The following is a 288,358-nucleotide window of genomic DNA, read 5'->3' on the forward strand; positions in this document are numbered from 1 at the left end:
TTGGAACACACTAATGTGTAGGATTGAATTGGCTTTCAAAGAAGTTGAGAATGGAAAGAGAAGAATGTCCAGAGCAGGGGAAGTGACCTAGGGAAATATTGTGCAATAAAGGATTGGAGGTCACAATGATGATGAAGAATAGGCTTAGGAGCAGTAAGGCATAGGGAAAAATATAAAGAGAGGATATTATAATGGGATAAGTTAGGTTCTAATAGATAGGGAAGGCATTCAACAAAAGAAGTTGGAGAGGAAGTTGGGGGACTTTCTTGGCATAAGGAATAATGAGGTTAAAGATAAATAAACAGGAGAGTACAGTGTGTGAAGAGGACCCAACATACAGTTCAGTTACAGTGTAGAAGATGCATAGAAGAATATAATGTGAAAATTTTGGAAAATTGCCATTGGCATCAGATTATTGAGGGGCTGAAATGCTAGTAGACACTTTAGATTTTTTTTTTTTTTTTTAGCTCAGTGACAGGGCCAAATTTATGTATAATCAAAATAATTCTGCCATGAAGCCACATAAAAAGTGAATTGCAAAGGGGAAAATGGTAGTAGAAAGACCTGTTAAGAGGCTTTTGCTACTTAACCAGAGAATTGTTAATGAGAATTTTGGATAAGAGTACTTGGAATAGACCAGGTGGAGATGGAAATCAGATTGCCAGGGGCTAAGGAGAATTACAAAAGATACTCTTGTCACGCATATTCAAAGATCACTTGAGGTTGCAAATATAAGAGATTGATTATTTCCAATTCTGATACCACTTTTCATTTCATCAACCAATAGGCATTCATTAAAAGCTCACTCTTCTCTGGGCCAGACAGTGATAAACCTTGGGCTTTCAAAAGAAAAGATAAACAGTTCCTTGGCTCCAGAAGTTTTATTTTAATGGGGAAGGTAGCATGTAAATAAATACATGCTTACTATATGTTATAGAATAGATGTAAAGAAACCATATGGGAGAAGGCTTTAGCAACAAGGAGGATCCAGAAAGCCCTTGTGCTGAAGGTGGCATTTGAATGTAAGGGAAAAAATAGATAAAAATCAAATTTATCCCCAACTAAGAGATAAGAAGACATCATACTCTACTTCTTTGATGAAAAAAAGAACTATGGATATGAAACACTGCATATAATGTAGGACTTTTTTGATATGTTGTTTGGTTTTGCTGAACATTTTATCCTCATCACAAAACTTACCCATTTTTTATCATGTGCTCTTGAGGATTTTTATGACTTCCAAATGGACAACTAACTTATTTGGGTAAAAATGTCACTGGAATTGACTTATTTAGCCTTATCCCTCCTTAATCATTTTAATGATGTATGCCCTTAGTCTTTGGCTTAAGCTTAATGAATGACTACTGTTGAAAATCTTGAGGCAATGAAAGAGAAAAGAAGAGAATATATGATAGGATAAATTGTTTCTGATTTTTGGTAGGCAAGGCTAATTATGCAAATAGATTCAATGGATTAATAATCCATCCTATGATCCTTCTTTTCTTGTCAAACCAACAAAAATTTTCTTTACAATTGCAAAAATGCAGAAATGAGGAGGAGGTTAGGGTGCAGATTGTAAATTTCATAGCATAAATATATAATTGTTAGCAAGGAGGAAGGAAGAGATTTAAAGTTGGAACTAGGTTGAGTATGACTTTTTAAAAAATGGAAGATGGGGAGGCAAGATGACAGTTAGGCAAGTATTTGTCTGAACTCTCCCAAACTCCTTTTCATATAATTTTAAAATAATACCTCAAAACAAATTCTGGAGGAACAGAGATAATCAAACGAGATAAAGGAGAAAAATGTTTCCAATCCAAGAGAACATAGAAAGTATGCAAACAAGCTATCATGCTGAGGTAAGAGTGGAACTCAGTCCAACATGGGCAAGATAGCAGAAGGCTTCAGGGTAACTAAACTGATAGATGAAAGTTCTAGAGCTTTTAGCCCATGGATGGTTAAGGAGTTGAACAAGTGGTCAAAAGGATATTGCTGGGAACCTTTTGCTGGCACTGGGTGCAGAATTTTGTTACATTGCCATACGTAGTTTTAGGTCACAGTTTCAGGATAAAGAGGAGCACTAGAACACTAGAGTATGTAGCTACAAGAGAGAGGGGACCCTGATTACAATTCCAGGGAGAAAAAAAGTGTGTAGTCATTCCCAAACCAGACTACAGACCATGAGAATAATGGCCACACCTATTCTTAGTTCAAATCACTAGGTAGAACCAAAAACTTAGAGAGCTCTAGAAGTAACTCCAAAAATCATGGCATAAAAACCCAGAAGTTTGGGACAATGTCCCCATTTGCTTTAGGAGCAGGTATAACTTTTAAAAAACCTAAGAGTCAAGAAATAGACTGGAAAAGTAAGAAAACAATACAAAAAAAACTTGACCATAAAAAGTGACTTTGGTGTCAGAGAAGACCAAAACATAAACTCAGATGAAGATAATAGATTCAAAACCTCAAAGAAAAATGCAAATTAGTCTTAAGTCCAAAAAAAATTCCTGGGAGAAGTCAAAAATGATTTTTAAAAACTCAAATAAAAGAAGTCAAGGAAAAATTGAAAAAAGGAAATGAGAGTGATGCAAGAAATGATTTTTCATGGGGAAAAGTATTAACAGCTTGGTAAAGAAGAACTTAGACAGAACTGATCAAATAGAAATAAAATTTACAGAAATTTGCTGAAGAAAACAACTCCTTAAAAAGAGAATTTCCCAAATTTAAAAAGAGATAAAAATATCATTGAAGAAAGTAATTCCTTAATAATTAGAATGCTTGAATCCATAAGACAGCAAGAAACAATAAAACAAACAAAAAAAAAATTAGAGATATCTTCTTGGAAAAACAACTGTCCTGGAAAATAGATAAGAGAAAAAAAATTTTAAATTATTGGAGTACCCAAAAACCATGACCAAAAGAAGAGCCTAGATATCATTTTTCAAGAAATTATTAAGGAAAATTACCTTGATATGTTAGGATCAGAGGGTAAAAAGAAATTGACAGAATCCACTGATCAGCTCTTGAAAGAGATCCCAAAATGAAAATTCCCAGTAATATTATAGATAAATTCCAGAATTCCCAGGTCAAGGATAAATTATTGCAAGCATCTGATAGGAAGCCATTTAAATATTGTGCATCCATAGTCAAGATAATATAAGATTTAGCAGCTTGTATATTAAAAAGGAGAACTTAGAATGCTATGTTCCAGAAGGCAAGAAAGCTAGGATTATAATCAATATTAATCTACATAACAAAACAGTTTTCTTCTTAAGGAGGAAAATGGATGTTTAAAAAATAGGGCATTTCAAACATTCCATATGAAAACCCAGAACTGAATAGAAAATTTGGCTTTCAAATACCAAGATTCAAGAGAAAAAAAAAAAAAAAGTAACCAGGAAAGAGATTCAATAAAGTTAAAATGTTTACATTTCCCATATGAAAGGATACTTACAACTCCTAAGAAGTTAAATCATTTTTAGGATAGCAAGAAGGAATATACATAGATAGAGGGCAGAGATGTGAGTTGACTATGATGGGATACTATTTAAAAATAAAGTTAAGGAATAATAAGAAAGCATAATTATCATGGGATGATAAATTATTCAAGCACATATGAAATTAAGGGTGAAAAAGAGTGATGCTCTGACAGAAGGGGGAAGAGAGAAATAAAACAGGATAAATAATTTCCCATAAAAAAGTGAATTAGTGATTAGAGAAATATAAATTAAAGCAACTCTGAGGTACCACCTCACACCAATAAGATTGGCTCATATGATAGATAAGGAAAATGATAAATGTTGGATAAAACACAATTAATGGAACTGTGAACTGATCCAACCAGTTAAAAGAGCAATTAGGAACTATCACTAAAGAACTATAAAATCATGCATACCCTTTGATCTAGCAATACATTGCTAAGTTTATATCCCAAAGAGGAAAAAAAAAAAGTGAAAGGACCTAGATGTACAAAAATATTCCTAGCAGTTCTTTTTCTGGTGTCAAAGAATTGGAAATTGAGATGATGATTATCAATTAGGGAATGGCTTAACAAGTTGTGTTATGTGATTGTGATAGAATATCATTGTGCTATAAGAAATGATGAGCAGGATGCTTTCAGGAAAACCTGGAAAGACCTATATGAACTGATGCATAGTAAATTGAGTAGAATCAGGAGAACAATATAAACAGTTAAAGCAATATTATATAATGTTAATTGTGAATAACTTTTTAAATCTCAGCAATATCGGGGTCCACATAAATTCCAAAGGATTTATAGTGAAAAAATTCTATTCACCTCAAGAGAAAGAATTTGTGGAGTTTGAATGCAGAATGAGCTATATTTTTTTAAACTTTCTTTCTTTTTGTTGTTGTTGTTGTTCTTTGTCTTCTTTCAGATCAAGCATCTCTTATTTTTTTCATCACTACAGTGGAAATTCAAAAGTTCTCTACAGGAAAATTTTTTTTCATCATTATTTCTACCTCTTTAGCACATAGCATGGTCTATTCATTTTGCCTAATAAATTTTTGTTTGATGAAATTTAACCAAGCCTCATGATGCATTTTCTAATCTTCTCATCATTCTAGTTACCTTTCAGCTCATAAATGTGCTTCCTAAGATGTAGTGAGCAGACTAAAGCTCATACTACAGATGCGACCTAAGCAGAGCATAGTAAAATGGGACCATCATTTCTCCCATTTGGGAATTGTGATTTTTTAAAAACATCTAGGACCAAATTTACTGTTTCAGATATTGTCATATACTAGGCTTATACTTTATATACAATTTAGTAAAACCTCTAGGCTTTGTTAGCATGAGAAATTTGTTCAATTGCTTGTTGGAATTACAAAATACTGCCTATAGCAGGGTGCTTAGCTTTTTTGGACTCCTTAAACAATCTAGTGAAACCTATAACCTTTCTCACAATAATGTTCTTGAATTTATAAAATTAAAATACATAGAATTATAAAGAAGGAAATCTTGAGGTATTTTTAAAGTTCACAGATATCAGGTTAAGATTTTCTTATATTTTCTTTAATTAATGAATCTAGTAATCTTGACCTCTCCCTTTTTCCCAAAAAGGAAATGAGATTAGTCTGGCAGGAAATGAGATTTGACAGAATGATATACTCTTGATAAAGTCGTGTTGGCTCTTGAGGATTCCTGTTTCATTCTATGAATGTGCACAAAATACCATTTTAAAATATGTATATTAATTCTTATCCATATGCTTTTATCTTTAAGTATGTATACACACATGTACAAATTAACTCTCCTGCTTAGCCACAAAAATCCCCTGAGATTTATAGTTTTCTCCAGTTTAGGAAGAGAGGAAACTAATATTCAATTAGCCCTTAGACAGGTTTTCATTGACAGGTTGGTGGGAGTTCTGGAAAAATTCACATATATACATATATAAACATATTTAAATATATATAAATATACATGCATACATGAGAGTTAGTATGAAGAACTAACAACAGCAATATTGAATGGAAGATTTGGCTTACAGCAAATGTGGGAGGCAAAGAGAGGTCTGTAGCAACCTGCAGAATATCCCACTATATATTCACTCCCATACACATGCACGCATATATGTGAGCACATATTATATGTGTGTGTGTATGTATACTGACATATATTAACAATGAATTTAGACCCTATTTAAAAATCTGCTACCTAGAAGTCACCATGTCTATTCAAATTCATAGTAATTATATACATGTATATTGTTGGTTGTAGTCCTTTGTTCTCAAAGAATAAAAAAATGGCATTATTATGTTAGTTAAGTCACAGTTGTCCAACTGTGGCTGATCAGGCCAATATGAGCTCAGAATGCTCCACCACAGATCCGAAATGTCCATGTGAACATTTGGGGTAGGCTCTCTAAATTTACAAATTTCTCATTTCTTGTGAGCTACTTCAGTTCTGTGTTGCTCATAGAGCACAGCACTTTCTCTGATGAGGGCATATGATGCTGAGTGGTCCTGTGCCAGTGTCTTCCACGTCACAAAGTCAGTTTCAGAGTTCTTAAGAGAGAATTAAGAATGTCCTTGTATTGTTTATTTTCTGACAACCTTGTAAGCACTCGCCCTGTGTGAGTTCTCCATAAAATAGTCTTTTGGCAAGTGTACATTTGACATTCGAACATTCCATCAGAGTTGTGATGTTTTCAGTAGAGATACACACACATATATGTATATGTATATTACAGGGACAACTAGGTAGCTCAGAGGATAGAACACTGGTCTTGGAGTCAGGAAGACCTGAGTACAAATCTGATAATAGATGTATGATCTTGGGCAAATCATCCAATTTCTGTTTGCCTTAATCCACTGGAGAAGGAAGTGGCAAATTACTCTAGTATTTTTGCAAGAAAAACCCCATTGATGATGTGGTCCATGGGATCATAAAGAACTAAACATGATTGAACAACAATAAACATGTGCATATAATTATATTTAATATTTATTATCTATGCATATGTATATATGTATGTTATATATACATATATAATTACAATGAATTTTTAAAACTGCTTCATAGATAAGGCTCAAGTATATGTAACATATGTGTATATGTAAAATAAAGTAATTTGAAATCATAGGTCCCTAATGCCCTGGAAGCTCCTTCATTCACAGAGGCTTAAGTTTTATGCTCTAATCTAGGAATTTTTAACCTTTAATTTTTGGTTTGTGGCAGTCTAGTAAAACCTAGGAACCCTTTCTTAGAGTAATCTTTTATATAAAAAAATAATTGAAAGAAATACTAAATTTCATTTTGAGAATAAGGAAAACAAAGATGTAACTTTTCCCATCCAAGCTCAAGGACACAACATTAAGAATACCTGCTATATAATAGCTCCACCTGTTCACAGTGACCTTTTTTTTCCTCCTGTCTTTTTGCCATACTCTTTCATTCTCTAAGCTCCTAACTTGTTGGTAGTTTTCAGGGGGGAAATGGTATTTTATTTTCATTCATCTCTAACAGAAATTTAGCATTTCCTTCAATTGTGAGTGGAGGCATTAAAATTGTAAGTAGTAGTATTAGTACTACCTGTGACTTTGTTACCGATAGAAATCACATATTTTCTTATTGTGTTACAATTGTTCCAAGTATCACAAAATATCATTTATGTTCTTCACTACTTTGTAACTATTATAGTTGTTAGGCTTGCTGCTGGATATATCACAACTTAAAAAAAAAAACAGTTTGATAACTGCATTTAAATATAATTGGTCACTTTTATAGCCCATTATATTTTATTGTATACCTTTAAAAATATTATTCTGTACAGGAGTCTGTAGGCTTCATCAGACAGCCAGAGGGGTCCATGATACAAAAAAGGTCAAGGACCCCTGGGTTAGGATGTCTTTTTATTTCCTCACATGCTTTTTCTTCTGTAGTTTCTAGTTCAGAATAAGTGAATAAAAAATGTCTTTTGAATGGACTTGAATTCCTAGCTTTCTCTTTGAAGCTCTCTCAGGAGGATAAGATACTCCCTGCTAACTTGAAGAGTGAAGAGGCATTTTCCTTCCTCTTTCATATACTTTATTTGGAAGAAGGTGAACCTGCACTTTGGGCATATATGGTTGCTCCTCAGCCTTGCAGGAACAAAAACATGGGGGCACTTTGTAGGTTGCTGCAAAACTCTCTTTGCCCTCCATACTTGCTGTAAGCAAGATCCTAAATTTTCTGTTGTTGTTCTTTCTTCATGCCAACTCTTGTGGTGAACTGTCTGTTTGCTCCATCTGTTCGCTATGCTAGGAATTCCTGAGGGAGGTTTTATTTATAGTGGGCCTCTTGACTTTTCTTATGATATGACATTAATTTGCTCAGCTGCCTTTGGTTGACTCTTATAAAATTCCTGCCAACTCTTCATGCAAATAGTAGCTACCCTCGGCCATCGTTCATTAGAGGTTTCAATAAAGGCTTGCTGGAAAATGTATTTCTACCTAAAACCCTGCATCTCTCACCTCTCTGATCCATTGTCCGAACAACTGCCAAAATCCAAGTCTGGTCAGGTCACTGCCCTGCTCAAAAACCTCCAGTGAATCCCTATTGCCCCTAAGATAAATACAAAATTTTTTTTTTGGCTTCTAGTCTTTCACCATCTGGCTCCATTATATATCTCTTCCCTTCATGTCTTCTATGATCCAGCCAAATGGGCCTATGGTGCCTGCTGTCCCTCACACACATTATTCCATGGCCATCTCTATAGCTTTATACAGATTGTCTTTCATATCTAGAATGTACTCCCTTGTCAACTCTCAGAATACCTAGGTTCCTTCAAAGTTCTGCTCAAAGGTATTAAAGGATATAGAAAGCCTTTGATATTCCTTCTAGCTGGAGTGCCTCACTCTCAGAAAGTATGTGATATTTACTTTGAATATAATTTTATGTTTATATATATGTGTGTGTGTGTAAACATTCTCAAGGTCTCTCTTAAGAACTTTAGAACTGATTGTATGACATGGGAGACTCTGGCACAGGACCGCCCAGCATGGTGTGCCCTCATCAAAGAAGGTGCTGTGCTCTCTGAGTAAAGCAGAATTGAATTAGCTCAGGAGAAACATTAGATAAACAAAGTTAGAGAAGCACTCCAAATGTTCCTAGAGACTATTTGTGTTAGACTTGGAGCAGACCATTCTGAGCTCATACCACAGTCAGACACACTGTACCTTGACTTTAATATAGTGATGTAATTTTGGTCCTCTTCAGGGGCAAAAGACAAAAACCAACCAACTAATTATACATACGTTCACATACAAACATACACACACACACACACGTAATTTTATTTCCTCAGTAAAAGGTAAATACTTTGAGGATAGGGACTAAGTCTTGTTTATTTTTGTATTCTCAGCATCTAGAATAATTCTGGGCTTATACTAGGTGCCTCATAAATGATAATTGACTACTTACCTATCTCTTCTCACTTCTTTCCACTAACACACTTAAAAGAAGACCTTGCCTGTCTTCCTAGCTCTAGGGCCTTGGTTTCATATTTTCCAAATGACTCTGTAAAATCCTTTGAGGAGGACCTTTGAGGAGGTCCTATGCAATAGTATATGCAAAGTCAGTGGGCTTTGACTCCCCAAGAAGGCTGACTAGTGAGATCTTTGATTATAGGAATGTGAGGGATTATAGAAACAACTCTGGTTTACTTTCCTCTAGGCAGTTAGGTTGTATAGTGGATAGAGTGCTATATTGGAGTCAGTTAGAATGAAATTCAAATCCTTCCTCAGATATTTATTAGTTGTGTGACCCTTGGCAAGTCCTTTATTTTTTCTCAGTTTTAGTTTCCTTATCTGTAAAATAGAAATAACAAGAGCACCTACTCATAAAATTATTGGGAATATCAAATGTCAAGTATTTTACAAGCCTTAAAGTGTTATGAAAATGATATTTATCTTGTATTATATTTTTACATAATTACATGTTTATTTTAATTGCATTAAACATAATTACATATTTATATTACATAATTACTTAATAAGAGAGGCTGAAGAAAATAATTTTTTAATTAGAGAGGAAAAGAGCAGTTACCTTTCGAAGCCTTGAAACCACAAGAGTGCTTCTTCCATCTGCAGCAGTTTGAGCATAATTGGAATTTCTTTTTGCTTGTTCAAATTTTTTTCCATTTCTCATGGCTTCAAGAGAGTTCTTGAACACTGAGCTTACAAGGGGCTCAGCTAAAGGACCAGATTCTCCTGAACACAATCCAGGAAATACAAAATGGCAAATCCCAAAATGTCTTGAGTGATGTCTGCTGGGTGGAATTCAACATTGGATAAGGGAATTGGTCATCAAAGATGGTATCAACATGTTAGTACTCATCATTTCTATATTCTAAGCACTCTGCAACTGTAAGGAGTCTCCATATAGTCATCTTCTCTATTGTTTAGCTGGCAAGTAGACTAGAGTTGAAGGATATTCTCATAATATTTTGAAAATTGGGAATATAGTAGGTCATGGCTTAAATATTGTACCAAAATATATATATTTTTAGCATCAACCACTGGGATCAGCTGGAATCTAATGAAGACTAACCATTCTATTGTTTAAAAAGCACTAATTAGAAAAGCCCTTAGAGATTGCCAGGTTCAATCTCACTTTTACAGATGAGAAAATAGAAGCCCAGGAAGTTTAAATGACTTGCCTACATAATTATTAAATTTGAACCCAGTGCCTTTGGCTCCAGAGCCAGTGATCTTTCTTCCGTATTACTCTAGGGGCAGCTAAGTGATACAGTGGATAGAGCACCAGCTTTGAAGTCAGAAAGACCTCAGTTCAAATCTGGCCTCAGACCTGTAACACTTCCTGGCTGTGTGACCCTGGGTAAATCACTTAATCCCAATTGCCCCGAAGCTGCAGCAGCAGCAGCAGCAGCAGCAGCAGCAGCAGCAGCAGAAGAAGAAGAAGAAGAAGAAGAAGAAGAAGAAGAAGAAGAAGAAGAAGAAGAAGAAGAAGAAGAAGAGGAAGAAGAGGAAGAAGAGGAAGAGGAGAAGGAAGAGGAGGAGGAATGTCTACATCTACTGTATTACTTTGATGTTGGAATGAACTGTTAGCATCAAATTAGCAGTGAGTTGAATTTGTTAGAATCAGATCACAAAAAATGAGATATCTCTTTTCATGTCCCATGTTGCCAATGCTGATGAGAAGGTGATTTGGCACAGAATGATTTCTGGAGTGTCCAAAAATTAAAATTAATTCTCAGCACAAAGGTTTTCGGTTTATGTGGCTGTGCCCTTTGGGAAGAGAATTCTTTTATTATCTGAGTTATCTTTCCTTATCCTGTTGTTGGATAAAATTGGCTCTTTGAGGAAATTATCCTTCATATTTCATAGAGGTGAAAGGTAGGCATTACACTGTATATACTATGTGTGTAAATATTTATAATGCTATATTGGGTCATTACACCTATTGACCTTTTTCACCTTGGCATTTGCTCACTTGAGGCAGAGCATGCTATTTTAGTATACAAAATCCTCCATTGTAGAGGGGTTATACCAGTGTCTAGGCAAGTATAGCTGGGGAAAGAGATGGAGGGAAACAAAGAAGAAGGGGTAGTAATATATCTGGTGTTTTTCGAGTAAGCTGCTGTATGAAGCTCCTTCCAGAAAAGAAGCAAAGATAAAATTATTATCTCACTAATGTGGGTGCATAAAAATGACAAATAGCAATAACAAATAACATTGACATCCTGCTTTGAGAAAATTTGTGCTGCTTGGTAACAGTGGATAGAATACTAGACTTGGAGTCAAGAAGCCCCAAATTCAAATTCAGTGAAGGATACCACATATATATAGTCTTGGGCAAATTACTTAAACCCAACTGTGCCTCAGTTTCTTCACGTGTAAAATAGGAATGATCATAGCACCTACCTCCCAGGATGTTCTGAGCATCAAATGAGATTAATTTTGTAAAATGATTTGTGAAACTTATATAAATGTTAGCTATTATTATTAATAAATGTACCCATAGTATTAATACTAATGCTATTATGGTTATGAGAGGCAGTGTGTTATAATGGCTAAATTGCTGCCAGGGTAAGGTATTTAGATGCTTCTATCACATACTGATTATTATATTTTGGACAAATTATTTTCCCTTTGGGTATTCTAGGTAACACTCTAAGACTCTAAGCCACAAAGAAAGGTTTCTACCTGAATTAGTAGAAAGAGTTTCCTTGTCTTGGTATTTATTCTTTTTACTAATGAAATCATAGTTATAAGACTTATTCCTATTATGAGACATTTTTTGCTAATTACATATTATTATAAGATTTTTTCATGAATATCAGACCTGTAATGAATATTTTAGTAAATAAACATCAATTGATATTCTACTTTATGTTTTAGATTTTTGAGTATTGTAATAAATATGTAATTTTATTTGAGTAAGATACAGGCTAGGATTAATTTTATTTATTGTCTTATGAAAAATGTGGGAAGAACATTTTGGGGTTAAAAAAAAAAACAGGAAGATCACAAGATTTGGAAATCACCAGTGACCAGGAAGCAAGGAGACTTTCTCTATTTTTACTTTCCACGCAGACTTTGTCAATATATCACTCATTCTCCTTAGAATAAGTTATCTTGCTAACCTTTAGAAGAAATATTCCTACATTTCATTAGTTCTCAAGCTATATGAACTCAGGACCTTTTTACATTCTTGTAAAAAAAAAAAAGAGGATCTTTCTCCCCAAGATCTTTTGTTTATGTGGTTTATATCTAAATATTTTCTATATTAGTAATCAAAATGTCTAAATATTGTTGTAACCTCATGATGAGGGTCCCTAAGGAGTATTTGGATCACACTATAAGAATTGCTACTCTGTTTTAACAAGCAATTGATTTAACTCAGACTCATTGGTTTCAGAGATCTTGTCTATTATTTCACTTTTGGTTTTTCTACTTTATTTGTGAAGAAGGTACCTTGTGTACCTTTTCAGCTGGTAAATATAGGTTCTGAAGTTAATCTTATTGTCTTTATGAATTAGCCATCACATGTCTTAAACCTACAATTAGACACATGTGTCTAAATCTGTAACAGCTAGACATATATACAACTATAGTATATTGTAATATGTGGCAAATATCATATGAGTGGTATAGATCAGAGTTGGACATGGTTCACAAGCTGCAATATGGCTAATGCTGCCTGAACCAGATTAAAATATAATTTAGAAATTTTAGCAAAATAAAAAAAAATCATAATTGGACATAGGTAATGTTAATATGTGGTTTTCTACATCAGTATGCAGCCTGTAGGGATCTGTATTTACAGTTCAATGGCCCCAATTTATATTTGAGTTTGATGTTTAGAAGGAGGGAATTCAGAGGGGGGGAAACAAATTTCCAGCTGCAATAGAAAACTTCATGAAGATGTGGCATTTGAGCTATAACTTAAAGGATAGAATTTGATCTGCAAAGATAGTTAAGGTTAAAGGACAAAAATATTCATAGATATGAATAGAGGTAATGATATCAACTAAGAATGAGCCTATGAAAAGATCTAGAAACACATGACTTGCTATAGTTGCTATAGTGTCTTTTAATGTATGAGAACCACAATGTATTGGATGTTTTCTGATTTTTGGCTGCTATGATCATTTTAACACTGTACTCAGATTTTGCAAGCAGTTAGATGGTGTAGTGGAAAGAGGACCAGACTTTTGGCCAAGTCACTTAACAATATTTGCCTCAGTTTCCTCATCTGGAGAACCTCTCCACTATCATTGTCAACAAAACCCCAAATGGGATCACAAAGAGTTGGAAATGAGTGAAATGACTAAATAACAACAATGTTCTTCAAAAACGGCACAAAATTAAAAATACAGATGTTGATACATTGAACCTATGGAAAATAGCAGGTTAGCTTCCCATGACCACCAAAAACCATAATCTTTTGCTAGAAATTGTTAAAAAAAAATAACACTTTTATGCATATAATTCTTTGTAACAAAATATTAATTCCGGTAACGTCTGCTTTTTCTAAAATAGTAACCATGAAATAACCCATAAAATGCAGCATACAAAATAAAATTGGTAGAGTGTAAATTTTTTTTACTAGTTATTCCCTAGAATTCCATGATCTCAATTTTTAAAAAGAGCACATTGATTTAAGATAATAGTCAATTTTTGTAATACATGAAATCTGCAGTACCACAAATACTATGCAGAAAATAAAAAATTTTAAAACTAAAATAAACATTTTTAACCTGAATCTCACTTTCCACTGTGTCAGATGGCAATGTGAGGGTATCGTACTGTATAATGAATTGTTGATTCATTAACACCAAACTCATAGTCATGACATTCTAGTACAAAATTTACCTAATACCTTTATTTTCTCACTAAGACACATCACTGACTTTACACACTTGGTCTTAGAGTCCAAAGGATTTGCATTACTCTTTGGGAACATAACTGTCCCACAAAACTTGAGTTTTTAAGGGTAAATAATGAAAATATGCAATGAATGCACAGGTAGCTCCTTACTCTACAAGGTAGGGTAAAAAAAAATCAACAAAGCACCTGCTAGAATACCAGCCACTCCATAAATTCACACATTGTACTTCCCATTCTTTTCTTTAATTCTCATAGCCAGTGTATATGGTTGCCAACAAAAAAGAGAAAATGAGGTTACAAATGAAATCATGAGAATGTTTGAAGTCATTAAATGTGAATATTGAGGATTAACTATATATAAGGATATGTTGGCTGAGAATTTTTATACCTACAAGTGCTATCCTTTCACTGGGAAATGAAAATATATTGTTATTGCTTACCAGAAAATGTACATAGCTATACAAACATCAATGAGCACTATATTAAAAACTGAGAACCACTCAGACCCATTTGAAGAGCTTTGTACTTTCCTAGAGGATTTCAGTATACTTTTAGACTGTATATGCTCCTATGAAAGGACCTTTGATATCTCACTTGGCAGAGCAAATCCAAGAGTATCCACTGAGCAACAGCAGACAATTGAAAGATAACACTTCCTGCAATTCTCTCACCCAATAGTTTTGTGATTTTGATTATGTCTAAGCTCTTACTTAAAAGAGAAAGAGATGGTGTAACAATTACTATTTAAAAATTTGGAAGAATTGTCACAGGTAAGAACAATTAGGCTTACATGGTATTTATCCAGATGACAAGGGAAGAGATTTTGGGTCAACATAAAGATTAAGATACTCCAAATTAGGACTCTTGGTAATTTATGAAAAACTTCATTCAGTTGTTGTGGGATCAAAGGGTGGACACTATCATAAAAATAGTCCTGGATCATTTTGACAATACTTAATTTCTTATTTTTTATTGACAAATTTTGTTTGCCATCCAGATAAACCTAAGCAGATCATCAGATCACTGATAGAATATATTCCCTGAAAACATTTAAACTAAATCCATGAGTTATTAAAACTATACTAATATAAATTTGCATTTTTGTATTTTCTTGATGTGTACTTTCTTTCTTTGAACCTGACTTGGATGTTGCTGTTCATTATGGTTGTCTTTGGGGCATACCTTCACTTTAGTTCCTTTCCACTTTATTATTTTAAAATATCAATAAGTGCTAAAATTTTGCCAAAAGTTTTTTTCTGCATCTATTGATATCATATTGTTTTCATATGGTTGTTATTAATATGATCTATCATGCTAGTTATATCTTAAAGTTGTTACTCTTTCATTCTTGGTATAATTCCAATTTGGACATTTTAAAAATATATATTTCTAATTGCTAGCTTCTATTTAATATTGTAGCATTAATATTCATAGCATGTTTGTTTATATTTCTCTGATTTGGGAATCAGGACCATTCTTGTCTCAGAAAATTTATTTTTGAAAATAATTTATTGAGTTTAAATCCACTTTCTCAGTCTTCAGTTATATTTGTCAGCTGAAGTCTTATTCTTACAGACAGTTACTAATTATTAGGATTCAAAGTGTAACCCTGAGGAGTTTGATTGCAGTACTATTATTTATGAATCCCTAGTGGTATAGTAGGTAGCACAGTGGATAGAGTGGTAAACCTGAAGTCAATAAGACTCATCTTTCTGAGTTTAAAATCTGGCCTCCGACACTTAATAAAGCTATGTGACCTCAGGCAAGTCACTTAGCCCTGTTTGCCACAGTTTCCTCATGAGTAAAATGAGCTGGAGAATGGAATGACTATTCTAGTATCTTTGCCAAGAAAACCCAAAACAGGTCATCATGAGTTGAAACAACTGAAAAATGACTGAACAACAAACTGGTATATTTATTTCCCTATTAGCAATCATCCAGTAAATCCAATTAGCATTTAGGAAAAGCATTTACAAAATGAAATAGTAAGAGTACTTCTAATACCTGGAATATACTTCTCATAAATTATACATAGGTCCATGGGAATAGTGGGCTCAGATTTAGAAGAAAATGCTAACAAAGCAACAAGAAGAGGAAAATGATAACAAAGCAAAATAAAGGATGCGCATGTGACAATGAATTAACTCTCAATTCCTGGCACTTTGTGGATATGAAGCCCTTTCTAGAATCCACTACTGATATTCTTCTCCAGTAAAAGGATTCGTGTTTCTTGAAATTGCCAGCCTCCTCTAGTGACTTTCTTTCTGTATTCATTTTTTTCTTGAATGTACCATTTTGGATGTATGGAAGAGATCTCTTCAACAACTAGTCATGGGAAAAGGAAACAGACAATTTCAAGAAGTGTTTTTCTCAAGGCTGAGCTCCAATTCTTGAATTACTCCTTAGCTCTCAAATTTGAAACACTTTACCATTAGACTGGTTTATCACATTACTGGTTGACTGGTGAAATTACTGCAGCTATTTAAAAGTCCTCTAAATATACTTAACTTTTTTTGTTTATCAGCTTTTCTCTTTGTGTGTGAGGTTTACATTTTGTTTTGACATAAGTCACTTTTCAATTAATTACTTCTCTTGCCCCAATAATACCTTTCTAAAAACAAACAAAAAACTTAAAGCCATGAAATATAGTGATTGCACTGACTATGTATGTTTGATTTTTGTATTTTGTATCCAAACAGAAAAGAAGACTATAGCCTTCAAGTTTACTAATTTGGAATTTAGATTGTCCTATACATTTTATCTGAATTTTGTTTCCTTATGAAACCCCATGACTTAGTAAACAGAATGCTTGGTTTTTAGTCAAGAAGACCACAGTTCAAAATCTTGCCTCTGCTTCACATTTAGCATTGTTTTCTATTTAGATAATTTTAGTAATATAAACACTGAAAAATGAAATGGCACACCTCTCCAGTGTCTTTGCCAAGAAAACTCTATGGACAGTATGATTCATGGGGTCACAAAGAATTAGACACGACTGAATGATTGGATGACAAGAAGCCACGTAAACATTTTGGCACATGGGGAACTTGCTCTTCTTGACTTTCTCAAGATATAAATTCATTTGTGTTTTTGTTGAATCAAATAGTATGGATAATTTAGAAACATTTCTTATATAATTCCAAATTCTATTCCAGAGTAGATGTATTGATTCACATCTCTATGAGCAGTGAAATAGTCTTCTTACAATCCTTCCAACACTGAATTTTTTTCTATTTTTTTTACCATCTTTGCCAATTTTATGGACTTGAAATTGTACCTCAGAATTATTTTAATTTGTATTTTTCCAATTGAGTGACTATGAACTCTTTGTTTTTTCTCTTTTTCAATTATAAGTAAAACATTTTTTCAAACATTTTTTTGAAAAGCAATTTAATGAATTGACATTCATTTTTTAAAAAATTGAATTCCAAATTCCCTTCTCTCTTTTTTCTCTCCTCTCTCTTTGAGAAGGCAAGTAATTTGATATAAATTATACATGTGCAATTATGCAAAACATAATTTTCATATTATTCATGTTGTTGAAGAAAACAGACAACACCTCCTTCCCTGTCCGCCCCCCTCCCTCCCAAGAAAAATACAGAAAGTTTAAAAGATATGCTTTGATCTGTATTCAGGCTCTATCAATTCTTTCTCTGGAGGTGAATAGCATTTTTCATCATAAATCCTTCAGAATTGTCCTGAATCATTGTATTGTTGAGAATAGTTAAATCATTAAATGAATTGCTTTTTACTGTGTACAGTGTTCTCCAGGTTCTGCTCACTTCACTTTGCATTAGTTCATATAAGTGCAGCTTTTTTCTAAAAGCATCCTGTTCATAATTTCTTACAGCATAATATTATTTTATTGCAACCATATAACACCACTTCTTTAGCTATTCCCCAAATGATAGGCATCTCTTCAGTTTCCAATTCTTTGCCATTACAAAAAAAGCTACTATAAATATTTTTGTACCTACAGATCCTTTCCCTTAAAAAAAAAGTCTCTTTTGTGATACAGAGCCAGTGATGATATCATGGGATCAAGGGAATGCATGACTTTATAGCCCCTTTGACGTAGTTCCAAATTGTTCTTAAGAGGAATGATGGAATATGATTCATTATTTAAAGAAAAAAATACCTGGATATAGAAACTAGGGGGATAGAGTGGATTTATAAATTATGTTTGTTAATAATTCATTATTGAGCTACTTTGATAAATGAAATTGAACAAGCAGATGATTTTTCCACACTTTTCCGATTCTGCTACTTTTATCATTTAATAAAAGATGATACATACTTTAAAACATTGCATCAAAAATATTGAATACTAGATGTACTGTTTCAAAATCTAGCCCTTACAACAAACAAACAAACAAACCAAAAAACACCCAAATTTAAGAAGCATAACTGAGTTTAAAGAAGTGGAAAGCTGTGAACAATTTACCTGTGAAAGGAGAGCATATAAGCAAGTCGATGTCTTTCTATTTGAATATCTGACTGCTTAAATTCTCTCAAATATTGCTAACACTAAATTTCACTTGCTCCTCCTTCCATTTCAGACTCAAATTAATTATTTAAAAATAAATTTTATTTATATGTTACACTTTTATATCACCTACATTTTTTGTTGCATACTTCCTACCCACCCCTCTCAGAATTTTTAAGGAAAGAGGAAAAATAAAATAATTAACAAAACCAATCAATATATTGAAAAAAATTGGACAATGTATGCAATGCTGCAAACCTATAATAGACTTCCTACCTGTGCAAAAAGAGGAGAAAGTGTCTTGTATGTTTATTTTGAGACCAAGTATATTCTTTGTGAATTGCAATGTCATGGTTATTCTTTCCACCAAAATCGCCATAGTTATTGTGTATGTTGTTTTTCTTACTTTGATCACTTCATGTAAATCTTTTATGCAAATAATCAAATTTGTTGTTTCATACAGGACAATGAAACTGTATAACATGTATAACATAATAACAGGAATTATACAACAATAATAATAATTATACAATGCTTGTTATGTGTCAGACATTGTACTAAACACTCTATAATTGTTTTCTCAATTGTTTCTCACAACTTTGGGAAGTAGGTGCTATCATTATTCCCATTTTCTAGATGAGCTAACTGAAACAAATAAAAGACATGAAGACAAGCAATGGAGTGTCCTGTGAGAGGAACACTAAGAAGGCCATGTTGGCTGCATTGCAGAGGGAGAAAGTGCGAATAATGTCAATCAAAAAGTAATAATTATTTATTAAGTGCCTAATGTAGGCCAGGTGTTCAGGGAAGACTTAATATTTGATAGGAGGGCTTGTCAAGCTCTTTTTAGGACTGCTCATCTACCACCCCTTTTTAGGACTGCTCACCCACCTCTTTTTAGGACTGGTTCACTCACCTCTTTTTAGGACTGCTCACCTACCTTTGATATTCACCTGTGCCCCTTAAGTAATTATGGCTCCAAGTAACATGCACTGTGGCCACAACCTGGTAAAACCCTCTTTTAACAGATGGACTAAACCAGGTTGAGAGTAACCAACAGACTTTATACCCATTGATAGGTGGGGGATGCCCACCTCAAGTGACCCTGGGCAAATCACTTAACCTCAGTTGCCTCAGAAAAACAAAACAAAACAAAAAAACACCCACGAAAATATCTGGAGCTTGAAGATGGGGATATCTTGTTCAAGGAACAGCAAGAAGATCAGTGTGTTGCTGGATGGCAAAGGAGGTGGTGTTTATATTTTTGGGATCATATGCTTTGAGTATATTATTACTGGATGGGAGTGTGTGTGTGTGTGTGTGTGTGTGTGTGTGTGTGTGTGTGTGTGAAATGTTTTATTGCTATTTTTCTCATTATAAACTTTCAGTAAAACCCAGTGACTTGTGTTAATCAGGTCATCTGGCTGAGTAGTAAACACATCGTTAAGAATTTATGAATGACAATTTGTAAGTGGTTTCAGACCCATAGAATGGCTTGAATTTGGTGTATCCTTGCTTAGAGACTCCCAAGTGTCCTAAGAAGTTTGGTTTCCAAATACCATATACTGTGATTGTCTTACTAATTTATTCTAAAATCAGCACAAACTACACTTTAGTGATTTTGCTTGTATTGTTTCAATCCTTGTCTCTTAAACAAACACAGATCATTTCCTCTCTGTCAACCCCATCCATCCATCAATCTGAATGTCATTTTTGCTGAAAAAATATTTTTTAAAAACTTCTCTACTTGGTTCATATAGGACTATGTATAATATATGAAACTCTTTTCCCCACCATTCCACCTCTCAATTAGCTTGATTTTCATTCGTGCTATTCAAACCAATATAAAAATGTACTCCTGTCTCCTCCTCTCTCCACCCCTACTTCCTTCTTTCCTCTAGGTCAATTTCTTCAGCAAAACAATATAGAACTGGTTAGCACAAGACCTGGAATCAGGAAAACCTGAATTCAAATCTGACCTCAAACACTTATTAGCTGTGTGACTAAGTAGCTCAGGTAATCTCTGCTTTCCTCAGTTTCCTCAACTGTAGAATGGTATACTTATCAGATTTGAATTCAGGACTTATGTCATTTGTTTTTCTTGGATACTTGTAAGCCTCTTCCATATTGATACTCTGTGCTTCTATATCTATATTTTTAGACACATAAAATTTGGAGGTTTCTGTGAATCCTATCATTTGCTATTTGATCACTGTTAAATATTTCCAGGCAAAGTCCTTATATGAGGTCTTGTTACATGGTATTCAGACCTATTTTTTTCCCCCTTTTTTTTCTAGGAGACTGATAATTCTCATGCTGAATTCCATCTTCCATGTTGGTTGCTTTGTTTTCTGAGGAGCCTAAGCCTTCTTGAAGTTATTTTTTTTTTAATTTATTTTGTAACTTGTTCTGCTATCTCTGGATTTCTGCTCTCCTTCATGTTGTTTTATTATTATTGTGGTATTACTATTCTCAACATCAGCATCAGAGGAGTAAAGGATGAGATTTTCAGAATGAGGCAAACAGTTTCAGATATGATCAATACTGTTCATTTATTATATGTTATATGTTTTAGGAATGGGAGGTAAGGGGTTAAGAGTTAGAAGGAGTGAGGGAAGACTTGAGAGAATGATGCAAAGAAAAAGAAAAAAATCAATGAAACACCTTTTTATTTATTTTTTTAACATTCAGGAGAGAATAGAAGGAAATTAGTGAGAAAAAAACAGAAAGGACTTTGTTGGAAGTAATGGGTTGAATTTGTTACACTGAAAAATAGATTCTTGTGATACAGATTTCATGGATTTTACATGCAAACCTCTTTTTTTGTTGTTCTTTGATGTAGAAATGTATGTATTTGTTGGTGTTTATCAAGTTTATAATACAAAATCAAAATCTTAATTTTAATAAAAATAAGACACCAAGAACTACTGGGGAAAATTTTTTTAAGTTAGATATAGATTTAGATTTAGAAAATCACACTCCTTTTATTTTCTGCTCAGCCATCTTGTTTCTTCTGAGGAAACCTGTTTTCTAAGACTTGGTTTTAACTTGCTCAGAATTGCTTCTGCTTTGCAGTTTAGTTTTGTTTTTCACTCTACTTCATTTTATGGAATTCTCCACTCTTTCAGGCTTTTTCCTGCAGGAGCCAACCTTTATTTCCTTTCTGGATTTTCCAAAAGTAGTTTGAAGGGACTTACACTTTCTATTTCTCCTGAAAAGATGAGAAAGAAAAACCATAATACAGTGACCAGTAATTGTCCCTGAAGGTGAGTAAGGATTATGAGTCAGAGAGTAAAGTCTCATTCTGATTAGGTTGAACACCTGCTTGTTTCATTCCTTGTCAGGAATTTAAGAATCAACAACCTACTTTCCACTGGAGGTAAGGAATCTTTCTATTTCTATTTGAAATCTGAATTTCTATTATAATGAAGACTTAAAATCTGGAAGTTGGAACTGAGCGGAACTATTTTCATTTGTTCTGAATTTGGCATGCTTTTCTGTCATAGGAAGAGTTGGGAAAAGTAGGTACCTTCTGAAGTACTCCTTGCATGTATAGTCTTGTATGTCTTCCATGTGAAGTAAATATAATTAAATATGGAGAAATTCTGAGAGAATTGTTTTTTTCAATCCAAATAAAATATTTTTTTGCTAATAACTTTTAGAATTTGCAAATGGAAAAGATGCATTTTGAAATTTTCCAAGGTGACAAGCATTTTTGTGTTGATAGATATATTGTGAACAATTAATAATTATATTTTAAAAGATTCCTATAAAGTCAATGAATAAAACAATAAAGTAATGTTGGTTTCTAAGTTGTATGTGGGTTGATACATGGGAGAGATATACAAAAATATATAATATATAATATGGACATTATATATATTATTACATAATTGTCAGTGCACATAATAGATGCATATGTATATATGTATGCATGTGTGTATACACACATAGATACATATATGTGTGCCTATATATACCTCCTCCTGGATCATTGCTTTGTCATGGCAATGAGGCTTGTGTAGCTCCTTGAAACTATGAGCCATTCCATACAGAATTACCCAAAATAAACAGATTATAATAGAGAGTTTTGACAAAAGGTGATCTGCTGGAGAAGGATATTCTAGTATCATTGCCAAGAAAGCCCCATGGACAGTATTAAAATTATAAGAGATGACATCAGATGATGAGACCCTTATATTCAGAAGATAATGGAGGATATAGAAGGATATAATGTGTTATGATTTATGGGATCATAAAAAGTCAGACAAGACTGAAAAACATGTATATATACACATATATTATATATTTCATATGTATATATATGACTATAAATGCTATCAGAGGATATACATAATGTGTGTGGTGTATCCAGTGTCTGCTCTGGTTCTCACTTCTTGAAGGCCAGGTATGTTGCATTTTACCCCATTCTTATAATTGACTGATATCTTTAAAGGGCTTTGAGGGTATCTGGTCTTTGCTATTGGCTTAAGTTTTCATTAATTATGCTTCCCATTTTTAGAGTGTCCTCTCCAACTCTAGGTCTAAGAAACTACTTAACAATCAATTTAGCTTTTATAAAAAAATATTTACTTCAAAAGCATGGTGAAAACAAGTATAAAAACATACTCTTTCCCAATACCTGAGAGACATAATTAATTTCCCCTTATATTTGCTTCTTGCCTGATTCTGGAAAGGAGAGGAGCGAGAGATTAGATTCACAGATTAATTCAGTTTCTTTATGATGTAATCCCACTAAATTCCAAGTTCAAAGATCCACTGAACTTTCATATTGGAAACTTGGTTTCTTAGAATTTCCCTGCTGAGATGGCAGCAGCTTCTGGAGGAGGGTGTAAGTCCAGATTGTGGATCTGAGGATGTCATTGCCTGCACCTAGAATGCGAAAGCAAAAGTAAAACAAACCAAAACCTTAATTCTGACTTTCTGAGCCATAGGGCCTGAAAGGGAAAAGAGGAAAACTGGCCCTTTCCCACTTTATTTCATGTATTTCATCCAAACTGTGGGGAAATAAAATCTTCATTACCTGGAAGTTTATTGGACAGAGATATAGAGACTGACCCTATTTAGCAGTTTTAAAGTTGTAATCAATTAGTCAGCCAATAGAAAAAGATTGCTCTCACCTATGTGGTAAGGGGATGCATGACATCTTCTCCCCAAAGCATAAATTGTAGTGTTTTTCTTTTCTAAAATATAATATTCACTCTTTGGGAACAGATTTCTCAAGGGCTTCTGAAGGCAGCCTTAATTTCAGTTCAGAGTAATAATCCCCTCAAATGCAGCCAACTGTTAAAAGTTCAATCCTTTATTGTCTCCTTTCAAAATAGCCTGGTTAGCTTTCTTAGAGGCCTATCTGCTTGGTACCAAGAGCCCTTGCAGCTTATCCTTTGCCTTTGCCTCTGCCAGCTTCAGCCTCCAGCTCTCTCTGAATCTTGGTTCTACTGACTCCTGACTGAAGCTCGTCTTTTTATGCTCTTTTAGAGGTGTGAACTCAAAGGTTGAACTCCAAGGTTGATTCCTCCTCTGAGAGTGGGATTGTGGGAGGTGTAACTTGTGAATCTCCCAGACTTGTGAACTCTAATGTGTGAGCTAATGTGTGAACTCTCAAAGGTGTAAACTTAAGTACATAAGCATTGTTTCTATCAATTCCAGTGAGTTAACACCTTGTTTCAAGTTCTGGCCCATAACAATATCCCATATAGGTGCTTCCACCTTTGGTGATCAGGTTTGCAAGATGCTTTAAAATATTATTTTATTTTATGCTCATCAGAACCCTGGAAGGTAGGTGTTTTATTATCCTCTTTGGAAATGGTTCTGAAAATAGCAAGGGAACCAGCTTCCACTGAAAATGAAAACAAAATTCCTAAAAAATTGTCATATCTTCTTATTATAACATACAGAGCTCTTCAAATAAACACAAATTCCTTTTTTTTTTTTTTAAACAAATGAGGAAGCAGAGACAAACAAAAGTTAAATAACAGGGTCACTGAACTAGTAAATATTTGAAACCATATTTGAACTCCAGGCATTCTGATTTCAGATGCAACACTCCACACCATTGTACCACCTAACTGCTTCAAATTTAAGAAAAAAAGGGCAAACATTATGATATATTTAGTTTTCTGTCATCTGTTCTTCATGAGTGTGAAGGTCATTTGAATTTTAGGCTTATTTTCCATGTAAGAGGTATTATTGGATTAGTGGATAAAGAGCTGTTGTAGACCAGTGTCTCTGACACTGCCACAACTGTAGCACAGACCCTTATCACCTCAATTGGATTATTTCAATGGGCTGCTGGTTCTCCCATCAATTCATCCTCCATTCAGTCACCAAAGTGATTTTCCTGAATCTCACCATCTTACTCAGTAAACTCAAGACCTTTCCTATTGCTTCCAGGAGCAAATTTAAAATGTTCTTTCTGACTTTCAAAGCCCTTTGTAACCTAGGGCTTTCTCATCTTTGATACACTTTACTCCCAAACAGGCACTTTTTGATCTATGACACTGACATCCTCATTATTCCCATAAACAAGACATTATATCTCTTGATTCCAGGCATTTTTCTGGCTATGGCTCATGCCTGAAATACTCACTCTACTCTGCCCACTGAGCTTTCTTGCTCCTTTTGGTTCATTTAAAATCCCTGTCCCTACAGAAAACCTTCTCTAACTCCTCTTAATTCCAGTGCTTCTCCACTCTTAAGTATTTTCTATTTATCTTGTCTATAGCTTGTCTTATATATATATTTGTTTGTATGTTGTCTCCACCATTAAATTAAAAGCTCCTTGAGGACAAAGACAGTCTTTTATTTTGTATTTCCAATGCTCAGAATAGTGCCTAAATAGTAGTATGACTTAAAAATGTTCACTGGTTGACTAAAAGACACCTAGAAGAAATGGTTTCAAAGTCCAATCTCTTACTGATACTATGACACTGGAAAAACATTTAACTTCCTTGTGTCCTGGGCAATCTGAGAAAATTAATTGCAAAGTTCTGACTTAGATTAGGGGAAGAAGTTTAGCCACATAACTTTGAACTCAAAGGTCCAGACTCTGTCATTGTATGCTGCACTAAATGGGTCTGGTGCAGTTGGTTAGAAATATTGCTTTCATTTTCAGGGAAAGCTGACTCCCTTGTCAAAGGAATCTGTTTTGTTTCATGGTATAAAACTAATCCTTTGTGGGAAAGAGAAAGAAAAGTCTCCCACTGTTGAATTGGAAGTTCCTTGAGGGCAGGAATCAGATCTGCCCCTAAATGTTACAAAGGAAAATAAATGTGCCTTAAAATAACATTAAAGTGCTTCTACAAAGTGTGTATAATTCTCACTATTCAGTGCTATTATTTTCTTTTCTCCCATCTTCATATCTTTAAAAACATTTTTCTTAAAATCGCAGATTTAGAGCTGAAGGTCCTTTAGAGACTATTTACTACAATTTCCTCACTTTACAAATAGGGAAACTGAAATTCAGAGAATGATTTGTCCAGGGTCATAATGATATCAGCTGCAAGATTTGAATCCATAGCCTCTGACAATAAATTCAGAAGCACTTTTTCCTGTGTGATGCTTTATCATATTTGTTGCCTTTATTCTGGTATATTTTTATAAATCTTAAATACCTGCTCCCTTTCCTATTTTATCACCAGAGTGATGTCAACTACATAAGTAGTAACAACCTATTTTGCTATCCTTTTATTGTATTTTTAAAATTCTGTATTATTTTATTTATTCTAATTTGAAACAATGTTTTTTTAATAAGAAATTCTGAATATTTAGTAAGGGATAGACATGCTTTAATAGACTTACCTCATTCCTCAACACTTTAATTTTTTTCTGCATTTACCTAATGAGCTTGGGGATTCAATCAGGGTTCAAAAAATAGTTATTGAACATCTACCATGCATGTAATACTTTGGTAAGGTCTATGGGTAGGGGAATCCAAAAGTGAATAAAATATAATCCTTGCTGACAAGAGCTTAGAATCAAGTAGGGAATTTCCTCATATTTAAATAGTTCCCAGCACACTGCCTCCTGCATAGTTTTAGCTTTGTCTTGGATATATAATGATTTTCTTTTTTCCTTAATAATCTTCCCAACTCCCTCCCTTCTTTGGTGTGTTCCACAATTTCTCTTGAGTAATTTATTTGAATAATATATTGGTGCACACTGCTATTAATAGCTGACATTTATGTACAACTTAAATGTTTGCAAAGCATTTTATATATAAATTCATATGATCTTTACAACAACCCTGTGAGATGGTTTTATTTTATAGATGAGGAAATGGAGATAAACAGAAATTAAATAACTTGCCCAGGATCACATATACTTATCACTAATAAGTGTCTTAGGTAGAATTTGAACTCAGGTCTTCCTAATTCCGAATTCCATGTTCCTTCTATTGCTCTACCTATTTCTTTATATTTTGTTTTCTGCTGCAAAATCAGGGCCCTCACTGAGAATTTCTTGAACCAGTAGGGAGTGATCACTAGGGGAAACATCATTCTGATATTACCATGTAGGAAGGAAGCAGAGACCCCCAGGTTACTCATTAGAAAGCTACTGCTCTAGAAGCTGCCAACCTACCAATTAGGTAACATTTCTTATGGAATCTAATACAGCTTTGTACAAAATTATCATGAGTAATAAGTTGTTTCTTGACACTTGTTATCTAAGAAACATTGATTACGAGGGAGTAGGTCAAAAGCAGAGAACTTGATTACAAATAAATGCTTTGGGGGAAAAAAGAATGGAGGAATTTTAAGTCTGCTCTAAAAATACAACATTTATCTGTTACTTACTATGTGCCAGGCACTCTGCTAAGTGCTTTACAATTATTATTTCATTTAATCCTCATAGCAGCCATAGGACATATGTGCTATCATTAACCCCTTTTACAGATGAAAATCCTGAGGCAAACAGTGATTAGGTTATTTGTTCAGAGTCACACAGATAGTATAGATCTGGTCTGATTTGAACTCATATCTTATTGACTCTGAGTCCAGTACTCTATCCAGAGCCAAAAAAATTCTTCAGAAATATCATATTAGTCCTGAGAGACCTGAAACATTATAGGATCCAACTGCTTGAATTTCCTGATCTTAAAATTTTTATTTTAATTTCCAGAGAAGAGAAGTGACTTCCTAAAGGTCCCAGAGGAAAGTTAATTTCTCTCTTACCGACATTGAGACTGAGCGGAAGCAAAAATGAGTGTATAATGAAATGTTATAGACTATCAGAAGAGAAAGGTTCCTTAAAGACCATCTTGCCTACCCTATTTATTTTATAATGGAGGAAACTGAGATCCAGAGTTAGTGTCACAGCAGGGATTAGAACCTAATTATTCTAAGTACTACATCAGAATTCTTCGGCCAGACTGTAGAAATTTAGCCTTTTTCTGAGCATTAGGTGCAGTTTATGTCCTTCCATAGTATTATCCAGTATTCCTTATCATGTCCCCAGGGAAACAAAAAGAAATATAAAACTTTTGTAAGAAATAAGCATAATCAAACCAAATTCCCATATGGACCATAGACAAAAAATAAGCATCTCATTTTGCATAGAATCTATCACCTGTGACCTTTGAAGTTATTATGGATCATTGTGTTGATCAAGAGTTGTCATGTCTTATAGAATTGATGTTACAATATAAATTGCTCTCCTGTCTACTCATTTCATTCTGTCTAAAACAATCTCTTTGGTTTTTATGCTATCCTACTACTAACTTATTTCTTACCTAGCTTTAAATCACTGAATGAGTGTTTCCTCAGACAAACTTAAATCTGGGGAAGACCTTTCTTTAAAAAGGTCTCCTACATCTGGGGCCATCTCCAGTCATCCTGACCACTTGCCAGTCGACTCAGATGACCTTAGAGAAGAGACTGAAGCTGCACAGTCCTGCCTCACTTAAATCCATTTCATTTGCAAGTCAAGACATTACCTTGCTGATGTCATTGGTCCTCTTCTAGAATGAAGGAAAAACAGTAATCGTATTCCTATACCATGATTTGTTTAGCCATTCCCCAATCAATGTGCACCACCTTAGTTTTTAGTTCTTTGCTATTCCAAAAAGAGTTACTCATAGGTATTTTTCTACACAGATGGCCTTTCCCTCTTCCTTTGATGTTATGGGCCAGAATTCTGAACTTGAAACAAGGATTCTTACAAGGTGTTAAGTCAGTAGAATTGATAAAGACAATAGTTATCTAGTTTTGCATGGTGATTAATAGTTCTCTGGTTCAGTACATGTATTTAGTACTTAATATAGTTCTACAAGATCCACACCTATGATAATGTAATTATAAGAGAGCATATAAGCTGGGAAAAACTCAGCCAGAGAGAGAGCCAGACACAGACTCAGAAGGGCTCAGGGAGAGACTCAGAAGGGCCAGGCACAGACTTGGAAGGGACTCAGAGACAGATTCATTCACTTCATCTCACAGCACCATGGTGGCTGGCCTCCTGCACTTCTTTACTGAAACCAAGACTCCAGAAGGCCTCTAAGAAAACTAGCCCGGGACCCCAGGCAAGGAAACTAGATTGTGAAGGAGATAATAAAGGATTTGGACTTTAACACCTGGCTATTCTTGTGGTGATTACTTGGCTGAAAAGAAGGCTGCTCCAAGACCTCAAGAAAACCAAACAAGAACATTACACTTTGATCTCTATTTTTGTTTTTCAAATTTCTTTGTAAGGTCATTCCATATATGGTGGGTATATCTACTATACTTCTCCATTGCCCTCTGTGTAACCTTACTTTTAGGGGGTTTTTGAGGCCATTGTCCCAAATAGCAAAACCAATTAAATGTTTATTAGGTCTCCAGCTTCATCATTCAACTGAAATTTCCCTCTCTAAAATTACCAGTAATCTCTTAACTGCCATATCTAATGGCCTTTTCTTACTCCTCGTTCTTCTTGATTTCTCTGTAATCTTTGATGCAGTAGATCACCCATTTCTCTCTGATACTTTTTTCTCTCTAGTTTTCCATAATATTACTCTTATGCTAGTCGTCCTCTTCAATGCATGATCATTTTTTCTCAGGTTCCATTGCTGTATCTTTATCCAGAAAATATCTGCTAAACATGAGTGTTCCCCTAAAGCTCTGTCTTGACTCCTCTTTTTTTCTTCCTGTTTACCATTTTATTTGGTCATCCCCTCAGTTTTGAATGGATACAGTGTATGAGTTAGCAAATGTTTATTAAGTACTACATGTCAAGCTCTAAGCTAAATTCTAAGGATACAAAGACAAAAATGCAATCCTTGCCCCCACTCCAATCTATCATCAATTTTGCCTTCATAACATCTCTAGCACACATTCTCTTCTCTCCTCTGACATCGCAATCACCCTGGTCCATGCCTGGACTATTACCAAATATAGCCTGCTTGCTGGCTGTTTTCTCTGGTATGAGTATCTCTACTCCAGTCCATCACTTATTCATCTGTTAAATTCTTCTTCCTAAAAGAAAGGTATGAGCATATTACCACACTATTCAAAAAATTCCAGTAATTCCCTATAGCTCTTAGAACAAATTAAAAAAAAAACCAAAACACTTTTTAGCATTTAAAGGCCTTCACAACCTTACCCCCTAATAACTTTGTAGTTTTATACTTATTCTCCATTTATATTCTGCAGTCTAGGGAAAGTAACTTCCTGTTCCTCAAAGATACTTCATCCTCCAACTTTGTATTTTCACAGCATTCTTTGTCTAAAATACTCTCCCTCTTTATCTCTAATTCTGATTTCCTGGCTTCTTTTAAATGTCAGTTTAAATTTTATCTTATGCAAGGTGCCTTTAATTTTAGTGCCTTTCTTCTGTTGATGATTTCTAACTTTTACATATCTTATTTATATGTACTGGTTTGCATGTAGTGTCCCTCATTAGACTATAAGCTTTACCATGGATTATTATGTCCAACAAAATTTAATCACTGGGTGGCTAATGTACTTGTAATATGCCCTCCTGGGCTGGTAATCAGAAAACAGTAAATTACTTGGGACCAAATTGGAATTTTTTGCAGCATGATAGGAACTGCCAAAACTTGTATTCCATTTGCATAGCCTTTGAGAACTCAGATTGTTATCATGTTTCATGTGAAAGTAGAATAGTAATGGATTCCTAAGATTTTTAAAGATCAAGAGATTAGAGTGTATGGAGTAGTCAATCAAATCATTCCCCTAACTCAATGATAGGGCACCATTATTCATTCTCAATCATGGATTGAATTAATGGATTAATGAGTACTCATCTTACCCCAATGATGTTCTATCCTCATCAAAGATCTTAGGATAGTAGTATAGAAAAGATTTCATTTAATTCAACCTTTCTCATTGTATAGATGAAGAAATTGTGACCAGAGAATATAAGTGACTTGTCCAACAACTTGTCAAGTTGATATGTGATAGCAGAATCTCTGACTGCAAAAACCTCACCTTTTAATTGTCTCAAGTTGACCATTCTCTTCTTGCCATACCTTCTACATATACAAATTTTTTTTTTTTTTTTTTTTTTTTTTTTTTATAATAAATTTTATTTTATTTAATAATAACTTCGCATTGACAGAATCCATGCCAGGATAATTTCTACACGACATTATCCCTTGCAATCACTTATGTTTCGTTTTTTTCCCCCTCCCTCCCTCCTCCCCCCCCCCCAGGATGGCAAGCAGTCCTATATATGCTAAACATGTTGCAGTATATCCTAGATACAATACATATTTGCAGAACCAAACAGTTCTCTTGTTGCACAGGGAGAATTGGATTCAGAAGGTAAAAATAACTCGGGAAGAAAATCAAAAATGCAAATAGTTCACATTCATTTCCCAGTATTCCTTCTTTGGGTGTAGCTGTTTCTGTCCATCATTTCTCCAATGAAACTCAGTTAAGTCTCTTTGTCAGAGAAATCCACTTCCATCAGAATACATCTTCATACAATATCGTTGTCGAAGTGTATAATGATCTCCTTGTTCTGCTCATCTCACTTAGCATCAGTCCATGTAGGTCTCTCCAAGCCTCTCTGTATTCATCCTGCTGGTCATTCCTTACAGAGCAATAATATTCCATAACATTCATATACCACAATTTACCCAGCCATTCTCCAATTGATGGGCATCCATTCATTTTCCAGTTTCTAGCCACTACAAATAGGGCTGCTACAAACATTTTGGCACATACAGGTCCCCTTCCCTTTTTTAGTATCTCTTTGGGGTATAAGCCCAATAGAAACACTGTTGGATCAAAGGGTATGCACAGTTTGATAACTTTTTGGGCATAATTCCAGATCGCTCTCCAGAATGGCTGGATTCGTTCACAACTCCACCAACAATGCATCAATGTCCCCGTTTTCCCACATCCCCTCCAACATTCATCATTGTTTTTTCCTGTCATCTTAGCCAATCTGACAGGAGTGTAGTGATATCTCAGAGTTGTCTTAATTTGCATTTCTCTGATCAATAGTGATTTGGAACACTCTTTCATGTGAGTGGTAATAGTTTCAATTTCTTCATCTGAAAATTGTCTGTTCATATCCTTTGACCATTTATCAATTGGAGAATGGCTTGATTTTTTATAAATTTGAGTCAGTTCTCTATATATTTTGGAAATGAGGCCTTTATCAGAACCTTTAATTGTAAAGATGTTTTCCCAGTTAGTTACTTCCCTACTAATCTTGTTTGCATTCGTTCTGTTTGTACAAAGGCTTTTTAATTTGATATAATCAAAATTTTCTATTTTGTGATTGGTAATGGTCTCTAGTTCATCTTTGGTCACAAATTTCTTTCTCCTCCACAAGTCTGAGAGATAAACTATCCTATGTTCCTCTAATTTATTTATAGTCTCGTTCTTTATGCCTAGGTCATGGACCCATTTTGATCTTATCTTGGTATGTGGTGTTAAGTGTGGGTCCTTGCCTAATTTTTGCCATACTGATTTCCAGTTATCCCAGCAGTTTTTATCAAATAATGAAATCTTATCCCATAATTTAGAATCTTTGGGTTTGTCAAACACTAGATTGCTATAGTTGACTATTCTGTCTTGTGAACCTAACCTTTTCCACTGATCAACTAATCTATTTCTAAGCCAATACCAGATGGTTTTGGTGACTGCTGCTTTATAATATAATTTTAGATCAGGTACAGCTAGACCACCTTCATTTGATTTTTTTTTCATTAATTCCCTTGAGATTCTCGACTTTTTATTGTTCCATATGAATTTTGTTGTTATTTTTTCTAAATCATTAAAATATTTTCTTGGAAGTCTGATTGGTATAGCACTAAATAAATAGATTAGTTTAGGGAGTATTGTCATCTTTATTATATTTGCTCGGCCTATCCAAGAGCACTTAATATTTTTCCAATTATTTAAGTCTGACTTTATTTGTGTGAAAACTTTTTTGTAATTTTGCTCATATAATTCCTGACTTTCCTTTGGTAGGTAGATTCCCAAATATTTTATGCTATCAACAGTTATTTTGAATGGAATTTCTCTTTGTATCTCTTGCTCTTGGATTTTGTTGGTGGTGTATAAGAATGCTGAGGATTTATGGGGATTTATTTTGTATCCTGCTACTTTGCTAAAATTATGAATTATTTCTAATAGCTTTTTAGTAGAATCTCTGGGGTTTTCTAGGTATACCATCATATCATCTGCAAAGAGTGATAGTTTGGTTTCCTCATTGCCTACTCTAATTCCTTTAATCTCTTTCTCGACTCTTATTGCAGAGGCCAGTGTTTCTAATACAATATTGAATAATAATGGTGATAGTGGGCAACCTTGCTTCACTCCAGATCTTACCGGAAAGGTTCCAGTTTTTCCCCATTGCATATGATGCTTACTGAAGGTTTAAAATATATGCTCCTAACTATTTTAAGGAAAAGTCCTTTTATTCCTATGCTCTCAAGTGTTTTTATTAGGAATGGCTGTTGGATTTTATCAAATGCTTTTTCTGCATCTATTGAAATGATCATATGGTTTTTGTTTGGTTGGTTGTTGATATAGTCAATTATGTTAATCGTTTTCCTAATATTGAACCAGCCCTGCATTCCTGGTATAAATCCTACTTGGTCATAGTGTATTATCCTGGGGATGATTTTCTGTAATCTTTTTGCTAATATTTTATTTAAGATTTTAGCATCAATATTCATTAGGGAGATTGGTCTATAATTTTCTTTCTCTGTTTTCAGCCTACCTGGTTTAGGTATCAGTACCATATCTGTGTCATAAAAGGAGTTTGGTAGGACTCCTTCAATCCCTACTTCTTCAAATAGTTTATTTAGCATTGGAGTTAATTGATCTTTAAATGTTTGATAGAATTCAGATGTAAATCCATCTGGTCCTGGGGTTTTTTTCTTAGGGAGTTGATTGATAGTTTGTTCTATTTCTTTTTCTGAGATAGGAGTGTTTAGGATATTTACTTCTTCCTCTGTTAGTTTAGGTAAGCTATATTTTTGGAGGTATTCTTCTATTTCATTTAAGTTGTCGAATTTATTGGCGTAAAGTTGGGCAAAGTAACTCCTAATTATTGCTCTAATTTCCTCTTCGTTAGTGGTGAGTTCTCCCTTTTCATTTTTAAGACTAACAATTTGATTTTCCTCTTTCCTTTTTTTAATCAGATTTACTAAGGGTTTGTCTATTTTGTTGGTTTTTTCATAGAACCAACTCTTAGTTTTATTAATCAATTCAATAGTTTTTTTACTTTCAATTTTATTGATCTCTCCTTTTATTTTTTGAATTTCAAGTTTATTGTTTGATTGGGGGTTTTTAGTTTGTTCCTTTTCTAGCATTTTTAGTTGCAAGCCCAATTCATTGACCTTCTCTTTCTCTATTTTATACAAATAGGCCTCTAGAGATATGAGATTTCCCCTTATTACCGCTTTGGCTGCATCCCATACATTTTGGTATGATGTCTCATTATTATCATTTTCTTGGATGAAGTTATTAATTATGTCTATAATTTGCTGTTTCACCCAATCATTCTTTAGTATGAGATTATTTAGTTTCCAATTATTTTTTGGTCTACTTTCCTGTGGCTTTTTATTGAATGTAATTTTCAATGCATCATGGTCTGAAAAGGATGCATTCACTATTTCTGCCTTACTGCATTTGAGTTTGAGGTTTTTATGTCCTAATATATGATCAATTTTTGTATAAGTTCCATGAACTGCTGAAAAGAAGGTGTACTCCTTTCTGTCCCCATTACATTTTCTCCAGAGATCTATCATATCTAATTTTTCTAGTATTCTATTTATCTCTTTGACTTCTTTCTTATTTATTTTGTGGTTTGATTTATCTAATTCTGAGAGTGCAAGGTTGAGATCTCCCACTATTAAAGTTTTACTGTCTATTTCTTCTTGCAGCTCTCTTAATTTCTCTTTTAGGAATTTAGATGCTACACTACTTGGTGCATATATATTTAATATAGATACTTCTTCATTATTCATTCTACCCTTTAGCAAGACATAGTGCCCTTCCTTATCTCTTTTGATTAGATCAATTTTTGCTTTAGCTTGATCTGAGATCAGGATGGCTACCCCTGCTTTTTTGGCTTCACCTGAAGCATAGTAGATTTTGCTCCAACCTTTTACCTTTAACCTGCATGTATCACCCCGCTTCAGGTGTGTTTCCTGTATACAACATATTGTAGGATTCTGGCTTTTAATCCATTCTGCTAACCGCTTCCTCTTTATAGAGGAGTTTACCCCGTTCACATTTATGGTTAAAATGACCAATTCTGTATTACTTGCCATCTTGTTAACCCCGGTTTATGCTTTTCTCCCTTCTTACTCCCTTACCCCCTCCCTTACCCCCCTTCCCAGTATTAAGCTTGTGAGCTCCCCTTGCTTCTCACAGCCCTCCCTTTTTCAGTATCCCTCCCCCCCCTTAGAGTTCCCCCCCCCCAACTTACCCCTTTCCCTCCCAGTTACCGTATTCCCTTCCACTTAGCTTATTCCTTCCTTTTTCACTTCTCCCTTCTCACTTTTCAATGAGGTGGGAGAAGTTTCACCATAGAATGAATATGTCTAAAATTCTTCTCTTACTGCCAATTCTGAAAGCAGTAAAATACTCACTATTTTCATTCCTCTCCATTCTTTCTCTCAGATTTACTAGGTTTTCTTTACCTCTTCATGAAATGTAGTACCCCCACTTTCCCTTTTTTCTAGTACAATGTCCTTTCCACAACTAGTTTCTAGAACAAGGTATACATGTATTCTTTATACATCTTTACAGCCGAAATATAGTTCCCAAGATTAATCTTTACCTTTTTAGATTTCTCTTGAGTTCTGTGCTTGTAGATCAATTTTTTGTTAAGTTCTGGCTTTTTCATCAGAAATAGATGAAATTCGCTTATTTCGTTGAATGTCCATCTTCTTCCCTGGAAAAAGATGCTCAATCTCGCTGGGTAAGTTATTTTTGGTTGCATACCAAGTTCCTTAGCCTTTCGGAATATCATATTCCAGGCCCTTCGATCCTTTAATGTGGATGCTGCCAGATCCTGGGTGATCCTTATTGTGGCTCCTTGATACTTGAATTGGGTTTTTCTAGCCGCTTGCAGTATTTTTTCCTTTGCCTGAGGGTTCTGGCATTTGGCCACTATATTCCTTGGTGTTTTGATTTTAGGATCCCTTTCAGTAGGGGATCGATGAATTCTTTCAATGTCTATTTTACCTTCTGTTTCTATGACTTCTGGGCAGTTCTCTTTGATAATTTCCTGGAAGATAGTGTTCAGGCTTTTTTTTTCATCATACTTTTCTGGAAGTCCGATGATTCTCAGGTTGTCTCTCCTGGATCTGTTTTCCAGGTCTGTTGTCTTCCCCAGAAGGTATTTCACATCCTTTTCCATTGTTTGATTTTTTTGGATTTGCTTGACTGATTCTTCTTGTCTCCTCGAGTCATTCAATTCCAATTGTTCGACCCTGATTTTCAGTGAGGTATTTTCTTCACTCACTTTTTTAAGATCTTTTTCTAATTGTCCAATTGAGTTCTTTTGTTCTGTGGAATTTTTTTCCATTTCGCCAATTTTGTTTTTTAGAGAGCTGTTTTCTGTTTCCAGTTCACTAATCCTATTTTTCAAGGATTTGGTTTCTTTATCCACTCTCTCTTTAACTGACTTCTCCAGGCTCTTTTGCCAAGCCTCCCTCTCCTTTTTCAGAGCCTCCCTCTCCTTTTCCCATTTTTCTTCTAGCTCCCTTGTGAGAGCCTTTTTAATTTCCTCCATGAGATTCATCTGTGCTGAGGGACATAAGGTCTCTTCCTTCGGGGATTCACCTGGGGACTGTTTGTTTTTAGTCTCCTCAGGGTTTGGAGTCTGCTCTTTATCTGTATAAAAGCTGTCCAGGGTTAAATTCTTTTTCAGTTTCTTGCTCATTCTGTCTATTTATCAAAGACAAACTATCAAAGAAACAGAAGGAAAAAAAAAACCCCTTGAATGGAGGCTGCTTTCTTTGGGGGAGGGGCAGGGTATTTGTGAGGCACTGGTCCTACTGTGCTATGGCGCCTGCGCACTGAGATCCGAGCGCTCTGAGATCCGAGCGGGTTAAGACACTGTGGGGGAGGGGTGGCCAGGACCCGAGAAACTCCAGCTGTCCGGGATTGTATTCTTCACCCCCGGTGTTTTTAGCTTCTCTGCTGGGCTGCTGACTTGCTCCTATAGCAAAGCTCTCACCGCAGAGACGGCTGCGATCGTGTCCTACCACCTCTCCGCTCCACCCGGTTCTGAGCTGCTATCTGTGCTTTGGTTGCCGCTGCTGCCCGCAGACTGCTTCCAAATACCGTCCCCGCCCTCGCGCAAAAACAGACCTTTCTTGACGAGTCTCGAGGATGGTTTCTCTTGGTAAGTAATTGTATGGTTTTTTTTTCAGTCGAGCATTAATTCAGAGGCATGAAATGAAATGAATAGTGAGAGAAAAACACGGAGATTACACAGAAGTGTATTTCCTCTCCGCCATCTTGGCCGGAAGTCCCTACATATACAAATTGATAATTCTGTAATTGTGTGGTTTTGTACACCAAGTTCTGTATGGTTTACTGTAATTATCCTTCTTTGTTTGGATTGTGTAAGTTATTGCAATATTTCATTGTCTTTATCATTCGCAATGGCCATTCTCTGTACAGCCTCCTTCATGAGTTGAGTTCATTTCATTCTCAAAGCCTTATTAGGAAGTTCATTTATGAAAAATGAAATCCTAATGGCAAAAGTCAGGTGAATACAGAAGCAGATTTGAATACTTAGAGTGTCATTTAAAAAGCATTTATTAAGTACTATATGTCAAGCACTATGATAAGTTCTAGGGATACAAAGAAACAAACAAACAAAAAATACAATTTATGTTCCCAAGGATTTCACATTTTAATGCAGGTGGCAAGATTTGAATTGAATCTTGAAGGAGGCCAGGGGAACCAGATGAAGAGGAAGAGCATTGTAAAGCATGGGAGACAGCCCATGAAAAAAAGCACAGTCAAGAAATCCAGTGTTCCTTTTCAGGAACATGTGGGCTTATTTTAGTTGGATAATAGAGTATTCAGAGGAGAGTAAAGAGTAAGGTAGGAAGAGGCAAGGTTGTGAAGGCTTTTAAATGTCAAGCCATACATTTTATATTTTATCCTGGATGGTGATAAAATACTAGTGGAATTTAATGAGTAAGGGTGGACACAATCAGAAATGTTTTTTAGGAACTTCACTTTGGCTGCTGATTATAGGGTGGATTGGCCTGGGGATTTGAGGTAGAGAGATCATCTTGAGAAGATGGTTGAAATTACACAATCATAAGAAGATAAGAGCCTATATGAGGGTGGTAGCTGTATAAGGAGAAAGCAGTGTATATATTAAAGGGATGTGAAGGAAAAAATGACAAGTCTTGACAACAGATTGGATATATTGGGTGAGTGAGAGGACAACATCTAGATACTTAGCTTGGGTGACTGGGAGGATGGTGGTGCCTTCAATAGTAATGGGAAAGATGACAATTTCAAAGGTCTCATAATGAAAAATGGTAATCACTTCTAGAGAGAGAACTGATGAACTCTGAAAGCTGATTGAAGAATATTTTTTTATTTTCTCTTTCTCTTTTGGGAGGGCAATATGGTTAATATGAAAATGCGTTGCATGACTTCATATGTATATAGCTATCACATTTCTTTCTTTCTCAATGTGTGTGGGGGGAGTAAAGGATGGGAGAGAGTTTCAAACTGAAAATAAATATTTAAAAAATAGTAATGGAAAAGTTGGGAAAAATGGAGGGCCTATGAGGAAGAAAAATTAGTTACATTTTAAACATATTGAATTTAAGTTGCCTATAATATACAAGGAAAGCTTTGAGTGAAGATAGAAACAGATTTGTGGTACAATGGAAAGGACAGGAAGAATCTGCCTCTACTATTTTCATCTTGTATAATATGGAGCAAGTCTTTGAGCTTCTCTCTATCTCAGTTACCCTATCTGTAAAATGGGAGAAGTGATCTCAAAGATACTTTTTAATTGTAGGTAATATTTTTAAATATTTTAGATACTTCTGTGTTGCAACCTGCAAAAGAATTCACAGTTCTGATCTGCAGGTGAGGTTTTGGCCAAAAAAATGGGTTTATCACACTGAGGAAATAATTTCTCAGAGGGTCAGTTCCAGATAGGAATTAGCAAAGGTTTGGGGTACATAAGTTTTTTTATTAGCCTGGTTTGGGGCTCAGGAGTGATTAAAGACTAATTTTCAAATCAATAAGGATGGTGATTGTTTCCAAGACCAGAGTCATTTCCCAGATTAGTTGGAAGTGGGAGATTCCCCTGGGAAACCAGGTAGTTTTTCCCAAGAAAGATTCAGGTAGGTGGAGATCATTTTTAGGAATTTCCCCCAGGCTATTTCCAGAAAGATCTGGGAGAAACAGTTCTATTACATCACTACCAGTAAATTGTTTATGTTCTGATGGAGGAAACAAATATGTATATAAGAGTATGTATTTAAGAGAATAAATTGAAATAATTGGAGATATCAGAAATGGCTTCATATAGAAGTTGGTGCTTTAATTGAATCTTAAATGAAGAAAGGTGGACATTAAAGGGAGAAGGCTTTCTCCGCATGGTGGAAAACCAGTGAAAAAGTATGGAAATAGAGATGGGAGATGGAGTAAGGTGGGAAAATAATACACAGAAGATCAGTTAAATTTTAATGTCTTTCCTATCTTAGCTCCATTCCTAGTTTTGTAGTGAGAAAGCTGATTATCAAACAGCTAATTATTTGGGAAATTAAGAGATTTTTTTCCCTTCCTATTTCCTCATTTTCCACAGGTCAAATCTGCATCTGAAGTACACTGCAGATAATAGGAATGGATTAACTGTCTCCTCAATCTTGTTTAGATCCCACCGAAGTAGGAAAACCCATGGTGTTCTACTCAAGTTTGGATAAAGTGTAGATCCTTTGTCTAGATTGCCTGGGGCTGGAGGTGGTTTGGGAGTAAAAGAGACTTAATCAAAGTCACTGGTCCTCCAACTTCTCATTATTTTTAAAAAAAATAATAATAACTTTTTATTTTTCAAAATATATGCAAAGATAGTTTTCAACATTTGTCCTTGCAAAACCTTGTGTTCCAGATTTTTTTCTTTGTCTCCATTCCTCTCTTCTCCCCTAGATAGCCCACATTTATCATGTTGCACAAGAAAAATCAGATCAAAGGAAAAAATGAGAAAGAAAAAAAAAGCAAACAATAACAACAATCAAACAAACAACAAAAAGGTGAAAAGACTATATACTTTTGAACCAGATAAGGTGAGATCTTTCAAGACAGTTGTGAGTAAGGCTTCATCTATTTCAAAGTTTGAGTAGGCTTGAAGGACTTTAAGCATTAAGTCAAGGGCATACTTAAAGTGTCTCCTCCCTGTTATCCCCCGAGGACATACTTAAGTCCTCTTCTTGTTATCTTCCCCATTTCAACCAAATATGGGCAACTATGGACTTACTGGTCAAGTTCAATTTCTTGGGTAGTTCCCGAGTTTAGAATGCAAGATCCTCAGCCAATAAGGATGAGGATCAGTGGTGGGAGGGGGAATTTGCGTTAGGGATTAAAAGCATTGACCCTGTCCCCTACTGTGCTTCCTCCCTTGGATTGTCTGCTGAATGCATTGGATACCTCATTCTGGTAGAACTTTGCTTTGCTTCTAGAAATCTTTCCAGTCTTTTTTATTAAATGGTTTCTGACTCACACACTTTGATCCACAGTCAGCTTCCTTAATCTTCTCTCTGGATGTGGATGGCTCTTTTCATCACAAGTCTATTGGAATTGTCTTGAAATTTTGAATTGCCTCATTGTTGAAAACATCAGCTGTTCATTATCAGAATGTTGAAGGGTAAGGTACCCTAACGGCAATGGGGATCCCCAGGCTGGTGTTGCAGATTTTGGGAAAGAATTCTAGCAGTTCTAGTCTCCAAGCAGCATTTGGCAGAAATGGGTTTATTTTCACTGAGCAGTTTCAGTGGGCTAGTTCCTGGTTAGGAAGTTAGCATAGATTGGGAGACAGAGTCTCAGATTTTATTTAGCTTTCTATGACCCAGAGCTAAGAAGAGATCTCCAAATGAATTGAAGGACTAATTTCCAGGTCAATAATGGGTGGTGATTATTCCCCAGATCAAGATCTCCAAATGAATTGAAAGTGAGGGTTATTGTGGGAGTTTCCCTTAGGAACCAGGTAGGAGGATGGGGATACTCCCAGAGGCTGGCAGGGGTTGAGATTCAGGGATTTTCCAACCTAGGCCTACCCTCTACAAAGATCAGGGGGACACAGAATCCTATTACATCGAGTTGATTGCCACTTGGTGGAACACTCACTTTCTAAGGGCATGTAGTATCAAGAAGCCACCATGATCCATTTTTGGTACAAGAGAGGGGGTCAACTGACTATCCTTTTATTATTTGCTGGCTATAAGTAATAAAATTATTAATTACCCATAAATTACATCTCTTGAACCTTTTTTTTTTTTTTTTTGCATCAGAAACCATATTGTACATTCCTTTTCCTGCCTCAGGAATTCAGTCTCTCAGGGGAAGAAGCATTGTCACCTAGAGGTAGTAGAGAGCCACTGGAATCTGAGATGAGAAGTAACATGAGCTTAAGAAACATTACTTTTGCAACTGTGGGGAAGAATAAATTGGAGCAGAGAGAAATGTGAGGCAGGAAGCTCAATTAGGGTACTATTGGAATAATTTAGGCTAGAAGTAAGGAAGTAACTCAGCTATTTAGTGGAGAGAAGGGGTTAGATATGAGAGATGTTCTAAATGTAGAAAAAAGATTTGATCTCCTAGTTTTTGGATTAATTTAATCTTCAGTTTTCTGACTCAGTCTTTTGTTTTGGTTTTGAAAAAACAAAGGGTCATCAAAGTAGAGAAACAATTTCCAGTAATGATGTCTCAAAAAGCTCTGCCTAAAGGAGATTGGGAAATATTACCTTTTCTTTCCTTTCTTGCCTGGGAGTACAACAAACAGTAGAAAAGTTAACTGATTGATGTCAGTTGAAATAAAAGGTTGCTAGCCCAGGGCTCTGTCTTTTTAGACTGGTGTGCTTTGGCAGTTAACATAGGAGCAGAGTATAATTAAAAGATGAGTAGATTTTCACAGGAGAGAAGGAAATTCTGTTATATGATCATGTGGAGACTGGAAAGGAGGAGATTTAGTGCAAATTTTTCTCTTCTACTCATTAATAGGCAAGTTCAGGAATATCAAGTCACAGAGAATGCTAAATATAGGGTTAGTAAAGTCAAAGGGTAGATTTAAGAGGCCCATGGGTAATCATTTTGTAAGTGGTTTCTGTCTCATGATATAAATGCCTCAGGGTCTTGTGCTCTCATTGGTGTGGGACAACTTTTTCCTTGGAGGAAGGCTGAAACCCAACAATATTTTAGAATCTTAGAGATTAAATAATTTATCTATGGTCAGTAACTATCAGAAAGAGGGGGATTTCTAATTCCATACAAACATGTAAATTCATTTTAAATGATTTCAGTACAGTGAGAATGTAATTTTCCACAATTTCAAAGCTAAAGAAACAGCTGTTCCTCCAAAGAGAGTGCAATTAGATTATAAATCAGTATCTCTTCTAGTTTCTGTTGGGTTTACTTAAAATGAGGTCATGTGGCCAGCTTTGAGCCAAGAAGCAGCAAGATATAGTGGAGATGGTAGAGAAATACTTTGAGCCAGAATTTCAACTAGATTTCTCTGACTCCAAAACTTAATAGCTATCCCTGGACAAATCACTTAATCTCTATGAACCAAATTTGCCACATCTTGTTTGATGCTACTGTTCTCTAAATCTGCATTTCTCTAAACCTATGATCTCTAAATATTTGGATGAAAAGGGATGGGATAGGAGAGGAAAAAGAAATAGCAGTTTGAGCCACTGGCTTGGAAGAGTGAGAGATAAGCATGGTCTGGCATGATTAGTGACAAGACAGAAATATTACTCTTTCAGTTTGTCTTTTGTTCTCAAAAAGGACTATGACATCAGGAAGGTGATACCATGAGATTCAAAGGAATTGGATTTAAATAAGAGAGGGCTGTGCAAAAATCACCAGCTTTAGGAGGGAGCGGAGCCAAGATGGCAGAGAGGATGCACACTTCTTTCTGATCTTCTCCCTAGACCCTCAACTAATTAACAAATTCACCCACTGAATTAGTTCTAGACTGGCAGAATCCACAAATATTGGGAGTGCAGCAAATTACCTGCAGAAGATAATTTTGAAGATCACCAGAAAAGATCTGTTTCATTGGGCGTGGGAGGTGACCAGGTGCAAGCAATCAGGCAGAGCATGGAAGTCAGCACAAGCTGTGCAGACCAAGACAATGCAATCTCTGTGGGACAGTGCAGATTCCATGTGATGGAGAATCTACGGGGAGGAATCTACAGCAGTGTTGGCCACTCTGCACTGGTTGCAAACCAGTAGATCAGCAGAGAATTTATAAAACATCCAACACAAACACAAAGGTAAATAGTGAACTCCTAACCACCAGAGTCTCATGAGACCTGGCCACGCCCACTCAGCACCAGGAGTGAGTCAGCATGATTCCAGCAGTTGCTGCAGCTTTGCTCTTGCCTGTAGAGGAATCGTGGAAAACTTCCCTTACCCTGAAAGTAGATCCCAATTTTTTTTTTTTTTTAATGGGTAAAAAGACAAAGAGAACTCTTAACTATAAATAGGTTCTATGGTGAAAGAGAAGAACAGATTTCAAACCCTGAGGAGACTAAAAGCAGATTGTCTCCAGATGAAGCCCCAAAGGGTGATATAACCTGGTCTCCATCACACTAGGCTCTTTTAAAAGAAATTAAAAAGGATCTCAAAAGAGAGCTAGAAGAAAAATGGGGAAAGGAAAGGAAAACTCTGCAAGAGGGTTTGGAAAAGGCATAAAAGGCATAAAATATCTCATAAAAGATAGATTTGATAAAGTGAAAAAAGAAAACAACTCCCTAAAAAGCAGAATTTGTGAAATAGAAAAGATAAATAACTCCCAGGAAAACAGAATTTGTGGATTGGAAAAGGTCAATAACTCCCAGGAAAACAGAATTTGTAAAGTGGAAAAAGAAAATAACTCCATAAAAAACAGAATTTGTGAAATGGGAAAAAATTCCATAGAACAAAACAACCCATTTAAAAACTCAATTGGACAATTGAAAAAAGAAGTAAAAAAAAAGTAAATGAAGAAAATAATTCACTAAAAATCAGAATTGAACAAATGGAAATAAATGACTTGATGAGACATCAAGAATCAGTCAAGCAAAAACAAAAAATGAAAAAATAGGAAAAATGTAAAATACCTATTTAGGGGAACAACTGATCTGAAAAATAATTCTAGGAGAGATAATGTAAGGATTCTTGGACTCCCTGAAAATCAGAATCAGAAGGTAAAATAGCCATTGAAAAAATTCATTGAACATCTCCTGAAAGAGACCCTCAAATTAAAACTCCAAGGAATACCATGGCTAAATTTTAGAACTATCATACCAAGGAAAAAATATTACAAGTGCCAGAAAAAAAAAATTCAAATACTGAGCAGCCACAATAAAAATTTAGCGGCTTTCACCTTAAAGGATTAAAGGGTTTGAAATCTGATATTCTGAAAGGCAAAGGAACTTGGAATGAAGCCAAGACTAATCTACCCTGCTAAACTGAGCATTTTCTTCCAGGGAAGAAGATGGGCATTCAGTCAAACAGGTGAATTCCATTTATTTCTGATGAAAAGACCAGAGCTAAACAAAAAAATTGACCTTCAAATATAGGATTCAAGAGAAGCATTAAAAAGGTAAAAAGAACTCTTGAGAACTATATTTCTGTTATAGGTATACATAGAGAGTGCATGTATAATTTGATTTTACTGTTATAATATTAAAAAGGAACTAGAATTGGAAAGGGGATTGTACCAGAAAAAGGAAAAAGTGGAGATAAAATGAAGGAAATTACATCTCATGAAGAGGCAAAGGAAACCTATTACATTTGAGCGGAAAAAAGTGGGGGGGTGTATGTTGTGCGAATTAGATTTGGCTCAAAGATAAAATATTAGACATATTTGATTCACAGAGAAACTTTTCTCATTTTATTGAAAAGAGGGAGGGGAAAGGTAAAAAGGGAAGGAGTAGGCCAAATAGAAGGGAAAACAGAAATAGTAGGGGAAAGGTATAGAGAATGGGGAGAAACTCTAAAGGGAGAGAGATCCTAAAAAGGGAGGGCTGCTTGAGACACATGGTGATCATAAGTTAAATATTGTGGAGAAGGAAAAAGGGAAAATGAGAGAGAAAAGTATAATCTGGGGATAATAAGGTGGCAGAAAATACAGAATTAGTAGTTTTAACTGTAAATGTGAATGGGGTGAACTCTCCCATAAAGCAGAAGAGGATAGCAGACTGGATTACAAGCCAGAATCCCGCAATATGTTGTTTACAAGAAGCACATTTAAAGCAGAGGGATAATACAGACTAAAGATAAAAGGCTGAAGCAGAATCTATTATGTTCCAGGTGAAGAAAAAAAAAGCAGGGGTAACCATCCTGATCTTAGATCAAACAAAAGCAAAAACTGATCTAATTAAAAGAGATAAGGAAGGAAACTATATCTTGCTAAAGGGAACCATAGATAATGAAGTGATATCAATACTAAATATATATGCACAAAATGGTAGCACATGGAAATTCCTAAAGGAAAAGTTAAGAGAGCTGCAAGAAGAAATAGATGGCAAAACTATAATAGTGGGAAATCTCAACCTTGCACTCTCAGAACTAGATAAATCAAACCACAAAATAAATAAGAAGTTAAAGAAGTAAATACTAGAAAAGTTAAGTATGATAGACCTTTGGAGAAAATTGAGTGGAGATAGAAGGTACTACACTTTCTTCTCAGCAATTCATGGAACCTGTACAAAAATTGACCATATATTAGGACATAAAGACCTCAAAATCAAATTCAGGAAGGCAGAAATGGTAAATGATTTTATTTCAGATCATGATGCAATAAAAATTACATTCAATAAAAGGCCAGGGGAAAATAGACCAAAAAGTAATAGAACTAAACAATCTCATCCTAAAGAATGAATGGGTGAAACAGCAAATCATAGACACAATTAATAATTTCATCCAAGAAAATGACAATAATGAGGCAAGATACCAAAATTTGTGGGATGCAGCCAAAGTGATAATAAGGGGAAATTTTATATCTCTAGATGCTTCCTTGAATAAAATAGAGAAAGAGAAGATCAATGAATTGGGCTTGCAATTAAAAAAAGCTAGAAAGAGAGCAAATTAAAACCCCCCAATCAAATACCAAAATTGAAATTTTAAAAATTGAATTAATAAATAAAACTAAGATTTGGTTTTATGAAAAAATCAACAAAATAGCTAAACCTTTAGTAAATTTGATTAGAAAAAGGAAAGAGGAAAATCAAATTGTTAGTCTTAAAAATGAAAAGGGAGAACTTTCCACCAATGAAGAGAAAATTAGACCAATAATTAGGAGTTACTTTGTCCAACTTTATGCCAATAAATTTGATAACTTAAATGAAATGGAGGAATACCTACAAAAATATAGATTTCCTACATTAACAGAGGAGGAAGTAAATTGCTTAAATCCTATTTCAGAAAAAGAAATAGAACAAGCTATTAATCAACTCCCTAAGGAAAAATCCCTAAGACTAGATGGTTTATATGTGAATTCTACCAAACATTTAAAGAACAATGAACTCCAATATTATATAAACTATTTGAAAAAATAGGGAATGAAGGACTCCTACCAAATTCCTTTTATGACACAGACATGATACTATTACCTAAACCAGAAAGGATGAAAAGAAAGAAAGAAAACTATAGACCAATCTTCATAATTAATATTGATGTAAAAATCTTAAATAAAATATTAGCAAAGATATTACAGAAAACCATCCCCAGGATACTACACCACAACCAACTAAGATTTATACCAGGAATGCAGGGCTGCTTCAATATGAGGAAAACTATTAGCATAATATCAATAACCAAATTAACAAAAACATATGATTATCTCAATAGACACAGAAAAAGCATTTGATAAAATCCAACACTCATTCCTATTAAAAACACTAGAGAGTATAGGAATGAAGGGACTTTAACTTAAAATGGTCAGTAGTATCTATTTAAAACCATCAGCAAGCATCATATGTAATGGGAATAAACTGGAATCATTCCTAATAAGATCAAGGGTGAAACAAGGTTGCCCACTATCACCATTACTATTCAATATTGTATTAGAAATGCTAGCTTTGGCATTAAGAGATGAAAAAGAGATTAAAGGAATTAAAGTAGGTAATGAGGAAACCAAATTATCACTCTTTGCATATTATGATATGATGGTATACTTAGAGAACCCCAGAGAATCCACTAAAAACTATTAGAAATAATCCACAACTTTAGCAAAGTTGCAGGATACAAAATAAATCCACATAAATCATCAGCATTTTTATATATCACTAACAAAATCCAACAACAAGAGATACAAAGAGAAATTCCATTTAAAATAACCATTGAGATTATTAAATATTTTGGGAATATGTCTGCCAAGGGAAAGTCAGGAACTATATGAGCAAAACTACCAAAAACACTTTCCACACAAATAAAGTCAGAGCTAAACAACTGGGAAAATATCAAATGCTTTTGGATAGATCAAGCGAATATAATAAAAATGACAATACTACCTAAATTTATCTATTTCTTTAGGGCTATACCAATCAAATTCCCAAGAAACTAGACCTAGTTTCTGACCTAGAAAAAATAACATCAAAATTCATCTGGAGAACAAAAAGGTCAAGAATTTCAAGGGAACTAATGAAAAAAAAAATCAAATGAAAGTAGCCTAGCTGTACCAGATCTAAAACTATATTATAAAAACAACAGTCACCAAAACCATTTGGTATTGGCTAAGAAATAGATTAGTTGTTCAGTGAAATAGGTTAGGTTCACATGACAAAATAGACAATAACTATAGCAATGTAGTGTTTGATAAACCCAAAGATCCTAGCTTTTGGGATAAGAATTCACTATTTGGCAATAACTGCTGGGAAAATTGGAAACTAGTATGGCAGAAACTAGGCATTGACCCACACTTAACACCATATACCAAGATAAGGTCAAAATGTGTTCATGATCTAGGCATAAAGAATAATATTATAAATAAATTAGAAGAACCTTTCAGACCTGTGGAGGAAGAAGGAATTTGTGACCAAAGAAGAACTAGAGATCATTATTAGCCACAAAATAGATAATTTTGATTATATTAAGTTTAAAAGTTTTTTATACCAAAAAAAAAAAAAAAAAAAAAAAAAACAACAACAACAACAACTATGCAGACAAGATTAAAAGGAAAGTAATAAACTGGGAAAACATTTTTACATTCAAAGGTTCTGATAAAGGCCTCATTTCCAAAATATATATAGAACTGACTCAAATTTATAAGAATTCAATACATTCTCCAATTGATAAATGGTCAAAGGATATGACCAGATAATTTTCAGATGAATAAATTGAAACTATTTCTAGTCGTATGAAAAGGTGTTCTAAATCACTATTGATCAGAGAAGTGCAAATGAAGACAACTCTGAGATACCACTACACACCCCTCAGATTGGCTAAGATGATAAGAAAAGATAATGATGAATGCTGGAGGGGATGAAGGAAAACTGGGACACTGATAGATTGTTGGTGGAATTGTGAATACATCCAGCCATTCTGGAGAGCAATTTGGAACTATGCTCAAAAAGTTATCAAACTGTGTATACCTTTTGACCCAGCAGTGTTACTACTGGGCTTATACCCCAAAGAGATCTTTAGGGAGGAAAAGGAATCTGTATATGCAAAAATGTTTATGGCAGCTCTTTTTGTAGTGGCTACAAACAGGAAACTGAATGGATGCCCATCAATTGGAGGATGGCTGAATAAATTGTGATATATGAATATTATGGAATATTATTGTTCTGTAAGAAATGACCAGCAGGATGATTTCAGAGAGGCCTGGAGAGACTTACATGAACTGATGCTGAGTGAAATGAGCAGGACTAGGAGATCATTATACACAGCAACAACAAGACTATGGGATGATCAATTCTGATGGATGTGGCTCTCTTCAACAATGAATTGTTTCAAACCAATTCCAATTGTTCAATAATGAAGAGAGCCATCTATACCCAGGGAGAGGACTGGGGGAACTGAGTGTGGACCACAACATAGCATTTTCACTCTTTCTGTTGTAGTTTGCTTGCGTTTTGTTTTCCTTCTCAGGTTTTTTTTTTTTTTTTCTTTCTAGATCCAATTTTTCTATGTAGCAAGATAATCTTGCTACAAGATAACTATATGGATTTTGGATTTAACATATATTTCAACATGTATTGGAATACCTACCATCTAGTGGGAGGTAGGGAAGAAGGGAAAATTTGGAACAGATGGTTTTGCAAGGGTCAGTGTTGAAAAATTACCCATGCATATGTTTTGTAAAAAAAAAAAAAATCATCAGTTCAATTTCCTGTTCAGAGCCATCTGGGTCCAGTTGCAAGATATAGATCAGGATGATGAGATGGCTCTGGATGGCACGAGACACTGGTCTTTTTAAGCTAAGGTCTTCAACAGGACCCAGTTTGACTGAGGCTGCTCCCCTTTGGTGATTAAGAGTAGGTAGCAATTGAGAGAAAGAAAAAATTTCACCCAGTTCTCCTGCCTCCCCCCCCCCCCAAATTTTAAATAAATAAATAAATAATCCTGGGAGATGAAGATCCTCAGAATTTCTGGCCAAAGCAGAAATGACTGGTATTTATTTTCAATCTGAGTCAGTCAGGACCCAAACAATGGCTTTAAACCAAAACCAATCTGAATTCTCATTGGCTACCCATAGCCAGAAAGAAGAGTTGTTCTGTAGTATCTGACTCTTTATGATGCGAGGGACCATTGTATGCTAATACTGGCCACAGGATTTTCTCCAAAATGATACTGGAACATTTCCTACTCTAGTGGATTAAGGAAAGGTAAAGTTAGATGATTGCGAGGGGTCACTCTAATAGTAAGAGTCTGAGGCTAGATTTGAACTCAAGTCTTCCTGTCTCCAAGCCCAGCACACTATCCACTGTGCCATCTAGCTACTCTGGTTTTGCTGGGAGCTAGAGAAGTTAAAAACCCTGTGGAACTGTTCCTTATCTAGCCCACTCCTATTTTAGTGAGATTAACTCAAGCATAAGAAAGTCTAGCAAAAGCCATTAGAGAATTACATGAAAAGTTTAAAATACACATACTCCATGGCAGTTTTTTCAGGGGCCTCAATCTAGAAGAATTTATAAATTATCTAGATTAGGTGATTTAGTGGAGAGAGTGCTAGGCTTGGAGTAAGGGAAACATAAATTTAAATCTGACCTTAGACATTTACCAGCTGTAAGATCCTGTGCAAATCACTTAAGCCTGTTTGCCTCAGTTCCCTTTCCAATAAAATAGCATTTACCTTCCAAGACTGTTATAAAGGTCAAATGAGATAATTATTATAAAGAGCTTTGCACAGTGCCTGGCACATAGTAAGCACTATATAAATATTAGTTGCTATTATTATCATTAAAATAAAACAAAAAAATTGAAACATTCCATGCTCCCAGGGATCTTCTACTAGAGTAGGAGAGACAATATTTATTAGTAAATACAAATATATGTGTGTGTGTGTATGTATATTTGTTACACTCTTAGGCTAAGGAAACAAATTGATGCAATTGTGTTGGAATAAACAAAAAAAAAGGCAAGTTTCTCACTTCAGAAATATGTGAGCTCTAAGACTTAAAAGGTATGTGATATATATATATATATATATCAGTTTGTATATACACATATATATCTACACACATGCAAACCATATATGTGTATATATACACATATATGTAATGAATACAAAATAAATAAATAAAAGGAAATGACAGCAAAAAGGTAAAGAGGGAAAGCATTTCTGGCATGGGGAACAGGCAGTGTAAAAACATGGAGACAATAGATGGGACAGACTGAAAGCCAGTTAGGTTAGGCTACAGAATTGGAGTGAGGGAAGAATATACAATGAAGCTGCAAGACTGTAACTAAATTTGGAATGGCTTTTAAAACTAGAAAAAATGTATATCTTATCCTAGAGGCGAGAGGGAGCTATTGAAGTGTATTGAGTAGGAAAAGTGACATGGTTGGATCTACACTTAAGGAAAATCACTTTTGTAACAGTGTGGAAGATAGAGTGCAGTAGGGAAAGACTTGAGGCAGAGAAATCAATTATATGACTATTGCAGTAGTCCAAGAAAAAGAAGGAAAAAACTGCTTTGAAATAAGGTAGTTGCTATGTGAGTGCAAGGGATATGTATGCAAGGAATATAGAAGTAGAAAAAAGCAATATTTGGCAACCAATTGGGTGGAGCAGAGATGGGCGGGCAGAAATGTGAAGAGTTGAGATTAAATTTGAGATTATGAACCTGAATGATTTGCAGTGGCACCTATAGAAAAATAATGAGTTCTATTTTGAACATGGGAACTTGACGTGTGTTTGGAACATTCTATTTGAAGTGTCCAAAAGGCAGTTGATAATTTGTCCTCCATCTAGAAGTAAGCATTAACATCTTACCCTGAGTGCTGATGAGGTCACTAAATTTGCATGTAGAGAGAAATGTGACCCTTAGAAGAGAATGAATAGTCAGATAGGCAGGAGAGAATCCAGAAATGAGTAGAAAATGTTGTGAAAACCTAGATGGGAGAAAATATCCAAGAGAGAGAAGTCAACAATGTCAAATGCATCAGAGAGGTCAAGAATGAAGAAGGTAGAGAAGAGACCATTAAATTGTTAATGAAAAGAACCTTAATAACTTTGCAAAGAACAATTTTAATTGTGTGATAAATTTGGAATGCTGATTGCCAAGTTTTCAGGAGTGGCTGGGATGAAGTGAAGACTGGTTTCAGACAGTCTTTTGGTGTTTCCTTCCCCCCACCCAAAGGGAGGAAATACAGAATAAAAGCTTGATATTGTTTACTGAATGTTGTTTATAGATAGGTAGACTTTGCCATATCTGAAGGCAATGATAAGGAGGAAAGTAGATAGGGACAGGTTGAAGGTGAGACTGAGGGATTGATTGGTCAGTCTGTGGGAAAAAACTGTCAAGATGAGATCAAGGACATTTATCTATCTATCTATCTATCTATCTATCTAATCAGAGATAGAGAGATACACACAGAGAGAGACAGACAGAAGTTAACCTTGTCAAAGAGAAGAGCCATCTCATTATAGTCCTAGTGTAATATTTAATTTTGTTAGAAGGGCCAGAAATGAACTGAAAGAATGCTATCAGAAGGTATTACTGTCAAATGGGAAATTCTTTGAATCCTTTACATTAAGAGTATCAGACAAGTTTACAGAGACAGTGATTTGCAAATATGAGAATTTGTTCCTTCCTTCTTTCCTTCCCTCCTTCCTTCTTTCCTTCCTTCCTTCCTTTCTTCCTTCTTCCCTCCCTCCCTTCCTTCTTTCCTTTCTTATTCCCTCCCTCCCTTCTTCCCTCCCATCCTCACTCCCTTCTTCTCTCCCTCCCTCCCTCTCTCTCTCTTCCTTCCTTCCATCCTTTATTTCTCCCTCCCTTCTCCCTCTTTGTCTTCCTTTCCTTCTTTCCTTCCTTCCCTCCTTTTCCCCTCCCTTCCTTCTTCTATCCTTTCCCTCCTTCCCCCTTTTCTTATCATTCCCCTTCCTTTCTTCTTTCTTACTCACTTTCCTTCCCTTCTTTCTTCACTTCTCTTTATTCATTCCTTTATTTCTCTTATTCTCATTTCTTCCTTTATTGCTTTGTTCTTTCCGACTGTTCAAGAACAGATACAATAACAACACCAAAACACCTTACGTTTGAGTAGTGTTTCCCATTTTACAAAAGTCAGCATAGCTCTGTGGATGATAAGTCTGAGAAAGAGTGAACACTTTTGACTTTACATTTACACACAAAGCCAGTGATTTTCTAAAGCAATTCAGGACTGGAAACTGCTATTGAATTTGACTTCTCATTCAGTTCTTTGCCCACAGTTCCCTTTATTGTTCCATCATATGAGAGCTGCTAAGGTTGATAATTTTTTAACTTTGTTTTGAAGACCCTCTTGCTTATAGTAAACTCAAATATTTTCTTCAGTGATTTGATTTGCAAGATATAGGAATAAAACATGAGATACTTGTTGCCAGTACATCATAATTAGTTCATAATCACTTTGATGGTAAGCTTCTAGAGCAGTAATAGTTTTTGTTTTTTCAGTGGTCCCAAGCACTCTGTCAGGGTTCTGACAAATAATAACAATTAATTACACCTGTAAATGTGCCAACTAAATTGGGAAGAAGAGTTAAATGCCTAATTACCTTGTTTAGCACTGAAGAGCACAAGTAGTGGCCAAGGCTTTGAAAATGGGAAGCTAATTATTGTAGCAGCAATCATTATTCTCCTTAAATTACCAAAGGAGAAAAGGAAGATGCTGGGAAGAGAGCTGCTTCTTTTGAGATCAGTAGATCTGTTCAAGAGTCAAGAGGGAAATGGAAGACCAACCTTGACCACCTACTTCCATGCTGGGAGAAAAAACAGCCTTTGAAACTGTTCTTCAAAAAAAAATTTGGTGGTCTCCAAGGAGGGAACTAGAGTTTCAAAGTATAGGGCAACTTGATTTGTGTATTGATTGGGATTTAAATGCTGTCTGAACATGTGAAAATCCAAGTAGTACTAAAAATGAAGTCTCTGAATTTTTCTCTTTCTAAACAGCATAACATCTCTATACAGTAAAAAGCTTCACAGTAACTCCATGTGAAATTCTAAATAGACATGAACAAAGGAGAGTATGCAATAAATGAGGTTGTACTCTAGTTCATCAAAGTGATTACTCAATTTTCTCTATTGAGGATTCTTTTATTGCCCTTTCCCCCTTTCCTTCAGTGGGAATTGAGATCATTAACTATACCCATACTCATCTCAAGGGTACTTGGACCTAGAGTGATTGATTCAAGCCTTGTGTTTTGCTGTCCTGTTGAGAAGTCTGATGTTCTCTGCTGGAATTCTTACCAAGAATCCATGTTATGTACCAGAACTAAACTTAACATTTTTTTCCTATGAGTTTCTTGCTGAGCATCATTTCAAGAATCTTCTACACTTAGCGTCTTTTGCATGCAGCAAAGAAGTTCCTTATGCCCTTGAAAACAACTTCATCCCCACCAAAATGTTCCAAGCACTGATAGGTCAGTAAGGTATATTCCCTGCTTTTGTTGATTATGTATTCTAATCAGAGGTAATGTTACACATATTTTCTATTTTGAAGTAGAAGTAGTTAATAACTGTATATGTGAAGCTTGAGCAAGGAAATAAAAGTTCTGACAATGGAAAATAAGGAAGATATGGAGGAGGTAACATTTTGACAGCATCTTGAGGATAGATAAACTTTTAGTGGGAGGAAAAAATAATTGGAAGAAAGAAAAATCTTCAGGTAAAGGGAATGGTGAGAGCAGGTCTGTTTTTTTAATCTTATTACATTGCTAAATACCTATTTAGTACTTTACTGTGGTTTTGGTCTATATCACATGTATACCCTCCAAACGGGTGCTGTGCAATAATAATTTACTTCATGTTTACCCTTGGTTCTTAGTGAGTAATCTACCAATAGCACTCTTTCCTCTTAAAGTCTCAGTGAGTTAGGAATGTGGTCTGGTGGAGGAGGATCCTTGGAGATAAAGGTAGGAACTTTAACAAATGATGCTATTTAAAGAGTCAGAAGCAATGCAGTATGGGAGAAAGATCACTGCACTTAATGACAAAGCCATTTCCATGTGACTTTGGGCAAGACTTTCTGGGCTTAAATTTTCTAATTTGTTGCCAAGACTACAGATTTTAGACAATTGTTCTAAAAATAAAGAGAGACTAATATAGACGTATATAAATATATGTATGTGTGAATGATATTTAGGTAAGTAAACATTTATACACAAACATACTTAATACGTAAAGATATAAATGCTTCAAATATATGTATATATCACATATATATATAAATGATATATAGATATATAAACATATTTATGTATGATCATATATTTATGTGTAAATATATAAATGACTTGGAACCCCAAATCAAAAGCTTCCTTCTCCTCCTACAAGTGTCCACAGCCAGTGTCCCTGCCCATTGACTCTATACTCGGGGTTATGCTGATTACTTCTTGCCCAGGGACAGAACTCTACAGCACAACCAGACCTGGCATTGTCAAATGAAGTTCCCTCTCCTTTCCTGGACTCAGACCCCTGGGTCTGGGAGGTGAAATTCTCTGTGGTTCCTGCTGAGGCTCCAACTACAGCCAACTCAGTCCTACTGCTCCCCACTGGTAATTTCTGGGGAGATAGCCCAAAGTGTTTGCCTTTCACATGGGTTAATCCTTGGCCCAGGGTCTTTCTTCAGATCTTCTTGGGTTGTACCTGGAGGACCCCTGTTCTGCCCAAGTCTTCTTGATTTTTCATTAGCTTGTGTTCACCCTGAGGTGAAAATTTGTTTTATTTGTGAGGGCAGTATGGAGAGCTTGAAATTTACCAACCTACTCCCACCATCTTCCCAGAATCCTTCTGAATTTAAGAAAAAAACAAAAACTGTAGAATCAAAGAAAAAGGTTGGAAGGCTTTCCCCCTACTCACATACATCACAGAGACACATAGTTTGGGGGAGAACATTTATTATTCAAGACTCTTCTTCAAGTTAGTGATTTGATGCCCTTTAAGATTCATCTCAAACACTTTATTCTGTATGAGACATTTCCTAGTCTCTAAACTGCTAATAACTTCTTTAAAATTACTCTCCATCTTCTCTGTACATATATATACTTAATTATTTAAAGTTCTTTCCCATTAAAATGTAAGCTTCCTCAGGGAAGTTTTGCCTTAGTAACTCACCATTTAGCATAATGATTGGTACAAAGTGGTGCTTAATAAATGCTTATTGACTGACTTTTTTAGATTTGTTCAAAATAACATTGGAGAGGGACATTCATTGTTATTTGTTCTTTCCTCATATGACTGTTGGAATACTCCTATCTCTACCAGTGATATATCTTCTTTTTAGATGAAAAATGATAAAAGATATGTGAAATACCACGAGTTAACTTGGAGGAAAAACAGAAGAAAAACTTGGAGGAGAAAAAGTCAGGATATTTCAAGCTGTCTGTTGCTAAGCAGCTGTTATTCTTTTGCTGCTGACGTCAAGAATCGGTCTTTCTCTGCTGTTAAATGGAACTCATATTTTCTGATGAGGACAATAAGCAAATGTGATGATTCATTTTTTTGTTTGTTTTGTGGTGGTGTTGGATTTCTAATTCCCTCATCTTGCTGTGGTACAAAGCATGCAATGCTTTATAAGCAAGATGTTAGCTTTAGAGCCAAAGCCAGTTTTCAGCCCTTTAAAGAATGAATTATGATTCTTCTTAGCATGATAAAAATGGTCTTTGGTTACTCATGCTATGCCTTTTCCATCAGAAACTCTTATTCTGTAAAACTAGATTAAGTTCACTTTATACAGCATTTGACAGGGGCCTACTCTGTTGTCACCCTGGCCTTCCAGAAGTATCCTTATCAACTTAATTTAACAAATAATTATTAATCACCTCTACACACAAAGCCCTGTGCTAGATACTTGGATGCCCACACAAAGAAGATCCACTCCTTACCTTCATGGACTTTACATTCTATCAGATATAGGAGGCAGCTAGGTGGTACAAGGGATGGCCTGGAGTCAGGAAGATTAATCTTCATGAATTGAAATCTGATCTCAGACACTAGTTTTGTGATCCTGGGGAAGTCAATTAGCCCTATCTACCTCTATTTCCTATTTTGTAAAATTAGCTAGAGAAGGAAATGACAAGATACCTTAGTAACTGTGAAGAAACTTCAAATGGGGTCACAGAGAGTTGGACAGATATGAAAAACCAATTAATGGCAACAAAAATAAGGAAGAGAAGGAAGCAGCATGCTAATTATATATAGCTAAGTAAATTATACACATACATACACATGTACATATATGGAAAATATGTACATATATGTATGAATGTTTATATGATACTACAAAAAAAAACTGAGAGGGATCCAGAAAAGCATTGAGTAAGTGGAACAATTTGAGCTGAACCTAGAATGAAGCTAAGGATGCTAAGAGGCAAAGGTGAAAAGAGAGTACATTCCAAATAGAGGGACAACTTATATAAAGACACAAAGGCAGGAGATAGATGGTCATATATGGGGACAGCTAGCAGGACAGTTTAACCAGAGCACAGATGGCATAATGGGCACATGTTATCAAATAATATGTAAGATAGGTGAGTGTCAAATTGTGGGCTTTAAATGCTAAGATAAAGACTTTGTATTTCATTTTATACTCAATAGGGAGGCACTAAAGCTAGAGGATGATGCTATCAGATGTGTGTTTTAGGATTATTGTTGTTGTGATTGTTTTATTTATCCTTTGTTCTTAAAGGTGATGACATGATATATAAAAGTGAGCTGGGTTTAAGTGAGGGAGGGCTGTGCAAAATCACCATCTTCATTTTGTTCTCCAGTCATCTGAGTCCAATAGCAAGATATAGATCAGGATGACTGGAGATGGCCCTGGATGCAGAGGGAGACCTTGGCCTTTTTAAGCTAAAATCTTTAACAGATCTTGGTTGATATTCTCAGTTGAAAATGTCAAATAGCATCTGAGTGGAGGATGAGTTGGAAAGATGAGAAATTGGATTAAGAGAAGCTAAGAAGCCATAACAGTAGTCCATATTGGAGATGAGAAGCCAAAAGATAGCCAGAGCCACATATATGTATGTGATTGTACATGAATATATACAGATATAAACATATAGCCATATCAGAGGTGGAGAGTCCTAAACTAGGATAAAGGTTGGCTAGAGAGAAAGGGACAAATTGGTGGTACTGATAAAAATACTGAGTATTTTGAAAAAGTTCTCTTTTTGCCAATGCTGAATTCAATATCAAAATAATAGAGTGTCTAGAAGATAGCTAGTGATATAGAACTGGAACTCAGAAGAGAGATTAGGGCTACATAGTATTCATATGCATATCACTGATAATGAAATCATAATATCAATGATATCAATGAAGACAGTATGAAAAGAATAGGGGACCCAGAACAATATAAATGTTGAGCAGTCATAATTTATCATTTATAGTTTAGCTCAGATTTGTAGTATAAATCATCTTAGAATTCATCTTGACCTCCTTTTCTCAATATGTGTATGATAATGCATGAGACATATTATTCCATTACCTTTTGCATTTTCTAATGGGTGTATTATTCAGATTTTCTTTCCTTTATGTTTGAAGGTTTTTCTCTTAGTCATTTGCAAAATTTGTTTTTTGTCACTGGAAATAAATTATTATGTGTCTTTGAATTTCCAGCTTAAGTTTTTTTTTTTTTTTTTTTTTTATTGTTGTTGATTTGTGTCCCCCAGAAGTAATTCTTTTGATTAGCATTTTGTCATATGTTTTTCAGAAATTCTGGAGTTTTTTATATTTTTTCAAGCATAATGAAGTTCTTCTGGGAGATTTATAATACAGCACTTAACACAGTCACTGGCATATAGTAAGCCTGTAATGAATGCTTGTGGATTGACTTGATGGACAATTTGTCCATGAAATTTCTTCAAGATCAATCTATTTTGTTTAAATATAAGTCATTGTTTCTTTTTGTATTTCTTCTTTCAGATTTCAGATATTCTCTCTTTTATATCTTTGGTAAGACTTGCCACTGTGGATTTAACATTTTTTATTCTGCCATTTGTTTCTATCCTGCATGTCATAAATTATGCTCTCACAATTCTTATTTCTCTTTTAAGACATCCAGGAATATATTGCTGTGATTCCATACTTTTAAAAAATTCACAGGATCCTATGCTTCATAAGGTGATTTATTTTCCTTTGCCTTATAATACTTATTTATAGATGCTTGAACTCTTCTTCTGATTTAGACTTCATTTTCCTTGTTGGTTGCTTATGTGCAGGGATTTTAGTGTAATTTTCTTACTCCTGAGAACTTTGAAAACTTCAGTCTTTCCCCCTTATTTTCCCTTATTATTCATTTTTTGACTCTCTCCCTTTTGATCACATCTTCTTTGCAGGCTGAGTCTCAAAGTGCCTTAGCCTCCTCTCATTCTGGGAAATTCATGGTTCACCAGGTTAAATTTTTACCTCAAGAGATTTCTTGGAGGACAGAATGGGCCCTCCATGGATGCCAGCCCCATTTTCTTATCTATGTGTCTTATCTCCAGTTCCTTCTGTTGCCAATTTCTCTGGCCAGTTTTTATACAGAATGCTACCTCTTTTCACTGCTATCTCACTCCTTGCTGTCACATCCTCTGTATGGCAGATTCTCAGTGGCAATTCTGCCATCTGAAACGCTACAGTATCGGGGCAAGGGAATAACATTAAGTTCTAATGTAAGCACATGGTTGTGCAGTTCTAGTACTAGGAGGATGGTGGATAATAGAATTTTGAGTGGACTTTTTAGGTGCTAAAGATTAACCTTATCTACTATTTATTGAGTTTTTACTTCATTTTGGTATTTCATGTCCTAGGCCATAAAGATAGTTGAAATTGATTTATTTCTGATGCATAATTCCTTTTGGAGAATCTTGAAAGGTCAGAGAAAATGTCTAGTTTTCCATCTTGCTGGGCATATGATCAGGAAGTCTCTTTTATAGTGGAAAGAGTATTGGCCTAGGGGCCAAAAGACTGAGTTCTATTCCTAGTTTTTTCCTGTCCCTTAAGCTTTTTTCACTTCATATTTCTTGTTTTTAAATATGAAGATTTCTAGGTAATTTCACTGGGGACTTGGTGATATTAAAAGTCTCATTTACTGCTAACATTTTCTTAGTACAGTTTATGGCATACAGTATGCTCTTAATAAATGCTGGGTTACTGGACTTTGACTTACTCTATGAGCTTAGAGGACAGGAAGTAACCCTTTTCTGATTAAAGCAGTGATCCATTTGGAGTCTCAAGAGTCTTATTATCTTTGAGGTATCTTGAAAACCTCCAACAAAAATTTTATCAATTCCACCATCAAGCCTGTACAATCATGCCTTAAATCTTGTTACTAAATTAATTTGGGCTCATTAGTCCATGTGTATTTTGAGTTACGTGTTCTTTTATTTGGAAATAATGGCAGAACTTGAGGTTTAATTGATATTTGGCCTCGTTTTAAATACTGTTTACGAAGTTGGAGATGTGTTGCTATCTAAGCCATTCAAATACACTTTGAAAGGGCAGGCCCGACACAAGCTTGCTTTGATAAAAAAAGATTCCAGGATTCTTCAAAATCTTTTAGAAAGTACCTCAGCTGACAGCTGGCTTTTCGTGATATTTTAAAGAGGATATAATGAGCATGAATGACAGAGTGCACGATGCAGCTTTTCTTTCCCTAAGTTGACTGCTATATCTTGCATTTTTTTTTTTTGAGTTTCAAATATCTAGTCATCTTAACCACTCTTATTCAGAAATCTGATCCTCTTGTATAGTTTGTGCATGTGGCTCATATTTATTTGAATAATCTGTGAGTTAACAGTAAAGTATATTTAATCATCTAACCCTTTGTAAGATAAAACTTTTATCATCTAAAATGTGTCAGCATTTTATTTCAGGAACAGATGTCCTATTGTATCATGTATTCACAACATTCTAAACAATCACTGGCTGCATTTTCTATGTATAGGGTAAGAATATAGAATTAGTCCCAGTGGGTTATAAAAAGGCAGACTGTTATTTTAATGTCAGAAAGAACATTTCAACAATATAAATGGAAGGGACTGTTGGAATCTTCAAGTAGAAACTGGGTGACTACTGGTCCAAATATTGTAAAACATATAGGGCATTAGGATAGATGATCTCTAAGGTTCTTTCCAAAGATTTTGTGATTCCATTACAACTTATAGGATTTTTCTTTTAGGTATAACAACAGTTATCTTAAATTAAGGGGATGGTAAGTAGGAAGCATTATAAGAATACTGGTTTAGAGCAGGACATCCAAATTTGATTAGCCTAGAATGCTTATAATATGTATAAAACCCATAAGTATTTTTGACTTCTTTGTGAAACTTTGAGCATAGTCACATAGGTGCTGAGGTTCTCCATACAATGTAATATTCAATGAATCAATGAATTAATGAAAATGCATTCAGTCAGTGCTTGCCAAACTTTACAAAATTATTGTGATATAGACAAGCTCATTGCCTCTGGTTTCATGATGGCTAACACATTTTTGGATTTGGGCATTCATTTATTAAAAACTTGCTTGTTAAATATTTCACAAAAACTTCATCACAACATGATAGCTACTGAAAACTCTATACCATCAAAGCACAATCTAGAAATTGACAAGATTTTAACTATGGACCTATATATCTGTAACAGGAATTACAGACTAACTAAATTTTCATAGATTCATAATCAGAGGATGGAAAGGAGATGACGAATTGAGGAGAGTCACAAAAATTTGTGAAGACTGTCTACAGCATATGAAGATGGTTTGTTCTTTATCATTTTAGAGAGAACCCATATTGCTGAAATTACTTATCTTTTTGATGTACAGGAAATCCGATTTAACAAGATTAAAATATTCAAAGAGGAAAAAATTTAACCAAAGCATCTGGACAGCAACTAGAAGTCTCTTGTGTATAACCTACACCTTAATGCCTTTAGAAAGACTCAGTGTTTTGAGTAAATTAGTCAAGGAGTTAGAAGCACTTAGATCCAAATAGTCTAGAATTACAGGAGCTTCCAAATAGGGCTTGCAAGCTAAGAAGCCTGTGATTTTTTAGTCTTAAATTACCATTTTTGTAGAATATCCAAAGTTTCTGATTATTTCTTTCATCCTTTTTTTCCTTATATTTTGATACTTTTTAGCCTTTTCATGGAAGTACGTGGTGAAATGAGAGAATATGGCTTACCTTTCTCCCCACATATTGTGCTTCCTTCCCCTAATTCAATGAGTTTTATAACCAGGGCTATGTTTATCAACTTGGGACAAAAGGTCAAGCAGAGTCTTAGAAAAGATTTTTTCTACCTTCAATTATTGAGTTTCAACAAATAACTGTGTAACCCTGAGAAATGTCCCCCAAATCTCAATTTTCTCATCTGCAAAGTGGGGAGGGATAGATTAGAATGTAGGTGATCTTTAAGATCCTTCTTGGCACTAAATTTATAATCCTTTCAATTTCCTGTGAATCAATGTCCAAAACTCTTATGCAGCATGGAGAAGGGAAGAGATGTGCAAACATGAATAATTCATGGCTTAAAATATAGATATTTGTTTCTGTTGTGGTTTCCTTTAAAAACACCAAGTAGAATAACACATATTTTTTAATCCCACATTAGAGACAATTAAATGGTACTTGATTTAGGGAAGACTTGAGTTCAAATACAGTCTGAGATACTTACTAGCTTTGTGACCCTAGGCAAATCACTTAAATTCTTTCTCCCAAGTTTCCTAATAATACCTACCTTGCATGGTTGTTATGAGCATCAAATGAGATAATATTTGTAAATTATTTAGCATTACTTAGCCCAAAGACAGTACTTATTAAATCCTTTTCCCTGGCATTTATTATAGTTGATTTTGTATTATAGTTTTTTTGGTAAACATAGACTGCCAGGCCATAAGGGAAGAAGACTCATTTTCCTGAATTCAAATCTGGCCTCAGACATTACTAGCTATGTGACCTTGGGCAAGTCACTTAATTCCATTTTCCTTGGTTCCCTCATCTGTAAAATGACCTGGAGAAGGAAATGGTAAATCACTCTAATATCTTTGCTAAGAAAATCCAAATGGAGTCATGACATAACTTAACAGAAACAACATGATGTAAATCCCCTAAATTTATCCCCTAAATTAGATTGTGAGCTACTTGAGGACAGGTCAGTACCTAGCCTTAAGTTTTACATTTAGCAAACACTTGTTAAATTGAGCAAAAAAAATTTAATGTCAGATTCAAATTAGAAACATATCTCAAATCATCTATTTAAAGATGTCAGTTTGAAAAGATGGGTACTTGACCTTGATTTAATTGCAATTGAGAACTCACAGTTGAGCAAATACCCTCTGCCAATGTAGGCTAAAAACATTACCAAAAGTTAGAGTTGCCTTGCTCAGACCACACAATGTCAATGATGAGATTCAAACCAGTTGTTCTGAGGCTCAAATTGGCTAATGGGTACACAACTGACTACGCTGTCAGTGACCAAGTAGCAATTTCTGACTCCAAATTGAGCACTCTTTCCTGCATTCTGCCTTTTCTTTCACATAAAGAAAACGTGCCCTTATTTGACTTTTTGCAAAGTAATCTTAAAACAGCTCCACAAATCTATACTGGAATTCTGCTGTAATTTGGAACATTAATTTGCTGCACATATTCCAGAGTCTGAACAAATTAAAGTGAAACCAGCAAACACATTCCACAACCTGTTTATCCCTCTGTTGTTCAATTTTTTTTCAGCCTTGTCTAACTCCTCATAATTCCATTTAGGATTTTGTTGGCAGAGATACTGGAGTGGTTTGCCATTTCCTTCTCTGGCTCATTTTACAGAAGAGGAAACTGAGGCAAATAAGATTGACTGACTTGCACAGAGTCATATAGCTATTAAGTATATGGGATCAGATTTGAACTTAGGAAGATGAGTCTTCCTGACTCTAGACCCAGAACTATATCTACTATACCACCTAGCTGCCCTTGCTATCCCTCTAGTTAAAAAGAAAATAGAAAGGTGACTATTTAAATAATTGAAGGTATATTTAAATGAAAAATCTTAATTCAGAATTTTTAGAATAGGATGAATTTAAATCTGGTGTAGAATCTGATATAAACAAATATAAGCAGAGACGTCACTGTGTTCATATAGCACATACTAAGGGAAAAGGTTTTCAATGTAGGTATGACCCCTGATTGATTTTTTTTCCTGTCCCTATCATCCTGTTTTCATTACTGGATTACTAAATAGTAAGCATTTAATCTAACAGTCATACATGATACTGTGACCTTGGCTTGGGGACTGCATTTGTGGAAATATCACTGGTTTATTTAGCTGTTAAGGCATCTTTTCTTATCTTCTCTTCAATTGCTGTCAATTTGCAACATGGATCTATATCTCTTAAACCTGATCATGAGTTATTTTTTAAAACTGAAATATTACATATAAAAAAAGACTCGATGGACAAAGTGAATTATATATTGCTCACTCCAGATGATTGAATAAGAATAGTTCCTAATCCTCAATTTGTTTCTTGGGCAGGAAGTCCTGTTGTGGCCTTTGTGGATGGTGGTATTATAGCCACAACCAAGCACCACTTTTACAATGTGGGATGTTCATCTTTTAGTGGCATTCCATGTAATGATAGTATTATATTCATATACTATTAACCATATATACCAAATACTATTGAATCAGTGCATTATGACATAGACATTTTGGATCATCTCAGCCAATGGACAATGAACTAATCCCAGAACTGAATAGAAAGTAGGCAAAATTGCATTTCAAATGCTGCTGTACATTAAATGTTCTTGAACTGGTCCCTAACAACACAACTCTTTTAAATCTTTTAAAAAATTGTTGATATATTTTTTCTTTTGAAAGCAACTTTCATTTTTGTTGTATTTCTCCCCCACTTTCACTCCATTTTTAGAGAGCCTTCTTTTATAATACAAAAATTTTAAAGAAGGGGAAAAACAATTCAACAAAACTAAACAACATATAAAGAAAATGCAATGTTATATTCAATATTCCACACCCATAGTTCCCTATTCTTGTAAAAGAAGAGGTGATGTTTTCTTATATGTCAAATAAATAAATAATAACTAGTATTTCTATAGGTCTTTAAAGTTTACACAGTTCTTTATAGATATCTCATTTGATCCTCACAACAACTTGGGAGGGAGGCTCTAATATTATCTCCAATTTGCAAATGAAAAAAAAACTGACACTTATCTGTCTCATCCAGCATCCCATAGTTATTAAGGGTCTAAGGTTAGATTGAACTGAGATCTTCCTAACTCCTGGTCCAGTATTCTATCTACTGTGAAACTCAGCTGCCTTTATTTCTTTGTGGGGGTAAGGGGAACAACCTTAGTTATTATAAATTAATTAGCATTCTTTTTCAATTTGTTTGTTATTGTTCTTTCCATTTACATAATTTCCACTGTATACATTATTTTCCTGATTCTGCTTATTTCACTTTGTATTAGTTCATATATAAGTTTTCTCATAGTTTTGTGTATTCCTCATAATCGTCCTTTCTTATAGCATAGTAATATTCTGTCACATTCAAGCACCCTAATTTGTTTAGCCATTTCTCCCTTCTTTTTAATGCCAACATTCTGATGATAACTCTCTAATTAAAAATCATGGAACATCATCATATAAGAAGAAGCAAATTTACCAGCTCCTTAAAAAATAATAAAAATATGTGAGACAGTCATATTAACATGTCAGAATATCATTGGCTGTATTTTGCATTCTTGTAAAATATATAATGCCATAAAAAGACCATTGGTGACTTGAGAGGCCATCATTTTATTGCTGAGGAAGCTAAAAGATTTGCCCAGAATTCAACAGATCTTAAGAAGTTAGAATATATATGGCTAGAAAAGAAAGGAAGCCAGCTGTAGCAAAAATGAAAGATAATTAATGAACTAATTGGATGTTGCAGTGATATTTCTAGAATATTAAAAGGGCTTCCCTCTTTTTGGGTATATATTTCATGGAGGATTCACAGAAACACATGGACAAGGGGAAGATTGAATGAGAAGATGTGGATTGTTAAATTGTAATCTCTACCAAAGAAGAAAATTCCCAGATTTTTGAGATTATGAATTCATTGGATTAGGTTTTGTGGTACAATATTAATTTTTTTATTTATAAAATATTAATAGAACATAAAGATGATTGAAAAGTAAGTGGGCAAGTAAAAGGGACATTGTATGGTTTTACTTGGAAAAATAATAGTAAATCCAATAATTCATATTCACTAAATTAGAAAATAGAAAACAAAATTGAAACAAAATTTAATTGCCCCAAAGGAAAAAAAGTGAAAAGAGGGGAGAGACCTAAATAAGATCATTTCTTATCCAAAGCTTTCTATTTGTATCTGCAGTATGTCATCCATGTAAATGTCTTGTCAAATCAAAGTACAAAGCTTTCTTGGCATTTGAAGACTAAACATTTAGAATTGGAAAAGTAGTCAATTGATTTTTAAAATGAGAATGTCTTGAAACAAAATGCCAAAGGACTAATTTTTTAAAGTGTTTGTTAGTTGAAATGACTTGTGAAGTTTTCATCCTTTTGGTTTTTTAAATTGCCATCAATAGGAAACCATCACAGATATTCCAAAACTCCCCAAACCAGTTATTAGCACTATAGTGCTTTGCAGTTGTACTTTTAACTCCAAGAATTATAAAATTTAACAGGTAACAATATCATGCGTATTGATTACTTTCAATTTCTACAATCTTTATTATTATAAATTTAATCTAACCTTATGTACCTGTGTTTAGATTTAAATTTTTATTATGGATTTCTATTTTTCCATGATAAAAGAAATGAATAAAAAATTCAAAATTTCAAAATCTGCTTACCAAAATGATATGTCATACATATATTGTTTTATTAAAAATTATTAAAAAATTTTAAGACCTCAAAACCCAATACATATTTACATAGTCTGAAAAACCCCAAGTCCCCACATCAGCTATGACTAAAAATGTATGTTTCTTTATGCATTTTAAGTTGTTCACTCCTGTGAGGAGGTGAGTAATATCTTTTCTCTTCATTCTTTTAGGTTTTTAGTTTATCTTGGCAATTATCAAAATTCTAAAGTCTTTCTAAGTTGTTTTTTTTTTTTTTTTTTTAAACCACAGAGAATGTACTGGTCTCTAATACAGCTTAAAAGTCAATGAAGAAACAGAAGCAGTTAGATCAAATTATTTGCCCATGGTCACATGGTTCATAGAGACAAAACTAGAACTAATACACAGGTCTCTTACTTCTTAGCCATTATAACATGATTATTCCTCTTGTTTTAAAAAATGGCAGAGTGCCTACTATCTGTGTGATCTCTCCCTTAGTGTTACTAATCCTTCCTATCCATTATTTCCACTATAGATTTTATAATATAGAACTAAAATTTCTGGGTAATAAATTACCCTCTTTTGGGAAAAAAAACAAAACAAAACACAATAATCTCTAGTCAGTAGTATTTAAATAGCCAATCTAGGTAGCTCTATTCTATATACTTAATGTGTAGACTAGGGTAGGAGTTGGGAGAAACTTTGTCATTAAAAGTACAACTATTTCCCTCTGTACATGATGAATACCTAAGGCATGTTTGATTTGCTGAATTAGTAGGTGAGAGGTCATGTCTTAGGTTAGAATAGAAAGTAATTTTTTTTCCTTGAAAATTGTAATCCATAGAGCTAAATTAGTATTCTTCCAGTATGCTGCTATTTTCCTTGGACAAAATGCCATAGGAGCTTTTTGAAGAAACATAAGAAGCAGAATTTTTGTTTTCCCAGGTGCTCTGAAAGGTACTACTTAAAGGATAACACTAAGCACCTGACTTTGCAAATCGAACTAAGATTACCTTAGAGCAAAAAGGGGGAAGGAGGGAAGGAGGGAAGGAAGGAAGAGGGAGAGAAAGAAGGAAGGAAGGAAGGAAGGAAGGAAGGAAGGAAGGAAGGAAGGAAGGAAGGAAGGAAGAAGGAAGGAAGGAAGGAAGGAAGGAAGGAAGGAAGGAGGAAGGAAGGAAGGGAGGGAGGGAGGGAGGAAAGCAGGAAGGAAGGGAGGGAGGGAGGAAAGCAGGAAGGAAGGAAGGGAAGGAGGAAGGCAGGAAGGGAGAAACAGACACACACAGAAATAGACAGAAAGAAAGGAAGGAAGAAAGGAAAGGAAAAATTAAGAGAGGCAGAAAAAAAAGAAAGAAAGAAAGAGAGGAAGGAAGGAAGAAAGGAAGGAAGGAAGGAAGGAAGGAAGGAAGAAAGAGGAAGGAAGGAAGGAGGAAGGAAGGAGGAAGGAAGGAAGGAAGGAAGGAGGAAGGAAGGAGGAAGGAAGGAAGGGAGGGAGGGAGGAAGGCAGGAAGGAAGGAAGGAGGGAGGGAGGAAGAGAGGAAGGAAGAAAGGAAGGGAGGGAGGAAGGAAGGAAGGGAGAAACAGACACACACAGAAATAGACAGAAAGAAAGGAAGGAAGGAAGAAAGGAAAGGAAAAATTAAGAGAGGCAGAAAAAAAAGAAAGAAAGAAAAAAAAGAAAGAAAGAAAAAAAAGAAAGAAAGAAAGAAAGAGAGGAAGGAAGAAAGAAAGAAAGAAAGAAAGAAAGAAAAAAAAGAAAGAAAGAGAGGAAGGAAGGAAGAAAGGAAGGAAGGAAGGAAGGAAGGAAGGAAGGAGGAAGGGAGGAAGGAAGGGAGGGAGGGAGGGAGGAAGGAAGAAAGGAAGGGAGGGAGGAAGGAAGGAAGGGAGAAACAGACACACACAGAAATAGACAGAAAGAAAGGAAGGAAGAAAGGAAAGAAAAAATTAAGAGAGGCAGAAAAAAAAGAAAGAAAGAAAGAAAAAAAAGAAAGAAAGAAAGAAAGAGAGGAAGGAAGGAAGGAAGAAAGAGGAAGGAAGGAAGGAAGGAAGGAAGGAAGGAAGAAGGAAGAAGGAAGGAAGGAAGGAAGGAAGGAAGGAAGGAAGGAAGGAAGGAAGGAAGGAAGGAAGGGAGAGAGAGAGGGAGGAAGGGAGGGAAGGAGGGAGGGAGGAAGAGAGGAAGGAAGGGAAGGAGGGAGGGAAGAAGAGAGAGAGGAAGGGAAGGAGGGAGGGATGAAGAGAAGGAAGAAAGGAAGGAGGGAAGAAGGGAGGAAAGGAAGCCAAGAGTGACTCTTTATGACCCCATATGCGCTTATGGGCAACAATACTTGGAGCAGCTTGCCATTTTCTTCTTCTTATTTAACAGATAAGGAAATTCAGGCAAAAAGTTAAGTGACATGCTCAGGGTCACACAGCTTGTAAAAGTCTGAGTTCAGACTGGAATTCAGGAAGATGAGTCTTCCTGGAACACACCTGGCACCCTATCCTCTGTACCACCTAGCTATTCCACAGCCAACCTTAGCAAGTGACTAGTGGATGTCTTAGGCTAAGTGCCCAAGACATATCCATCTGAATTAGAGACGAGAATAGGAATTCCATGTACCTAACAACCTTCATAACAGGTATAAAATCAAAATCTACCTAAATAAGGAATGCAATTCTACACTAGTTCTCAAAAGAGTCTTCCTCTTTGGGCCAAGGACCAGATGGGACTCACAGGAACCAAAAATAATAATAGAGGGGAAATATAACTTGAAGCCAGAAAGGCTGATCTGGGTAGCCCAAAAGAAACTCTTCAGTTAGCCAGGGAAATAGCTACAGGAAGGGATTATGGCTCATACCAGAAGTAAAGGCTATTTTTTTTCATTCTCTAGAATAACACTAGGATTAGTGAGGAATAAGGTAAAGGGAAGGAACCAGAGACTAAGCACCATATAGGCCATGCCTATAAGCAAGATATTTGGCAAAGTTAGAATCAGAAATTTGTATATAAATATATGTTACATGTAATATATATATATATTAGACATATATTAGACATATACATACATATATTAAATATGTGTCTATATATGTGTATGTATACACATGTATATATATTGAGGGAGGATGACAGACTAACCCTGCCTTCACTGTTAAGGATTTTCTAATCTCTTAGAAAAGAAAAGGAGAAAAGGACACTATCTCCCTCTGCATGTTAATCTCTAAAGATTATTTGATTTGCTCCCAGAAAGCTATGATGGTGGCAGTGAATTTGACCTCAACCAGGAGAAGCCAGTGAAGCTAGTGCTATCTACTCTCTGAATGTCAACCCAGGAGAGTATATGAATCTAAAATCAGGACTGCCTGGGACACTCTCTAACCATTAAACAAAACAAAAATAAAAAACATCCATCCACTATTAATAAGCATATCCATCAAAAGAGAAGGGTCAATGTAATGTCTTTAGGTACAGATGGACTAAAGAGTTCAAAAGAAGTATAACTGATGGAAGTATAATTGGCAAGATTAAAGAATGCACTTTTGTTCGCTATAGGTAGGGCAGTGTATAGCAATAACAATGATTATCAGAATGTCAGTTGACCAAAGGTGAATGTGGTTAAATATTAAGCCACAAAAGATCTTAAAACTCCTCCATAAATCAACTTTGCATGACATACAATAACCTGAACCCTTGGGACATAGTTAAGATAGAAATAGTTTGTAAATGTTCCTTGACAACCTTATCTGAAGTTGAAGAACCACTTATCATCCAATTGAAAAATAACAGGAATTCTTGATCAAGTATTGATCAGAATAAATACCTCTAAGGTGCCTCTGCATTAGATTCTGTGATACTGTGAAATGGTGAAAAGCAGACTTTAAAAAATTTAAAATAACTACACTATATAATTATATCCAGAATCAAGAAATTTTAAGTTGACACAGACCCTATTCAATCGAGGAAGGATGGGAAGGAATGGAGAATTCTCATAGTATCTCTTCAACTTATTTTTTCCCATCTAAAGTTTCCTTTGAAACCATTAGAATTAAAATTTGTGTCTTGTTCTATACACTAAAAATTAGAGGACCCTCTGCTCCCATGCAAGTGCTCAGGATAATACAATTTTAAATATAGAAAGACTTTTACTTGAAAATGAATGCAAAGAATTGGCACCCAAACACACACAAAATCAAGAACATTTTTCTTCCCTCTCCAGTGAGCACCATCTGTAAGTAGTTTTCCAGGTTTGTAGTCCTATAATGGGGTACAGTCTACACACTCAAAATCCAAGAGAAAAGTCTTAAGGGTCAACCAGACCACCCCTCTAATGATCCTTATCTCTCAGGAACCTTTGCAGTCCTTTAGTGTTAGAGGTAAATAAATTCACAGGGTAACTAGAGAGTCAGCCTCCTTTCCCAGAAACTGCACAGTTCACATAACTTATTGTTCAGGCTTTGTTTTCCACCTTATGACTCTATCCTTTGATGTTTCTCTGCTCTGACTGTTGCTTGATCCAGAAACTGTTTTGATTGGTCAAAGAATTCTTTAACTTTGTCCTTTCCATCCACTGCTGATTTCCTGGAACACTGTGTTCTTCTTCTTCTTTTTTTTTTTTTCTGTTTATTTAAAAAAAAATTAATTTCTCCTCAATTACATACACAGGCAACTTTTAACATTCATTTAAAATAAATTGGAGTGCTACTTTTTCTCCCTCTCCCTTCTTGAGATAGTAAACAATTGTTATAGGTTCTACATGTATAATCATGCAAAACTTATTTCCTTCGTCATGTTGAAACATTGTTTTTGAAAGGAATTTTTTCCAGCTACTAATCTGTCTAATCAATCAAATTCATGTGTCCAAGTGCCTAAGGCGCCAAAGCTACTTTCTCTTTCTAACTCTCTCTTTTTCTCTCTCCCTCCCCTCTTCTCTGATCGCAGTCTCTGTCTCTGTCTGTCTCTGTTCTTGTCTCTGTCTCTCTTGTCAATATGCAATTTGTAAGCATCCTTACGTGTTGGAGAATAATCCAATATAATTCTGAGAATTTTAACAAGCCTAAACCTAAGGAAGGCAGGCTTTATCACAGGGACTAGTGAAAGTACCTAAGACAATTTTGATGAAATTTTATCAAATATACTCCTCTCTCTGTCTCTGTGTGTTTGTATATCATCTTTTTTTTTTTTTTCTACTTATTTTTCTTCATTTTTCCATGGACCCTCTCCCCAACTAGACCTTCAGTATCATCAGTGATTTCCATTGCTTAATCTAGCAACTGGCTCTCAGGAATAAAGTGGAGCCAGTTTGGTGAACTAATGTTGTTGTTTAGTCTTTTAAGTTGTGTCTGACTCTGTGACTCTCTTTGGGGTTTTCTTAGTAAAGATACTGGAATAGTTTTCCATTTCCTTCTTTAAGTCATTTTATGGATGAAGAAACTGAGGTTAACAGGAAACTAAGTAACTTGTGCAGTGTCATACAGCTAGTAAGTGTCTGAGGATAGATTTGAACTCAGATCTTCCTGACTGCAAGTCTGTCCTGTACATTGTATCATCTAGTTGCCCAGTTCATGTTACATCTATTGCTTTGTTCTACTTTGTCACTTTTCCCAGAGCCATAACTAGAGTAGAATGACAAGGATTTTGCCCAGTGATATTGAGGGAACAACACTGTGCTGGATGATGCTCCTTACCAAAAGTCATTGCCCTCAGATACACTTATTCCCCTAGTGGTAGCTTTATTCTATGATCATAGTTCCATCTCTAGTTGAAACTCCTGACCCAAAGTCCTTTATTTGCATAAAAAACCATGATTTCTCAGATCTAGTAGCTGCATAGCAAGTGAAACCCCTCTTTCTTACCCATTGACCCTCTCTCTCATCCATTGACCCAATGCAGAAATTCCTAAAATATCTTAGTCTGTGCATGTGTATGAGTGTGTGTGTGTGTGTGTGTGTGTGTGTGTGTGTGTGTGTGTGTGTGCTCCAAGAATGGAGTTTAGATCTGATCTAATAGAAACAGCATCAATATCAATGAAAGTCCAGCTCCTGAAATCTTAAAGGAGTGTATGTAGCATTGAACTTACACTGGAAATAATTCCATTCAAAAAGACTTTATTAAACATCAACTACATTACAGAAACTATGCTAAGCAGTTTGAACACACAAATAGAAACAAAAGAGTTCCTACTCTCAAGGAGCTTTTATTCTACTGGGAAAAACTAGCATTTACATTGATAACTAAAAGCAACACCTACCCAAAGTATATAAACCTTCCCTGCACCCGAGTTTCTTCTTGCCACCTTCTATTATGTTTTCTGGATGCCAGGCACAGATTTAGTATCTGAACCAGTACTGACATTTGAGCCCTTGTAAGGTGGCACTTTTGATTCCAATTTGAGTAGCAGCCTTTTAATCCCAGGTGGAAGTTGTTTTATCCTTCTTTATGCTTCTTTTCTGACAGAAAATAATTTCTAAAAATATGGTTGAGAACATAAAAATAGTGCCAGATACTCATTAACCGCCTTACTTGGCTGAACACTGAAATTTCAATAGGGCTATTTCTATATCAGGTCTTTGTATAAAAGGATTGAGTATATTTTTACGCATCATCCTTTATCTTGAAGCAGAGAAATGTGTTACTGTAATTTGCTGTTTCTTTCAATAGGCATGAATCAAGTAGGTTCCGAGGGCTTAATTTTCAGCTGGTCTGCAAGCTGATCTTTGGATCTGATTCTGTCCCTTCAAATTCCATGAAACATCTTGTAGATGGCAAGGACATACTCTTACTGGCTAATCAGGCTTATCTTCTTTTCATAACTATCCCCTTTATAAACATTTTTTATCTATCTCTATCTGTATGGAGCAATTAAAAGAGTCTCTGGGTTCCTATTTCTATATAGAATAGGAAAAAAGAAAAGTTACTTTTTCAGTTTTGACTCCAATCTGTATTATAAAAAACAATACTTTTTAAGTATTAGAAGTTGTTGGAGCTGCTTTAATTTTCCAGGACAATTTCTTATTCTTTTAGGAATTAATACTTGAAAACATAATGATGGGTATAGTGATGCAGGCTTGTAACACTTGTTCCTAAGAAGGCTGAAGCTGGATTTCTTGATTTTAGGAATTCCAAGCTGCAGAGGGACTACACTAAATCTGTCAGGTACCAATATGTTAAGACTCCAAGGGTTATAGGTCACTACACTCTTTTGAAGGAGCAAATAAGCTCAGGTCCAAAACAGAGCAGGTCAAAGGCCCTGTGATGATTTATAGTACTATTGGGCCGTGAATAACCTCAGTATTTGCATTCTGGTCAAGATAGGATGGCTCAATCTGAGGAGACAAGAGAATATTATTTAGTGGTGACAGACTATAGCTTGATAGCCACATTATTTCACTTGTCCTCCAATGCCCTGGATGCCATAAAGTTTCTTTTGCAAAAGTGCATTTGCTAGTTCCTGCTGAACTTTTCCTATGTTGCTCATTTGTATTTTCGTACTGAATGAAATTCTTGTCTTTAAATTTTCCATCTATAAAATATGTACACTGATATTTGGAGTCTTTCCAGAGATGACTGTAAATAAATTGATTTGCTCTTTCTCCAAATGAGAGAAGAACCATTGAATATGAAATCCAGTAGACTAAGGTCTTTCAGAATTTGAGGAAAAAAGTTGTTAAGCATAACATAAAGGTTGGCTTACTTAATGGGGGATAATAGAAGAAGAAGAATCTGGTATTCAAGGCCTATCCAAATGTAACAATCTGCTGGAGTTGAGGATTCTCAGTTCTAAGTTATAGAAAAATCTTGTTTAAGGAAACTGATCCAATACTTTTTTGAGGTCAAAATCAGGATTAAGATAATCTGACCCTTTTGATTACCACTTTTTTCAAAGTCTCAATAGAACAGGGATTCTTAACCTAGAATCCATGAAGTTTAAAAAAAAAAAAAAGACATTTTGATAACTATATTTTTGAGAAGTAGACCATAGCAGATCGCCAGAGAAGTCCATGACATACACAAAATGGTTAAGGGCCCGGCTAAAAGAAAAAATGTCCATAACAGAAAGAGTAGCAAGCCCAGACACTTATTTAAATGGATTGTTGATCCATTTAAATCTCCCACCACCACTTCCATGACTTCTCATTCCAATCCTGAGTTGCATTCTCTTCTACTAATTCTATATTACTTCTCTAAATGTTGTGTGTAAAAATATTTAAGCCAACTAGAAAGGTAAGCTTCTTTCTCTTTCTTCTAATTAACACGCACCAGTCATTAAGCCATACCAGAAAGCAAGACGAGTACATATGCACATATACATATACACATAATGAGAGATAGTGAATCACAAAAGCTAAATATAGAAGGTTGCGTGCATATCTATGCGTTATATAAACTTTTTATTGCTACAATGTAGCATGCAAAAAAAAAGAAACAAATAGTTAATCACTAATCTAATGAAAGTTTCACAGATTACTGTGCTATATCATAAACTCTATAACTAGTCTTATATTGCTTAACTACTCTTAGACAATCTGCATGGAATAAAGCATAATATATAGTCTCTTAGAAGAAGAATCCTTTTCTTTAATTTCGTGAATGACATTATATACCTTTTGAAATTGAGAATTCCAACATGAGATGATGTATTTAGAGTTTGATGGACTTTTCCATTTCCTGAAAATAAAAAAGCTTTGAATATGTGGGGAAAATCCTAAAGACTTTTCAATTTCTGCCTTTTTAAATGCCTTTCAAGTACTATATCCACTTCATCAGTTGTTTCTGATTAATATAGTACAGACAGAATTGCTAAGCTTTTTCCAGGGATAGGAAAATAAGAGCTAGATTTGAAGCTCCTCATAGGCAGGCAACTATAAATTTGTCTCAAATGACTCCTAGGATAGAATTAACCAATGATTTTGTGCAGTGAATGCTTTTAATTTTTTTTTTTTTTTTTTTTTTTACTTATTGAAAATAGTACATGAGGGGCAGCTAGATGGTGCAGTGAATGGGGCACTGGGCATGAAGTCAAAGGAATCTGAGTTTAAATATGACCTCAGACATTTAACATATTCTAGCTGTGTGACCCTGAGCAAATCACTTAAGCCCAATTCCCTCACCAAAAAATAAAAAAGTACATGAATCCACCCTATTTTCTATTTTAAATCATAAAATATTCCATACTTTTTATTTACTAAGATTTTTTCTTTTATTCTAATTTGTAATAGTAAACATTCTTTCCCAAATTACTAATTGTTTACCATTTCTCAGCTGGATTGTCATGTGATATTTCCATAGCCTCTGATCCTATCCTAATTTACATCAAACTATTACTTGTGTGACTTCGGGATCATGGTCATAAAGGTATTTCTTCCAAATGTGCATACTGGAATATATATATATATATCTTTTCTTGCTGTTCATTTTGTGTCCTTGTCCTCTCAGGAGTCCTCCACAAAGGACAGATTCATGATGCTACAGGTCTGTCTTTATGTATTTTAATTTTTTTGTCTATCTATTATTTCTATTTTTGTGTACAAGTTATTACAAGTAATATGCTGTTGTCTATGCATGACCTTTGGGTCATTCACAATGTTATTTTTTCAGTGATTGCAGTGCTACATCATTCAAAGTCAATAGAAGAATATTGGTGTTAAAAAGAGTCCTTTCAGAGACAATGCCTAAAATGTCATATCCTTAGACAGAGATTCCTCTGCTAGACACAAAACTGAATGAGGCAAGAAATATCAAAATATTTAGTGCAAGAGTTTGTAAAATAACAAAAAACTGGAAGAAATGTAATGGAAGATATAGAATACATAATTCTAAAATTATGAATATGATAAATTTGGAAAGCATGGAAAGATTTAAATGAATTAATGCAAAATGAAGTAAGCAAAAGAAGAAAAATTATATCTGATTATTACAACTATGTATAACACGACTTGCCAGGGTGTATATGTGTGTGTGTGTGTGTGTGTGTGTGTGTGTGTATACACATATAAATAATACACATACACATACACCATGTATAGAATATATATATAAATATATATATTCTATACATATATATTTGTGTATATATATATATATATATATATACGTAAAGAACAACAGAAAGCAAGAAAAATTGAATCTTGCATTACAAAATTAACCAAAAGAAAGATATAAAACTGAACTCCTCTACATCTTTATAAAAGTAGGGAACCATGAATGTGGGACACTGCATGTTATGTCAAACATTTTCAATATCTTTCATCGTTTTGTTTAACTTATTTTCTTTTTTTAAAGAAAACTTTTCTTATACAAGATGGCTTTTTGGTAAAGCACAGAAGGAGTAATATAGTGGCAAATATAATATTGAAAACATCAATTACAATTCATTTTTTAAAAAATGGCTGTCTTAGGACATAGATGTGATTTTATTGTATTTTTTTAAAATAAAAGGGAGAAGAAGAAGAATGTACAAGGGAAACAAGAAACTCATTAGAAGAATTGACTATTAATTATTAATGTGTCAGAAAAAAAGTCTATAAGTACAGGGATGGGTTGTACCTCATGAAACTTACTTATATGAATTTGACAAAAGAAGTCCAATTCAAACATTAGAAATACTCAATTGAAAACATAGAAATAATCAAGGACTGGGGGAGAAAGAATCACAAGCAAAACAAGCCAACTATAGAAAAATAAAGAGGGCATTAAAATTAGAAAGTGAAAGTTTAAAATAACTCAAGAGAGTCAATTGTTAAATTTTTAGGATGAACATTTACACTTTGAAAATCAAAATGATTTATCATTTTCTTGATTACATAGACTTAAGAAGGTGATAAGACTAAATGTTCACAGTGCAAATTAAATCTAAAAGGATATCATGCCTCCATTTATTTTCCTGGAGATCTGATTTTTGAATATTTACCAATATTATCCTGAGTAAATCCTAGTTTTCTGAGCCTGGGCTAGGGGAAAAGATTAGGTAGCAAGTAGCAAGATTGGACTGCACAAATTGTAAAGCGGATCGATTCATTGATCTCATTGTCCTTCTTTTCCCACCACTTTTTTCTTTTTAAAGAAGGAAGTGGAAGGAAAAAAGGCAAACATTAATAACAAAATTTCTTGGAGGGAAAAACATACTTAGCAATTAAAGTTGTATGAATGTAACTGGGATGAATTCACCTAAAAATGGGGGAAAGTAGCATAATGAATTAGAAAGCAGAATCCAACAATATATTGCTTACAAGACATATACTTAAGTATTCAGATTTTAATTCTATGTCTCATAAACTTTGAGGTACATCTCAAAAGAATGCAAAAAAAAAAAAAAAAAGCCAAGGCAGCATCATGATCTTAAATAAGGAAATACATTATAATTAAAAATACTACACATAAGACATCAGCAATATTAAATATATAGATCAGTGGCCTAGAATCTAAATATTAAGGGAAAACTAATAGATTCCAATATTACATGAATTATTTATAAAAATAGAAAATCAAAGCATCTCAGCAAGTTCTTCCTATGAGACAAAAGTGGTCCTATATCAAAAATATATGGAGACAAATAATTGAGAGACAAATACACAATAATATCCCTAATGCAAAAATCTTGAATAAAATCTTAGCAAAAAGCAGTCACTCTGGCTAGCTTGTATTTATATCATGAATCCAGCATTGGTTTAGCATTTAGAAAACTATAAATATGTAAGACTGATTTAAAAACAAAAATATAATAATCACATGATTGTATTAACAGATACAGAGAAAGTTTTTCATCAAATTTATGAATTTATGTTAAAATTTAGAAAAAGCATAGGAATAAATGAACCTTCTTACATGTGTTAAACAATGGTTTATCTAAAACCAAAAGCTGGAAATATGAATTATACAGAAACAGTAGAGATCTTTCCAATAATGTCAGAGGTAAAGCTAGGATGCCTGTTGTTATCACTATAATTTGAAATGGTTCTACAAATATAATAGGAAATAAATATGGGCAAAAAAGGAAAAAAATTCTTACTATTCACAGATTATATAATTTTCTTAGAGACCCTTAAAAATTCAGCTAAAAACTAAAAGAATAACTTAAATAGAATAGCAGATCACAAAATAAAATTTCAAAAACCATCAGTCTTTATATTACTTGTAAAACTTAATAGGAGACAGGAAAAAAATTCTGTTCAAGATAATGGTAAAATATATAAAATCTCTGAGAATTGTTCTACCAAAATGTATTAAAGACCCTTGTTTTCTTTACTTTAGCTGAAACATAATATATTTTCCTCCAACATTTACCTTTCTTCCATATGTATCTCTCTGCTTCAAATATATTTCTTGCAAACATATTTCAGGATTCTGTTTTTTAATCCACTCTGCTATCCACTTCTGTTTTATGGGAGAGTCCATCCCATTCACACTCTCAGTTATGATCAGTGTGTATTTCTTTCCATCCTATTAACCCCATTGTTTATATTTTTCTTTCCCTCTCTCCTTTCACTCGGTCCCTCTTCAGCAGTGTTTTGCCTCTGACCACTGTATCCCTCAATATGCCCTTACTTCTATTCAACACCTCCCTTTTCCTTTCTCTTCCCCCACCCCATTTTACTATAAGATGGGATAAATACTTTCACCCAAATGAATGTTTTTGCTATTCCCTCTTTAAACCAAATCTGATGAGAGTAAGGTTCAAACAGTCCTCACCTCTTCTCTTCTTTCCCTCTCCTGTAATAGGTCTTTCATGTTTCTTCATATGATATAATTTACCCCATTCTGCCTCCCCCTTTTCTCTTCTACCCGCAAATCCTTATTTTCCTCCCTTAATAATATTTTTAATCATTATATCAATTTATACCTCCCCACCCTCTGATAAGTATATTCCTTCTTATTGCCCTGATACAATAGTTAAGAGTTACAAATATCAATTTTGCAAGGGATGTAAACATTTTAACTTTATTGACTATCATGTTTTTAGTTTTATTTTGTTTTTTCATATTTTGCTTTTTATGTTTCTCTTGAGTCTTGTATTTGAAAATTAAATTTTCTGTTCAGTTCTGGTCTTTTCATCAGAAAAGTTTGAAAGTCACTCTGTTTCATTGAATGTCTATCTTATCCCCTAAAAGATTTTGTTCAATTTAGGTAGTGGATTCTTCGTTGTAATCCAAGTTCCTTTGCCGTCTGGAATATCATATTCCATATCCTCCAATCCTTTAATGTAAACAATGCTAACTCCTGTGTAATCCTGACTATGGTTCCATGCTATTTGAATTATTTCTTTCTGGCTGCAAGCAGCCAGTTTTTCTCCTTAAAGTGACAATTCTAGAATTTGGCTACAATATTCCTTGGAGTTTTCATATCTCTTTCAGAAGGTGATTGGTAGGTTCTTTCAATATTATTTTATCCTCTATTTCTAGGATATCAGGGCAGTTGTCCTGGATAATTTTTTTTTGAAAGATTCTATTCAGACTCCTCTTTTAATCATAAGTTTCAGGTGAATCAATAATTTTAAAATTATCTTTCCTGGATCTATTTTCCATGTCACTTGTTTTTCCAATAAGGTATTTTACATTGTTTTTTTTTTTTTTTTTTCATCTTTTCATTTTGTTTGATTTTTTTACCCCATAGAATCATCAATTTCTATTTGCCCAATTCTAATTCTTAAGGAATTGTTTTCTTCACTTAGCTCTTATATTTCATTTTCCTTTTTAAGAAGTTGTTTTCTTCAGTAGATTTTTCTCCCCATTTGGCCAATTGTATTTTTTTAAGGAATTGTTTTCTTCAGTCAATTTTTATTCTTCCTATTACAAGCTGTTGACATTCTCTCACATAACTCATTTCTTTTTCCTATTTTTCTTCTATCTCTCTTATTTTATTTTTAAATCCTTTTTGAGCTCTTTCAAGAAAGTTTTTTGAACTTGAGACTAATTCATATCCAGAGCTGTACTTATTGCGCCCTGGATTCTGGAATTAGCAATTTGCTTTCTGCACTAGGGCTGGACACCTCAGAGCTGGCCTGCTATGCCACTGTCTGGCTGAGCTAGGACAGAAGGATCTCGACTGTTAATTTGCTCTATGGCTAATAATCTCCTGCTGGCTTATCCGCTTTTTATAGACGTTTGCTGAAGTCTCTTTAAGTTATCTTAAGATGGGAAATTGTTTCACAGCTTTTTTTTTTTTTGTAGGTTCTGTCTCTTCAGAATCTGTTTAATTTAATTTTTTAGTTTAATATTTTAATCATTTTAATGTTGATTTCAAAGGAAACTGGGGAGAGAATCAGGGAACTTCCTGACTTTTCTTCACCATCTTAGCACCACTATTCCCTTGCTCTTTTTAATATAAGGTCTTTCCCAGGTCTCCGTTTGTTTGGGTCAACACTCATTTTAAGGTAAGGATTATGTGAGAGAGGGTCAACAGCTTGGAATAGGAAGGACAAAAATTGACTGAAGAAAACATTTTCTTAAAAAATACAGTTGGCCAAATAACAAAAAAATTCACTGAAGAAAACAATTCTTTAAAAAAGTAGTATTAGCTAAGTAGAAAGTGAAATACAAGAGCTAACTGAAGAAAATCAATAAATAGCTAAACTCTGCTATGATTTTGATCAGTATAAAACTCTGATGTTTCCCTACATAAAATTTTGGAGTCTAAATGTGGCCATTTCATTGTCACTGGTGGTAAAAATAGGTCATTATAGAAAAGCTGGCAAATCTTTTCAGTTCCATTAAGTTGTTGCCATTTTTCCAATCTCATCTATGAATGATTTTGGGATTATCAGATTTAGAGTTCAAAACAAGCTTTTTATAGACTTATTTTTCCTATTCAGTAGTTTTCACTGTTTTAGGGGTACACTGAATGTAATTTTATGCCATTCATCTTCCTAATATTCTACAAGAATTGTCCTTTGTTGCAACATCTTTCTACTTAGTTAGCAGACCCACTATTTACTGATTGAGATATGAGAACTAATTATTTACCAACTCTTTACTATGTACTCTGGAAACTCAGTTCTCCATTTTCTTCTGAGATTGTCCAAAGATATAATTTTCTGTATATCTTTTCCCTCTCTTCAGTTACTTCCTCTGAATTGTATTTTTAATTTTTTTTTAAATAATAGCTTTTTTATTTTAAAAATACAGGAAAAGATAGTTTTCAGCATTCACCTTTGCAAAACTTTGTGTTCAAGTTTTTCTCCTTCCTTTCTCTACACCTTTCTCCCCTAGCCAGCAAGTAATCCAATATATGTTAAACATGTGCAATTCTTCTATACGTTTCCCATACTTATCATGCTGAAAAATCAGATCAAAAGGAAAAAAAAAGAAGAGGAGAAAAAGCAATCAAAAAACATCACAAAAGATGCATATACTATACTGTGATCCACACTCAGTCCCGATAGTCATTTTTCTAGCTCTCTCCATCATAAGTCCCTTGGAATTGGCTTGACTTATCACCTTGCTGAAAAGAGTCAAGTCCATCAGAGTTGATCATCACATACTTTTGTTGCTGTTGTGTACAATGTTTTCTTGGTTCTACTTATTTAGTATCATTTTTAAAGAAGATGCATGTAATGTTACTATGTTTATTCCTCAAAATGATTCTTCATTCGTTCTATATAGCACACTGCCTGATACATAGTAAATGCTTATGCTGCCATGTAGAATCACTATAGTTGGGTAAATAACATCATTTGGTTTCTTGAAGAAGTAAAATCTTCATTTATTTGGAAACCATCCATTGAGAAAAGTTAAGATGGCTTCCTTTGGCCCTATGCAAGGCTGAATGTGCCCAGGTTTTGGAAGCAGGAGGAGTTTAGTTGTAACAGCTGAACATTATGGTGTAGTAAAAAGAGTGGAGAAAGGGTGACATGGGCTCTGATAGCTTTCAGCTATGTGAACAAAAGCAAAACATTTTATTTCTCAGAGCTTTGATTTCTTCATCTGCATCCAAACTCTCTCTGATGTCCCTTCTGCTTTGGCTGTTAGCTGTTGTTTTTCACCTACAATTTCTTGAATCTTTTAGTAACAGAAAAAAAATGGGGGGAATGCTATGAGAGAGCCTCTGGGAATGTAACATTAGTGGAGTTGCCTAATATTATCCTAATTTCTCTCAGGGAATAATTTTTGAGAAGAGTATCACTAGAAAAGGAGCACCAGAAAACCTGGAGGCCAGCAAATGATGGAGGTATTGGGCAGTGGGTGAGCATCCGGACTGATGAGGAGATATAAAAAGCTTTGTCTGGATTGCTGACCAGGAGTAGGACAGTTTTTCTTGAACTCTTGTGATTTTGATATGCTTCCAAAGCACTTCTTTGCCTAACTCTCCATGAAATTCTTTTTGAGGGAGAAGATACTGAGATTTTGCTAAGAGGGTAGAGAAGGGGAGTTCAGTGTAGTTCCACTTCTTTGGAAGTATTTTAAAAGCAATGTTTTATTCATTTTCATTCTTCTTTAGTAAAAAATGTTTTAAATAATATGTAAATTATTAATTCATTCATTATTCCGTATAGTTGTTTGTCCCATGCCATCAGGGTGGTGATACCATGACTTGCAAATGAATTGGATTTAAATAAGGGAGAGCTGTGCAAAGTCACCAGTCTCACTCTCTCCTCCTGAACCATCTGGTCCCTTGGGAGATTTAAATCCAATGGGAAGGAGGTTTAGTCATTAATTAAGTCATATGTATTGTTAAAGAAAATCCCTGCCACTTCCTGCTCCCTCAGTTTTAGATAGCAATCTTAAGGTCACTGAAAGGAAAAGTTTAAAAGATGGGTGGGGAGATCTTATTTATGCATGTACTGAGTGGGTAACTAAGTTTTTCAGGATTAAGGATGCCATGGATGATCCACAAAGCATAGTTACGTGAATTCACTTACCCAGATACCAAACCTCAAGTAGTTACCTAAGACATCCTCCCTTGAGAACAACATAAGAAAGGTTCTCCTAGTTGTAAGTATAGGGCTATTGGCTCTGTCCTAAGGCCTTTCTTTATTTTTTTTCTTTCATTTTTTTTATAGGGTGTTATCATCAGTTCCTATGGATTTATCATGTCTATGCATATAACTCAGATACTTGTATCTAGCCTTCTTTCCTGAACTTCAATCTTATATCCCATCCTGCCTATTGGATATTGAAAGTGGATGCTCTATAGGCACTTCAAACTCTATGTGTCCAAGATAGAAATCATTACATTTCCCCTTAAACTCACCCCTCTTTCCAACTCCCTTATCTCTGTTGAGGGACAACTATTTTCAAAGTTGACAACTTTGGGTTAACTTGGCCTTAGGCTCAATTAGTATATCATGTCCTGTCTACCTCCACAACTTGTCTTATATTTATCCCCTTCTCTCTTTTCATACAGGCATTATCCTCACAATCTCTTGCCTGAACTATTGCAATAGCTTCCTACTTGATCTCATACCTCAAGTCTCTCCCCATTCCAATTTCTCCTCCACAACTGCTTACGAAATTTTCCTATGGTACAGACTGAACTATCAACCAGTCTATCAAACAAGCACCTAGAAAGCATTATGCCTTTGTAAAGAGGTACCGTGATGAAAACCAAAAAATTCCTGGAGTTTACTTTCTATCAAAACTCTCTCTGTCTCTCTGTCTCTCTGTCTCTCTCTCTCTCTGTCTCTGTCTCTGTCTCTCTCTCTCTCTCTCTCTCTCTCTCTCCACACACACACAAACACACACACACACACACACACACACACGCACGCACACAAAGTAAACATAAGGATAAACAAGAGCTAGGAGAGAATAGGGTACTAGCACATGAGGGATCCAGAGTTCCTTCATTAGCTCAGATATCAGCTTCATTTTTCCTGATCCCAGTACCACTCATACCTTGCTAAATCTGAACCCTCACCATCAGCTTCCTCATATTCCATTGAATGAAGCAAAAAGAAGTTACTCCAATTGTAGGATCTCCTACAAATTCATGTTATCTGACCTCAATTCTGACTTCAATGACCTATCAATGTGACAAGGTAGGATTTTTCCCCCAACTAAATTTTTCCTATCTGATTCCACTAAAATTATTCCAAACTTCCTCTCTTCAAGTGTTTGTATACTCCTCCTCTTCCAGTACTCTCAGCCAAGGATTTTGTTTCCCTTCACTGAGAAAACAGAGACTACTCATCATCACCCCTCCCTTTTCCCCTTTTCTACATCAATTTCCAGTTTGTGATGAAGAATTGGCCTTTCTTTTGTTGAAAACTAACCCTTTTACATTTATCCCATTCTATCCCCTTCTATGTTTTCCAAGAAATTACTGCCTATTGTAACCTCCTTTCTCTTATCTTTAATTTTTCTATATCTACTGGATCCTTTCCAGCTATCTACAAATATATCTATGTCCCCGATCCTTAAAAAAAAGTTCACTAACCCTTCTAGGTCCCCAACCCATCATCTCATATTTCATTCCATTATTAATAAAACTCCTAGGGAAAAAATCATCAAAATTTATTACTTCCAGCTTCTCTCCTTTTACTGACTTCTCAATCCTTTGCTGTCTTACATTTGACCTCATCATTCAACTGAAGCCTTTCTTTCAAAAGTCAGCAGTGATCTACTCCTTGCTAAATCTTAAGATCTTTTTTTCAATCTACAATTTTCTTGACCTCTCTGCAGCAACTGGCATTGCTAAATCCATCTTCCCCTTCCCCTTCCCCCACCTTCTGCTAGATTTTCATAACATGCTTTCTTAATTTTCCTCCTTTTTTATCTGACCTCCCCATTTTCCTCTGCTACTTTATAATTCATTTCAATCACCCAAATTATGGGGTTCTCTTAGGCTCTGGATTGAGCCCATCCTCTTTTTTTCTGAATACTCCCTCGCATGATGACTTTATCAGCACTCTTGATTTATGACCAATCCATAAGAAATCTGGAACAATTACATATATATCCACCTCTAAGCTCTTTTCTTTGCTGCAGTGGATAGAAGAAAACAATTTATGTTTTGCATTTTAGTCAGAATTTGCCAGGATCAATTCATTAATATAAAAGCATTTTGAACTTGAATAACTCAAGGTTCTTATAAGAATATTCTTTGACCTAAGCAATGTCCAACACATATTTTATAATAATGAAATAAAAATGAAATATTATCATAAAGTAAAACAGATACATATATTTTTGATTTACCAAGCATTACCATAGTAATAGTTTTTTGTTTGTTTGTTTATGTAAGATAATTGGGGTTAAGCTACTTGCCCAAGTTCAAATTTGAACCCAGGTCCTGACTCCAGGGCTGGTACTCAATCCATTGCCTAGTTGCCCCAGAATCATAGCAATGTTAATGTCAATGTATCAACTTACTTGAAGTATCTTCTTAAAAATAACTATGTTTTCTTTAACTACTCCTAAAGAACACTCCATTTCCCATCTATGTTATTATCCTAGACCTTCCACAAGCCTAGAATGCACTTCCTTCTTTCTTTTCCCTTTTAGAATTCCTAATTTCCTTCCAGACTAAACTCAAGGAATGCATTCTATATGAAGTCCTTTCTGCTCCACTTATCTACTAGTACTAATTTCTGCCCCAACTCCTACCTCCAGATCCTCCCGTTTTGGATTTAACTTTTTGTGTCTATATTGTCTCGACTAATAGAATGTAAGTCTCTTTAGAGCAGGGACTTTCTCACTTGTTTTTTTTATCCCTGGTACCTATCTTAGGAGCTAGCACATATTAGGAATTTAATAAATGCTTGTTGACTAATTGCTTGATCAGAAAAAGTGACCTGATCTTCATAGGAAGTCCAGGGAAATTGATTAAATCACACCCCAAGAGAACTAGTGAAATCTGTGTGCAGATTGAAATATCTTCCCCTCCTCTCCCCTCACTTTCTGTAATTTTCTTGCTTTTTCTTTGCAATATGGCTAATATAGAAATAGGTTTTGTACTTAACATACATAAAGAGTATGACAATGCTTGTTTTCTCACTGGGTAGAGGAGGAGCTAGAAGGACAAAGATAATTTGGAATCAAAAATTTTAAATGAATTAAAAAATAAATTCTGTTTGTTATTCAGTTGTTTTTAAGTTGTGTCTAATTCTTTATGACCCCATTTTAGGTTTCCTTGGCAAAGGTACTAGAATGATTTGCCATTTTCTTTTTTTAGTTTATTTTACAGGTGAGAAACTGAGGCAAGAAGAACTGAGATCTAGTTTGGGGCTAGATTTGAACTTACAATGAGTCTTCCTGACTTCAGACCTGCTACTCTCTTCAGTGTGCCACATAGTTGTCCTACCCCTCAAAAATTAAATTAAAAGCTATTAATTAATTTTTAAAAATAAGTTTAAAACTATGAACATTCTTGACTAGTTACAGAAGAACCAAGGAAAGTAATAGACAATGGTAGTGAGTATACCATATGCCTGGGGTCTGACTGCTTGATGGAAACATTCGTTGATCACAGCATTGCATACTTTTGACTAGCTAAAAGTTACTTGGGAAGATTTACCCAATAAGAAGAGAGCTTAAATTTTTAGTTGTATTTATTGAATGTCAATTAAAAATTACAGAAGAAAGGGAAAGCTTGAAGTGAAGAGGAAAATAATATGTAAGCTAAACATAGAGTTTTGGTGATTTTGCTAACAAAATCCTTTTATGTTATTCTTTTCTTGTGGCTTATTCATTTTCCACTCATTGCCTTTAACTCTCAAGAATTTCTCTCTCTCTCTCTCTCTCTCTCTCTCTCTCTCTCTCTTCTCTCTCTCTTTTTCTCTCTTTCTGTCTCTCTTTTTCTTTCTCTCTCTCAGTCTCTCTCTCTTTCTCTCCTCTCCCTTTCCCTTTCCCTCCCTCTCTGTCTTGTCTCTCTGTTTCTCTCCCTCCCTCCTTCTCTCTCTCTCTCTCTCTCTCTCTCTCTCTCTCTCTCTCTCTCTCTCTCTCTCTTTCTGTTTCTCTCTCCCTCTCCCTCTTTTTTTCTCTCTTTCTGTCTCTTTTTTTCTTTCTCTCTGTCTCTCAGTCTCTCTCTCTTTCTCTCCTCTCCCTCTCTCTTTCCCTCCCTCTCTGTCTTGTCTCTCTTTCTGTTTCTCTCCCTTCCTCCTCCTCCTCCTCCTCCTCCTCCTCTCCTCCTCCTCCTCCTCCTCCTCCTCCTCCTCCTCCTCTTTCTCTCTCTCTCTCTCTCTCTCTTTCTCTTTCTCTGTCTCTTTCTCTTTGTGTCCCTATTTCTCTCTGTGTGTCTTTCTCTCTGAGTCTGTCTCGTCTCTATCTCTGTCTCTATCTGTCTCTCTCCCCTCTGAATCTCTCTCCTCTACATCTCTCTCTCATACCAAGTTGCTAAGACCTTACAAGTTATCTACTCAAAACGCCTCATTTCACATATAAGGAAGAGGGAAAAGGAAGGGAACAAGCAGGAATATAATGTCTATATTATGCCAGGGATGGTACTAAAGATTTTATAAAAATTACCTCATTTGATCCTCACAACAAAACTACAAGGTAGGTACTGTTATTGGCCTTCTCTTACTGTTAAGGAAACTGAGGCAAACAGATTAATCAATTTACCAAAAATTACAAAGCTAGTGTCTGCGGTCAAATTTGAGGTCAGGTCTTCCCCAGTACAGGCTCAGGACTCTATCTCTAGGCCACTAGCTGCTTCTAAGTTGAATGTCAATTTCTTGAGTTGAATGTCAATTCTCTTTTCTGTCTTTATTTCAGTAACTGCCTGTCACAGTTCTTGCAGAGGATAGGCATTTAGTAAATGTTGATTTGAATTGGATTGGGTTAAATGAGCTGATTCCACTCAGCAGACGAGTAAGGAACAGAACATCTACATTTCAGGGGCAGCAACTAGGCTATGACTTAACTTGTAAATTATGCCAAACTTGTAAATCTAGGCCAGACAATTAACAGTTTTTTAGGACAAGCATTTATTTTTCTGACTTCCATCAATTTATTTTCTATTTATCTATCATTTTATCCATGTCTTTTTTTATTTGCTTATTTATAATGATCTCAGTTTGTTTTAGGGCAGGTAGGTGATACAAAAGACTAGGTTTGGAATCAGGAAAACTCGTCTTCCTAAATTCAAATCTGATCTCAACATTTATTAGCTAAGTGACTTTGGGCAAGTCAATTCACCTTATTTGGCTCAATTTCTTCATTTGTAACAGCTCTGTAACAGAACAGGAGAAAGGCAAACTACTCCAGTATCTTTGTCAAGAAACCTCTGAATGGGATCACAAAGAGTCAGACATGACTGAAATCACTGAACAACAAGGGTTGGCTTGAATTTCTTAGACAGTCTGGAACAGACACTTCTCCCCCTTCTTAGGACTTTATAGGTGCTGAAAGTAGCTCATACACTGGGTTGTCTTTAGTAAGCAGGTAAGAACTCTTTGGCTCAAGCAATCCACCAGCCTCAGACTCTCTTGGTAGCAGGGGTTACAGACAAGCATCATAATTCCTGACTCTGACACCCAACTTGATAGATTGATAGATAATATTTTTTCAATTCAATTGAATAACATTTATTAAGTGCTTGTTATGTGTCAGTCACTATACCAAGATCTGGGGATACAGAAAGAAGCAAAAGATTTCTTCCCTTGCAGTCAAAGAGTTTGCAGTTTAATGGAGAAGAAAACATGTAAGCAAATATAGGTAAAAGAAACTATATACAGGAGAACTAGGAAATTATAGAGGGAATGTGCTGGGATTAAGAGATGTCAGAGAAGATTTCCTGTAGAAGATAGGATTTTATCTGGGAAACTTCAAGGAAGAGGAGATGGGGGAATGGGATCAATAGTTGGAGTGAAGGATGGAAAGTGGTCCAGACATGAAGACAGGCAGAGAAAATGCCTAGGATCAAAAGATAGAACATCTTGGTCATGGAACAGCCAAAAGGACAATGTCACTGGAGTAAGAGTACATATTTGGGAATAAGATATGAAAAAACTGGAGGTTACTAGGTCAAGAAGGGTTTTGAATACCAAACAGAGAATTTTGTAATTGTTCCTGGAGGGGAGACGGAGTCACTGGAGTTTATTGAGTAAGAGGTATGATATGACAAGACTGAATAGAGAATGTCTAGGAGTAGATAACGACCTGGGGAAGGTAGAACCACCAGCAAGCAGGCTATTGCAGTAATCAAGGTATGAAGTGATGATAAAGACCTTACAGGCATATTTAATTCCTGTAACTCCAGCACTATACTCTGGAGTCTACTGGAATATACTCTGGTTTCTAGATGATGTGCTGGTCAGTGTTTGACAACAATTCTTGGAGGGGGAAAGGGGATGATATTAAAATGTATGCAGAACATAATTTTTATGTTTAATTTGCATTATTTAAAGAAAACAGATTCAGTAGTATTAGACTTTAAACTCATATTTGTAAGGTAAGCATATTGTTCAAGTGTAAAATAGATAATTTTGATTATTTTAAATTAAAAATTTTTGCATAAATAAAACCTATACAGCCAAGAATAGAAGGAAGGCAGAATTTGGGGAGAATCCTATTCAGATAGGATGAGATTGGATTGAAATATTGCTCTGGTGTAGGAAGTGAAAGATTGGTTTCCAAAACATGGAAAGACATTCATTTTTAAAGTATGTATACAAACACAGAAACACACATAGATACATACACACACACACATAAATACATTTAGAAATGAGTACATACGTATGCATATATAGAGATAAGTATGTGTATATGTGTGTATATTTATAGATATCTATGTATATGAATATATATCCATGATTAATTGTAACTTTCTTTAAGGCAGGGGGATGAGGAGAGAGAGGGAAAAATAAAGTAAAAAGAACACAGCAGAAAACAAAAGAAAATCTACAAGGAAGTAAAGAAAAGCTGGGTAGGAGCTTTTGTAGCTTGTGTGGTATTTATTATATAGGTTTTCATGAAATGAAGATTTATTGTTTTAAATTTTATCCTCTCATGTTCTGCTTTGTATATGGTAATGTGTTTTTTCCTTTTCTGATTTTGTATTTAAGTTTAAAATAATTACCAAAAAATCTGCATTATTAAAATTTTTTTCTATTGATTTTCTTAAATCTAAAGACACTCAACAAAGCAATCTAATACTTACTGATTTCCAAGTTTATAAAGGTGGTATAAACTGACTTCAGAATACCCCAACAAAAATCTGTAAATAGCATTTGCAGTTTGAACCACTGGGAAGCAGGCACAAAGAATTTTCATACACTTCAGATGTAATTTTAGGTGTCATTGCTTAGATGAGGGCAGGTAAATGTTTCAGCAAATATGGTGCCAAGCCCAGAGACAGAAGACCTCTGAGGTCAAATCTGGTTTCAGACACATCCTAGCTGTATGACCTTTGCAAATCACATAATCCTGTTTGCCTCAATTTTCTCATCTGTAAAATGAGCTAGAGAAGGAAATGGCCATCTACTCCAGTATCTTTGCCAAACAATAACAATAACAACAACAACAACAAAATGAGGTCATGAAATATCAGACATGACTTCAAAAAACAAATAAAATCAAAACTGCGGTTTTGTTCCCTACAGACATACAGAATAAAGGCAAAATGTGGGCTAGGTATAATGACTTTTGTTTCTTCATTTACTTTTTTTTTAAATTTTATTTTATTTAATAATAACTTTATATTGACAGAATCCATGCCAGGGCAATTTTCTACAACATTATCCCTTGCACTCACTTATATTTCGATTTTTCCCCTCTCTCCCTCCACCCCGTCCCCAAGATGGCAAGCAGTCCTATACATGTTAGATATGTTGCAGTATATCCTAGATACAATATATGTTTGCAGAACCGAACAGTTCTCTTGTTGCACTTGTTGTTGTTGGAGAATTGGATTCAGAAGGCAAAAACAACTCGGGAAGAAAATCAAAAATGCAAATAGTTCATATTCGTTTCCCAGTGTTCTTTCTTTGGGTGTAGCTGTTTCTGTCCATCATTTATCCACTGAAACTGAGTTAGGTCTCTTTGTCAAAGAAATCCACTTCCATCAGAATACATCCTCATACAATATCGTTGTCGAAGTGTATAATGATCTCCTGGTTCTGCTCATTTCACTCAGCATCAGTTCATGTAGGTCTCTCCAAGCCTCTCTGTATTCATCCTGCTGGTCATTTCTTACAGAACAATAATATTCCATAACATTCATATACCACAATTTACTCAATCATTCTCCAATTGATGGGCATCCATTCATTTTCCAGTTTCTAACCACTACAAACAGGGCTGCCACAAACATTTTGGCACATACAGGTCCCTTTCCCTTTTTTAGTATCTCTTTGGGATATAAGCCCAGTAGTAGCACTGCTGGATCAAAGGGTATGAACATTTTGATAACTTTTGGGGCATAATTCCAGATTGCTCTCCAGAATGGTTGGGTTCGTTCACAACTCCACCAACAATGCATCAGTGTCCCAGTTTTCCCGCATCCCTTCCAACATTCATCATTATTTTTTTCTGTCATCTTAGCCAATCTGACAGGTGTGTAGTGGTATCTCAGAGTTGTCTTAATTTGCATTTCTCTGATCAATAGTGATTTGGAACACTCATATGAGTGGTAATAGTTTCAATTTCATCATCTGAAAATTGTCTGTTCATATCCTTTGACCATTTATCAATTGGAGAATGGCTTCATTTACTTTTTGTTCTCATACTGCCTCATTTCTACCTTACTGTTTTCCAAGTTTTCCCAGCAGAACTAAGGTTCTTGAGGGATGCAGACCCAAAAAAACTTCAAATCTGGAAGAACTCTTTTTGGTTCCTTAACATGAATAAAGGAATTACATAAATTAATGCTAGCATAATCCCTGGCATATAATAAGTTCCTTATGAATGCTGGTTAAGTGATTGAAGTAGATTGTATGAAATGATTCCAAGTGATTCATTTTTTTCCCTAAAAGATAATAATTTGGGGGCAGCAAGATGGTTTAATGATAGAGCACCAATCCTGAAGTCAGGTCCTGCTGACTTAACACTTAACACTTAATAGCTGTGTTGCCTCAGACAAATCATTTAAGCCCAATTGCCTAACACACACATACATGAATTTATTTTGCTTTGTTTCTTCAGGTTCTTAACAAATATGTTCTGTAGAAATCATGAAGATAAAGCCACTACTTAATTTTTATCTTCTGAATGTTATTGTACAACCTCTGATTGGATTCAATGGTAAGCTTTATTACTACATGCAGAGGGAAAATCATATATTGGAAATGGGGATGATTCTTACCCTGGAATATGTTTTGAAAATATTTTTATAACTAATTTTAAAAAATGCATTATATTTTATTTTATATATTTAAAATATTCCTTTGAGGAGTTGGGGAAACATGAAAAAGCTTCCTTTTTATTAAAATTAAAAATATTTTAAAATCCTATTTCTTTGTTCTAAATACCCTTTGAAAATGTCTTCTTTGGAAGTTGAGTAAACTAGGAAAATGGATTAAGAATGGTTACCAAAACCTAGGGCAAATAATACTTTTAGAAAAGATGTATCAAATGTGATTCCATGAGTTTGAACAGGCATTCTGGAAGCAATGAATTTTGAAAATGGAATTTGTAAATATTTAACAAAATAAATAAAAATACAATAAAACATAGATCATGTTAATATATGGTTTTCTTAGCTAACCTGTTCCCAACTGTACAGTTCATTGGTACCCCCTCAACTGTTTCTATTTGAGTTTGAAATCACTGCTCTAGATCATTTTCTTCTTCACTCCTTGAAGTAAATAATCTGTTAACCCATCTAGACAGTTTCCATTTTGTCTGTCTATCTATCTGCCATGATCCACCTTTCTCTATTCTGAAAGGAGGAGACTGATATGAAATTCAGGGAAGAGACCTTTTTCAACCCTTGTCATGAATGATCCAGGAAGGAACTCAATTGTGACTATTGTGGAAGTTAACCCTACACTATATTTTGACATTTTATCATCTTTTTTCTTATTCAGGATTCCTATAAATGTTACCTCAAATTAGAGACATATTGGAGGATGTGGGGGAATTATGTTCATTTGAGCATCTTTTTTAATGAAGAAATATTATATAAAATTATTTCTGGCAAACATTACTAAATGCAGAATACAGAATATTTATTCAATATGCCATGTAGTCAACATTCAGGTTGACTTGACTTAAGCACCAAAGTACTAGAGATTGTGCTTAACTCTCAGGATAGGAGGAAAGATTAAAAATGTCAAATTTGGGAAACATAATAAAATTATGTACAAATAATATATACACAGGATAAATTGGACATAATCCAACATAATAAACAAAGGGAAGGAACTCACATTAAGGGGATTGGGAAAGGTTCCTCAAGAAGATGAAATATTAGCTGGGAATTAATGGAAGCCAGAAGACAGAAATAATGAGGGAGAGAATTCTAGGTATAGGAGAAGTAGGCAAAGAAAAGGTACTATTAGATTCCTTTTTTGACACAAATATGGTGCTGATACGTAAGCCAAGAAGAACAAAAACAGAGAAAGAAAACTATAAATCAATTTCTCTAATGAATATTGACTCAAAAATATTGTCAGTACTGACAAGAAGATTACAGCAATTTATCACAAAGATCACAAAAATTTATCCCACTATGATCAAATGGGATTTATACCAGGAATGCAGGACTGGTTCAATATTAGGAAAACTATTAATATAATTGACCATATCAATACAAAACTAACAAAATTCATATGATTCAATAAAGCAAAAAAACCTTTTGACAAAGTACAACACTCATTCCTACAAAAATAGTAGAGAACATAGGAATAAAAGGAACTTTCCTTAAAATGCTAAGTATTATTTATATAAAAGTATCAGCAAGCATTATGTATAATGGACATAAATGTGAAATCTTTCTAATTAGATTATGGATGTAGCAAGGATAACCATTATAACCATTATTATTCAGTATTATTCTGGAAATGCTAACTATAGTAATGAGAGAAGAAAGAGAAAACGAAAGAGTTAAAATATTCAACAAAGAAACAAAACTGTCATTCTTTGCAGATGATATGATGGTTTAGAGAATCAACTAAAGAAACTAGTTGAAATAATTAACAACTTCACCTGGGTTGTAGGATATAAAAATAAACCCATATAAATCATTAACATTTCTATATACTACAACAAAACCCACCAGCAAGGAAAAGAAAGAGAAATTCCATTTAAAAATAACTGCAAACAGTATAAAATACTTGGGAGTCCACCTTTCAAGACAATTCCAGGAACTATATAAACACAATTACAAAAGACTTTTTCACTCAAATAAAATCAGGTCTAAATAATTGAAGAAATATTAATAGATTAAAGGTAGGATGTGCCTATATAATAAAATGAAATATCTAAATTAATTAATTAATTTATGGAACTAGAAAAAAATAACAATTCACCTGGAAGAACAAAAGGTCAAGAACATCAAGAAGATGAAAATGAAATATGAAGAAAAGTGAGTTAGGAGTAAAAGATTTCAAACTGTATTGCAAAGGGGTAATCATAAAATCATCTGACATTGGCTAAGAAATAGAGTCATGGATCAACAGAATTGCTTAGGTACATAATACATAATATTGTGATTATACTAAATTATCTAGTGTTTGACAAACCCAAAAATCCATAATTTGGGGTCAAGAAATCATTATTTGATAAAAATTGTTAGGAAAACTAGAAAACACTTTAGCTGAAACTAAGTATAGACTAATATCTTACATTGCATATCAAGATCAGGTCAAAATGGATGTGTGAGTTTGACAACAGGTAATATCACAAGCAAACTAGGGGAGAATGGAATGTTCTATTTGTCAGATTTATGGATAGGAAAATTTTATGACAAAACAAGCGATAGAGAGAATTATGGGATTTAAAGTGGATAATTTTGATTATGTTAGATTAAAAAACTTTTTTTTTTACAATCAAACCAATGTAGCCATGATGAGAAAGGAAACAGGAAATGGGGTAGAGTGGATTTTAATATCAAGTTTCTCTGATAAAGATCTCATTTCTCAAATATATAAAGAAGTGAGTTAAATTTATAAGAATATAAGTTCCCTAATTAATAAATGGTCAAGGAGGGAGAGAATTCTGAGATGGATGAATAGGTTGATAAATTTCAAGCTCTCCCTACTTCTACAAATGGAACTAATTTGCACCTCAAAGTAAAGATAGACTTGTGAAAAATCAAGAAGACTTGGGATAGAGCACTGGTTCTCCTGATAACCTGAGAAGATCTGACGAAAAACGCAGGACCAGGGTAGGATTAACCTACGTGAAGTGCAAATACCTTGGACTACCCCTTGCTGGGGAGTGAAGTCTTTGCTGTGAGGTTCCTGATCAGAGGAGAGAGCTGAAGTGAAGCCACCCCAGGATTAGAGTGCTTACATTAATATCTAATTTTTTTTTTAAATGAGCCAGCAAAGAAGAAAGGACCCATCATAGAAACATACTATGGGAATAGGAAAGGAAATAGGGAAGACCAAGATTATCTTCTAGGAGGATATTAAAGCAAAAACAGTTTCCACCCCAAAGAGTAATGTGAAATTGTTCCTTGCTCAGAGAGAATTTATAGGAAAAAAAATTAGAAGTTAAATGAGAGACATTGAAGAAAAACTTTAAAAAAAATCCAAGAAAAATAAGATTATGAAAAAAAGTTAACCAACTAGAAAAGAAGATATGGAGTCTCAAAGATGAAAATAACTCTTTGAAAATTAGAATTGGGCATAGGAAAGCCAGTGAAGCCATGAGAGACAAATAAATAAAACAGATTATAAAGAATGAAAAAATAGAACAGGATGTGAAACATCTTATAAGAAAAGAGACATCTAGAGAATAGATCAAAAAGAGAAAATATAAGAATAATTGGACTTCCTGAAAGTCATAATCATGAAATGGACCTTGGCACAATAATGCAGGAAATAATCCAAGAAAACTGTCCTGGAATGATAGAACATGAGGGGAAAATAGAAATAGAAGAAATCCACAAATCCACTGATCACCACTTCAACAAGATCCTATGGAAAACACATGGGAACATCATACTCAAATTTTGAAACCTCCAGATAAAAGAGAATATTTTGTAAGAAATAAGAAAAAATACCAATGCAATTGGAGCTACAATTATAATTGTACAGACTTATCAGCAGCCACAACAAAAGACCACAAGTCCTGGAATCATATCGACTGATAATCAAAAGAACTAGACCTGTGGCCAAAAATATCATATCCAGCAAAATTATCTATAAAATTGAATGAGAAAAAATGGACAATCAATGAACTTGAAGATTTTCAGGATTATCTATCAACCAAAACTGAACTTAATAGAAATTTAACATATAAAAATCAATATCAAAGACCAATTTCAAAAAATTCAACATGTAAAAAGTGTTTATGGATTTTTATATGGGAAATTTATAGCATATGTTTAAGATTGACATCAACTATACAACAACTCAAAAGAAAGGCAGAATTAAGATAAAATAGTAATTATGCCATACAAATGAAGTAAAGAGAAAGAATAGATAGAGACATTAGAGGGAGGAGGAGGGCTCATAGTTCTGAAAACCTACTCACATAGGGAATGGATTAAATAAACAGCCCTACATATATACTATAAAGGATATAGCACCTTCCAAAATCTATAAAGAAATGGGGGGGGGAGAGATAGGTGGACAGGGAAGCAAATGGTAGGGGAAGAAGACAAGGGAGGGATCAGCAGGAATAGGAAAAATATGTGTGTGTCTATATGTGGGAATATGTGTGTCTATATATATGTATATATCTACATATATATCTTAGAGGGCAGAAACTCTGAATCAGACAAGAGAGCACTTAAGGCTACCTATTCCATGTGAGACAATGGCTCTATGAGCATATATTTGGATGATGACTCTCCTCCCCATTGGTGCTTGTCAAATGTTTAGTAGTAAGATAATTGTAGGCAAGGATTGGAGGATAGAGGGAGAGAAGTTAGAGTCACTTGGCTGCAGGATGAGGAGGAGAGAGGCTGGAGACTCTGGACTCCAGAATCCAGGATATGTCTTTGGCAAGCCATGTGGCAGGTTGTCTGCCTCCTTCACTTCTCCCCTCCTAATTTTGATTTATCCTACTCTGGATGACCCTGAGGCCCTCCAGGGAGCTAGCCTATACTTTACAATATTTAAATATATCCTTAACTATTTTTTGGGGGGTAGAGAGTATGATAAGGAAAAAAGAACAAAATAAAAAAGGTGCAAAAGCAGAAAACAAAAGCACAATTCACAAGAAGTAATGAAAAGATGGACACTCATGAATATAATTTCTTCTACTAACATATAAATTTTTTAGAACTAATAATTTGTTGTTATATATTTTGAATCCTCCCTGATATTCTGCTGGGCACATGACAATGTTCTCTCTTTTTTTTTTTTTTTTGTTTTGTATTCCTCTTCTGTTTTTCTTTATTTTCCTTCTTTCTTTAAATAAAATGAATTTGGAAAAAAAATTTATATGGTCAAGGAAGTAATTTTTAGAAGAAGAAACCAAAACTATCTATAGTCATATGAAAAAAATGCTCTAAATTACTATTAATAAGAGAAATACAAACTAATCAAATTGACTAATGTGATAAAAAAGGAAAATATCAAACATTGGGGAAATGCAGAAAAATTGGAACACTAATCCACTGTTGGTGGAATTATATGCAGATCTAACTAATCTGAAGAGCAATTTGGAAGTATGACCAAAGGATTGTAAAACTGTGCATATACTCAATGTGTACTCCAAAGACATCAAAGAAAAATGAAAAGAACCTATAAATACAACTATATTTATAGCAGCTCTTTTTGTGGTAGCAAAAAATTAGAAATTGAAGGGAAGTCCACTAATTGGAGAATTGCTGAACATGCTGTGTTATCTGATAGTGATGGAACACTATCATTCAATGAGAAATCAAGCAGGATGCTTTCAAAAGACTCTAGGAAAACTTATATAAACTGATGCTAAATGAAATGAACAGAACCAGGAAAATATTGTAACAGCAACAGCAATATTGAACTAGGTAGGTACTATTATTATCTTCATTTTACAGAGGAGAAAATTGAGACATAGAGATGTTAAGCCACACAATAAATATGTTTCTGAAGTAAAATCAAGTCTAGGTCTTCTTGACTTCAGATTCAGCACCCTAGTAACTATTTCAGACAAACTTGTATCAAAATTCTCAACACATCATAGATTCTGAAGGATGAAGACTATTCTCTTTTGGAATGATATTTGAGGTTTTTATAGGGAGAAAGGAAAATCAGCAGATTTAGAATTCCATATTTGTTCCTGGAGGTGTGTTGGTAAATGTTTTGGTAAATGTTTAAGAGTTAATTTTCTTCAAAGAAAAAAATCATCACACAGTCTTACATTTCATCTGCATTATTAATATTATCTCCATTACTTTTAATTCTAGAAATCAACAAAGTAATGCATTAATCCCTTACTTATAGTATTGTAGGGTTTCCAAGGCTGGTTATAGATTCAATTTCTTAGGTATAGTTTGGATATTTATAATTTTCAAAGCTTACTTAGTATATGAAGGGAAATGGAATGTAGGCTGAGAGTTTATTTACACAAACCTAATCGCTCTGTTTCTTTTTTCTGAGAAAATGTCTTCCTCAAAGTCACAGTATTCATGAGTACATCTTCCTCCATTACAATGACTATCGAGTTCCCTATTACAATTGATTATTCTTGATAAGTAGGTGCTAAGCTCATTTGATAATTTTTAAAAAATCCTTTAAAATTCAGTATCTTGGGACAAAGCCCATCTCTCCTGCTTTTGTTAAGGTTCAATTTACTTTTGCTAAGTTACTCAAGATTGACATAGTTCTCAATATTTTTCATATTTCCTATTCATTAGTTTTGTTGTAATTATCTGTGTCTATTTCCTTTTAGATAAAATCTTCTTTGATTCTAAAACGGTTATTAAATCTACAACTACTGTTGTTGGAAGGCTTTATGAAGATGTGATCATTCCTTGTTCATTTAAGAGAGGGTCCAATATAGTGATTCACTGGATGAGAGATGAAAAGTATTTACACAGCTTCTTCAAACAAAGTGACTATCTGAAAAACCAAGACTCCATTTATGAAAACAGGACATCTCTTTTTTCCAATGAAATCAACAATGGAAATGCCTCACTAAAACTTAGGAGATTAAACCTGCAAGATGAAGGAGTTTATCAGTGCTATACATCAACAACAGACAATGCCGAATGTTCAAACATAGACCTGAAGTTGGGAGGTGAGTAAAATATTTGTGTTTTTTTATCTATAGATGTTCCTCTTTCCATGAGTATCACAAGAGTAGTATTGGGATACCCTTGGAATTACCCAAGGTATCTGAGCCTTTAATACTTTAAGTTATCATGAGCTTATGTGTCCAGAGCAACATTAAAAAAAAAAGAGAGAGACCAAAACATTTCTCAGAGTTCTGCCTAACCCTAAAGCCAAAGGAAAGCTGAATTATGTACATGACAATAGGAAGTATGTTTAAATTTTCTTGAGGTTTGGGGGTGGAGGGATAGAATTTTTTTGATTACCGTGCTGTAACTCTCAGTTATTCTCAGCACTTTCAGGAAATAAGTTATTTCACATGGTAACTTTTCTACATAACTTATGTTTATCTCTTTAAGCACAAACACATTAAAATATCTTTCTAAAATATATTAAATTATTTTCTAAATCATTTGTTCAAGAAGGCAGAAATATATATAGATATATAAACTTTCTGTGGTAACTCAGGATTATTATTATTATGACTATCAATTATTTTGGTATGATCACAATTATATCAGGAATGATTGATTTATATGGTCACCTACATGAATGTAGGCAAGAAATACAATGATAAACTATGGAAAGTGATTTCATCTAGCCAGAACTGCATAAAACAATCATCTAAAAGCCCACAGGCAAATAGGAAAGGGGAAAACAAGGTGAAAACTTGTTAGTATATGACCAGAGACATAAAAAACCTTCACATCTCTGTATGCAGAGGCAAAAAGATAAAAGTGGACAGACTCCCAGGCCTAAAATAAGGAAGACTCATCTTCCTGAATTCAAATATGGCCTCAGATACTTACAAGCAGTGTGATCTTAGGCAAATCATTCCTTTGTTTGCCTCAGTTCTTTAACTGAAAATGAGCTGGAGAAGGAGATGGCAGACCACTTCCGTATCTTTGCCAAGAAATCCTCAAATGACATTTTAAGAGTTGGACAATGATTGAACAACAACAAAATTCCAAGGAGGAAACTTCAGGAAACCCCTTACTTGAACCTTGGAAGCCACTGACCACAGCAATCACAGCATGAGAAAGTCAGCAATCAAGCATAGGGTAGTGAGACTTAGAGTGAGTGTTGAGGTTCAGAAGGAAACCTCAAAAAGTTGGGGTCACAGACCAGTGTCGTGAGGTGTCTCAAAAGAATTTGCAGGCTTGAATCCATCTCCAAGTCAAGGGGCAAAGTTTATTGTAATTGTGTTGCCAGTTGAAGGGGGATTTAGCAAAGAACCAGGAGCAGGAAGATAAGTTTATAGGAAAGGGACAGAGCGATCTGGTGCTTCATGTCATTGATATGCTAATTTTATTATGCCCTCCACTATTGAATTTTATGGTTTAGAGGTGGAAATGGAAGAGTACCCCACAATTTGTCTTGGAAACCCTATTATCACAGATGAACAGATTGATATCTGGCATTATCGGTAGAACTACAGCAATGTCAAAGCCTGGTGGCCTCAGGGCTACTGCCACATTTCCCCTAGATGCTGTATCCCATTAAAGGGCTTAAAAGTCAATAATTCTCTGGTCTGAGAAGTCATAGAGGGCTCAAAAATGATATGAATTTCAAAGATTAAGGGAGTCTTGAAATTTATCATTTTATTCAAATTAAACACACTAGGGAAGAGGATATAAGCCCAGAAATTCAGATGATCCAGAACAAGACCAGTTAAGTCTGACTTTGCCAACTAAAAGTTCATCAAAAAATATAAACAACAAATCCTCAATTTAGGGTCTAACACTGGAGATAGGATTAAACAGAAGAAATCAATCACCATGGAAAATATTATAGATCCAGAAATGTACAGAAAATCCAATCAAGAAGAAGAGAGCAAGTCTACAATAACTTCAAGCAGAGATTCAGGCAAAATAAAATTTCCAAAAATATTGCATAAATATCTAGAAAGCAATGAAGACAGGAATGTGAAATTTGAAATTCTTGCAGAAAAAAATTAGAATTAAAAGACTGGAAAAAATAAAATATATCAGAAAAAGGTATCTGAAATTTAAAACAACTGCCTTGAAAAGTATCTAGCTGATCCAACCATTCTGGAGAGCAACTTGGAGCTGTGCCCAAAGGGCTATCAAACTGTGCATGCCCTCTGATCTAGCAATGTTTCTACTGGGCCTTCATCCCAAAGAGATCATAAAAAAGAGGAAAGGACCTATGTGTGCAAAAATGTTTGTAGCAGTCTTTTTTGTAGTGTTAAGAAACTGGAAACCCAGTGGATGCCTATCAGTTGGAAAATGACTAAGTTATGGTATATGAATGTTATGGAATGTTATTGATCTATAAGAAATGATCAGTAGGATGATTTCAGAGAGTCCTGGAGGGACTTACATGAACTGATGCAGAGTGAAGTGAGTAGAACCAGGAGATAATTGTACAAAAGAAGAAGATTATATGAAGATCAGTTCTGAGGGATGTGGTTCTTCAACAGCAAGGTGATTCAGGCTAGTTCCAATGATCTTGTGATGGAGAGCCATCTGTACTCAAAGAGAAGTCTGTGGGGACTGAGTGTGAATCACAACATAGTATTTTCACTATACTATATATTTTTGTTTTCTTTCTCATTTTTTTTCTTTTTGATCTGATTTTTCTTGTACAGTATGATAATTATGGAAATATATATAGAAGAATTGAACATATTTAACATATATTGAATTACTTGACATCCAGGAGAAGGGGATGAGATGAGGGAAAAATTGAAAAATAAGGTTTTGCAAGGGTGAATGTTGAAAATTATTTATGCATATGTTTTGAAAATAAAAAAACTTTAATAATAAAAAAGAAAAACAGGTCAGTTAGAAATAATTTAAAAATCATCTGATTCTTTGAAACCATGATCCAACAACAACTACTACCCTCTAAACATCAACAACATATTTCAAGAAATCATAAATGAAAACTTCTAGATTTATTAGAGGACAAAATAAAAACAGAAGAAATCCACCAAGTATCTCCAGAAAGGAATTCCTTAAGAAAAAATGCTAGGAATGTCATAACCAAGATTCAGGTCGTAAACATCAAAGACCATATACTATATTCAGTCAGCAATATCCAAATCAAAATTGCTCAAGCTCACTAGGAATACCATATGCCACAAGACAAAATATATTGCTTTAAAACAACTTAGAAAAAGTCAAGAATAACTATTTCTGAAAAACTGAACATTATCCAAAGGAGGAAAAATGGACCTTTAATGGAATGGAGCAAAAGTATCAAACACTATAGCCCAGCACTCTCGGAGACTGGATTAAAATGCAATTTGGAATTGTTTAACAAAATAAAAAGACAATAAAACACAGATGATGTTAATTTATGGTTTTCTAAATTAATATGTTCCTGTCAAAGATTTGGGTTTTTTCCTTTTTGAGTCTGACATCACTTGAATAAACGATTTTCAAGCATTCCTGATGAAAAGGCAGGAATGAGTAGAAACTCTAAAACATAAACATTTAGGGAAGTAATTTGAGAATTCATATAAATAATTAGACGGAGCTGTATGATAATAAAGTGCTAATATCTTAATTTAAGAGGAGGAAAAGGTGCCTTTAGAATAGAAATTGAGTTAGATAAGGTAAGCCGAAGACATAATAGTGGATTGATTTTATTCCCATGGTTTTAAGGCAAAAATAATTGGAATGCTTTACAAGAAGCACCAAAGGAACCTCATTTTTATCTGAACTAGGTAAAAGATGATTTAACATACACCTACAATTATACATACATATATAGAATTTGGTATAGAAAGACATCAAACTCAAAAGGGAATCTGGTGAGGAGAGAGTGGAAGATGGGATTAAGATATTAATACTAGGTTAGAATAGTATCAAGCAAACAAATCTCAACTTTGAAAAATTTAAAAGAAAAGACAATTAAAAAATTTTTTTAAAGCAAGTACCAATGATTTGGGGCCTAAGGGCATGGGTATAGGGAAAAGGGAGAAGGGATAGAGAAGGTGGATGGAAGGGAAACTGGAGAAAGGAAGCAGATTACTTTGGTTATAAACCAGTGGTTGTCCTTTCTCTTTTACAATTTCTTTAATTGTAATGAGATTCCTGAGAAGGGTGTCAAGAGGAAACAATATTGGGGGGCAGGGCAAGGGGGGATCTTTATAGCAGTTTTCTCTGGTAAAGTCCTAATTTCCAAAACATAAAGGAAACTGTTTCAGCTATATAAGAACAGGATCATATCCCCAATAGATAAATGTTTAAAGGATGTGAAATTGCAATTCTGAAAAGCTGAAATTCAAAATATCAATAGCAATATTGGGGGATGGGGTGGAGGGTAGTGGGAAAGGAGCAAGGCTAGTTAGTGAATGGAATGTTTATAGCTAGGAAGACTCATCTTCCTGAGTTCAAATCCAGCCTCAGAAACTTAATAGCTCTGTGACGACTCTAAGCAAGTCATCTAACCCTATTTACCTCAGTTTTCTCATCTATAAAATGAACTTGAGAAAGAAATGGCAGACCATTCTAGTATCTTTGCCAAAAAAATTGTCACAAGAGTTGGACATGATTGTAAAACAATTCAAATGAACTGATGGAAATGTTTCAAATCACTAATTATAAGAGCAATTCTAATTAAAACACTTCTGAGGTTCAACCTATTGCTAGTCATGCAAAAAAAAAAAAGAGGGGAAAATTAGTTATGAAAACCTTTTTTAAAATGAATGAAACAGACCAAAAGGAAGCACAGTCAAGGAAGATAGTTTGGAAATATCATATTGTATTTATTAAATATTTATTTTTAAAAACTAGCTTTGTGAAATAGACATTAGTGGTTTTGTATGTTATTCTCTTTTTATGTTCTACTTGGCATATAAAAACACCCTTTTGGTATAACAGTGAAGTTCAGAACTTGAAAATATATAATCCTAAAACTTTGTAATTGATAAAATGAAGTCCTTAGAGTCTTAAAAATTCTATGCATTAAACACTTCTAGCCTGTTTTCCTTTTTCTTGGGTCAATTTGAAATTTTTTCAGTTTTATTCAACTCTCATGCTTTTAAGAGTTTGTTTCTTGCTACTATCAGCATGCCTGCCTCTAATAATCTTGTAACTCAACCTTTCTGATATACTATAAGTTAAAGGGTAAATAATCACCCTTTTTGAAATTGTGTGTAAGATCAAAATAAAAACACTCTGAGTCTCTGTTTGAACAAAGTGCCTGATCTTTGGTTCATGCTTCTGAGACACATATTTTGTCTTTTGCTTTACTTACTTGTGTGTTCTCAGCTATATTCCAAGTATCTGAATATCTAAAAATACAGAAAGTGAATAATATTATCTCATTTTCTAATAAAGGGATTACTTTTTTGAAGTTTTTTTGTTGAGTGTTTTTTTTTTTTTTCTTTTGAGATGCTTGGGTTTGCTCTTCTGAACTGATCTTCTATATCATGTGATTTTAAGACATGTACCAGCTCCAGAATCAGTTAAAAACTACAAGTTCACAAATTCATTTTTCTCTTCCCCAGCTTTCATCACTCCTGCAATAGAATACCAAGAACAGGATAGAGCTGACTATTTAACATGCTATTTGTTTGGGGCTTATCCCTCCCCAACTATAACATGGACAGAAAACAATACAACAAACTCAGAAAGCAACACAGAAGTATCATCTTACCCTCCTTTCTTTGTTAAAAGCCAACTCAAAATCACCAACTCAAATTCCTCTTACCAATGTATTATTGAAAATTCAGTACTGAATCAAAGATGGATTGGAAAATGGAAAAGAAAAGGTGAGTTTCCTACTGCTACTATTCACAGAGAGTTTAAAAGCCCAAAAAGAGTTTTTTGTAGATCTTAAAGAGTTGTATAAATGCAGGCTGCTATATAGAAGATGACTCCTATATAGAAGATGAACATAAGAAATGAACATATGAGAACTTATCTGGACCAAGCAAATAGTGTAGAGGTCCAGAAAAAGATGTGTGTGTGTGTGTGTAAAATGTATATGTGTGTAACCATGTGCATATATGTATTTTGGGGTATGTGTATCTACAAGTACACAGAGATATATAGAGCAGGGTTTGAATAGAAAAATAATGATTTTTACTTTTAATATATTGAGTTTGAGATGCCAACAAGAACACATCCAATTCCTTTGTTTAATTGAAGCTTTTTATTTTTATTTATTTATTTATTTTTAATTTTTATTTAATGATTACTTTATATTGACAGAATCCATGCCAGGGTAATTTTTTTTTACAACATTATCCCTTGCACTCGTTTCTGTTAGATTTTTTTTTCCCTCCCTCCCTCCACCCCTCCCTTAGATGGCAAGCAGTCCTTTATATGTTGGATATGTTGCAGTATATCCTAGATACAATATATGTTTGCAGAACCGAACAGTTCTCTTGTTGCATAGGGAGAATTGGATTCAGAAGGTATAAATAACCCAGGAAGAAAAACAAAAATGCAGATAGTTCACATTCGTTTCCCAGTGTTCTTTCTTTGGGTGTAGCTGCTTTTGTCCATCATTTATCAATTGAAACTCAGTTAGGTCTCTTTGTCAAAGAAATCCACTTCCATCAAAATATGTCCTCATACAATATCGTTGTCGAAGTGTATAATGATCTCCTGGTTCTGCTCATTTCACTTAGCATCAGTTCATGTAAGTCTCGCCAGTCCTCTCTGTATTCATCCTGCTGGTCATTTCTTACAGAACAATAATATTCCATAACATTCATATACCACAATTTACCCAGCCATTCTCCGAAGCTTTTTATTTTTAAAACATATGAAAGAAAATTTTTTTACTATTGACCCTTGAAAAACCTTATATTTAAATTTTCTGCTCTTCTCCCCATCTTCTCTCCTATATGGCAAGTAATCCAATATATGTTAAACATGGTAAAAATATATGGAAGTAGAATAGAGTCATACATATTTGTACAATTGTCATGCACAAGAAAAGTCAGATCAATAAGGGAAAAAATGAGAAAGAAAATAAAATTCAAGCAAACAACAACAAAACCATCTTGCAAACTTTCCCTCAAGGGACTATGCTTAACCTGTCTGTTCTGTGAATCTTTGGCCCAGAGCCTGGCATGGAGGACCCCAGTCTTTCATTCCTGCAGCAATCTGTTAGATCCAGAACTAGCATCCTAGTAAGAATTGTCTGTATATACATATACATATACATATACATAAATCATGATATTTTCTGTCCAAACTCCTCCCACTTTCCAGTTTCTCTATTATTACCTTTGAGGGCATTATCCTAGTCTTCGTTACCCAGGCTCCCAATTTAAGTGTAATCTTTAATGTCATTTTGGTCTCTTCTCTTACATTTGCCCCATAGCTAATCAGTTGCCAGCTTTTGTACCTTCAAACATCTCTCATATTTCTTATGTATTTCTTACACCGTGGAAAAATTTATCTAATTAGATGGATATAAGTGCCTCACTTAAATTATTTCTTCTGATTCCTTTATTATTTTCATTTTTATGATATTTGCTACTTGTTTTTAGACTTCTTGGAGCTATTTCATAGAATTCCAGAACTGAAAGGAAACTCAGAAGCACACAGTCTACCTAAAGCACGAACCCCTGTATAATATCCATTTTAAAAACCAAGAAAATAAGTTAGCCAGTGAAATCTGCTTTGAAAAGATTCAAAAAGCAATTAAACATGAACTTATTTTTATAAAGCTCCTATTATTTATAAAGTTCCTACTCTTTAAATTCTCCTTTTTAAAAGAATTTTTAAAAATATTATTATGCTTCCATTAACTTCATAATAACAGCAAGCTTTCTATCTGATCTTATGTACACATAGCACAATGGATAAAACACTGAGCTTGGGATCAGGAAGACTAATGTTGATGAATTCAAATTTGGCTTCAGGCACTAGCTGTGTGTCACCCTGGGCAAATCACTTGATCCTGTTTGCCTCAGTTTCCTCATCTGTAAAATGAGCTGGAGAAGGAAATGGCAAACCACTACAATATCTTTGCCAAGAAAAATTCAAGTGGGAATCACAGAATTAGACATGACAGAATGTCAATAGCCTGTTGTCTTTCTGAAAAACTTGTCCTCTGAAGATATATATGGTGTTGGCAGAAAACCATGAAAAGAGATTTAATCATTTGTATTTAATCACTGAATTATTTTCACATTTTTCTCTCATGTTATTTCTTGCTCATATAATTTTGCCCCTTTGCTGCTGGCTGTATTCTATGAGACAAACAGTACAAATATGATATTGACAGCTTTCAAATTCTCCAAGACATCCATCATGGTTTTCCAGTAATCCCACCCTACTCCCTAAGTCTTTTCTTCTCTAGGCTAAATATTCCCAATACCTTCAATCTATTCCCACATAACATGGACTCCAGGCCCTTCAACATGCTGGTTGTCCACTTCACTTATCAATGACTTCTAAACAGTGGTACCCCAAACTGACCATAGTACTTCAGATGAGATTTGATGAGGGCAGAATATATTGGGAACATCCTCTTCTTATTCCTGGAAATCATGCCTCTTGAGAAAAGCATTTGCCTTTTTCAGATGTCAAATTATACTTCTGACTCATACTGTGCTTATATCAGTCAACCAACATCCTCTGATCTTTTTCAGACCACTGATTGTATATAACTATATCTCCCCCATATTTTACTTGTGAAATTGATTTTTATATGCAAGTATAAGACTTTGCAGTTATATTTCTTAAATTTTTACTAGATTCTGGCCAGTGTTCTAATTTATCAAGTTTTTTTTTGAATACTGAGTCTGTTAGTTATCAATGTGTTAGTTTTGTGTCTTTTGCCTTTACATCTCTAGCATTTGGCTTAGTGACTGATACATAGTAAGTATTTAATAAATGCTAGTTGGCTTGATGAATATGCCATATATACAGTTTCCAAATTATAGGTAAAATTAATATATAGCACAGAATCAAGAGAGTATTCCACTGAAGACTACTGTAAAACTAATATTGAACCATTAATAAGTTCTTTGAATCCAAACAAACAGCTTTAAATGATTAACCTTTTAGTACACAACTCTTCTACTTTTCCAGAAGAGTATAAGAACAAAAGTTTTGTTAAAATCTAGATTAACTATATTTAACAGAATTCCCTTCAGCTACCAGTCTACTAATCCTGTCAAAAAAAGAAATGAGGTTAGCCAGGAATGACTTATTCTTGATGAGGCAAGTTGGTCATTTGTAATTAGTTTTCCTTTTTTTTTTTTTTTTTTTTTTTAGAGCTCCAAACCATTTTTAATAGGTTCTAGAATTTCCCTGGAATCAAAGTAAAGTTCATTGGCTTATAAATTGTAGACTGCTTTTTCCCATTTTTGAAAATTGAGAACTTACCCTTCCCTAATTTTGTGGCTCACCATATTTTCCCAATCTTTCAAATTACCTCTGATAATGGCTCAGCCATTACATTTTTCTGCTTTTATCTTCTTTTAAATCTAAAAGCAAGATTGCTTATATTCCAGCATCATCCCACCATCCCTACCTCTCAACTTTACTATTCTCAAATTTCACCCTGGCTTCCATCCAAACAGAAGCAGTATTCTCAAAGTTTTCCTAAATATCTCATGGATATAGTAGGGGTCTGAGCATTTTTATTTTCTCTTTAGCCCCCTCACCTTGGTAATAATAATGTCAAAGATGTTCCAAGAGAAAACATTTTCCTCAAAGGTAATTCTACCCTTCTCTTGATGAAGATATTAAGGGGACCAAAAAACATGTTATTTCATTAGAGTGGTTTTCATAGACAAATGGCAATGGACAAATGGAAAGAGTTTTGTTTTTTTTTTTTTTTTTTTTTTTTTTTTTTATTCCTTTTATTGCAGACAGGGGGGAGAACACCCTGAGAAAATTAGTGTTTTTCCCTTAACATGTTCAAACAAAATTTAAATGTATTTAAATGAAATTTAGTAATTCCTAAGAGTTTCTTGACTCAGAGTATTCTATACAATTATGTTATGTCAAAGCAGCAACTTCAATAATAATTGCTAATTCCAATTCTTTTTATCATTCATGGGAAGTCATTGTTTGGTGGATAAATAATTACTAGACACATGCTGGTCATGTTATTATAGGGAAGTCACTTAATTTCTCAGTGCTTTAAATAACTTAATAAGGTTCTGAGTTGCAGAAGAGTTATTCTGTATTGATAGAGGAAATTTCATTCATAGAAGCATCACAGAAAACAAAGTTGTTGGAAAATACCACGACATCAGGTAACTTATCAGTAAATACTGTATTTTCCAACAAATTTAAACTCATAGCAGTTTATTCTCTTTATAATGTACTTATATTTTTAAATGATTTGGAATAATTATACTTATTATATAATTACCCAATACAGTAAAGTCTTTGCTTTTTTTGTTCTTTCCTTTTCATCAGTGTAGGGAATACCCTCCACAAATGCAGCAACTCATCCACAACATAGCATCTTAACAGAATTTCTTGGAAAACTCAGAGGTTAAATGATTTGGTCATCATCCCACAACCAGTAGGGGTCAAAAACAAGACTTGACTCCAAGACCCAAGAATGAGTTTTCCTCATAATATAGGTTGCTTCCCAACTTTTTGTTAAATCTTTAAAATATGAGAATGTGATATGAAAAGTGATAATTTAACCCATCTACTATAACAATCTCTCTCTTTCAGATACTAATTTAACAACAGACGGTAAAAAAATTTCATTCCTATGTGAACTTACAAATGAGGATTTTTCGCTGGAGAAAAACAGAAATCTTAGTTGGTATAGAGTAGAAAATGCATCCTCCACAATTTTGGCATCCTTTTCAAGCTCTTCAAGTAGCATGGTCTTTGATAATCGGTTCACTTGGACCAAGGATATGATGCATGAAAGTAGAAACTTCTCTTTGACTTTAACACATCCTATTCAATCAGATAGTGGTAAATACCTCTGCAACATTTCATCTATAGACTCTACTCAGCTCATGATACAATTTTTGACAGTTGGTAAGTAACAGTATTTGGTAATAGAATGAAAACATTAACATATGAAGTATTTCAATAGGATTAGAATTATATGAGTAATCAAGCAAGAAAATTAAGGGCTGATTCTAGTAATGAAATTATCCTGACCTGATGCAAAAATCCCTATATACATCAAATGTTTATTATTCAAAGGACATATGGAGGGTTCATTATCCTTCTTTTGCAAAACAAGCTAGAAAAATTTTCATTAAAGACATACCTTGGAGATGTGGGTTCAGTTTCATACAACTTTCATAAAGTAAATATTGTAATAAAGTGAGTCATGTGAATTATTTGGTTTCTCAGTGAATATAAAACTAAGTAGCATGTAATACTTTTTGATATCATTTTACACATAGTAGAGCTTCTTTCATATTGGAATTAATCCTCTCAAAAACTGATGCTGCTTTATCAACTAAGTGTAGTTAATATTCTTCAATATTATTGTATCTCAGAGGCCAAGGATAGGGAGAAAGATGGGAAAATGGCCAGTGAATAGAGCAGTTAGGACACACACATTTATTAAGCTTGCCATCTTATAGGGAGTCAATTCATGACTCCCCAAAATAATTACAATAGTAACATTAAAGATCACTAATCACAGATTACCATAACAGATAATAATAAATTTTTTAAAATAGTACAAGTACAAGAATGTACATTGAAGTACAAAAATATGACACAGCTATTACATGCTGTTGGAAAAATGCTGTTGATAGATTTGTTAGAGGTAGAGTTGCCATAAACTTTCAAAATATTAATAAAAAACAATATCTGCAGAATGCAATGAAAAAAGTCACAATAAAATGAGATAAGTCTCTATGCAGGCTATTATATAGAATTTTGGGTTTTGGGGAAATGAGGCCACTGATACTCCTGTCCTATTCCTTTAAAAGTACCCAAAGGGTAGGTATTCAAGGTAGCTAGCACATACTCTGGCATAACACCAGAAAGAAAGGAATTGTAACAAAATCTTTCTGAAGATTTTTTTAAACTGCAGGTTATTCTTTAGGTCAGAAAGTTTTAGTGTGTGGATAATCTTATAAATTCATTTAGTTAAGAGTGTTCTCAAAGAGTAGTAAAAGTTATAATAAATTTAATTTAAGATATCTTTTTCCATTTAAAATTTTTATTTTGATATATTTTGTTTTCTGTAACTTATTTCCAAAAACATCCTTTCCTCTTCCCATCCAATGAGTTATCCTTTGTAGCAAAGAATGAAAAAATAGAGAAAACCAAAAAAGGCAGGTTAGCAAAACCACTCAACAACATTTATAATAAAATATATACATATATTTATTATAATAATATGTGTAATATTGTAATAATCTATATCTATTTCCCTCCATCTCTAGATAGAATAGGGTTAAGATGAATTTCCTACTTTTTTCCCCTAGGCCAAGTTTGGTCATTATAATTAGAAAGTAATCAATTTTAGTTTGTTGTTCACAGGAGTACAATAAAGGTGGAAGACATTTAGTCCAACCTCTTCATTTTACAAATGAGGAAACTGAGGCCCAAATAAATTAAGTAACTTGCCCAAAAATGTACAGATGATAGGTACAATGCCCAGAATAAAAAATTTGGTCCTAAGATTCTAAATTTATAGTCCTTCCCACCGCACCACTGTCACAAGTTAATAGTCAAAGAATTTCAGATGATTTTTTCCCCCTCAAGCAAAATTCATCAAATTCAATAGCCAAAGAAATATATTTGAGTACCTGCAAAGTATGTGTCTTTGTGTGTGTGTGTGTTAAAAGCACTATATTTGCAAATTTTGAAGTAAAAAGAGCTCCAACTCAATAGCAATTCAGAAGCAATGTAGGCAGTTGCCATGGAAAATACTATTATAGTCATGATGTGTATTGTTTTCCTGATTCTGCTTGCTTTACTCTTTTTTAGTTCACATAAATCTTTCCCATGCTTCTCTTAATTCTTCATGTACTTAAATTAATATTTATTTTGTTCTCTCTACTTCAAGTGTATTCAATATTCAGATAACAGTTTTGCCAAGATTTGTCATTATTTCTTTACAGTTTTATTAATATTGAATTCTTGGTGGATTTGATGGATTTAGTTGTCAGGTTTAAATCAAGTTCAATACTAATCTGTTTTGATACTATTAAGGTTTAAATTAAATACTTTTGGTAATCTTTTTTGCTTGTGCAACTGTTTAACAATTTGTCTTTTTTTTTTTTTTTTAAAATATATATAGAGCCACTTCCAGAAAAGTCTTCCTCCAACCAAATTGTTTCTATTACAGTAGCAGTGATAATCTCATTAATGATAATCTCTATTGGTATGTATATTTGATATTGGTATGTATGTGTGAATATGTATTTGTGTACATTTGAATGTATTTTTATCTTTTAGACAGAGGTTTTTGGTACAAGTTTATATTTTATGTAGTACTTGGGGTCTCCCTTACAGTAACCATGTAAAAACAGTTCATATGACAAACACACAAAAGACTTATCCAAGATAGTTTCCCATGAATCAAAAAGCAATACATTTATCCTGAAGTTTCTGAGGTTGTGAGGGGTTAGATATTTTGTTAAAATACATGAAGTAACCGTGTCAGAGATGATATTTGATTTTCTAACCTTATATACTATTTTATGCCACTTCTCCAAATAATTCAATGTCCAAATAACTAAAAGTCATTTATGCTGTGAAGTCAGTTCAATGTTTTGTTATGGTATGGATGTGATACTGTATTCCTGAAGATTCTATCAGAGCTATTCTATTACTTTGGAAAGATGTTGAAGGCAAGGCCACTGGTAAACAGTATCTATTGTTTTTGAACAAACCTGGTCAATTTTGAAAAGATTTATTATCAGATTATCTTTAAAATAATGTATTTTGGGGCAACAGTAAGAAAGGGTTTGTTATCTACAGCATGGAAGGACCATCCAATCACAAATTTTGGGAACATTGAAGTAAGTAATGTAGATAAGAGCTAGAAAACATCTTAGAGACTATTTAGTACAGAGATTTTTTTAATCTGGAGTCTTAAAATTTTTTTTTGATAACTGCATTTCAATATAATTGTTTTTACTTTAGAATACTAGGCATTTTATTTTACACATTCAAAAACATTCTGAGAAATGATCCATTAAAAAAAATTAAGACCCTCAATTTACAAATATGGAAATTGAGAGAGGAGAAGTTAAATATTTGCCTGTGGTGATCTCATTACTCCACTATATATAATATATTATATAATTCCAATATAATATGCTTCTTAAGTAGTATCGAGGAGACCTTTGGCCTTATATTCCAAAGGTTGGATCACAGACATATTCCAGAGTCCTCCAAGAGACATTTTACTGCTGCTGTCAGTTGTAGCTTTAGGGAGGTATTTCAATTGAATCAACTTTTTTTTTCTTTTGTAAATAGTATTTTGTTTTTCCAATTACATGTAAAGATAATTTCAATTTCCATTTTTATTTTTCTCCTTCCCTTTCTCCTCTTTCTCTCCCCAAGATAGATTGCTATGTATAAATTATACATGTACAATCATGTTAATCATATTTTCACATACTTATGTTGGAAAACCCATGGAAAAAAAAACCCCAAAGTAAAAATAGTATGCTTTTATCGGCACTTGGTGTCCATAATTTATTCCCTGGATGTGGATAGCATTTTCCTTCATGAGTCTTTTGTGATTGTCTTAGATCACTGTGTTGTGGAGAAGAGCTAAATCCATGTACATGATTATACAATGGTTGCTGTCACTATGTACAATTATGTACAACATTTATTAAGAGACCACAGTGTGTAGAGTATGTGCTAACCATTAGAGGAGACATAAATTTGAAATTAGACCTTGTCAATGACTTCATGGAGCTTACAATTTCAAGCCTCTCCAATATAGCAATAAGGGACTTTAATATACAGTAAGGCAAGAGAGGTACATTTGAAATGAATAGTATTTAGAGCTGGAATGGCCCTTGAAGATCTCCTATAATGTAGCTTACCCTCTAGATTTAATAGATGAGGAAAGGGGTTCATAAAGATGAAGTGATTTGCCTCAGGTGACATGTGAAGAAAATAAAAGAGCAAGAATTTGAACTGAAATCCTGTGATTTTATATCTGACTTTCTACTTGATTTGTGATGCCTTAAGATAATGATGACTAACTTGGATGTAGAAATTCTCAAGAAAGGTTCACTATTAGAGGTAGAATTTGAGTTTTAGAAATTCAGTGAGTAAATAAGACTAGGCATAATAAAAGGCATGGAGACAGAAAATGAAAGATATATTTAGGTTCATTTTGACTAAAGTATAGGCTAGGGGGATAGAAATAAGATGAGAAAGATTAGAAAAATAAGATTGTACAAGATTGTGGATAGCCGGACTTAAAAAAAAAAAAAAACAAACAAAAAACAAACCTGAACCTTACTCAGAAGGCAAAGGGAGTTATGAAAGGTTTTAATTGGAAGAGTGATCTATTCAAGTTTGCACATGATGAAAATTAATCTGGCAGTGGTATATAGGACATCTTAGCCAGTCAATAAACATTGATTAAACACTTATGAGCCTAGTAAAATGCTTAGATGGTGAAAGACAGTATTTGCCCTCAAGGAGAGGAGAAGACAACATAAAAGAAAGCAGAAAAATCAAGGGAGGATGAGAGGAAGAAAGCATCCAGCATGGTGTCATGATAGAGTGGTCCAACAGAGTACAGCCAAGATGGAAACTAAGAGACAGTTGACCTGTGTGAAGGAAGAGAGGGAGGGAGACAAGGAAGTAGGGAGGAAGAAAGGAAGGAGAGAAGATGAAGAGGAGGGAAGAAAGAAAGAAGAGGAGGGAAGGGAAAAGGGAAGAAGGGAGGGAAGAAGGAAAGTAGGGAGAGAAGAAGTGAGGAAGAAAAGAAGAAGGAAGGAGGGAGAAAGGGAGAGAGGGAGGGAAAGGGAGGAAGAGGAGGAAAAAAAGGAGAGAAAGAAGGAAGGAAGGAAGGAAGAAGGGAAGGAGGGAAAGGAGACAAGAAGGGAAGGAAGGAAGGCGGGAAGGAAAGAAAGAGGGAAGGGAGGAAGGAGGGAAGAAAGAAGAAAAGGAGGGAGAAAGGGAAAGAGAGAGAAATATTGCAGAGATAGAAATGGGTTTGTTACATGACAGGAAATGAGAAGGGAAGGAGACAAAAATGTCATTGATAATTTTAAGTTTTCCAGTATGAGAGAATGAGTGAATGAAGGTGCCATTGGCTTCTATATACTGCTTTTGCTTTCTCAAAAGTCATGATGACCCTAACTCATCAAATACAATGTTCTTTTTTTCCATTTTAATTCTCCTTGATCTTATGGAATTTATTTCTGCTGACCACTCCCATCTCTCATATACTGTTTTCTCTCTTGACTTCAGTGAGATTACATCATTCCGTTTCTTCTATTTCTCTAAACAATACTCACCAGGATGTGTAGGATTTTGGAGTAACAGCGTACACTTGCATTATTGATTCAAATTTTGTGAATGGCCAGGAAGTTAGACAAGGTAAATGAGATCCCTTTCCATAAACAGCAAGAATTAGGAAGGGAATTTGGTCACAGGCATTTTAAATGTCACTTCTGCAGGCTATCTCTATCCTGAGAAGTGTTTAAATGTTGATTCTAACAGGTATTTATGGTCTGAAAGTAACATGTGAAAAAGTCACATGCTTGTCAAGTCATAGTCTAATTTCTTTATATGAAATAATATATTGTACATCAATGAACTTTGAAAGATACATTTTTCTCATAAATACTGCTGGCCTAGAGATTTAAAAGGTTCAAATCTTCCAGAAGAGTTAATGTTCCTGGATGCAATGTCAAATTTCCATACCTTATTTTTCATCACTATGTGTGTATATGCTCTTGAATCTCAGAAAAAAAAAATTTATCCTAGTGATCTGTCTGTTAACATTCAGCAGCCTCCATGCTGAACCTTCCAATGCTGATCATATACCCCCTTATTTTGATTCTTTCCAGTTGTCAATATTGGTCAAAGTATACTATAGAGGAAAGGTGGGATAGAAAAAAAAGAATTATCTTCTAATTGGCCAACAAAATTTTTTAAAAGTAAAAATAAATTCAGGTAACTCTAGCACAAAATTTTGCCAGACATAGATTCTAATTACCAGACTTATTTCAACGGTATTTCATACATTCTTTTCTGAATAATCTTAAGATTTCTCACCCATTTCTGATACTCTCAAACTGAGTGCATTTTGGAAAGTCTTTTTGAGTGCATTTTGGAAAGCCTTTTTGTCCTTCATAGCTAATTATTAATTTTTCTTCATGTGACCTTTCAAACATAATCAAGTCCTTTGATTCCAAAACTTTATTTTGTTTAAAGAATCCTCTTGATTTTGGTTTTTTTAAAAAATAGGTATATTATTCAAGAAGAAGTGTAATTCACACTACAGATTTGTTCATGCAAACCAAGAAGAGACACAGGTCAGTAGTTTTTCTTTCATCCAAATTCTAAATTTCAAGTTTCAATGAGGGACATCTTTTCTTCAGCAGCATTCTTAGAATTCAAGTAAATAATTTGCAGACAAAGGAATGATACAAATCAGCCTGAAGAGTTTTTTTTCCATGATATATCATGATCCATATTTATTGTGGCAGAGGGGGAAATCAGTTATCGCAAATTATCAAACAGCTTGCTACTGTTTTTAACCAAAGTTACAGTTGTCTTACTTTCTCTTCTTTCATTTTCAGCATGAATCCTCCTTTTCTGAGACAAAAGACATTTCCAAGGGATCTCTTAAGAACTCTGGAATCGGGGGCAGCGAGGTGGCACAGTAGCTAGAGCACCAGCCCTGAAGTTAGGAGGACCTGAGTTCAAATGTGGCCTCAGACACTTAATACATCCTAGCTGTGTGACCCTGGACAAGTCACTTTACCCCAATTGCCTCAGCAAAAAAAAAAAAAGAAGAAGAAGAAGAAGAAGAAGAAGAGAAGAAGAAGAAGAAGAAGAAGAAGAAGAAGAAGAAGAAGAAGAAGAAAAGAAGAAGAAGAAGAAGAAGAAGAAGAAGAAAAGAAGAAGAAGAAGAAGAAGAAAGAAGAAGAAGAGAAGAAGAAGAAGAAGAAGAAGAGAAGAAGAAGAAGAAGAGAAGAAGAAGAAGAAGAGAAGAAGAAGAAGAAGAAGAAGAAGAAGAAGAAGAAGAAGAAGAAGAAGAAAGAAAGAAAGAAAGAAAGAAAGAAAAAAAGAACTTTGGAATTGATTATATGACATTGAAGACATTGGCACAAGGCTGCTCATCATAGCATGCCCTCATCAGAAAAGATACTATGTTCTATGAATAAAGCAGAATTGAATTAGCCCCCCAAAATATGGGATGCATGTGAGGGATATAGACGACTCTTGCCCAAAACGACTACTCAGAGATCATTCAGTAGAAGGCAGAAAAGTTGTTTATTAAAAACCTCTCTAGGATGAGCTGTCCCATCACAAGATAAGAAAGAGAAAGCTGGTGGTAGGAGGGTTAGAGAAGTAGTAAAGATACATAGCTTTTATACAAGGGATTACATCACAAGTAAGAGAGCATTGAGAAGGGGAGGGGGAGGTATCTGATTGGTTGTTGCTATTCGGAGAGATTGGATTGGAAGTTTTCTGTTTCCCTGAAATCTCCTGATTTCTAGGAAACAGAATATCAGACCTTCATACTTAATCAAGCAGATAGTGGTCCAGCTAATAAACTAAATATTGATAAATGTCAAATACCAATAAATGGCATCAGCTCAGGTTAAATAAATATGTTTCTAGCTGGCCAAGGCTCAAATAAAGATGAGCCTGCACATATTATACAGGTCATAGGGGAAACACAGAAATAATTAAAGTACAGAAAAAGAATTCTACATTCCTATAAGTTCTTCACCTTATCTCTCTCTATTCCCCACAATGCATAAAATTAGAAAAGCTACCCTGAATGTTCCTAGGGACTATTTGTGTCCAACTGTGGCAGAGCACTCTGAGTTCTTCAATGATTCAATGATTCAGTGTCTTCAATGATTCAAAACTGGCTGTGGAAACAAACTGATGATACACTATCTGACTTTGGGAGTCACAAGAATTTAGAAGCAAAAGAGGTGACTTAAGTTCTCCATTCCATTTTCCTCATTTTCCCCATCAGCAAATATTCATTAAAGGAGTGTTTCTGTGACCAGCCCATTAGTATAGTAGAGAAAAAAAAAGACAGTTCAGATAAACCATTTACATTTCCTAATGAGATTTATTGAAGAGATGTCATGATAAACAGGTAAGGCCCAAAGGCTAAAAAGTACAGGTACTACAGGTTCTTCCAGGCACTTCTGGGAATATTATATCTTGTTTTGGGTCTATACAACATGTTTCATAACAACCATCTGTGCCATTCAAAGCCAGTATCCCCAGATCTGTTTGAAAGGTATAACAAAAAAGAAAGAAAGAAAAAGAAAAAAAGTTAAATTTATGTAAAAGCAGAATTTTTTTTTGATCATACCTTCTTCCTTATTTCCTTTTGTTCTTGCCTTGCCATTATTCTGAAACATTGAATACTTCAATGTTTTATGTTTTGAAAATTTAAAGTTTAGAAACTTTTAAATTCACATCTGATTAGTATCTCTCCTATTATGAAATCAGGGCTGGAAAACAATTTGGACTTGCCTGGATAGGAACTCTTTACTGTCTATAAAACACCCTGAGCAGCTTTGATCTCATAGCTGCCAAGATCTCTTTATCCCCTCGCTATTAAAATGAGCAAGCAGCCATGATTCCAGTCCTCCCTATGATATCCTAAAGCATGCATCCAGAATCGCTAAACTATAGTGGATTCTTTTTCCTTGCTTCAATTTGGAGACCATCATGCCTGATGACATCTTTGGTGATAAACTTTCTCTCTTCCCAGTTTTTTTTTTTTTTTTTTTTTGAGAAAGTTCAGTAGGCTATCTCTGTTTGAAGGTATAAGTCATAGTCTGTTTCGAAGAGGGTGATGAGCTTCTCTAGTTTGGAAACCTTAATCCTGGCTCCAGTATGAGGAGTTCATTTGCCTTCCCTAACACTTGTCCCTTATTTTTATCTTCAAGTCACATGGTCTTCCTTTAAACTTTCCAAACAAAAAGGCTTATTGCTTTCAACACTGATCAGTGCATCTAAGCCTTCTCAGATCTCCTTAGAAATAGACCCTGACAGAGGGTTTCCCAATTTTTTATTATTAGTCTACAGAATATGTGCCATCTTTGACATGGATTGGTGTTACCTCATTAATTTTTTTTTTTTAATTTACCAGTGACTATAGGACAATAACTGATGGAGGGGGATAACGTGTCATCTGTCACTTCTTTTTCTAAATCTTTTTTTAAAATAGTTGAGGCAGGAAAAAAGAAAAAAGGAGGGAAAATCTGCCTCACTCACTACTGACTGCAAATTTATTATTCTCCACTTAAAGTTGGGGGCATATTCTCTTTGTCTTCAGTTGAGTATTGTAAGAGATCCTTATCTGAATAGTCCCAGAGCTGAGGATAACAAATAGTAATAAGGAAAAGAACATGGTGCTATTAAGTTTAAACACACCCTGACTTTCTGACTGAACTCAATTCTTCTGAGCCAGTTTCCACAATCTACAAGGTGATATCTGAATAGGCACAGTAAACAGATTGAGTTACTCAAGCCATTTGATCAGTATTCTGTATATTAGTGTGTCTCATCTCACGAAATGCCTGCAACCACAATGTAGGATGTTCTTCTAGCATCTTGTAGTTTCCTTATAAATTAAATTTCAGTGGGGTTGGCCAATCTGTAGCCTCTAAGCTCTGAGAATAGAAGAAGTTGTTAAGGACCATGCATAGGTGAAGGGGCAGGTCAATTCTCGAAGAGCCTCCACAGCTGTGAATCATAACATCTGAAGGAGTTGCAAAGCAGCCTTTACTGACACAGGTATTGCTTGTCAACTGGGAATGAAATAAATTGGAGGCAGAGGGAAGAGGAGAGAGATCAGACAATGCAACTGCCTCTCAGTCTTTTTGTATCATCGTCATCCTCTCACATGAAGAGAAGATTTCCATTCTACAGGCCTGAGTTAGAACTCCAGCAGCCACTGTCTGGTGGCTCCCATATCACAACATATGGTACCTGAACATGGGACATAAACAAAGAAGTAGCAGTGCCCAAGAGCTCTTCATGATTAGGATCATCCCAGAGTTCCTTTGGTAACCCTTGGGGGAGAAAAGGGAGAAGAGCCCCAGTAAGACTTTTTTAGTCAGGGTAATTAAATGGGCCAATACAAAAAAGGGCCGAGCCAGGAGACTGATGAGAGACTTAAATGCCTGTTCTTGTTGAGGTTTAGCTTTGGGGTACCTAAATGAAATTAGGGTTAAGGTCTAGTGGCAGGTTTGGGGTACAGATTCGGCGCAAGGGGGTCTAGTAGCGGTGCGAGTTCCCAATAAAAGCATTATTGGCCCAGAGAGCTAGATTGATAAAAGAGGTTTATTATTAGATAAGCAAAGTTAAAGTATAGGCGAAGGTAGAGATAAGGAGGGCACTGGACAGAGGGTCCAGTGGACAGAGGGTCCTCACATGGTAGCCATGTTTGGAGTCTCTGCCAAGAGGGGTTCCAGGCGTGGCCTTTTTATAATAGGAGACTTAGCTCAAGGGGCTTTCGGGTGTAGCCCCAAAGTTGGCTCATATCCGGGTGGGGCTGGGAACAGGTCAGATCTTCTATTGGAATTCAAAGGGACCAGGATTTGTGAGTTAAAGGGCAATTTACATTATTAACTAGGAGAGGATGGGAATCTAGAAAGGAATCTTTCCCGCATCATTCTGACTACATTCCTCTTCTCCATTTGAAAGTTTGACTCCATGACATCTCACAAGAACAACAACTGCTATAGTATTTCACCCTACAACCATCCAGAAGCGATAGCGCTGATTGCATTCCTCAGTGCGCAGACTCAGATAACAGCAAATGCACATATTTACTGACTGCTGTGGGGGAAAAATAATCATGTCTAAAACAAAAATATGGGGAATTGGTAAGGACCATTCCTAGGTGAAGGGGCAAGTCAATTCTCCAAGAACTTCCGCAGCTGTGAATCATAACATCTGAAGGAGTTAAGGGCAGCTTTTGCTGACACCGGTGTTGCAGACTGGGAATGAGATAAACTGGAGGCAGAGGGAAGAGGAGAGAGGTCAGAGAAGAGCAACTGCTTCTCAGTCTCCTTGTATCATCATCATCGTCTCACATGAAGAGGTCCATTATACAGGTCTGAGTTAGATCTCCAGCAGCCACTGACAGGTGGCTCCCATATCACAACAAGAAGTGATCTGGAAATCAGTATAACTTTATAAATTGACTAAAGGTCACTTAACTGATTTTTTTTTTTTTAATGAATTTCATATACCAAATCAGTGTCTCTTAGCAATGGATGTTATTTTTATAACAAGATTATTTGTGAAATGACTTGTTTTGATAAAAAAAAATTATGGAAGTATTTTCTTCCTATTTTTATAACTTTGTATTTCCCTCATTATGGATTCAGATGTGTTCTGATCTTTTTTTTCCCCTAGTTCAAACTGGTTTGAAAAACATTTCTATTATTGCTAAATATTTTCACCATGACTACTCATAGAACATATGTCTATATTCCTTACAGGTTAAAAGACTTCACTCTGAGAAGAGGGAGAGGGACATTCTTATGGTTCATTGATTCTTATCTCCTAGGTCTGGATCTTAGAATTATAGGATGGCCTTTCACAGATGATCTGTACCTAATTTCTTTCCACTTTATTAGATTCTAGGAAATGAAAGTTTAGAATTTATACAGTATAACTTTAAAGAATATTAAATCAAGTTGTGATCAATTAGGATTATGTGTGTGTGCACACACGCATATATATATATATATATATATATATATATATATATATATATATATATATATATATATATATATAATCATAGATCTTGAACTGGAAGGAACCTCATAGGCCTTCTAATCCACTCCCTTCATTGTATAAATAAGGAAACTGAAATTTAATGAGATTAAGTGATTTACCCAAGATGAATTCAATAGTATGAATTAGAATTCAAGTCCCATGACTCCACTTTAGCAGGAAAGTTTAATGCTCTTTCCATTAAACTATGTTCCCTTCCTCTTCTGGATGAATGAACTTGGAGAATTCTTTCATTACCTCTAGAAGACTACCTTCTCTATTTTTTTTAAAGGATCCAATATTGGGCTACCTCCTAGGTTATCTGCAGTGTTTAAAGCATGATGACAATCAATTATCACAATTTCATATTGGTGTTGTGCCAACTTCATTGAAACACTATCCAAACAGCTCAAATTTTCCTTTTTATTGCATTCCAAGTATTCCTTGTTCTTGAGATTTATTTTCAATACAGGCTCTTTTGATTCTATATCCTGATCTTGGTATCCTCAAAGTGTCCTTGGTGACACTGGATATTTAGTCTACTAAACAACTTGATGAAAGTTTTGAATGGATTTTGGATCAAATTGATTATTGGGTACTGCAAAATTACCATACTTCAATCTAAGCATAAGAGAGAAATACAAATCTCAGTTCACCAGTATAAAGAGAAAGTATTTGAATTGGTAAACTCTTATATAGAAATTTATGAAATCTAAGTAGCTTTTAATCTCAATAAATTTGAAAATTTATTAAAATCATTTTCTTAACCATGGTAATGGATTTCTTAATAAATTGAATTTATATTAAAAATATAGGCATTCTTTTTCATATTTCTTTTTTAGGTTTAAACATTCATGAAGCCTATTTTTTTTTCTCACTTAACCATTTAGTGATTCCTCTCCTCTCCCCCTCCTCACACACACACACACAGAATCAGAGAAGCCTAAGATTATTTCAAATTTCCAAAGGTCTCTTGTACTTTTTAATTGCTGGAGAAAGCTTTCCACAAACCAAACTAAACTTTGACATACCAATGTATTCATATTAAAGCATCACACTCAGGAGCACAAACAAATTTTAGTATACTAAATTGGCCAGAGAGAGAATATTATCTCTTTAAGATAAGTATTTCCACTATGTGATGCTCTACTAGGTGGATTCCTAGCATATTTTCTAAGACCACATCAGCATTACTGCCTTCTGTATTTGTGAAATTAAACTTCAGAATCATTAGGTCTTTTTAGAGAACTCCATACTAAAAACTAGAAAATAAAGAGGAATTATATTTAAAGCAACATCTTCTGCCCTATGTCACAATAACATCAAAATTAATATATGATCAGAGTGTTGAAGACTATACCATTAAAAAAATATAGAAGAGAATCAGATCAGGTATATTTCAAGTACAACTAAAGGGAAAATTCTTAACCAAGTATGAAAGTTGGCAGTGATAAAATAGGTAATTTCAATTAAATAATATTGAAAAAAATTGGACAAACAACATTAATGTAAGTACAGTAAAAAGGAAAGTGGTTGACTAGAAGAAAAAAATTTTTACAAGTATATCTGATAAAGGTCTGATTTCTATTTGACAGTGGATATACACACAAAGGATATGAACAAATAATTCTCACAAGTAGAAATTATCATTATGATTATCATCCCTTATACTGCAGCATATCTAACATATATAGGACTGTTTGCCATCTAGGGGAGGGGGTGGAGGGAGGGAGGGGAAAAATCAGAACAGAAACGAGTGCAAGGGATAATGTTGTAAAAAAAATTACCCTGGCATGGATTCTGTCAATATAAAGTAATTATTAAATAAAAATTTTTAAAAATGATTATCATCCTTCTGAGAGATTACTCTAAATCAACAATAATAAAAGCATATAAAAACATCTGAGGTAACATCTCATATCTAGCAAATCAACAAAAATGACAAAAGTTTTAATAAGAGCTAACATATGTTGCTTTAAAGTTCATAAAGTGCTTTATAAATATTACCTCATTTTATCCACGTAGCAAATCTGATGCTATTATTTCCATTTTACAGATGAGGTAACTGAGTTAGGCAGATGTTAAGTGACTTACTCATAGTCCCATATTTAGCAAGTGTCTTAAGAAATTGAATTTAGATCTTCATGACTCTAGCCTCAATTCTTTATACACTATGAGATATAACTGCAACATTGGAAAAACTGAAAATACATACTCACTAATATACTGTTGCTGGGATTATATGTTAGTTCAACAATTCTTTAAAATACTTTGGCATTCTAAGAAAAAGATTAAAATGTCTCTATATTTTGATTCAGAAACTCAATTGTTAGGCATACACTTCAAAGATGCCAATGATAAAAAGAAAGCCTTTAAACTTGAAAATGTTTAAAGTAGCACTTTTTTAATATTAAGGAACTAACAAAAAAAGGAATAATAGATGAATATAATTTTAAAAAATCAATGTTCTATAAGAAACATTGAACATGAAGAATTCAGAAAAGCATGAAAAAATTTAGATAAACATTAATGGGAATCTGAACCAGGAAAGTAACGCATAAAATGCCGGAAATAATGTAAATAGAAAGAAACAACTGAAACAAAATGCTGTGAAATTATAATAGCCAAACTTGATACCAAAGATATAAGAATTTGCTTCCCTGCCTTCTTTGCATAGATGGGGTACTTTGGGTACAGACATAGAATATAACATGTTAGACTTGGTTAATATGTTGGTTTGTTTTGATGAATTGTTTTTATTTATTTTTTTATTTTTTGTTACAAAGGATGAAAAGAGTATTGTGAAATGGAGCTGATATAAAATTAAAGTGATCAAAAATTTTTTAAAGTCTGCCCAATTCTCTTATAAAAATCTCATGCAGGGTCCATTATTTCTTGACTTTCAGCTGTTGGTACAATATTATCCTTTTGGGGCCACCCAACAAGCAAAGCCTGACTATAAATTTCTCCACAAGTCCAGCATTCCTTTCATCAATTTAGGATTACATTGCTAAAAGTTGTGACAATATTTCTAGGCATTAGATTCTAATCTAAAATTTTTTTTCCTGTAGCTTTGTTTTAAATATACCTGATCCATTATTAAATAAATCACATTTTTAGATTTCATACTCTGCATGCCATTTTTTTATGTACACTTGGAGCACACAGACCTAATCTGATTTAGTAGAATGCTATCTTAAGATGGCTACTGTCCAATTTTACAATTATATTTTAAACATTCCAAAAATCATAGTATTAAAAATTATTTTCTACTTGACACACACAAAGATACGATTAGCTTATCCAGCTGAGATATGGCCTGCACTATTCATGTGAAAAGATGTGAAAACATGTTATTTTATAAATATTTGAGTTCATTTGTCTTTTGTAATAGATGTTATGGCAGCTTTTACTTAATAACTTACACTGACACAGGTCCATCTACCAAAATAGAATTGGAAATTTATAGAGATAACTAGATACTCTGAGTTATACTGAACTTGGAATTAGTAAGATATCCATATTTAATACCACCTCAGCTTAGAACTAGAGAGCAAAGTAGGAATAGAAAGAATTGGCCTCAGTGGAAAATTCCCTGGATTTTTATAACCAAACTTCAGAACTTCCAGGTCAAAGAAAAATATTGCAAGCAGCCACAAAGAACAAATAAGGAGTTATAATCAGTCACAGAAAATTTTGCAGCAACTACTCTAAAGAAATGGAAAGCTTGGAATATAGCATCCTAAAAAGCAAAAAAATCTAAACTCACAGCCAAGAATAACTTTTCTTGTAAAAAAAAAAAAAAAACAAAACTGAGTATAATTCTAGAGGAGAAAAAATAGACCTTTAAAAGAGGACATCTAAACATTTCTAATGAAAAGATCAGAGTTGTTCTGAGATACCACTACACACCTCTCAGACTGGCTAAGATGACAGGAAAAGATAATAACAAATATTAGAGGGGATGTGGGAAAACTAGGACACGAATACGTTGTTCGTGGAATTGTGAATGCATCCAGCTATTCTGGAGAACAATTTGGAACTATGCCCAAAGAGTTATCAAACTGTGTATATCCTTTGATCCAATGATGTTTCTACTGTGTTTATATCTTAAAGAGATCTTAAAGAAGGGAAAGGGATCCACATATGCAAAAAATGTTTGTGGCAGCCTTTTTTGTAGTGGCAAGAAACTGGAAACTGAATAGATGCCCATCAGTTGAAGAATGGCTAAATAAGTTATGGTATATGAATGTTATAGAATATTATTATTCTGTAAGGAATGATAGGCAGGATGATTTCAGAAAGGCCTGGAGAGACTTACATGAACTGATGCTAAGTGAAATGAGCAGAACGAGGAGATCATTGTACATGGCAACTACAATATTATACGATGATCAGTTCTGATGGACATGGCTCTCTTAACAATGAGATGATTCAGACCAGCTCCAATGATCTGGTGATGAAGAGAACCATCTACATGCAGAGAGAGGACTAGGGGAACTGAGTGTGGTTCATAACATAGCATTTTCACTCTTTTTGTTGTTGTTTACTCGCATTTTATTCTCTTTCTCATTTTTTCTAGTTTCATTTGATTTTTCTTTTGCAGCAAGATAATTGTATAAACATATACACATATATTGGATTTAACATATATTTCTATCAGGTTTAACATATAATGGACTACTTGCCATCTACAAGAGGAGGTGAGAGAAGGAGGAAGAAATTGGAACACAAGATTTTGCAAGGGTTAATGTTGAAGAATTATCCATGAATATGTTTTGAAAAATAAAAAGCTTTAATAAAGAAAAAAAAGAAAAGATTAGAGTTGTGTGAGGACATTGAAATGAAAACACAAATGTCAAGAGAAGCAAACAATAAAACAAAAACATGAACAAAAATTAAGGGACTGAACAGGGATAAATTATTTACATTCTAATATGAGGAGATGACATTTATATCTCTTCTCAGAATTCTATCATAACTAAACATCATAAGAAGAGTAATTAAAAGGGCTGGAAATGATTCTTTTACATTTTGATAATCTTTTAAAAATGGAAAGAGAGGGAAAGAAGAATACAAAAAGGGGAGGAGGGAGAGAAAAGATAGGGGAAATTATCTCACATAATTGGAGTACACAAATAGAAATCTATAGACTAAAAGGAGCGAGTAGAGGCAAAAAGAAGACCTATGAACCAGAAAGGGAGAGGGAGAAAGAAAGAATTAGGTATTGAATGACATTAATCACAACATGAAAACAATTGGGGAAGGGATTAAGGAAAAGAAATAAGGAGAATAAAGAGAAGGGTAAAATAACAAAGAAATTAACCATAATCAAAACAAACTGTTAAAAAAGGGGCTGGTAAACAAAGAAAAAAGAAAAGAATAAGAGAATAGTATGAAAGAAAATATAAAATTAACAATCATAACTGTGAGTGTAAGTTGTATCAATCCACCCATAAAATGGAAGAGAGTAGCAAAAACAAGAATTGACAAATATATTACTTACAAGAAATACATTCAAAATATAAAGAAGCACAAAGTTAAAATAAGGGTTTGGAGTAAAATCTATTATTCTCTAGGGGAAGTAAAAAGGCACTATAGCAATCATCATCTCAGACTAAATAATAGCAAAAAGTAGATCTAATTATAAAGAGATACAGAAAGAAACAACATTTTGAAGAACCAGGAGAACTATGTATACAAAAGCAATAATATTATAAAGACAACTTTCAAAGACTTGGAAATTCTAATCAATATATTTACCAATCATAATGTTCAGAGGAATTGTGATAAAACATGCTACCCACCCACAGACAGAGAGGTAATAAGATTCAAATTAGATTAAGATTTTTTTTTGACATGGTCAATGCAGGAATTTATTTTACTTAACTCTACATGTGAATAGCAAGTTTTGTTTTTCTTACTTTCTCAGTGAGTAGAAATGTCAGGGAAAGAATGCAGACCTAGAAATAAAATAAAATTTAATTATAAAAAATACTATTTCAGACACTAAACTGTGTGACTGGGCAAATCATTTAATCTCTCTGAGACTCAGTTTATTCTTCTACAAAATGAAGAGAACCTATCTCATAGTACCTACTTCAAAGGGTTGTGTGAAGATCAAATGAGATAATATATGTAAAGTGCTTTACAAATTACATAATACTATCTAAATGTTAGAACAGCTAGATGGCTCAGTTGATGAGAGTACTAGTCCTGAAGTCAGGAAGACTTCAAATCTGGCCTCAGACACTTATTAGCTATGTGACCCTGGGCAAGTCACTTAACTCTGTTTGCCTCAGTTTCTTCATCTGTAAGGAAATGGCAAACCACTCCAGTATCTTTGCCAAGAAAATCCCAAATGGCATCATGAAGAGTCAGACATGACTGAAACAACTGAACAACAAAAATATAAATGTTAACTATTTTCATTATCATAGAATTAAAATAATACTGCTATCACAATTAGAAAAAAGAGCTAAAATATAGAAAATAAATCACAATTCATCAAAATGAAAATGTCCTAACCAGGTAGCAATTCACATGAATGGTTTAACTTTAATAGTTTCTGATAATAAATTACACTACTATATAACACTTCTTTTGAGATTAAACAAAGAAATTATTCTAGAGACTTGACTTTCACAGATAGAAACACTAATACTTCTCATGTAGCAATTAAGTAGCATCAAGATAGGTTTTAAGTGAATTTATGTGCCCCACAATCTCTATCAATGCATCAATGGCTTTGGGGGAGAAAATGTTCTCATGAACATATTTCAGGTACAAATATTGAACTTCATAAAACATATCTAGAAGGTCAACATCATTTAATTCAATCGTGATATCAAAATCAAATTTATTATCTATTACAATCTGTTCCAAACCAATCAAATTTGTGCTGAAAAGAAAAAACCTATCAGTAATGAAGAGAGCCATCTACACCAGAGAGGGCTATGGGAACCGAGTGAGGATCACAACATAGCATTTCAACTCTTTCTGTTATTGTTTGCAGCATTTTTTTATTTTTCTTCTCGGTTTTTTTTTTTTTTTCTTTTTAGATCCGATTTTTCTTGTGCCGCAAGATAACTGTATAAATATGTATACATATATTGGATTTAACATATATTTTGACATATTTAACATGTATTGGATTACCTACCATCTAGGGGAGGAGGTGGGGGAAAAGAGGGGAAAATTTGGAACAGAAGGTTTTGCAAGGGTTAATGTTGAAAAAATTGCCCATGCATATGTTTTGTAAATAAAAAGCTATGAGAAAAAAAAAAAAGAAAAAACAGCACTAATTCCCTGTAAAAGATAGTCATTAATATTTTCATTTTAACAAATCCCTAGAATGAAAAAATAATTTATATTTTTATCTTTTTCCTTTCTTAGTTGATTGCACCACAAGGCTATAGAAGAGATTAAATGAAATATAATAATTCTGCTTAGTTTGGATTTTAATTCCAATCTGACTTTAATTAAGTCAGAAGCATCTACTTGAAAGGTTCAATTTCTTTTTTCCTGACCCTTATTTTATTAGGGGTTATTTCCCCTTTTCACTCAAGTATTTGTTAGGGGCAGTCAGGTGGTACAGTGGATGGAGCCTCATATCTGAAGTCAGGGAGATCTGAATTCAAAAGTGGTTTCCAATACTCAATAGCTTTGTGAACATGGGCAACTCTTCCAATCTCTGTTGGAGTTTATTTTTTTTAATCTGTAATATGTAACAATACCACCTAACTGCCTAAAATTGTTGTGAGAATTAAATGAGATAATTGTAAAGCATTAACACAGTCCCTGATATGTAGTAAATGCTATATAAATGTTAGCTCATAATTATTTATTATATATAGATACATATGAGCAGATAAGAAAAAATCTCTTATGGCAAAACATATTTATCTTCTGACACCAGGCATAAGTTAGCTAATCTTATTTAGATTCATGTCAAGTAAGTCTTACAACTTTTTGTGTTTTCCCATCTCCCCTTCTTTCTGTCATTCTCTCTCTCTCTCTCTCTCTCTCTCTCTCTCTCTCTCTCTCTCTCTCTCTCTGTCTCTCTCTCTCTGTCTCTATCTGTCTCTGTCTCTGTCTCTCTCTGTTTCTCTCTCTCTCTGTCTCTCTCTCTCTGTCTCTCTCTCTCTCTCTCTCTGTCTCTCTCTGTCTCATCTGTTTCTGTCTCTGTCTCTCTCTCTCTCTCTCTCTCACACACACACACACACACACACACACACACACACACACACACACTGAGAACTGTGTCATTTGTAGCCTAGGATCACAAAGTGTTAAATGACTAAGGCTGCATTTGAACTCAAGTCCTCATGATTTCAAGGCTAGTGTTCTAGTCACTGCACCATCTAGCTGCCCCCACTTTTCATTAAAGGGAAAATACCCACCGATTTTTAATCAACTTATAAATCAGAGATCATAGATCTCTAATTTATCTCTAGGTTCCTCAGGATCTGGTGCGGGTTAACCCAGTACTTCTGATCATACAAAGAGCCTTCATAATCTCTAGCAGTCCCTATAATCTGTTTTACAATGGGATCTAATTAAAGTAAATATGGGTTTTCACTGATGCAGTATCTTATTAAACATTTGAGTCCTTTAGTTTTTAAGTTGGTTATAGTCGGTAGATTTTTATACTTCTGTGAAAAGGTGATCACCTCTGTTGATCATATGAGCTCCAATAGATCTAATCATCATATTTATATAGAACTTCCCAATTTACTCATCCTAACCTTTTTCCTGAGCTCCAGTCCTTGTAACAAGGAGAACTTTCCTAATTCTATAACTTATATAATATATAATGTATTCTATAACTATTAAGTTAATAAATAGGAGCCTCCAATTGAATTCTAGCTGTCTAGATCAATGGCTAACAGAAGTCAACTACTATACTCTCATGATATTATTTAATATCTACCAGTTCCTGAGAATTATTTTCTAGAAATCTTTTGTACATGCCCTATTTTTAAGAATAGATATTGCAAGATTTTTGGTGCAATTCATGAGATTAAAAATAAATACAAATTAAGAGCAAAAGAAAGAATTCTCATTACTGAAGGTAGAATGTCTTTCATCCTGAGTTGTGAGTTACCACAAGGATCATTCCTGGTACCATTTGTGTGTGTGTGTGTGGTTTCAAAAGGGATTTGGAGAACAGGAGGGCTAATAAGCTTTCCTATCCAATTTCTCCATCATTTAGCATCAGACGTTCCCTGAAAGGACTTTGGGGTAATCTAGTAACCATATAAAAGAAATAGAAGACAATTCTTATATCCTAGCAACATTTATTGAAGACTTTTTCCCATCAATCAGTTGGATTCTAAAGGTGAAAGACACAGGAAGTGGGGATTCTTCCATGTACTTCTAGGATAAATATATTTTGTTTGAAGTCTATAGATTGAATTTCATGTCTAGAACTTTTGCCAAGAGCAGTTTGATGATACAGCAGTAGAAAAGGTAACTTCCTAATTTTCTTGATATTTACAGAGTGAGGGTTATTTCTAATGTATTCTGGTATATTTTGCACTCAATGATTTTCTTAATTCCCAAGGGTTTTAGGGCTTGATTGTGAGATTTATATGTTTCACCTATTCCTAGACTAGTATTTTGGTAACTATATATTTACACACACACACACACACACACACACACACACAGTGTTCTCTTCTTTTCTAAAATATGATCATTCTCAGGGAGCAGGGTTCTTGGGGAGGTTTCTGGAGGCAACCTTAGTTTCGGTTCAGAGTAATAATCACCTCAAATGCAGCCAGGAGTTAAAATCCAGTTCTTTATTGTCTCTTCCAAAATAGCCCGGTTAGTTTTCTTAGAGGCTATCTCCTTCCTTGATCCCAAGAGCTCTTACAGCTTGTCTTTTAGCTCTTCCAGCTTCTGCCTCTAGCTCAACTCTGACTCCTGGTTTCTCAATCTCTTCAATTGACTCCTCGCTGAGACTGAGAGTTTTTTATATATGATCTCTTAACAGTATGAACCCAACCTTGGGTTTGAGAGAGTGGGATTGTGGGAGGTGTAAATTTGTGAATCTCATACTGAACCCTGAAATCTCCCAAACTTGTGAACTAATGTGTGAGCTAATGTGTGAACTCTCAAAGGTGTAAACATAATCATTGTTTCTATCAATTCCATTGAGTTAACACCTTTTAAGGATTCTAACACACACACACACACACACACACGGGTGACAGGAAGGGGAATGGAAATCTGGCTCATCTTATAATTGACTTTAGCCATCATGTTAACATCTCTACTCAATGAACTCCAGTGGCTCTCTCTTGCTTCTGGGATCAAATATAAATTCTAATGGCATTTAAAATCATTCAAGACCTTGCTTCATATATATTTTTCTAACCCTATTCAAATAATTCAGTTCCACATATTCTATTATTCAGTCATATTGGCTTTCTTACTGTGTCTCACAGACCCCTCTAACTTTCCATCTCTGTGTATTTGCACTGTGTGTCCCCCATTTTCTTCTTTCTAATCTTTATTTCCTAAGATGCCTGTTTTCCTTCAAGATCCAGCTAAGGATCACTTTAGGGTAAAACCTTTTCTTTTTCTTTTTAAAAAATGTATTTATCTAAAATTTAAATAAAAAATAAGAAAAAACAAAATAGAAAAAGGCAGACAGACAAACTCCCCCCCCAAAAAAAAAACCAAAAAGTTATTGTCATGGGCCCTGCAGAATGTAGGGAAGGATTCAAAATATTTGCATTTAATAGAAGATATTGTATTCATAACTGTTCATCTTTTCTTTGCTTCCCTGTATGTTTTCTTTTGTTCTCTGCTATGTACTTTTTACTTTATTCTATTTTTCCCCTTTCCTCTTCCCATTCTCCCAAGAAGGCTGCAGTTAAGCACAGATATAATTATACATACATACACAAATACATGCATATTTATGCATGTATATATACATACACACCCCTATATACAGAGATATATACATACACCTACACACATACATATAGCTATACATACATACACATAGTTCTAGAACAATTTTAATATGGCTGATATATAATGTAAATTTATCTCTTGATAGAATCTTTTTTAAATTTGATTTTGTCTGAGATCAAAGATTCCTACTCCTACTTGTTTTCCTAATAAATTCTACTCTTGATTATTGTTATTGTGTTTATGTATACCTCTTATTTTCTATTCCTGCTGATTCTTCTACTTCTATCCTTTAACTTGTCTTGTTATTACTTAACCTCCCTGCCATATATTCTCTTTTCCTACCTAACCTATTTTCTCCCCCTTGTTTCTTTATAGATTTTGAAGGGTGCTATATTCTTTCTGGTGGGTGAAATCTTTTCTAATCCTCTCATTTGCTCCTGCCATTCATACAAGATTACTTTGTATTTCTTTATATATACTAAAGTATATTTGTATTGCCTCCCCATTAGAATGCAAATTCCATAGGACAGTAACTCTTTTGCTTTTGCTTTTGTAATCCTCCTACCTATCATTGCAGTTAGCACACAGTAGGTAAATAGATGAGTGTTGCTTCATTAATTGATTGGCAAATTTATTACCAAGAGACAACTATATGACTCCAGTGCTAGACCTGAATTCAAATTCAGCATCAGTCATTTACTCAGCTAAGCTTACTAGCTGGATAATCCTGGAAAAGTCATTTTCTTTCTGTCTTCTTCAGTTTCCTAGTCTGTAAAATAGGGGAAATGATAGCATTTTACCTCCCGGGGTTATTTGTGAGAAACAAATGAGATATTTGTAAAGCTCTTTTTAAAGCTTAACATATTACACAAATATTGGTATATTGTTGTTGCTGCAGTTGTTGCTATTATTGTTGTTGCTATTTTTTTCCCAGTACATTAAGAAGGGCGCTTGCTCTCAGGGTCTTGGGTTGGAGTTTATGAAATATTCTCATCCAGGTATTCCTAGAGCTATAAGGAGTAAACAACAAAAAGAAAAGCACAGAAATCCTTAAGTTTGTCCACAGCCTTAATTTCTGCCTTGACTTTTAATTCTCCTGAGCCAATTTCCAGAATGTCATTATCTATATGAATGCAGTGAACAAGTTAAGAGTCAATCAGGAATACGGTTCACTACTTCATATACTGGAATTTCTGACATCAAGAAGATGGATCAGGAAACAAGTACAAGCAATTACAAAAAGAATATCAAACAACATGTTTATGCTAGGATGAATCCTATTGCTGCTTTAGCTTTTGTCAAGTTTCTTTTAGTTGAGAAAAAAATAAAATTTCAGAACATGACTAATAAAAGAGTTGGAAACAGATGTGTGACATTTCTAACTGTAGGGCCTGGCTTACTAAAAGGGTTTCTAGATGCGACAGATTCAGGGTAGGTTAAAAAAGTTTCTAGGAAATTCTTTGTTATGTGTTATCTCCTAGAGGTCCTATGTAATTTGTTGTTCAGTAGTATCCATCTCTTTGTGACCTCCATGGACTATACTGTCCATGGTATTTTCTTGGCAAAGACACTAGAATGGTTTGTTATTTCCTTTTCCTGCAGATTAAAGCAAATGAAGGTTTTTCCCGTGGATTAAGGCAAACCAGACTTTCCTAAGATCATACAGCTAATACATATCTGAAAACAGATTTGAACTCAGATCTTCCCAATTTGAGACTTAGCTTGCTCTCTACTGAGCCACCTAGCTGCCTCCCATGAAATTGTAATGGCAAAAACATTAAAGCTATTACTTCTACAGACACATTTAAAATTCAGATTTAAAATTATTTCTCTTATAAAAAATAGGGGAGGATGTAGGAAAAAGATGGATTTCCTCTGACATATAAAGGAATCCAACTTGCTTTGGTAGGTGTAACAACAACAATAACAAAAACCCCACACACCTATTTTCTCACTTTTTGGTCCTAGTTGACAAAGTCAAAAAAGAAGAAAGGAATTTGATTCTGTTTCCTCCTAAGAAGGGAAGGAAGAAAATCGTGAGAGGGACAAAGTCCCAGAAGGAAAAAGGGGGTTCAGAGATAAACTGTCACTCACTTCTGTTCCATGTGCTCTTGGACTTGTAACCTTACCAAACAGAAACTCATCCTTTGATTTCTCAATCCAATGGTCTTTTCTCAGTTCACATTCTTCTGACTTCTCTGAAACTTTTAATGATGACTTCATCTATGCTCTCCAGATTTTATTTTAGTTTTTGTGTTTTTTAAAACATTGTTCTTTAGCTTTTTCTTCCTGATCACTCCTTCTTAGTGGGCCCTTGGTTGATTGTTGTCCCTCATTCTCAAAAAAGACCAAATTGATATCACTATGTTAGTCAAGTTAGCATGTCTGATTGTGGCTGACCAATATGAGCTCAGAATGCTCTGCCACAGGCCAGACACAAATAGTCACTATAAACAATTAGAGTGGATTCTCTAACTTTTTACATCTGCATTTCTTCTGAGCTAACTCAAATCTACTTTGCTCACAAAGTACAGCAACTTCTCTGATGATGGCACTGGGGTATCCTGTGCCAGTGTCTCCCATGTCATACAATCAATTCTAAAGTTTTTAAGAAAGACCTTGAGAGTGTCCTTGTATCACTTTTTCCTTGTAAGCATTTGCCTTGAGTGAGTTCTTCATAAAATAATCTTTTTGGCAAACATATATATGACAGTCGAACAATGGGCTGGTCTACATCATCATCATCATCAGCATCATCATCATCATCATTCAAATCCTTCCTCTATTTAAGGGTGTCCCACAAATTTTGTCTAGAATCCTCTTCTCTTTTTCAAATCTCTCTGTCTCTTTGTCTCTGTCTCTGTCTGTCTCTATCTTATTAGTTCAAATGAATCTAATTAATTATTCTATTCAGATACCTTGCCTCCAATCTACAAATCTAGTCTCCACTTTATGGCACAATGATTAAAGACTCATCTCTTTGATTTAAAATATGACTTGAAATACATACTAGCTATGTAATCCTGAACAAAGTCATTTCCCCCTTTTTGCTTCAGTTTCTTCATCTGCAAAACGACCTGGAGAAGAAAATAGTAAGCCATTCCAGTATTTTAGCCAAAAACATAATAAAAAGGGGTCACAAGGAGACACTAACTAACTAACACTAACATTAACTAACAACAGTCTCATATTGTCACCTATCTTTTGGACATTCCTCCTAAATAATTATCTTAAACTCAACATGTACAAAGTAGAACTCATTTTTCCCACTAAGTCTATTCCTCTTTTTTCTAACTTCTCTATTCTAGTTCTCCACAAAGTTCGCAACCAGTGAACTATCACTAACTCTTTACTCTCTCCACACATCCATCCAAAATATTGCCAAATATCAATGATAGTTCATCAACATCCTTCATATCCCTTTCTCTTCACGCATATAACCACTACATTTGTTTAGCACTTCATCACTTTCTTAATGCACAAATAAGAGAAGCTAAGAGGCACTATACTGCAAAGAGTTGTGAGTCTAGAGTCACAAAGACTCATTTTCATGAGTTTAAATCTGGCCTCAGACATCTACTAATGTGTGACTCCTGGCAAATCACTTAACTCTGTTTGCTTCAATTTCTTATCTGTAAATAAACTAGCGAAGGAAAAGGCAAAACTACACTAGTATTTCTACCAAGAAAACCCCAAATGAGGTCATGAAAATTTGAACACAAATGAAAAATGACTAAATAACAACAAAAAAAATCACAAGCTGGTCCATGTCTCTCCAGCTCCAGAATACTTAATAACTCCCTATTTTCTTCGAGAAAAAACTTCAATTTTCTCAATTTAGTATTTTGAAAACCCTTCACAATACGGCTCTAACCTATCTTTCCACTCTTATTTTCTATTACTTTACACATACTCTGTGTCTACCCAAATCTACCTGCTAATCCTTATAGGCAATCCTTATTCATCTCTTCACTTCAATAAAGATTGAAGATTTTTCCCTTAACCTGAATTCCTGACTCTGGCTGATTTTAAATACGTGGTCATTACAGGTACCATTCTATTTCCATTCTCCAAATGCTTTTTCATATCTCTTAGAATTTCTAGGGTTTTTTTTTTAGCTCAGTTGCTACATAGGGTCCTCTTTTAATAATGCCCCAATTGTCAGTACCTTTCCAGTCTCTGAAATCACTTGGGATAAATATTATATTCATAAATAAAATATTCACTTGGAATAAATTTTGCATTTCAATATTTGCCTGTACAAACAGAATTATAGATTTTCAGCGTTTGTAGGGACCTCAGAAGTCATCAAGTCTAAACTTTACCTGTAACAGAAACCCTGTTCCATTATTTATTCTTTGCTTAAGAAAACCTTCAGTAAATAAGAGCCCACCACCTCCAAAGATAGCCCATTTGACTTTTGGATAGCTCTAATTTATTTTGTAGTCATTCTTTTTTTCAGTGCAAAGCCTAAATCTGCCACTTTTCAAGTTGTATCTGTTGTTTTTAGTATTCTCCTCTGGAATCAAATGAAAAACCCTGTACATGACAGCTTTTCAAATACTTTGATTACTTTTATATTCTGAGTCTTAGCTTCTCCATGTTAAATATTATTTTTTACTTCAAATGTTCTTCATATAACATGAACTTAAGACTTTTTAGCATTCTGATTCTTTGTTGGACCCCTAGTCTCTGCACATTCTTCAGCTTATCAATGTTTTGTTAAAATGTGGCACTCAGAACTGAAGAGAGCACTCCAGATGTAGTAAGACCAGGAAAATGTGCAGCTTCCAGTTATTCCTGAAAACTGTCACTCTTAATGGTAACCAAGTCCAAAAGAAAGGTATTCTTTGTTGTTGTCTCATAGTGAGCTTTCAATCCATTCAAACCCAGTTCTTTTGAAACAAATTAGCTGCTGACTAATAATGGCAATTTTAAAGCCCATCTTATTATATTTGTCCCCATTCTTGTAAGCTTGTCAAAAACATTTTGAATTGTGACTCTGTTATTTAGTTTATGTCACCTTACAAAGGATGGGCTCTCATTTATAACTCAAAAGATGAAAAGGATGCTACTTTCTTTTTATTCAAATCATCAAGTAAAACATTAAATTATTTTAAATTAGTTAAATCAATCACAAATTAAACAACACAGAGCCACACCCAAATCCATTAGAAACATCCAATTACATGAAGTCATTTTTAAATTTTTCTGAGGTTCAGCTAATTAACTTATTTCTGAATCCTTCTGGTTTCATCATTGCCTAGAAAATATTTTTCCCACTTTCCCCCCCAATACTATTCAGATGCTTTATCAGACTACTGAATAAATTATTACATGTTTATTTAATGGAATACTAATGCACTAAAGATAAATTATGAAAGGGGTTTTAGAGAAACATGAGAAGTTATGAAAGAGTGAAGAGTGAAATGAGTAGAACCAGCAGACTGATTTATGCTTCCGTAACAACATTGTAAAAACTTTCAAAGTCTTAAGATCTTAGATTACTACAGTGGCCAAACATGATTCCAGAGGTCTGTTGATGAAACATGCTATCCACCTTCTTACAGAGAGGTGTACTAAATACGAAGAACTAGTCACACATTTTACAGACATGGCCAATGTGGGAATTTATTTTCTTTAACTACACGTATTTATAACAAAGGTTTTTTTTTTTTTTTTTCTGGGAATCAGGGAGGAGGTGGGAAGGAAAGAAAATAAAAAGTATTTTTAAAAACCTCGCTAAAATGTAGGCATGCTATATGTACAATATTTCTATGATTTAATCAGTTTAGCACCCTATCAAAAATAATCTAATCAATTAAGTTGTACCAACTTATGGGGAGCTAGGTGGCACAGTATATAGAGTGCTGATCCTAGAGTCAGGAGGAATCATTTTTGTGAGTTCAAATTCTCTTGCAGATATTTACTAGCTGGGTGATTCTTGAAGAATCATTTAATCCTGTTTGCCTCAGTTTCCTCATCTCTAAAATGAGCTAGAGAAGGAATTGGCAAATCACTCTAGTATTTTTGCTAAGAAAACCTCAAATGGGGTTATGAAGAGTTGGGCATGACTGAAAAACAACTGAATAATAACAACTGATATGACTTGTTCTTGAAACCAAACTGATGCTATGTGATGACTAGTTCTTTTTCAAAAAAATTTATTTTAATGGTATATTATTTTTTCCAATTACAAGTAAAGATGGTTTTCAATATTTATTTTCTAAGATTTTGAGTTCCAATTTTTTCCTCCTCTCCCTTATCTCTCCCCTTCCCAAACCAGCAAACAAACTGATATAGGTTATGCAAGTATACAAGTATACACGTTTTAACATATTTCAATATATAACTAATTCCTTTTCTAGGAGTTTATTAACTATTTCTTTAAAAATATCTTCTACACTTTTATCAGGAGCTGACATCAAACTCACTAGTCTTTAGTTAGCAGTTTCTATTTTCTTCCCTTCCCACAAAATCAGAACATTTGCCTTCTCCAGTTTTGTGCTACTACTTCTCTCCTATATGACCACTTAGGTATTGCTTTATTTAAGCACATTTTGATGAAATCTTAACACTTTAAAAAAATCTATAAGGCAACAAATTTGTAGATTTATATTTATAAAATATGAGCTACTTTAGATTTCATACTTTTGAAACCCCAGAATTTAGTACCATATTAGGCATTTAATAAATACTGTTGAATTAAATTGAACCCATCCTCTCCCCAGAGAGTGATGGATGAGGTAAGACAAGAAATGGGAAGATCATAGCAACAATTATCAAAGGAGCTAGTTTTTTTGTTTGTAAAATTTTGTTTTTGAAACAACATAGTTGAAGAAAAGTTGTTGCTGGGGGGCGGGGGAGGGGAGAGGAGGAGGAGAGGGGAGTGACTGAGGCTGAGAACAGCAGTCCAAGTCTTTTTCACAACCCTAATCCCATATTGTCAGCCACATTCCAGTAGGATTGGTGGATTACTGTAGAGCAAAAGAATCATAATTATTTAGTTACTACAGGAATATATGTCCATTAAAGTCATTAATTCCTTCAGCACAATGATAGATGAAATCATGTCCTAGAAGGCACTTGTTCCCTGAAAATTTGGTTATAAATGAGTAATCAGATATCATTATAATAGTGCTTTCTGAATTTACCATGTGAAGTTCAGTTACAATATACTAACAATATTATTATGAAATAAGGTCAGTTGGATAGTGTTATATAGGGTATGTCTGTTGGGTCAGGAGAGTATTAAAATAAGAGAATTGGGAATGAGAATAATTTACTCTAATAAAATATAATATTTTGACAATATGAAGAGAAAATAGTGTTATTTATAAATATTTCTATTTGGGGGCCTGGGATTTCATTCATATGGACATTCATATCCATTAGCCTACTAACAAGGCAGATAATCCTTGTTCTGTAATTTAAAACCTTAGGAAGTTGTCTGAGGTAACATGGAGGAAGTTCCATGAATTTTCTCATAGTGTCATATAGCTAGTATGAGTTACAATGGGATTTGAACTCGGGTTTTCCTGACTCTGAAGTTAACTATCCTTTCACTATACTCACATTGCCTCTTGCATTATTATTATTAGTAGTAGTAGTAATAGTGTAGGAACTGAAGGAAGAATCAACCATGATTCTTTATTTTTAAAAATCTGATATTTTGGGAGTCGGGAGAAGGAACAAGCAATCAGAAGTTATTTGAGTTGCCCAGGGTCATACACCTAGTAAAAATCTGAAGTTGGATTTAAATTCGGGTCCTCCTCACTCTAAGACCAGATTTCTATTCGTTAGATCATCTTACCTTCCCCTTTTTGGTTTTGTTGTTGTTAGGGGTAAGGCAATCAGGGTTAAATGTGAAGTTTGACACTGTTAAGAGACAGAGACAGAAAGATAATGAGAGAGAAGAAGGGAGGAAAGGGGAAGGCTAGAGAAAGGGAGACAGAAAGAGACAGAGAGAAAAGAGAAAGAGGAGAGAGAATAAGAAAGAGAATGAAAGAAGAGAAAGAGGAAGAGAGAATGAGAGAGATAAAGAGAATGAGGAGAGGGAATGAGAGAAAAGAGAAGAGAGACAGAATGAGAAAGAAAGAGTGAGAGAGAAAAGAGAGGATGGCAGAGAGTAGAATGAGAAAGAAAAGAGAAGAAGAGAGAATGACAGGATAGAGAAAAGAGATAAAGAAAATGAGAAAAAAGAGAATGTAGGAGAGAGAAAAAGGAGAGAGGAAAGAAAGAATGACAGAGAGATTGAGAGAAGAGAGAGGAAAGAGAATGACAGAAAGAGGAAGAAGAGAAAGAATGAGAGAGAGAAGATAAGAGGGAAAGAGAAAAATGAAAAAGAAGAAAGAGAAATGAGACAAAAAAGAGAGAAATTAAAGAGAAAGAGAGAGAGAGAGAGAGGAGAGAAGATCAAAAGAGGGTCCAAGAAAGTGTGATAATTTATTTTTATTTATATTTCAGTTTTAAAGAAAGATGTTTAACACTAGACACAGCAGTATGATTAAAATTATTTGAAAGCAATGGTCTTAGTTATTTTAATTCTCAATATTTTCTCTCCAAATGCTCACTTGTTTTAAGTTCAGCTCTGATTGGTAGCCATGTGACTGGTAGTATTTTGAAATTGTCTGGTCTCCAGTTCTTCTGCAGTAGTGAGAACTTGTTTCTCTTCATAAATCTGAAACAGATGGAATGGGAAATGGGGTGTTTATACTATATTGTGAATAATAATTGTGCTGCCTCATCAATTAAAAAAAAAAGAAAAGAGAAAAAAAAAAGCTTTGTTTCTACCCTGTCCTTGCCCCTTGGCCAGGTCTCCATTTGTAGCAGAATGTTACAGTGGAAATACAACATGGGTCTGGAATCAGGAATACCTGAATTCAAATATGCCCTTAAACACTTGCTAACTGTGTGACTTTGGCCAAGTGCCTTAACCCTTTTTGCCTCAGGTTTCTCATCTAAAAAATGGCGACCACCATAACAGCGCCTACCTCCTAAACTTGTGAGGATTAAATGAGATAATAATGGTAAACATTTAACACATAGTAAATATTATATAAATGTTAGCAATTTTTATAATTATTCTGTATCTACCTTTGAGAATCATTTAACTTACTTATAAACAACAAACTTAGATGACTTTTTTTATTGAGTTCAGGTCTTTTCTTTGCATAATAAAGCATTGCTCTTCAGAGATAATTCCTCCTGGACAGCTATATGGCACAGTAGATAAAGTACCAGCTCTGAAGTCAGGAGCACCTAAATACAAATCTAATCTCCGATACTGAACACTTAATAATTGTGTGTTACTTAATCTCAATTGTCTTGCCAGAGAAAAAGATAATTTCTCCTTCCTTTAATTCTATGGGATAAAAGCCTTGGAAATCCTACGCAGAGCCTGTATAATCATTCCCTATTAATCTAGCTAAATAACATCATGTTGGTTTGAAAAAGTTGCAAAATTTGGAGGATTTTCTTCCATGATTGAGAAACCAGGAAACCTTGTGATTCAATGATGGCCTCTGGAAAGTTTTTTCTTGGGTGAAGGAATTCTTTTATAAAGGCACAAGATAGAATAGGAAGAGAACAGGGTGGAGAAATCAGGAGACCTGGTTTTCACTCCTTGGATGGACTACTGATTCACTGTGAAACTTGAGTGTCATTTAACCCCTCTAGGCTTCAAAGCTGGAAGGGATCCTAGAGTCTTCCACAATTTCCTTGCCTATAATGGGAGGGTGTTGAAATAAATCATCTCCAATTCAAATTTTCCCCACCTTCCACCCCCTTCCATCTCTATACCTCCATCCCTGATTTACCAATGGTTGAAAATATTTTTGACAAAGATTGATGCCTTCCAATTGCTTTGAGTCCTCTCATCCCCCTCTCACAGTTGATTTTGTGTTTGAAGGACATGTTAGTCATTTCCCCCTACACAAATTGTGGTAAGCCAAAGCCAGATCTACACATATTATGAACTAGGGAGCAAGTCTGAGATGCAGAGAGTATTTCAAGCCCTAGGCTGTAGAATAGATAGGATTATAGGCCAAGTTAGAACAAATACTGCTGGATTATAGACCCTGATACATAAGTAGCTAGAGAAAAAAGGTTTTTGGTTTCATGTACAATAGAAGGTTTTGCACTGGCGATATAACTCTGACATGCCCATTAGCAAGTACTTATGAGGAGACCTGAACCAGACCTGGCATATTTTCCACTTCCTGGCAGCTGTACATGGCACTCCTCAGATGACTTCTCAGGGGAGAAATCCCACTCATCAGGATTGTTGGCATATATCTTTTGCATTGTTTTCAACAACCATGTTTTTACATGTAAGGATATCTGCTTTTTTATATATCCCTGTTTGAATGGAGTCAGTTATTTATACCATTATTTCCATATTCTCTAGGAGGGTCTTTTGGACCGTAACAATTGGCATTGTGAGGAGGATGGTGAAAAGGACTCCCTTGTTCAGCAAAGTAAAAGGGAGGGACAGAAGATGGGAGAAGGGGGACATTAGCCCATGGCATCTGATAGAATAAGAACTTTGGGCAGTTTTAGAGAAATCCTATTAGTGGGACAAAATAAGGTGCTTTGGGAAATCTGGGATGGGGGAAGTGGATGATGTACATGAAAAAAGTAAGAGGAAGACTGCATTTTTGCAACAAAGAGAAAAAATTTTAGCCCGTTTCAAACTTTAGCTTAATTCCTTCAACAAGAGAAACAGCTCAAAAAAGTTGCCCTGATTTGCTCTTTCTCAGCTTTTCTATTTTATTTATCTGTTGTTCATTAAATAAAAAAAAAAAAAAAGAGTGGCTTTTTTCCTATGATATGAGTAGGCAAAAGAAAAAAATGTAATTAGAAGAGAGGAGGATTTTCCTCCATTCGCTTTATTTTAGCAAAAAGTTTCCAAACTTTTAAAGAATATAATCTTTTTTCTGTATTCCAAGTAGGTTTCATGGTATGGCAAGAGAAAAGCAGCTAAAGGAAAGCCTATTTCCTCCTGCATAAGGAGAGATTAGTATTGAAAACTAAAGAGAAAAAAATCTATGAGTAAATATAAATGTAATCATTTTAGATAATGTAGATTTCCAAATTGTAATATGGATGGCTAACGTGGAAATTTTATGGAATTTGTATATACAAATGCATTCAGAGCTCTCTTCCCTTTTTTTCTAGAGATGAAATTTTTTTTTAATGTTAAGAAAGGGGGAAGATTTATGACTGATATTTTTGTAAATGAACCTGCAGAAGCCCCTCCCACTGAAGTAACTTTTCCCAAAGCCAGACAACCGCCAAAAGATTGGGGTGTTCCAATGCTAACAAATTTTTAACCTGAGTACCTGTTCTAAGAATTAATTTACTTTTTTAGCAGAAGTACAGAGGATACTGAGTGTCTATAAGAAATCTTCATTATAAACACGTCATTTTCTCATGTGGAAAAAAGCAATTATGTTCAACAGGAATGTGTATGGGGTAACAAGCTTTTGTTAATTCTGAGTCTAAGCCTGAAAAATTAAGAAATTGGCTTTTAGATTTTTAAAAGTTTAAAATAGGTTAAATTACAAAGGGCTTTGATGAAATTTGTAAGTTTATGTATTTAAATGTAAATATATTTTCAATGAGTTTTGTCTTCCCTTTTCAAACACAGAGAGAGAGAGAGAGAGAAAAAGAGAGAGAGAGAAAGAGAGAGAGAGAGAGAGAGAGAGAGAGAGAGAGAGAGAGCGAGAGCGCTACAAGTCCTTCTGCTAAATGGGAGGATAGTAATTATGAAGCACTTTGTTAAAGCAACAGCTTGGAAGTAATAAAACCAAGAGGATAATGAAATATTTAGGATGTAATCAAAGGTTGTTCATAGTAGATAAATAATTTTATGTGAATTCCTGATTATCATGAAATATAATTGGACAAATTATAAATTGATTTGCTCCAAATTTTTTTATTATTCAGTATTCTAGTTATATAATGTTGAAAAATATGGCAAAATAATGAAAAAGCAGACCACCTCCACATCTTTGTGAAAATGATGAGTTTATAAACTGGAGAAAAAACATTGATGCTGTATAAAGGTTTTCATTCTTAAGCCTAAGCTCTCTTCTTTAGGCCAAGAACCTAAATAATCTTGAAACCTGATGAAAGAGTCTCACCAGAGATCTTAGACCATGAGCAGAGATATTAAATATCAAGACTAAGAACTGTAGATCTATCCCAAGTTAAAAGATTTTTATTCTTTAGAGATTGACATGCAACTCCTGAATTCTCAGAGATAATAAAACAAGTGACTTAATTTTTAGGGAAATGCATACATTTAATTTCTATGTAAAACAATAAAATGTGACCAGATTATTTTTGTGATTTGTAATTTTTATAGCTGATAGCCATATTAGGATATGTCAAGCTAGAAAGAGATGAATTGAGGTCCAAATATTTAGAAAAGACTTTGTATAAACTTAAATAAGGTGAATGTTTTAAATAACTATCATGTATTATATCCTAATTGTGAACTTGTTGGTATTAATGTTAATTTAGGAAGCAATTATCCTGCTTTAGGTTATAATTTACTATATGAAGCAGAATCTCTTGGGATTGTAATTCTGATCTGATCTCAGTTTGATTTCTAGTAAGAGAGTTTATGATGCATAACCAATCACCCAAAATATGCTAATGGAGGGAATGTTGCCTACTACTTCCAAATGTAACAGTCATCAAGGTGGATGTGAATTGATGGAGAGGTGGAAAGCATGGCTTTATGAAGGTAATAGCAGGATCCTCCCATGTCAATTTGGAAGTTGTCTCCACCACATCCCTCTTCCTCCTTTCATAGTAAATTCCTCTGACTAGAAGGAGACACACAAATATTTTATTATGAATCTTAATGTGACTACCATCAGGCATCCCTGAATTCACAATGAGGAGGATACTGGGGTGAAAAAATGTCAGTACCCATTCCAGGTAAATAACACTTATAACAGCAACAGCAGCAGTACCATTTATATGATGCTTTAAGGTATGCAAATTACTTAACATATATTATCTCATTTGATCCTTAAAAAACTATGTATAGTAAGCTCAATAAGGATGAACAAGATCAAGAGATTTGCTCAGTGGCATAAAACTTATGCAGAATTGAATTGAATTGAATTCAGAATTGAAACTCAGAACATCCTAATTCCAAATCTAGGGCTATGGTCCTATTATTTGCAAAGAACCAAAGATCTTAGGAAGTGGAATAGCAACTTCAAATTTTTGAATAACATCAATTCTAAGGAGGAGAAAAAGTGCTACAGAGAGGACTAGATATTAAGATAATCATAATGACTAATTATAGAATTGTTTTTCATTCTAATGATCAATACATTGGGAAATATTAAACAGGACCAGGCAATGCACAAAGCAGGAGTGATAATTCCCTGAATTATCTGAAGATTACCCAATTTCAAAATCACTTTGCTTAGATAGTTGATTAAGATCAACTCAAGAACATTTAAGTCCATGGGAGGCGGTTGTGGTAGATGATGATTGATAGATATCATAACACTAATTTCACTGGGAAAGAAAAGCTATTGATTAGATGGAAGAAAAAGTGGAAGTTCCAAAATGAGGAAGAGAAAATCACAGGACTTGGATAACAAGACTATTTGGATTTCTGAGTTAATGGATTCTCGAAGGTCTAATTGCAGCAATCATTTTTAATAGCCCACTTCTTAGATTTCACTTAGTATCCTATATCCAACAACTATCTCAACACATAATTTTGACCTAGAAGAGAGGGCAGTCAGTTCTGAATTACTAAGGATGACTAAATTAACTGTGTCACCATGATCCCAGTTAATGAGTGGAATGTAGTAGTATATAGCAAGGCCCACATATATTATAAAGAAGGGATCAGACCATGTGATGAAGGAAGAATTTCAATTTGGAAGCCCCAGTACTAAGGGCTGTTGTTTGCACTTTATTCTTGAAGATAACCATGACATCAGGAAGGCAATGCCATGACTTGCAAGTGAATTGGATTTAAGTGAAGCAGACCTGTGAAAGTTAGGACCTTCACCCTCTCCTCCAGAATCGTCTGGGTCCAGTGACCAGATATGGAGATTCAGGATGACTGGATGTGGGCTCATATGTAGCGGGAAACTTTGAGCTTTTTAAGTTAAGGTCTTTTCCAGGTTTCAGTTTGCCTGAGATAATGCCCAGTCATTGATTACAGTTAGGCAAGAAATGAGGTAAAGAATGATCTGTTATCAAGTTGAAAAAAAATCCATCTAGGAGAGAAGACTCATGGTTTTTGGCCAAAACCAAAAAAATTGCCATTCACACTCAATCTTTGCCAAATGATAACTAAGTAAAGCTTTCCTGGGAGTTATTGTTGCCTAATCAATGAAAGTCAGAGTGATTTGGGTTTAAAATATGATCTTAAGAAAGAAATCAAATCCACAAAGACAAAGATATCTTGTGAGAAGACAAAGTAAGAAACTATATGAATAGAATTATAAAATGCTTTCTACACAAATAAAAGTCGGATCTAATCTCTTGGGAAAATATCAAATGCTCATAGGTAGGCCGAGCTATATAATAAAAATGACAATACTACCTAAATTAATCTACTTTTTAGTTCCATACCAATCAAACTCCCCAAAAATTATTTTACAGAGCTAGAAAAAATAATAACTAAGTTCATCAGGAAGAACAAAAGGTCAAGAATTTCAAAGGAATTAATGAAAAAAATGCAAATGATGGTGGCTTAGCTGTAGTAGACCTAAAACTATATTATAAAGCAGTGATCATCAAAACCATTTCATACTGGCTAAGAAACAGAATAGTCAATCAGTAGACTATATTAGATTTATAGGGCAAAAATAGCCAATTACTATAGTAATCTAGTGTTTGACGAACCCAAAGACCCCAGCTTTGAGGATAAGAACTCACTATTTGACAAAAACTGCTGGGAAAATTGGATACTAATAGGGCAGAAACTAGGCATTGATCCACATCTAACATCATATACCAAGATAAGATCAAAATGGGTTCATCATTTAAACATAAAGAGTAATATTATAAGCAAATTAGAAGAATAAAGAATAGTTTACCTCTCATATCTGTGGAGTAGGAAGGAATTTGTGGCCAAAGAAGAACTGGAATACATTACTGAATACAAAATAGATAATTTTGATTATATTAAGTTAAAAAGTTTTTGTACAAACAAAACTAATGCAGACAAAATTAGAAGGGAATCAAAAAATTGGAAAACATTTAAATTCAAAGGTTCTGATAAAAGTCGCATTTCTAAAATATATAGAGAATTGAATCAAATTTATAAGAAATCAAGCCATTCTCCAATTGATAAAATGGTCAAAGTATATGAACAATCAATTTTCAGATGAAGAAATTGAAATTATTTCTAGTCATATGAAAAAGTTCTCTAAATCACTATTGAGGAGGGAAAGGGAACCACATGTGCAAAAATGTTTGTGGCAGCCCTCTTTGTAGTGGCAAGAAACTGGGTGGATGTCCATCAATTGAAGAATGGTTGAATAAGTTATGGCATATGAACTGCTATGGAATATTATAAGAAATGACAAGCAGGATGATTTCAGAGAGAAATGGAGAGACTTACATGAAACTGATGCTAAGTGAAATAAGCAGAACCAGATCATTGTACATGGCAACAGTAAGATTATATGATGATTGATTCTGATGAACCTGGCTCTTTTCAACAATGAGATGATTCAGGCCAGTTCCAATGGTCTTGTGATGGAGAGAGCCATCCGCTTCCATAGAGAATACTGTGGAAACTGAGTGTGGATCACAATATAGAATTTTCACTTTTTTGTTGTTGTTGCCTTGCATTTCTTCTCATCTTTTTTCCTTTTTGATTTGATATTTCTTGTGAAGGATGATAATTGTGGAAATATGTATAGAAGAATTGCACATATTTGACATGTATTGGATTATTTGCCTTCTAGGAGAGGGGGTGGGAGGAAGGGAGATAAAAAATTTGGAACACAAAGTTTTGCAAGGGTGAATGTTGAAAATTATCCATGCATATGTTTTGAAAATAAAAAGCTTTAATAAAAAAGATATCTTGTAAGAATTCAGCAATCAGAATTTATATTTCTTGGAGCATAGTACCTACAGATAAGGGTATTATGCCCTATGTGAACAGAAGGAGAAGAGGAATGGAGGAAGAAAAAGAAGAAAGGAAAGGGAAGGGAAGGGGAGGGGAGAGGAGAGGAAAAAAGGGGAAGAGAAGGAAAGGGAAGAGAAGGGGAGAAGAGGGGAAGGTAGGGAAGAGAAGGGAAGGAAGGAGAGAGGGAGAAAAAGAAAGAAGGAAAAACTATCGCCAAACTGGAACTGACCAGTTGGTACCCGAGTTGGACAGCTCCTACTACTTAGAAATTGTTTGTCCTTCATTCTTGAAGATGAATGTGGCATCAGGAAGATGATAAATTACATGTAAGTGAGGGAGGGTTGTGCAAAGTCACCAGCCCCACTTTTTTCTCTGGAGCCATCTGGGTCTGGTGACAAGATATAGATCAGGATGGCTAGAGATATCTTTGGATGCAATGAGAGATGTAGCAATTAGGATTTACAAGACACATGGGGCCTATTATTGGATAGTGTTGCTAGGTAGGCAGTTAACACACAACTGTTTCTTTGCTTCACGCACAAAAGACTTTGTACTAGTGTAATTACCTTGGACACCTCCTCAAGCATATAAAAAGAATCCAGTAAGGGAGGACCCACCCCCTCAGATCTGGCATATTTTCTATTCCACAAAGGTTGTGCCTCTATTCAGGAATCATCTCTATGGGGAAAATGGAGGCAGAAGAGTGGGCTTGGAGCTCACCAGGATTTTGAGCGTGTATCTTTGGACTATGTTTGATAATTGTATTAAATTTATTTATACCCCTTTCTTAGGTAGGGCCAGTCATTTACATCTCTCCAATATCTTTTCCTAAGACAGCTTCTCCAAGGATCCTCAGACACAAATCTATGCATTGTGTTAGTCTTCTGGGCAGTCACTGAACTGAGACTCCAAAATTCAAATCCATGATATATTTTTTCCTAATTCTAAAGTTGCTTGAAAAGCCTTTTTCATCTATCAGCCTTTTTAAAGACCCACAAGTGAAGAAATCTGAATTCTCATGTTACAGTCAAGAACTTAAGTCTTTAAATAATTCAGACTGCAACTATAACATAAGATAATAGATTTAAAGCTAGAATCCAGAGGTTATAAAGATCAAAATGCTTTTTTTTTTGTAGGTAAGGAAACAGAAAAACAGAAATAAAATGACTTGCCTACATCTTATAGGAAGGTGGTGCCATTTGAACTAAGATCTTCTGGCTGCAGAGCTATGGTTCTTTCCACTGCATTAAAATGCTTCCTATGGTTTGAAGATAAAAAACACTAAAATTGTTATTTTTTTGTAAATTCCTTTTTAGTAGCAGTATTTTCTTTTCATTTGAAATTTTTCCTAGGGAAAACATGCATTTTACAGTATCTGTAAATACAAGACTATGTTTACACTGACTTTTGAATTGAGTATATTCTGAAATGTTGGAATACTCATCAAATTCAATGTAATATGCAACAACAGCAAAAGAGAGGAATGTGTTAGTAAACTCTTAAGAAAAGGTAATCCTGTTACTTAGCACAGTGGATATAGTACTAGTCCTGGAGTTAAGAGGACCTGAGTTCAAATCCAGCCTCTAAAACTTATTAGCTATTTAACTCTTGGGCAAGTCACTTAACCCCAATTGACTTCCAAACCTCCTTTTTTTAAAGGAAAAAAAAAGGCAAATCTTTTCTCAAGTGTTTTTTTTTTTTTTTTTTCTGAGTCATTTTTTGGCCTTGTCAACAATATATAGCCATTCCTTCCATCAGGGGCCTCTTCATCAAGGCAACTTCATTTAAATTATCAAGAGAAATCTGATGTCAGAAAAGTCACTCAACTTGAATTCAAAAAACCTAGGTTTTAATTCTCTACTCTCTTGAGTGCTAATTGTTGTGAACTTGGGGGCAAGATCAGGTGGATTTGTTTCTTCACTTAAGAAACAAGGAGATTATGCTTGATGATACCAGGTGCCCCCTCTAGCTCAGAATCCTTGAGTCCTGTGACATCACTCTACTTAAAGCTCTTACAGATCAGCAGGCATCTGCCCAGCTCAGGTGGGGAGTCTTGAAGGGGCCCCTGACTTCCTGTAACAATTTTTGACCTATAGAAGAGAAAAATCACTTTAATATGTCATCTTTGACATTCTTTTATGGTTTCTTTCTAGTGCTATGACAGAGACCAAAAACAAGAGCCTTAAAGAAAGGGGATAGCAATATCCCCAAAAGGAAAACTCTAGAGATCATTGTCTTTATTTTGTTCAGGAGACAGAGCAAAAAGGTTGGAGAATTTTATTGCCTCATTTTCTTTTTCATTAAGAAATTGGTAGGCTGGGTAGTCATGTTTCCCTCCTACTCCTACTTATATCTGTATTGAATCTATGGCAGTGTAAATATAGTGGTGGACCTTTTAAATTTTTTTTAATTCTCTTTATAACTTCTTCAAAAGTCAGATAAAATAATAGTCAAGTTGTAAATGATCTCAAATATTACTTATTTGAATCCTCCATTTTACAGATGAGTTAACAAAGGTCCCAACTGGTTAAGTGATTTACTAGTTAGCCAGTTAGCAAGTAGAGATAGGATTCATGATTACTGATCCAATGTTCTTTTCTCTGCTCTTTGCCTCTTTCTGATGGAAAGGTAAATATTGTTGTTGTTCATTCATTTTAGTAATGTCTCACTCTTCATGACCCCATTTGGGATTTTCTTGGTAAAGTTAGTTACTGGAGTAGGTTGCCATTTCCTTGTCCAGTTCATTTTACAGATGAGAAAACTGAGGGAAACAAGGTGAAGAGTCACACAGCTAGTAAGTGTCTAAGGACAGATTTGAACTCAGAAAGATGAGTCTTCATGTCTCTAGGCCTTGTACTCTATCCACTGCCCCAAGATAAAAATCATTACCCTTATCTTGCAAGTATAAACAAGTATAAAACTTCCCAGAGTTGGGAAGATTTCACCTTAATAATTTAGGGGCAGTTAGGAATAAAACTCTAGTCTTCTAATCTTAATGTCCCCCTAAAGCATTGTCTCCCTATCTTCCAATTTATTAAAATAATGAATGTGTCACTCCTTAGTAAAAACACTTTGCAAATTTTAAAACACTGTGTATGTGCTATTATTATTATTGGGTATTGGAATCTTTTCCTTTTCCCTTTCTGAATGATCATCTATCCACATTGTATGGCTGTCAAAATACTGGAAAGGCAACTGGAAGAGACTGCAGGAAGACAAGAAAAAAAGACAAAGAGGGAAAATCCACTAGGTGATGATTCCCTGGGAAAAAGAAAATACTGAAGGATTTGGCCTTCATCTTACACAAAAAGAGATGGCATAGAGAAGTGGCAAAGTGTCAGAGATGCATCTTCTTCTTGCCTGAAAAACTGGCAGATAAGTTGGTCACATTATGGGGGACCCTCAAAAAGATCAGCAGAGGAATGAAGAGGACCAAAAAATGACCTTCCCTTCCCCATTCTTGTTTTCAATCAAGAGAGTAATTGTGAAAAAGAGGAGTCCTCTACCAGCAGAATCCTCCCAGTTAGAACTATAAATAACTCAGGGGAGTGAAACACATCCATAGAACTAATGAATCTCCATTTTCTCTGCTTTTCTTAATCATCTTTTATTAGAATGGTGTATTTGCAAGTGAAAAATCTGTTCCAGCAAAATGGGCCCATCTTGCTACAATTTCCTAGGTTCCCTCAGTGGGGTAGATGGGCCAAGAGAATGAGACAAGACCCAGATGCAAGACCATGTGGAACCCCATGCGAATACTTACACTGACGGTATTCATGTTTTGTGACCTTTTGACAACAATGTTTTATTTTAAAAGTACAATTAAATCTGTTTGACATTCTAAGTGAATCACTTCTTCTAATGCATGTCAATCAACTTTTATTGCAGAGCTGTTGATTGTCATTTGACATAGATTAGCCTAGGCCCACCATACAGCAATGAATCCTGAAAAAAATTAGGCATGTCAGAAAGATAATAAAAATAAAAAAGTGTGTCCCTATAGAAGTGGTCTGGGCCTTTTTTCATCCAAAGAAGAGGCAGCAATGTAGAAAAATAGAACTCTGGATCTAGAATTAGTACACTTGGGTTTGCAACCCAGATCAGAACCTCATTAACTATGTAACCACAAATAAGTCATCTCAGCTCTCACTTTTTTATATAAAATGGGGATAATGAAGCTCTACTTACCTCACAAGATTGTAATAAAGAAAGCATTTTACAAACCTTTAAGCATTATATAAATGCACATATCTGTGTATACATATTTATGTTTTGTATATATATATATATATATACATTATATATATATATACATCTATTCATATGTGTGATTGTATGTATGTTTATACATAGGGGAAAGAGATGAGGAGAGGGAGAGGAAGAGCAAGTGAGAGAGGAAAAGAAAGAGAAAGAATAAGGGAAGGGAGGAAAAAGAAAGGAAGAAAGGAAAGGAGAGAAGAAGGAAAGGAGGGAAGATAGAAGGAAGGGAAATAGAAAGAGGAGGAGAAAAGGAGAGAGTGAAGGAGAAAAAGAAAGGAGGGAAGAGAAGAGAGAGAAGAGATAGGTTTTTTTTTAAGTTTTCATAAGATACATAGAGTGCAGAATACATCTAGTGAAATGGTTACTTTTATGTATGTGACGTACCTTTTTCTCAATCTCTCTCGTTTTAACCCTTAGTTTTTTGATCTGTGTTTCGGCCGCTTCTGCTCTTTCCTTCGCATTGTCCAGCTCACACTGTTGGGTCTTAAACTGGTACAGATATTGATTGGCTTGTGCTTCCTGTCAATAAACAAGAAGAAGCCACAAGAGCTCAGGTAGTCTGGTACTTTCCTGCTATGGCCACATTGTAAAAAACAAAAACAAAAACAAACAAACAAACCTTGAGAAGTCTGTAACAAGATTGCAACTCCTGAGTTCTGAGCTAAGCCTGTGACATTTCAGTTACATATGCAGGAATTCAGTTTTCAACGCACCAGGAGTTCAAGCTATAAACAAAACAGGCTTTAAAATATCCTTTCTAAAATTCTGATAACAGAACTTCAAGATTATTTGGGCAACAGTAGGTGGAAAACTGGGCCTAGAATCAGGAAGATCTGAGTTCAAATCTGGACTCAAAGTCAATTCTGTTTGCCTCAGTTTCCTCATTTGTAAAATGAGCTGAAGAAGAAAATGGCAAATCACTTCAATACTTTTGCCAAGAAAACCCCAAATGGGATCATGAGGAATTGGACATGATTGAACAACAGAAATCATTTAGTCCAATTCCCTCATTTTAAAGATGAGGAAACTTAGGTCCAGTAGGGAACTGAATTAACCCAATAAATTTAAGTGCTTTGTCTAATATTATACAGATAAGAACCAGAGATTCAAATTCTGATTTTCTGACTCTAATATGGTTCTTAATGTTAGAGCAGGGATTCTTAAAATGTCTTCAGAAGTCAAAAATATTTTTATACTACTACTAACAGGTTTTAATTTCGAATTTGGTAAATTCTAATGTGGTAAATTTCTAAAATGGTAAATATGGTAATATATGATCCACATAAACAAAAGCTCTTGGAGAGGGGTTTCTCATTAATTTTTAAGGGTACAAAAGGGTTCTGAGACCAAAAAACTTGAGAATCATTGCAACAGAACATAAACTTTGCACAAATCAGGTGTGGTAAAACTTTCCCAGAAACCTTAGAGCATAATTATACACGGAATACATCCAATTTTATGTGATTGACAGAAAGCATAGCAGCCAGCAAAGTATAGGGAGACCTCTGGAGATCAGTGAGAATGTAAAACAAAAGGGAGAAGCTCCCATTAAATAACTCTATTTTAATTTGGATTGTGTTTTTGAATATACTTGTGTCACCCAAGTTTGTGTTTGCTAAATACAGTCTTATCTATCCCTCCTATCCCTAAACTCAGTGACTGGTGCTTGATGGTCAGAAAAGGAAACTTTAGCATCAAGAGGAAACAAAGATATATTTGATTAAAAAGATTATTAGATTTCCATTTGTGATTTGGTTTCCTATTTACTTCTATGACTTTTAGGGTGTAGCAAGAATGGGATGACAAAAAATTAAAAGCAGCTGAGCTGATTGTATTGATGACTAGAAAAGGAAAACTTAAATAAGAAGTTTAGAGCATCCTGCAGCAGAAAACAGAATGGGGAACAGAATAGATCATATTCTCTGTCCTCCCAAGAATGGGAAAGGGAGGGGGAAACAATGAGGAATGTTTTACTTATTTAGCAGACACAGGCATTCAAGATCTAGACATAGATAAAATCCAGCTGTTTAATGTGATTCTTATTAACTCCTCTATGCCTATATCTTCTTTAATTGATCTATATTCTATTGATCAATTTTTCTGTATCTTCTTGTGATTGATCTATATTCTATATATCTGTATTCTATTGATATACTTTTCTATATTTCCTTGGGTATGGTCTATATTGTCTAGATCCATATTTTATTGAAAGATTTTTCTACATCTTGTGTTTGATCTATATTATATAGATCTATTTTTCCTATAACTCCTTGAGATCTTGTGTTTGATCTATATTATACACATCTATTTTTCCTATAACTCCTTGAGATTGATCTATAAATTCTATAGATTTCTATTCTATACATTTGATCTATATTCTATACTTCTATATTCCATATATCTCTTTGTGTTTGATTATATTCTATAGATCTATATTTTAATGATCAATTTTCCTGTATGTCTTTGTGATTGGTGTAGTTTATTGTTCTATAATCTTATATCTTCTTGAGATATCTTGAGGTTGATCTATGTTCTGTAGATCTATATTTTACTGGCCTATTTTCCTCTATTTCCTTGTAATTAATCTCCATTTATCTTCTTTTCTTTCCCTGATTGCTAGACTTTCTGTCAACTGCATAAAGTTAAAAAGTATTTTTTTATTTAGAAGTTAGTTGTAATGATTAGCCAAGAGAGTCACTTAAAAGAAGACAAGACTGATGAATTTGGTTGAAGCAACTATGGAGGATAGCAAAGGGAATTTTATGATGACCTGTGGAAAGCTTGGTGTGTCTTTTTCTGCCTGTGGCAGGTAAGACTTAGGTAGACATAAAATGTGAATTAATCTCCATCAGAAGAAAAACTGAAAGGGTTGCAAGAACACATTTTTTTTTTTTTTCTCTTCAGGTTAACGGGGAAAAGTAAGTTCTTTGAAAGAATGAAAGAGGAGAGAAATCTCATCTGTATCAGGAAGTTAAAAGTTAGAAGGAAACACAAAGAAGAGAGAAAATAAAGAGAATGAAATACCTAGTAATGGATATAGAATTCTTCCTGGAGAGAGGATGCTCTTACAATCCAAGGAATGATGTTATGGATAAAATGCTATCAAATGAAAGATCATCCAACAATAATCAGAAGAAGAGATAAGTAATGGTACCAGATGATAACACTCAAAGCAGTTAATTATTGGTCTGACATACACAGATAGGGGGCACAATGGATAGAATGCTAGACCTGAAAGGGGTAAGTCCTGAGTTCAAATTCAGCTTCAGATACTTACTAGCTATAAGATGCCAAGCAAGTCACTTGACCTCTGTCTGTCTCAGTTTCCTCATCTGAATAAAGGTAATAATACTACCTCCTAAGGTTGTTGTGAGGATAAAAGGTAATAGTACTTGTAAATTGCTTTGAAAGCCTTAAATCCCTATAGAAAATGTCAGCTATTATTATATAACAGAGAGGTTTGCCAGCTTCTAGGAGCACATTTCCACAACTGTTAAAATACTGACTACTTAAGACCCATGTGGGGACAAATAATATCCCCAAAAGGAGGCACCTAAAGAGCATTGCTAAAGATTATGAAGTTCCAGGCAAAACACTGGAAACCAAACAAAACACCAGCTGTGCTTCTGAGGTTTTCAATCACTACCACTAATTGAAGGTATGGAATTCAGAAGCGAAAACTAGATTTGAGAAATGAACAGCTGGCTAAGAAGATGGTGTCTGACAGTGGGATCTGGGTTTCTGAACCATGCAAATGTAGGAGTGATGAGCACCTGGCCAGGACTGGAATATCCCTTAAAGGACCTCCAGCCTTGCAACCCTAATCAAGGATGATTCAAACTGAAAAGAGAAGGAGAAACAGAAAATTCCCCCAGTAGATCAGCCAAGCCTGGTATAATAAAGATTAAGAGGCAAATCACTCTTTGGTTTCTTTTTGGAGGAAAATAATCTTGGCCTGGAACAAAAGAACAAAAGTCTTAAGCAAGGAGTAGAAATTAAAGATAAGGGATGATATCATCATCAGTAAGTTCCCATCACCAGACCTGAATGAACTCTATCCCAGGGATAGAACTACAGTTATGAAAGAACTGCACTGAAAGAACTGCAGATATGACTGATTAGCTGCAGTTAGTAATTTTTGAAAGATCTTTGATAATGGAAGAGGTGCTCTGGGACTGGAGAAGGGCAAATGCCCTGCTCAGTCTTTTTTAAAAGGAAGATTGTAGAATCTGCAAATGGTAGGCCAGAGATCTTGACTTCTTTTCTTAGAAAAATGCTATAATACAACACTTAAGGGATAATTTATGAACACTTAGAAAGGGAAGCAAAACAGATTATGACAAATTAACCTAATTTTCTCTATTCCCTCCCCCCAACACTTTGGACAATATAAATCAGGAGAATTCTGTAAACAAACAGATTTCAGCAAAACATTTGGCAAACTCTGAAGTTGTCCTTCTTGTGCATACATGGGAAGTAAGTACCTATTAAGTATCCATTATGTACCAGATACTTTACAAATATTTCATTTGATTCTCACAACACTCCTGGAGGGGGAGAGCCAGATGCTCTGAGGTTTATTATCTCCATTTTGCAGATGAAACTCAAAGCAGAAAGAGATTATCTGATTTACTCAGGGTCACCCAACTAGTAATTGTCTGAAGCAACATTTGAACTCAGGTCTTCCTTTTTCAAGACCCATCTCTATCTGCTGTCATCTGGCTACAGGAAGGTGGATGTAAGTGAATGTTCAGATCTTAAAAAATGTTATTGATAACTTGAAGTCTCTAGAGGAGTGCCCCAGAGCTTGTTCTTGGTGCTGCATCATTTAACATTTTCACCAATATTCTGTATGAAATACTTTTAATATATTTGTACATGATTTCAAACTGAGAAAGATTACCAAAACTTTGAATAATAGAGTCAGGACCCAGAAAAAGCTTTATAGATGCAACCATGTGTTAGATTAAATTAAATAAAATTTAACAGCGATGAACATATTTTTCTATGTATATTTTAAATCAATTTTATAACTAAAGGATGGAGGAAATATATCCAGAGACAGCCCCTGTGAAAAAGATCCAGGGTTTTTAGTGGACCATAAGCTTGAAAATGGGACAACAGAGTTTAGAAATGTAATGCTATTGTGGAATGCATTGAGAGGCAGAGGGCTCACGAAGAGGGCAGGAAAATTTCTGTTATTCTCTGCCTTGGTTAGACTATATAGAAAGTAATATGTTTAATTCTGGTTGCCATATTTTAGGAAGGAAATGACAAGAGAAAAAATCCTACCAGAATATAATCAGAATAGTAATAACTCTAGAGAACATGACATAGGAGACTAGGATGAAGAAAATTGGGGACATTCGACTGTGGGAAGAAGAAATGCAGATCGAATAAGACAGCAAGTATTTAAAGGGCTGTTATCTGGATTAGAGTTGTGTCACTTGATACCAGAGTTGTTGTTAATCCTTTGTTCTCTTAAGAGCACCAATGACATCAGGAGAGTGATATTTGATTTACAAGTGGATTTAGGTGAGACAGAGCTGTGCAAAGTCATCAGCCTCATTCCTGCTCCAGAGTCATCAGAGTTCAGTGGCAAGATATACATAAAGAAGATGCGTGATGACCCTGAATGCAGTGGGAGATACTTGCCCTTTTTAAGCTAAGGCCCTTCCCAGTTCTCAGTTTGTATGAGGCAATATCCATTCAGTGATTAAAGGATAGGTAACAATTGAGGCAAAAGATGTCCTAGTTTGACTTCACAAAGACATGCAGAATTTCTGGCCAGAACAGAAACAATGGCTAAGAGCACTCAAGAGCCAACAATACCCAAACAATGACCAAGTGAGGCTTGGATTAGAACCTATTATTGGCCAGTCAGTGACAGCCTGAGTGATTTGGGTTTAAGGTATAGTCAAATAGTTCCATTTAAATCCCAAGGTTTACCAGTGCTATAGTTCAAGAAATCAAATGAAAAGTACATGAACAAGAATAAGAAACAATACATATAAACTATAGACAGGCAGATTCAGGTTTAACATCCTAACATCCTAACAAGGGGATGGGCTTCCTCAAAAGATGATAGCTTTCCTGCCTGAAGAGTTCTTAAAGAAAAGACTGAATGACCACTTGGGCATGTTACAGAAGGTACTTTGAAATAAGGACAAGTTGAACTACATGATTTCTGAGGTCCTTCCAACTATGAGATTCTTTAAGTCTATGCAAGTAAAACAGTATGTTTCTTGCAACTTATAATTATATCTAAGGCCCTCCCACCCCAAAATGTTTTAGCTAGCTTGCATAAAACTTACACACCCGCCATGATAGATTACTTTTCTTTGAGACAGTGCTATCTCTAAGAGTCCTCAGCTAATATGTCACCCCTTCAAAGGTATGTGGACTTGTCATCATTTTATAAACACTTTATTAAAGATTAGATCATTACATTAATTTTCCAGGTGACAACTGCATGGGAATAGTCACAAAACAGTTAAGTTTGATTAGAAAGAGTGATTGCCCCAGTACTTACCACAGCTTCTACTTGGTGTTTGTAACTTTTCACTTTTAACTGCAGTTTATCTATCAGAGTCTGCATTTTATTTAGATTTTTTTTATCTTCCTCTGCCTGAAAGACAAGAGGACATAAATGAAGATAATTTAGGCAGGACTAGCAGACCCATGAGGTTGGGAAAACCTTTACATTATGAGTAAACAGTGCAATTACTTCTTCTTAAACATTTTTGTTAATGAGTTAATCATTTATTCAACTGAATAATTTCTGTTGCTCTGATGCACAAAATAAGCATTTTTAATTCTTCAAATTCTTATATGATCTCTCTCTGTCTCTGTCCTTGTCTCTCTTTCTCTGTCTCATTATCTCTATTTCTTTCTGTCTTTGTCCCAATTTCTTTCTGTCTCTTTGTCTCTGTTCATCTTTGTCTCTCTTTTTTTCTTACTGATTCAACTAAACATATCTTAGCAAATAATTCAGAAAAAGATTGTTAGATTGGAAGCTAAAGGACTAGGATTCAAATCCATCTTTCTTCCAGCCAAATCATTTAATCTTTCTGGGTTTAGTTTTTTTTTTTTTTCTTTTTTTTCTGTTAAATGGAAGGGTTGGAGTAGATGATCTTCAGAGTCCCTTCTAGCTCTAAATCTATCATATTAAAATTCTTAAATCTTTATCAATAGTCCTGACTTTCTACTTATGCTACATATCCATGTTGCCAACTGTATAGTTGTATACTGTATACTGTATGGATACTTTGATTTCAGTTTTGGTTATGTTGAGTTGAGAGTTATTTACGTCATTTCCCAAACCAACATTCCTGCTCTACTTTCCTGAGTTCAGTGATAGTTATAAACATTCTGTTTGTAGTTTTCCCCACATCTATTTACTCTTCCCTCCAATAATTCTTCACTGAGGCTAGACTTATCTCCCTGAAAACTTTTCTTGGTCATTTCAGTTCTCATCCTTTAACCTACAGTGGCTCCCCATTGCCTACTTGACCAAGTTCAAACTCCTCTGCTTGCTTCTCAAGGTTTGCCATGATGTACTCTAACTCTATTCATTTAATTTTACTTCTCACTACTCCTTAACATAGACTTTGTAGTCTACATAGACTGAATTACTCACTATTCACCACATTTTTAAAAACTGGACCTATAAAGCATAAGAGATTATATCTAGTTGTGTATAGGTGCAGAAAATGTTCTATTATCTGATTCTGTTCCTATTTTTTCTGTGTTGTTGTATGTCTTAATTAAATGCTTTTGCTAACTAGATTTATGTATCTCTGGCTATTATCTAGCAAGAAATGAAGACTTGGGCTATGAACTGAATAGTCATTACTATTCAATATTATATAATAGTAAAAAGATACTACCGGGGGTGTTGGTATCAGTAAAGGAAAAAAACCCCACAAAACACCTCTAAGTTTAACTGATATCAATAAATCAAGCTAAGTTTTATAACATTTAATGATTTCAGAGGTGAAAATTTAACTAATTTTTACTAAATAAATTAATAATCACACTAAAAAATTAATAACCAGCTCTTGTAAGTTAAAAAAAGCTGATTCCACATGCTTCTGGACTAAGCTATCCTTGCATATAAAAACAAAGATTGTAAACAAGTAAATAAGAAATCATTATTTAAAAGACTGAAAAATGGAGGAAATTGTATGTCTTTGGTATTTTTTCAGTAGTAAAGTTTCTCATAGGCAGAAACAAGAACAATGAATGGGAAAATACAATCATCTTATTTAATAAGGAACCCAATTCTTCTTCAGTGGCATACACATGAGTTAAGAAAACAGTTGCTTCATCATTCTCAGAAGCATATCAGCACAACAAGGCAAACAACAAACTCCTCCTTCAAGTTTTTGAAGAGCTTAGCTGGCTACATGAACCATTAGGTACTTCCTAGTATCTTATAGAAGGATCAGAGTTAAGCAAATTGGAAGGGAGCCTTACTGCTTCCCCCACCCTTTTTTAAAACCAAACTCCTTTTTTATAGCTGAGGAAACTAATAGATATTAAGCAGCCTGCCCAAGATCAAACAAGTGATTAGTTTTAATTCTGGGATTCAAACCCAGATCCTCTAAGTCTAAACCAAAATACTTTTAATTGTACCACTGCCACTTTCCATTCTTAGCTTAGTCTAGAGAAATATCTGATTCCAGGATTAGTTACACTTTCTTGACAAGGATTGAAGGGAAAACTGTGCAAGTAATGGCCATACTTTGTATTCCCTGAGCATATTCCCTCTGAAAACATCACAGCCCTTCAGAAACATTATCTACTGCCAATTACTAACACCATCCTCCCTGTTATAGAGGTGGAGAAATGTTGGCATGGAGGTCAGACAAAGAATCCGAAGCAGGGACCAGAATAGAAGCCTGGTCTCCTGACTCCCAGATGGGCCAGTTCCAGCCTGTAGCAGCTAGATACGTATCAAGCATCCTTTATCTGAGTAAGGTCTATAAATTACTGCTTTATACTTTTTTTTTGCCTTTCTACTTTGAAATTAGCAAGTGAACTGTACTGTACAATGTGGCTAGAGTAAGATGGGGACTTTTGGTCTGTATGGGTGTACTTTTCCCCCCAAATGATTTTCATTTTCTCTGGCCTATTTTTTCTTTCTTAAATGCATTGCAGTTGTAGACTTGTATTATTATTTTAGAGATGCTGAAGTCAACTTGTGAGATCTTTGGAGGTATGATATTTTTTTCTGTATGCAAAGGGGGGAAAAAGACAACGACCAGCACATCACCTTTGGATAAAATCTACAATATTAATAAAGTCCCATGAGATGTCATTGAATATCTGAGCTGATAAATAGTCTCCTTGTATTGTATATACATTGTAACATAGATCCTTAAGCTGTTCCATATCTTTGAATTTTTGTGAAACCTGAAAATGCAGAGCAGAATTGACTATTGCCTTTACTTCAGTCCAGTTTCCTCTTAAGCATCTCATTGTAGCTAATTTGGCTGGCCTGCCATTCTCTTCATTTATACCACGCAGCTTCACAGAGAAAGTCATCTTTCTGGGGGAGCTGTAGACACCAACTGTGAAAAATGACTTGAGTATATAAATAGCTTTTCACTTTTAATTGTGGCTTGCCAGTCAGTCTTGTTTCCTGAGAGCTCTAAAAGGGGAGGGGGCCATCCATACCACTAATAGCATGGGAGACCAGCAAGAGTGAGTCAGTATCTACAAGTGGTACCCATAAGGATGGAGAGTGAAAGCAGTAGAAGAGAGAAAGCCATTTTAGATTTGAAAGATTATATTTCTTCCTAAGGGAGGGATCAGCAACTGATAAAGCATAACAAAAACAACAACAATAATATTTATTTAGTGTTTTAAGGTTCACTAAATACTTTACACTACTGTCTCATTAAATTCTCATAATTCTGTGAAGTAAATGATTTCATTTATCTCCAATTTACAGATGAGGAAACTGAGTCTAAGTGACAACTTACCACCCAACAGCTCATGGGTAATGTTTGAGGGAGGATTCAAACTCAAATCCTCCTGACTCTAAATCCAAGATTCTATCTACTGTATTACCTCACTGTCTCAAACAATTTTCCCACAGTACCTGATAGGTTAGCTCCATGATGGACCTCTCAAATTTACGGGCTCCATTCTGGGCTTCAGAACTTCGACGTACTTCACATTCTAGTTTATTTTCTAGTTCACTGATCTGCAACCAAAACATTACTTCAGTCTATTGGTTAATGGGAAAATGGGTATTTCATTGGCCAGTCCAAAAAATCATTGGATGGGGGTAATTAAGGGATGCTGTAGAATTTCTTTGTATTGTAGTCATTAAAAATATAGCCCTCTGTTTGGGAAAATTATTTTTCTTGAAGACAGGACCAGAGCTGAAAGGGACTTTTGAAATGTTAAAAGTCCATTTATTAACCATGCATGAATAAACCTATCTCTCCCAGGGTTCAAAATCTAATTCAGATGTGAGAAAGATCTAAGATTTCCCTCTGTTCAGTTATGGCATCTAAGATCCAAACAATGAAATTCATAATCAAGCAAAGCATAGACTTTAGATTTATGGTCTGTATACCTACAAATATCATTTGAGATGTAGCATTGATACAATAACAATGTTGAAGACAGCATGCAGTAGAGAGCTACAAGACCCAGATTCTTATATTTTTAACCTTGTGATCCTAGACAATTTGCCAATTATTTCCATTTTACAGATGAAGAAACTGAGGTATAAGAAGATTGGATATCTGTACTGTTTGCTTCATAAGGCTGTTATAAGGAAGACTCTTTGTAAGATGGATTTGCAATTGAATAATATTTTGTTTTATAGTGTGATTCAAATAAGGCAGATATTACAAATCATATAACAACCAATGATTTTCAAAATCATTTTGAAAATGTAAACAAAATGCTATACAGACATCATCTCATTCAATCCTCATAACTGTGAAGGAGATATATTACTGCTGAGGTCATTGAGGCTCAGAGAAATTAAGTGACTTGTAAAGTTTTGAAGGCAGAATTTGAATCCAGGTCATCTTCACTCCAAATCCAATGCTATGTGTGCCATGATGTTATTGTAATCCAGGACATTAATGCATAAATAAATAGATGGATTGATAGAAATACTCACACATATACATCTATACATATATTTGTATATGTATGTATATGTGTATATGTGTACATACATGCTTGTGATATATTGTATAAAGCTATTATAGTACAGAACCATTATATGTAACATATTAATGGTCTGATATATACAAATATATGTATGCATATATATACACACATGCATAAAGTATTTTACACATTTACACAATTATATATAATGATCTTGTACATACATATGTGTGTAGACACACATATACATATGTATGTATTTACTTATTAATTTCTACCACAAAATGCCTAAAATAAGTGGGAAGATATAATATTCTACCACCTTGCCCCTTAACCACCTATTTATCCCACGACCATTTTGAACCACCTAATACAAAGGCTTGAAAACAATGAGGGAAAAACTAAAAGGCTAGGCATCCTGTAAGCTTTAAATATTCTCATAGGGGTCAGACTAGGAGGGCCTATAACTTGGGACAAAAAAGAAAATTCCTTGAGGTTTAGGGAAGGGATTTCCTGATAAGGATTGGAGCTGTCCAAATAGCAAAAAGTGGCCAAATGTGGAGCTAAGATTCAAGACTCCTTCCTTTTTTTGATTGAGCTTTAAGCACTTGCACTATGCCTTATTTGTGGTCCTAACATATCTCCAGCTGTCTAATAAAATTCCAATTCAAAGTCAAACCCATACCTTGGATTCCAGTTTCTGGACATGCTTATTGCCCCCCTTCAGAGTACTCTGTTCAGCATCTTCTAGTCTTTTTTTTAAGTCCATAATGCTCTGTTCCATGTTGGTTCTTATCCTTTCCAAGTGAGTACAGGTATACTGTTCTTTCTTCAAATTCTCTGACAACAATGCTGCCTGGATTAAGAAAAATATGATATTTTCCACCAGCCAACTCTTCTTACAATGGGTATAGTAAATAAGTGTACTGAATTAGGAAGATCTGAGTTTAAATCCTGCCTTAGCCTCTTACTAGTGACATGACCCTGGGAAAGTTAATGAACATGTCTATATTTCAGTTTTCTTTGATGTAAAATAAAGCAATTGATTCATCTCCTGCCAGAGAGGCAATAAACTCAAAACATAGTGATATATATTTTTGTGCATTGTCAATGTAAAATTTATTTTACTGTGCATGATGTAGGTTTTGCTTTTGCCTTTTGAGTTGGTTGGTTGGTTTGTTTAGTGGAAAGAGTAATGGCAGAGACCTTACAAATTTATGTAAATTTCTTTTTAAATATTAATAAAAATGAGGTAGTTGGACTCAATGGTCTCTAAAATACTGTCTATTAAATCCATAATCCTATTGTTGTATTTTCAGGGTTGGTGGAATGGTAGGCCTCACTACCCCTTTTTTTCTCTCTTTCTTTTAGCCTCTCTGCAATTACTGCTGGCTCTGCCACCTTTCCGTCTCTCCAAATTATGCCTGGTTTAGATTTGGGGAATAGCTGGAAAAAGAACAAACTCAAGGCTTCATTGCAGCCCAGATTGGCACTATCACACAAGATCATAGATGTGCATCACATGGAAGATGACAAATTCTGCTATATATATTGAGCCAAAGACAACATGGACATCTTTGCAGTGAACTCTAGGGAAGGAATAGAAAAATCTGGATTAAAAATGGATTTCTTTTTTTGGTTAAGAAAATAATACACATACACACGTGTATCTTCTCTATAATCTAGAATCTTAGATTCTTTTCAAGAATAATAAGAGCTAGAGAGACTTGTCCTTGTATACCAATCCTATGAGAGGCAAGTCTTGAACTCAAGTCTTCCAGACTCTGAATTAAGATCTCTTTCCATTATTCTGTATTGTCTATTCCATTATGTTAACATGTCACAATTTACTCTACCATTCATCCTAAATTCTTTTTTATGACTCAGTGAAAACTATTAACTGTAGCCTTCAATAACCTCACATCAGGTCATTTATTCCTAGTACCTATAAGGAGATCAGAATTGAGTTCACTCATTTGTAAAGCATATCCCTCACTTTAGCCTGACGGACATTTGTGTTGTCTTTTGTACTTCATTAAGAGCTATCCTTCATGTAACAGGCCCTTGGAGCACTGCCCTTAAGAATTAAAGCTTATCTATTTGTCAAGTCCCAAGCCATCTGCCTAACACCAACCATGTGAGAGATCTCAAGAAAGACAGAGAGGACATAGCATGATTGCCTGTGATGTCTCCAGATGGCCCTATGCAGAGCTGGTTGAGACTGAATGGATTTGTGCAGAGGGTGTGGAGCAGTTTTCAATTCTTGAAATTGTCAAGGACAACTTAATAAGATATCAGTGTTAGAAGGAGTTTCAGCTTTTTATAACCTGCAACTGCATAAATTTGTCAGGGACAGGAAAGACGAGAGAGAATTCAGCAGAGAAAAGCTACACTCCACAAATATTCAGATAATTATTTTTTCTTGAATAGCAAATACATTTTCAAGCCTTCTCAAGTCACCACCCATTTCCCTCCTGCTTTGATTCAAAATTTCTGAGCAACAATCCTTGTCCCCATCCCAAACTTTCTATTGAGAGTTCCAGACTAAGCAATGGGATACCTGTTGGGAATTTAGTGAAAGTCTTTAGAGGTTTGTTGATCAAATCAAGGTATAACTGAAAATTCTTGTGATGGTTGGTGAGGGAGAAGGCAAGTGTTTGGGAATCACAGAAGATAATCCATCCTCCTGATATACAGACCTCACCCCTGTGACATGATCAGTAATTCCTGACCATCCAACCTATGGGAAAAATGGGGATGTAGAAGGTGGTGAGTGATGGAAAAGAGAGAATATGGTTACAAAATCTTATCAGTGGAAGCCCAGATATGGGAAAGGGCATGCGGAAGAAATACCCTTTGGATGTTGGCATTCTAAGAAAAAGCATCCCAGTTGCTTTGTGCTAGTTATGATTCTGCTTGTGGGACTCTTAACAATCTAGAAGCAAACCTTCATTAAATAATAATTTCACTGAATTTCTCCCTCTTTCTCTTGGGAGAAAGTGCCAGGTTTTTGCATGATTTCAAGATAGTACTATTGTCAATAGAAGAGAAATACTTACATTTTCACAAAAGAAAAATACTGAAAGTTTTTCAAACTCCCAAATCTTTCTTTACTAGACTTCTCTTGCCTCCCAGGAGAGGTACAAGTTACTTTTTTTTTAAATGCAAGCAGAATACTTTCCACTGATTGACACAAACCATTACTGATTTTTGGCAAATAGCTATTTGAAAATCATTTGCAAAGAATGGCAGGAAGTTTATGGTGTTTCTAGAATACAAGATATATCAATCCTCAAGACAAATGGTTTGCACACCTTTTTTTGCTTTCTTCTCATAAAAGATTTTTACATGGATCAATTTAATTATCCTTATTACTTGATGAAAGAGTTAAGAGAAAGCTGTAATTAGATCAATTTTTCAAATAGATTTAGATATAGAGAAACCAATCAAATTATTCCTGATTAAGAAACAAGGGAATAGCAGAGACACTACCCTAGTTTGTTGCCCTGTATTTGATACTGTCCCTTAACCATCACCCAAGACTGCCTCTGGAAAATAGTGGAGAGCCAACTTCTCCTTACATCAGTAATTGCCTTCTTAGCTTTTTCTTCAGCACTCTGACGTTCTTCTATTGCATCTTCTAATTCTTTCTTTATGCGAGCAGTATCAGTCTCCCATTTTTTCTTCAAGGTGAGCAGGCCTGTATTCTAAAAAAAGGAAGGAAAGAAGGAAGGAAGGAAGGAAGGAAGGAAGGAAGGAAGGAAGGAAGGAAGGAAGGAAGGAAGGAAGGAAGGAAGGAAGGAAAGAAGGAAAGAAGGTAAGAAGGAAGGAAGGAAGGAGAAAATAAAAGAAGGAAAGAAAAAGTAGAAAACCACCTTAGAACTGCCTAAAAATAACTGCACAGAATCCCACAATTGATTAATTCATAGCAAAATCAAATCAGCACTGGGGAAGATAGATGAATACATATAAGTAGGAGGGACCAATTGGGGCTTTGTCCCAGGATAGTAACATTCAACTGTAAGCTTCCTCCCTATCATGGAATATAGCTCATCACTCCAGCATTTTACAATCATCTGATAGGAAAATGCCATCTAGTGAGCATCAAAGATGATATATAAGCCTGAGGCTTCTGACTCTTGAGCCTATATTCTTTCCATTGTACCATGTTGCCTCCCCTATGACAGGGATTAAGGTCGGATTTATTTGGGGGGTGGGGTGGGGATGCCTTCCCCAAGAGGATTGCTCCTGACTTGAAGAGGGAGCTGTTCTCTACCAACAAAATATCTGATCTGAATCAATGCAAAGTGATGTCTTCCATCATTTCCAAAAAGTGGAAACATCCTAGAAAATGTATCTTGACTTCTCATTTGTGAGAAATTTGGGTGCATACCCAGCAGTCCTTGATGTAGTAAGGAGTCACTGTCCTTGGATCAGAAGTTGTATTCAAATGGAGATACCTCACAGAGACTGGGGAAGTTTCCTGTCTTTGGCTTCTTTCTTTCTTCCCTTTCCTATCCCCACTTCAATTTCTTTTTGTCTCTTGTCCACTGCAAAGTGGCAGACAGAGAATCCTATCTTGTTCTTTCTCTAGCTGATTCCCTACTGGCAATCTCCATTACAATGCTGGATTCTGCCCTTCTTTCAATGGCTCTAGCACAGTAGATCAAAGGTCTTATAGCTGCTAATTTTTAGCCTGAATGTATGAGCACAGATTTACTAAGGGTGTGATGATGTCTAGATCAAAGAGAGTGCCTTGTACATAAAGGCTCCATATGGCAATTTCTCACCCATTATCATTTCATTAATTCCCCCTAACCTTCTTATTGTCAGGATTAAAGCTCAGAAATAGAAAAGGATCTATTCTAGCCTTATGGCTAGTCCCTTACTTTCTCCATAGGAGGATTCATTGACAATACGTCTTTTCCTTGAATCTTTTCATATTATAGTCCTAACCAAGGCCATGTTTCTCTTTTGGTTCTTATTTCTGTAGGCATATTCAGTAGGAAGGGAACTGTACTTAGAGCTATGTATTTTCAAGATGCTGGTAATATAGGTTAGGGTTTCTGAAACTTTTTCTACTCATGATACTTCATCTGAGAAATTTCTACACCACCCCAGTTATGTAAGTATATACAATAGGTATACAAGTCAAAAATTTACTGATAATAATCATAATCAATCATAAATCATACAGCCCCCACATTCGGTTATGTAATCCCATATGGGTTCATGACCCACAGTTTAAGGAGCTTTGATATAGATAGTAGCCCACTTTAGAGAATCAGCATAACATAATGGATAGAGAGCCCCTCAGAATCAAGATATCTTAGGTCTGAGGCTCCACCTTTGATCTCTACCAATCATATGACCTTGGATAAATAAACTAAGAGCTTAGAGCTTAGCACAGTGCCTGGCACACTGCAGTGTTTAATAAAATTTAACTTAACCTTTAATTTGCCCTGAGCAAATCTCTGACTGATTTGCAGAATTATTGTACATCTGTGTTGGTAGTAGGGATTTCCTCACCAGAGTGTTCTCAACACCAATATACAATCACAGGTATGTCATTTTATATATTACTGAAAAGTTGTGTATAAAATGAATGGCATTTTCCCAGAACCATAAAACATCGGAGTTAGAAGGGAACTTTAAAAAAATATATATAGTTTAACCTTTTCCTTTTGTGGACAAGGATACTGACTACCAGGGTCACTAGAGAAGTTGACTTTGCAAAAGGAATAAGTATGGGAATCTTTTCTTTTTATTATTATTATTATTTTAATAGTGTTTTATTTTTCCAAATACATGTAAAGATACTTTTCAACATTTATTTTTGTAAAACTTTGTGTTCCAAATTTTTCTCCCTCTCTCCCCCTCTATCCGGCTCCCCAAGACAGCAAGAAATCCAATATAGGTTAACATGCACAATTTTTCTAAATGTATTTCCAAATTCATCATGCTGTGCAAGAAAAATCAAATCAAAACGGGGGAAAAGACATGAAAAAAAAAACAACAACAAGCAAACAACAACAGCAGCAGCAAAAAAAAAGTGAAAATACTATGCTTTGATCCATAATCAGTCTCCATAGTTCTCTCTCTGGACGCAGATGGCATTTTCCATCACAAGTCTATTGGAATTGCCTTGAATCACATCACTGTTGAAAACAGCCAAGTCCATCATAGTTGATCATCACATTATCTTGTTGTAGCTGTGTATAATGTTCTCTTGGTTCTGTTCACTTCATTCAGCATCAGTTCATGTAAGTCTGTCCAGGCTTTTCTAAAATCAGCCTGCTTATCATTTCTTATAGAACAATAATATTTTATTATGTTCATATACCATAACTTATTCTGCCATTCCCCAACTGATGGGCATACACTCAATTTTCATTTCCTTGCCATTATTAAAGGGGCTGTTACAAACATTTTTGTACATGTGGGTTCCCCTCCCCTCTTCTATGATCTCTTTGAGATATAGACTATGAACAGTTTTTCAATGAGAAAATACTTTTTCAAGATAAATAGTCATAGCTTGCCATCTAGGGGAGGGGGTGGAGGGAGGGAGGGGAAAAATCAGAACAGAAACGAGTGCAAGGGATAATGTTGTAAAAAAAATTACCCTGGCATGGATTCTGTCAATATAAAGTTATTATTAAATAAAATAAAATATTAAAAAAGATAAATAGTCATATACTTTTGGAGGACAAATATAAATTTCATTTTGCATTTTTGGTTTTTAATCTGAGACTTCATCAATATGAAAACTTATTCCAACAATATAGATTAGCAAATGTTCTATAATTTACATCCATAGAGAATAATCTGAAGCACCTGCAGTTGGATATAAAATCCTCTTTTCTATTCTGTTATGCATATTCAAATATCCATTTCTGTTGGTATTTGCTAAATTTAGAATAAAAATAAAAATTTAGAAAAAAAAACCAAAAAAGAGTTGTGAGTTGTCTGTGGTTGCGCAGCTACTACTGTATGAGAATTAGAACTTGAACCTAGGTGCTATAGTCTCCAAGATCTGCTATCCCTCAGTCATATCAAGTTACCTCTCTAAATATTCACCCTTGAATTTATTAAACCAGAACACAACTATATATCCATCTAGTAAATCCATTATGACCTCATGTATATGGACAGATTGGAACCAAATGGAATATGGAAGATTGGGAAGATTTTAGAATGGAAAATGAGCTACAAAGATCCCATATGGTGAAGAGGTACCTTTCTGTATTTAGATTAGCATGCTGGGCCAAAAGAGACATTTCTGAAGTGATGAGAATTCTGCCCATTTATGGGTCTAGTGGGAAGGTTCCTTATACTATTGGACCATTCTGGGGCCAGACAAAAAGATGTTATACTATCAAGCAAAAACCATGAATTCTATAGTTTATCCTTGTTTATCTTCTTGGCAAATGCTATCCTTAGCTCAATCAATTTTTAACCCAGACCATAGGATTTAGAATTAATAAGAATTGTAAAGATAACCCAGTCTACTTTCCCCATTTTTTAAAAAAGTGAAGAATTTAAGACCCTCGGGATTAAGTAAATTTGGGCAAGGACAAACACTAAGTAATTAACAAAGTCAAGATTTGAACTCAGGCTCTATGATTCCAAGCCCAGGCCTTTTTCCCCCTGTACTATGCTTCCCCTCTAAGGCAGAAGTCTTTCAAAATTGCCCTGAACAGAAGTAGATTTCTTTAACTGGAACAAATTCCAACTACCGGACAATGGAATAATGTTGTTACATTGCCCAGTAATTGAAATTTATTGAATGTGCTACTTCATTACTGAACATCCTGCGAGAAAGCATCACTTTCTCTTCTTCATTAAAGAGGAGTTAACTACCTTGACCACCTTCATCTTACATGCAAAGTTTTCTAGAATTGAAAAATATTTTGCTCTGAACTTTAAGCTCCAGGTAGAGGAATTTAAAAATTAGAAGGGGCTTTCAAAGGCAACCAGCCAGAGTTAGGACTAGGATTAGGCAAAATAGCATAACACGCCAAGAGAACAACATACAATGTGGATTTTTACATATTGGGAACAGCATTTCTCTGAGATCTTCAGGCAGTTTTTTGTGTGAAGAATCATTATGTGCATCATGGTGATGAAAGGTCTTCCAGCCAGTAACATAGGAGGGAGAGAATACTTTTAGAACTTTAGAACTAGAGTATTCAAATATCTTGTATCATCACTGCATCTAATCTCACCTCCCACACAATGAAAAAATCCTCTTATATCTCTTGTATCCAACTTTTGCTTGATTACTTCCAGTAACAAGAAACTTACTGCTTTTTGAGATAGTCCACATCTTGAATTCCCTCTTCTATTAAATTGAAATTTGTCTCCTTGTAACTTCTAACAATTTTGTTCTTGTTCTCTCTTCTTGATCAAGGCGAATAACTTTAGTTTTTATTCAATAGGAGAGCTTTTTTTGAATATTAAAAATCATGATTTTGTCTCTTCTTAATTTTCTCATTTTCAAGTTAGAAATTCCCAAATCATTCAGTGATCCTACATATGACATGTTTTCCATAGCCTTTAATTTCCTTTGGACAGAGTCCTATTTGTCAGAGTTCCTCTGACAAAAGAGCAGTCAGAAAGCAAAAGATTGTCTTCACTGTGCTTACCTGGGTGTGCAGCATATTCAGTTTTTCAGTGGCTTCCAGAAGCTCTTGTTCAGCCAATCTCCTTCCACGTTCTGTCTGTTCCTGCAAAGACTGTAATTCATCCAATTCAGACCGCAGGATAGCATTTTGTCTCTCGGCCACCATCACCTTCTCCTTCAGACCTTCATTCTGATGTGTAGTTTCATCTACCTGCATTTGGAGGTTCTGTAACAAAAGAGGGGAATGTCTTATTGTGGAGGAAGAGGGAGAGAGAGGTGGGAGAGACAGAGAAAGAGAGAAAGATAGTGAGACAAGGAGACAGAGATAGAGAAAGACAGAGAAACAGACACAGAGACAGAGAGAGAGAAAAAAGAGAGACAGACAGAGACAGAAAGATAGAGACAGGGAGAGAGAGAGATGAAAGACAGAGAAAGTGATAGAGATGAGAGAGACAGAGAGAGACACAGAAAGAGAAAGAAATACATACAGACAGAGGGAGAGACAGAGATACAGAGACAGCTATAAGAGAGATAGAGACAGATAGAGACAGAAAACAGACAGAGACAAAGACAGAAATGACAGACAGAGAGACAGTCAGAGACAGAGACAAAAACAAAGAGGAGAGAGAGACAGAGAGAGATGAGAGACACAGAGCACAAAAAGAAGTAATTAAAGAGCTGCTACTGGCTTTTATTGAAGAGAGAAGGCAGGATGGTCAATGTTCTTTTGAAAGAACCTTGGATCTGAAGTCAAAGGACCTCAGTTCAAATTCCCATCAAAAGCTACTTGTGTGATGTTGGGCCAAGTCCCTTAACTTCTCCAGGCTTCAGTTTCCTCATTTGTAAAATGTTGGACTGGATGGCCTCAAAGTATTTTTTAGCCCTATATCTACAGTTACAAGAATGGATCTTGGTATAGGATATTGAAGATAATTAGGATTTTCCATTCCTTAGGCTGTTCATCTATAAATAGAGGTATTTAATTTGCTGGAAAAGAATATATAAATACCTTAATTTGCTTCTGGAGAGTGCACAGAGATTTGGAAGCCTCTGATGTTTGTCGGTTAGCATGGCTGAGCTGTACTTCCATCTCACTGAGGTCCCCTTCCATCTTCTTCTTTAGCCGAGAGGCCTCAGCTTGGCTCTTGACTTCAAAATCCAAAGTTGACTGCAGAGAATCAATGGTACGTTGCTGGTCTCTCCTAATTTTCAGATGACAGAAGATAAATTTGTGTGTGTGTGTGTGTGTGCATGTTTGATTAAGAAAGATTACCTGCTGAGTTCACAGTGATTTAAACAATGAGAGGAATTTAAGGTCCTTATTTTCTAAACTAACAAAATTGGGTCTGGATCTTTTTACTTTAAAAAAAAATGAATGAGATTAATATGTTAGGCTAGTGTGTTATTTGTACATCCCTGATTTATTCAATCAATATTTAATAGAGTTTATTGTAGTGGGGAAAGCACTACAAAAGGCTAAGATTGGAATCCTGATCCTATCAATTAACTAGATGTGATATCTTAGCCAAGTCATTTAATTTTTGCAAAGAACACTCTCCTCTGTAAATTAAAGCTTTGGACTTTAAGGTCCTAGTTATGACATTTTATGGATCCCTCCCAGCTCTGAACACAGGGTATTTAAACATAAATAAGTCATGGCCTCTGCTCTTAAAGAGATGACAATGAAGTCTGAAATAAAATTGTCCATGATAGTATATGAGAAAGCACAAAAGGCAAATTTCTCTGTGCACAATAGGTGCTTAATATTTGTTGAACTGAACTGAGTTGCATACAGCTACTGCTGTACATCTTGGTTTTAGTTTCCTGACAGGCGGCCTCAGACAAACAATTACTCCAATTCCTTATACCCTGAGGTCAGTCTGCATAAGAAACATCCTTTTACACATTTATGATGAGATTCAAAACTATATCCCTTTCTGGAAATTTACCCATGGTCAGCAATAAAGAGATATTCCAGCCCAGCCTCTCTTTAAAGTATGTATTTGGCAGACATTAGTTTTATCAAATTATAAACTGAATACAATGGAATAACTTGTTTAAAACATCATACTTTTATTATAGGGAAAAATAGTTCATAGAATATAACATTAAAACTCAAGACAACTCATACACCAATAGGTTAACTCCTGCAATTACAGCCCTTCTCTACAAAAAGTTTATTTGGAGCATCCATCCAGTAATCATCACTATGTTCTCTCCCTTGAAATGTCATCCAAGAAGAGCTCTAAATTGCGTGCTTGTCTTGGAATGTTCTCAGAAGATTAACAATGATTAGACAACATAATAAAACTCCAAGTCCATTCAAATGGCAGGGCAAAGAGAATGGAAAAGAATTGTTCAAACTTTGTTTTTGTTTTTGGGTTTGGGGGGTGGAGTTTTTGTTTTGTTTTGTTTGTTTTTGCCGAACATAGTTGAATATGGAATATGGTCTTCTTAAAGAAAGGGATTGTGTTCTTGCATTTTTTTGTGTATTACTAGCATTATATCTCCAGTGCCTGGTACCTAGTAAGAGCTTAATATGTACTTGTTGACTGACTAACTATATTAAATTAGGAGACAAAAAAATCCAACAAAGTATTAGTTGAGAATTCCAAAATCAGAGATAAGTTTCGGGAATTCCAATGTATATTCTGAAAAGTATATAGACCAGTCACATACAAGTATCAACAACTAGACAAGTAGCTTGAGTAATCCAATGGGAAATCCAAGAAATGAAAAGATCACGAGGAAACCTTCTAGTATGCTGAGTAGAACCTTTATGAAGCATCTAGGGGAAAACATTGACAGAAATTGTGCAGGAGGAGAAGGCATGGAGGGAGTACTTATGAATGGGTGAAAGAAGTTATCTACATGAATGAAATCACCAGTCCATAAGAGCATCATATCTGGGAGGCTGCAGGGTTTCTTTGCAGTCACGCAGTCTGTGCAGCAATTTCATTTGCAAAGGATGAAAGCATCCTGTTAGTTGCCCAGCAGTGAACCTGAGGAGGTGCAGGCTCTCCCCTGTGCACTGCTCATTAGCAACTTCTATGAATGGAACAGAGCTTAAGAAGGGCAAAAGGAGTCTTCACTTTCCTTTCAAAGAGTCCAGCAGCATAAAAAAAAAAAGAAAAGTGTCTGGTGCTGTGTCAGAAAAAAAAGATTACTAGGAATTTGAATTAGGATTTCTTAATAATGTTTAATAAAGTAAGCTCATTAACAAAACAAAGGCCTCTTTCATAAGCACAGGAGGAACTGAGGGATGGACAGCGAGTGGACATATAGCTTATCTCCCAACGTATCCAAGTAGTGATAGAATGGAAGACAAATGAGATGGAAGCCCTACTCTGTGTGACTACAGGCAATGAAGTATTGTGAAGAGTGTTTGTATTCAGAAGTTCAAGTTTCACATCAGACGTTTCCTAGCTGTGTGACTCAAGAGAAGACCCTGAACTGAGCCTCAGTTTCTTAATCTGTAAAATGAAGAGGGAAAGATAGAATCTCCCTCGTTGGGTTGTTGCAGAAACTAAAAATCACTTTACAAACCTTGCAGACATGTCATATATTGTGATAAGCAGAGATTAGAATCAGAAAGTAGTAACATCGTTGTTTATATAGGTGCATGATTACTTTCTCCATCCACTACACTGGGTGAATATTTCTCTTTCATCTTCACTTCTTTTCTTTCAAATATTTCAATATTTTTTTCTCTCAATCCTCCTCCACCTCTAATTCCTTTTCTTCTAAGTGTCAGACAGAGATAAGGAATAGGGGTGGGAGGACTGTAATATAGACAGATACAGGCGGGTGAAATTAACATGAATTCTAAAGCTCTCGTGTTGGAAAAACCAAGTGGTATTTTTATAGCACTAGAACATTTCTCTCACTTCTTTTAAGAGTCATTCATTTAAGAGCCCTGAGTCAAAATTCTCTATATGAGACTATATTCTGCTCAAACTTTCTATTGAGACAACAAACAGTCATGCCATAATTTGTAACTATGCTCACTTTTAAGTTAAAAGTGGTGAGATTTATTTTTTAAGTTTCATAAAAATCTATTAGGAAATAAAATGTTTTAGAAGCTATTGTTCATCATTATGAAAATATCCATGCCTATCAATATCTTATATAAAGATTCAAGAAATTCCAAGAGATGATCTCAAAGATGTTTTCATTTCATAGGCAAATGACCACTCCATGGCCAAGGATAGTTTACTGGAGAATCCCTCTACCTAAAGTATACTCACAACTAGAGGAGAAAAAGATAAATGAAGATGTAGTCAAATCTAATATCAAATGAAAAAAATAATAAAAGAAAAGTTCCATTTATCAAAATGAACATTATTAGTTAAACTGATCAAACATGAATTTAAAGCTAATTCCTGGCAATATCACTTCTAGATCTGAACAATATTGGTCTTATTCTGTCTAATTTGTCTGATTTTGTTTTAAGAAACCTTAGTGAATTAATTAACTAATACAGTCTGCTAGGAACCAAAGTGGCAGTTAAAAATGTAAAAGATGAGTTCAACTCTTGTTGCTTAGCAATGAGATGAATGGAGCCATAAGTATGAGACAACAGAGGAGGATTCCCAGGCAGAAATAGGCATCTACATTTGGATTTAAAATGCCTCAGTCACATTTTCAACTTTTGAAAAATAGGAGAACTTCCTGGAGAAGGATTATAAAAAAAGAAGAGATGATGGGGCAGTTATCAATCATGTAAACATCACTGGGTAATTTGGGTTGTGCTAAACATCTTGGACTTTGTTAACATCTACTTTTCAGGGTTGCTTTGGGGAATAAATGAAACCACATTTGTCAAATCAGCCAGACAATAAATACTTATGAAGCACTTACTATGTGTCAGGTACTGTTTTAAGTACTGGGAAAACAAATACAGAAAAGAAATAGTGCTTCCCCTTAAAGAGCTTTCTCACTGGGGAAGACAATAATAAAAGCTTAAAAGTGGAAGGGAATAGAAAAGGATACTCAGTTCAAAGGCATGATGAAAAGTCCAAAGACGTGCATCTATATGGGAAATGAAAAGATGTCTGGTCTGGAAATCCTCCTCATGTCAAAGTTTGGGGAGGAAGCTTCTACCCCACCTCCATTCAGAGGAGTGCCAGAGAGCAGAGGATGCTGATGAGATGTGAGTACCAAGCACTTTGTAAATCTCAAAGCTATAAATATTAGCTATTATTGTGGTGATAGTTGTTTCAGAGCCTATCTAAAATCTTCATAGAACAAAGAAACTTAAAAAAAAAACTTTTTCTCATGTCTGTTTGACCATGTGACCCAACTAGTAAGAACTGTACAAATTCTAGAAATTTGTAGAAAGTTTTAAAGTTCCTTTACTCAAAGTATCCTCACAACTAGAGGGGTTAAAAAAAATGAAGATCTGGCCAAATCAACATCTAAAGAAAAAATAAAAGTAAATATCCATCATATCAAAGTAAACATGAATGTTTAACATATCCAACATTCATTTAAAAATTAAACCAAATAAAATAGTCAGAACTCATCTTTTTAACCAAATGGGCCCTAGTAAATGCTATCTCTTTGAGCTTCTGTTTTTAATAATGACACACAAAGCATAGTTCTCGACCAGAAATACAACTTCTATTTTCCCCTGGTTTGGTTTAGTTTGCATTTGGAGGATGTGACTGGTATTTGTAGAATGTTTAGCATTTACCTAATTAACAAGTTAAATCAACTACATTCATCTGTTACTGGCTGGGGCTTTCTAACACATAAATTGTTGCTCTGTCTTCTGGTATATGTCTAAGATTTAATTGATTGCTCTCTTAGCAGACTATCAAGATCTTTCTCTGTAACTAGCAGTGGTTCCTAAGAGAAAGAAGAATTTAGCCAGCAACCAAATTCCCACTATTAGCAGTAACTACTCATCATCAAGATCATAAGACTTCAGGAAATCATATGTAGCCCATTAAGAAAAGGTTGGAATCCCCTGAGTTAGGGTGTTAGAAAAGTGTCTCTGTCTATACACTTACTACCCAACCAGCAAGCCAACATTACCATCACCATTAGGACTCCAGATGAGATAAGAACAGAGGCAGCTGAAAGTGACATAGAAAATTGCCTCAGGATCATGGTTCTCAAATCACTAGGGTTGGACAAACTATATCCCAGGGAACAGAAAGAACAGACATATGTGATTACTTAAGCACTATGTTTCATTTCTGAAAAATTGTGGTAAACAGGAGAAGTGATACAGGATTGGAAATGGGCAGTCATTCCAATTTTCAAAAGAGGGAAGAGGGTAGAGTTTGTAAACTATAAACCAGAGTGTTGATTTTGGTTCCTAGAAAAATGTTAGGATATAATATTGAAGGCATAGTTCATAACTACTTATATAAAAAAAGTAGTGAGAACTCAGAAACAGCATGGCTTCATCAAGAACAATTCATGCCCCGTTCTCTAACCCTTTTGGATAGGACTTCTGGATCGTTTGATAAGGGAACTGCCACAGGCATTGTCTAGTACCTTATGAAAATGTTTGTCTCCCATGATATTTTCTCAGGCAATACTGAAACATTCTGAATTGAATTGTAGAACTGAAAAATATTCTACAATAATAGTTGTTGAATGGACTCAGTTGAATGGCCAGAGCAAATTATTCATTAAATTGTCATGTAAATAGTTATATATTTACATGTTGAATCACGTCTGTGAATATAAGCTCCTTTGGAATAAGATTGTATTTCCTTTAACCATTATATCCCAGAATCTAGTTGCTACTAATAGAGATATATATGGTACTCTTAAGCATTCCCTCCTAGTACATATTTAATGATATTGCTTGTATTGGATTAGACCTAAAGCGTCAATATTAATAATTGGTAGATGTCAAACTGAAGAAGGTACTCTAGAGAAATGTCCTTTGTTTTTCCCCCCAACACTTTCATGAGTAATTTAGAAGGAATAATTGGCATGCTTATAAAGTCACTTAACCTCTCAGCCTCAGTTTCTTCATCTGAAAAATTGTGACAATAGGAGGGTTGTGATGATCAAATGAGATAAAATAGGTAAAGCACTTTGCTCTGGTGTTAGCTTGCATAGAGATGCTAGCCATCATTATGATAAGATTTGTAGATGTTTCAAAGGAAAATTAACATATTGAATGAAAGAATCAAGATCCAAGTTGACCAATGGACTAAATCTAGTAAGACAAAATTTAGTACGATAAATGTTGAATCACATATCGCTCTTTTTATTTGTCAAAGTATATGAATTTACATCACTTTTTGTGAAAAAATTTTGGTCGATTCTAAGCTCAGCATGAGTCAACATATGGATTATTGAGCTAACTCAAGGAAAGTATAGCATTAAGAACGAGGGAAATGATGTGTCTGTTGGACTGAACACATAGAGAATATTGTATCAGGAATTCTGGGTTTCAGGGAGAACACTGGAAAGCTATGATATCAACATGCTTTCAGGATGCTGAAAGGAGAGGTGATGAAGATTGGTTGAAAGAACTGTATCTTAAGTGGAAAGAATGTAACATTTTGAGTAGCCACATACTGAACGAGAATCCCATTTCTACTGCTTACTCTCTGGTGGATGATGAAGTAGTTATTTTACTGCCCTAAATTTCTATTTCTTCACATGTAAAATAATGGGCTCAGTCTCAAAGATCCTATAGTCCTAAGAATATGGCATGTTTAGTAAGGAGAAGAAAAGTTTTGGTGAAGGTAGGTAAGGGACATTATATCTATATTCGAATATTTGACAGTCTATTATCTGAAAGAAATATTAAATGTGTTCTATTTGACCTAGAGCTAGGAACAAATGTTGTGGATAGACATTAGTTAGATGTAGAGAAATCAGACCTCTTCATCAAAATAGCCAAAAGTGGAATGGAATGCCTTGGACAGCAGTGGATTCTCTATGACCAAATGGTTTCAAGCAAGGACTAAATGACCACTTATCAGTAATGATATTGAGAGTATTACTGTTTGGGTTCAGATTGGATAGATGACCTCTGAAATCCACTTCTTTTTTTCCTGATATTATTTGATTTTTTAAACAAAAAATTTGAGACATGTTAAGAAATTACTATATTAGATTTTCTTTTAAAAAATGCTTTGCCTACAGAAATGGAATAGGTAACTATTTAAAAATACAAAAGTTTATATGCATATTTCTAAAATAACTGAATTAAAAGACATTAAATAATGCAGATATCCATAAAGAAAGAGTTCTGGATAAGGAAAGCTTCTTTCAGCCTTAAAAATTTAGACACCCATAGGGGTAAAACTTTTAAGAAAAAGCTCCTTGAGGTCTACTGAAAGAAGTTCAAACTCTTAGCTTAGTATGTAAGATGATCCAGAATCTGACAACTTACTTTTCAGCTTTAACTCAAACTCTTTTACTCCATATAGAATATACTTCAACTTAACTGGATTACTTCTCATCCTCTATATACACATCCCATTCTTTTCCATTTCTCTGTCTTTGTTTATACTGTGCCATATACCTGGGATGCCTTTATAACCTACCGGTTCCCTAAATCAGAAGTGTCAAACACTTGCCACAGGCTATCTGAAATCTGCAACATTCCTGAGTGCTGTCTGAACCAAAAAATGTAAAAGATAATTGGGAAATACTTAACAAAATAAGTAAAAATACAAGAAAACAGGCAGCATTACATTTTAAAACTAAGTCTCTATGAATCCTACAGGGATCCTTATTTACAGATTGGTGGTCCCTGTATCTGTTTGAATTTGATACCATTGCTCTAAGGCCTGACACAAATGTCAGCTCTCTCCTGAAGCCTTCACTGACTTCTCTTATCAATGATCTTATCCTTATTCCAGAACTTTTATAATATTTTCTCTCTTTTATGCATTTACACATTATTTTGTATTTTAATAAATTAAAATAATATATGTCCAAATAACAATAAACCCTCTGAGGTCAGGGACTTAGCTTTACACCTCTCCCATTGAAACAATGCTGTACATGTGAATAAATGTGGATTGAAATAAATTATTATGAATCTATTTACTGCCAATCAATTTTAGATATCCTCGTCAAATTCCTTTGCCCTTGGTTGTTGATTTCTTTTAATGTTTATGGGTCCCTCTTGTTTTAGGGAGGACTTTAGTATCTGCTCCTGGAACCTAGCCCAATTTTCCCAGATTCCTTCAATTCATGACCTGTCATGACTTAGGAGCTATCACATATTCATATATGCACAATAGCATAAACTTTGCTATTCTGGTGTTCCAGGAATAGGGCCACGTGGCCACTGCCCACAACCCCACAGAATGGAGACATTCTAATGTCTGTTCTGAATATATTATTATAATTGTTATGAATCATTCACTAAAACTCTTGAACAGCTCAGCCACCATTCTCCTGCCTCCCCTTTGTTCAGTTCTTCATTTCTCATGTCTAGTCTTTGGTTACTTTCTTCTCTGTTAGATAGCTGTTTAGATCAACTGCTTCCTTTGCACTAAGATTATAATAACTGGCAAATTGCTCTATACCACTCACATGTGCCTGATGAGATACAGCCTCTCTGAGGATTCATTTTTCCTTGGCTGAGTTTATTTATAGGTAGTCATTTGACACTACCTGAAATCATTTTATTTAACTGTGCAAAGAGGCATTTATTTTCTTCCTCCTCAAAGTAGGGCAACTCTTGAGTCCTAGTGTGTCTGCCTTTCATCAAAAAAGTCCATTTGGACATTGACATAGGGCCTTAGAAAGAGAAATGAATCATTCACAACAGTCCATTGTTTAAGCTCAAATTTTCATACACTAGGGCATGGGTAACCCAAAGCATAGGGTACAGCTGAATTTTGCTTGACATCCTCATTAAAAACTTGACCCAAGAAGGAGTTTCATCTGACAATGGACTGTAGAAATGAGCCAATTATAGACTATATTTGAACAGTTTTGAATTTACAAAACTTTCTTTTTCTATTTTTCTCTAAAAAATTATTTCCAAATATACAAGGAGTATCTTCATCTGACAGCTGAACCATAGGCTTGAATTTCTCTCTTCTCTTGCCTATGGAAGAAGCATTTTTCATAACAATTGAGGGGACAATTAAGATGAAAAACTGAAGGTATAGATGTGCATTTCTTTTGTATGTTTGTATACCATGAGCCCAAGTAAACAAGGAATGGCAGTATTCCTATTTGGGCGATCCCCGCTTCCACCTCAGACCTTAAAAGTCATCATCCAAGGGAATAGCCCATGTGGAGAATAGACTCAAAAAAAAAAAATACAAGCAACTGTCTCTGCAGATACAGCAGCCCCAACCATTGAAGACACAGAAAAGAAAATTCTTACTGCCAAAGTCTCAGGCATTGCTAAATGATTCAACAGCTGAAATCTATCTAGTTTTTATTAATGGAAATACCCTAAAAGGTGATTCATTGCCATCTGCTGCAACACTACATGATAAGAACCAAAGAGGTCTTTTTCCTCAGCCCTGAGGCTGAAACGATGCACAACAACAACAATAGCTAACATTTATATGTTGCTTATTATATGCAAGCCATGTGCTAAGTACTTTATAATTGCTATTTTGTTTGATCCTCACCACAGTCCTGGGGGATGCCATTATTAGCTCCATTTTGCTGATGAGGAAACTGAGGCTAGCAGAGGACTAATGACTTGACTAAGACCACACAGCTAAAAGTATAGATCCTTAAGAAAAAGGGCTGACTTTGCTTTTCTATTTAAATCTCTGGCACTTAGCCCAGTTCTTGGCACATAAACGCCCTATGATTCATTCCTTTAGAAAAAGATACAAAAAATAATCACAAATGCTACGTGTTTCTAAGAGTACTTTTTATCTGTAAAGATTGAAGGACTTTGCAAACACATTCACTGATGTTCTTTACCACCTTCAGATATAGGTAAAGGTTCCTTTTACACTCTTCCTTTAACTGAGGAACTTGAGAAATAACATATTTAACATCCTCAGCATGTGATGGGTGGCACTAAGGGATGTTGATTCTTTCCTTGGTTCAGTTTTTTAATTCATTGTCCTGACTACTTAGCTGATGCTGCTTCAACAGAGATTCAAGAAGCCACTTAAATCTCAGCCTTCACACCAATGTAAGCAGATGCTGTAAAGCAGGCAATGGTTCCCTGGGGAACAACCGCATGTAGGGTAAATAAAAATCCTATTGTGGCACAACTGAATCCTGGGAGATGGGGGGATGATTCTTCTTTACTTACTTTAAAGCTGGCGTCAGTCAGCTAACATTTATTGCAGTGATTCTCCCGTCCCCCAAAAAATAAATGGAAAAGATTTTTTTTGCTCCCATAAGAAATCATAACAATTGAAATGTGAGACTCACCACGGGAGAATTGAGAAACCTACAACATTAGTCTATTCATTAAGAATCTTAGTACATATCAAGTGCCTACTATGTACCAAGCATTATGCTAAGCACTTGGGATATAAAAAGAGGCAAATGACAGTACCTGCCTTTAATGAACTCATAATCTAAGGAAGGAGACAATATGTAAACAACTACATCCAAACAAGCTATACACAGAATACATAGGAAATGATTGAAGGGAAGGGAGCAAAATTAAGAGGGTTTCGGAAAGGTTGCCTGTAGAAGGTAAGGTTTTAGCTGTGACTTAAAAGAAACCAAAGAATCCAAGAGTTGAATATAAGGAGGAGGAATATTTAAGGGTTGGTGGACAGGCACAAAAAATGCCCAAAGCCCATAGAAGGAATCCAACTTCTCTTCAAAATTTTAAGCCATTGTGTTGAGTTCTTTACAACTTCAACCTTAATGTAGTAAACATTCAACTTACATCATGTATTGTACTTGTATTGCATAATACAATGATGTGATGCACCTGTAATTTATATCATACTTCTATGGTGAACGTTTGGTTTATTTCATGAATATTATATTTATCATCCTATGTTGAATAAGTAAATATTATATTTAACCAAGTTGTTTATAATTTTAAAATCCAGACTATCCAAAATTTTGCAGAATATCTTTTGAAATACATGTTATGCTCCTGGTGCTATCATGCCCTTTGAGAAACATTGATTTACTAAACATCTACTATAGGTAAGGGAATGTGATGTGACTTATGAATACTTAGCAGGGAAATTGTTGATATGGTCACTCTCCTATAATCTCATGGTGGAAAGAGAATAATACATGAAAGGAAGTGTGAAGGAGGAGAAGAAAAAGGAGAAGGAGGAAGAGAAGGAGAAAGAGAAGGAGGAGGAGGAAGAGGAGGATAAGGAAGAGATAAGGAAGAGAAGAAAGAGGAGGAGGAGGAGGAGGAAGAGGAGAGGGAAGAAGAGGAGGAGGATAAGGAGAATACATAATATTCAAGCTAATAGCCATGATTCAGAGCCAGCTATTTCTCTGTGTGTGCCTGTCTTTATGTCTCTCTGTCTCAATTTCTCTCTTTGTGTATGTGTGTGTGTGTGTGTGTGTGTGTGTGTGTATGCACACGCATGCACCTGTGCTCTGGCTCTCTCTTCTCTTCACTTTCTCCTCTTTCCCTCTCTTCCTCCCTCCTCCCTCCTTTTCTTCCTCCTTCCTCTTTTCTCTGTCTCTCCCTGTGTGTCTGTCTGTCTGTCTCCTCTCTCTCTCTCTCTCTCTCTCTCTCTCTCTCTCTCTCTCTCTCTCTCTCTATATATATATATATATATATATATATAAAATATATATATAAAACAATGTCTCTCTCTTTCTATCTCTCTGTCTCTCTGTCTCTCTCTCTCTCTCTCTCTCTCTCTCTCTCTCTCTCACACACACACACACACACACACACACACACACACACACACACTCCATGAAAGGAAGGCTATCGAGATGATTCTTTGGTCAGTCAGAGATGCTGGGTTAGTATGTTCAATAATCTGCTAAATGAGAGTAAGAAGAGCAGTGTGACTATAAAGATATAATGAGTTCAGTTTGGTTAAAGTTAATGAAGGAAATACATAATGAGTACTCATTATATCAGTCTTAAATACCTCAAGCTTTCAATTTCTTCTTCTTTCTCTACGAGTTTCCTTTCAAGTTCTACTTTAGCCTCCAAGATCTCATATTGAAAATAAAGGATTTTGTTCTCTTCTCGTTCCAAGACTCCCTGAAATCAAATACCAAATTGAATCTGTTTTTAACCAACCAAAACTTAGAAATTTCTCTTTTGTTGATGCAAAAGCCACATTATTGATCAGTAAAGTAATTGGCATTTATTTAACACTTACTATATGCCCAAACTGTTTAGGTGCTAATAATAATACAAGTTCAGAAAAGGGACAGTCTTAAAAAGCTTACATTTTACTTAGAGTGGGTTTGAAGACAAAGGTCTCTTTGGAATTCCCATAGAAAAAGTGCAGGATTTTAACTAGTCTTTTTCAGGAATTAAAGCAAGATCAGAGGTAATTTAGTAACTTAGTCTACAATATAGCATTTGTCATCCATTCTCGGTATGTTGTTTTAGCTACTATTCAATAATTGAACTTTTTAAAGGTGTTTAAAAGAGGATATAGAAATATAGTGTAGTAAAAACTAAAAGCTCAGATTCCTTTGAGAAATCCAACAGTAGGAAACTCCTAGCACTAAATGTTATATAATAACCCAAATATAAAATCATTGAAAAGCTCGTGAAGCTATTCAATAGATTCTTTAAAATGTTAGAAGCATGATTATTATAAAGTCATTAATGCATTTCTTGACTGAGGGAGATGGTATAATGTAGTAGAAAAAGTTTGAATTAGAGAATTGGAAGGTTTAAAATTCTCTGCTCTGCTATTAACTAGCATTATGACCTTGACCAAAACCCTTAACTTTGGTTTGCCTCAGTTATCTCATTAAATACAATGGGATGATCCAAGTCCCTTCCAAAAGCAAAATGGTTATTCTTAGGAGCAGAGCATTTCTGAAAATAGTAATGTTGATTTTGCTATGTGGTAAGCACTGGTGGATATTTTAAAAATAGAGATAGGAAAGATACTGGGAATTTTAGTCATGCTCACCTCCTACTGCCCTGATTTCTAATCTTTTCCCTCAATCACAGGGAAACAAGCTAAAAAAAAACCCCAATATTAGATGACTGTTTCTTCAGAATGAGCCCATGTAGCTCCTGCAGGGGAAACTGTATAACCTCTAACCCTATAGTATTCACTGAAAAAAAAATTTAATAAAAGAGCTAGAGAAGGTGACCTAGGATAACAATTTAGTTTGGGTTTTTCAGAATGCTTCTGATAAGGTTTCTCATAAAAGTGTGCCCAGAAAAAGAAATAACCTAGTTGTACAAATTGATGGAGCCCATGTTGATTAAGCTTTCATGAATATGACTGGTCAGAATCAAATATATGTGGGCAGAGAATAATGCCATCTAGTGGTAACATGTGATTCAAGGAATACAACTTTAGCAAGAGCTAACAACCCCTTTTTAGGCTAATAAACAGATCAGCCTATATGGAGTGATCGGATTATCTTTGACCCAAAATATCCCCCCTTGTAGTCAATCATAGCATCTGAAATGTCCACCATTTCCCATAAATTCTTTTGGATCAAAGTACTAATTTTGGAGGAGGGTGCAGGGGGGTGGAGTGGGGGGAGGCAATTGGGGTTAAGTGACTCGCCCAGAGTCACAAAGCCAGGACCAGTTTTGAACTCAGGTCTTTCTGATTCCAAGGCTGGTGCTCTATACACTGTGCTACCTAGCTGCCAGGAACCCTCTTTCCCAATGCAAATATGTTATCTTAAAATAAATAATAAAATTATCATCATTGTTCCCCCTCCTGCAGGATCAAATTTCTCTAATTAGATTATAACCTTCTTGAAAGAAGGGACTGACTCGTAATTATCTTCTTATTTCCTTCAGCCTAACACCATTTTATTTAGGACAATCCTTCTATTATCAGATATGCTCCACTATGAATCCAAATGACCTCAAGAAATGTTTGTGGATGAAAGTAAAACAAGGCTGACTAAAAATTCTACTTGTCTGTAAAGTGGTCCACTGGATTTCAAGCTTTTTTTTAAGCCAGGAACCATAATTTCTTTACTTTTTTTATCTCTCCCAATGCATACCACAGTAACTACATTGCATATCAACAACACTAAATAGATGTTTTTTGAATGAATTCTCTATCCATAGACTTAATATGTGAAATTTCTTTCTCAGGAAGCAATCTTAAACAACTTTAAAGGTGAGGACCTCTGGAACAATAATCGTCAGTATAGGATATGCTCTTCAGTGGATTGTTTCCTTTTGTCATACTCTCAAATGGTCTCTGTGGCGCCATTTAAAATGCATTTATTCCTCAGGTACACATATTTCAAATTGTCTAGGTACTTTTTTCTTAGGGCAAAAGAGAATGAACAATTTAATGGAAAAGAGCCTTGTTAGCAATGCAAAGAGCATATCTAGTAAATAGTTACTCCATCTTTTTCATGCATACTGAGAAGAGCATTTTAATCCCTGGCTAATATTCAAGGGGCAAAGGGGAGTGGAGAGGGAATGAAGAAACTTTCTTTTCATGAGCTAGAAGTCAAGAAAATAATAAAGTGACATGGCTCAGTGGCAGAAAATATCCTTAGTATTTAGAAGGTCTGAATTTGAAGCCTAATATCATAGTATGGTGGATAGAGTGCTATACTAGCACCAGAAGACCTATGTTCAAATCTTCCCTCCAAAATAAGTAAAATGCTATCTTTGTTACTTGCCTTCGAGTGTCATTATGAGTCCAAATGTGATAATAAATGAAGTCCTTTGTATACTATAAAATAAATATTCTATCACATAAAATTCTTTATTCACTATAAAATGCTATATGTCAGCTATAACATTTTATATTATTTTTCATCATTTTTTAATATTTTCTATTTTACTCTTGTTTTGTTGTTCACTCATTCAGCTGTGTCTGACTTTTTGTGACCACAGGGACTGTAGCTTGCCAGGTCCTTCTATCCTCCACTATCTCCCAAAGTCTGTCCAAGCTCATGTTCATTGCTTACAAGACACTATTTATCCATCTTATTCTCTGCTGTCCCCTTCTCCTTTTGCCTTCAATCTTTCCCATCCAAGAGCAGGTTTTTTCCAATGAGTCCTGTCTACCTTATAGGTTTGACATGAAAGTTTAAATGCCATAATTAATAAAACAGCCTTTGTAAGCTATAAAATGTGATATATTAGCAATTTTCAATTAATATTAGTAAATAATAATAAATATTACCAGTGTTTACATGGCATTTTATATTTTACAAGTGTTAGATAAAATAATAATAATTTTAATTGACGAGTGCACATAAGTATCTAATGACTGTGTTTTAGGGAACATTAGATCATGAACTGAAGGAGACAGAAACACACACCACAGTAGCAGTGTTATTCAGCATCATTGCTCTTGGGACCAGCAGGAGATACCTGCTTAGTTGTGTATACCAGGGAAATGCAAACCTTCAGCTCTTCCCAGGGCTAATACCTCGGCTTTTTCCAGGGCCACCTTGGCCTTTGATTTCTCCCGTTCAGCCAATCTCTTGACCTTTTCCATCTCACACAGGTTCTTGTTTCCTTCCCTAATCTGGTCTGTCAGATCAGAAATTTCTTCTAAAGAGATAAAAAGAAGAAAAGCTATGTTAGTGATGGGTACCAGCTTCGGTTTCATTAGGATAGACACAGCACTAATGTATAGTGACACTTTATAACACTAATTTCCCCTTCCTGTTCACCCTGTCTACTCTTCCCCTTTCCCTTTTAGTATTGCTTATCCAGGGAGACTGGACTAAAGTCAGAGAATATGCATCTTCTAAGACATTCTCATCAGTTCTTCTGCTCTCCTGTTAAGAGGATTCAATAGCCAGCAAATTCACCGCTGTCAGCTATTGCAAGAGAATGAGGAGTGTAGATTTAGGCAGATTTGTTCTTTGCCTGCATTCAGGCATAAACTGATATAAGCCAGAGATGCTCAAAATATTACTAGAGTACGCAAAGCCCCTCTAAATTTTAAGTGCATGAGCTTGTGTTGCTTGCATCCTTCTGAATGTAAAGGGAAAAAAAATCAAGTCTTCAGAATGGTGATGCAGCCAGCACTGCCTGAAATCCAGCTGCCTAATACTGTTACTGTCATCTTGCCTCATCATAAAATCTCAAGTACATAAAAGATATATTGTGAGCCAGGGGGCACGAGAAAGATAATGTGACTTTGGAAGTAGATAATTAGCCACAGGTTGTGAAGCTCCAGGGTCTAATACCAGCTATGCCCTTCTGACCAGTGCATGAGGACTGTGTACATTACTTAAATTGTTTGTATCCCAAGTTTCATCCTTTTGTAAAATAGGAATGATAATAATGCTGAATTTCCTCATAAAAACTATAGCAAAGAAGACTCTATAATCTTAAAGAGGTTGCAAACCACTTTATAACTGCAATTTAAATGTCCAGTAATTGGCAGCCTTTACTGGGGTCACATACTCTGATATGCGTTCTCTCTACAACAGAGTTGACTATGATTGACAGATTGGGGACAGATTCTGACCTAGACAATTTGCAGCCTCTGCTCCTACACAGACTATACCCCACCCTGCAAGGGAGCCAAGATCTCATTAGCATGAACTCTTTTAACCAGAAGAGAGTATAATTCATTCAAGCCCTTCTTTGTTAGCCTGTGTCTTGTCCATATTTTTCTCTAAGGTATCTAGGTGACCTAATAGAGAATTTTGTTCTATGAAATCAAAGGTAATTTTTTGGGTAATCAACAAACTATAGACAGAGGAGAATCATACAGTCTCTACAATTGTCTGGCTATTTCTGCTGTAGAAAATCATTTGAAAAGGTTTGTCTGGTCCCTTCTCATATTTTCATTAACAGTATTTTCAAATATTTGTTTTAAATGTCCATAAGCAATTCAAAGGTCTACAAAACATATGGCTTTCTAGCATTTCACTCAAATTTCTTTTGGCTAGAAGGAAGCCTTACAGCTAATTTAAGGACCTCTCTCACTCATACCTAGTACTCTTAAAATTCTTCAAGGATTCAGAAATTCGATGTTCAGGCATGGGTTCCAGACAGACTTGCTCATCCTGCTTTTTCTAATATTTGGATTCATGGAGGGTAGTTTGGGGAGGAGGTGATAAGACATAGAACATTACCCAAATTCCTTCCTATTCCCACTCACATTAAGACACTATGTATTCACAAAATAACTGTTAAGACATGTATACTTATATTGTATTTAATTTATACTTTAACATATTTAACATGTATTGATCAACCTGCCACCTAGGGGAGAGGGTAGGGGTAAGAGGGGAAAAAGTGGAACAAAAGGTTTGGCCATTGTCAATGCTGTAAAATTACCCATGCATATAACTTGTAAATAAAAAGCTATATAAAAAAAATAAATAAATAGCTATATAATTTTTTTAAAAAGACACTATGTATTCATTGGGATTAGAAACCAAATATTCTAGTCTCAGTGAGTGAAGATTTTCATACTCTTCACACTCATGCACAAACCACTGGAGTTCTCATCTCATCAGGGACTACTTCTGATATTTCTTCATACATGCCAAACTAATCCTTCGTCAAAGTGTTGTTCTCACTCTATTTTCCATTCTGGAGTCTAGCAGTTCTAACTGCACCCCACTAGCTCTTGGTTCATCCTCCTTCCTTCACAATCCATAGGCTAGCTTCTTCCACAATATTTATTAAATATCAACATTTTGGAGGTTTTGAATAGGTGCAAGTCATAACTGACAGTTTTGGACAACTGTCAGACCCTGCTGCCTTTCAGGCATAGACCTGTTTTACCAGGATTCTTACACTCTATCAGATTAAAATTATTTCTATATCCCCCTTTTCCTATCATTCATGGTGATTTCTAATGAGAAAAATAATATAACTAGAAACTTTTAAGCTTTAAATTCTGCAACTCCTGGCCACTCCTCCCTTCCCTGCTTTCTATGATTTGTTGACAAGATTTTCTAGCAGAATCTCCACATATATACTTTATGTTTAGTAAATTCTTCCTAGCCCCCCATACTTTTCAAAATTTTAGGCAAGAAGTGGAATACTTTTGGACCACAAACATGTTGAGAAGGCTTCTCTGAAACACTAGAAACAATACAAATTTCTTTTCTAGATAGACTAGATAAATAGAAAAATTCATATCTTCATACTTTTCAAAGTATTCTTGCATATTATTTCATTTGAGATCCCCCATACAATCCTTTTCTCAGAATCTCAGTATTTGAAGGGACCAAAAAGACAATCAAATCCAACCTATACTTGGTTAGGAATTGATATTTCAACACCCATAAGGAATGATTATTTACTTTTAGCCAGCATATCTCTAGCAAAGAAGAGAAAAAACTGGTTCCTGAAGCAGTTCCTTTCACTATAGAGTAGTACTTATTGGTTGGGAGTTTCTTCTCTGGCTTCAAATCTAAATTTTGCCTTTCTACAATTTCAACCCATTGCTCTGAGTTTTGGCTGCTTGGGTCAAACAGAATCTCTCTTTTAAAAGTGACAACTTTTAAAATATTTGAATATAGCTATTGTAACCCTGCTGTATCTTTATTAATATTATTATGAAGGGTGGAGATTGGTCTCCCTATGTTGCTCAGGCTGGAGAAATAGTGGTCATTCTTAGGACCGACTTCAATACTAATCAGTACTAAAGCTTTAACCTGCTTCATTTATTTTCTGACTTGGGCTGGTTCATTCCTCCTACAGGTCCTTCACATCTGTTTATTCCATAAACTAAAAATAAAGTAAAAACTCAATAAGCTCGAAAATAATAAAAAAATAATTGTGGTTTCTAGAATTAACAAAATAATCCAGATGTGATCTGAGAACAGTAGAGTGGTGTAGGACTATAACATTCTATGTTCTGGATATCACTGACCTCAGAAATTAATTAAATTAATTAATTAATTAAAAAATTAATTTTTTGGCTGTCATGTTATAGTGATTACAAACTATGTCATATTATGTCATACATAGATTAAAAGCTGGAAAAGTCATTAATGATCATCTAGCCTAACTTCATTTTTATAGATGGTGAAGATGACACCCAGAGAAGTTAAATGGTTTGTCCATTGTCACACAGGTAATAGTAAGAGAGTGAGGATTCAAATTCAGACCCTAAGTATCCTTTTAAGTACATGATACTCCTTTTGAACACTCATTAAATATCACTCCTCCCAAGGTATTTCCCCATGAACCTTCATTTTGCCATTCATCCTCCATACTATATCTATGAAGCTGATTTTTTCTTAAATCAAGTTGCAGGAAGATTTCATATTTATCTCTATCTCATTATATCACCTTCTATTTGACCCACAATTCTAACCTATTGAAATCACTTTGGTCCAAGTAGCTATATAAAGGGCATAGTCATAGTTACAAGTACTAAAGACTTTGTCAAAGTCATTTTCTCCAAGTCCTTGGGCTGCCCAACATACCATGGAGATTCTCGTTTTCTCTTTTCAGAGCCTCCTGGTTCATGGTAATCTCTTTATAAGCTTGTTTGAGCTTGAACAGCTCTTCGCTAATGCTTTGTGTCTCTATCTGAGAGACTTCAAGCTCTGCTTGGGAGTTATCATATTTCTCCTTCCAGTTATTAAGGACTTTGTCAAAGTTCCGTTGCTTCTCATCCAGGAAGGCTGCCGTACAATGAACTTTCTCCAGGTCGGATACAACATCTTTCAGCTCCAACTGAAGTCGCTGTTTTGTCATCTCCAAGGAGGTGCTTTTGGCATTGGCTTCCTGGATGGCCTCTCCAGCCTCCTGAAGGCGGAATGCTAGCTTCTTCCTAAAAAGCAGAAAGGGAGAATGAAAGAGGCCCTTTTAAGAAGACCCATCCAACTTTATCTTTGAATCAATATAGTAAAGTGTTTAACAAGAGGGACCAGACTTTTGATTTTAAATATATATACACATATATATGTATATATATCTAGATGGATAGATAGATAGATTGATAAAAAGAATAGAAGGTTATAGTTCTACACATATGGAAAATTTTGTCAGTTTAGGGGTATTATATGTGTGTATAAGTGTATGTATGTAGGTATGTATACACATACATATATATATGAGTGTACATATAAATAAAATGTGTTTATATGTATAAACACAAAAAGTTATATGTACTTTTTAATTAAATATAAAAATATACATACATTTATATATAGAGACAAATATTTCCGTTATATTTGCTATTATACTATGTATGTAGTATGTGTATATATATGTATAGTATATATAATATACATGTATGTATATTATGTATAATATATACTATATATGATATATACATGTGTGTGCATTTATTTATATTTAAATTATATCTAGTATTATTACTAGTATATTCAATAAACTATGTATAACATACACACACACATATCCCCCTATGTTTTAGGTGTGCATGTTGTTATTATTTAGTCATTTTACAGCTGCAAATGACTTTTCATGATCTCAATTTTAGATTTTTTTGGCAAACATAACTGGAGTGCCTTTCCTTTTCCAGATAATTTTATAAATGAAGAAAATGAGGCAAGCAGAGTTAAGTGACTTCCCTCCGGTCACATAGTTATTAAGGATTTGAGGGCAGATTTGAACTCAGGAAGATGGAGCCCAGGGCTGGCACTCTAGCCGCTGCCCCGCCTAGCTGCCCCCAGGACTAGGGAAGGGGGATGTTTTAGGACATCTCAAAGTGGATGCAGAGTAGGTATTCCAACAACATGCCCAAGACAGAATTTTTATCTTCTCCCCCCAAATCCACTCTATTCCAAACTTCTATTTGACTGTTGAGGGCATTGCCATCTCCCTAGGCTCATGCTTCTGTGTAATCCTTGACTTCTTGTTTTTATTCATTATAAATATTCAAACCACTACCAAATCTTGTTGTTTATTTCTCTGAAACATCTTTTAAAAACTACCCCTTTTCTCCTTTCATACAGCCACAATCCTAATTAAATCTCTCTTCACCTCTGGCCTGGGCTATGTCCCTATTTTGTCTTTCTAGCCTCTACTCAACTGCCAGAATTATTTTCTAAAGATTAGATCTGACCATGTTACTCCACTGTTCCAGCATCAAATTTATTGGCCTCCAGGATCAAATAAAAATCCTCTAGGATTTAAACTCTGTCAGCTGGTTCTTTCTTACCTTACCAATTTTCTTACATTTTCCTCATTGGTCTACATACAATTCCTCAATATGATACTTAATCTCTAGTCTCTATACTAGTTGTCTTCCCACTCCTGGAATTATATGCCCCTTAAATTGCACTTCTCAGTTTCCTTCTCTTCTTTCAAAAGTCAGTTTAAATTTTATGTTCTCTTGAAGACCTTACCCCTGCTGCTAACTCTTATGATCTTGAGCAAGTCATTTGGCCTCTTGCTCTCATCTTTAAAATTAGGGGGCTGGATTTGTTGATAACTAATCTCTCTTCCAGTTCTAAATATATGGAGGAGAAGAGGGGAGAATTTAAACATTTATATAGTATTTACTATGTTCTGGGCACTATCCTACATGATTTTACAAATATGATCTCTTTTGATTCTCACAACAACCCTGGGAGATAGGTGGTATTATTATCATCATCATTTTACAGGTAAGGAAACAGACAAAAAAAAGATTAAGTGATTTATAAATAGTAAGTATCTGAGGGGCTAGATTTGAACGGAAGCCTTCTTGACTCTAAGACAACTATCTACTGCCTATATGATAATAAAGAATATATATTTTTGTAATATATTTATATATAATAGCATTGCATAATGTAATATATTTGTGTTGTAGATGATAAACTTGTATAATATAATTATATCACATAGTATTTATTACACATATATATTGTACAGTATGTAATAATATTCCATACATATATAATTTGTGTACTGTGACAAGATAATATATGATCCTATGAATACAAGAAAAATGTCTCAAAAAACAATAATGAAACCTGAAGAATAAGGAAAGCTTGAGATCCAAGGAAACATAGCTAAAGAACATTTATCAACAAAATTAGAAAAAGGAGAACAAATACAAATGAAATGGATAGAACCACCAAGATGTCTGCAATGACTAAGGCCTTTTACAACCTATCTTTCCAATCCTATTTTACTTTACTTCCCTCCACACCCACCACGGACTAGGCAAACTGGCCTCCATATTGTTATATAACCCTTTCCCCTGACTCTGTGCGTTTACATTTGTTTTAAGTCACTGAAATCACTCTCTCCTCACTTAAAAATCCCTAACTTCCTTCAAAGCTCAGCTTCCAATGATGCCTTCTAGCTGAACCTTTTCCTGATTTCTTTGTTCACAACCATACCAGCTGCCCTTTCTCCCAAATTACCTTCAATTGATGTTGCAGATATTCTGTAGATATCTCTCTCTCTGTTTGTCATTTCCTTTTCCTACACTCTAAGCTGCAAAATCAAAGACTGTCTCACTTTTATTTTTATGTCTCAGTACCTAGTATAATATCTGGCACATAGTAGGCACTTAATGTGGATGGATGTTGATGGATGGATTCAATATCACTAATTACAGTACAACAACCATATATAAACTTTAACAATTCAAGATATGGTATACCGTATAAAGAGAATAGAAATGATATTCCTGAAAATGAAGTTGAAAAAAAATGATTGGTCAGTAGCCATGCAACCTTAGACAAAAGCACATAGTCAAAGTGGGAAGGAACCCACCACTTCCCAAAGCAGTCGTTCAACTTTTAGATAGCAATCCTTGGGAAGTTTTCCCTTATCAATCAACAGTTTTACAATTTCAACATAGTGTTCCTAGTATTTCCTTTTGGGGTCAAGCAAAATAAATCTAATTCTAGTTCCATGTTACAATTTTTTAACTACTTGCTTCTCTTCTGCAGACTAAACATCCCTAGGTTTCTTTAAGCAGTTCTCCAGTGGCAAATACTTGAGCAAATGCAAAGGAAATCCATGTTGAATGTAACAGAATTTTAAAGCTACTTAAAGATTGATTTTTCAAGTCCTTAAAGAGAGGTAGATTATAAAGCATTAGAAAAGCCACGGATAATATTAATACTAGAGAGAGACAGATAAAGAGAGAGAGAGAGAGATGATTAAGAAGAGTTAATTACTGACCCACAGGCCTACTTTCTCATTATAAAGTCATTATAAGAATGTCCTGAGCATATATTCATGAAATCCTTGATGATTCCCTAGAAGGATAGCTAAGTGGTGTAGTAGATAGTGTGCTGGGTCTGAAGTAAAGAAAACTCATTTTTGTGAGTTCAAGTCTAGCCTCAGATACTTCTCAGTAATTTGCCTCAATTCTCTCATCTATAAAATGGGCTGGAGAAGGAAATGGCAAACCATTCTAGGATCTTTGCCAAGAAAACTTCAAATGAGGTCACAAAGAGTTGGACATGATAGAAAATGACTGAACAATAATAATCTATTATTGTTATGAGAGGAAGAAATAGATTTTCATAGATAATATTCTATAGATCATAGATTTGCAGCCACAAAAGTGATTGAAATCTATAAATTTTTCACCATTCACTTTATTTCAACCAACATGTATTAAATGCCTATATATAAAAAACCCAATGCTTTTTTGTTTATTACTCCTAAGAGCAAAATTCAGACTGAAATGTATTTCTCCAATAAAATGTCCCCATGAATGTGTTAGTCATATAAAATTATTTGATAAATTCAACTATTAAGAGAGTTTAGTTTCTAGATTCCACAGGTTACCAATATTAATTAAGCAAAGCAATGTTTTATAACATCATTATCAAAGGTATTTATCATTGTTGAAAAGAATGTCCTGCTCAGAGTCCAAAAGAGAGAAGGATATCTTAAAGGTAATGAGGTTCTCCAAATGTTTCTGGCTGTAGATAATACAGTGTTGTATGGATTGTACCACATCTTGGATTCCACCAACTCCTACCTTGACTATCATATAGAACCATTAACCCACCATGTGCCCTCCTTGTGTCATATGCATACAGACCCTTCCTGCCCACTCCACCTTTTTTTTTCTAGGAATTCATAATCAAACAGCATTACCTTTGCTACTATAAAATATGTGACAATCAACTATCCTAAAACTTCATTCAAAAATCGTGGGATTCTGAGATGCAGTTTACCTATGTTGAATCTTTCCATGGCTTTATTCATCCTTCTCCTTACCCTTAATCACATTTTATCCTGACCTTCTTTTGTGCCCTTAGGAACTCCCATTCAATTGTTAACAAACTGCCCTTCATATTAGATCTCTGCTCTCTCCCTAGAAATTTCTATTTAATTTTCTTCTTCCTCGGCAGTACAAAAGCTGCTGAAGGACAACATTTTTTGTTTTTGTCTTAGTATCTCCAGTTCCTAACATGGTTAATGGTGCGTAGTAGGCACTTAATAAATGCCCACTGAATTTAATTGAATTGAGCACTACACTGATACCCTAGTGAGTTCCATAACCACTCAAGAGACTGGCACAGAAACAGACTGACACAGACTGACAAGCAGGGGGAAATCAAGTAGATGAAGAATGAATATTTTTCAGATTATGAAATGCATTTGGATGGACAGTACATTGAGTTATTCGATCAGTTCATATATTTTAGGCAGACACTGAATATGGGCAATGAACTGGGCTCAGAATTGAATAGGATGAGGAGATTGGGCTGCATTGCATTTGGGAAATTGCATAGCTTTTTCAATGATCTCAAACTGCTCCCTGCTGCCAAAGTACATCTTTTTAACATGAATATTCTCCGGATGACACTGTATGGCTGCAAATCATGAAATACAATGACCCCAAAAGAACTAAAAATTGTAAGTGGTCCAAGAACAATGGGGAGATGCACAGTAGCTATAAATAGGCTGAAAATGCTACATGGGGACATGCTACTGTCTCATGTGCAGAAAATATCATCAATGACATACTTTTGACTGGAAAAAGATATGGGTCAGTTATGTCATCAAGAGTGAGAGATGACAGAGAGATACTGAGTATCATACTAATTGCTTCTGAAATGCTCAAAGACCCAGCGAAAGATTGCCACAACACTGGGCAGATGGCAATAATAATGCAACAATGTTGTTATATGGATCAAATGAGAAAATATATGAAAAGCATTTTTCAAGCCCTTTTGAGTGACAGATATTTAACCTGTAGAGAGAGGTATTTGCTTTCTAAAGAGATATTGCTTTAGAGAGATAATTTGCTTTCTATAGATCAAAAACATGGACCCCTGTACAATTTCTGTTCAGGTTAAGAAGGCACAGATGCATGATCTGTACCCATGAAGAGAAAATTACTACTGCAGTGAGCTCTAATGAGGCAATTGGGGACATAGGTGATATGTTGGGACCTGGAGTCAAGAAGAACTGAATTCCAATTCAACCTCAGAAACTCATTAGCTTTGTGATCTTGGGAACTCCACATGGTCTCTTAGAGCCTTAGCCTTCTCATCTGTAAAATGGGGAAAATGATAGCATCAACCTTAGAGTATTACATAGATCAAATGAAACTATTTAAATAGAGTACTTTGTAAACCTTAGCATATTAATATTTTCATTGTTATGAGCTCAAAGCTCCATTAAAATCTATTCAGCACTTTAATGCTAACAGAAGGCTTTTCAAAACAAACTTTTAAGAATTATTCCCATTTTACAGATGAGGAAACTGATTCAGTAATATTAAATGAATTGCCTAGTGTTAGAATCCTGATAAGTCTGTGTTTGAACCCATATCTTCTGATTCTAAATTGAGTGTCCTATTTATGCCACACTGTAATAAATTGAAGCCCAATATTATAGTTGAAAGATAGGCTCAAAGATTTCTATCTAGTCCATACTGATACATAAAGAGAAAATTCCTGTCTGGTCCCTCCCTTATCTTTCTATACTTTATAATAATTCACTTGGTAAGATTAGCTCCTGTGGGTTCAGCCATTATGCTATGTAGATTATGTGTGTGTTAGTATGTACGTGTATGTATATATATATATATATATATATGTAACATGAATAAGATTATACATATAATATATATATATACATGTTTATACACTTATAGTGTATATACATACACTTATACACACACATACACATATATCCAACTCTAGTTTGTCTCCTGATCTTCAATCCTGCATTATTAATAGACCTTTGGGGCATCTCAAACTCAACATATTTAAAACAGAAGTACCATCTTCACAATCACACAAGCTCACAACTCAGTATAATTCTCAACACCTTGCTCTCATTCACCTCAGATATATACTCTGTTACCAAGTCTTGTCACTCTTTTCTCCATGTCTCCTATACACATCTCCTCCTTTTCATTTACACAGCTAACTTGAGCTCCCATCACCTCTCACCTGAAATCCTGCAATAACTTCATAATTAGACTATGTCTCTTCCTAACACCATCCTATTCTCCATTCAGCTGCCGGAATGATTTTCCAAAAGCCAAAGTATAACATTGTTTCCTAGCCAAGACAATAAATTCCAGTGGCCCCCTATTCCCTCTGTTTGACATTTAAGACTCTCCATAATCTGCCTTTTCCAGTGTTCTTACACTTTGAGCTTTTCTACATATTTTCTGATCCAGATACAACAGCTTATTTGCTACACTTTTCAAATGACACTCCCATTTCCCACCTGTGCCTTTTTATAGATTATTTTTTATGTCTGGAATGCTTTTCTTCCTCACTTCTACCTCTTAGTCTCCCTCGTTTCCTTCAATCAGTCAGTTATCAAGCATTTATTAAGCACCTACTTTATGACAGGCACTGTGGTACATGTTGGAGAAATATATAAAAACACTATCTTCAAGGAGCTTACATTCTAATGATTTCAAGACCGAGCCCCAATTCTGCTTTCTATGGGAGCCTTTTCCCAATCTCCCCAGTTTTTAGTTGGCCATTCCTACTAAAAGTTTCCTACTAGGAGCTGCTATTCCTTCTAAAATTTTTTGTCATCTACTTGGTATACCTCTTATATGTCTCTAATTTTCACATGTCATCTCTCCCATTAGAATGTGACCTCTTTAAGGGTAGGAGTTGTTTCTTGCCTTTCTTTATCTCCCGATACTTAGCATAATGTCTGACATCGATTATATGCTTAATTAAGACATTACTAAGAATTTAAGTCCTGAATCTGTGAATTGTGTTTGAAGGGTGTTGAAGTGAAAAAGAAGTATGAAAAGCCATATATAATATAGATCCCACCCTTAAAAAAGTAAAAAGGAGATACAAAAATGGGAATTTTAAAAGTCCACTTTCTACTTAAAAAAGAAAACTAACAAGCCATTCATGTAAACTTTAAGAAACTAGCTAAACACAGAGGTGGCTAGGTGGTACAGTGGATAGAACACCAGCCCTGAAGTCAGAACGACCTGAGTTCAAATCTGGTCTCAGACACTTAACACGTCCTGTGTGACCTTGGGCAAGTCACTTAACCCTAAATGCCTCAGCAAAAAAAAAAAAAAAAAAAAAAAAAAGAAAAGAAAAGAAAAGAAACTAAATAGCCAAATCCTCAGTTTCCCAAATTTAAAGTGAATGTTCTGAAATGTGGGCTATTTACATCCTGACATGTTTATGAAACACTGAGTTTCCCCTTGAAATGAAAGCATGATCTAGACAGAGTTTGATTTACTTATTTTTTGCTACTATTTTAAAAGGGAGAAAATAAATTCTTCATAAGCTATTAATGACAAATAATGGATGGATTGATATCCCTGACCTAATTACCATCTATTCACTCCAAGACCAAATCCAACAGAACGATGTAATCATCCAACCAGACTCCCTCTCATTTGCTCCTCTGCTCTCCTTAAAAAAAATAAAAAAACTCATCAAAGTAAAATGAAAGATAGCTGCCTTTCCCATCCATCTTCCATCATTAGAGGAGGAAGAATCTCACTTCAAAAGCAAATGCTATATTTAGAGTTGAGGAGGCATTTCATTTCAAAGTCCCACTTCTCTATTGCCCACAGTTTTCAATAACATCTAATGCAGGTATTTTTAGTGTCTGTCATCCCAGAGCCCTTTTAAAGTGACTGTGGATATAGAGACAGATCACTTTGTACGCCTCTGGGACAGAATACAGCTGCTGTTCGGGAACTGCTTTATGGGAGGGATTGCAAAGAGAGAATGTCATCGGTTGAAGCCAGAAGAGGAGTTTAGTTGTCCGCTCTGGATTGGGGCCAAGATAGCAAGTGAAGGACATATTCTTTTGAGCAAAGCTCTGTCGTGATCACAAGCCCTCATGGCAACCGTCTGACGTCTTTTCTGAAATATATCCCGTTCTTCAGGATCTCAGAACAAAATGCTTCAGTGATTATGTTTGAAGCTTTGTGATCCTCTGAGCCAGCTGGGATGCTACATCTCTGGACTTTCTATGAAAAACCAGAAAAATCTTTACATCAAGGTGTCAGTGAAATTCATTTTCTAACTGTGGCATTTAGCTTGGGTGGCCTGAGTATGCTGTTTGCTTGTTGGTTTGATTTAAGCAGAGAAAGATCCCTGGCTTTGATATCAGTAGATTGGGGTTAAAACTCTGCCTTTGGCATTTTACTGCCTGTGTGACCTTGGACAAATTACAACCTCTCTGTGCCTCCTATAAAATGAGGGGGCTCTGTGATGTTTAAAGTTCTTTTTAACTCTAAATCTATGTTCTTGTGGAGACCTAAATACAAAGCCTTCCTCTATCTTTAACTCCATATGTGACTTTAAACAAATCACTAACCTCTGGGCTTTGAAACAATGAAATAAGAAACAATGAGTTGAATTAGATGACTTAGATGGCTCCATAGATAGAGAGCTGGGCCTGAAGTCAGGAAGTTCAAATTTAACTTCAGACACTTAATAACAATAACAAAATTTCCAGCAAGTCACAACCCTGTTTTCTTTGATCTACGGGAGAAGGAAATGACATACCAGTATTTTTGCCAAGAAAACTCCATTAACCCTTGCTATGATCCCCAAGGTCACAAAGAGTTGGACACGACTGAACAACACCAAAATTTCTTCCCAGCTATAAATCTGTGATCTTCAGATTCTTGGTAGCATTTGAATTTTTTCAGTATCACGAAACAAAAGTTGTTTATACAGAGGTACAGAGGTTTATGACCCATTTTTCGCTGATCTTATAAAACCACATATATGAAGAACTAAGTATAGACACATGATGGATATATACATGTCCATACACACACACACACACACACACAATATAAATACCTAATTATTTTGATGGCCGGAGCAGACCATGACTATAAGTAAGAGTGTCTTTCCAAGTCATATCAGTCGAATCATGATTTTTTCATTCATCAACTGGGATACTAAGTTCATCTGAGAACAGTTGAAGGGCAGTACCACTTACTTGGCTTCCTCAAAATCTTCATTTCTCTGGAGAGTATGTGTCTCATAGTGAGTTCTCCATTGTACCACTTCTGCACGCCCCTTGGTCAGAGTCCATAATAGCTTAGCTTTAGCCTCTTGTTCTTCCCTATATTGCCCCTTCAGGAGGTCATAATCATGCTTTGCTGACTGCAGGGCATGTGTAAGGACTTTCTTAGACTATAAGTGACAAAGATACATTTGTTAATTATACAGCTTGGGAGTAGACCAACTCATCCACATAAAATAAAGTCCAATAATATGTTCTATTTCCAACACAGACTATACTGAAATATAAAAAGTTAGGACTATAGAACACTGGACCAGGAAAGAAAAGATTAAAGTGCTTTTTAAAATTTCTATTTTCATAATTATGTAGGGGAGATTAATTTGTTCAAGTTTGTCCTTGTTAGAGTATTTGAACACCTTGGGTAGGTAGACAAATAATGCCCCCCAAAAAGAATAGAATTTTGAAGTGAAAATATTTATTATCCTTTAGGTTACAAGACAATGTTTCTTTTATAATGTGCATGATTCTACAAAGGCCACAGAGTCTTTCCCTTACAATATATCTCCTCTTCCTTTGAAAGAACCTCAGCACTAAAAGGGAAATCAGATGCCCTCATCCAAACTATATTTGATCAAGATTGCCTTCTACGACATCCCTGACAAGACTCATCCAGCTTTGTTTGAAGATCTATTGTAAATAGCAAGAACAAATCAAATCTCCCTTCCATATAAAAGCTTTTCAAAGACTTAGTCATGGGATAATAAATTTAAAGCCTGAAGAAATTTTAGAGGCTGTTTAGTCCCATCCTTTCATTTTATAGCTGAAGAAACCTAGGTTTATAAAAATTAAGTGTCATTCTTTGTGTCTTTCGTACTTAGCACATCAGTGCCTGGTACACATAGTAGGCACTTCAACAAATGCTTTTTGAGGTGTTAACTTTCCATTTCTACCATTTTGATTTAGAGCTAGAAGGGTCCTCATGGTCCAAAACTGTTGTTTTACAGATGAAGAAACTGAGGCTTGAGGAGAATAAGCTACTTGATCCTATAGTCATTCGAGTAGTAAGCATCAGAAAGAGAATTAAAACCAGGTCAATCTGATTCCAAATCTAGTATTCTTTCTAATACTTTTAGATTCCAATCTTATTGGATCTTACTAGAGCCAATCTTACTAGGTCTGATACTTATTGGATTCTAAATCTAATACACTTTCTAGCACTGTGCTTCTTCTAAGTTATCATGACCCCTTTAAGTCTTTAAACCTCTATTTGTATGACCTGATCATCCTACCATCCTACCAACCCTACCATTCTTTTGCCCTTTTTTAAAGATATTCTCTAACTTGGTAATCCAATCAATCCAGTAGTGCATTTTCATAAAAAAAAAAATCTCATCTGGAAAGTCAAATGATAACATTTTACAGCAAGCTGACTGAAGGAGTTTCTTAAAATATCCAAAAATGTTTACAGATTCTTGCTATAACTCTATTCTTGAAACCCATGACTTACAGTTGAGACCACTTTATACTAGGGTTATTTTTTAATGGATTATTAGTTCAGACCAACTTATACTATATTTCATTCTGTAATGGTATTGTAAAAGAAGTGTTGATAAGGACCCTTAAGAAACCAGATTTTTCTTATCCTAACTCTGATATTACCTTCTTTGTGATTCTAGACAAAAGACAACCTTCTTTGGATCTCAGTTTCTGTATCACTAAAATAAAAAGGTTGGATGAGATGATTTCTAAAATCCTTCCTGATTCTAGAGTTCTTCTTATGACTCAATTGCCCATACTATTTGAGATTAGGTTGTCACTGGTGTTGCTTATTAGTAATTTTATCTTCTCTCAGAGGAAGCCATAGTTATTAATTTTTATGATTTGCTGCTAATTTGAACAAGAAAAGCAAAAATGTTGCTGATCAAATAAGGCCAAATAGTTATCATTCTGCCTTTCACATATATTCAATCGAACATTTCATTGAACACTTCACCTTCAGAGATTTATTTTTCTAAATGCCTGAAACATTTCTCTTTCCCGCCCTTTTTATATAGTGATAAAAACAGAATGGATAAATAGGTCTCAATGACCCTCAATCTGACAAGACTATTTTGACAGAATTTTAATTCCTAAGGCAGAATGCTTAGTAGTTTATTTGTGAGTTTTGAAATCTTCCTGACACATGTAGTATCCAACTTCTGTTTTCCTATAATTTGAAAAAAAAGTACCTTTCCCAATTCACTTGAAACTAAAAGCCTTTCAGGACATCTCAGATCTATTTGAGGAGGAAAAAAAATTGTCAAGAATTATTATTGTATGGCTCTCATAGATGAGCTCCTACTGTGAAATAAGAAAGTCATTACTTCACTCTCTTGTTCCAACAACATTCTCAGTTCTTCAATCTGTTGAACAAAGTTATTCTTTCCTCTGAAAAGTTTGTTTATCAAATTGTCCTTCTCTTCCAGCTGCCTTGTGAAATCATCTAGAGAAAAAATTCACCAAATGAGTCTTCTGAGATCTTCCTGTACTCCATCCCTCACTTCCCTCACCTAATATATTGACCTACCTTTCTCACTCTCAAGCTTTGACTTCTGGGTGGTAACATCATTTACCAGTATGGCCATCTCTTCAAGTCTAACATTTGTTTCAGTAAGTTGGTTTTCAAACAGTTTACAGAGCTTCTCGGCCTTTGACTAAGTGTTAGGAAGAAAAAAGGCAGAAAGTTGATTATAGCAGTGAACTATTTTTAGAACAAAGGAATCCATATGTGTTCTTGACTTAGTCCTCAGACATGTTGGTGGATACAAGTGCAGTTGAGGGTTTTCTGGGAAGAAAGCATGCAGATAGTTCAGTAGTAGGGTTGATTTATTAAAACATAGAATAGGGACTGAACCTGTGACTTCACTAGTATAAGGAACTCCCAAAGGAGGAAAATCCCTCTACCAATGAGGATCAATATATCATAATCTTAGAGAATTGCTTAGAGCCCAGCTTCTTAAATGTGGTTTGTGACTTTTTACAAGATCTTGTAGCTGGCTGTGGAGGTTGCAAAATTAGGATTTATTATTAGTTTGATTTGTATTGATTTTATATTTTTGATATATTGATTTGTGTATTTATACATTGATTTGACATGTCTAATGCTCAGAATCATGTGAAAATTTCTTGGGTCAAAAAAAGTTGTGAGTGGAAAAAGTTTAAAAAGTCCTGCCTAGGACACTGAGTCTTTGTGTCTTGCCCAGGCTCACACAATTTGCACAGTATGAGATAGGAAGGACTTGAACTCAGGTCTTCTGTCTCTGACACTGCTTCTCTTATTAGTAAATTAATATAGAGTAATGGAAGAATTCCTTTCTTGAGAGATTGGGAAAGAAGCCCTGGTCAGATGTCTTCTTAAACCCAAGTTTTTATTTCATGACCTTGAAAGTACCTTAGACCCTGAAGAATTAAGATAAACTGAAGACCATAGTAGAGCACATCCATCACACCTTGAGCAATCCATTCTTCTCTGGTGCTGAGACATTTAATACCATTTAGGAGACTTGGATGGTTTTGTGCCAGAGTGCCTGCCTGATCTAACTAATCTAACTAGGAGCTTTTCTTTATTTTTTTTCTCTTACTTTCACATACAAGGCAGCCTTGTATGAAAGAACTCAAGGGCTAGCAAAGTTAGGAGAGACTTTTATGAGATCTTATACCTGGGAGTTGTAGGAGGCCAGGATTAGTGATAGCTACTTGCCCCACTTGTTTGTGTGTGTATGTATGTGTATGTGTGTAAATCACAGGAGATCACGTCCTCCACAAAGCTGCTTAATGGAAGAAATATAGATTTTAGGAACCTATGAGATCTAATTAAACTCCCTAATTTTAAAGATAAGGGATTTGAGGCCCAGATTTGGAAAGTGACTTACCTACAGTCACAAAGGTGGCTCTGGCACACGATTTGAAGTTCTAACTTCGTTTCACTATTGTGTTCTTCCCTATCAGTGATTTCAAGCCAGGGATGAGCAGGGCAAGTGACTGAAAACATGATAGAGAGACTGAAGTGTTGCTGCTTTCCCTGCTACACTTAAGGGCCCTGGCAGTGTAAAAACACTGTCCTTAAATCTAAGAAACTATAACATGAGGTCCCTTGCCCAAGTCTTGGAACAGAGAAGACAAAGAGGTCAGGAGTCTGAGTACTGAGACCCCCATCCAAACACTCCAAATACATCCAAAAATAGTACAACAAGCTATTAAAAATGAGAAGATCACATGAAAGCCTAGGGTGGGTCCTTTAAATTAAGAAGGACTTACTCAGAAAGCCTGATTTCCTTCAGCTTAAAAGGCAGCTGTCAGAGCAATTGCTACGGTTGCTTTAGAGAGCGCTCTTGCATTGACAGAGATTAACCCCAATCTCTGATGCTGCCCAAGATTCCTCAAAACTATCTTGGATTCTTCAGCAGAGAATAAAGTCAGGAAAACTTGCCTCAGAAACTTACTAGCTATGGATCCCAAATAAGTTGCTTAACCACCAAAACTTCAGTTTCTCTGTCTATAAAATGGAATAATAATTGTGCCTACCTCACAGGATTGTTGTAAGAAATGAATAAGATGATGTATGTAAATATAAAGCACTGTATCATTACATGAATGCCAGCTGATGTTGTTATTATTAATCATCATCATCATTATTATTATCATTTGCCTTTACTCTTCTACCTAGCTTCGTAGTGATCAATTTGACAGATCAAGCTTCTCCATCAGGCTTACTTAACTCTTTTTGTTTGTTTTTGTTTTATAAAATTTATTTTTAGGCTTAATTCTTTAAAAACCCAGACCATTACTTCATTCAGTACAATTGTTTGCTTGACTTAGATATAGTCCCTAAATATTGGGTTCATTGGAAAAGTAGAATGAAATGAAATGAAATAATCTTTCATTTTTACCTGTTGAGATTGTTCACAAATACTTATAATTTGGGGGCCCTCTCTGACATTCATGCGGTTCATTTAAGATCACCTGTCTCTCAGGAGCAGCTAAGTGGCTTAGTGGATAGAGGATCAACCCTGAAATCAGGAGGACCTGAGTTCAAAATCAGGCCTGAGACACTTAACACTTCCTGGCTATGTGACCCTGGGTAAGTCACTTAAGCCCAATTACCTCAGGGGGAAAAAAAGATCACCTGTCTCTGCCTGAAAAATGTTGTCACTTGATACTCAAAACTTTAACTTTAATGCCCCAGGCTTTACTCATTTGATCCTTACTGGCCAATCCCAAGTATTTCCCTGTCTGTTAAATCAGAAATAGATGACCAATCAGATTTTCCTGAATGAGAACTCTTCACTTCATATAAAATCTATAATTCCACATCCATCCACATGAGTTTTATGAAATAATGAAGAAACCTAAGTGTCCTATCCATCAAAAAGGAAGGCATAAGGAGAACTTAATATAAGACAAATTCAAATTGTAGCCTCTTCCAGAACCATCTCTAATCTTCTTCCTTGTGCTGTACCCTGAAGATCCTCAAACATGAGATTTTGAGGTGGCTGAGTGGTACAATGGATAGAGCTCTGGGCCTGGAGTCAGGAAGACCTAACTTTAAATATAGTCTCAGATTCTTACCATCTGGGTAACCCTGTAAAGTCAGTTAGCCTCTGATTGCCTCAGTTTTCTCAATTACAAATTGGGGATAGTGATAACAGCTACCTGCCAAGGATATTGTAAGGATGGAATGAGATAAATATAAAGTCCTAAGCCAAGTGCCTTGCACATTACAGTAAGCACTTAATTGATGTTTGTCCCCTTACATCCTCCTTGACTTTATCTTTGCCTCTGCCCAACCCAGATTCTCCTAGACTTTATTCCTTACTTGCTTTGAATTATGAAATGTGACCATAATAAAGGTCTCCTGGTTTTAGCAGTATTGTTTTATCTCTTTTGCTAAAGTCTAAGTACTAAAACAATTGAAATGGTCTAGTCTATCCAACAGTTAGTTTGAACCTTGGTAGTTACTGTATAGCAAGGCAAAAGGTAATAAAAATTATTTGAGTGCATATTAACTAGTTTGTGCATTCTGTGCTGAATAATATATTTGTTATATAACTATTTTTCTCAATAGTATTTTATTTTGTAAATGTAAAGATAGTTTTCAGAATTAATTTTTGGAAGATTTTTTAATTTCAATTTTTCCCTCTCCATCTTCCCCCTCTCCAAGATAGCAAACAATCTGATAAAGATTAGACATGTATAATTCTTCTAAACATATTTCTATATTTGTTACATTGTGCAAGAAAAATAAGAACAAATGGAGGGAAAACATGAAAAAGAAAAAGGAAACAGACAAAAACAAATAAAAAAGGTGAAAATACTATGCTTTGATCCACATTCAGTCACCATAATTTTCTATGAATGCAGATGGCATTTTCCATACAAAGTCTATTGGAATTGTCCCAGATCACCATATTGCTGAAGAGAGCTAAGTCTATCATAGTTGATTATGACACAATCTTGCTGTAATTGTGTACAATATTCTCTTGGCTCTGCTCACTTTACTTATCATCAGTTCACGTAAGACTTTCTAGGCTTTTCTGAAGTTAGCCTGCTCATCATTTTTATAGAACAGTAATATTCTATTATATTCATATATCAAAACTTATTCAGCTATTCTCCAACTGATGTGCATCTACTCCGTTTCCATTTCCTTATCACCACAAAAAGAGTTGCTACAAACATTTTTGTACATGAGGGAACTTTGTACTAGGATACAGACTTAGTAGTCACCCTGATGGGATGTTTTTTTTTTTTTGGAATTTTATGGAATTAATTAACTAGAGAAGATTTAATTTTGACTCTTGGTTCTAATAACTGGGACAAATCATTTAACCTTTCTTGCCTCAGTTTCTTAATCTGTAAATAGGGATACTAAAAACATGTCCAACCCACGTCACATAGATAATTGGATGGTCCAATAGTAGAATATACGAAAAGTAGTCAGTGCTTTATAGATAAAAGGTGCATGTTTTGCACTTTATGACTTACCAACCAATGCTATATGGTAGGAATGGAATATATCTACCTTCTCTTTCTTTTAGCCTGCTAAATTTCTATGCAATTTTTTAAATGTAACAAAGCCTTTATAGCCTTCCATCATTCTCCCAATGGATAACCACATTCTTTCCCTAGCCTTTCCACACCAAAGCTTCCCAAAGCAACTTCTCTTTATCTTTCACTTTACATTAGTCTATAGACATGGCATATACCTCCATCTCAAGCTCTCTCCCAATGACTAGTAGAGTGGTTTACAAAAATTAGGCTCTCAGAAAATATTTAATTGAAACAAATAGAGATTTAAAAGCTGTCATTAGATTTTCTTATCTAGAAGTACCTTCTCACATAAGATACTGATTGGGCCAAGAGGAAAACACCTGAGCCAGGAAAGCTAATGTGTTGCTTTTAGAATTCTAACAAAATATATAACTGACATACTATTATACTCCAGAATAGAAGGCTTCATTTCTTCATCTTCTTCATTTATGTCATGGGTTTCTTTCAGAGATCTAGTGATGCATTTAAATGCATAAAATAATACATACAGAACTAAGGAGACTAATGGTAAGAGTCATTGTTATAAAAATATTTTTAAAAATCAATTTCAGAAACTCCCTATGAAACACCTCTAAAGTGGCTATTTTGGTAGATAATTATGAAACTATCCATAACACTGGACATAGTAGAGTATGTACTTTACTATCATGGTCTTCCAGAACCCAAGATTATCTCCATGTTACAATGAAGACTTACTATCTAAATAAGCCTTACATCAAAGTCTTTGCCGAAAAAAAGGTACCCAACAGATGTTTATTAGACTGAACTGGAATTGAGACAGTCACACCATTTTGAAGAGGCATAATTCTGCCAGGCTGCACATCTGTCAAGAAAGAATTCTAAGAGACTTCCATATGTTCATCCCAGTGGTAGTAAGTTTAAAAACTAAAGTCAAATATGATACCTTGGAAGGAGTACAGAATTCACTACCTGTTTGACTTAAAGCAAGTTACTTTCCTCCATAGGTCTTTTTTCCTTCTTTGTCAAATGAGGGGATTGGACTACATGATCTCTCAAATATTGATCTAGGATCCACTAAGTGAGGTCATAATGAACAGGTCTGGCAAAAAGAAGGCTCTAGGCATGAAATGATTAATCGCAGCCTCAAATGATGTAGTGTTTGGATACCCACAATTTTTGTTTGGGGAGAGAGGTTAAGTGAAATGGGCATGTTATTTCAAAAATATAGGAGCTCCCTAATTAGGAAACTCACTCTACCGAAGCAAACTTACAGCTAGTTTCCAGCTTAGAGCAGAGGTTCTCAGCTTTGGATCCATTAATTAAATTAATGTTGAAAATATGTTGATAACTGTATTTTGATAGAATTGGTCTTTTTTGTAATGCTGTTCAGTAGTTTCAGTTGTGTCTGACTCTGTGACATATCTGGGATTTTCTTGGTGAAGATACTGGAATGGTTTACCTTTTCTTTTTCTAGCACATTTTACAGGTGAGGAAACTGCTGAGAATGATCAAGTGAAATCTAGAGTCACACAATTAATAAGTGTCTGAAGCTGGATTTGAATTCATGAAGATGAATCTCCCTTATCCCAGGCCCAGCTCTCTAACCACTGTTCCACTTAGCTGCCCTTTTCTTTTATAATACTATGTATTTTGTTTTAAGCATTTCAAATTATTATTCTGAGAAAGTTTTCTGAGCTATTATGTTAGAAAGCTTTTGGAACACTACCAAAGTTGACCAGGACACAAAAAAAGGGTTTAAGAACTACTGCTGCAGAGTGGGTCCTGAGCACTGAGAGATTGTGACTTGTCCAGGGGCACCCCAGAATGTGTCAGGAGTGGAACTTGCACAAAGGTCTTTCTGACCTGGATGCCATTTCTCTACCCACTATCCAACACTATCTCTTTGGATACCAGCCTGGTAGCTAACAATCACCCAAAGGGTAGTTGTTTTTAAGCCAAGGCTTTGTGCCAATCTAGAGTCCATGAGGGCAAAGCATTAGTAGTGATTGGGTACAACAAATAGGGATCACAGCTGCTATCAAATGACAGCCTTTACATGTGTGCAGAATGGAAAAGCGAACAGGACATTCATCAATCAGTATCTTCAACCCCACCTGCACACATAGACAGCAACAGCCATCCAAAGAATCCATTTCCTACTCTGAAGGACAGTGACATAGACTCATAGCTAAAGAAAGAGAGGCTGACTAGAGGACATACATTCTTTTTTAACTGTGCCCCCCAATTTTTTTTTTTTTAGGAAAACATTGCCCTTCCCCCAGAAATGGACTACAATGCCATTGAAACCAATGTGATTTTATAATCATCAGAATAATTGTTCTCATGCCCATAACCTCGGAATTATCCCAGGCCTCTCAGCCAGCATAACATTGCTTTTAAAATTTTTCAGTTTCCCTTGCCAGTATGTGTTGGCTTGCTTGGTTATACTGAGCAGCCAGGGCTGAAATAAACAATTCAAAAAGGTTTTGTATAAAGTATAGGTCAGACAGGGTGATCATAATCAATTCATTTATTCCTTTATTTATTCATTAAATATGTATTGAGTTCCTACTGTGTGCAAGGTACTGTAAAGGAATATAAAAATGTGAAATAAAACCCTCATACTAGACTGTAGACTTTAAGGGCAGGAACCATAAGGGAAGGACATAAATATATTTCAAGATGATGTAATCAGCACCAGAGATTTAGAACTGGGAGGGACCTTTATGGGTCATCTAATGCAACCTTATTTTATAGATGAGAAACCAAGGCCTAGAAAGGTCAAATGACTACCCAAGGAGTAAGGACAAGAACCCAGAGTCTTTGTTTAATAATCTGGCCTTCTTTCTACTGAACCATACACCTGTCATATCTTATTATTAAAATTTGAAAAGTCTGCAGTGAAAACCACTACCAAAGGAATCCGAGTTCTAAAGGAGTTTCAGAAAGAAAAGAACTAATTTCTAGTTGATTATAAGGGGGATATTAGTTAAAGTTTCATGGAAAGTTGGGCCTTGAAAGATGTCAGATTTCAGTAGGAGGAGGACATGCCAGAAAAAAAGAATGGCATAAGAAAAGGTTTAGAGGTAAGGGAAGAAAAGTAGGTTTGGAGAACAGTAAGCAAAGTTGGGTTTGACTGAGATAGAATATGTAAAAATGGTAGTAGGAGATGAGTGCAAATTGGTGGGATGAAGACAGATCATTGAAGAGTTTGAATGCAAGGTGAAGGAATTTTACACTATTCAATTATCTCTAGGGAGCTATTAAAAGTTTTTGGGCTGGGGAGTGTCTTAAATAGAACTATGAGAAGATGAAACTGGAAATTATGTGACGAACAGATTTAGAGAGGTGATATATTATAGGTGAGTGAGATACAAATAGAATTAGCAGGGCAAGGTAATGATTTTGTTCTTAGAAAAAAAGATGTTAGAAGTCAAAGAGAATACTAAGATTTAGACTAAGGTTGACAGAAGATGATGGTGTCATTAAACAGAAATAGCAAAATCCAGGAAAGGAGCAGATATGGGAATCGATGTAAAAATCTGGAGCTTAAGAACTGGATCTGAAGGGCATATGAAGTATCTAGGGACAAATTAACAGTAGGCAGTTGGAAATGTGGTGTTGGGATTTGGGGAAAAGATAGGAACTAGAGTTAAGATCTGGAAATTATACTCATAGAGGTGATGGTTGAAAACATGGGAAGGTGTAGGAGAGAACATCCTAAAATGAGGACAGAGAATAAAACCTTTGGGAACACTGATATTTGGGGGAGAAGGAAAATAAAGACCACAAAGGAGACAGAAAGAATGGTTAGAGATGCAAGAGGAGAACCAGCTTAATATGCTGTCATAGAAGTTAGGATAATAAGAAAGAATTTGAAGGAAATAATGGTTTACAGAAGTAAATATTACAGAGAGATTAAGAAAGATGAGCACTGAAATATAGCCACTGGCTTTTACCTCATATAATAAACTGAGGTCATTAATATAATTTGGAAGAGAAACATTATAGACAAGTGATAAGAACTCTAAATCTTATGTACTAGAAAACAATAGAAAGGAAATGGTGCAAAAAATGAATACAAGTATTTTCAGAAGTTTTGGTAATGAAAGAAATTGGGTAGTATTCAATGGGTTAGCAAGACTGAGAGTTGGTTTTGTGTTTAGTTTTGCTTATTTGTTTTTAAGACAGTGAAGGCCTGAGGTTGACCAAAGTCAGAGAGAAAGAACATGCACATGGGTAAGAATTAAAGCAACAGAATGAGAAGGTTATTCATGGATCAGGATTAAGAAGCAGGGGAGTATGAAGACAAGAGCATGAGTGAAAATATTAAATATGCAAAGGAGGAAGGATACTTCCTACGAAGAAAGAAAAAAGAGAAAGGACAAGATATAGGGAAATACTTAAAGTAGGAGAAAAATTAGAGAATTTGTTCTGGATGAGTATGTACCCAGTTGGAGGCAAAGTGATCCAAGAATAAGAGTTGTCAGGAGTATGTCAGAAAGTAAATAATAGAATCCAAATTCTTAGAAGGCAGAATTGTTTCAGGTTTGTCTTTATAACCAAAACATCTTTTGTGATACATTTGTATATACTAGTAGTTAACAAGATCATAGGAATATAAACCAATTCTCTCATTTATCAGATGAGGAATCTGAGACATATTAGTTAAATGACTTGGCTGAGGTCGAGCTAAGGAATGCCTAAAACAGAATTTTTAACTCGTGATTTCAAATCCAGAACATCATCCACTATACCACAATATGTCTCACTCAAGGTTTATTGAATTGAATTGTTGAATAACTAGAGGAATATGACAAAGAAATCAATAAGAAGTAAATTAAAAAAAAAAACCACAATGGGGTCTGGGATCAGATGACATCAATTTGTAGGGTCCCTAGTTAGGTTCTTTTCATTAGTTTCTCCAAACTCCAATAGCAGAAATGGAAAAAGTCAGTGAAATATATATAACTAGAGATTATTATCAGGGATTTTCTGGATTCATCTTGAATTTGTCTCAAGACTGTTGAATTTTCAGTATGAACATTTACATCTCAAAAATGGGCAAATACAAATTAGATTTGATATGAATGTAATTGAATATTATTGTGTCATAGGAAATGGCAAAAGAACAGAAAATATTGGGAAGATTTATGTGAACTAATGCAGAATGAAATGAGGAAAAAAAAACAGGAGAACCATTTATTAAGAACAACAACATTAGAAAGACAACTTGGAAGAATTAAGACTTCAGTCTTGAAGGAATTCCAGAGGACAGAAAAAGAAGCATGTTACTTTCTCAACAAAGAGATGATAGAATCAAGATGCAGAATGAAACATACAATTGTGAACTTGGTCAATAAGGAAATTTACTCTGTTTAACTACACCTGTTACAAAGTTATGGTTTTTCCTTTTCTTTTTTTCCAATTGGGACAAAATAAAAAAAATTTAATTGAAAAAAAATTTAAGTTTAACAAAATAAATAAATAAATGTTTCTTCATCCTGGTTTAGCATTCTCATATAAAGTTCCTGAAGGAAAACTTCATAATCAGATCACTAATTCTATGGGATGGATGCAGTAAAAGCAAAGAGATCAAACTGTTGCTAATATAATTAATGAAGAAAAACAGAAAAGCAGAATGGTGTCATGGAGAAAGTGTTAGATTTGGATTCAGAAGTCCTAAGTGCTAATCCTGATTTTGACTTAGAATATCTAATGTCTCTGACTTTTAGTTTTTTTCATCTTTAAAATGGCCTCCAGGAAACCTTTTCACTCCAAATATGAGCCCTTAAAAGTTTCCTGCTAATGCTGGTTGATGAAAAATGCCCCCAGAAGTGTGGTGGAGAAAGGACTTCTCCCCTGGCAGTGGGATTATTGGAAGTTATGTCTAAATATACTCTAGCTTTGACTGAGCTACCTTCCGGTAGCCACACACTGTACCCAATTGTTTTCCTGGCAGGCTTTGCCACTAGCAGAAGCAGCTAGAGCAATGTTCCTTACTCGCTTACTCCTGAGTTTCTTCTTCAAAGTCTTCTAGGTGAGACAATAAGTGAAACAGTTAAGGATGTGTATGTCATGGATATGTCCTATATAAAACTAACAAAACTATAAAGCTAGAAGGGATCTCACCCAGGGCTATGAAGTTTATTTAAAGGCCCACAAAACAAAGTTTTTGTTTTTACTATAGTCCAGCCCTCCAACAGTCTGAGGGACAGTGAACTGGCCCCCTATTTAAAAAGTTTGAGGACCCCTGTCATAGGGCATCTAATTCCAACCCCCTATTTTATCCAATTCCATCCAAGCAGTGGACACTGAATGACTTCACAAAGTCAGTTGATTGTCAGCTTCACCACCCAGTGCCTTCAGCCATCAGCAGCCAGTCTCTGCCTTCCTTTCCCGGGGAACCCCTCCCTCTTCCACCTCCTCTGGATGACTGGAGAAACCCTACCTTGGCTTTGGCCATGTGCTCTACACTGGTCAGCAGGCCATCCACCTCTAGCTTCAGCTCACTCTTCTCTTTCTCCAAGATCTGTTTGACCATGTGTAGGTTGTCCACCTGCCCTTTCAGCTCCTCTAGGGTCTCCTCATGTTTCCTTCTGATGGTGGCAGCTGTTGTATCAAAGCGAAAGGTGGCCTTATCTAGGTCTCTTCGCAGTCTTATGAACTTGGCCTCCCTCTTCTTATTGTTCTCCAACTGTACCAGACTGGTACCCCTGGCTTCTTCCAGCTGTTCAGTCATCTCTTCCAGCTCACGAGCCAGCTCGCTCCTCTGCCTTTCCACCTTGGCTGGGGTTGTTTTTTTGGCTTCCAGTTCTTCTTCCAATTCTACTGATCGAGCCTGTACAACAATAACCATTTTTCTTTTACTGTGAAACCTCTACCACGTTTTAGACTCAGAGAACATTATGGTGGCATTATTTACTGGTTCTCATCATTGTAAAAGGTCATTTGGCTCTTTTGGTTCTCAATTTACAGCTAAAAAAGTGTTTCCAAGAGAGGTTAAGTGACTTGCCTCAAATCAATAAAGAGCCAGAATTAGAACTCACAGTTCCTGAGCTTTTAGCCTTATGTGACATGCAGTCTCCTTTAATTATATGCAGTTATTTAAAAAAAAAAAAGGAAACCCTTTTCTTAGTCTTTGGAAATAAATTTGAAGATAGACCCATGATATGTTAGGGTTTTAAAAATGCCAAAAAAAAAAAAAACCCCAATAGTAAGTGATCATAGATGGTTCCCTAGACAGTAATATCTCATTAACCTGAAGATTGTTTATTTGACAATGTCAGCTGTAGAGAGCTTTGTTAAAAGCTCATCTGTCTGGATGGAACAGAACAATTTGCCTAAAACTAATTCACCTAAAGTCAGTTCCTCTTTAACAGAGTCAAAAACTACAAAGTAAGCAAAAACATCAGCCAAAATAGATGTCACAAAGGTCATGTCCTTTATTCAGCAGGACCTTTTCAGTACCTCGGCCAGAGCCTATAGGTTCATTTTAGACACAGCTCTTTCAAGTTTAATTACCTGACTTCTAAGCTCAGAGAAGATTTGAGGCAACAAATTAGAAAATGGGGGAGGAGAGAGAAATAGGGGATTGGAGAGGTAGGCACATTGACAGCAGCAAGAAGTGACAGCTGACAGTGAGGGAGGAGACAGAACAATTATAGAAAGTAGAACTCAAAATGCCTAGAATCTGGATTCATTTAAGGCCCAAATCCCTCATTAACCCTTGAGAACTTTACTGTATTACAGAAGAATAAAATTACTGAAGTTCACCATGATGACTCTGAGTCACAAAAAAAGGTGTTAGGCAAATTAGTTTTAAGTGAATTGTCTTCCTCTCTGATGGATGAGCTTTTAACTGTCATTCTATTTGAGGTATGACTAAAATTAATGATTGTTTGGGGGAAGCTAGGTGGTACAGTGCATAGCGCACTGGACCTAGAGCAAGGAAGACTTATATTCTTGAGTGTGAATCCAATCCCTGACACTTACTAGCTGTGACCTTGGGAAAATCACTTAACCCTGCTTGCCTCCATTTCCTCATCTGTAAAATCAACTAGAGAAGAAAATAGCAAACCATTTCTGTATTTTTGCCAAGAAAACTCCAAATAAGGTCATGAGTCAGACATAACTGAAAAATGACTTGGTGACAAAATTAATGATTTATAAATTAATGACTATAAATTAATAAGACTTGCATAGTTAACATATATGACCAAATTGGTATTTTCCCCTTAAAAATAGACATCCTGAGAAGCTATACTCTATTCTAATGATGCTATTATTTCTGATATATTTTGGAGCTCCTTTTCTGAATATCCTCAATAGTGGTAAATAGTTATTCTTTCAGGATGAATTTAATTTCTGAAAGAAGATGAAAGTTATTGAGAGAAAATGATGGTGATTATTGGATGGATGATCAAATTGGGTAATTCTATTTTTGATCCAAAATAAGGAGGTTTTAAAAAGGAGTCTGGATGGTTTGTTATTGCTCCTTTTTTGAGTCTTTTTATCTTTTAAAGTCAGTCTCATTACTTTATAGCTACACACATACACCAATCAACAGGTATTTATTAGGTACTTATAAATAGGTAATTGCCATGCATAGGGAATAGAGGTTTCATCCTTGGAGTTGGAAAGATCTGCTTTCAAGTCCTGACTATAATTCATGATAACTACCTAACCTTAGCCTAGTAATTTAAACTTTATGTGTTCCATACAACTTTCTAAGATTATAAGTAGTAGATGATTTGCTGTTCTGCATTGCTGGAAGGGTTTTCCACACTGGAAATTGCTTATATTGCTATAACACTATTGCAACAATACTTAGTATTTACAGAGCACTCAGATTATGTCATTGGATCCTCACTAAAAACCTCGTGGCATAGGTGCCCTTATTATCCCCACTTTCATGTGAGGTTAAATAAATTGCCAAGGGCTACATAGCTAAGAATTCTCTGAAGCAGCATTTGAGTTTAGGTCTTCCTAATGCCATTCTACCCATGGTGCCAATTAAATTCAATTACAGGTTCAAAACAAAATAAAAATTCACTGATTAATACAGTGTGTTTTGAAGTTCGTAGCAGAAGAAACTGCTAACCTCTAATGTCAAGGATTTTTTTTGTTACAAACAACACAATTATGGAAAAGGATTGCTTGATAGATACTGTAGAATCATCCATCATTGCGTGGTTCAGATCATAAACACAACATTCAGTTCCTTGAAGTTACCTGAAGCTTCCTCATCATCTTCTGGAACTGGCTGAAAAGGTTGCTTTCATCTGTGGAATCTGAATTCAGGAGGCCGATTCCCAATTCTTTCCTGGTTGTTGTTTTTTTAAGGAGAAAAGCCGAGAAAAAAAAACAAAATATGGTTTCTCTACACCTTGAATTGAACCTCTGGTCAGAGGGAAAAAAAAATTTTTTTTAAATAAAAGCATGATAATCTAGAAACAGCAATTTCTAAGGCAAGTATTAGAACCCTGAATTGGAGTGCCCAAGAACTTCTGTTTCTATCATCACTGTGTTTAGGAAGGAGACAGGTCTTCAAAAGAATGCAATAGACAGAAATAATGCAAGTATGTTTAATCAGTGGCCTATTTTCAGCATATTCATTCCCTGCCTCCTACTAAATCCTCAACTTTATTATTGATTTTACAATAATATTACAAAATTATTTTTAAAATTATACTATTAGTAAAGACTATATTAGGTGTAAAGATTGATATCTAGTATACTTTCCACAAATACTAAGTTTTGTAACTGAATCAAATTCCCAGTTTGACTAGGTAATATAGGATATAGCAGTATATATCCTTATATAACAATAACTCAGAGTCAGTCTGTTGAACTCTGATTCGGTCTTTTTATGGTGCTAATCCAGTTTCATCCTAACCATAGCCTTATCTAATGTCCCTATTATCATCTAACTATATACCTAACCTAACCTTACTGTAGTTTAGGAATTTTTACCACCTTTTTGTGTGTGTATCGCAGACCCCTTTGGCAGTGTGATAAAGTCTGTGAACTCCTCTTCAGGATTATGTTTTTAAATGCATAAAATAAAAAGCATAGGAATACAAAGGAAATCAACTGCCCTGAAATAGTTATTAATTTAAAAAAAAGTTCACAAACTTTAATTAAGATTAAGAACTTCTGCTCCAAATCCTTGCTATCCCTTTATCTTGTACCTCATCAAGGTATTTTATTCCTTCCCAGACAAGATAGAGATAGGGACTGGATCTATAATTTCATCTGGTCATAGATAACTATCAGATAAGAAAATTCCCTTTACCAATATAGGTTGGTACCTTCTCTGCAACTTAAAGTTTTAGGAATTGCTTAGAGTCCTGAAAAATTGTGATTTGTCCAGAGTCATATAGCCAGTATGTGTCAAAGATAGGACTTAAAGCTGAGTCTTTTGTGTATCATCAGCTTCCTTTGCTCTGTTTTGTTATATCTAAATCCAATCCAGTACAAAACTTAGAGAAGTTCTCTGAAGTCACAAAATGTTTATTGTTGAATTGAGTAAAAAGAAAAAAAATAGAGGAAAAGCAGATCAAAGGCAGGAAAATAAGAAAAAAGACATTTGAAATTTTGTAAGGTAATGAGACTGATTTTTCATCTGCAATTTATGGGGTTTAGTTTCTTTATAGTTGCGGGTTATGTATTCCCTTCCACAACAATGCTGTTGCTGTGTTACCTTAGTGAACAAAACTACTTTCAAAAAATATCAACAGAGAGGGGAAGCTATTCTAAACTGAAGCCCATACAAACAATCAGAGTGAAAAGTAATGGGGAGAATAAAGCTTGCTCAAAATTCTAGGACTCATAAAATGGTTGTAGAAGAAATTCAAAAATACAAAAAATTGAAATATTCTTTGGACCAAGCAAGTCAGGATGGGAATATACAATTTCTATGAATTCAAACCAATTTGGTTAGATATTTGATTCCTGACACACTTTTACAGATATCTACTCTTCTATCTCTATCCCACCAAAAGCTTGGATTTCACTCCAATTTCCCCAGGTTGGAACATTGAGTCTTTGATTTATCTTGTACTCCATGCCCTTTCCAAGAAGCTTTCCACACTATAGCTCTTCAACCCATTTTAATGCTCTTTTTATTATTCTCCCTTTAGTAGAATGTAATTTCTTTGAGGGAAAGAATCTTCCTTACCTGCTTTTCATTTATACCCCCCAGAGCTTAACATTAGCATTAGGTAATACTAAGGACTTAATAAATGCTCTACCTATCTAGGTTCTAAAACATGCTTGCCTATACCTCATTTAAGCTATTCCTTGTTCTTGTTCCATACAATGGGATTCTTACAGCTGCACAAAGTGAACAGCCTATTGGCCATAGCCCTTTGTTAATCCCATCTTTAGTCTATCTCCCAAATATTCCCATGGGAATAGACCAGATGCCTTAATCCAACCACACACTCCTCTTTAATGCATTTATTCTTCTTTTTAGCTCTTTTACCAAAAGATAACATATGTATTCATTTTTTTAGATCTGTTATCTTTCCCTAGAGTCAATAAAAATTGAGGCATTGAAAGCACAAAAGTTAACAAAACAGATTAGTTGCTCCTCCCAGTATGCATGTGATTCCTAAATTATCTGGTCAACAGAAAGGTACCTTACTCTTCTAATTTTTCATCCAGCTGATGCCTGTCAATTTCCAGAGACATGATGCTTTCCCGGCTCAGATCTAAATCCCTCTCCAGTTTCTCCTTTTTCCATTCCAGGTCCATCTTTATTTTCTCTTCCTGCTCATAGAAGCCCTCAAGCTGATAAAAGAAAAATTTGGGTTTTTTAACTAAATGATTAATGACATTGAGAGTCTCTTGCAGAAAGTTAGTATATGTAGTGCACTTAAAATCCAGAGAAGAGGAAAAAACAAAAACCATGTATTGTAAATAATATCAATCTATACATTCTATTCTATAATATATGCATATATTTATTATGTTACATATATATTATAATAATTATATTAAAGAATCTATTATATGGTAATGAATGTTTGTTCTCAAAGGGAAGCCTTGGTAGCATTAATAAGGAACTTTTTCATTATTTCATTTAAAGTCAACAAGCATTTATGATATTTAACCTACTATGTGATAGTTACTATGTGAGCTCCTGGAGCAGAGTATATTTAACTTTTTAAAAGATTTGAAATTTTTTGAATTTCAATTTGAAATTCAATTTGAATTTTCCTTTCCAATTATGTCACATATATATATATATATGACATTGAAAGTTGTGACCATGGCTATATCTTTGCTTATTAACACAATGTCATAGATGATATACTAGATGAAGTCAAACCTTCTCCCCCCAAAAAAATATTGTTAATTGATACTGAAGTCTTTCAAAAGTCCCAACTCACAGATGACATTGTAGCAGTTGTATTTATCTCTGGAACACCGCAAAGTCTTCTCCATGAAATCTATAATGATATAAAACAGTTTTGGAACCATCCACAATAAAAAAAAAGTGGATAAAAATATGTTTTGTCCAGATGATATTTAGTTGGCTGGGCAGCCAATCAAATTAGTCTCTCATTATGTATATCCCTAACAAGCTAGATAATGGGCTGATTCAGAATGGAAGAAGATTATACTTAAAACTGAGCGATGCTATAGATGATCCCAAACTGCTCACTATACTACTTTAAGACTCATCATTAACATCAATGTTTTTCTGGTGGTGCACATGGCTTTGAGTCATGGAATACTATGATAATATTCTGCAAATTCCACAGGGCAGTGAAAAATGAATGGTTGATATAAGCAGACTTTCTTTGGTACATTTCTAACAATAATTCATAAACAAAAATTGATATAAGAAATGTATATAAAAACTAAAGTAAAAAATGAGAGAAAAGAAATGGACAGCCCACTTATTTTTCAAAAAGTTACTTTAAAAAGATACTTTTAAAAATAAGAGAACTATCTCTAGAATATTCAGTAGTTCGTCTTTGGAAGATTTATGAGAAAATATTGACAAGAATCATATAGGATGGGGTGTGAAAAAATTATAATTTATATTAATGAAAATAGCATTTACACAAGTAAAATGTCAAATACATTAAAATCCCAATGTGCTGGAGAGCAAATCTTGGATTTGCATGTAATTCGTGCAATGTATCCAAACAATGTATGATTATATATACCTGTTTAGTTTATAACAAGGGTGTTAACCCTGTCTCCTAATACCAGCTAGTGAAGTAGAAATTGAAGATAGGACAAAAGTCAGGAACGAGGCCATATTAAAACTGAGAAATTTGATCAGTTTTCATAGAACTAGTATTATAATGGGGTATGTGAAGTTGGAATCCAGCAGTGATGCTAAAAATAGGAGTAAGAACAAAGTTCTGTTATTGCAATGCAAGACTCTCCAATATGCAGAGAAATGAAAATACTTCATGGAGAAAATTCCATGGAGTCAATCTCAATAAGTCCTGAAAAACATAAATATAACTCAACTCTCAACATGATCATCTTAAATGTTGCATATTGTCCTCTCTTTGGTATTGAAGTTATATAAATTGTCTCTCCATCTATATCAAAATTTCTTGGGACAGAAAAACATGTCTTTATTCTCCTCCCCACTGTGGAGACCCCAGCTTTACAGTAGTCATATTTATTATAGAATTCTGCATAGATTAAATATGTTAGTGAATTGAAATGCAATGAACTTAATGCCTTAAACTCTTATTTTATACTGCTGATTGGTACACATTGAAAGAACTGCCAACTAACTATGAAAATAATCAGTAAAAGACAAAATATGCTTCTAAGTTTTTTTGATTCTTTAAAAATAAAATATATGAATAATAGAAACATATCCAAAATGGGGGAATCACTTGCCTCATTGGCTTCCTGTTCTGCTTTGTAGTTTGTTTTGCTTGGAGTGCTGAGTATGTCTCCTTCGGCTTGTACTTCATCTAAGGCTTGCTGGTGGGCCTCCTTGGTGGCTCTTATGTCACTGTTAAATGTCTCAACATCATCATTTATTGTTTCTATTTTTATCAAATCCGTGACCTGTGGGCAAGGAGAAATAGTTCAAGCTCTCCTTCATTAGAGTCAACAGAATGTTTAAGAAGGCTATCTTATCCATCTTTTCATACTGGGCATCTGCATAGTAGCCAGTGTTACAAACAGGATCATGATGACCAGAAAAAGTTAACGCCTGATAGATATATGGAAATGGAGAGAAATTATCTGTTACCAATCTATATTCAAAGGATCAGAGATCTACGGCCAGAAAGCATCTTAGAAGTCATCTAGCTCAATGCTATCCTTATGGAGTTGAGGAAATGGAGGCCCAGAGAGGTTTAGTGATTTGTCCAACATCTCACAGGTGGCACAAGCTGGGATTTGAACCAAGGTTCTCTGAGTTCAAATCAGTGATCTTTCTTTAATATCACATTTATAAAGACAAATCGTTGGAAGACACATTTTCCTGCAGAATGGAACCCGTTAAAAATCATCAATCTGATACTATGGAGATTTAGAGAGCTGATAAAGTCTAGATCTGCATCTGACCTCAAGTGTTGTCATCATGTGTGCCTGAGAACAGTGTCTTCCCAAGTGCCAGCTCAATCTGCTTTCTATAGTTAACTCTGTGTTTTTTCACTGATATGTATTTAATAAGTATCTATTGATTTGAATTATCTGTCATGATCAAGGCTTGATATGGTTAATCAAATTTTCTGGTAATTAAAGAATTATTACACATGTTATACAGAAAAGACCAATTTTCATGAAGTGACAATATAGAAAATCATAGATAACACTAAAAAGCATATTGAATTTCCTTTGAAGTCTTTCTCTGATGATTCAGAAGAATCTTGCTAGTCTCAGGGATCTAGACTCCCAGCTCTAGAAGTTGGAAGAGATATGAATGGTGTTCTAGTTCAAATCCTTCATTTTTATATAAGAAATCTGATGCCCATAGAGAGAGAGAGAGAGTGGTTGCCTGAGATCATCCAAACAGAAAGCATCATTACACAAAATAGCATTCTTATGTAGTAGTGCAATGAATGGTGAGTTCTTGGGATAGAATGCCTAAAAACAGAATATATATGAGCCTAAAACTGGGAGCTATTCATGTGAAAGATAGCCAGAAAAGGAATAGCCATCATTTTTCAAAATCATCATTAAAGCTTTATATATTGAAAAAGTTTGAAAGATTTGGGAACTCTGATAAAGACAATGACCAAATGTAATTCCAGAGGAATTACATCTTCCAATGTACATTGTGTACATGTACACAAAAATGTACATGTTTCATGACGAAACATGCTACTCACCTCTAGGATAGAAAGATCCAATGCTTAGCATAATGTCTGCTATAATTAGCATATATATATATGCTAATATATATATATGCATTTAATATATATATGCATTTAATAAATGTTTGTTGATTGATTGATGGACTCAGAATATAGCTTGACTTTTTGTGACAAGGGAAATGAAGAAATTTGTTTTGCTTGACTATATACACGTATGTAACAGGCTTTGTTTTTTTTTTTTTTTTTTTTCTCAGTGAGGCAGAAGGAGAAGAGGGAAATGGGAAAGAGAATGAAAATAAAATAAATTTAAATTTTAAAAAGTTTTATATATGGGATATCTACCAATTCCAAATGTTTGATACACATCATTCTTGGCTATTCTCAACTACTACCAAGACAAGAGAATCAATTCTCTACCTAAAAATAAAGCATTTCATTCAAAGTCCAATAGCAAATCCATGGCAGAATTAAAATTGCTACTTACTCCAAATTAGCTATTTAGGTGACTGTGACTCTCTAAAACAAAACAAAACAAAACAAAAATGCTTTGAGTCTAAACAAATCCATTTTAACCTATCTTATTTTGTACACAAGGATATTGAAACAAATGGGGAGAAAAGTACTTGGAAGATTAACTGTGATTTCAACATAAGCTTGTGTTTGAGATCTAAATCTGATGGCTCAGCATATTGTGTTCTGTATCTTATACTAGTTTTTAACTTTCCTGTAACCTAAGAGAACCAGTTCTTGTGCTAATTAAAAAGAAGCTGGTGACAGAAACCAGATTTGAGAGAACTGTAGTACAGACATGTGGGCCACCAGGCCTCTCTCTTCAGAAGGAAAAAAAAGAAGGAAAGTACCTTCTGTTCTGAAGAGTGCTTTTCTTTCTCTGACTTCACCAGTGTTTCCAGGTCATCGATTTCTTTCTTCAGCCCAGGGCATTCATCTTCTAGTTCCCTCTTCCTGGCATTCAGTTCGGAATTTATCTCCTCTTCTTCCCTCACTGGCTCAGAGTGTGCTTTGACTTTGGCCTCCAGCTGGATCTTGGATATTATCAGAGTTATTCTGTTCTTCAACATCTGCCAGGGTCTCTTGCTCCTACCATGATGCAGAGAAAACTGTTGCCAACAGCTGGAAATAATTCATCAGCAAAGAAAGAATTTTGTTTAACATTTAGTAGAGAGATAATTACCTGGCCTCTATATAACATGCTGTCTATCTACCTTTCCTTAAACCACTGAAAACAACATAACAATCACCCTGAAGGGAGTGCCTTGTTTGTGTTTAGAGGTAAATTTAATCTTTCAGCCTCAATTAATAAGTTAAATTACCTTTTCTAGGGCACTGAATGGAATCCCAGTGACCAAAAAAAAAAAAAAAACAAATATGTTAAAAAATAAGGCATGTGTCTCTAAATCCACAGTTTCTAGAAATGTTCATGTTGGCACATAGTCTGAGTGAATGCTGTTGTTTCCAAAAGGAAAAAAAAGCACATTCCAGAACAGGATTACACTACAGAATGCAGACTATTTATGATGGAATCCATTCCATAATATCATCAATCAGAGCTGCAACTAGCAGAGAATACAAGGGGCTTTAGCCTAGGATCTGAATGTCTAGGGGTGAGTTTCTTTCCCAAGGCGGGCATCTCTTCCCCAGTGTGAATTTACTCCCCATATTTTGCCTCAAGGAACTCCAACACCTACTGGTTATGGCACAATTTGGGCTTGCCACTACCCTCACCCTCCTGGGGGACACTGTTTTCCTGCCTTATAACTGTCCTCAACACTTCCATTTTACTAACCTAAATATATATTTAGTAAACATAGCCAATCACTAGATGGTACTTCGTGGTGGACAGAGGAGCTAACCTTGAAGCCAGGAAGCCCTGGGTTCCGGGCTGTGACACATTCAAGCTGTGCTTTTTGCAGCTCTTATTTCTATATAAGCTAAACTGTCCATGGGAGGGGGAAAAAATCACAGATCCAGTACCAGTCCATTTTGCTAAACAGAATCACATCATGGACTACTTTCTCACAGCTTGGTCTCAAGATTCCCAGAGTTACTTGAGGTCAATAGCGACATTTCATTTGATTTCTAATAAATTTTTTTGCCTCAATGATTCCAGCAACAGCAAACTCCACAAGTTGTACCCATGCTGCATTAAAAAAAAGCATTTCCTTTTATCCGTTTCCAAATGTACCGCCTCTAACTCGCACTGAGTGGCCCATTGTTCTTCATGTTACGGGTCAGGATCAAAATGAAGGAGCTGATTGCCTTTCACTATAAAGCACCTTTCATAAGTCTGAATCCTTCAATCAAGTTCCCTCTAATTTGTCTCCATTAGAAGCTAAATGAAACCTCTTCTTTGTGAGCAAGCTCTTGATTGCAGCAGGTCTTGCTGCACCACAACTCCAAACATATCTCCATTTCCCTTTTCTAAGACCTCACTCGTCCTCTGCAACATATTGGCTCAGGAAGTGTATTATCTTCTCATTTGCTATGCTTAAGTTGTCTCTGCAGTAAGATCAGTAGCAGATAAAGGCAAAATCCTGTTTACTGGCCTCTGGGTCAACTCTTGGCAGGAGATGCTACTGGCTGCTCAGCAACTGGTTACAGAGTTGGGGGGGGGAAGGGTGAAGGACAAAGAGGAGAAAGGAAAAGGGGAGAAAAGTAAATCTCTGTCCTCAATCAGGACCTCAAAAAGGGAGTTAAATGAAAAATGTAAAGTCTGCTTTAGCAGGGAAGATCAGCCACAAGACAGAAGAGCCTCCAAAATTTGTTGAATAATGGAAGTATTTCATCTTCTTGCAGCCCCGGATGACAAGCAGAACAGACATTTTGTTCTATTCCATTCAGCATGTATCTTGGACCTGCCACCAGCTCTGAATGAAGAGGAGTATCCAATTGACTGTCATTGATCCATTCATTACACATGACAGCAGGGTTTGGGGACTGAGCTTTGGTGGGTGCCAGTTTAACAGCCTAAAGATTCTTTCCCCAGTGACTGTTATTCCCACCCAGACTCACTGTGTTAATTGGAAAGGGCCAACTCAGGATTTCCAATCTGTGTCAGAAGAAAGCTTATTGGTTTGAGCCCCGTTGGGCTGAGCTCTGTCCATTTTTGACACAGTGACTGACAAGTATAAATACCACCTATCTTCTAGGTAGCCACACTGACATGGATTTTTCTTTAGCTTCATCACAAACCCATCCTTTTATATAAAAGCTCCCATTCCAAAGTCCTAGCCTTCCCTTGGAGCTCTGCTTCCCAAACCTGCTCCATAGAACAGCTCTGATAGGCCACCCAAAACTGGATATGCTCCATTCCTGTGTAGGAAAAAGGGAAGAAAAGGATAGCTGAGTCTCATCCGTCATTATCCCAACCCTATCACATACTGTCACTCATTTCAAAAAAGAATGATGGTGGGGCAAAGAGGTTTGCTTTTTTTAGGTGTTCAAAAAGAAGTGTGTGCATGTGTTAAAGCTTGGATAAAGAAACTAGACTGCAAATTTAGAACATGGAATTGGCCCAAGGGAAGAACATAGCTAAATTCAGCTCTTTGATAAGTTATTTTTTCCTGAAAATTCTTTCAATGAGTTCAAAATCATCAAAACAGTTTAGCTGTTTGTTACTGAATTTGAACTTCAAAAAAATTAATACAATGCTTTTAAAATTAATTTAATGCTTTTAAAATTAATTTATTTGATTGATTAATTAATTCAATACTTACTATTTAAGCATTGAATGCATGCTGCATAAACCACTATGCCAAATACTACCAGCAAGGAAACAGAACAATTTCAAAAACAGTTATTGCTTTTCAGCAAAAATTAGAGCAGACAAGATAAGTGCACAAATAATTGCAATATTAGATCAGAAGTATCATGTGGCAGATTCAGATTGTAAAATGTAAGATTCAGAGGAAGAAAAGACTACTTCCTACTAGGATGATCAAGACAGTCTTCCTGGAAGACATAGAATTTGAACCAGAATTTGAAAAAAGGATAATGATGGATCTAGTCAGGAGAAGAAAGCAACCTAAGTAAATATTCAGTGACAAAAATGGTGTGTGCTTAGGGTAGATAAGCAGATCTGTTGTGAAGGATTTGTTAAAGGGAAAGGAGAAATCTAGAAAGTTATATAATGGTAGATTATCCTTTTTCCCCCCACCCACCCACTACCATTACCATTATTGCCTCCATTCAAATATTGTGTCAGGGATTCCTGGTGAGAGTAGCTACCAGCTCTCTTCCACCATCTTTTCTTTGGAAAATATTTTCTCTAAAAATGCCCTGAACTGACTTTCATTACTAATTCAGTTGTCCCAGAGGAAGAAGGGACCAGAAAGACAAGTGAAAGAATCTGCATCCAATTTACAGAAGATCTCTAAATTGTAGCAGATTATGAAAGCACGGGAAGCATTCACCTCCAGAGCTGGGGAGAGAATGGACCCATAAGAGGGATTAACTCTAATTTAGTCCAGAATAAGAAAGTGGAGACTCAGTCCAATAAGACAAACAGAAGCCAGTTCTCACAGAACTCAGAGACAGGGCAAACTGAAAACCTTTACTGTTTGTTGATGTAATGCGCTTGGCCAATTCCAATAGACTTGTAATGGAGAGCGACATCTGCATTCAGAGAGGGGACTATGGGGACTGAATGTGGATCACAGCATAGTATTTTCACTTTTGTTGTTGCTGCTGTTTGTTTCTTGCTTTTTTCTCATTTTTTCCTATTTTCTTGTGATAAACGTAGAGATATTTTTTAAAGAATTGCACCTGTTTAGCTTATTCAGGATGACTTGCTTTCTAGGGGAGGAGATGGAGGGGAAAGGAAAAAGAAAAATACAGAACTCAAGGTTTTGCAAGGGTGAATATTAAAAATTATCTTTGTATGTATTTTGAAAAATAAAAAGCTATTATCACAAAAATAATAAAATAAATGTTTGTTGACTGACTGACTGACTGGCTAAGGAAATGACTTAGAGTTATTCTGATTCTGAGCACGAAAAAGTTGTACTACTGCCAGTCCTTCTAGCTACTGATGTGGCTGCTCAACACCTGATGCCATCTCCTGGAGAGAATAAGCAACTACAGCCATAAAAGATCATCCATGAAGGGAAGAAATTGCTGGTCTGATTCCCCCTCCTAGTAGGAATTATGGGTTCTTCTTCCCATGGTTCTTCCAAGATAGTTGTTTGACCTCCCTAGGACATTACACCAGTTAGATAAGGGGAAAGGCAGAGAGTATTATTCCCACCCAACTCCAGGATGTTCCTGGGGGTGTTTTTCTTTTTGCCTCTATGTACATGTGTTTGAATGGGTCCCACAGACTGGTCCCAAGTGCCTCCTGGCTATATTTGAGCAAGTCTCCATTTCCTATTCCTCCCTTTTTACCTAAGAGGTAATCTTCCACTCATTCCCATTTCCCATGGAAGGGCTTCTTCATTCCATCTCTTTTTTTTTAATCCTCCTGATCCCTATCAGTGTTTGGGTCACCTGAGCCATGCCATGAAAAGTAACCTAGGGAAAAGGGGAGAAGTGGAAAGAGTTAGTTGTTTCTTCCAGCAAAGCTACCGGCTGTACATAGGTGGGAGGATTTTTCGCTCCTTCTAAGTTGCATCCAGATTCTAAAGGGTCTTTGATAAAAGACTAAGGCGTTTTAACTTTTATCCTGTAGGGCCTGTGGAGCCACTGAATGTTTTTGAGCAAAAAAGCTGTGTTGAAGGCACCAAGTTCATGGCAAAAACTGAAGGCAGAGAAATGCTTTGGAGCCTATTGTGATATTTTGACCACAATCAAATGCATTTTAGTACTTTAAACTAGAGGTGTCAAATATACGACAACTTTCCTTTTTCCCCAACTTCTCAATGCAGCAAAACCACATTAAAATGTAATTAGTAAATATTAAACAAAATTTTGAAAAAACAATAAAAAAGATCATATTAATGTGTGTCATTTTTCTAAGTCACTATGCATCTACAGGGATTCTTAAGTATGGTTCAGGGGTGCAAGTGAGTCAGGGTCTACTTAAAAGCTTAGAATGCATATTAAGATATACATACAAACATATACATGCATAAACACATGCATACATATGTGTCAGGAAAGGCAAATCTAAGCATACTTTAAGGACTGACCCATTATCAGCTAGCCCCTATTATATACATATTCAGTATCTAGAAATTTACTGATCCCGGTAATATATCATGGTACCTCTAATAAAGTAAAATCTAATTATACTCAAAGACTAGCTGCCAAAGAATCTACTCACTTCATTATGAAACAAAGAGGGCATTTTTAAATGTTTTAATTACCCATATTCAGCAGAAATTGATAGAATTTGAAAAATTCTCATTCTTCTGTGCTGGTTGCTATTTTTTTTAACCTTTCCAAATAATCATTACCCAAAAAAACCACAAGTAATTCCAAAGAAAGAATGAGTGAATGAATAGCAGACCAGGTGGAACACTCATAGCCTGCAGCTGGTGGAGTAAGTCATTCTTTTCACGATTAAGGAAGACTTGCTTTGCTTTCCATTCCTCCTCCTGATATGTAGCTTTCTCTAAGGCTTTTGCTCAGCTTTGCCAACTCTTCCTTAAGCCCAGCCACCTCTTTTTCCACTTTCCACAGACTTCACAAGAAAAGCTGATCTTAAGAAAAGCTGTATTTTCGGCCAGCTCTTCCCAACCAGAAAAACTCTGATAGTCCACCACACTAGTAGAAGTGCAGCTCTGATTGCAAAGAAAAAAAAATAAACAGTTAATTTGTTAAGCATTTACTATATGTGACAAATACTGGTAAGGCTCTGAGGATTCAAATATAAGCAAGTAGTCCCAACATCCCCAAAGAATTTTTATTCTAATAGGGGAAAACAATATGTAAAGGGGAATTTAAAAGGGGAAAAGGAATAAATAAGTGAAAAGAAAAGTGGGAGTTTAGGCAGCTTGGTGAGCAAATGACATGAAAATGATAAAGACTGGTTTCTGGCAAGATAAGGGTAAAACTCACCTATCAGGAATAGAATTTAAGGCTGAGAAAGAATCAAAAGCAGGTTAATCCAGGCTTCCAGAGAAAGAATGTATCTTCTAACTTATCCAGGACATCTGACACATACACTATTTCAGTAATAATGTTATCTGTATATCTCACAGCCATCAGATTGGCTAAAATAATAGAAATGGAAAATGTGCTGGAGAGAATGTGGGGAAATAGGTATATGTGATTTGTAAACTGGTCCAACCATTCTGGAAAACAGCTTGGAACTGTGTTCAAAGGGCTATGAAACTGTGTATACCATTTGAGAGTAGCTAGGTGACAGAGTGGATAGAGTACTAGGTCTGGAATCAGGAAAATTATTTTCCTAAATTCATATCCAATACTGTGACCTATTTAACATGTATAGGACTGCTTGCCATCTGGGGGAGGGGGCGGAGGGAGGGAGAGGAAAAATCAGAAGTGAGTGCAAGTGATGATGTTGTAAAAAATTACCCTGGCATGGGTTCTGTCAATAAAAAGTTATTTAAAAGTTTTAAAAAATAATAAAAAAATGTCATCCACCTCCAGAAAGAGAACTGATAGAAATCAAGTGTAGATTGAAACATAATTTTCCCTTACCTTATTATTCCAGCTTTTTTTGTAACATGGCTAATGTGGAAACATATTTTGCATGACTTCATATGTATAAGTAATGTATTTCTTACTATCTCAAAGGATGGAAGAGGGATGGAGGAAAGGGAGAGAATTTGGAACTGAAAACAATTTTTTAAGTAACAATATCTCCTTGTATTTGCATAGTACAAAATACTTTTATAAGTACTTGCACATTATCTCAATTGGTCTTTACAATAAAACAAGGAGTTATGCACACAGTAGGTAGTGTTAATTCCATTTTACAGATGAAGAAATTGAGATAATGAGACGTATGACTAACCACATTCACATAGAAACAAAAGATCTAGAACTCAAACCTCTGATGAGATCAGTGCTGTTTATTCTACATTTCACCAGTCAAGGAATGGACAAATATTTTGTTGTGTCTGATATGTATCATACATCTAAAAAGTATGGTGTCTATTATAGGCTCTTCTGGAATTTGGCCCACATCACTTTCCCTCATACTGAGGGTTGGATTAGTATGAAGATATTAGCCAGTCTCTCATCTGTCTCTTTTTCCAGGTGATCCAAAAAATCAGCTATAAAATACCTTAGGAGAAAAAATATATAGTTGTTATGATTAGTCAGAGACTAGTTAGTCTGTTCTTTACTACCATAAAATGTGTGTGGTGATAGCACTTTATGTTTTGTTGTAAAATTCCTTCTAGTTCTATTTAAACATTTTTTAGCATTTATATTTTTGTAAATTTGAGTTCATAAGACCAAGAAAGCAGGATTGTATTTTTAAAAGAAAATTAAATCTTATATTGTGATTATTGCTAAGGGATCATTTAATCTTAGTAAGGAATAATGCAAGCTCTACCTCCAAAGGGCAGAGTTATGGCTAGCAAGTACAAATGACTCTTTTCTTCCTGAGGTTAAAAAAAAAAAAAAGATCACCTCAGGAATTCAGTGAGCAAATGTAGTAACCTACCATATCCTCATTTTTTTCCCCTATATACAGTGGCAAGAAAAATGTGCAGAAGGAGCAGAAAAGTGGCCAAAGACATTGCTGGCAAGAACTTCTAGAACAAAATGAAGGTTAATCAAAAGGCAGGCATGAGTTTGCCTTTATTAAATACAGTTAGTTGTCTCTTTTCCTAGATTGATGAACAAATGCAAACACTCTGTTATTCAGCTCTGATGAATATCAATAAATCATTGTAATCCTGGAGTTATGAATCTCCCTTTCTCCCCAGATCCACTCCCCAACAACAACCAAAAAAAAGACTTTTGATGTGAAGTAGAGAAATTTAAGATGCTTAAGAGAAAAGGCTCTATCCAAGGTAAGAGAAAATTAGGGTTAATTAAAGCAGTGATTGATAACAATTAAGGCTTAGTGAGATAAGTGCCTAATTATACTTAGGTGATTGTCTTACTACAACAGCATTGTAGTAATTAATAATGCTGGTTCTCCTTCGCTGTCTCAATAAAGCTGTCTTGCCCACAAGGTCATATTATCCAAACATGACCATCATTTTATAGAAGCTATTCAAAGATGCAGGCCAAATACCTCAGTGAAAATAAACGCCTGCTTGAGGGCTGGCCTGAACCCAAGCTTATCAAGTGAAAGCAAACACTGAATACTCTAAAAATTCATTATTAATAACAATGAAGATGGGGATTGGAACCAGGATCTCATTGATACAGAAAACTTCCATGATAATTTCTGGAAGTATGATATTCAGGTCCTTTTTAAATCATGGTTTTTAGATAGTCCAATAATTTTTAAATTATCTCTACTATATCCATTTTCTAAGTCTGTTTTTTTTCCAATAATATATTTCACATCTTCTATTTTTTTCATTGTTTTGATCATTTGATTGATTCTTGATGTCTCGTGGAATCATTAGCTTCCTTTTGTCCAATTCTAATTTTTAAGGAGTTATTTTTTTCAGTTAGCTTTCCTACTTCCTTCTCCATTTGGCCAATTGTACTTATTTAGGAGTTGTTTTCTTCAATAAATTTTTGCATATACTTTTACATTTTTTATATTTTTTATCAAGCTTTTGTCATGATTCCCTTACATCACTCCTATTTCTTTTCTTTTTTGAAATTTTTGTTAATTTATGGAATAAAACATGCATTTTCATAACATAATACAATACAAAAAGATGATTGTATATAAAACTGCAAATATCCTATGCACAAACTTGCTGTTCCTTTTGAATATACAACAAATTTGTCATGTAATTGGTTTCTTTCATTCTTCCCTCTCCCCTACCCTAAGAGTTAGCTATCATTAGACACAAATAGGCATACATTTAAATTATTGTATGCATACTTCTACTTATCAGTTTTTCTCTTGTTTCAGACAGTGCCTTTCTTCATATGTCCTTTATAGTTAATTTGTGTATTTAAAATAAAATAACTTATTCACTCAAAGTTGTAAAAAATCATTTATTTTGCTTACTTTTTCTCTCTCACTCCTATTTGGTTTTTTAAATTTTTTAAGCTTTTCCAGGAATTCTTTTGATGTCTGAGACCAATATTTTTTTTGAGGCTTTGAACTAGGCAATTTGACATTATTGTCCTCTTTTGAGTTAGTGTCTTGATCTTCCTTGTTATCATAGTAACTTTCTGTGGTCGAGTTCTTTTCTGTTTTGTTCTGTTTTGTTTTTGCTTTTGCTTATCTTTTCCAGCCTATTTTTTTCTTTTAAAATTGAGCTCTAAGGCTTCTGAAGTAAAAGGAATAACTTTTCAAAGTTTCTCACATTTATGGCTGCAGGTCCTGGTTGCTTGCCTGGTGCTGTCACAAGGACCATGGAAGGAATACATTAAGACCCAATGGGGATTTGACCGACTCAGTAGGTGTTGCACAGAGGTCCATAGGGCAGGGATGGGGGGAGGGGGGCATCATGCTGAGACCAGTGAGGGTAGGGGTGTAGCTCCTGTTGCATCAGGCTGCAAGCAGATGGTGGCCATTTGCCTAATGCTGCTGTGGGTCCATGGGACCCAGTCACTGACCTATGCTGGGGTTCAGAGTCTCCTCCTCACTTGCTGAGGCAGGGCCTGATGTTCACTTGCTAGGCTGTCTGCCCTGAATGTGCTCCCCTTTTATCAAAGTAAGATGACCTTTCCTACTGATCTTCAAAGTTATCTTGGGCTAGAAAACTATTTTATGCCATATTTTTGTTGGTTCTTCCATTCCAGAATTCATTTTGAGGGGCTACTTTATAGCTGTTTAAAGGTGATTGTGGGAGAGCTGCTGCAATCTCCTGCTTGCTCTGCCATCTTGGTTCCCAGATGTGATATTGAAAACTACTTGATGAGGAAATTCCCTCTGCTAATTCAGATCAACAACTGCTCTGCAATTTAAGTCTTAAGGAAATGTATCAAGCTTTTAAAGAATAAGTGAGCTGTCCATGGTCACTTAGCCACTCTGTATCAGAATTCAGGCATTCCTAACTCAAGAGTCCAGATCACTATCTATTCCTGCATTCCAAAATAAGAGATGCAAAAAAAAAAAAAAATGCAAATGTCTATTCCAATTTTCATTTTGAAAAAACAAACAAAAAAATTCATTATGAAAACATGTAGTCTAAAAAATATTATTAATTCACTTTTTTCATATTCTTACTTATAAAATAAGCCCAAAGGCAAATAACTTTATAGCCTATGATACAGAATGAGTTCCAGGCTTGTTTGGATAAGGTTCAACTTGGGAAACTTTTTCTCTAAAATATTTTTGCTGTGTCCCACCTAGAACTTCTAGGGAATATCATAATTTAGTTTGATAGGACAGAATTTATTCAAACTATGTATAATGTTCTCTTGATTCTACTCACTTCATTTAGCATCAGTTCATGTAAGTCTCTCCAAGCCCTTCTGAAATCATCCTGCTGATTGTTTCTTATGGAATATTACATTACATTCAAAACCATAACTTATTCAGCCATTCCCCAACTGAGGGATATTCACTCATAAAATGGCCTTGAATTAATCAATCTATCTCAGTGTGGCATTATCACATGGGAAGAACCCAGGGCAGATAAGAATACATCTTACCCAAGGGCTAATCCCTGGTTAAGGAAATATCTAAGGCAAGAGCAAAGTCCCTATCAGTGAAAGCAACAAAACCCAAGGGAGGGGAAAAACAAACTTGGTTATATTTTCTACTTCTGAAAATAATAAAAATAGCAGGTCTTTGCTTAGTGTTTTAAAGTTTTCAAAGTTTGCATAAGCTATCTCATTTGATCCCCACAAGAATGCTATTTTATAAAGATAAGAAAACTGAGTCAGAGAGAAGTTATATGACTCCTTAAGGTCAAGACAACTAGTACATTCTGGTGGCAGATTTGAACTCAAGTCTGCTCCTAATTATAAGTCCTTTGCTCTATGCACTTTAGTATTCAGCTGCCTAATTATTATTATTACCATTATTCTCTTTACATGTGAGAACACTAGAAATAGTAAAGATTTAGGTCACAATTGTTGTTGTCATTGAATCATTTCAGTCATGTCCAAATTTTTGTAGCCTCCTTTGGGATTTACTTGGCAAAAATACTGCGGTGGTTTGCCATTTTCTTCTCCAACTCATTTTGCAGATGAGGAAACTGAGGCAAACAAGGTTAAGTGACTTTTTTGTGATTACACCACTAGTAAGTGTCTGAGATCATTTGAACTCAGCAAGATGAATCATTCCAACTCCAGACCATCGTTGAAGTCACTTCACAGCCATCTAGCACAGTATCCTCTTCAATAATCTTAACTTTTGTTTAAGACAGCCTTAAAAAAAAGAAGTGAACAGAGAGTGTCAAGAAGTCCTGAAGGATTTGTGCACTAGTGGGGTTTCTCCATAAACTCTTATTTTCTAGGAAATCTGTGTATTCTAGTGAAGGGCATACTCTCATTTCCACTAATAAATGTGGGTTTCATCCCCTTTATCTAATGTTCTCCCTAACCCTATTTATTTTCAATTTTAATTCATTTCTCTCTCTTACTCAGTATTCAACTGCTGACTATTTCATGAAAGCCAGTTATCAAAGACACAATTGACCAAATAGCATTCCTAGACAGTATTCTAATGGAATATCTTGGTATCTATTCTTCCACCTGTCAATATGGCATTGAAATCCCACATGGGTGTTATTTGGATATTCAGTCTGGTGAAATTCTCAGTAAGGTACTATCATCTAGTATAGTGTCTAGCACATAGTAGATGCTTAATAAAATCTGGTCAATCTATGGCCCACCCACAAGTTAGAACCCTAAAATTGTCACTATTTAGAGACAAAGACACAAAAAGACACATGAGCGAGTTAAAATTCTCTATGGCTGATTGAGATTAAGGACGTGTGAGCCTAATCACCCTTCTTCCCACAAAACCCTTTTTCATCTTCACGTTTGCACTGTCTCTCTACCGTTCTTACAAGATCCTGCTTCTCCTCCACCACATAGAATTCTTATTCCTTCAAGAAACAACTCAGGCACTACCTTTTATGTGAAGCCTTTCCTGATTCCCCCATCAAACTGCTAATACTCTTCTTCCTAGACTACTTTGGATTTTGTGTTTCTTTTCTTTTGTTTATTCTTTATATAGGTACTTGCTGCCTCCCCCAAAGCGTGTAAACTCCTTGCAACAGCTATTATTGCATTCTAGCATTTGTTCCCTTCATACCAGCACAGGACCTCAGAGTCTATGTTGATGAATTTATTGATTTCAGAGGACATGCATGTCATTTTGTAAAGGGGAAGAACTATTTCCTAAGAGGCTCCTTGAAAGAGTCTGTTGTCCTGACTTAGGCAAGTAGTTTGCTTCCAGAAAGGTGTTTACTCACCTTGAAATGAAACCTGATCTGTAACCATTTGATCTCAGAACCTTCAAATTCAATCAATATTGTGTCTATTGTCATGAACCTGCCCTATCAACTACAAAAAGGTAAAGACAATCATAACTGAGGTTTTAAAAGCATTGACTTTGCTTTCTCAAACTGCTTTGTATTATTCACATTCAAAAGAATACTGTTGATGGTGGTTGGGACTGTGGGGGTTGGAAGACTGCCTAATGGCTGTGCTTTCATAGGTATTTTAAGAAACACATTCATTCCACCCACTCTTCTATGAAAACATTCTCTGTAGCTTTCTGGTTACCTTAGTGATTCCAAAATGGTATTGGGCTTTGGTGAAGAGAAGAGAAGGAGACTGGGAGCTCTTCAGCACACTTCCCCTTTGTCCATGATTTTCTTATTGGAATGGCACAGGGATTCAGGATGCAATACCTAAATAAATAGAGTAAATTATTAGGCCAGAGTTAAAAGGAGCTGAATAAACCCGTGAAATAGACAAGTAAAGATGAAAAAAGAAAAAAGACACATTTTCCTTCCACAATACCATAATCACAAAACTCATTAAAAACAATTTTTGTCTAACTCAAAGAATTATGAGGATCATCATAATATTCTTCATATTTTATGTACTTTATATATTACAGGGTCCCTTCCCATATACAATTTCATCTAATCCATGACTTTTTAACCCTTAAAATGTTGTTATATCATGAGTTATTTTATTATATGGTAGGCATTCAATATATCTGTCTGAATAAATGAATAAATTTCCTTCCATTCCATTGAATGAATAGATGAATTTAATCCTCACAGTAATCCTATTAAGACAAGTATTCTATCCCATTTTACAAAGAAGGAATATGGGAGCCAGAGAAATTTAGTGACTTTCCTAATCAGTGGTGTGCTAGAACTAGCTTGTACTAGTTCAAAAGAACCAATTGTTAAATTTTCAGCATGAGCATTTATTTCCATGTTGGTACTAGTGAAAGCTACAACTCAAGGTTTGATTTTATTATTATTATCTATACTTAAGAAGGTAATGGAGAAAATGTTAATAATAAATGTTAGTAAACTAAGCTTAAAAATCTCTTATGAGTTTGGAAAGTCGCTTGCTAAATATTTACCAACATATCCATGAACACTAACAATGAATTAGTGAAAAAATCAGGATTAGCTCAGCGTCCTGACTCCCAATCCATTGCTCTTTTCACTATATTTTGCTGAACTTTCAAAGCTTCCTTTTTATTGTTGAATTCTAAAATGATGCCTTTGATGACATAGATTCAAATATTCAACCACCAAGCAGAATGGTCTCTTCAGATCCCTTTGTCAAAAAGTTCCCTTCATGCATGCAAGGGCCTTCATTTTTTCAAGTCCCTTAAGCATTGCAAGGTACAACACAATGTTAGACAAACTCTCAGATTCACCTCCCCTTCGTACTGCATATATTTTTATATCTATAAGCCTACTATCCTTTATTAGAGATTTAAAGATAATGCAGATGTCACAAGGCTTTTCTGTTCTCCTTAGCTCTTCCTAGTTCAGTGACTAATAATATCTGACACAGTCTCTAATCACAGACACCAATATGAGATTGCTATGTCATTCCAAAGCTGAATCTTTCAGAGCTAAGCCAGAGCATGAGTTCATTCCACAGAGCCAAAATGTGCATGTCCATCTCCTTAGAGGTGCCTCAATCCAATAAGGTCCTGGGCTCTCTTACTACTGATATATGAGACTTTGGGAAAGACATTCAGTAAGGATGATAATAGAGATAGTAAATTTTAAAATCACCTAAAGGGCTCTGTGTTTCCATGTAAGTACCCAAACTAACAAGACACTGATTCAGGAGAAGCGCCTTAGCCTGAACAAAACCACAAATGACAGACTATTAACCAATCAAAACAATTTTCCTTGGCTCACCACCAAAATTAAATTATTCAGAGGATAAAGGATGTTTATACATAAAGAATGAATTCCTAGCATATTATCCAAATGAGGAAGAATGAAAGAAACCATCCTGTATTCCCCAAATCCTGGATCCATAAGTACACCTTTACTTGGATTTAACCTACATTTAACCTTTCCACATAACAGATTTTCCCATTTCAGCTTTGATATATCATAGGTCAACATGAGAAATTAAATGGGAATTTTGATGCAGAAAGATTACAGAAAAAGTTTAGAAATTCAGAAATCTATAAAGTATACGTATATTGTGTATAATATCAAAATGTTTTATCTAGTAATACCTTATTTCAGACTTCTTTTTTGGTATAAAGGGAAGGTCAAAAAATTTTACATGGATTTTCCAGATCATGGGGGGGGGGCAGTGCACCTCTAATCCCCATGATGTGGAAGGAGATAATTGTTCTACAGTCTGTTAGGAAAATCCTGAGAGCAAATAAAATCTATATTGATACACAATTTCAGTGATACTGCTGTGGTACCAGGAAAGAATCTATTACACTTGAAAGAAGAAGGCAAATTGGGCTCATTTCTTAAATCAATATTGCATTGAATAAAATCTATGGAATAAAAGAGCCAGAATAGAGTGCTGAAGCCAAAAGATGAAAGTTTATGGTTGACATTTCACCTTGACATAAGAAAGGACTTCATCCTTCTCACCTGAGAGTCCCTTCCACAGCTAACTTTAAAGATAGCTTTGGTAAGAAATCATCTAGATAGCATTCCTTTCTCACTTCTTCCATCAAAGAAAAATCATTTTACCTTACTAACTATCCTCTCAGACTGTGGTCAGATGGCAGCTGTTATAAAAATCCAAGTATCATCATCCCCAAATTATGTTTTTAACATATTTACTGACACCTTGGATTTCCTTGTACCTGGAATCAAAATCTTTCACTCTGTAATTATGTATAAAGAAACAAGATGTAAATGCTAGGTAGGTGTGCTAGATTATTGATAGACTCATGCTAAAGTACCAATGATTGAGAGCAGAATCTTTTCTAAGAGCAGATTTTGCTAGGAAAAGGGATAACAGAACATAGGAGTGTTGGTAACTTGATCTGGATGGTAGAAAGAATAGGATGCAGTGAAAAAACAGTAAGAATTTACCTACTTCTCAATGTTACCTAGAGGTTACCTTGTGATCCCACCCAACCCAATCCAATCCAACCCATCCACCTTCTATAACTGCAGGAGCATCTTATTAGGTTTCAATATACTCATCTGTAAAATGGGAGATATAACTAGATATTGTCTAAGGTCTTATCAAACTTTAAATTCATGACTTTGACAACTGCAGTAGCATCATTTTAGGTTTCAATGTCCTCATTTGTAAAATGGAAGATTTAACTATATATTCTCCAAGATCTTTTCAAGCTTTAAACTCATGACTTGGACATCTGTCAGAGCATCTTATTAGACTTCAATGTTCTCATTGTAAAATGAGGGATTTAACTAAACATTGTCTAAAATCCTATCAAACTTTAAATTCTACATAGTATGGTGGAAAGAGAGTGAGATATGAATATCTGAGTTTGAATCTATTCCTTAGTATTTCCTTTTTGTGTATTCCTGGGCAAGTCATCTTCTCATCCCTAAAACAAGGGGGAAAGGCTCAACCCCTATTAATATCTAAATCTATAATTCTATGATACTGCTCCACAGCAGCTAGGTGATTCCATAGTGCACAGAGCACTGGACCTAGAATGAGGAAAACTCATCTTCATGAGTTCAAATCTAGTTTCAGACATTTCCTAATTGTATGACTGCCCAAGTCACTTAACACTGTTTGGCTCCATTTCCTCTTCTGTAAAATGAACTGGATAAGAAAATGGCAAATCACTCCAGTACCTTTGTCAAGAAAACACCAAATGGGGACACGAAAAGTTAGACACAACTGAAAAGATTGAACAGTGCCAAAATGATGTCGTTCCAGATTAAGCATTTCTTTCACACTTCTTCCATCAAACGAAGATCACTTTACCTTACTGATTACCCCCGTAGATTGTGACCAGGAAATTCCCTGAGCATCAATGCTTTACCACATCTTGGGCTCCCCTTTGTCCTCTGTAGGCTTCAAGATACAAACCTATGCCTGCAACTCAAAAAGTGGAAAACTTATGGCTTGTGTTCAGGAGTTAAAACATTCTCTGTTAAGCCTTGTATTAATAACTCATTCTCCTTCTCCCACCCTCATCTTTGTTAGGAATTAAGAGGCAGAAAGGTAAGGAAATGACAAAAATGGAGTTCCCCTCCCCCCTATTGTTTACCTGCATTTTAAACATGAAACTCATATTCCTTCCTTTTAAAAAAGGTATGGAACATTTTTCTGATTGGATTGTGAGTTTTTCTTATGACTAAGAAAAAAATCACCACGGAAATCAGAGCCAGCTCAACGGGGAGGCAACTCTAATAGGTAACAGAATTGCTTCAAAATAGATACAGCTAATTAGATTCCTTGCTAGATGGAAGCAATACTCCTGAATGTATTCAGAAGCCCAGCTGATAAGACACAATGAGACAAAAAGCGTACATCAGTGAGTGAACTTGAAGTGTTTGTCTTGCAGAAACTCAAACTGCAGCATCATTGTTATGCTTCACACTTTCCCAAAATAGACTGAAGACTGTCAAGTTTAGGGTCTTAATTACAGGAGGTTAATAAAGATGCAGGATGCTAGAGAGCCTGTAGGAATCAGAATCAGTAGCATCTGGCTACATATTCCAAAGGTGATGAGCACACCACACACGCAGGTGTTGATGATGATATTTTTTTGAAGTCTAGAGCACAGACCCCTTCAAATGCCCACATGGCTATGGCGCCCTTCGCTACTTCCTGGATTTGGGATGCTTTTTGGGATCTTTTAACCCAAAACCTCTGACTCAAGCCTCCTAATTAATACTTTTGCAAGCAAAACCCTATTTGACACATGAAATCATCTGTAAAAAGGTGTCTAATGAAATTCGAGTAGTAAGGCAAATCAATGATTTTTCTTTAAATGGTCATACTTGTGGCTCCCATATCACAGGGTTGTCCCCTTTACCAAGTGCCATCAAAGACCATAAGTTCACTCCTCAATTAGTTCCTCCCTGGATCTTGGTCTCAGGAGCAAAACACAGCCCATCCAGACTCCAGGCATGGGTGCTTCTGTCAAAGCATTTCTCTTTCCATCTTGCCATGGCAGCAAACCTTGAGAACCCTGCTTGTTACTATGATAGCCAAGAAAAACTTTTTTTTTCCTCTTTTTTACCTGCATCTCTTTCGCTCAAGATTTCCCAGCCACAATACTTTTCCAAATTTCTCCTTGTAGGTTTCTCATGCAGTGGACTCAGAAATGGAAGAGTGGAAGAAAGAATCTCATGGAATTTCATGTCCATATATATCCCTCTTAAAAAATAAATAATTTAAGACAAAAGCTTCAAGGACAATTATTATTTAAAGAGATGATCTTTTATAGATTTAATTGCCATAATGATCCGCTAGGTAGAAAAAGAATATATCCATGTTAGTTTTCAAGATTAAACTATCTAATGATACTCATTTATAAACAACTTTAAAATTAATGAAGTACTGTAACTATTTCTTTTGATCTTCATAGCAACACTAGGCGGGGGCAGTATTGAGAGACAGTTATCAGATTTAAACTGGAATGGTCCAACCACTATAGACTGTGAGCTCCTTGAAATTGGACACTGTCTTTACTTTTTTCCCTTTCTATCCCCAATAATTAGTACAATGATTGTATAGTAGGTGATTAATAAAAGCTAGTTGTCTGATTTACTGAGCCCCTCATTTTGCACATTGAGAAATAGGTTCAAAAATATAAAACAACTTACTCAAAAATCACATAATCAGCAAGTGATAAAGTCTGTATATGAGGGATTCAGACTCAATAACCTGAAAAATCCCATCAAGCTCTAAATCTATGACTATGATTCTATGATCATGTCTTCTGACTCAAAGAATTCCTACTATTCTAGATTTCCTCTCTAATGTAACTCTGGCCTCTTGACTATTGCATGAAGAACAAAACATTTGGCTTTGATCATTTTCGTGGCTATCCCCCAATATCTAGAATACTTTCACTCCTCTGTTCTGCCTCCTGGTTTCTCTGGCTTCCTTTAAGCCCTAACCAAAATCTTATCTTCTGGAGGAAGTCTTTCCCAATCCCTATGTATACTAGTGCCTTCCCTCTTTTAATAATTTCCTATTTGTATTATATATAGTTTTTTTGTGCATATCTGTTTATTTGTTGTCTCCCCCAAAATGTGGGTTCCTTGAGGGTGGCCACTGTTTTTTGCCTTCTTTTATATCTCAGTGTCTTATCACAGTGTCTGGAACAGAGTAGGCACTTAATAATTTTTTTTAATTGACTAAGGGACTAACTCCCTAAATGCATAATAAAGATCATCAGGAAGTTATGGCAGCTAACTATGTAGATATGCCCTAAATTCCAATGCAATCAGCTAAAGTTACATATACCATACAATTTCACTCAAAATGGATAGCTTTCTCAATATAAGTAGAAAATTTGTGTGCAGGTGTGTGCAAGAGGACAGGTATAAGACAGGCACAATTAGAACTGTGCTATCAAATACTGTTCCTACTGGAGAAAGTTAACCTGGGGCTATATCAACCATCATCAGAGACATCTCCTGTTTGACTGATTCCTTTCTCAACTTGCTAGAAGCAAGAATTTTGAAATTTCACAAACAAGATAATTCTAAAGGATATTATCTTCTGGATACTTCTCCCTGCTTCTCTCCTACAGGTCTGGGTCATTGAGTTTACATCTCATTCTGAGTCACCCTATTTAGGGGAAGCAAAAAAAAAGTATCCTTTCTTTGTGCAGGAAAGCAGAAACTTAAGAAGAATCTGTATTTATTTGTGAAAAGTTAAAGGGAAGTTGGATCCTGCCTTAAATTATGAGTGATAAATCTGCATGACAATTGGTCTCAAACCCAACTCTTTTTTGAGAATGGAATTCTTAAACTCCCCATATCTTTAATCTCAAGGAACCCTTCCCAGAGAAGATCATACTTTTTCATTGTATCTTTGACTTGGTTAATTTAAAATGACCATCACTACTACTATCTAATAAAAATACCTACTGTGCAAGATAAAAAGAAGAAGGAGGAGGACGAGGACGAGGAAGAGGAGGAGGAGGAGGAGGAAGAGAAAGAGGAGAAGAAGAAGAAGAAATAAAAGTTGGGGAGGGAAAAGAAAAACCATATTACCATTGGGAAAGCAGAGATTAGCATTGCAAAAACTCTCCACTGAATTGGAACTAAATTCAAATAATTAAGGCTAAATCTTTCCCTTTGTACAATGTTCTTTTCTTATTTGGTTTGCAGAAAATGTTGAGATATTTCTTAGAACAACTTGGAATGGTTTTAGACAAGCATTTTTTAGACCAATGCCATCTAAGATAAGTGTGTCCTCATCTGTAATATGAGTGGATTGGATCAGACCAATTGGACTTTTAAAATCTCTTTCAGTTTGAAAGTTTTAAAATTCTATGATCCCAATATCAGATCCATCATGCTGTTACAATAGGGCATACTTAATGAAATCTCACTGCATGTCCACTTGGACTTCAGTTCAGGGGCTACATTGAGATATTCCAAAGATCTACCTTTGAATTCATTTTCATTTTTCCACTGTATAACTTTCAGTTTTTTGAAAGCTATCAATAAATATTTCTTGAAACATAATTTAACAAAATGGAATTAAAATGTAATTCACCACCTAGTTCTTTATCTGGAACTCTCTTTTTTTTAGAACTCTCCTTATTGGAATAAGACAACTCACAAAACAAGGCACTATTTATTTAAGATTTGTCATCAATTTATTTAGTTTTTCCTAAAAGGAGGATAATAATAACTATAATTTTAATCACCTTGCAAAAGTTCTTCTGGATCATCTATGTATACTAATAGTAAAATAATAAAGTCAGCATCCTTTCCAACTAGTCAAGCAATAGTAATCATTTTCTCAGCACAAGACTATTTGTTACATAGACATCGAGAAATAAAAAGATTTTCTGAATTATGTCTACCTTCATTGAGGATTAGAGACAATCTCTAGTGATGAGTCAATAAATTGGCTTGGAAGGAGGAACACTTATTGACATTTTCCTGTCTGAAGACATTGCCAATTTGTCCTGAGAAACTTTCCTTGATACTAAGAATAACTTTTAATTCCTCCTACAAAAAATGTTGAGATGCTTCCCCCTAGTTTAAACAGATAAAAATCTACCTCTGGAGGTTGCAGTTTGTGAAACATTTCAGATGTATATTGACTCAGAAGTTATCTTCTACAGAGATGATACACTATGGAAGGAAGTCCCTTTCTTGAGATTCTTTTTCCTCATTTGTATCAAATGTGGGGAGGGATGAAGAGGGAGATATACATAGCCATAAAAATTGAACCAGATGTAATCCAAGTTGCCTTAAATTGCTTTATGTTGTTCAGCAACATTGAGGATTAGAAGACAACAAATACAAGCATTAGAAAGAAGAAATTTAAAAGAAACTTATGTTTATATACATCATATATATATATAAAACAATATATATAACATATATATTATTATATATATATGATAAGTTGTATATAACTTATACAACCAATAAGTTGATTGATTGGTGCTAAGTAGAAGTCATACAGTTGGATAAAGAAACTAGTCTTGGAGATTTTTAAGTGACTTCTCCAAAGTCATGCAAGAAATGAATAGTGGAGATGAGATTTGAATCCATCAAGTTCTCCAGTTCACATTTCTTTACTATTCGAAATTTACCATTGATTCTCTAATGGCATGCTGGAAGACTTCAATCACACCATATTACCAGTCAGTGTTTTACTTTCTCCACTTTAAGATGTAGACGTCAATCTTTCCTCAGATGTGTATTAGTATTATGATCCTGGGGCAATCACTTAACTTCACCATGCCTCAATTTCTTTATCTATAAAATAATAGGATTGTAATTGATGGCTTCTAGCTTAAAGACTAAGATCCCATGATCTCCTTTATGAACCATAAGATAATGATTTTCTCACACAATGTCAGAGAGTATAATTGATGAATTAGAACCTTGGAAAAAGGTGTTATAGATAGCAGTGAATGCAGATTCCTTAAAAATGTCATTCTGCCTATCCTCCTAGTTTTTCTGGTAACACATGCATGAAACAGCATAAAGAATTATGAAGAGAAAAAACTCTGTTCCTTTTGTCCAGTGCCCAGAAAATCACTTCTAATGAAACCACCCAAAATAAAGGCTTACAGCTAACATGCCTCTCAGAGGCACTTGAGAAACTATCAGAGTAATCCATGACGTCAAGTGGAGAATAAAGTCAGGACCATGGACAGAAGTCCCTTGGCTAGATTTCTCTTTGAGCAAATCTTGCCCTGGCCTACAAATAGACCTTGCAGGCATTTACAGATATAAAGAGTATCCTTGCAAATCCCACTAAAGATGAACAAATGGTCCAATCAGGTCAAAGCTAGGATGAATCCTTGTAAAAAAGAAGACGGGAATATCCCAAGAACTAAGGATACTGAAGATTCAGGTCATGCAAGATTACTTTGTTCACTGTTTTCAGCACTGATGCAGTTTTCAAAAAGATTGCCCAAGAGTCTATTGGAAGACTTCTGAAACAATCCTGCCTCTGATTCTTTAAGAGAGTCTTGCTTCTTCTCAACTCAACCAATCACATAAGCACCTACAGAGAAGCATGCAGTCCAAATAGAAGGAAGAGAATTGGCCAGTATTATTTGAATTATTTCATTGTTTGAAATTATAATAGCCATTATTTGAAATAACACAACAGCATTATTTGAAATAATAATAGCCATTTATTTGCATAATGTTTTAAGATTTACAAGGCTATTTTCCTGCAACCACTCAGCGAAATAGGGCTTATATTAGTTTTGTTACAGATAAGGAATTTGAGACCCAGAAAATTTGAATGGTATTCTAATGGTCACAGAGCAAATAAATGTTAGTGCCAGGCTTTAAACCCTGGTCTGATGACTCCCAATATTGTCCTTTCCACTACAAAAATCTCTTGTGTGGCTCTTTTAACTTGAAAATATAAAAGGAAGGAAGGGGGGAATAAAGGAACAATGAACAAAGAAACAAAGGAAGGAAGAAAGGAAGAAAAAGGAGGAAGGAATGAAGGAAGAAAGGAAGAAAAGAAGGAATAAAATGATGAACAAAGGAAGGAAGAATTAAAGAATGAAGAAAAGGGAGGAAAAAGAAGAAAGGATAGAGAGAGGAAAGGAAAGAAGAAAGCATACAAAAAGGAAGCAAGAAAGGAAGGAGGGGAAAAGAAAGGAAGGAAAAGGAGGAAGGAAAGGGAAAGAGGGAAAAAAGGAAAGAAAGGAAAGAAGGAAGGAAGGGTCAGAAACTGTATTAATCACTTTACAAACTATCCCATTTTATATTCAAAATAATATCGGGAGTTAGGTGCCATTATTGCCTCCTTTTTATAGTTGAGGAAACTGAGACACACAGGAGTGTAGTGACTTACCTAGGGACAGAGAGTTTGTAATAGTTTGAGACTGGATTTGAACTCAGGTCTTCCTGACCTTAAGTGTAGTACTCTATGCATTTCACCACCTAGATGCTTTGGGATTATAGTCCTTTTTATGTACCTTAAATAGAGGTACATTAGTTTGGCTTTATTATCTATTTCATATAAAATGGAAAATAATCATTTTGCATTCCTAATATAAAATCTTTATGCTGGTAGGGAGAGACAACACTCCAGGATGAAAGTCACAAGCACATTTACATAGGCCTACATAAGCTGGCAATGTTTTTGCAGGTAGAGATTCTGAAGGTCATAATTTCCCAATCCTCCTACTTGTATTCTACTCAGAATTACTGGCCAGAAATATAAAGCAGAGAAAAAGGATGACACATAGACTAGAGGAAAGATGAGAAGGAACAGTGAAGGTCACCAGAAATCTTTGCTCAGCTACAGTTTAGAGAACACTGTTACCCAGGGGCTATTTCTTTATGGCAGATTAAAAAGGACTTCCAATAAAAAGACCAATTGACATCTCTCTCTCTCTCTCTCTCTCTCTCTCTCTCTCTCTCTCTCTCTCTCTCTCTCTCTCTCTCTCTCTCTCTGTCTCTCTCTCTCACACACACACACACACACACACACTATGATAAATTAAAAGAAGAGACAAAGAGGAAAAAATCCAGTGCCTTTGATGGTTTCCGTTCCTCTCTGAAGCTGCTTTGCTTAATGTTTGGTGGGGCCAGAGACCATTTGGGATCTCTGACCCTCGGGTGAAATGTGCAACTATTAATGCATGTATGTTTCATTTCCTAAATCTAAGAGGGTTTGTCCTTCTTTCATCTCAAGCTGACTTTGTTTTCATTCATCTCTTCTCTTAATCTAAACTTCACTTAACCATTATCTAAGGACACCAGCTGAGTGCATTTGAAGCCATGCCAAAAAAACATGAGTCTGGGTGCCTGGGGCAACTCACCACTCCTGCATAATGTACAAGTTCAAAGGGAGCCAAATATTTCCTCCTGTTAGGTCTGGGTTTCTGAGAAGTTGAGAGACTTCCCAATATGGCTGTTACAGAATTTGGCCTTGAACATCATCACTGTAGCTTTTGGGAATATGCTCTACTCTTCAAGGATAACTGGGGTGCCCACTGATTTTTTTTAGAGACATAAAGAAGAGATACAGTTGGAAATTAATCTGGAACAGCATCAACAAATTAATCAACAAGCATTTATAAAGTCAGGCACTGTGCTAAGTATATTGGGTATATAAAAAGAATGAAAACAGTTTCTGTCCTCAAATAGCTCACATTCTCATTTAGAGGCTATGAAAACAGATATATTGATGAAAAAACAAACAAAAACCTCTCTGTAGGATCAGAACTGGGCCCAGATTTTGTTGTCTGCTATGAAAGTATAAATATAATTTTACCTCTTAAAAAGTAGCTTATTTCAATTTCCATTCCTTATTGCTTGGATCTAACTTCACTATTTTTATTCATTGTTATATGTCCAGAAATGTGTGTCATTGTCCAATGCAAGCTTTAAGCCTTCACTGCAATATGCAACAGTACAAAATAAATATTTATGTGCCATGGAGAACAGAATTGTCTAGCACTAAAATAAATGCACTTATAAAAAGTAATATTAAAGACACTCTGGAATCTGCCCACCTCCTGCCAGAGAAGTAATAAACTCAATATGCAGAATGAGACATACATTTTTGGCCAATGTGGGATTTTGTTTTGCTTGACTCGATTTTTTCCAAGGGTTTTGTTTTTGTTTATTTTTAATAGTGTTCATGAAGAGGTTAGAGGCAGATAAAATAAATGCTCATAAACTGAAAAGTAAAGTGTAAAGTCAAATAGTACAAAGGGAAAAAGTAATATTAAAACATTGTTTATTTTGTTTCCCCTCCCCACACACCCCACCATATATCAAAGTAGGTGAGATCCAACTTATCTTAGTGCCAACTCCACTAGGAATCTATCTAGTTTACCATCCCAGGGCTATCTGCTGCTGCCCACATCAAGACAGACTCCCTTCTAGTAGCTACCACAGTACCCTGCATATAATAGGTACTTGATGAATGTTTAATGAATTGAATTTCCCCCCAAATGGTGCACTGGGAATCCTTAAACACAACAGCATATGTTTCAATATTCTTCACTTACTTTATTACATTCAAGGATCACAGTATCATTGATTTAGAACTAGAAAGGAATAAAGATGACTTATTTAGTTCATCCTCCTAATTTTACAATATGGAACTAAGGTCAAGAATGCTTAAGAGATCATACAGATTAAAAAAAAAAAACAAAAAAACAAACAGCAGGACTAGGATTCAAATCCAAGTGAAAAGCACCCAAGTTCAAAATGTTTTCCATTCACTCAGTTACTCATCACCACTAATTTGGTTTCTAGCCAACATATTTGTCATCCTTCTGCCATTTCTGTGTGGTAATGCATGTTGTTTCTACTACCCATGATGCCTTTCCCTTTATTCTCTGCTAAATTGTCAATTCCCCAACTCCTTATTAAAAATCCTATTGTGTCTGAAGCCTTCCTTAATTAATGCCTAGGTTCAATCATCCGCTATATGTCCTTTCCGCACTTGTATATGTTACCATTATCTGGATTATTTATGTATTTATTTATAAGTATTTTCTATTTTTTTCCTCCTATGTGTTTGCCCCGGGTGCTGATTTCAGCTGCAAATTCTAAAGCTGAAACTGTACTTTTCCCTTTTCTCTCTACATTTCCATAGCCCTAGAACTGTGCTCTATAATGAGTATTCAGTGACCACAGAGTTGTTAATTGATTAGGCAAATCAATTTCTACTGCACTAAAGAGCACCCAAATCCCATCCCCTTAACATAGTCATCAGACTGCACTGCAGACTAGCACAATGTACAATGAAGAACATTACAAAGCCGTTGATTTCTGTGGAGCTGCCATGAATCTTTCATCCTTGATAAAGTGGCAGGGTGGGGAGAGAGAAGAAAAACTACACACTTTTTATTAAATAGATTGTAAACTTCTGGAACACAAAATCTGTGTGTGTGTAGCTTCTGATATATTTGTTTCAAAATCTGTATCTTTTCTGGCCCTTGGTATAGTGCTTTTACACATAGTAGGTAGTCAAGTATAAATTGAATTAATGCTACATTAAGAATCATGTACATCATATATGTGTAGATATATAAATATGTTTATCTCTCTATATCTACATACACATATATACACACATATATATGTATTATATATTAATATAATTTATATCTAAGGTCTTTATAAACTAGAGTTTTTCTGAATAAGGCAACAAGAAGAGGCTATCTCTAAAGCATTTGATATCCACAATATCTTTAAGCAAAATAATTATACACTTCAAAAACAACATAATCTGTGTTCAGTTCATGGCTATAGTTTTTTTGAGCAGTTAGATGGTACAGTGAATGGATAGAGTGATAGGCCTGAAGTAAGGAAGACTTTGTGAGTTCAAATTTGGCCTTAATGGTTGCATGATCGTGAGCAGGTCATGTAACTCAGTTTGCCTCACTTACCTCATCTATAAAATATACCAAAGAAGGAAAGGCAAACCCCTCTCATATTTCTGCCATAAAAAACACTAAGTAGGGTCACAGAATCAGACACAACTGAAAAAAATGCATTTATTTTTATCTTTCATGAAATATTTTGATATTAATAAAATTATACAATTATACAACTTTTACTTCATCTTATAATTAGGATGATTAAAAGTTAATATAACACAACATAACATTATATAATATATAATGTGATATGATTTGAAATACCAACATAATGTGATGATATGATGTGATGTGACATGACAAGACAGTATAGACATACATCTATACATATATATATGACAATATATATAGGATGATGTAATACAATGTAATACTATATGGCACAACACAGTATAGCATAGTATATAGTATAACATAGTTTAGTGCAGTATCAGATAAAAAAGGTCTATAATGGAATATTTTTAGATTTGGGGAATTTTCTCTTAGGTTCATGCTTCAGCATGAGCCAAATCCATATAGTAGCTTTAATCAATTTCATTTTTACTGATGACTTCCCTCAAATACACTGGGCAAATATAATAGACTCTTCCCAACTCTAGAGCCTCTTTGAGAAAAAATTGTATATTCCTCATACATGTGGCCTGAATGCCCTTGAAACCAGTGAGCATTTCTTTGTCCTCTCATTTTTTCCTCTCATTAGAGAATACTATAGGAGATGCTGTCTGTAGAGCCAGAGTGTCATTTATGAAAAGCAGGAATAAGAAAAAAAAACATTGAATTCAGAATAAAACCCATAGACACGTACAGGCTTCTTGTTACTGACTATAGAAAAGTTAGGTTCCAAGTCCCTCAAGTACCAAAGACTTTAGAATGCCCCAAATACATCATGTTTAAGCCATGGAGCAACAACACTAACACCTAAATTAGATGTGGATTCAACTCTTGAAATGAACACTTTTGAAATGTGTGATATTGGGCAAGTCTCAACCTCTCAGAGGTTTTATTTCCTCATCTATAAAATGGAAGAATAATACTTGTACCACTTATCTTTTTAGGTTGTGAAAATCAAATTAGCCGTAGTATATAAAGTGCTTTCTCACTGTAAAACACTATATATTTTTATTATTATATTATTATTTCAAAACAGTATATGTGTTATTTATTCTTGTCATTGTTTTTGTTCTATATCACAGAGGATCCTTAACTGAAAAATGAATCTGACCTGTATAACAGTTGCAGATCTCTCATTCATATAATGGAACAGGTAACATTAAACTTCACTAATAACCATCAAGCACTTACTGAACTTTTACTTTTTTATTAATAAATTATCCTCCCAATAGGAGATTCACTACTTTGGTCCAGATCTGTGATTTCACTGGTTTAGCAAACTCCCAGAATAGAAACTCTTTTAGATTGGAAATTTGCTTGTAACTTCAAATTTTAGAGACTTGACTGGGGAACTGAGAAGATAAGTGATGGTCTTTATATAATTGTATATGTGTGTGTGCATGTGTATATATACACACATATATAAGTAATTATACAGATATATTTATATACTACATAATTAAGATGTATCAGAAATAAAACTTGAACTTAGCTCATCCTGATTCCAAGACCTTTACCTACTCCTCTATGTTTCCGCCAACATCATTGTTCATAATCTCATAATTGTCTCACACAGTCACTACTAATATGATAAACTAGAGAAAGCAGAGGGGACAGAACTTCAAGGCAAGGGCTTTGAGTCACTTCAACCTCCTTAAACCTCAGTTTCCTCTAATTGTGAAACTGAACTAGACTCCTATCAATAGCTATCATTTATATCCTTACCACAGTAGTAGGAGGTAGGTGCTGTAATTAGCTCATATTGTTATAGATGAGGAGCTGAGATAGACAGAGGTTAAGTCACTTGCTCGGGGTCACCAAACTAATAAGTATCTGAGGTCAGATTTATACTCAGATTTTCCTGACTCCAAAGGCAGAGCTCTAACCATTGCACCACATAGCTGTCTTACATTATGTTTAAATTTTCTTCTGGCTCTACATATATTATGCTGTGAAATCAATAGGACGAATATTTGCCTCAGGAGACAATTTTCCAGAAAACCTTAATGTCATTTGAAGCCTTCTGAACATAAATCATCTGATACAAATTGATGGTCAGAAGACAGAAAAAAACATTGAGAGTTCATCTATCTCTACTCTATAGAGTGATTGAGGAGTAGATGGAGTACATGCCTGGAAGATGCTTTGATAAGAACACTATTAATGTATGATGATAATGTCAATAATATTGATCTGCTCCTTTCACATTTAAATTATCCCAAGCCAGAGTAGAAACTAGCATAGAGGCAGCCAAAGAGAACACGGTGGAGGTCAGAAGGAGAAAGGATGACTATAAGGAATGCTTTTCATAATAAAATTTTATGATCCTACTTCCATTATTGCCAGAAAATTACACTCTACATAGCACATAAGTATTTAGTCATGTCAAATAAATGTGTTACAGTGACCCAAGAGAAACTGCTGACATGCAGATAACTTTCAGAGGCAAGTAGATCTGGGTCTATAGTCTTGCTCTCTGACATATACTGGTATGTGACCTTGAAAAAATCATGTAAACTCTTAGTGTCCCAGATAATTCCAAGAGCAGGTACTGAAGAGAATTCATGGAAGATTTTCTCTATGCAGATAAGCTGCTTAAAAACAAACAATAATCCCACCTTCAATAAAAGCAGCGTCACTAATAAACTCTTTTAAGAGATCAAATTCTGTTCATGTTTACTTGAACAGAGGGAAAACAAAGAGAGTGCAATTTTTATAACTCATCTAAGGCACATATATAAATGCCTTGCCCTGGCTCTATTTCAGGCAGATAAGAAGCTATCCTATTTCAGGAGATCTTCAGTGAAAGGGAGACCAAATTTCCCTCAGCAGTCCATTTCAAGGTTAAACAATTCTTGCTATAAGGATATTTCTATATAAACTCTGGGCTGGAGACTGAAGGATTCAGGGAGAAGAGGTGAGGTTTTCATCACTTTTTCTGATAGAAGAGAGAGGAACTTCACAAGAGAAAGAAGGATATGGGCAGTGAGCTACTAGCTAAAAAGATGTTATCAGAGAATGAGATCTGGCTTTCTGAACTGGAAGTAAAGATAGAGGAATGATGGGAACTTGACCAGGATCAGAGCACAAATAATGAAGGCTGGGAAGAATTTAATTCCCTGGAGACTTGATGATCTAATCAAGATGGTTTTAACTAAGAATAGAAATGGAATAAGAAAGCTAACCGACATAAGCACTAAATTTAATACTGTAGAGTACTGGGTATCGGATATGGCAAAGAATCAGTGATTATCACTTAGCAATTAACAAGAAACAGTTAACAAGGAGAAGAAATGATACTTGTGATCTCAGATATCTACAAGGTATGACAGGTATACCTAACAAAATAGGCCAGAGATCTTAGGACAGAAGGCAAGAGGTAAATGTGACCTCCTAGATATCATTGATATTTGGCAGGATATGACTCATTTCTAGAATATAGAATTAGAATTCATCTTATTCAAAAGGAATAAATTATAAATAAGAGGTTGTGGAATAGACTGTATATCACCAAGATATAAAGTCAGGTGGAAATCCATGAACCTGATGAGGAAGGATGATGGGGAACAGTTGTGTAAAGATTAGAGAAAGAGGGGGGAAACCTTCTATCATGCTGAGAGTATACTACTGATTGTCTGGCTAGATAGAAGAAATAGATGATGAGCTCTGGATACAGATCACAAAGCTGTCACAGAGGAAGGATATAGTTATGATGGGGAATTTCAACTACCTAGGTATCTGCTGGAGGTTGTTCTTTGTTAAAAACTGAACGTTTGATAAATTTTAGAATTGCTTTGCTGATAATTTCATCTTCCAGAAAGCTGAAGGAATGACAAGGGGAACATCTTTTTCAACCTGATCTGACCAATAAAAAAGGAGTGATTGTTAAAATAAAAAAAAAAAAAAGGTTTTGGGTCTTGATTGGAAACTAGTTGAACACATAGCAGTGTAGGAATGTAATTGAATATAATTATACCATAAGAAATCATGAATATGTTTCTCCCCAAAAGATAAAATATAGAATACAGACAACTTTCAAAAGAACAAAGGCAACTTATCAAGAAACAAATGAAAAAAATTCAAGTCACTGATATTAAAGGAAATTCAAATTTAAAAAAAATCTTATACTTATTAAGTTGGCAAAAAGGAAAATAGCAATTATTAGATTACTATAGAAGTATTTAATCATTATTTAAAACAATTTGGAACTATACCTCAAAAATCACTACATAAATATCCTTTAACCCAGGAATACAACTGCCAGATCAAAAATATAGAAAAATATCTATTTATAATAATATATTTTTGTAATAGAAAAAAAGGAGAAATAATGTAATTGCCAGTTAATTGGAAAATGGTTAAACAAATTACAATATATGGATGTAATGGAGTGTTATGGTAGTATAAGAAATAAATTAAAGTGAGCAAAAAAGAATAATTTTTGTTTTGTTTTTTCTTTTAAAAAACCTTTTAATAATAGCTTTTTATTTTCAAAATTCATGCAAATGTAATTTTTAACATTCACCCTTGAAAAACCTTGTGTTCCAAATTTTTCTCCCTCTCTTCTCCCCACTCCCCTCCCCTAGACAACAAGTAATCCAATATAGGTTAAACATGTACAATTTTTCTAAACATATTTCCCCAAAAAAAAATCATATCAAAAAGGAAAAAAGTAAGAAAGAAAAAAGTAAGCAAACAACAAAAAAGGTGAAAATGTTATGTTGTGATCCACACTCAGTACCCATATCTTTTCTCTGGATGTAGATGGCTCTCTCCATTACAAGACTATTGGAATTGGCCTGAATCACCTCATTATTGAAAAGAGCCAAGTCCATCAGAGTTAATCCTCACATAATTTTGTGGTTTCTGTGTACAGTGTTCTAACAAGAATAATTTTTATGCCAATGGTGTAAAGAAAAATATCTTTGAAAGGAAAACAACTTAAAAATTCTGATCAATTAAAAAACCAATCAGGATATCAGAAGGCTGAGAATGAAGCAATAATTTCTACCTCTAAGCTGTAAAGTGATAGACTAGAGTACAGAAAGACATATGTTTTCCAACATAATAGTTCTGTTACTATCACCTTATATTTAATATACATGAAAAAATTCAAATAATACAACTAAGATTCATAGTTTCACATACCATCTTCTTTTTGTTGCTCTTCTTTGTATATGGAATTAAATTGAATTCAATAAACATATATTAAATGCTTGTTATGTTTAACAGTAGCTGGGCAGAATACCAAACTTGGAGGCGGGAAGACTCATTTTTTGCATTCAAATCTGGATTCAGGCACTTACTAGCTATGATACCTTAGGCAAGTCATTTAATCCTGTTTGCCTCATTTTCCTCATCTGAAAAATAAGACAGAAAAAGAAATAACAAACTATTCTAGTATCATTGGTAAGAAAACTCTAAATGGGGTCATAAAGATGGCAATGAATAACAAATACATAGTAATTCTTCTTATGTAAATGGAAATATCTATCTGAAATAATAAAATAGTAAGTATAGAGAATAGACAGTTGGTCTGAGTTAGGAAGCCCAAGGTTCAAATCTCTGACCAAATCTCTCAGAGCTTTCAGACAAAGCTATACATCACAGAAAAACGACCAATTGATCTCTCTATGCAGCATTTTATATTCCTCTATGCCTCCAGTCTCTCTAGACCCCTGTGTATTATAAGGAAAATGTACACTTACACATTCGCACATACATGTATACATGTGTGTAAACATATATACATACACACATACATAGAAAGAAAAAAGAAAAATAAAACTAAGCTGAATTCTATGTAATTATAATAACAAATCTTGGTCTTGGAAAAGAGATGAGGAAGTGCATCTTCTCTTTTTAGTGAAGAGGTCAAGTGACTCTGGGTGTGGATTGTGACATACATTGTCACACTTCCTTACTGTCTTAGTTGTTTTTTGCACAGCTGCTTCTCTGCCATAAAATAAAACTCACTCTGAGGGTGGGACATGATGGAAAATGATTGTGATCTAAAAGCAAAACCTATGAATAAAACATAAAAGCAAATAAAATAATAGTGACCTTGAAAGGAAAAAACATATCATTTTATAGCTCATAACAAAAATAGCTTGTATTTAAGCAGTGTTTTAAGTCTGCAAATGCTTTACATATGTTATTTTCATCCTCACCACAATACTGTGTATAATCTGACTAATACCTTAGTGTTTAAGAAAGAATATTTTTTAAGTTTTATTCTTACATTTTGTTTTGCAAATTACCTCAACTTCATGAAAGTTCTGTTATGACAAAGTAAAACTAATAATCTATTGACCCTATCTGAAAGTTTGTGTAACAAACTATACCTATAACACCCCTTCCCTCTAGTTTTTAAATTGACTAAAATCTATTCTCTCTTCTTTCCACTGGTACCTATTTTTTTAAAAATTCTTTTTCCAAATATGCATAGTCAAACAATAAATTCTGCCAAGGGCTGCCTGTAAAAATATACATCTCATTCTATAACTTAAATTCATTATCTCTTTGTAATGAATAGCATGTTTCATCATCAATCCTCTAGAATCATTAGTGGTCATTTTATTGATCATAATTCTTACAGCTTTCCCTGTTGTTGGATCTTTTGTTGCAGTATTGTTATTGTATAAATTGATTTCATTCTATTAATTTCACCATTCTTCAAAGTTCATTTTTGTAATACTGATTTTATAGGATCAATTGTCTATTTGAAATTATCTATTTCCACATTTATTGCAACACAATGATATTCTATCATATTCATGTGTCACAGCTTAGCCGTTCTTCAACTAATGAGCATTCCCTTAGTTTCCAGTTCTTTGACACCCCAAAAAGAAGTGCTATATTTATATACACATATAAACTTTTCCCCTTTCTTTTTATTGCTTTGAGGCATAGACCTAATAGTGATTTCACTGAGTCAAAGAGCAGTCACAGTTAAATAACTTTTTGTACATTCCTTTCTAAAGTGGTTGTAACCATTCACAGGTCTACCAACAGTAGCACACATCAATGTCCCTGCTTTCCCACAACCCTTCCAACATTTGTCATTTTCCTTTTTGGTCATCTTTTCCAATGTGAAGGGTGTGAAATAGAAATTCAGGATAGCTTTAATATGCATTTCTCTGTTTAATAGTTATTTGGAGCATTTTTCATGTGGCTATAGATAGTCTGAATTTCTTCCCTTTATCACTTCCTGCTCACTGCATTTGACTATCTATAAATTGGAGAATGTATCTAACTTTTAAATTTGAATGAGTTTTGTCATATATCTCAGAAATGGGATCTTTGTCACAAAAAACTTGATGAAAAGATTATTCCAAGTTAATTGTTTTCACTTTAATCTTAACTTTATAGGACATCATCCATCATTTCTATAATTTATTCTTTGACCCATCATTTCTTTGGGATTGTTATTTAGTCCTCAATTGATTTTGTAGTATCTTTTTTGTGGCCTTTAATAAAATGTTATTGTCCTATGATCAGCAAAAGATATGTGTGTTATTTCTGTCTTTTCCACGTATTTGTGAACTTTATATGTATATCTTAAGATATAATTAATGTTTTAATGCTATAGAACTGAAAAATGTGTACACTTCTTTCTATTTCCATTCAATAATAGCCAAAGGTCTATAATATTTAGTTTTTTTTAAAATTCCATTCCAGGTTTTAAATTTCTGTCTTGTTTAATTTTTAGTCATATTTACCTAGGGTAAATAGGGACAATTTGAGTTCCTCTACTATTGTATTTTTATTGTTATTCTTTCCTTATAATTAATTTAACTAATTAATTCTTTAAATATTTAGAAGTTATGCCATTGGGCACATATCAAGTATCAAAGTATTGCAGGACTAAGTGTTCAAATCAATTCATTATCCAAAAAATGTAGTTTGCCTCTTTTTCTCTTTTTGTAAGTCTGTTTTTGCTACTGCATTTAAATGATTTCATATAATTCAGAGAAAATTGTGGTCTGAGATTTCAAAAAGAGAACTGACTAAAAAGGAAAGAAAGAATAAAATTCTGATAATTATGGTGCAAAAGTATTCCAATGAAGAAGAAAAGAGTGCAATATCTCAAGAGACCCATAAGACTACACAGGGAGCTCATAGACAAATTCCATCAACCTTTCTGTATGAATTGTGTATGCACCTATCATATTTATTTTAGAACCTAAGCTTCTTGAGGACAAGAACTATGTTTACTTTTCATTCTCAAGGTTTATTAAAATGATTAGCAAAAAGTAAATGTTAATAAATGCACAGTGAATGAATGAGTAAAAGAATATGTACAAGAGATGAAAGCTGCAATCCAAAGAAAAAGTAAGACTATTATCAAAAAATTTAAAACTGAATATCAGTTGATGTTTCCAATAACTTCTAAGAAGAGCAAAAACAAAAACCTCTTTCTTGGCTATCTGGAGGCAAAAAGAAGAATAAAAAAGAATAAAACTATGCTTTCAGTGGATGGGGCAATGATAATGTAAGATGGAAACAAAGCTGAATCATTTGAACCTTATTTTGCTTTCATTCTCTCCATCAAATAGAATAATATCCAATTTGGGAAGGATAAGAGCACAGTTACTTAACAAGAAATTGAACCTGAGGGGTAGATGATAAGAATATCTAACTGCTATCCTTGAATTCCGAATCCCTGACCCATATGATTTGCCTCTTAGGAGGCTGAAAAAGAAAATAGAAAATGTAGTTGTTGAATTGCTGTCAATGATTTGGGAAAATGCAGGAACTGGAGGAGGCACTACAAGTAGTAGTGAAGCAGTGAATGAACAAATCCAGTAGTGAAGAAGGTGAATGAACTTATCATCAATTCTTAGAAAAATATTAGAACTTTGTATTACTAAAGTGGCAATTTATTATCCTTAGGAAAAAAACAGTGATCATAAAGAATCTGCATCTATTTATGTAAATAAGGCATATAAATTTACTTCACTGTTGAAAAGGGTTACAAGACTGATAGATCAAACACATCACAAAGTATCCTGGGTTTCAACTAAGTATTAAAAAAAATCTCTCACAATATTTTTTGTGAACAAAAAGGAGAAGTAATGATAGTTGTGGGTTCAGAACTGTATAAAAGACAAGAACTAAAGAGTGGGGATTAATTGATCCCTGTCGACCTGGAGGGAGTAGTCTTATCAGTGATCCATGGAACTCTGTACAGGACTATCTTCTCTTTATCCAAGCCTTTGATAAAAAAATATTAAAGACATAAATGACATGCTTATAAAATTTGTAGATGAAATGAGAGTAGGAGGGAGAGCTAATACTTTATTAGATAACAGAATCTGGATTTTCAAACAGCTGGAATAGTGAATTGAATCTAATCCAACAAAAAAAGCTATCTTTGTGGGAAAAAAGACCTATGAGTTTTTGGGGATGGTAATCTCAATAGGAGTCAACAATGTACTGAGACTGCCAAAAATGTTACAGTGATCTTAAGCAGTACTCATCAAAGTATACAGTACAAAGTAAAAATATGAAATATTTTCCAGCTGTAACTCTACCCCCTTTTTCTTAGAAAAAAATAATAATTATGTGTTGTACAGTTTTAAGACAAATAGGAATGGGAAAAAGCAATCCCATGACAGTAAAAAGATCAAGTAAAGAAAATTAGACTAGTTCAGTTGAAAAAATCATTTAATAAAGATCTGCTACATATAAGGTTCTATCTAGGTTCTAGGAAGACAAAGGTATGTGTGTGTGTGTGTGTGTGTGTGTGTGTGTGTGTGTGTGTATGTATATATATGTGTGTGTGTATATATATATATATATATATATATATATATATATATACATGTAGTCTGTTCCCTCAAAGAACTTATAATTTGTCCTCTAAAAAGTTTAGCCTGTGAGATGACAGAAAAAGGCAATAATAAATGTTGGAGGGGATGTGGGAAAACTGGGACACTAGTACAATTTTGATGAAATTATGAACTGATCCAACCATTCTGGAGAGCAATTTGGAACTATACCCAAAGGGCTATAAAACTGTTTGTATCCTTTGTTCCACCAGTGTCTCTCCTGGTTCTATATTACAAAGAGATCATAAAATAGGGAAAAGGACTCACGTGTGCAAAAATGTTTGTAGTAGCCCTTTTTGTAGTGGCAAAGAACAGGAAACTGAGTGGATACCCATCAGTTGGGGAATGGCTGAATAAGTTATGGTATATGAATGTTATGGAATATTATTGTTCTATAAGAAATGATCAGCAGGATGATTTCAGAAAGGCCTGAAGAGCCCATGAACTGATGCTAAGTGAAGTGAGTAGAACCAAGAAAACATTGTACACAGCAACAAGATTAGGTAATAATCAACTGTAATAGACTTGGCTCTTTTCAACAATGAGGTGATCCAAGGCAATTCCAATAGATTTGTGATGGAGAGAATCTTCTGCATCCAGAGAAAGAATTATGGAGATTAAATGTGGATCACAACATAGTATTTTCATCTTTGTTGTTGTTGTTGTTTGCTTGGTTTTCTTTCTCATTTTTCCATTTTGATCTGATTTTTCTTTGCACCATAATAAATGTGGAAATATGTTTAGAAAAATTGCACATGTTTAATCTGTGTTGGAATGCTTGCTGTCTAGGGCAGAGGAGAGGTGGGGAGGGGAAGAAAAATTTTGAACACAAGTTTTGCAAGGGTAAATGTTAAAAGTTGTTTTTGTATATATTTCAAAAAAAGAAAAAAAAACTACTATTAAAAAATAAATTAATAAAAAGTTTAACCTAGAGAAGAAAAGACTTGGGGACTCAGAATGTTTAATACAGAATTCACTAAATCCACATCTCCTCTTATCCATCCTTCCTCCATCCTACTTGGTCTCCCTTGTCCCCAGGCTCTTTTCTTCCCTAATATTCTTCTACCTAGTTGGTTCTTGTCCTTTATTCTCAAACAGAACCAAAATGGCATTATTATGTTAGAATCAATTTACAGTGTATCCAACTGTGGCTGATCAGACAAATATGAGCTCAAACGACTTTACCACCAGTCAGGCACAAATAATCCATGTGAACACTTAGGTGAATTCTCTAACTTTTTTTGAGCTACTTTAATTTTGCTGTGCTCATAGAGCACAGTACGTTCTTTGATGAGGGTACTCCATGTTGAGTGGTCCTTTGCCAGCAACTCCCATGTCTCACAATCAATTCCAAAGTTCTTCAGAGAAACTTTGAGAGTGTCCTTGTATAACTTTTTTCTGACCACTATGTGAGCTTTGTGTGAGTTCTCCGTAAAATAGTCCTTTCGGCAAGTGTACATTTGGCAATTGAACAATGTGAACAGCCCAGTGGAGTTGTACTCTTCGCAGCAGAATTTGAATCTAGCAGTTTAATTTGAGAAAGGACCTGAGTGTCTAGTACCTAATCCTGCCTTCAGAATCTTCCTAAGACAATTCAAATGGAAGCTATTCAGTTTTCTGGTATGGTGCTTTTAGACTGTCCAGGTTTCATAGGCATACAATAATGAAGTCAGCACAATTCTTCTGTAGGTCTTTAGTTTGGCAGTCAGTCTAAAACCTCTTCTCTCCCATGTTTTCTTTGGAGCCTCTCAAACACTGAACTAGTTCTGGCAATGGGTGCATTAATCTTATTATCAATGTGTATATGCCTATATGCCTCCATTTTCCAATTCTATAGTCAAAAAAAAAAAAAGATTATCTTGTGACAATCTCAGTGTGTATGTGGGAGGGTTCTATCTCTTAATCAGTCCTGGTAAGATTCTTACCAGAGACCTTCTTAATAGGCTGATCCTTCACCTGGAAAATGGTCATCTACCTGAGAGCCAGGAGGCTTCAGAAACAGCCAAGGAAAAGTCATTATGGTGTTTGCTGCTCTACAACTCCAGGAGAAATGCCAGAAACAGAAAAGAGATCTGTACACAATGTTCATGGATTGACCAAAGTCTTTGGTATTGTCATTCATGAGGATTTCTTTTACTTAGCTACCAAATCAAACTCTGAAAAAATAAATCTGAGCACGGCATCCCATCTACTGCAAAATCCAAATGATTTCCAATTTCTTGAGATAAAACCGAAGTTTTCCAGCCTAGTGTTGGAACCCCTCCTCAATCTGGCTTCCACTTATCTTTTCCATATTATTTCATTTACACCAGAGGAGAGAGGCTGTTGACTTTGCCTTACTTAAATCCAGTTTACTTGTAAGTCATGACATCACCTTCTTGTTGTCATTGGCCCTCTTTAAGAATGACGGACAAACAATAATCAACAATCTGTGAATAGTAGTAACTGCCCCACTAAGGACCCGAGTAGTCAGTTTCTTCCTTCCTTCCTTCCTTCCTTCCTTCCTTCCTTCCTTCCTTCCTTCCTTCCTTCCTTCCTTCCTTCCTTCCTTCCTTCCTTCCTTTTTTCCTTCCTTCCTTCTTTCCTTCTTTCCTTCTTTCTTTCTTCCTTCCTTTCTCCCTCTCTCCTTCCCTCCCTCCTTCCTTCCTCCCTCCCTCCCTTCCTTCCTTCTTTCCTTCTTCTCTTCCTTCTTTTCTTCCTTCCTCTCTTCCTTCCTTCTTTCCTCCTTCCTTCCTTCCTTCCTTCCTTCTTCTCTCCCCTTCCTCTCCCTCCCTCTACTCCCTTTGAACACAAAAAGAATCATACCTTTACCTGTGAGTGCTCTACCAAAGGAACATAAATTTGGATCGCTTGTTGTACATACATGACAGTTTATCTCCTGTCTTTACCCAAGTGGTTACCCAAACCCTCCCTTCTTCCACCATGTAGAATACTTATCTAACTTATCCAAAACACAAGTCTGAGGCTACCTTCTATATGATAACTTTCCTGATCCCCCACTTATTTGTAGTATCCTCTCCCTCTTGAAATCACTTTGTGGTGAATGCAGTAATCAGAAGGGGCTCATGAACCCCATTAAACCCATGGTTGGAGCAGGTCTTGGGATAGCTGTCTTGGGAACTCTACAACTGAAGCCTGTTATTAGGAGCAGATGGCTCTAGCTCCCCAACCTTTGACTACTTTGTGAAACAACATAACTCCTCCCTCTTGCTGCCCCTCCCAAGTACTTCTCCCTATTGAAGTGTATTTAAACTCTGCCCCCTTAGGCTTCTTTTGAGTACTCTTGCACTATAGTGTGTGGTGTTCTGAATTGCAATCCCTTTCTTCAATTAAAGACCTTTGCTAGTACTTCTATAATAATCCCTTTTATTTCAGGTTGACATTTGTATTGACATATTTCTATAAAAGCTGCATATCCCTAGCAGACTATAAACACCTTGAAGACAGGAACTGTTTTGTTTCGATATTTATATTTTTCCTCCCAGGGCTTTGCATATAGTTGAATTGAATTGAACATTATCAAAGACTTCAAATATTTGATCCTGCAATGTGCAGGAAGAATTTAATTTATTTTATATTTATTTATATTTGATTTACTTATTTATTTCCCAGAGAGTAGAACTGAGACAAATGAATGGGAAATACAGGGGGGTGTGGATTTCTAATCAATAAAAGTAAGAAGATCATAATCAGAACTGTTTAATAATAAAAATAAATTATCTTATGAGTGAGTACTTTGCCACTGGGAATCTTTAAGCAGTGGTTGGATAACCACTTGTTGAAGAAGTTTCAAAGAGATGTACAGTGGTACCTCGGGACCCCTTGCTTTAAAACTCATTGAATTTAGTATCCAATGCATCTTTCAACAGGAAAAAAAATGCATCAGCACTTGACGCTTGCTTGGCACTCATCATACTTGATGATTGTCTTCATTGAGCAGTAGGATTATGGGAGGTTGGGCAGACATATTGCTCAGTCCCCATTGTCACTGCTATTATTGCCCTTAGTTGTGAGCAGCTCCTTTCTGGGCAGGTTGGAGCCTACCAACCTGAGGCTGAACCTGTTGGTGGGCAGATTGTTGGACAGCTCCTGCGACAGTGTGGCTACAGCATAGAATCTCTTGGTTCCCCAAACAGTAGTACTGGAAGGCGGATGCAGTTCTAGCATCCTCAGCCGGAAGAGAAACAGCAGATACAGGAGCAGTAGTGGTTCAAGCAGCAGCAAGAGCCAGGTGGAGACAGCAGCAGTGATGGACCCAGGATTCTTGGCAGCCCTAAGTCCCGGGTGGTACCTTCTGGGCTGTGGAAGGCATGGAATTGTAGCTTCTACCTCCACATCCTGGCCCCCTACTCCAAGGAAGCTTGGATAATGTAGGGTGATGGGAGAATATAAAGGTCTTGGTTCTTCTCAGAAAATGAGTCGAATCAAGAAGAGAGGAGCCAAGGTAAGCTAGGTTGGCCTGTTTCTATGCAGCTGGAACCCCGACTTACTCCCTTGGGGATTTTGGTGGGAAGGGATGTTGTGGACTGGAGATGTACTCCTTATGGGAAAAATTCATTCAATACTATTGTTTTTGCCATTTGTTGTGCCTTCTGAAATCAATTAACAGTGAGTACTGAAGTGAAGAACAGAAGTACTGAAGTGAAGAACAGTGAAGTACTACTGTATACCCTGCAGATGAAGTTTAAATTGTATGACCTCTGAAGACCCCCTTCTGGCTCTAAGATGCTATAATTTTGTGAAATGTTTAGTTCAAAAAGCTCTGGTTCCTTACAAATTGGGGCAGCTGATTGCTCTTGTGTAGACAAAACAGGGCCTCAAAAGAAGAAACTTCCATTGTTTCTGACATTTGAGCAAAGACTGTTTGTATCTAATCTGTTCCTGGTTCCTTTTGGTCTCAAGTCTAGCACAGAGCCAGAAGCCCCTTCTTGGTATTCCATATACCCTTCCTTCTTTGTTTTCTTCACTCTTTCTTTTCCAACCCAGAATGGTTTGCTTACAAGTCAAATTTATTGAACTCAAAACTTGTAAATTTCTCTTAGTGATGAACATGGTCTGAACAGGAAGACTTAGTACCTACAGCTATAGTTTGTTCATTCTTAGATTATGGAGACCTTTCTTTCCTTAAATATGGTAATATTAAAGCAAAAACAGAAAATCCATTTATCATCAAACATTTATTAAGTGCCTATTGTGTAACTAGCACTATACTAGATACTGGAAAAATAAATTTAACATATGAAATAATCTCTACCTGAAGGGAGCCTACATTCCAAAGGGGAAGATAAGAAAGATCATAGATTTAGGCAGAAAAAGTCCTTGGAGAGCATCTGATCAGTCCTCCTTATATTACAGATGAAAAAACTAGAAGGCTAAATGATTTGTCAAATCCAGGTGGGACATGGGCCCAGCCAAGATTTGACCCAAATTCTCTGATTTCAAACCCACTGTATTACAATGCCCTTCCCTTGGCTTCTCGTGATGACCACATTTTCTAGCTCCTTTTTGCCAGTATTTTAATAGGAGGAAAAAAATTGAAACTGACTACATGACAGAAAGAGAAAGTAAAGTGGCTTGTGTGTTCAAATGTGTGCATGTTAAATACGTATGTGCATACATATGTACAATATTGCTCCAAATAGGGCCAAATGGTTGAACAATGTGGGGTCAATGAATTTATTTTCATCTCCTACTGTACCCAAAAATGTCATATGACTGTCATGAACAAAGTAGTACTAGTAGTGACTTCAGCTTAGAATAAATAAAAATAAAAATGTCTTTATTATGTTAGCCCTCTCCTTGCCTGCATAAACCTCACTCTATCAAAATTAATGTGTCTCACCTCTTCCCTTTTTCAAGATTTTGCTTGGAAATATCCTGAAATTGATTTCTGCCTTTATTGTTATTGTTCAGTTGTCTAACTCTGCACATTTGAAGTTTTCTTGGCAAAGATCCTAGATTAGTTCCTTCTCCAACTCATGTATATAGATGAGGATTAAGTAACTTTCCCAGATTCCCACAGCTAGTCTCTGAGGTCACATTTGAACTTGGCTCTTCTTGATTCCAGAGCCAGCACTCTATCCACTGCTTTTCCTAGCTGCCTAGCAAAAGGCATATAAAAACCCCTATCTTGGTTGCACCTTAAGTTGACTCACTTTCAAGGTCTTCTTAACCCTGATGTTTTGGGTCTACTTACATAATTTTTTTCCTGGCTTCTGATGCCTAGATCTAGGTCTTATCTAAATTTGTTCTCTGATTCTTAACTATTTTTGTGGCTTTTAATCCTCCGCTTTGCCTTGACCCTTGAGGAGTATCTGTACCTTTCCTCACATCTGACTAACTTCCTGGCTTTTAATCCTTGTCACCATGCTGACCCTCCTGACTCCAGCTTATTACCATTTCTGGCTTCTACCTTTTGATCTTTCCTTTAAATTAAGTTTAGCAATAATCAGTTCAATCCACATTAACAAATATTTATTACATTTATTTTATGTGAAGGGACTCAGGAAAAGTTATTTAATTTTGAGGACCTCAGTTTCCTTATCTATAAAATGAGAAATATCTATTTTGAAAATATTGTAATTTTTATGGTTGATTTTTGTTCCCTCATACTATTGCAAAAGCCTCTTTTTCAAGTTTTTTTATTACTATCTTTAATTTTCACATCATCTTCATTTCCAAATATTTCTCTCCCCATCCCCAATCTGAGAGCCATCCTTTATAAGAATAAAAAAAGTTCAACGAATGTAAACACCACATCAACCAAGTATGACAATAAATGCAATGTTCTGTGCCCATAGCCCCCTGCCTCATATTGCAGTAACTTTTTAATTATATTCACTCTCATTTCTCTACAATCTCTCCTATGAAATTAAAGCTAAGTATACTTCTGATTACATCACCATAATATTAAAAACTCTTTGATGGTTCCATATTACCTACTAAAAAATGATGAATGAAAATCTTTAGTGTTATCATTCAAGTCCCTCCACAATCATTCAGGAGGTATTTATAGATATATTTATATATCTATTTATATTTATATATTTATAGATGATCCTCATCTATAGATAAGGGTCTAAACCAAGCCCCATTTGATCATTGTTTGAATCCAGATTGACTCAGATTTAATGTAAATAATAATCATTTCCACTTTGACCAGAATCCCTGAGGGTCTTCCCTTCCCAGATTAATTTATTAATTCATCTATTTACTTATTTAGACTTTGGGCTAAAGAGTTTCTTTGCCTAGATTACTACCTAATTTTAATTACTGAATGGATGTGGTCTCAGGCAAACTGAGACCTGAGGAAGACTTTAGCTTAAAAAGGCTAAGGTCTCTCATTCTGTTCAGGGCCATCACCACTCATCTTAATCTATATCTTTCCACTGGGCCCAGATGGCTCTGGAGGGGAAAGTGAGGCAGGTGATTGTGTACAGCCTCCCTCACTTAAATCCAACTCACTTAGAGAAGGAAGGACAAACAACAATTAAACACCTGCCATGATCCAGGCACCCGTAGCTGGGAATAGAAAAACAAATAGAAACATTTCTTCCTCCCCAAGAACTTCATCCTATGAGAATGTATTTGGTTGTTCTCATCTAGCATCAATCTACCTTTAACAATTATATCATATCCTCTGCATCCCAAACAAATCATACTACACAATATTTCACAAACTCTCTATATTCCTTTCCTTACTATTTCTCCCCATTATTTCTCCCCATGCTCCAAGCCCTAGACCAAATGTCACCTCCTCCATGAAGTTTTCCTTAATTCCATCATCAGAAAAAGATCTTTATTCTTTGGAATTCTCACTTCTAATTCTCAATTTTGCTTTTAAAACATGACAGATTGGACCCGTGGTTTCACTGGCTTGAGAATCTCCCAAATGAGGAAACTCCTTTTGTCAGCACTTTCTCTACAACTTAGAGTATTACAGAGTTGCTTACAACTCTAAAAAGTGACTGCTGAGGGACATGTATCAGAGAGACTTGAATTCAGCTCCTCCTGGTTTCAAAACCTGCTTTTTCTTCCCCAAGCCAGGCTACCTCTTACTTAGTAGAACATAAATCTTATTTACCTTCTTCAATTAAAAGCTATTCAGGGCAAGTCTCTCTCTAACTTTTCTTTAAGTCTCCTAAAGTCGCTAATCTAACATGCTAATTTTTTTACACATAACATTTCTTCTTAACAGGTATTTGTTGAATCAGTCAAATTAAGGTCTATCTTTGTTTATGCTTCGTCATGCACAGATTCATTGTCCTGTTTCTAGTCCTGAAAGTCCTACTGTGTCTGAAATCTACCCGTTCCCTTAGCCCTAGTGTAACACAGTATATATGTCAATGTACACATGAATACACTCATCTTCCACTGACTTGACTATAAGGTTATAGAGAAGTAATCCTACAGCTAAACACTGGACATACTCCTTTCCCATAGACTGAGCAGCGCTCTCCAAGCATGCAGACGCCACAGTATTTGCAAAGCATTCACGACAGCAAATGCACTAACAAACCATGGAGCATTGTCATAAATTACCTAAACTAACTGGGACTTGTCCAATTAAATGAACAAACTACATTCTGGAAGGTAGTACAAGCCTTGAGGATTTATGGCAGGTGTTTTTTTGCATGTTAATTTGCCAAATCTAGTTAGGAGCTCTGGATCTCCTCATTCACTTGGTGCTAATTAACCAATGTGAGTATTTTAGCTCTGTACTTTTCAGTCCAGATCATGATACTTGTTAATACTGACAAGGTTGTTTGCACATTATCATCAAAGATCGTATTTAAACAACAAATGAGTAACAGGAAGCCTGGGTTATGGATTATGAAGCACATGAACAATTATGGAGTATGGTTATAGAATGCTATGGGCACTGAGCTGAAAAGATATTAAATGAAAAATTGCAGGGTAATATTTTTACCCTATGAAATATGACTTCTGACGTGGCATGCCATGGCAAACTAGTTTAGGGATCAGGGGAAGCGGGGAGGGGGATTTTCCAAGGGAAAAATCCATTATAAGTGGAAAGAGAGGTGAAAAGTTTTGTGTTATCTTTTCATTAAGAATGGGGCAGTCATATAAATCCAAAGCAAAATCAAGAACTACCTAGTCGCTGCCTTCCCTCTTGTATTCCTCTTGTTCTAAGATGAATATGTGATGATTAAAGTATTACTGAAATTTTTTATTGGTGAAATTAATTCAGAGTTGCTCAAAGCTGATAGCCTACAAATGTGTGGATAGACAGAGGAGACAAAAAAGAAAAAGAAGATAAGGACTTGTTTGAAAAAAAAATAATCAACAAAAAACTGAGCATATATCCAGGCAATAGCAAATAGAATGCCTTGTTTGAGGTTCTACTTAGTTTTTTGTGAAATGAGAATAAATATATTTGACAATCATCAGTTATTCAGATATAGCCTTGTTTTAGCCAAGAAGATACCCAAAAGTGAAGTTATAATCCAGTGGTTCTCAAAATGTTCACAATATGATATTCTTTGCCATAAAATCATAGATCTAGAATGGGAGTTGGAAGTGTGAAGGGACCTTAGATGCCATCCAGTACAATTCACTCATTTTAGAGAAAAAGAGACGCTGGCCCATAGAGGTTAAATGGCTAAGACTCATAAAACAAAAGTTGAAAGGGACTTCAGAAGTCAGACCTTTCATTTTACAGATGAGGAACATATACATTTCTTGGTGAGAGGAGGGATTTTGTCTCACACTCAATGAAATGTTCAGAACATCTTTTGAGAACAATTGCAATATAGACTCAATTTTATCTTGGTGGGGAATTCATAGTATTGACAGTCCCATCACAGATGTAGATACACATTTTTCTTTAACTTATAGTCTCAAAAATGAGATGCCATAAAGAAAAATTCACTTAAAAAAACTGTAGTTGTGGGTCTGTCACTATATAACCTTTGATGAGTTAATTCATCTGAGTCCCAGCACTTCCCATCTATCTGTGAAATGAGTGATGGTAGTGTGAGAAATGAATATTTATCTCTTATATTTGCTAACTAATTATATAGTAAGACCAAGGTTTTACCCCTTTCCTACTTCCTCATCTAGAAACCAAAGAGTGAGAGAAATATCTCTTAGAGATATATCCAGACCAAGATCTAATCAGACAATAAAAGAAATTCTAGCTATGGGCTAATAGACATATTCATGCTCATTATGTTTACACAGACAGGTCTGGGGAAAGGTTGGTTCTCCCTATTATCAAGACAAGTGATATGGAAACTTTTGTCTCTGACCAAGATTTGAGAGACCGAAGTCTTTGAGATGAGATGGCCCTGAACAGAAGGAGTCACATAGGTTTCAGAAATAGCACTTAAACCCAAATCTCCCTGATTTGGAGCCCCTCATTTTTTGTCATTCTTTTTTTCAGTCATTTCTGACTTTGTGATCTTTTTGGTTTTTTTTTTTTTTTTTTTTTTTTGGAAAAGATACTAGAGTGGTTTGTCATTTTCTTCTCCAGCGCATTTTATGATGAGTAAACTGAGGCAAACAGGGTTAAGTGATGTGCCTAGAATCATACAGCTAGTGACTGAGGTCACATTTGAACTCAGAAACATGAGTCTTCCTCCCTCCAAGCTTAGTTCTCTAATCACTGAGCTACTACTGCCTCTCACAGACCAATAAATGATAAAATTAATGACTATCAAAACCACAAAGGACAGTCTTTCTGCTCTGTCTTCATTTGAAACTGCATCTCTGCACCTGGAAACTTTTTCTGAGTTCAAGTTTCATTCAAACTATTGGTATTGTGGATTCCACAATTGTGGATTGTAGGTCCCAATCCTATATTCTTAAGCATAATCTCTCCCTCCTCCTTTTTTTCCTTTTTTTCTTTTGTTCAAATGTGTGCAAAATGCATTCTCACTCAATTGTACTTATATAAGAGATTTCAAATCCATCCTCATCAAGAATGCCAATAAAGAGCACTGTCATGACAACTTGGTATTTAGAGTTCCATTGATGTGTGTCACCAGCCATTCAAAGGTTCGATCACTTATTGACTTGAATAAGGCACCCCTAGCAAGCTTTACTTAAAAAGCACATTTGGATCACTTTATCATCTCAAAGTGATTGCAAATTTGATATTCAAATTCTCTGTCAGCTTCCAGCTTCTAATCAATTCATCAGTTAGTGAGGACCTACTCTGTTCCTAGCATTGTTATGCTATGGTAATAAAAGAAGGACCAGACAAGGGCCCTGCCTATAAAGAGTTTATGTAAGAGAAATTATACATCCTTCATTCCAGTAAGGAATGAAATGTGAAATGAAAGGTTTGAGGGAGAGGGGAAGGAAATAAAGTGGAAAAGGCACTGAATTAAAGGATACTTTATTCTGGTATCTCTGGAACTAACTATATGACCTTCTAAAAGTCTTTAGGCATCACTAAATAGCTTATAAATAGAGTCAGATTTTTAAAATATCTAAATCTAATTTTTTCCCTAGACTATAGAGTTTAAGAAGGATAGTTATAAAATGGACAGTGTCTTGGACACAGCAACCAGGATAATGAAGAGTCTTGAATTCAAGTTATATGAAGGTCATCTGAGAAAACCAGGCTTATTTAGCCCATAGCTCAAAGGACTAGTGTGAAAGAGAAATGATGGGTATGGTTTAGTCCTTCACATGTCACGTGGGGGGAAAAAACTGTTTGGCCTTAGAAGGCAAAAATAAGAACACTGGGTGAAAGCCGCAAAGAGACTTATAATTTACTAAGAATTGGAGCTGTCCCAACGAAGGTGATAAATTATACCTCATTGAGAGTCTTCAAACAGAAGCAGTACAATGACTTATTGAGTGTTAATAGTAAGGAATCCTTTTGTATGAGAAGAATTAGAGAATTGATGTCTTTTTTTTTTACTCTAAATCCTCTGTTTTTTCTGAATCTTCCCTCAAAAGATAGAGTGCTGGACCTAGAATTGGGAATACCTGAGTTCAAATATGTTATTCTTGGGCAAATCTTTTAAATTCTACTTATCTTGGTGTCCTTGGATGTAATGAGGATGATAATAACATCTACTTATAAGTATCAAATGAGATTTGTAAAACAGCACAGTTAGTGGCACATAGTAGGTCCATAATAAATGTCTCCTTTCTTTTCCTTTCTCTTATCAGTTCTGCTAACTCCCTCCTGAAGTTGAATATTTCCTCACTTTGTAACTCAATTTCTCCTTCTGTAAAATAGAGGCTAATTATGCTTCCTTTCCCTTCCCTGCTCAATTCTGCTACTAACTCCCTCCTGAAGTTGAATATTTCCTCACTTTGTAACTCAATTTCTCCTTCTGTAAAATAGAGGCTAATTATGCTTCCTTTCCCTTCCCTGCTCAGTTTTGCTACTAACTTCCTCCTGAAGTTGAATATTTCAGCACTTTGTGACTCAATTTCTCCTTCTGTAAAATAGAAGCTAATTCTGCTTCTTTTCCCTTCCCTCCTCATTTCTGCTACTAACTTCCTCCTGAAGTTGAATATTTCAGCACTTTGTGACTCAATTTCTCCTTCTGTAAAATAGAGGCTAATTCTGCTTCTTTTCCCTTCCCTCCTCAATTCTGCTACTAATGCCCTCCTGAAATTGAATCTTTCAACATCTTGTGACTCAATTTCTTCTTCTGTAATATAGAGGCTAATTCTGCTTCTTTTCCCTTGCTTTCTCAATGCTGCTACCAACTCCCTCCTGAAGTTGAATAGTTCAGCATTTTGTGACTCAGTTTCTCCCTCTGTAAAGTTGAAGCTAATGTGGCTTTCTTCCCTTCTCAGATCTTCCCTTACCTCCTTACTGAACTTGGACACTTTAGCATCTCATGGCTCAGTTTCTCCTGTAAAGTAGAAGCTACTGCTGCTTTTCATTTCCTAGGGTGGAACAGGTTCAGGTGAGAGCTTGGAAGTGGGGTGCAGAAGGCTCCCAGGTCTGTGGGTGGGGGGTGGTATGTAAATGCCGCTCATGCTTTCCCAGTGCTAACAGCATTACTGTAGTAGCAGGCTTTTGACAGACTCCCAGGAGGAGTGAATTTTACTTGGCCATTCTCCAAACAGGGTGAACAGAATGTGCCACAACCACTTAACATTTAAAACAGACCTATAACATAAATTTTTCAGCAACACGAGCCAGTTGGTGTCTGGTGGTGATCTAGCTATGAGTCACCCCCTCTCTGATCAGCTCTCTGGAGTCATTTCCACAGTCATCTATAACCCTGACAGCATCACATTTTCTTTATTATCAGGGTCAAGAGTGCATATGTCCAAAAAATACCGATAATGAGCTTCAACCTTTGGAACACAACCTTCATTCTGGCACAGTTGCTTTGATACTTCAAAAAAGTACATTTCCCAATTTGCTACCTTCAGCCCCCAACTACCCCCTCAAAACACTTGTCTAAACCAGAAGTGGGAGTGGGAAGAGAATAATGGAGTCAGTGGGAATCAAGAAGCATGGAAGAGGGCCGGGGGCAGGGAGAGGAGGGGGGAAGCATAGGCAGTGAGAAACGTGGAGGGAATGAAGTTAAGCTTATCAGGAGCTGCAACCTCCCCCGCTTCAAACCAGCACAAAGAGTATGATAGCCAAAGCAGGAAAAAAAGGCCAATATGTTGGTTCCCATTTTCCATGGGACTACTGACTCATTTCTTAATCAGAGTTATGTAAACTCTTTGACCTGGAATTTAGGAAAGACTTGTGTGCAAATTCTACTCTGCTACTTAAAATCATAGAGAGGGTGTTGAATGGGACTTTGGAGGCTATTAAATTAAATCCCTCATTTTACAGAAAAGGAAACTGAGACCCAGAGAAGTTATATGACTTTTTCGGGATCATACCAATAAGTGTGTGAGGTGGAACTGGAACAAAGGTCTACCTGACCAGAAAATCCAGGGTCCCATCCATACTGATTCACTTACTTTGTGTTTACCTCTCTGAGCCTCAGTTCAGTTTGTAAAAGAGAAATAATATGTTTGAACAATCAACTACACAGGGTTATTGTGAAAAAAAAGGAATAGGAAAACTGTAATTTCATATGAATACAGGAAAGATAAAAAAGAAAAAAATTGCTTTAAAAGCATCATAAGGAAATCGATTAAGTTTTAGGCTTAGAGTCAGGAAAACCTGGAATCAGATTCTCCTTGAGACACTCACCAGTTCTGTGGCCCTGGGTAGGCAGGTAAATGAGCTCTACATCCCCTCAAACACTTCTGCAAAGTATCTTCATTAACCAATTGCTAGATTACAAAATGCATAAGTGGAGAACCCCCTATGTTCAAATACTATCATTCCTTAAAAAACCAAAGCATTGTTATAGATCCCATGCCTAGGGTTTCATTTTCTGGTTTCTTTTTTCCTCACTATTTCATGGACTTAGATTAAGCTGCTGTGACTCCTTTGCAAAAGAAAGTGACTCCCCTTTTATAGTGTATAAGGTTAAAATATCCATCAAAGAATCTTAGAAATAGAATGGATCTGAGAAATTATGTGCTACTGTGATGATTAAAAAGTTTGAGACATAATCTATGTGCAATTTAATAATTTTATTAATAAGGTCAGCAGGTTATTAATAAAAGGATGGTCATTTGGCCGTCTCACTCAGACCAAAGTACCCTAATGGTGGTGGGGCCACAATTTATATGCCCTTCAAAGGGGAGGTATTCCTGAGGGGTGGCAATCAACTGAGATTGGTTAATACAAAGACAGGTATAGGCTATATTAAAATGAAGGTCTTTGGGTCCATGACTTAGGTCTCTCAAATCTTGGTCAGAGACAAAAATTTCCATATCACTTGTCTTGATAATCAGGAGAATCAACCTTTCCTCAGACCTGTCTGTGCAAACACAATGAGCAAGAATATGCCCATTAGCCCATAGCTACAATTTCTTTTACTGTCTGATTAGATCTTGGTCTGGTATGTCTGTAAGAGATATTTCCCTCACTCTTTGGTTTCTAGATGAGGAAGTAAAAAGGGGGTAAAACTGTGGTTCAAGTACATAATTAGTTATTAAATATAAGAGATAAATATTCATTCTACCACCACCCATTTCACGATAGATGGGGAATGCTGGGAGTCAGATGAATTAACTCATCAAAGGTCATATAGTGACAGAGCTACAACTACAGGGTTATTTTAAGTGAATTTTTCTTTATGGCTTTATGCTGCAAGGATTTTTTGCTATTCTCTGCCCACATCCTCTTCCCCTTTTAAGTTATACCTATTCTTAATAGTGACAGTTGTCTGTGTGTATTTAGTGAAACTCCCCAAAAAAGAAAGTCTTAATTGGAAATTCTCATTTGCCACTTCTCATGGGGGAAGGGTGGTAGGATTAGTTTAGACACACACACACACACACACACACACACACACACACACACACACACGATTAGCATCTTTCCTTGAAACTATCAAAGTAAAATCTGGAGTTATGTAACTTGGGTCATAGGAAAATGGTACTTAAAAAACAGAGGTCACACATTCATTTTTCCTATGGACCAGTTAACTTTGTCCAAAATAAGAAGCTAGGTAGTGCAGTGGATATAGCACTAGACCTGAATTCAAATCCTGCCTCAGACACTTACTAAGGGTATGATCCTCAACCTCAGTTTCCTCATCTATAAAATGTAGATAATAACAATACCTACCTTTCAGGTTGTCATGAGGATCAAATGAGGTAATATGTTCATTGCTTTCAGGTGCTATATAGACACTAGTTATAATTATAACAGCTTTTCAGATGTAGAAGAGACTCATAAAGATAATACATTTACATGGCAACATTACCTAGCCAACTTTGGACCATTCAAATAGGCTATCAGTGATACTGAGCAAGGCTTCCGTATCTGCTCCAGGTTGGTGAGCCAACACCAAGAGACCAAGCTCCCTTCTCTCTCCCATCTCTCTTCTTACCCCAACCACTATTTCAGACATTTTCCAAATACTTTTTTCTGTTACCACAAAGACTTCAGCAGTTCAAAGACTGAGCCACATCAATTTTCCAGTTTCCTTCACTCTATAAACTAACAGCTTTGAAAACCTCTTAGCTGTAGGCCATCAAATTGATATCCAACAAGTGAAATGTTTCTCTGCTCTCTTGAGAAAAGAGATTATTTAAGGAAAAGCTGTTTAAAGTAGGGATTTCCAACTTAAGAGGCTTCATAGAGGAAGACTTGTTGTTATGTACATGTCTATAGGTAGGTTGTGCCTTGGGCTGTACTCAATGATGATATTGTTGAGGTTGGGAAGGGGGACCCCCAAAGTTAATATCATCTTGTTTTTAGGTTAATTCTTATGGTTAACCTTCCCAAAAGTCAAACATGTCTGCTCATATCTTGCCCACAATATTTTGGAAATATCTTCTCACTTGTTATACATTTTGACCTGTATTATTCATTTCTAATCTTAACTCTGAGATAGAGAGGAGGGAGGGGAGAGACAAAAAGAGAGAGACAGAGAGAGAGAGACAGAGACAGAGAAAGAGAGACAGAGACAGAGAGACAGAGACAGAGACACACACAGAGAGAGACAGAGACAGAGTCAGAGACAGAGAGACAGAGAGAGAGAGAGACAGAGACAGACACAGAGAGACAGACAGAGACAGAGACACACAGAGAGAGAGACAGAGACAGAGTCAGAGACAGAGAGACAGAGAGAGACAGAGACAGAGACACAGAGAGAGAGACAGAGACAGAGTCAGAGACAGAGAGAGAGAGACAGAGACACACAGAGAGAGAGACAGAGTCAGAGACAGAGAGACAGAGAGAGAGAGAGAGACAGAGACAGAGACACAAAGAGAGAGACAGAGACAGACAGAGAGAGAGACAGAGACACAGAGAGAGAGAGAGACAGAGAGAGAGATACAGAGACAGAGACAGAGAGACAGAGACAGAGATACAGAGAGAGAAACAGACAGACAGACAGAGACAGAGACAGAGACAGAGACAGAGAGAGACAGAGAGACAGAGACAGAGACAGAGAGAGACAGAGAGACAGAGAGAGAGACAGAGACAGAGAGACAGACAGAGACAGAGAGGGGGGGAGAGACAGAGACAGAAACAGAGACAGAGACAGAGAGAGAGGGGATGAGAGGTATAGTTTTGTATATACATATCTATATATATATCTATATATATATATATCTATAGATATATATATACACACACACAGAGAAAGAGAGAGATGTATAGATGTGTACATACATATCTACACATATAAACCTAGTTTTTTCTGACTCCTTAGTCAAGGACAATTGCTCTCATTTTCTTTTTTCTTTTTTTTTTTTTTTTTTTTAGTCTATGATATATATTTTTTTTAATAATTTTTTATTGATAGAACGCATGCCAGGGTAATTTTTACAGCATTATCCCTTGCATTCATTTCTGTTCCGATTTTACCCCTCCCTCCCTCCACCCCTTCCCCGAGATGGCAAGAGTCCTTTACATGTTGAATGGGTTGCAGTATATCCTAGATACAATATATGTGTGCAGAACCAAACAGTTTTCTTGTTGCACAGGGAGAATTGAATTCAGAAGGTATAAATAACCCGGGAGGAAAAACATAAATGCAAGCAGTTTATATTCATTTCCAGTGTTCTTTCTCTGGGTGTAGCTGCTTCTGTCCATCTTTGATTAATTAAGGCTCTCTTTATCGAAGAGGTCCACTTCCATCAGAATACATCCTCAAACGGTATCATTGTTGAGGTATATAATGATCTCCTGGTTCTGCTCATTTCACTCAGCATCAGTTCATGTAAGTCTCGCCAGTCCTCTCTGTATTCATCCTGCTGGTCATTCCTTACAGAACAATAATATTCCATAATGTTCATATACCACAATTTACTCAACCATTCTCCAGTTGATGGGCATCCTTTCATTTTCCAGCTTCTAGCCACTACAAACAGGGCTGCCACAAACATTTTGGCACATACAGGTCCCTTTCCCTTCTTTAGTATCTCTTTGGGGTATAAGCCTAGTAGAAACACTGCTGGATCAAAGGGTATGCACAGTTTGATAACTTTTTGAATTGCTCTCATTTTCAAAAGGATGGAATATCTGAGAATCTACACCAGGGTTGGGTCTGGCCCACAGACCATATAAAACCCTGAAATTATTTGATCTGGTCTTGCCAAAGCAGTCTCTGGCAGTTTTGAGTTCTTACCTATTTGAATTTTTACATTGATAATTTTGTTATAAGGATGTTGTAAATAAATAAATTTGGATAAATATCCAAATGGGTCTTGTCAGAAAAAGTTCCCCACCCCTGATCTACGCAATCAGAATGGCAAAATAAAAGAGTATGTCTGGCTCAAGGAAACTATTTTATCTTCTGAGCACTGGAGGACTAGACAGCTTCTGACATCATGTGAAACTCTAGGTCTATGATACTGTGAACACAGCATAGTAGGAAGGAAACTAGACTTGGAATCTGGAAAAACTATTCAAATCCTACGTCAAGACACTTATTAGCTAGCTGATGGGTGAGTCATTTTATCATGAGTTACCCTATCTGTGAAAGGAATCAGTTAGACCCAATGACCTCTAACGTACCATATAGTTCTAAATCCATGATCACAATTCAGAGGGATAATTGAAATTACCTGATCCATTGGGCTAAAACGTTCCTCTGAAAGACAAGAAGGCTTTCCATTTCACATTAAATACCAACCAATCATGCTGCTTTTCCCTACAATTATAGGAGGGGGATGCAGTTGTTTCTGAGCTACAAGTTTATAATTGTAGATGCTTACAAGGAAGTAGGACCCAGTTAACAATGGTTTTTATTATTCAAAACAATTGCCAATCAGCAACAGCCAGCGCAGCGATTGCACAGGATGGACAAAATGTCTTCCATCTTTCTGTGGAATCTCTGTTTGCCCCATAGTACCCTCTGCTGACTAAAAGGAATATTTCGGCACTGCACCACTTTGATACCAATATATTGAAATTCCCATTTTCCTTGGAATGGAAGTAGAATGGGGGTGGGAAGAAAGGGGGAAAAAGGGAGGAGAGTTCTCTAAGTAGGAAACAATGAATAGGCACCCATCACATTAGGTATTTAAAAGATAAATATACCATAAAATATGCCACAGGCGAGAAAATTATGAGCATATTCCAATATGTAGATCATTTCAGCTGCCAAGCAAAACTCACATTCCACTCTTCTGAAATCTCTCTGTAGCTTATTTCTTTCTTACTAAATGAATCCAGAGAGATACTGCAGAATGTTTAGACATATAAATGCGACCAAAAAAATGCCCAGAGCAAGAAGAAAGCAGCCTTCCTATTCTTGGGAAAAAAATTAAGAATAAAAATTTCCTGGACAACTATCATAAACAGGGAAGAAAAAACAAAAGAATATTACAGAGCGATTTGTTGTTGTATATTAGGTATAGCATCCTTTTTTTATAGGACTATAAACATTTCATGGAAGCTTAAGAAGACTGAAATGTTTAATTTACTTGTTAACGAAAATCAATATACAAACAGAGTACATACTACTTTATATCAAGTTATTTGTAGTAATAAAGGCCAGTATATTTTATTGCTGGGGCACTTTTCCCATCCCAAATCCTGTTTGGGGAATTAAATGGGAACAGTGAAAGCAAAATAGACATGTTCATTCTGTGCTTCAATATCCCTGCTGAGAGTGCTGTTAGGAGAAGAAAGCCTGATTAATTCATGTTGAGAACCTGGTCGGTTAAAATTATAGAATCATAGAATTTTAGAGATGGAAGGGAGGGAGAAATGAAATGCGTGTGATGAATTTGGGAGAAGAATAGAAATTCATCATCTGAAGCAAAAAGAAACAATAGCCTAGTGACTGTCTGGGAAAGATTGGAACCTGGTTTGGTCAGGTCTGGGAGCCTTCACATGGATAATACAAGGATAATAATAGCCCCAAAGAATTGTCTTTTAACTCTTGGAGCCTTCACTTGTCCCTTTCCCAGTGTCAGAAAATGGTCCTGGGAGTCTATTATTATCCACAAACAAAAGAAAGTTGAGTTTTCTATAAAATACTCTACCTTAGCTACCACCAGAAATAGTCTCCAGAAGCATTAAGGAACTTCACAGTCACCTTTTGGAGAGTCTAGCATTATATAATTGTAAGACCCACTTATTCTTGTGGACACACACTATTCCTGTTTCTAGGAAATGATAGGATTTAGAGATGAAGAGTTCCCTAAAAATCATCTAGGGCAACCCTCTTGTTTACAGATGAGGAAAATGGAAGGAGGGACAAATGAAGCCATTTGTCCAAAGTGATACTGGTAATAAAATTTGAACCCAGTTCCCGTGACTGACTACAAGTCCAGTGTACTTTCTTCTATATATGGCTTATAATGCATAGTTATCATTTTTGAAGGAATGCATTGTTTCATTTTCATTCATTAAATAAGTTTTTATTTTTGGTGACAGAGACTAAAACATCTTAAATATGTAGCCAAATACCTAATCCTAAACCAGAATATTACTACAAAGGAACAAATAGCTACAGTTAGGAGAGCATGGGATATTATATAGATAGATTATCATTTTATGATGTGCTTTCTCAATTTTTTTTAATCACTTGTAAACAAAAAACATTCATCTTTCCCATCCTCCTTTCCATCACCCCTCATTGGGAAGAGAGCAATTTGATATAGATATCAATATAAATAGACATAGATAATGCAGTCATGCAAAACATTTCCATAGTAACCATGTTTTGAAAAGAAAACTCAGGCCCCCAAAAATGAATATGAAAACAATTTTAAAATATACTTCAATCTGCATCCAGACTCCTTTCTCTAGAGGTGAATAGCATTTTTCTTATGTCCTTCAGAATTGCCTTGGATTTTTGTATTGTTAAAAAGAGCTAAGTCATTCACAGTTGATCATTGAACATTATTGTCATAACTGTATACAATATTGTCCTGATTCTGCTTATTTCACTTTGCATCAGTTAAAATCTTTCCAGGTCTATCTGAAAGCATTCTACATGTCTTTTGTTTTAGCATATTATTCTATCACAATTATATGCTGCAACATGATCAGCCGTGCTTCAGCTTATGGGCATTCCCTCAATTTCCAATTCTGTGTACCACAAAAAGAGCTGTTATAAATGTTTTTGTACTTACAGGTCCTTTTTTCCTATTTCTTTGATTTCTTTGGGGTACAGATCTAGTAGTAATATTGCTAGGGTAAAAGCCCTTTGAGCATAGGTTAAAATTGCTCAGAATAATTAACTCAATTTACAACTCTACCAACAGTACATTAGTGTCCCAATTTTCTCACATCCCCTCCAATATTCATCATTTTCCTTTTCTATTATATTAACCAATCTGACACATGTGAGGTGGTACTTCAGAGTAGTTTTAATTTGAATTTCTCTAATCAAAATTAATTTAAGGCATCTTTTCATATGACTATAAATAATCTTTTTTCTGAAAACTGTCTGTTTATATCTTTTTGATCATTTATCAATTGAGAAATGACTTCTACTCTTATAAATTTGACTCATTCTTTATATATATTTGAGAAATGAAGTCTTTATCAAAAAGAATTGCTGTAAAATATTTTCCCCTGTTTCAGTTTTCTGCTTGCCTTCTAATCTTGGTTATATTGGTTTTGTGTGTGAAAATTTTTTATTAATTTTATGTAATCAAACTTACCCATTTTACATTCATTCTTTTGTCTCTAATTTGGTCATAAATTAGTAACTTATCCAGAAGTCTGACAGGCAAAATATTCCATGCTCCCCTAATTTGCCTACAATATTGCCTTTTATGTCTAAATCATTTTGACCAATTTGACTTTAGTGTGCAGTGTGATATTTGTCCTATAATTTCTCTCCAACTGCTTTCCAGTTTTCCCAGCAATTTTTATCAAATAGTAAGTTCTTGTCACAAAAGCTTAGATCTTTGGGTTTACCAAACATTATGTTATTATGGTCATTTACAACTAAATTTTATGTACCCAATTCACTACTAATCCACCAATCTACTTCTTAGATAGTACCAGATTATTTTGATGATTGCCACTTTGTAATACAGCTTGAAAATCAGGTACTGCTAAGATACCTCTTGTCACATTTTTTCTCACTGACTCCCTTGATTTTCTTAAACTTTTTTTGTTCCAGATAAATTTTGTTATAGTTTTTTCTATCTCTATAAAATATCTTTTTGGAAATCTAATTGATATGGAACTGAAATAATTAATTTAGATTAAATTGTTTTTTTTTTTTTTTTTTTGCTGAAGCAATTGGGGTTAAGTGACTTGATTTGCCCAGTGTCACACAGCTAGGAAGTGTTAATGTCTGAGACCAGATTTGAACTCAGGTCCTCCAGACTTCAGGGCTGGTGCTCTATCAACTGCACCACTTAGTTGCCTCAAATTGTCATTTTTATTACATTGCCTCAGTCTACCCATGAGCAAATGATAATTTTCCAATTATTTAGATCTAAATTTAATTGTTTAAAAAAGTGTTTTTCAATTATGTAGATATAGTTCCTGAGTCTTAGCAGATAGACTTCCAAATACTTTAAGTTTTCTTCAGTTATTTTAAATGCAATTTCTCTTTCTATCTCCTCCTGCAGAAATCTGTTGGTATTTTACAGAAATGTTGATGATTTATATGGATTTGTTTTATATCCTAAAATTTTGCTGAAGTTGTTAATTATTTCAATTAGTTCTCTAGATTTTCTAGAATTCTCTATATATACCATCATATTATTTGCAAAGAATGATGGTTTGGTTTATTGCCCATTCTGATTTCTTAATTTTTTTTCTTGTCTTATTATATAACTAACATTTCTAGCACAATAATGAATAAAATAGGTAACAATAGTCATCCTTACTTCACCACTGATCTTATTGAGAAAGCTTTCAGCTTATCTCCATTGTAAGTAATGCATAATCAAGGTTTTAGATAATTACTACTTATTATTTTAAGAAAAGATCTATTTGTTCTGATGTTTTCAAGTGTTTTTGATGAGTGCTGTATCTGCATCTTTTGAAATAATCATAAGATTTTGGTTTTGTCATTGATAGGGTGAATAATGCTGATAGTTTTCTTAATATTGAACCAATCCTGCATACCTGATACAAATCCGAGTTGTAGATAGTGTACAATCTTTGTAACATATAACTATTGTTTTATGTGAATTTTTTGCTTTTATTAAAGAGATTGGTCAGTAGTTTTTTTTTTCCTGTTTTTGCTCTTCCTGGTTTAAGTATCACCACCATATTTGTGTCATAAAAAGAATTTGGTAGCACTCGTTTGTCTATTGTTCAAATAGTTTACATAGTATTAAAATTAATTGCTTAAAGATTTGGTTGAATTCACTTCTAAATCCATCTGGTGCTAGGATTTTTTTCAGGGTACTCATTTTTTTGACTTGTTCAATTCTTTTCTTAAGATAGGATTATTTAAATATTTTATTTCTTCTTCTGTTAATCTGGGCAATTTATATATTTGTAAATATTCATCTATGTTATTTAGATTATCAGATTTATTGGTATATAATGGAAAAAATACCTATTATTTGTTGTTTAGTTTCACTTTTCTGATAGTGAATTCACCCATTTAATTTTTGATACTGTTTATTTAGTGTTTGATAGCTAGGTTTCACAGTGCATAGAGTTCCAGTCCTGCAGTCAGAAAGACTCATTTTCTTGAGTTCAAAAGTGCCTTCAGACATTTACTAACTGTGTAACTCTGTTTACCTCAGTTTCCTCACTGTGAAATGAACTGGAGAAGGAATTGGCAAAACACTTTAGTATCTTTGCTAAAAAAAAAAACACCCTCAAATGGGGTCATGAAGAGTTGGGCATAGCTGAAATGAATGAAAACCAACAATACCAACATTATTACAAATAGTAATTTTGTTTTTCTTTTTTAAAATCAAATAAAACAATGGTTTATCTGTTTTATTTCATTTTTTAAATAAAACCAGCTCTTAGTTTTATTTATTTTCATACTTTCAATTTTATTAATCTCTTCTCTGCTTTTGGGATTTGCAACTTGGTTTTTAATTGGGGATTTTTAGCTTGTTATTTTTCTAGTATTTTTTAATGGCATATTAAATTATCCTTTATTTATTGATGTAAACATTTAGGACAGTAAATTTTCCTTTAAGTACTACTTTGGCTGCATCCTATACATTTGGATATGTTGTCTTATTGCTGTTATTCTCTTTAATGAAATAATTTAATGTTTCTATTATTTATTCTTTGACCTATTAATTCTTAACATTGCATTGTTTAGTTTCCCAGCTAATTTTTAATCTATATGTCCATGGCTCTTTATAAATATAATTTTTATTGCATTATAATCTGAAAATCTGTTGTATTTAATATCCCTACTCTTTTGTGATATTTTTAATGCCCTAATATATGATCAATTTTGTGAAGGTGCCATTTATAGATGAGAAAAAGAAATACTTTTTAATCCTATTCAGCTTCTTCCAGAGGTCTATCATATCTAATATTTCTAAAATTCTATTCATCTCCTT

The 288,358-nt window shown here is 35.0% G+C and overlaps 2 protein-coding genes across 5 annotated transcripts; one reads left to right on the forward strand and one right to left on the reverse strand.

Moving 5' to 3' along the window:
* Nucleotides 1-21,703: 21,703 nt before the first annotated feature.
* On the forward strand, nt 21,704-117,631 carry HHLA2 (HERV-H LTR-associating 2). The gene is made up of 8 exons (XM_051985251.1): nt 21,704-21,722; nt 92,495-92,593; nt 99,344-99,691; nt 105,206-105,469; nt 110,361-110,678; nt 112,912-112,995; nt 117,063-117,130; nt 117,398-117,631. The coding sequence occupies exons 2-8, from the start codon at nt 92,524-92,526 to the stop codon at nt 117,482-117,484; spliced, it is 1,239 nt and encodes a 412-aa protein (XP_051841211.1). The 5' UTR covers nt 21,704-21,722; nt 92,495-92,523; the 3' UTR covers nt 117,485-117,631.
* Nucleotides 117,632-134,349: 16,718 nt separating this feature from the next.
* MYH15 (myosin heavy chain 15) lies at nt 134,350-227,867 on the reverse strand. Of its 4 annotated transcripts, XR_007951877.1 has the most exons (23): nt 227,758-227,867; nt 227,287-227,557; nt 224,997-225,170; nt 223,514-223,573; nt 222,766-222,911; nt 220,350-220,440; nt 217,567-217,956; nt 206,632-206,758; nt 206,429-206,547; nt 204,039-204,235; nt 194,120-194,469; nt 190,141-190,265; nt 186,676-186,791; nt 174,678-174,870; nt 173,691-173,894; nt 168,627-168,752; nt 165,731-165,901; nt 164,012-164,116; nt 160,436-160,531; nt 154,288-154,422; nt 142,091-142,197; nt 135,612-135,854; nt 134,350-134,527 (listed from the first exon to the last, which is right to left on the reverse strand). XR_007951877.1 is itself a non-coding variant. In XM_051985248.1 (22 exons), exons 2-21 carry the CDS (start codon nt 227,503-227,505, stop codon nt 142,102-142,104), a joined length of 3,240 nt encoding a protein of 1,079 aa, XP_051841208.1. In that variant the 5' UTR covers nt 227,506-227,557; nt 227,758-227,867; the 3' UTR covers nt 134,350-134,527; nt 142,091-142,101. The 4 variants fall into 4 exon arrangements, 1 of the variants encoding a protein (XP_051841208.1); XM_051985248.1 differs by lacking the exon at nt 135,612-135,854; XR_007951878.1 differs by lacking the exons at nt 134,350-134,527; nt 135,612-135,854 and adding an exon at nt 148,604-148,661.
* Nucleotides 227,868-288,358: the final 60,491 nt, after the last annotated feature.

The sequence above is a fragment of the Antechinus flavipes genome, chromosome 3 (assembly GCF_016432865.1).
Source record: "Antechinus flavipes isolate AdamAnt ecotype Samford, QLD, Australia chromosome 3, AdamAnt_v2, whole genome shotgun sequence".
In the NCBI taxonomy this organism is placed as follows: domain Eukaryota; kingdom Metazoa; phylum Chordata; class Mammalia; order Dasyuromorphia; family Dasyuridae; genus Antechinus; species Antechinus flavipes.

Excerpts from the sequence above, each read along its gene's own strand:
- MYH15 (XM_051985248.1), bottom strand. The coding sequence starts at position 227,505 with ATGTTGAAGAACAGAATAACTCTGATAATATCCAAGATCCAGCTGGAG. Across the intron at positions 223,574-224,996 it reads CAGAACAGGAAGCCAATGAG|ATTTCATGGAGAAGACTTTG; the intron begins GCAAGTGATTCC and ends ATATCATTATAG. Across the intron at positions 190,266-194,119 it reads AGAAAACGAGAATCTCCATG|AAGAAATTTCTGATCTGACA; the intron begins GTATGTTGGGCA and ends TTATCTCTTTAG.
- HHLA2 (XM_051985251.1), top strand. The coding sequence starts at position 92,524 with ATGAAGATAAAGCCACTACTTAATTTTTATCTTCTGAATGTTATTGTA. Across the intron at positions 99,692-105,205 it reads CATAGACCTGAAGTTGGGAG|CTTTCATCACTCCTGCAATA; the intron begins GTGAGTAAAATA and ends TCTCTTCCCCAG. Across the intron at positions 105,470-110,360 it reads TGGAAAATGGAAAAGAAAAG|ATACTAATTTAACAACAGAC; the intron begins GTGAGTTTCCTA and ends TCTCTCTTTCAG.